General features: G+C 41.5%; 10 protein-coding genes across 14 annotated transcripts; 5 read left to right on the top strand and 5 right to left on the bottom strand.

The window, feature by feature from the left end:
- The first annotated feature begins 15,939 nt into the window (after positions 1-15,939).
- LOC117257538 (nuclear receptor subfamily 1 group D member 1-like) lies at positions 15,940-26,487 on the top strand. The gene is made up of 8 exons (XM_033627805.2): positions 15,940-16,109; positions 21,625-21,936; positions 22,041-22,129; positions 22,248-22,392; positions 23,913-24,475; positions 24,580-24,765; positions 24,858-25,068; positions 25,161-26,487. Exons 1-8 carry the CDS (start codon positions 16,091-16,093, stop codon positions 25,355-25,357), a joined length of 1,722 nt encoding a protein of 573 aa, XP_033483696.1. The 5' UTR covers positions 15,940-16,090; the 3' UTR covers positions 25,358-26,487.
- Positions 26,488-30,478: 3,991 nt separating this feature from the next.
- On the top strand, positions 30,479-38,819 carry faim2b (Fas apoptotic inhibitory molecule 2b). Of its 2 annotated transcripts, none has more exons than XM_033626006.2 (12): positions 30,479-30,710; positions 31,312-31,357; positions 31,656-31,723; positions 32,165-32,229; positions 32,319-32,372; positions 32,467-32,517; positions 32,633-32,672; positions 32,774-32,811; positions 32,897-32,984; positions 33,080-33,175; positions 33,407-33,460; positions 37,229-38,819. In XM_033626006.2, exons 1-12 carry the CDS (start codon positions 30,696-30,698, stop codon positions 37,376-37,378), a joined length of 765 nt encoding a protein of 254 aa, XP_033481897.1. In that variant the 5' UTR covers positions 30,479-30,695; the 3' UTR covers positions 37,379-38,819. The 2 variants fall into 2 exon arrangements, with proteins under 2 accessions (XP_033481897.1, XP_033481896.1); XM_033626005.2 differs by having other exon boundaries at positions 31,309-31,357.
- A 2,037-nt stretch (positions 38,820-40,856) lies between these two features.
- Positions 40,857-79,149, bottom strand: LOC117257121 (RNA-binding motif, single-stranded-interacting protein 2-like). Of its 3 annotated transcripts, none has more exons than XM_033627036.2 (14): positions 78,995-79,149; positions 63,289-63,452; positions 55,240-55,298; positions 52,129-52,220; positions 49,105-49,262; positions 48,881-48,960; positions 48,644-48,753; positions 48,416-48,459; positions 48,119-48,212; positions 47,802-47,852; positions 47,240-47,350; positions 47,002-47,082; positions 45,458-45,545; positions 40,857-44,770 (listed from the first exon to the last, which is right to left on the bottom strand). In XM_033627036.2, the coding sequence occupies exons 1-13, from the start codon at positions 79,064-79,066 to the stop codon at positions 45,465-45,467; spliced, it is 1,197 nt and encodes a 398-aa protein (XP_033482927.1). In that variant the 5' UTR covers positions 79,067-79,149; the 3' UTR covers positions 40,857-44,770; positions 45,458-45,464. The 3 variants fall into 3 exon arrangements, with proteins under 3 accessions (XP_033482927.1, XP_033482928.1, XP_033482929.1); XM_033627037.2 differs by having other exon boundaries at positions 63,289-63,449; positions 78,995-79,147; XM_033627038.2 differs by lacking the exon at positions 47,002-47,082.
- Positions 79,150-98,111: 18,962 nt separating this feature from the next.
- LOC117257198 (low-density lipoprotein receptor-related protein 1-like) lies at positions 98,112-220,573 on the top strand. 2 transcript variants are annotated; one of them, XM_033627190.2, is made up of 90 exons: positions 98,112-98,718; positions 118,406-118,528; positions 138,871-139,008; positions 143,448-143,567; positions 145,253-145,381; positions 145,467-145,730; positions 156,491-156,653; positions 158,591-158,813; positions 161,974-162,163; positions 162,267-162,410; positions 165,679-165,915; positions 166,513-166,693; positions 168,616-168,838; positions 169,456-169,645; positions 169,794-169,919; positions 171,233-171,373; positions 171,882-172,007; positions 172,091-172,207; positions 173,033-173,113; positions 174,082-174,249; positions 176,332-176,514; positions 176,605-176,802; positions 176,961-177,206; positions 178,145-178,342; positions 180,928-181,132; positions 181,279-181,443; positions 181,560-181,804; positions 182,485-182,616; positions 183,545-183,772; positions 184,513-184,687; positions 186,575-186,669; positions 186,764-186,913; positions 187,345-187,485; positions 187,726-187,851; positions 187,965-188,096; positions 188,302-188,436; positions 189,063-189,192; positions 189,317-189,443; positions 189,551-189,702; positions 189,826-189,950; positions 190,111-190,485; positions 195,922-196,111; positions 196,224-196,428; positions 196,611-196,803; positions 198,926-199,051; positions 200,302-200,430; positions 200,522-200,641; positions 200,740-200,853; positions 200,973-201,122; positions 201,343-201,465; positions 201,577-201,693; positions 202,255-202,383; positions 202,519-202,641; positions 202,758-202,898; positions 203,363-203,550; positions 203,639-203,822; positions 203,904-203,989; positions 204,091-204,210; positions 204,402-204,589; positions 205,709-205,914; positions 205,996-206,184; positions 206,282-206,430; positions 206,518-206,611; positions 206,719-206,835; positions 206,941-207,060; positions 207,703-207,825; positions 209,046-209,171; positions 209,251-209,367; positions 210,076-210,182; positions 210,264-210,396; positions 210,497-210,619; positions 210,723-210,845; positions 211,006-211,146; positions 211,229-211,366; positions 211,691-211,810; positions 211,961-212,226; positions 212,338-212,519; positions 212,634-212,740; positions 213,137-213,256; positions 213,411-213,587; positions 213,671-213,811; positions 213,895-214,068; positions 214,219-214,380; positions 214,504-214,687; positions 214,773-214,880; positions 216,041-216,114; positions 216,212-216,305; positions 216,458-216,496; positions 217,254-217,398; positions 218,633-220,573. In XM_033627190.2, exons 1-90 carry the CDS (start codon positions 98,622-98,624, stop codon positions 218,771-218,773), a joined length of 13,710 nt encoding a protein of 4,569 aa, XP_033483081.1. In that variant the 5' UTR covers positions 98,112-98,621; the 3' UTR covers positions 218,774-220,573. The 2 variants fall into 2 exon arrangements, with proteins under 2 accessions (XP_033483081.1, XP_033483082.1); XM_033627191.2 differs by lacking the exon at positions 216,458-216,496.
- On the bottom strand, positions 192,330-194,428 carry LOC117257199 (galanin receptor 2b). The gene has a single exon (XM_033627192.2). The coding sequence runs from the start codon at positions 193,751-193,753 to the stop codon at positions 192,716-192,718; it is 1,038 nt and encodes a 345-aa protein (XP_033483083.1). The 5' UTR covers positions 193,754-194,428; the 3' UTR covers positions 192,330-192,715.
- A 59-nt stretch (positions 220,574-220,632) lies between the features above and the next one.
- Positions 220,633-239,711, bottom strand: LOC117256717 (uncharacterized). The gene is made up of 19 exons (XM_078161823.1): positions 239,638-239,711; positions 239,290-239,320; positions 238,817-238,873; positions 238,446-238,502; positions 238,245-238,301; positions 237,857-237,913; positions 237,652-237,708; positions 236,489-236,678; positions 236,255-236,403; positions 235,022-236,167; positions 234,705-234,922; positions 234,535-234,600; positions 232,654-232,781; positions 232,336-232,391; positions 226,549-226,750; positions 226,227-226,387; positions 224,814-226,145; positions 224,497-224,714; positions 220,633-222,825 (listed from the first exon to the last, which is right to left on the bottom strand). The coding sequence occupies exons 2-19, from the start codon at positions 239,302-239,304 to the stop codon at positions 222,756-222,758; spliced, it is 4,236 nt and encodes a 1,411-aa protein (XP_078017949.1). The 5' UTR covers positions 239,305-239,320; positions 239,638-239,711; the 3' UTR covers positions 220,633-222,755.
- Positions 239,712-241,310: 1,599 nt separating this feature from the next.
- esyt1b (extended synaptotagmin-like protein 1b) lies at positions 241,311-263,577 on the bottom strand. Its single transcript, XM_033626306.2, has 52 exons — positions 262,926-263,577; positions 261,707-261,748; positions 260,552-260,686; positions 260,383-260,456; positions 260,206-260,278; positions 260,002-260,091; positions 259,770-259,825; positions 258,667-258,787; positions 258,391-258,567; positions 258,081-258,163; positions 257,793-257,841; positions 257,609-257,698; positions 257,032-257,127; positions 256,451-256,522; positions 256,274-256,360; positions 256,027-256,176; positions 255,738-255,851; positions 255,467-255,643; positions 254,234-254,319; positions 254,096-254,144; positions 253,822-253,911; positions 253,640-253,735; positions 253,468-253,539; positions 253,240-253,326; positions 252,984-253,130; positions 252,498-252,604; positions 252,231-252,408; positions 251,948-252,118; positions 251,736-251,818; positions 251,073-251,121; positions 250,897-250,986; positions 250,610-250,705; positions 250,167-250,238; positions 249,657-249,743; positions 249,415-249,561; positions 249,197-249,333; positions 248,768-248,885; positions 248,595-248,683; positions 248,300-248,438; positions 246,622-246,798; positions 246,442-246,524; positions 245,994-246,042; positions 245,786-245,875; positions 245,485-245,580; positions 245,318-245,389; positions 245,141-245,227; positions 244,898-245,044; positions 244,398-244,546; positions 242,979-243,110; positions 242,781-242,883; positions 242,438-242,487; positions 241,311-242,080 (listed from the first exon to the last, which is right to left on the bottom strand). The coding sequence occupies exons 1-52, from the start codon at positions 263,286-263,288 to the stop codon at positions 242,053-242,055; spliced, it is 5,502 nt and encodes a 1,833-aa protein (XP_033482197.2). The 5' UTR covers positions 263,289-263,577; the 3' UTR covers positions 241,311-242,052.
- A 633-nt stretch (positions 263,578-264,210) lies between these two features.
- zc3h10 (zinc finger CCCH-type containing 10) lies at positions 264,211-272,467 on the bottom strand. The gene is made up of 3 exons (XM_033627743.2): positions 272,250-272,467; positions 270,603-271,814; positions 264,211-266,393 (listed from the first exon to the last, which is right to left on the bottom strand). Exons 2-3 carry the CDS (start codon positions 271,749-271,751, stop codon positions 265,875-265,877), a joined length of 1,668 nt encoding a protein of 555 aa, XP_033483634.2. The 5' UTR covers positions 271,752-271,814; positions 272,250-272,467; the 3' UTR covers positions 264,211-265,874.
- Positions 272,468-272,520: 53 nt separating this feature from the next.
- LOC117256725 (dnaJ homolog subfamily B member 9) lies at positions 272,521-275,537 on the top strand. The gene is made up of 2 exons (XM_033626331.2): positions 272,521-273,161; positions 275,144-275,537. Exons 1-2 carry the CDS (start codon positions 272,924-272,926, stop codon positions 275,443-275,445), a joined length of 540 nt encoding a protein of 179 aa, XP_033482222.1. The 5' UTR covers positions 272,521-272,923; the 3' UTR covers positions 275,446-275,537.
- A 189-nt stretch (positions 275,538-275,726) lies between these two features.
- Positions 275,727-285,657, top strand: LOC117256595 (sorting nexin-5). Its single transcript, XM_033626099.2, has 14 exons — positions 275,727-275,991; positions 276,187-276,297; positions 276,455-276,562; positions 278,094-278,154; positions 278,276-278,400; positions 281,569-281,652; positions 281,739-281,813; positions 281,945-281,975; positions 282,954-283,041; positions 283,179-283,218; positions 283,314-283,400; positions 283,556-283,645; positions 283,851-283,916; positions 285,075-285,657. The coding sequence occupies exons 1-14, from the start codon at positions 275,986-275,988 to the stop codon at positions 285,210-285,212; spliced, it is 1,110 nt and encodes a 369-aa protein (XP_033481990.2). The 5' UTR covers positions 275,727-275,985; the 3' UTR covers positions 285,213-285,657.
- The last annotated feature ends 1,348 nt before the right edge of the window (positions 285,658-287,005 follow it).

The raw sequence follows: 287,005 nt of genomic DNA, 5'->3' as shown, positions 1-287,005 counted from the left end.
CTAAACATGCACACAAAGAACATACTGTACCAGTGGTGAGGGTTGGCTAGACGTGCAGGCAAAAAAAGTGGGAGCAAAGGAGGAAAGAAAACGAGGACCGGGAGGAAGGAAAGAAGGGAGAGAAGAGGAAAAGAGTGACACTCTGGGTAGTAGTTGTCAGTTTGGGGTTACAAAGTTTAACACACAACCAGGGGAATAAGGGGGGTTGTTCATTAAAACACAGAATCTGGGTAAAGCATATGCATAAACAAAAAAAAATGCAGTGAAGAAATTTAAAGTGCTGAAGCACATTTGCATATTTGGTGTTGTTTGCATCGATTAATGTTTCTGGCTAAGTGGAGAAAGAAAGGGAAAGGGAAAGGAGGTTGGGGGGTGTACATGTGCATCCAATGAGCAGCGAATAGTTTTTCCTATATAAATGTTCCCCAAAATTCAACCATGATGTCACCATGAACCTGTTGTGAACCCAACTCTGTCAACTACCATTACCGTCTCATGCTGTTCCCCACTGCTCCCTCCCACTTTAGCTTGCTGTCTCTCCATCTCCTTCCATGCTGTCCCCCATCTTGTTCTTGGGCTTCCACTCTTTATCTTTCGCCATATAATGTTGTCTGGCTGCATTTTTCTTTTCAACACAAACTGCATGTGTGCCCCCTCCCAACCACCACCACCACCACCACCACCACCTCTCCGAACCCAACCGCCCCCCCTACACACACACAAACTGCTCACAGCCATTTGGAAAGTCTCTGGTATAACAAGGACAGTTTTAATCAGAACAAGCTGGCATATTTTGGCCAAGACCTGCACTTATGGTAATTCAATCAGAAAGAGAGGGGAAAGAGGGGGAGAGAAAAAGTGAAAAGGGGCACACGGAGGGTAGTAGAGTGTGAGACGGGGAAATAAGAAAAACAGAGGGAGGAAAAAGGAGACAGTGGGCGGATGGGAGGGTGAGGTAGGGGTTGAGTGGTTGAAGGAGTTTGATCCACATGTGGAAATGATTGTCTAATTACAGCAGATATGTATAAGTGTTACTGCCTGGAGGACAGATGGTGATTGGAGGGTGCAGAGCTTCGAAAATGAAATGATTGGACAGGGGAAGAAATCAAGACGTGTAAATGGAGGAGCAGGAAGAGGAGAAGATCGAGAGAAGTGTCATGGTGGCTCCCGAATCATCTCTGTCTCCTTCCTCTTCAGCCTCAGACACAAGGCCTTCCCAAGACTCAAGGGCTGTCCATCACAACGCCTCTTCCAGTGATTCAGCCTGCACCTCATCTTCAAAATGAGACAGTCCACAAAGACATGCTCCTCATCAACTCACGCAGTTGGAAAATTTATAGATTATCAGATGTTGCCTTCAAATAGCTGACAGAGAGGAACTAGGAAAAGTTTGACATTATGGGAAATACACTGATTCCCATTCTTGCCAAGAGTTAGTTATTAAGATTGATACCTCTCTCTTGTCTGTACTTTAAATATGAAGCTACAGCCAGCAGCCTGTTAGCTTAGCCTAGAATAGATTTCATCTGTACAAAAACTTAAGTGTAAAAATGACAATATCCCATTTTACGGGGGTAATGTGCCGAATTATTTCTTGGCCTGGACCAGTGACCTTATGGAGTTACCTGGCAACTGGGTAAGTCAAGGCCTAGAAATAGTCTGGCACGTAACCCCCATAAAACAGCTGCTTTTTTACACTTTAAACAAACTAAATATAACTTGTCAATTAGTGAGATTTAGAGGTGCTGGTAGGTGGATTTTGTTACGTTTGGACAGAGTCAGGCTTGTGGTTTCCTCCTGTTTCCACTCTTATTGCTAAGCTAAGCTAACCAGCTGCTGGCTCCAGCCACATATTTAATGTACAGACACCAGAGTGGTATAAATCTAATCTAACTCTCAACAAAAAATCAAATAAATGTACTTGACGACATTTTTATCCATTCTTTTAAATTGAAGCAAGTTCCGTGATGCTAAAGTTTCCTTCCCTGATATCAGACAGAATTGTCAACTCATTACACTCTGTGTCCACCTTCAGTCTGACATTAAGTCCACTGTAACGATTTCCCTGGTGGGGGAGGAATCGATTTCCCCTAACCAGTCACTAGAGACCCACATAGCCGCCTAAATCTATTGTTTAAAGTCCACACTGATGAATAGCCATGCCAACATTTTGCCGAGGTTTGAAGGGTGGAGCAGAGCAAAGAAAAAACAAACCATGATATTAGACAACAATGAGAAGACATGTCGTCTAGGTGCAGATTTAGAACAGCCTAAATAGCAGTATCTATCTTGTCTATTGCGCCCACCATAGTACTCCACATTGGTTCCAGTGTGCAGCTTGACAGCACATGACAACAACTTGACAACCGTCTTAGTCCCATCAGTGATGCTAACTGGCTAATTGAGTCCCACCGCAGAGCTCACTGGTCTTTTTTTTTTTGTTTTGTTTGTTTTTAAACCAAGAAACCACTGTTTCATGTCACACTGTCAGACGAATCAGTCAACTCAAACTCGGTAGAGTGTGCGGAATCAAAGGTCTGGACCAAGACAACAAGTTTTCACAGTGGCACTGACATTTCACTTCAACACATGCTGAATAGTGAACCAGTATAAGAGTAACACATTTTTAAATCTTAAATTTTCCTTTGAAACCCCTGTGATGAACTACACATCCAGTCTGTCCACACATCCAAGAACAAACTGTGGGGTTTATGCCTGATTTCCTTCACTGTTGGTTTCATTGATCATAAGTATGAGTTTTTCCAAACCGAAACCAAACTAGTTTCATCTGCCTAAACTTATGTCAAATACAGAGTTGATGTGTTTGTTACCAAACGAGATGCAGTTGAAGTGGCACCCACAGAAACAAGACAATGCAATGATGTCCTGTGACTGCCATCACATCTGTAAATTGCAAAAACATACAGCCATGAGTATCCAATTGCAATTGTTTTTTTTTTCAGTACAAATTACACAAAGGTGTAAGTAACTTACCACCACTATGGATTTACTAAAACTAAAGATAACATGAATACATATGGTTTCTTAATTTGCCCTAAGCTACGGGAGCCCTGAATGGCCATGCATTCAAACATTTCATTTACTCTGTTTGCCCATCATAACAAGTTCATTTTATCCGTTTTCTCAAGATCTCAACGTAACAATATTTTGTTTTCTCAATATAACAAAAAAATGGTTAGCCTAAGCTATGAGGCCTAAATCATTGCAGGAACCTTTGCATTCTGCAACACATCAATTTGTATGCTATCTTATGAATTAGTGCACCACGAATGACATTACATCCTTTACACAAAGTCATGTCATTAAAGTTACTGTGGTTAGGTTTAGGAAAAGAAAAATGGTGAAAGTGTACCTTAAAATGACTCACAGTCTCAAACAGTGGTCTCCTGGTGAAAGTCCCAGTGGAAAGTCCTGTGCTGTGTGACCCATCCACTACTCAAACCTGCATCCTTACAGACCGCAGATCCCCTCCTTGCTTACTCCTGTCAGTGCATTGGCCACGTGATCACAGCCTTCTAAAATATGTGGGTTGTGCACAAATTATTGGCTCATCATTACATGAGATATGTACAAATTTTGGTGCATTACTTTTCGTAGGAAAATGTACAAACAGTGCATAACAACAGCCTGAATTCTGTGTAGCAAAGAGCATATTCATCATTGCATCACATCACATATCTCTTCAATGGAGGCCTGACGCAGGCTGAACTTGCTTTATGCCGTGCTGTTACAGATAATATACACATTAATGTGGGTCGTCTAACAAGATGTTTAACAAGGCTTCAGCTTTATTGAAGGAACAATCAAAGTATCAGCATGACATGACAAGATGACAAGACACAATACCTATTACATTCAATTTACAAAACTTTTTGTGATCTTAAATTACTTATCTCAAGAAAACAAGGGTTTGTTATCTCGAGATCTCAAGAAAAATGTTGCATTATCTCAGGAAAACATTTGCTATAGTGATATAATGGCATAAATAACTTCTCATCTTAAGAAAACAAATCAAATTAACTTATTATTACAGGAAAATAGAGGAAATAAATGTCTGAATGATGGCTATATAGGGCTTCTTTTTAAGGGCTTTTTGCCATGCTGTCTCCACTTTCCTCACTGTACTAAAACAAAAGTAAATACATTAAGCTACCAGGATACAGTAGGGGTAGGACGTTTGTCCCCGTCAGGATAAACAGGCACCTCTTCACAAGAGGCTGCCTGTCAACAGACCTCAGCATATCTGGGCTGCCTGCTGCGACATCTGTCTACCTGTCAGAAAATGTAAATACCCTCTGGAGGTTAAACGGGGCAAGTATCAGACATTCCCACTATCATGGGATTAAACTGACTTTATTTGTGTTTATCAAGACACTAATATGGTTTCTGAATGTTGCTCAGTGAATGCAATTTTAATGAAATCTTAATGTATCATATTTAATGTATTTCTATGTCCCTGTAAAGCACTTTAAGTTGTCTTGTGTCTGAATGGTGCGATATTAATAACCTTGCCTTGCTGGTGTCCCAGTGACCTACGGGTCTTAATGCAGCCAGCAGTACAATATTTCATAGCTGCATGTTGATGTTTTTGTTTTATCCATTTCATTGTGACCAGTTGTTCCTTATATTTCCATCAAATTTCCTCTTAGGCACCACTGAAGTAAAATACTGTGGTGAACTTGTGAAGGGAAATTATGCTACTCTCTGTAAGCACTGCATCAGAAGTAGATGATCAAGCTGTAGTTCACTTAAAATGTTGTCATATTGATTTGCATCAACCATTGTCTGATTTACAAGTGTTGATAAATTGAATGACAATACAAATTATTGTAATAATTCTTTCGATGTGGCATTTTGTGTTTATATGCAACCACAGATGAATTAGATAAAGACATTTTCACATTCTGCTCTGTGTCATCTAACATGTTTAGAACATTTCAATCCTCATTTTATATTCAACAAATTGTATGTAATTATGTTGATTATGTTGCTAATATCAGCAGTCCAATGTATGCATGCAACTCCAGTGACCTCCATCTCTGCTGAAATATGGAAGCTACTCCTCCATGCTGGACATGCCTACAGAAGCCCTAAACAGCTATGACTAAAAAATATTATTTCCTAAATTTTCCCGAGGTTACCTGCAGTTTTATTTGTTACCACAAGATCAGGAGTTATTAATGTCAATATTCTTAAATAACAAGTGTTTCCCAAGAACACAGGATAATTTTCTTAATATCTCAACACAACGAAACTTTGTTTTTCTGGAGATAATGAGATATAGTAGCCTTTAAGACCTAAACCATTGCAGGAACCATTACATTCTGTGTAGCAATGTCACATGATCAAGAGCATATTGATCATCACATTACATTTGCGCCAATCAAGGCTTGACTCTGGCTAACCTGCTGTATGCCTGGCTGTTACAGATAATAGTGCTTCATCTAAGAAGCTTTTTAGCAAGGCTTCAGGTTTATCTGCGGTGCAATCAAAGCATGTCAGCATGACATGTCAAGTGTGGTGGATATCTTGATACACAGTGGCCTAGTCCTATTACATTTACACATTGTTTTCTCAAATTAATCATGTCATTATCTTGAGAAAACAGAGTTTTGTTATCTTGAGATCTCAAGAAAGTGATTCTGTTGCCTTGTTAAACAACATTTGTTATGTTATGATGATAACTTAAACAGCTTAACTTGTAATCTCCAGAAAACAGAATTGGTTACCGTGGAAAAACACACAGAGGAAATAAAATCTTTATATCAAGACTGCATAGGCCTTCTATATAATTCTACTGTAAAGCTCACATGATGAATTTACTGTGTAGATCAGAAACCTTTCTGAGTATGTCACATGCTGACCATTTCCATTTGTTTCTTAACATGATGGTTGCTGCTTAACTGGTGAGGAGGAAGAGAGATGAAGAGAAAGAACAAAAGGCAACACCTAAGCCTCAGCGTTCCTTAATACCAGTAGATATCATCCTATCTGTACCCCTCGGAAGCCCACAGTGGCTCTGCCTCCACTTGGACAATACACCTGGTGTATCATTCCTATAACCTGTAGCCTCAGGGGCAAGGCTCTGCTACACAGCCCTGCGCTCATAAAATGTGTTTATTAATTTGCCTTTGCCAACCTCACCCACGGTGTCAATTTTTCCTACGCTTCACACCAAGTCTGCTGCCACTGGACTCACTACAGACCACTGTTTTTAAATTGTGTCATTTTTCATATTACCAGATGTGTGTCTGCCTAGAGGCTGACGTCAGTCCCTCTGACGGGGGAAATACCTGGGACTGGGAAGACTTGGTTTTGGAATATTACACGTGATCAGTTATTATTTCTAAATTGTTGTTCTTGGAATGTTTGTCTGTCCATCACACTATGTTTTGTCTTCTGATCCAGTGAAGCTGCTTCTGAGTTTCAGCTGGCAAGGAAAAGTAAAAGAAGGCTGAAGATTCAAAGTAAATGAATTTATTATATCACACCATGTTTATTGTGCTGTTCCTGTCCTATTTCAGTCTGCTATATGGGGCATTATTTTATAGTCTGTCTGGTTATGCCTGTATTCTGAGAGACAGGGTTGGAGGATGAACCTCTGCCATATAGAAACCTAGCTTGTCTTTCAACCAAAATAAGACACTTTCAGACCCTGTCAATACACTGTTAATGTAGCTATCAATAGTGCATCATGGAGGAGTTGTAACGTGATGGATGACAGCCCCGGGGGCATTCTCCCAGGTGTCACTTGGAGCAGTAACAACATCGCAATAAGACTAAAAAACATCTTGTAAATTCCGCAAGTCAGTGTATGTTTTGACAACCCTCAAACACAGTGCCTCAGCACAGTGTGTGCATATACTCAAAACAGAGTCGCTGAGGCTTTGATAAGTCCATGGCCTTATAACTCTAATTAGAGCACCAGTGCCAATGTATTTAATGTCTATGTCTTATGTCTATATTTAGAGCCTTCTACATCCCTGCTGGTGTAGACACGTAAATGCACACCTAAGCTAATGTGTTGTGAGTTTTTAAAACCCTAATACAGATGAATTTCAACCTTGTGAGGACTTGGAAAACAACCCACTAAAAGAAGCCCATTTCCTCACATGCCTTTACCTATACAAGTGCTGCCACCTTGTGGAAAATATATAGTGGTGCATTTTGGAACCATAGCTCTGACAGGGGAATAGGGAGGAGTGGATGTCTTTTTTCCAGGAATTATTGCTGCTTACCAAGAGAGGTACAGTGACATGATCCCTACATCTCCACAGCTGAATTATGTTTCTGCCAAACAAGCAATTTTTTTAACAACAACAAGAAAAGTGTTTCCATTCTTCAAACAGCTGTATCTCCTCTGACACATTTAATGATACACTACAAATAATGCAATGCTCGAAGTCACCAGTACTGACTAAATGCCCCAAATAACTCTTCATGTCTACATGACCTGATTCTTAGTTAAGAGCAATGACGAGCATCAGTAACATCTGTCTAGTTCAAGGGAAGCTGCACAGCTTACTTAAACCACAGAGGGGCGCTGTTCAATTACTTATTATATTGTGTGGGCGTCTGTTTCAGGTTCATTCAAGTACAATTTGTGCTGAGGATCTTCTTACAGTGAGACTCACAGTGGGGTCCATGGCACCCTGTACGCCTTAAAGGGGGGTCTGCAGCAAAATTAGATTTATCTATTCATTTTTATTCATTCCACTTAAAAAGTTGTTGGATGAATTCAGGTATAGGACATGAAGTTTTATAGAACATTTTAAGAATATGAGAAACTGTTTTCATTCAGGCCTTCAATACAGTCTCTGATCAATATCTTGTTTTGTTAATGTGAGTCATGGGAAAGGGTGGAGTAAACATTCAACACTTGAGCTAAAACAAACAAAAAAAAACAGTACTGATGGCATTTACTTTTGATAACAGGTTAATAGAACTTCTTTTAGACTTTTATTTTGCATAAATGTGATGTAAATTTGTGAATGTAATTTAATTCAAACAAACTGAGTACATTTTTATCAATAATATAGCTTTTCATAGAACCAACAGTGTTGATAAATCCTAACATGGTCTCATTAAGTTAAAGGTCCAGTGTGTAGGATGTGGCGGATATATTGGCAGACATGGAGTATAGTATAAGAAGTATGTCTTCTTTAGTTTATAATTCAAAGATAAGACTTGTTGTGTTTTCTTTACCTTAGAATGAGCCATATATATCTACATAGGGAGCGGCTGTTGCCTACAGAGTCGGCCATGTTTCTACAGTAGCCCAGAACAGACAAACCAAACACTGGTGTTTTCATGTCAGCCTCCGTAGTTAGCAGCCCCTCTGTGACGATTTGCATCAGAAAAACACAGATTTTAAAACATGACACTTTTTACTCAGTGTTATTACTGATTTTAATCAACTGGTCAGTTTGTTTTGGAGAGGAAGAAACCTCTGAGGATGATTCAGCGTCCAGTAAAAACCTCCTGAATAATGAACAGTGACATAATTCTAACCAGGAGAAGTTTCAGCAGGTTGTAATCCCCCTAAATCTTACACACTGGACCTTTAAAAAAGGAGGACTATGATACAGAAATCTCCCTTAAACTAATCATAACCAGTTAACTACTGGTGCTGTATCCTTCAACCACAGAGACAATCTTTTCTGAAGGACAGGTGGATGTTATGTCTGAGATAAGCTTTATTTTACTACCTTGTTTTCAAAAGTTATATATTTTTGCTGCACAGACAAGTTTTCAAGTTTATCAAAGAGTATTTAAAGCTGTGGTTTGTGTACGTGTTCTAAGGTGCTTTGAAGAATAATCATAGTGAATGAGTTAGAAAGTAGGACATAATGATTCCTGTGAGTTTAGATTACAACTGTGGCCTTTGGTCAAGAAACCTGCCAGACCTGTTGTGTCACTGTTTGATGTGAGATGCCAAAATAATGTAGGTCACAGGAAGTGATGATGTGCTCATATAAAAGTTTTTATATAGCTAGATATATGTGGTGTAAGCATCTCCAGTGGTGGAAGAATCACCCAAAATGACCTTTAACACACAAAAGACACTCACTTACAAGACAATATCCTGAATTAAACATTTTTGTTTGGTAGAGATAGGATTATTATTATCATTATTATTACTATAATATGATGTAAAATCTTAAACTGAAATTAACTGGTGGGTTAACCATAGCCTAGCTCTTCAATACATTTTGGGGATTAAAAATTGCATTGTATAAAGTAGCATCAAATGGAAATGCTCAGCTTAAGTACAAGTATCTCAGAATTGTAGGCTGACTTTATTACAGAAGCCTACTTGAATAAATGTCAACCCACTATACTATATTTAGCTTGACAGCTCAGTGCTTGCGAAAAATTGTGTGATTTTTCCTTTTCACTGGAAGGAAATGTGTTTGGGATAAGGTCAATAACAATGTGTAGCAGGCAGAATCAAACTCTGTAAAAATAAATTTAACAAAAAAATAGTAGGTCCATTAGAGGAAAATGTTCTATCATTAGCTCCCCCTAATTGAAAGTGATAGCTACTTGCAGATGACATTGAAACTTGAGCAGGTGCTGACTTTAATATCAAACACACGGTGACCCCATAGCCTAATTCCCCACAAGTTGAAGCTGAGTTTCTCATTGGGCTCACCTATGGAGAATAACAATGAGGCTGGGAATAGAAGGCTGAGGTACGTGACCTAAATGTAATTGTCTATGTGCCTGCCAGCAACAGGCGCTGTGTCTTCTGAGTGCTTTCTGTGAGGACAGCGCGCTTTTTGGGCACATGCAGGCTATTTTACGGTGCTCATGTTTGCCCAAACAGCTCCTGACCTACATTCGCTCTGCCCCAGCCAATCTCCGGCGATAGTTTGGCTTTTAGCAAACACAATCTGTGGAGAGAAAAAGAAACGTGATGGAGAGGAGGAGGGGCGGCGGGAGTCACGGTGAGCACCGCCCATTACGCACGTGCCAGCTCTCTCAGGCAGAGATCGTCTATGTGTGGGAAGATGGACGCTAGGCTCGATAAGCAAAGACTGCACCAGTTTCCGGGTTGAAAACGTGGGCGTTGGCCTGGCGCATGCGCCCTGCCCATGCGGTTTTGCCCTAAGCAGGAGAGGCACGTGGACAGGCATTGACACATTGACCTCACATTGCAGTTTTGTTTTCTTACTCTCTGTCTAGTCATGCTTTGTTTGTAAGAGTTTTTATCTGTTGCAACTTGCACTTAGGTCCAGCACTGTCACGTGAGTGCTACTGCAATAGTCAGACTATTTTAGTTATTTTGATTACTAGTATTATTATCATATGTTATAATACATAATATCCATTAAATCTAAAGCCTATGTTTACATCTAGGCTCTTAAAATAAAAGGCATGAGAAGAACACATTTCCACACCCTGTCCTACATTCAAGGCAACCTGTATTTCAGAAGTGCAACATTTTCGGTCCCTAGACCTTCATCAGGTGAAGAAAGAAAAACATTTCAGACAGACAGACTGTAGTCAACATCTCTTAAAGCTGATTAGGGACCATGAGTCAGGCAGTTAGTCCCACAGACTGTGTGCAATCAGCTTATTAGAGACACCTCCCACTTTCACTATCTATAGCAGACAGCAACTACATTGACTTATATACACACATTGAATAGTACAATTTAAAATCACAGTATCCAATATCATCTTCTCTATAATGACAATTATAATATTAGACTTAAATATCCTCCTGTGGGACTGATAGCCTGACAGCTCATGATCCCAACTGGTCTCACCTGAGGAGGTGTTGACTGTATCTGTCTGGAATGCTCTTCGTTCCTCAGCTTTAGGCTGTCTGATGAGTGCCTCAGGACTGAAACGTTGTATTTTTAAAAAAAAAAAGAAAAAAAAAAGAAAGATAAACCAAAGGAGTTCTGTCTTCTCTTGACTGGGGACATTTTCTTGGACACACCTGTATACAAGAAGCTGAAGGTGTGCATGAGCCTTCACAGTCTAGATTTGGCTTTTAAAACACTAAAATACTGAAAAAAAGTAAAGATAAATTTGCCAATCAATACTTTTATTTACGTATTTTTATGTAAAATGACATTATTTGTGTTATAAGATTTCCATCATATATTATGATATATATTATATATACATATATTGTAATTGTTATGTCTTTATTACATTTTATTTGCCAGATAGCCAATGTGAAGTCTGAGTACACAAAAAAAATCGCTCACCAGTTAAATGGGCCAAATTTCCACAGAAAATATTTAGATTAATAAAACTGTAGTGTATGTATGTATGTATATATTATACTGACCAAATGTAATTTTCCATAGAATCAAAGTTAGTTGTATTACAGTTAGTATTGCAGTACAGTTAAAGCAAAATGTAACTATGCTGATAGACTGTGATTTCCTAAAAGTTTAACATATTGACATTACACTGACCAAATGTAATTCTGTACTACTTTAATTACAGTAGTAATAGTTTCATGTATTTTTCATCATGTAAAATGTATATTTTACTTTTGTGTGTATTACACTGATACGATATTGTGCTTGTCTCATACTTGTTTGCATCTTACATGTGTTATTTATGTAGACAGAAGTAGCCTTCTTTTATTGCATTTAGTGTACTGTATATGTGTAACTGGTAGACTCTAGTGTTGTCTGTGTTGTGTTGATATGAAGAGGCCCAAACTGTGGATATCTTTGGAGGCAATCTCTGTTTATTCCTGACAACAAGAGGTAAAAACAAAATCATCCATCAAATACAACCATATATACATGAGCCTCTCTCCCACGGTACACAACAGCAAAAGGGGAGAGGCACCCCTTTATCAGTGGGGTACCCCCAAAGGTGAACATAGAAATACAGAAACTCAAGTATCAAATATTCCACATATTGACTATGGAGGCCGAAGTGTGTCAGGTAATAACAACTGAAACCCAATTTGGGAGATCCTTCGTCCCCAAAGCATTACGACTGTTTAACACCTCCTGAATCCAGTCACACACTTACACACATCAAATTAACCATAACTGGCTGGACTGTGGAATGGACAATTTTATTTTAATTTGACTTCTATTTTTGCATTCATTTTTAACTTTTTTTTTATTTTATGTCTATTTTAATACCACTGTGTTGTTGTTGATTAGGGGTAGTGTGGTTGTTTTTTGTTTATTAGGTGCTGCTGGACAGATGAATTTCCCTTCGGGGATAAATAAAGTTCTTTCTATTCTATTCTACTTAATATTACATATGTTCATTTGACTTTGTTACACATATCACTGCTGTATAACTGACCCTGTTAAATATAGCTGTAATTTCTTATGATACATTATTTAATATAGAAGGAGATGGGTTTTCGGGGTTTTAATTTTTTTACCCCATGGCTACGGCCTTGGTATGCATGAAAGGCATATCCCTTTCATGCATAGTGGTCACTTTAGCGGACAGCTATTTAAAAGCCATTTTCTTGTATAGGCATGGGTTCTGATGTTATAGTTACATTTAAGTCACTAGAGTGGACCCTTGTATGTCATGCCATACACTGCCACCCACTGGACAGGTGTTGTCAGTGCAACACAAATTTTTCAAAACCAAGATGGCCGACAGAATGCAGGAAATGTCGTGCATCTCAGGAATATCTTGCCAATCCTTCTATAATAGGAGACCCTGGTAGGTAAATAAAATCTGGCAATGTCAAGTAACATCTAAGGAGTAAATACTGTTGCTAAATTTTTCAAGTATTAATTTAATGTTATGAGGAAACTGCAATTAATCATCTGGCCACTGAACTGGACGTCATGCATTGCTGGCTATATTTCAACTACAACTGATACTATTATTGCAGTTTTGTTGTTCCTGAAAATACTTAATTTGCAGTAATTTTCTGAACTGTATATCAAGAATTAGAATGTAATTTACAGTTTTTGTAACAGAAACAATATTTTGACAATATTTTTGTTATTTTTGTGGAAAATGTTCATAGAAAAAATGATAATTTACTAGGAGGAGGTGGGTAGATGGTGAGGAGTGAAGAGGATGGAGCTGAAGGGGGGGTAGGTTACAGGAGGCAGAAGTAATAAGAGAGAGGGGAGATGCTTAGGAGTCAGGAGTAGAGTTCAACGCTTTTACATGGCATTGAACAGTATATGAACATGTTAAAATATGTAAACACACTAGTTTAACAGCATTGAAAAAATATTTTTGTAGAGTTTCACATGATATATATCAGTTTTTAAACTGGTTTATATTTCTTCAGGTGAAAACCTAAACGCATGCTGTCCAGTGGACATGAGAAAAAATTAACTTCAGAATTTATTTTTTCATGCCTAAAGAGGAATAGAAAATATATCTTGACTGACATCCTTGTAGTTCATGCATGAAAGGGGTTATCTGTGCATATTTTGTTACCTGCCACCTCATGATCTTATCTTTTAGATTTTTTGTATGTTATATTGACTTACCCTGCCTGTTATGTTCCATTGAATGTTGGTTTAGCTCAAAAACATCTAGGTAAAATCTAAAGATAGGCTATGCCCTTAACATCTTGGAAAAGAGATAGATTTATCATTTTTGCAGTGTTTCCAAAACTCACTTTGCAAAGATAAACTGTCGGTTTTCACTGGGTGCTGTCATTTAAAATAATAGTTTCTATCATGGTATTAAAGCCCATAATCCTCTAATACAGGGCTGTCACACCAAAGGGTCCAGTCCAGCCTACTGGATGACCTTGCATACCTAATAATGATGCACTTGTGAAGGCTAAAGCCTGATTTATGGTCCTGCGTTAAATCAACAATGTACCAACGTCGTAGGGTACGTGGCTACAGCCTGCTTTATGGTCTTGCGTCGTACCTATGACGTACCTACGTCGTTGCCGTGACGCCACCACTCCATTTCGTCGTGGTGCAATTCACTGCCAGAGCGGTAGGGGGCTGCGTTCCTTTCCTGAATGGTTATCGTCGTCTCTAGTTGATTCTTTGTTTAGCTTGCGGCTTTTCCAGTCACAGAGAAATGAACATGGAGCACGGACAGAAGGCTCCGTCCATATCCGTATTTAACGCTGAGCATAAATGGGCCTTAATACTGCAACATCTACATCACAACAGAAGATGTTTAAAGATGGCGGCGATGGCGCAATCTGGAAATACGGAACTGGAAATGCGTTGCTACCAAACAAACCAATCACAGCCCTCTCGAGCCTCCTGCGTAGCCACGTACCCTACAATGTCGGTACATTGTTGATTTAACGCAGGACCATAAATCAGGCTTACGCAGGAGGCTCGCCGTAGCCCCCGGCGTAGCCTGACGTGCACCTCCCAAAAAATGTAACTACACGTTGAGGCGACGCAGACCCAGCGCAGACCGAGAGGGCTGTGATTGATTTGTTTGGTAGCAACGCATTTCTGGTTCCGTATTTCCAGATTGCGCCATCCCCGCCATCTTTAAACATCTTCTGTTGTGATGTAGATGTTGCAGTATTAAGGCCCATTTATGCTCAACGTTAAATACGGATACGGATACGGATACAGACGGAGTCTTCTGTCTGTGCTCCGCGTTCATTTCTCTGTGACCGGAAAAGCCGGAAGCTAAACAAAGAATCAACGACGATAACCATTCAGGAAAGGAACGCAGCCCCCTACCGCTCTGGCGGTGAATTGCACCACGACGAAATGGAGTGACGGAGAAGTTCGAGGGGTTCACGACGACGTCACGGCAACGACGTAGGTACGACGTAGGTACGCTGCAGGACCATAAAGCAGGCTTAAGAGGTGCCAGGTTTCAGGAGCAAGTTAAACAGTGAGTGGCCTTCTTTGTATAAAATGCTGCTTCCGAGGTGTTTCCACTCTGACCAGGACACTTTACTTTAGTGTGGTGATGTCAGGATTATCACACAGGAGTGGAAATGTATAGAAAAATGCACATGTAATGACAGCGAGTAGGCGACTGAATGTGGAAATATTCTTAAAATTGCATATATTATTCTGGAGACATCACAAGCTGTTTGTCATCTGTTTTGTCAATGAATGAGTGATTGTGAAATACAACAAAAGGGGAAAAAAATGGAGGTGTTTGTTATTTATAGGATATTGTGCACTGGTTTCACTGGCCCATGAGCTAAAATGAGATTGAGTGCAGTCAGGAAAGAGATAGGAGTGAGAGCTCCTCCCTCCCCTGCCTGTCTCTGCCTCGTTTCCTCGTCGTCTTATCGCCGGGCCCAGGCATCCATTAGCATAAAATGTGTGTCAGTAGGGCAGCGTGAGCTCACATGCCATGCGCACATGCTGGAGAGCTTTAACCAGCATTCCAATGTCGAACCAGTCCAATGTGCCGTCTCCACGCGGGGCTCTCGGCCAATGAAAAAGTGAGAAAGAGTAGAAAGAGTGGGGGCACGAGGACAGGAAGGGAGGGAGGGGGGTAAAATGTTTTCAGAGAGCGTGACAGGGAGAGAGAGAGAGATCCCTGATACTCATCGACAAACAAAAGAGAGAGAGAGAGAGGAAGAAAAAAACTGGTCACATTTCTCAGGCACCTGAAAACGTGCTGGTTATTTTAAGACTCGTGTTGCTTATTGATGAGTGGGGAGTGTTTAAACTACTTCCACTCCGGTCATGTTTTGATGGTGACTGTACATGGCAAGCAGCTGAACGCGTCGGGACCTCAGTAATTTAGAGAAGCCCTTTTACAGTGATCTCTCACACAGTATCCCGGCATCATAAGGTGTGCAGACGGAGAGCCGAGCCGCCGTGCGCTGCAGTCTCCTCACCTCGGAAATCATTTGGATCAGCTAGAGATAACTCGTCTTATTTCATTTCCTCTTCTTTAATAATATTGGCTCTTTACTTTTTCTTCGCTTGGTCGTGTTTTTTAAAACACCCCCCAATGCCCTGCGCACATCGCTGCTGGTCTGAGCTTTTGGATACACTCTTTATGCCTTGGCAGTTCTTGACTCTTTCACCTATATCAACCAAACTCCTCGGTAGCAAGCAAAGGCACTCAGTCCTGTACTAGACTGCCAGAAGTGAACCGCAGGGAACAACTCAACAGCATCGATCATCCACTAGAAAACATGGAAAACAGTCCTGGTGGTAAGTAACCGTAATTCATGTAGTAATGTGTGTGTTTGCCTGAATCCACTGGAAACAGTATCCCAGTGCCAAACAGCAGTAATGTAATAGAAGCAGGCACTGGTGCGTAATGGGAGCAGATGCCATTAGAACATTATTCTTAGATAATAAGATTTGTGGTTAATTCTAAATATGATTTAATAATTGCATCAGTCAAAACTACTGCTAATTATAGTACAAGTAGAGCAGAGAAATTAGTTGATGTCTTTGTTTTGTATGCTTTCCCTCTGCATGTCACTTTAACACTCTGCGTCTAATGCACCTAATAGTTTAAAGCACCCCGGGGTGTAATTTTTCATGTATGTAGAGCTGGATCGGCTGTGTTAAACATGATATGCAGCTTTTGGGAATCTCACACACTCAGGTGTTACATACAGGCTGATGCAGGGTGAATGTGCAGGCTTTTAACTTTAATTCAGATGTGTAGCATGTGGCGCGGTGCCAGGTGATCTGGGCTGCAGGCTATAGAGTTTTGAGTGAGTGAGTGAACTGAGCGCACACGCGCACACACACACACACACACACACACACACAGAGGGAGAGAGAGCGGGAAGTCCTTCCTCGTCAATCTCTGCGGCGGACTTCCGATTCCCTGCATGTAAACAAACTCACGTGAAGCGCGACCTAAAACGCCCCCTGACCGAGCACGTTTTCAGCCCACGACAGCCCCATCTCACTCATCTCAACATCGTGGGCTGTGTTCTCGTGTCATCGATTGCCAGAGAAGGTGGATCACACACTCACTGACTCACTGAGTTTCTCTAGTTTGGTATTCATTGGAAGTTTTACAGAGTTGTTACTCAGTTACAGTGTGTGCTTCATTTATTTAACTGGGCTGCTTGTAACATCTTGGGCTCATGCACAACTTTTTTCCAAAATAAATGTGAGTGGACTGTGTCAAGGAGCAGACACGCCCCATTGAGTCAAAACAAGAAGCCGATGCCAGATGTTCCATCCGTGTACTGGACACCACTTGAAAAACACTTCTCAGAGTGAACATCCTGTTCAGCCAGGACCTGAATCATGATCTAAATGTGGCGGGGTGACGAAAACAAGCGCTCCAGTTAACATAACTTTTAAACTGGGCTATTTCCCGTTAACTCTGCTGTTCCATTATACATCTAATATTACATTGGGCATGACAGGGGGTATTAAAGTCGGTGTGTATTTCTGCTTCCAGCAAAACAATTTTAATTGCAACATTTTACCGCTGACACCAATGCAAAATTAAATTGGGTGGCTACCACGTCAGAGCACGCCATTAAGTGCCACACAGACATAATGCGCATTGACGTCATCACTCCTAAGCATAACACACTTCTCATCTTCCCATATCATATTAATAATAACCCAACAGTAGTCAGACATAACGTCCTTGAACAGTGGGTGACCATTATAACCGTCATGTCTTTTCATCCCCTCTCCGCCCGGTGCACCCTGGGTAGGCACAGTCGTGATAATGCTGGGAATCATGCGCCTGATTTTTTTAATACGCAGTTACCCCGCCTCGAGCTGACAGCACGTGTATACAGCCTCAGAGTCCACGTGCGGCGCTTGATTCCCAAGCACCCCGCCCCTCGCGGTCGCTCCTCTCCACCGCGCGCTCCCTGCTCGCGCTCAGCCTGCACGGGGATTCCTCTGTATGCGCTGATAGCTTGGTCAGTGGGTCAGAGAGGTTTAGCAGCCTGTTCTCTCCTCCTGGTTACTGTAACGGGTTTGAAATGGTCGTTGGTTATTATTATGGGCTGTATTAGATGTAAAGTTGCAGTTTGGTGCCTGTGAGACATATTAACCTACATTTGTCTGCAGTCAAACTGTGGTTTTGGGTGGCATGACTAAACAGTTCCGGTTATGGTGTAGTTGGAACAGCGACCGTTATATTTAATTGAGCAATTATATTTTAATGTTTTTCCTGCAGGACTGAATGAATTAGTGTCTTAAGATTAATGTGACATCATTTACATGTTTCTTTTGATCATGGGCGCACATTTCAGGGGGGTGATATGTCCCCCTCAATATTTAGAACATGTGCATATGTCCCTCCTGAAAGAAGCAGAGGATAGTTATTTATTTTGACAAAATTAAAGACATTTATGCCATAAATAGGTGCAGAAAAGGAATAAATAGGTATATAAAAGTTAACCATAATGCAGGAAGTTTAATGTTTGACACTCAAAATTTTCTGAGGCAGGACCCCCCAAACCCTGTATCCCTCCACCCAATAAGGATTTTGTAGACTGCTAGACTGTCAGTTAGTGCTTTGGTCTATTTGAATCCAGTTAAGTGTATTATGTAACATTCTGAAAAGAAGTCAACCATAGTCATTCCCTTCATCCTCACTGGTTGACTTTTAAACTGTAGAACTTCTGTGGAAACTGTGGGCGTACTAGTAGCTGAGCATTCTAAGTATACTTTGTCTCCACAAAATGAACGATGAGCATTATCTCAATGTATGACTACCCCTAGAGAGCTGGCCTTGTGACCTAAAAGCATGACTGTGGCCTGATCATTATTGTCTTATCCCAAGAGAGTGTTTTTTTTTTCATTATCCCAGACATTGAATGGCCGGTACCTTTTTTATATAAATGTAAAAGATCCCACTGTATCTACGCAGATGAATGCGTCACAGGTGTCCTTCATGCTAATGGGAACAATAAGCTTAATGCTGAGCTCTGATGCCAGTCCCGAAACTAGATTCCTCCTGGTTGTCAGCATGACAGATGGTCACACATCTAGCTAATTCGCATCAAAAGCCAAGCTAGATTCAGGTGTCAGATAGTATTTCTATCCGAGGACTGAGCATGACCTGCTTCTTCTAGTTTTATATTATATATGTAGCCTAAGGGAGAACCTACTATAAATACATATAGGACTCTGTGAACGTTTGCACCACAGAACTCCTTCAGGTTCAAATTGGAGCAACATACAAAGGAGTCATTTATGTTTCTGTATAAAGCAATAAAAGATAATTGGGGATTCATGTGATATAAAGCACTCTGGAACCACCTTTCTTGAATGTGCTTCATAAGTAGACACATGACATGAGGCCAGCTGTTTCACGTGGAGTGGGGCTTACGGCCCATGCACAGTTGCAACTGTTCACATGAAAGAGGACAGACTAGTTGGAAGTTAAGAGGGGGCGTCTCCCCTCCAGACATGATATGTGCACGCTGTCTATACAGTTTGCCTGCCATGCGTGCATGCCCAGGGGGTGGGAACACATGAGAGTGGAAGTTCATAGAGGTCTGGTTAAAGGGAGGGGCGCTGGACCGGTTTGTTTATTCTGTACTTCTTATGGCTCCGTGCATCCACAGGTCACATGTTGTAACCTGTGCCTGAGTACAGCAGGGATGATATTCCCAGAGCTCATTCTGGCACCCAGTCAAGCCAGATTCCAGGAAATGGTTACGAGGCGACAGAATATGGAATGTTTTCACAGTAGAGGGGTGGGGATGCATTTGTGAATGTAGGCAGTGGGTGTGGAGCTCATGTGACAGTGCAGTGTGACCGTGTCCTCTGCAGGTGATGCACATGTCCTTATCTCACACAAACACACAGGAAACGGCATGGGCACGTTACATTTGTGTGTGAGGCGATGTCCCAGTCTGCGTGATATTGGAGCTGCCACCACCACACAAGACGTCAGGCCCAGAGTACCTTGCATTCAGCGTTGACACGTGTGAGCGGTGGAATTAAGGAGGCACTTAGAGCTAAACAGAAATGCAGCACGTGTTTTCTCAAGGAGAGAAAGCACAAGAGACGAGGGAGGCTTTTTCTTCCAATGATTCAAGGTCCTTGAGAGGGAATGTGCACAGAATGACAGTGTAGACAAACTGAGGGTCTTGAGATAACACTGCCACTACAGTTAGTCTAGAAATCTCTTGACATGGCTGCAGTAACCTGTTTGGCAGGAAAGGGCAGTCATCTGACAAAAGCCGGGGAACAAAGCCGTTTTGTTGAGTAAAGATCTCTATCAGTCCAGTATTGACCCACAAAGTGCAATCATGATCATCTTGATACGAATGGCTGTGGAGCATGGCACTGCCTTTATTTATGCTAAGGTATTTAGACCCTTGACACAGTGATCTAATTGCAATTAAAAAGGAGGGCAAACTGAACTGAGGAGGAAAATCATGAGGGGAGTGTAGAAATGAGCAGAAATATATATCTTGAAATTATAATAGTTTGCAGTATTAGAGATGATCTCCACTGTATTGAATTTTACCATTATACTTTAAATTAAAATGATTAATTGTAATCAAATGCTCTTTAAACTGATAAAAAAAACCCTCAAGCACAGCATTTTGTCATGTCAAAAATAGTGGGCAGCAACAATGTGACTGTTTCTGTGGAATGCAGTGACTTAAGGTTGCTGTGCCCTGCTTGCTCTCCTCTACGTCTATAGTCACAGCATTAAAGCCTTCTCTATTCCAAACGTGATCTGCCCTAGCGCTTGTTATTGTGCTGCTGCTGTTGTCTACACGGGACTGCGCAAAGAGCCTTGTGAGCCGGGCGGGAACTGTGTCAAGAGTCCATGTGAGCTCCCGGTCAGGTGGCTGGCGGATAGATGGGTCTGCATGCCCGCAGCCAGAGCAGGGAGGGAGGGAGGAGGAGGAGGAGGAGGAGGTAGAAGGGGAGGAGGATAGAGAAGAAGGGAGGGGGAGGAGGGAAAGACTCAGTGCTGAAAAGCAAGCAGGCAGGGAGCTGGCTGGCTCAGGCTGCACGTGATGGGCAGGCTTTCATCTTGCAGGGAAGAACACTGTCTGCAAAACAAAGGGGGCGGATGGGTGTTGTGTTGAGGGGTAATAGGGCATTTCCGACTTGATGTGACAACCCTAAACAAAGGCCTGTCTATGGCACTCATTGTGAACGTGCGGTGACTCACTGTCATATTATCATAAGCATATGGTGCTTCTTACTCAACATAGATGTGCTATGCATAGCTGTAATACATTTTTCTTGGGCTACGATACATTACAGGCTATTATATCACTCACGTGTAGAAAACATATCTTCTCAGGCTATAACATGTGGCCATAATGTGTGCGTGTTGGTTCAACCAACAGAAAAGGGTGTGTATCTGACCTGGTCATTGTTAGTTTAGCATTATTTATTCACATAATACCATCCAAAGATGCCAAAGTATCACTAATCAGTAAAAGCAACACCACCTTGGCATTAAAAAGCCTTTTTGATTAACCACCAGATTAGGATCCAAAAGACTCGACACAGATATCCAGGTCAGAGTTGTTGTCGCTCTAGCTCTGGCATTTTTTCTAAATAATTCATCAGATCAAATTTCTGTTGTCCCAACACGATCAGGGTTTTGTGTGTGTTTGTGAAAGTCTGCCAAGTAAGCTCTCTGGATCAAAGTAGAGCATTGCTCAACACTTGCACTCCCACTCACATTGTGCATGTGAACACGACCCAGATGAAGATCAGCACACTGAGTTTCTGCCCCTCTCTGTTCCTCCAGGTGGTGTTATCCTGTACGCCGGCTCGTCTGGCAGTGCCAGCCCGAGTCCTGGCAGCCCCTCAAGTGGATACCAGACCCAGTCGCCCTCGTCCCACTCGCAGCCCTCATCCCCTGAGGGTGTCTCCTTTCAGGAGATTGGGCCCCTGAAGCAGAGAGGGGAGCGGAGAGGAGGGACGCCTTCCCCGAAATTGGTCTTCCAGTTTCCCGAAGTAAACAATGCTCCCGTCGCCCAAATAACGACGGTATCATCTGCGACCTACAGCCATCCCACAGTGGCCAAGAGACCTTGTGGTTTCACTGGCACATTTACCAGTAAGTACCCACTCACCTCCCTCCTTCCTGTTTTCCTCTGTGTCACCTGCTAGCACTGTGTTATTGTATCACTTTCTGATGATGGATGTGTGGTTCTTTCACAGAGACCGGAGGTATGGTGCTTCTGTGTAAGGTGTGTGGAGACATCGCATCTGGGTTCCATTATGGCGTGCACGCCTGCGAAGGCTGCAAGGTGAGATGGCTCACAGATAATGTTATGTCATGTCTTTCTATTCAGCAGGTACACACACACAAACCTTTTGCCTCAAAAGACACACTCTAAAGCCTTTCTTCTTTTGTGCCTCCTCCAGGGTTTCTTCAGACGCAGCATTCAGCAGAACATCCACTACAAGATGTGCGTAAAGAATGAAAACTGTCTCATCATGCGCATGAACAGAAACCGGTGCCAGCACTGCCGCTTCAAGAAGTGTCTCTCCGTGGGCATGTCCAGAGATGGTGAGAGACACGACAAGATTTTTAGACTTAGGGCAACTAAAAGTGAAATCATTTTTTCTTTGTTAGTGTAGAGGAGAGGATTTAATATGCAGGTTACAGAATAGCTTTTAACAAAAAGACCATTCTACTGTCGAAATTGTTCGCAAGGAGGTCTCAGTCCTCGTCACAGAATTTCATTTTCCCTCTTCTCTTTCCTCTCTCCACTCCCCTTCTTTTGTCTTCTGCTCTCCTCTGTCATCCTCTCCTCGTGCCCTGCTGTCTGATTTATGGCAGATGGAGCGGAGAGTCCCAGTAGTCATCCGTCATGGAGAAAACTGTGACAAATACAGTTTTATTTTGGGAAATTGGGGCACAAAGTTGTTGAAGACTCTGTGCGCTCACCAAGATGTACACATTTACCTATTTCTTTTTGTCAACATTGACATTAACAAACAGTCATTTGAGATGTAATGTTATTCCGTCCTGTTAATCAGGAAAACCTACAGCGCTCCACTTGAAATTAGAATAATATCACTGCAGTTAATCTTCTCCACTGCATCATTTCACTGCAGGACTCCGGTCTCTAGGGATACGGCTAAAGTAGGTGATAATAAATCATGGTTTTTCTGGAGCAAACATTTTTAGCTGACCCAAAAAAGCCAAAATGTGGGAGTGAAAAATCACCTGCACCAGATCACAACAGGGAGACTTTATTATTCATAACCACATTTCACACGTTTTTATTTTCTGAAGATGCACTCAAATTAAAGACCAAATTACATACTGTTGTTGGTTCTTGCCCAAAATGATATTATAGATCCTCAAAGCGATTTTTATTCCATGTCTTGACTTGACAACATAATATCTGCTCGCAAATTATCTTTTGATCATCCATTTTTTTCCCACCTTCAACCCTTTGTCTCTTCCCTTCTCCCACCTGCCCCTCTGTTCTTTTTGACCTTTCCACTTCTCACTCACTATCATTTTACTAATGACATCGTGTTTAGTGTTGTTGACCCAGTGACCTACTTTCACAGAAAAGAGAGAGCGATTGCTCAACTGGAAGACAGAGAGAGAGAGAGAGAGACCAAGGGAGGTGGTGTAGCATACAGCGTACTATAAATAGGGATGTCAGTGGAGGTGCAGATTTGAAGGAGGGGGGGGAGGGGAGGATTGTAAAGGCTGAAGAGGAGGATGAGGCAGTCAGATGAGATGAAGGCTTAAGTGTCCGTATGGTGGTGAAACAGATGTGATGGCTACAATATAGTGGGAGACTGTAGAGAGGTTGTGGGATTATCCGCGTAGAGATGACAGCTTGAGTGTCGGATGTAGAATGGAACAAAGAGTGGTTCTTTGTCCATCCATCCATCCAGATAGACATGTAGATAGACATCTCTATATAATCTATATAAATCCTACATTGTGACTGCCTGAGTGTTTGTGCCGTTCAGTGTAACAATTAAAGTGCTGCCAGTAAGGAGCTGGCAGAGAAATGCTAACAGACGCTTCTCTTCTCTTCTCCTCTCTTCTGTTCTCCTCAGCTGTGCGTTTTGGGCGTATTCCTAAACGGGAGAAGCAGAGACTGTTGGATGAGATGCAGAGCTACATGAACAGTCTCAATGAATCAGCATCCATGGAAATGGAAGTGTCCCCTCCTCCCGATGCCCCCTGCAGTCCGCAGAACCAGACGAACGACGGAGCGGGCTCTATATCCCAGTGTTACCGCAGCAACGTAACGAACAGAGACGAGAAACCAATCAAGATGGCTGCTGGCAACAGCAACATCGGGGCTTCCTCCTTCCAGAACAATTCGGCGCAGGAACCCTCCCTGTCACACTCGGCGACCCAGACTCACCACACGGTTCACGGGGAGCAGGGGAACTACCACGTCCCCACAAACTGCCCTGTGTCCTCCACCAGCAATGAAAACTCCACCCATGTCGACAACGCCAAGTACACCTACCCTTCCAATCAGAATCAGTGCCCCGTCACTGGCCGCCTACCATCTCAGTCCTACTCGGCCAATCAGAACAGTTACCCAAGCAGTGATTCCCAGAACCAAGGCCCCTGCCCCTGGAAGCTAAACGGAGGAGCCAAAGTGCTGGTGAGTCTTTATTTTCCCCATTATTGAGTATGAGTCTGTCAATTCAGTGTCAATAAAAGGTCCATAACACTTCCTGTCCTCTCTTCTCTCCGTCTCTTCTTCAGGCATGTCCACTCAATTCATGTCCCGTGGCTCCATCCAGTCGCTCCAGTCAGGAGGTGTGGGAGTCTTTCTCCCAGTGCTTCACCCCCGCTGTTAAAGAAGTAGTGGAGTTTGCAAAGAGTATTCCTGGCTTCCAGTCTCTCAGCCAGCATGATCAGGTCATGCTGCTCAAATCCGGCACTTTCCAGGTACATTCAGATAAATATAAAGTGTTGGTGGAACTGTGGGAGATTTTCTTTTCCCATCCTCAGACCCTGACCTTGCCTGCTTCTGTCCACAGGTTCTGATGGTGAGATTCTGCTCACTGTTTGACCCCAAGGAGAGGACAGTAACCTTCCTCAATGGGCAGACATACTCACTGGCATCACTAAGGGCTCTTGGCATGGGCTCCTTACTGGACGCCATGTTTGAATTCAGCGAGAAGCTGGGATCTTTGGGTCTGGAGCCAGACGAGATGGCTCTTTTCATGGCTGTCGTGCTGGTTTCTGCTGGTAAGCAGGCACACTAATACATGCACACAAAGCACATACTGTTTGCACACATTGTCTTGTGTCTAACCCTAGTTTCCCCTCCTTTTCTCCAGATCGCTCTGGTATAGTGGAGGTGGGAGCAGTGGAGCAGCTGCAGGAGAATCTAATAAAAGCCCTGCGCTCCCTCATCACCAGTCGCCGCCCAGATGATAGCACCCTCTTTCCAAAGCTGCTGCTGCGTCTGCCGGACCTGCGCACCCTGAACAACCACCACTCCGACAAGCTTTTAGCCTTCCGCATAGATCCATGAATTTAAAGCGCGAAAGCTTTCTGAGGTGTCTGCTTTGGGGAGCCTCCGTGCTCCCCATGCGAGCCTGGCCTGCGACGTACAGTTCACTGGCCTCTGCATGATGGACAGTTGTTGTGGGAGCTGTGCCAAGTCTGATATCATGAAAGAGCAAACTTGGAAAAAAAAATATCAGTGAAGGATGTCGGCACAGCAGGAGGCGGAGGCTCCTGAACTCAAACTGATTCCTCCTCCAGTTCCAGGATTGTTTAAAAAAACATTAAAACATAGATTGTGTTCTTCCTTTGGGTTCTTCGAGTTAACATCAAACCACCAAGTCATCACCACTCCCTGTGGGAGTTTGTGCTGGAGACCAAAAAGAAGAAAGAACCTGTTGTTCCTCACTAGACTTTGTCCTCCCATCCCAGCTCGCAAAGCTAACAAGAGGGAAGCACATACTCTCGCCCAGTGAAAAAGGAACATGTACAAACATTCACCAACCATGATTTCTTTACTGTACATTCATGCTTCATTGTGTAAAGGGCACCTTCCATACATCGAGAGGACCTCTTGAATCAATATATAACATAGCAATAGAAATGTCTAATACACAGTCGGGAGGACGGTTTGTGTGTGCCCTGTTGAAATGATATAAGCTATTTTCACAACATGTTACCATGTGGGAAATCTTTATGAAAAATCACCCATTTGTGATTGAGAAATGTATAACATTTTTAAGAAATGAGAGTAAATTGCATTGTATTTGTATGCGGTAATCAGGGAGAAATTATTGGTCATTTTAGACCGTGTCTGATGGGATATATGTTAACGGTGTTTACTTGTACATTTTGTATATAACCTTTATTCTTGGTCTTCATTAGTTTGCAGATTCTCGGCTATGTAAATGAAGTTAGTATTGAATTATTGTATGACGTCACACATTATAGATTGCTCTACAGACTGCAAAGAGAAAGCAGCATTTGAACCTGAGTATAAACCTTTTATTTGAAGATATATATATATATATATATATATATATATATATATAATTGAAATAAATGTATTGTCAACTGACTGCATCACCTTGTGAATATTTTGTAAATGTTTTATGGTGACACCATAGTGTACCATTATTAAATAATGTTATATAGCATATTTCCTTGTGCTCATCTTTTTTCATTTTCCTCCTTAATGTGATCTTACCATCAGTATTACCGAGGCACACCGTGGAGCCGTAGCCTAGCAACAGAGGCAATCAGCCAATCATGCTCCAGGTCTGAGAGCCATTAGGGGCTTCATTACTAACAAGAAACACCACTTGATTTTTGAGTGTGTATGTGTGATAACAAGTAAATATAATTTCAAAGAACGTCACACTTCAATACGGGGCGATGTTCTTTGTCAACAGACAACAATCAGGAGGGAGATTATCAATTGAGATGGATTCTGTTGGGTGATGTGTGGAAATATGGCACTGAAGCGATGGTTTTGCTGTAGGTTAGTTTGACACGTGAGTATGCAAATGCTCAGGGTGCCAGACAGTACAAGGAGAAGACGTCACCGCTGCTATCACTAACAGCCCACTTGAAGGCCTGGGAAAAATGCATTAGTATAAATGTTTGGGAACATTCTCTATAAACAGCAACTCTGGCCTCCAAAAGTCTCCATAATAAGCCTTGTCACTGTTTGTTATAAACCAGACTGACGTGGACAGATACAGCCTGTCCATGTTCTTATTTTACACTTTAAATTACTGCTAATACAAAATAAATGCGTGTGGTTTTTGTGCACAGCAAATATAGATTCATGCTAAGATTAATATTCCCTCTGAGGTAACTTAATCAGGAGAGCATGTGACTCCTCATATGAATATCAGGAGACACATATCCAGCAGTATATGCTGAATAAAAGCAATGAATCGCCTCCATGTCAGGTGATTCTCTGGCAGTCAAACTGTCTCAAAGCAATAGCACATACACTATCTCTCGCTCGGTGGCAAGATGAAAAATGAGCATCAGCCAAAAGCTGCCCTCTGCACTTCTTATATTTGAACACTGCCAAACTTTTATTCTCAGTGTGGTATCAGAAGAAAAAAACTCCACTGAAAGTCTTCTACAGTAAAAGTCTCAGCTGGAGCTGTGACAACCAGTGTTCTAGTCATTTCTATGAACTGTGTGAGGTCTTCACGTGCCACCTACTGGACAGGATGATAACAACAGGAGCACATATTGGATGTGACTTTATTTTATGATTAGACACAGGGACCGGGGCTAATACTGGAACCAAACGTCCATTCTGTCAAAATCAATACCTCCTATGATCAAGCACTCAAAAACACAGACAAACAAAGACTCAGACCTAACCCTTACTCTAATCCTGTAACGTGTGTGTGTGTGTGTGTGTGTGTGTGTGTGTGTGTGTGTGTGTGTGTGTGTGTGTTTGTGTGTGTGCGCCACTAAATAACAAGCAGTCAGCATCTCTGTGGTGTATCAAAGTGCAATCTCAAAATACCAGGACCAGCATATCTGAGGTCCAAAGTTCATTCTCACTTGTGAAAGAAATCTCACCACATGGCTCATTTAGTTGCTGATCCGGAGCTTTTGATCATATCACATGATCGCCATCAGCAGATAGAGTTTGCCAAGTCATATTGAAACTGTAGTTCTTTAAATTTTCATTGTTTATTTACATTACCCTTTCGTGAGATTGTTTATCAAGGACCACTTTAATTCCTCATAAGTGAGTACAGTTTATGTGTTGTCACAAAACATGCTTTGCTTCACTATTAGAGGTAATACAGACATCATTTTGTTATTTAGGAGTCTTATACCTCTGGTCCAATGATCTGCTTACTCTCCTGAGTAGGGGCGCACCATCAGGGGAGGCAAACCAGGCAAATATTTGGAGCCCCACAAAAAAATCTAGGAAAAGAGTCCCCGCTGGCCACTCACATTGGCATATTTTGCAGCTATAACCCCTTTAAACCTCCCATAAAGGCACCAGACAGTGCACCAACACTGCCCCATAAACACTTAAGTGGAGCCCCATCTAGCAACTGTGGGACACCTGGATAACATTCATTGGGACAAGGCCTCTTTGGGCTTCTTTGAGTGGGGCTTCCTAGAGTCTAGGATCACCTCTTTCCCAGTGTAAAGAAGCCAAGGACACATGTATTTGAGTAACAATACTACAACCTGCAATCTGTCTGGCACATGTTCTTTCTTGCAACATACACTGACCAATTTAATCTTGTCTGCTGGTGCCATCTAGTGGTGATTAGAGGGAAGTGTATACAGATGCATTTTGTATTAAACATGTTTTATGGGCTGAGGATTGGAGGAAATTTATTAAACTATCTGCATCCCATTTATTGCATCCCAAATGTCACTTAAACTTGTCTTTTTTAAAATGTTGATACCATGTAGTGTCAGAATTTGTTTATCCTTATTGTCCACATTGTTTTGTATGGCTCCGCATTTTGTATGGCTGTCTGACTGAATGTCTGAGTGGCTCAATCAATCAATTGATCGATCAATCAATCAATCAGTCAATGCCTCTGTGTTTTTACCTATTTTCTGTATCCATATGTGCATCTGTGTCTGTGTATGTGTTGTGTAAAAAGCTGCTGGGTGCCTTAATTTCCCTCTTGATTGATAAAGTATCTATCTATCAATGAATGAACTGAAACACAGGCTTTGTGGTTTCAGACAATGTTTCACCACAATAAAGATCACACTTCCTGCTGAATATTAAAGTAAAGTAACATTATCAGACATCATTGTATCATCATGGATACGTAGCAGCACTACATCAGAATCACCTTTATTGGTCAGTGTTTACACACATAACAACATTTTCTTTTTTTTGCTCTTAATGTACATAAATAGGCATACAACTACAAATAAAGCTGAGCAAATTAAACACAAACACTTTACTATGAACATTGGATACATACACACACACACACACACACACACACACACACACCCACACACACACACACACACACACACACACACACACACGCACACACATATACACAGAATAACATACAGTACAATCAGTGTTGGAAACAGTTGGACAGCAGCGCAGATGGATGTGCTGGAATGAATTTAGAATGATAACGTGGTGCATACGTATACATGATATACATATGTTTGACATTTACATGTTTGCAGTGTGTATTTACACCAAAAAAAAAAAAAATCTGGTGAGGTGGCTGCTTAATGTTAACTATATCACTATATAGCAGGCTTTTTGCACACATTTTCACTGGTTGTCAATGGAAGGGGAACCATGAAACCTTATCAGTAGCTTTCTTATGTGTGTCCTTACTTTATGATCTATACTGAGACAAATCTCAATATGAAATACAGAAACACATTCCTTCAGAGCAGTTTATCATGCTTGTGAAGTTCATAATGGTCTTTTTGGCAAGGCAGATGGTAGTCAAAACAATATTAGTAAAAATAGTGCCTGCTGGTAAACCTCAAAGGTTATGTGTTTACTCCATAATGTTCTTAACTTCAATCTCATTAGCCTGATGTGCCTGTTACAAAACCAGTCTCTTACACAAAAACATGATGTCATACAGTCCGTTCATGAGATCACTGGTGTGCTGCTAAAAATAAAGCAGACACAAAAGTCATCTCATAAGTCATATCTCATAAGCTCACTTGATAATGATGTACATTAATGTTGTCACTCAACATGTTAGTGTATGTAAACAAATCCACGTGCACAGAGGTTGTTGGTTTTGTTTTGTATGATATATTACAACACAATATGAATATAAATATGTAGATTATCAAACATATTTTGTGTCTGTGCTCCTCATTTCCCCCCAAAGTGGAGCAAAGCAGTTATGTAATGCATATGTAATTCAGATATGTAAGTCCTTTGAGTCTTTTCTGGTGAGCACTAGGATGATTAACCGTCCTGGAACACTGTAGAGAAGGTTTGTGCCAGCAATGGGAGACATAAATGACGCCCCTGTTTTGCAAAAGCAGTGGTACGGTCTGGCTTCATCTTAATGTTTTTGCGCTACCTGGACAATTCTAGAGCGACCTCATTAGGCTGAGGATAGGGGTGGCGTGGGATCAGGGTTAGAGAGAGATTAACCACATGGAGGCATATAAAGCTTCAGTGTAATCCGCACGCTGGAGACAAATTCAGAGCAACAACTATTCCACCAACAACATTTTTTTGCTTGCAACTCACAGTGTTTTGGACCACACAAATTACACAAGAGAAGAGGAGCTGGGTGGTTTTTTGATTTAAAAGACAAGAAAAACATTAATCTGTGATTTCAGAATTGTTTTCCTCATCATCAGCAACTCAAAAGTGCAAAAAAGGGAAAATCATGAAGAAGGGAAAGGTATGTTTTTTACTTTCCTGCTTTACAGCCACACCACAGCTTTGTAATACACTGTATAGTGGTTGACTTGAATGCAGTTTTTAAGTTTGTATTCTGAGCTGCAATAGATACTTATTCTCCAAAACTGAGCCCAAAATGAGCTCAGAGAGGCACAAATGATGAAGTCATGCAGTCATGCTCCGAGTCAGGATTGTAGGGATATGGCTCTCCTGTTTCTGATTATTTTAATGACCACATCACAGCCAGGCTAAAATTATAACAATATATCGTCATTCAATGAACGTAGGTTTCAGTGTACTTCAATTATAGTGTTATACACGCTGGCTGCAAAAAGATGGAGGCCCATCACATTCATCCTAATCCTTTGACCTAATCAAACATGGAGGCTGTTTTGTAGACAAATCTGTTATGAAGGATTGTCTGCGGGCAACTTTAATAGTAAAATGGAAGGTATCATAGATGAAAGCAAAATTCAAAATTCAAATTCCCCTGTGCCAGCACAGGGAAATAAAACATGTATGGGAAATGCAACAACAGTTATGCTTTTTGTGTGTCTAATTAAAATTTTAAGAACATTCAAACTTTAATTGTATCCCAGCAGGTCGGTGATGAAAAGGAGCCCCCTACTTATCAGGAGGCGACTGCAGGTATGATAAATTCCATTAGTTAAAAGAGTATTATGTTCTTAAGTTCTGTCTAGACTCACTACATAAAGTACACACTTATTTGTGTGAAAGTATATGTGTAAAGGTCAGACTTAAAACATACAGTGAGTGAATGGTTCTTTTATTATGATTGGATTGTTTGTTCCATTGCAATTTTTAACTGTAAGGATGTGGTAACAGTTGTGTCTTGACATCACATAAATATTTAAATAATGCTGCAGTATCATTTTTAGTGTGTCACCATGTGTGACCACACGTCTCCTCCCTGCCTCTCTCACAGGATATGAGGAGATGGAGGCCCAGTTCGCCTGGGACGACAAGGTCATCAGGCAGACCTTCATCAGGAAGGTACAAATGTGTAATATACAGTTAGGGCTGGACAATATGGAGAGGATCGAATATCACGATATGTTTGAACAAACACCTATGGTTTTGTAGAGTTGATTATTGGTGCTTTCACAAAAGATCTACACATTAACAATTTTGATAAATAATCATCAGTAATGTGGATATAATGACTGAGTGTGTAAAGGCAAATAATAGAGCAGCTAGAACCGTCTCCAGAATTCATAAAATTACATCACTTTACTCTATGCAGCCTTTACAACCAGGAAAACACAGTCATTATGATATGACTATGTCCAAAATCTACAACAATATTTAGCCTCATATCATGAAATCAATTGATACATTGCCCAGCAACAATATGAAACAAGTGTCATCAGTACAAGCCAATATCACAGTGAGTCTTCCATTGCTCTGACATTGTCTATGTATGCCTCCCTGCAGGTCTACGCCATTCTCTTGGTCCAGCTGTTAGTGACAGTGGGAATTGTTTGTCTCTTCTCATTTTGGTAACTACTCTTTTGAAATCTCTCAAGTTTTTGTTTTTAGTACTTCGATTCAAACATGAATTTAATCCATTTCATTTTTGTCTCTACAGTGCACCTGTGAGGTATTTTATCCAGACACATCCAGGCTTGTACATGGCGTCTTAGTAAGTGAAAACATCATGATTGTAGTTATTGTGTCACCTTTATATTGTTAGACATTGTTTACTAAATTTCATATTTATTTATGTTTTTTGACAGTCTCATGTTCTTTGCCACCTACATCGCGTTGTCCTGCTGTGGAGACCTGAGGTAACGCTTCTTTACAATACAACTAACAACACAAATACTCATTATGGTGAACACATAATACTGTGTAGATTTATATTTAAGCTGTGGATTTTCTTTCTTTTTTTAACCTAAACAGGAGGCAGTTTCCTTGGAATGTCATTTTGTTAGTTCTCTTTGTGAGTATTCCTCATCATGAAAACACACCGCAATATGCTCTTCACTCACACACTCAACACACACCCTAACTGCAGCGATATTTCTTCACTCTTCCCCCCAGACTGTGAGCATGGCCTTCATGATGGGATTTGTGTCGAGGTAAATACATGTGTTCATGTGGGTGTTTTCGACGTTGGTTTCAACCCATTCCAGAGTAAAAGACTCCTTCCTCTCTTCCCTCCAGTTTTTACAACACCAAATCAGTGGCTCTGTGCCTGGGAATCACAGCTCTGGTGTGTCTTTGTGTCACCATCTTCAGCTTCCAGAGCAAGGTCAGAGGAAACTTCTTACTTCAAACTGCTTTTAAACAACCAAACAAGTGAAAAAAAAATCCATCATCTGTTTCTCTCTTTGTCATCTGTTGCAGATTGACGTCACATCCTATCAGGGTGTCTTGTTTTCTTTATGCATGGTCATGCTTCTCTGCGCCATTACCCTCTCCATTGTCGTCCCTTTTGGATATGTAAGTTCACCCACACCTTTCTGGAAGAAGTCTGAAATAACCTTTTACTGGTGATGAGTCCAGCCCCAGTTGCAGGATAATGCCTGCGGTGCCGCTAGCTGTATTTGGGTGTGCATTAACAAGAAGGGATTATCACAGATAATCTTGCAAAGCACTGCTGAGTTTTTCTTAAATTAGCATCCTGCTGCCCTTCTTAACAGTGTTTTGTAATGCATGTGTCTCGCACCACAGGTTCCCTGGTTACACGCCCTATATGCTGTGGGAGGAGCCATCCTCTTTACTTTGGTGAGAATCACATCATGAAAATATGGAGGCCCTTTTCCACCATTTAGATCCAAAAAAAAAAAATAAAATAAAGATCCTACAAATCATTATAAAGAGAAACTTTCTCCAAATAATGACTTAGTATCTTAAAATAATGAAAAACGTTGTCAAAATGATGACCTAGCATCTTAAAATAATGACATTAATGACTTAATTTGTCAAAATGAGAAACTTTGTAAAAAATAATGAGAAATTTCCTCAACCTGGTTTGGTTTCTCAAAATTACAAGAAAATCTATAATAAATTAGTTATCTCAAAATAATGAGAAACATAATATCGTTCTCATTACTTTTGAGGAAATTTCTCATTATTTTTGAAATACTAACTCATTATTTTTGAAATATTGAATCATTATTTTGAAGACACTAACTCATTATTTTTGAAATACTAACTCATTGTTTTTGAAATACTAACTCATTATTTTGAAATTCTAACTCATTATTTTTGAAATTCTAACTCATTATTTTAAAATTCTAACTCATTATTTTGAAATACTAACTCATTATTTTTGAGATACTAACTTGCAATTTTGAAATACTCATTATTTTTAAATATTAACTAACTCAATATTTTTGAAACACTAACTCAATATTTTTGAAACACTAACTCATTTTTAAAATACTAACTCATTTTTTTAAGAAATTAACTCATTATTTTAAAATTCAAATTCATTATTTTGAAATACCAACTTATTATTTTGAGATACTGGGCCCTAGTTTCAAGGTGCAGCGCAGGGTGGCGCACGGTGGCGAACCCCATGCAGAGCTAGTTTCGAGCAGCGCAACCCGAGGCGCGCTCAATTTGGTAGTTTGGCAGACCGAGGTGCGCTGAGATGGTTGTGGCGGCGCAGCAGGGGGAGGTGTCGACAGATCCAGCTTGGCGCAGTGACAGTTTCGTGCCAAAATGCTTCGCTGAAGGTGCGCTAAAAGCTCGCCAGCTGGAACCAAGTCTACTGTCAGCACAGGCGGAGCGCAGCCGGTGTAGTGGAAGTTTGGCTGACTAGCGGACAGTACGCACATGTCACCAAAACCTCACAGTCAGGTTTCCAGAATATCAGGCACATTAACAATGCCATAAATAGCCACAAAACCACTATTCAATGCAACTATCTATCAGCACATAAATGTATCTCTGTATCGACTGTCCCGTCACATCTGATGTCAGATCAAAGGGGATTGGCACCGTTTGGCACGTTTGACACTCGTAATGGAAACCCAACCTGATTTGATTAACACAGCTGCAAACTGAGTTCACATCCCTCTCAGCCAACCACAAACAGCCACAGCATCAGATAGGGAGTATATATTCAGCATCTGCCATCTTAGAAAAGTCCAAAGAAAACAGAGTGAGACTGCGAGAGAGAAAGAGAGAGCGCGCACGCACGCACGAGAGAAACGCATCATTGATTTACAATTGTGGTGACCTCCTCCCAGGCTACCTTTGCATCATCAGCCCGTGGAGGTCTGCTTGCAGTTCTGTATATTCGGACACTGCGAGCTTGGACCTCCCGGACCAAAACATCAGTTTCCTCCTGGGAGAAGTTTGGCCGTCTGACGCTGCTGCTCTCTTCTGCCATGGCGAATTGAGTAAACTCTCATTGCGCCTTCGCGCGACGCATTTAAGGGCGAGAGGCTCATTTGATTGGTGTGATGTGTGTAAAACCCACTCCACGCCTTCTCTCCTCCCTCTTTACGACTTGCGCAGGTAGGAGGGACGGAGGTGAGAAAGAGGAGTAGCTGCGCCAGCGCGTACGGTGTGCCAAACTTGCAAAATCTGCCTGGCCTCACCCGGTCTGCGAAACTAGAGGCCACTAACTCATTATTTTGAAATACTACCTCATTATTTTTCAGATACTTACTCATTATCTTAAAATTCCAAGTCATTATTTTGAAAAACTAACTCATTATTTTGAAATACTAAATCATTTTTTTAAGATACTAACTCATTATTCTGAAATACTAACTCATTATTTTGAGATACTAACTTATTAATTTGAAAAACTAAGTCATTATTTGTGAAATACTAACTCATTATTTCTGAGATACTAACTCATTATTTTGATATACTGTCTCATAATTTTTGAAATACTACTTAATAATTCTTTTTGAAATAACTCATTCTTTCAAAATACTAAGTCATTATTTTAAAATACTAACTCATCATTTTAAAATACTTACTCATTATTTTGAAATACTAACTCATCCTTTTAAAATACTAACTCATTATTTTGAAATACTAACTCATCCTTTTAAAATACTAACTCATTATTTTGAAATACTGACTCATTATTTTTGAAATACCAACTCATCATTTTGAAATACTAACTCTTTTTTTTTTAAATAACTCACTATTTCAAATACTAACTCATCATTTTAAAATACTTACTCATTATTTTGAAATACTAACTCATTATTTTGAAATACTGAGTCATTATTTTTGAAATACTAACTCATTATGTCAAAATACTAAGTCATTATTTTAAAATACTAACTCATCATTTTAAAATACTTCCTCATTATTTTGAAATACTTACTCATTATTTTGAAATACTAACTCATTATTTCTGAGATACTAACTCATTATTTTGATATACTGTCTCATAATTTTTGAAATACTAACTCATTATTTTTGAAATACCAACTCATCATTTTGAAATACTAACTCATTATTTTTCGATACTTAATAATTCTTTTTGAAATAACTCATTATTTCAAAATATTAAGTCATTATTTTAAAATACTTACTCATTATTTTAAAATACTAACTCATCATTTTAAAATACTTACTCATTATTTTGAAATACTAACTCATCATTTTAAAATACTAACTCATTATTTTGAAATACTGACTCATTATTTTTGAAATACCAACTCATCATTTTGAAATACTAACTCATAATTTTTGAAATACTAACTCATTATTTTTGAAATACCAACTCATCATTTTGAAATACTAACTCATTATTTTTCGATACTTAATAATTCTTTTTGAAATAACTCATTATTTCAAAATATTAAGTCATTATTTTAAAATACTTACTCATTATTTTAAAATACTAACTCATCATTTTAAAATACTTACTCATTATTTTGAAATACTAACTCATCATTTTAAAATACTAACTCATTATTTTGAAATACTGACTCATTATTTTTGAAATACCAACTCATCATTTTGAAATACTAACTCTTTTTTTTTTTTTGAAATAACTCACTATTTCAAATACTAACTCATCATTTTAAAATACTTACTCATTATTTTGAAATACTAACTCATTATTTTGAAATACTGAGTCATTATTTTTGAAATACTAACTCATCATTTTGAAATACTAACTCATTATTTTTGAAATACTAACTCATTATTTTTCGATACTTAATCATTATTTTTGAAATACCAACTCATCATTTTGAAATACTAACTCATTATTTTTCGATACTTAATCATTATTTTCGAAATAACTCATTATTTCAAAATACTAAGTCATTATTTTAAAATACTAACTCATCATTTTAAAATACTTACTCATCATTTTTGAAATACTTACTCATCATTTTGAAATACTAACTCATTATTTCAAGAAAGTTTCTCTTATAATGACTTCTTTTTTAATCAAACTGGCAGAAATGGGTTTCCATATAAAGATCTCAATATAGTCCAGCTGAAGTTTGTTTGTAAACTAATTTACTCTCCCTGGTTCTTCTCACTCTGTCCCTCTTTCTGCCACAGTTCCTGGCGTTTGACACCCAGATGCTGTTAGGGAACAAGCGCTACACTATAAGTCCGGAAGAATATATTTTTGCCACCCTCAGCATCTACCTGGACATCATTTACCTGTTCAGCTTCCTGCTACAGATCATGGGAGGAGGCCGCGAATAAAACATTCCACCTCTTCTTCTTCCCCTACATAGTATTAATTTGTCCTTTAACTGATCTATTTGAACTGCTAACAAACTCAACAATCAACCTGGATATACTACCCTCGTGAACAAGACGACATCAGGGGTAGGCCCATATGGTTTTTCATGAATGAGTTTTTTTCTGTATGTATCCATGTCCATACAATCCTGCTGCTGTTTTTGTCACTTTGACACAGCCCACACCTGCCTGATACCTCACTGCAGGGGCAGAGCCTGATGTTTGTGACTCAACCCAGACCTAGGGGGGTCCAGAGGGTATGCTCTCTTTGCCGTTTATAGCAGCTACATGCACCATTTCTTTGATAGTTGCCAGGGGAAAAAAATAATACTCTTGAGCAAGTATCTATTTTGTATCAAATATCGTCTCCTGAAAAGAGGCAAAAATTGGAAGTTGACATAAACAGCATCACTAAGAGTACACAGACTGGATGTTTAGCTGACGAATCTGCTACATGTGAATCCATGCTGTAACAATTTGAGCTGCTCTAATTTCGAATCAAGGATCCCCAACAAGGCCAAGTAGATGTAGTCTTTAATAATCAGAATTTAATATTAGGCCAACAGAAGAACATTTATTCAGACATAGTAGTACAAACAACATGGGTATGTATTATTATCACGTATGTATGACACAACATTGGAGGTATTTTAAAGACCTAAAAGATTCAGAGCTCACTGTAGTCATTCACTTTACTCTGACCATTCCTTTGTATGTGATTTTGTATTTCTCAGGGGTCCACTGTGACCCCACCATCCTACAGTGTGTAGTCAAACAGTCATTAGGCTCATAAGTGGACAACAGACCCAAAACAGAGTTAATTATTATCTGTTTCCATCACTGAGCCAAAAAGGGAGATTCATAAAATCTGCACTTTCAGGTTGTGTTTGCTTTAATAACCGACTGTTTCACCAGTTATGTACAGTAGATACAGTTTGTTTTATACTTGTTTTAATGCACATTATCACTGATGACAAGTTTAGTGTTTAACTGTATGTGTCTGAAATATTTTCAGCTCAGTTTGAGCGTGGATATTTTTGCCGGGAAATACTGTTTGAGTGAAACTGAACCACTGGATTTCACCTAACATCTAGACTTTCGAAGCTATGATACAACACCAACCACAAAGGGAAACTGTGTGTTTGTAGCATCATTCTTCATACTTTAACAACATACTTAAGTTATTAGACATCAGTTGCACTTTCTATTGTAACATTAATGTGGCCTTTGGGACGTGATAGAAAATGATTTCATGTGAACAAGTTGATGATTAGAATGAGCTTTCGAAATGTTCAAACTGTATAGTGAATAAAACACATGGCATGTTCATATTTGTTTTTTCTAACAGTGAGCTGTGTCCGTTTGATTCTGACGTTTCAATAAAAGTGACTCATGAAAAGTTGTTTAATGGTGATTAATCATTTCTTTACAGCTGATACATTCCATATGTCCTAACAGCACAGCTATTAAACTTTGTGCACAAGTAAGACACCAAAGACAGTCAGTGGAAATGCCAGAAAACTTTTCATGAGTGGCCAGATGGGGCCACTGAAAATCTTGGGGAGGCGCACCGAAACCAAAAGCCATTGAATTTCAGGAATTCAATTTTGCTGATGTAGTATAGTTGAAAACTACATCAATATGAGAGTACAGGAGTCACATACTTATATATCTTGGTTTCTTATTTTACAGTTAATATTACTAATTATCTGATGAGTGTAGACTAATATCAGTACAGTTAGGTATGGGTACCCATAGAACCTGTATTCATTCATATATGTTGAGGTGAGAGTTGAAAATCACCAAGTCAGTTTTTCCCCTGGCCAACATTTAGTCTAACTTTGGAGTGTTATTTAGCCCCCTTCCCGAGAAGCTAGTATCTTGTTATTAATGGATACCTTAGGTTGTCTAGTTTCACAAGAAACCAATTTTGCATTAGCTTAAAAAATGAAGGTGCGACAGCCCCCTAAAGACAGCAGTGTTAAGGCTCCAATTATGTTTATCAGGGTAAGCTATTGGTGCCACTGCACTCAGGTATCTGTGCAGTTAGCTGAGCTGAATTAATCATAGCTGTAGATGCGAGTATGGATGGTTTCCTGTCTGTGTATTAGGCCTGTGATTAGGACTGGTGGCCTGCACAGGAGGTACCCCTCTGCTCCCCTATTGCATACTGGAACAGACTCCAGCAAGGCAAGGCTGTAGGTTTGGTTTCAGAAAAAAAACATAAATATATATGTGAATGGTATTTCATGCACTCTTTATATTTGTATCAATCTGGCAAATAACACATTGTTATTAATTAAACTGGGCTTTCCAAATTAATTTTAATGACTTTTTTTTATTTTTAACAAATGTTTTAATAGTTGTAATATTAATTATCAATTATGTCACCTCACATTTACTTTTTGTTGATACGGCCCTCATACGTTATTACTGCTAAATATACGACTTACATCTTTGCTTGTGTTTTTTACTTATGTATTATGCTTCTGTCGGTCCATCGGTCCATCTCATTCTTGTGAACACGGTATCTCAAAAACACCTTGAGGGAATTTCTTAGAATTTGGCACAAACGTCCACCTGAACTCAAGGTGAACTGATTAGATTTTGGTGGTCAAAGGTCAGGATCACTGTGACCTTGCATTCATCTCATTCTTGTGAATGTGATATCTCAAAAAAGTTTTGGAGGAATTTCCTGAATTCGGCACAAACGTCCACATAGACTGAAGAATGAACTGATTAGATTTTGGCGGTCAAAGTTCACTAAATCAAGAATTAAGAGAGTTATTGTGAAACTATTTCACACAAATGTCTAAAATGATTAAATGATGACATTTTATCCAAAAAGTCAAAGGTCAACTTCACTTTGACATCATAATGTGAAATGCAAAAACACTTTTCCGGCCATACTTTAGGAACCAAGGGGTGACATCTGGTCAGATACTGAATTGGTGACACTAATCTTGCATGTTAAAATATGTAGCCTCTCTGCAGAAACATCCATATTTGAGGCATTACTGTCTGTCTATGTATGAGTCTGGACAGATATCGATGTAAACTGTAACTTCAACTTGACTGGTTCACAAAGGCATTTGACCACAAGGCAGTAATTCTAGTTTTATATGTAGAGGTGTTTGCAGTATTTTTTCCAGGATTTTGAGCGGAAATTCCCCAACTGAATTACATCCTCGGACTTCAGTCCCTCATAACTCATAACAAAACAAGTAGGTTTAGAAAATGGACAGTCAGCTTTGACCTATTGAGCTATACAAACACATGCAAATACCTTCAGAGTTATGATGACACATGCCAGCGCAGTAATTATCAATACAGCTGAAACAGCAGCAGCAGGAGGAGGTAATGATCCATCTGCTGTCAATAATGCAGCCCCTCCACTCAGTTACCGTGAGGCAGAAAATCAAAAGCACAGTTCACCTGATCATTGAAACAAGGCTTTTATTAAAAAAAGAAAAAAACTGACATATTCAAATTCAAAAGAAAACCAAGAAAGAAGGAAAATCTTATCTCAATCAATAAAAAAAACACAAGTTACAGACAATTTAGCAACTCTGGCACAGGAAGACAAAAGTAGCCAAGTGGCTTTGCAAAATAACCAAATATCAAAACCTCTTTCCTCTTAACAAAACTGTACAAAATGAGTTCTTGTATAAATAAGAAAACTGTTCACAAGCAGGGAGTGGGATGAGCCTATCGGATTTTCAAAATGCCTGGGATGCACACAAACCTGGTTCACACAGTGTGGAGTTTAATTATTTCTAGGTCAAAAATGTCACCTTATAACAACATTTCTAAGTTTTAATAATATAAAATACAACTATTTAAACTGCCCATCAGCCTAGTGAAACAACAGTAAACTACGTTCTGTACATTAGTATCATCAGGTTATGTCTGAAAATAAAACAAACGATGGACACTCTATGTTAACCAAATGCAAATAAAAGGGGACATTTTGAAAATCCAGATTGGCCAACATCTAACCACCTGTTTGGAAATCCTGTTTTAGCAGCAAAACATTTTGAAGCTATGAAATAAGCCATCAAATCTCCATTAGGGTGGACAAAAAAAGAGTGTTTTCAAATTGGTGTGGACTAAAAAATTAAGTGCGAGGAGATTTGTCTTTTTTCTGATATTGTGTACACAACTGATCTCACTATTCCTACAATTAAATGTAACTTAAGGTTCTACTTTTCATGATGCAAATTTTGGAGCATCGTGACTTTCTGTAATATTATCTCTGCTGACAAGTTTTTAAAATATAAAAAGAAAATAAATAAACACTGCATTATAACAAGTGGTCATTTCATAGTTTCAAAATCCTGTTTTTGTATTAAAAGTGATGGCTAATACATGGAATATCATTTCTCTGAACATATAAACAATATCCATGACATTTTCCTTCATGGTGCACTGAATCTGAAAAACTTGCTAGTCACTGTGTTATCTGGACAGGTTATAAATCATTAAAAAAAAACACACACACACACGAGAAGAAACAAACAACATGGTGTACAGAGAAAAGTGGAAGGGAGGGAAAAAAAGACTATTTACAAAATTAGCTCTCGTGTCTGAAACTTTCGCTGTCGTAAAAGCTCTGGATTCCTCCTGGGTGTCTGCAGAGGCCAGTAAAGTTCATAATGAGTCTACATGTGCACCAACTCTCCACCGCATTACGCATACTGAGGGAAACTCAGCTTCATTAACACATGTAAACAAAACCAGATTGTTCACGTGTAGTTTACTTTATGACAGATAGAGTAGTGGAAAAAAAAGTTCTCACAAAACCTTAAACTGTGGTCATAATGTGGAATATTGTGTGCACGTCACCACCTTTATTGCGATCTTTCTCTTTCTGGGTCTATCTGAAGCAGAATTTTATCCAGCTACACACACACAACACATGAACCAGAGCAGTTTATCTGCGACAGAGAGCTAAAAGACGGGGCGGCTACAACATCTTTGGTTGTGAACAGAAACACACAGCAAAAAGTTGACGTGAAAAAAAGGAAAATGTAAAGAGAAACAGAATCATCAAACTGCGAGCCTCAACAAAGATGTTTTCACACTGCTTTTATCACTGGACTCAAACGTAGATGGCTGAAGAGCGGGAAGAAGAGCTCCTCGTAACCCTACAGCTAGACGACCAACTCGATGGCATTCAAACAAGCCTGTTGCTATTTCTGTAGTATATACAACTTAGTGTCAACCCTATGAGAGATCAGGCAGTTCATCCAGAGGAAAACATTAAGGCTTAGCTAAAAATAGTTTTTGCAGAATTTCGGATCACTCCTAAATTCATTCAGACTTGCTGTCTCACTAAAGGCTTCAAGAATCGTCTTTAATGGCACTTCCATGGTCTAGTGAGCAGTCCTTTGTAAAACCATTTATTTCTATTATCTACATATCTACAGTTTTTTGATGTCTGCATAAATTAAAGTTCAACATATTTGGATGTTGGTGACATGAGCTCCACTCGAAAAGACCGAGGCACACCCAAGGCTCGTGCACACGAAGCCTCTTTGAGCCGCAACACTGATGCAGCGCCAGTGTGAATCATTTGGATCAGCACTAAAATGAAGTCATTGTTTGGTTCAACTCTCAACTCCAAAAGGCTTTCTCCAAACAGGCCCGACACAACATGAGGACAGAAGACACAAGGTTTGGAACGGAAAAATTGAACAAGAGAAAAACTCGATGTGCACAACAAAACAGCATCAATCCCTACACAGAGAAAAAACTAACATCTACTCTTAAAAAAGCTAAAATCTACAGCTAAAATCTAATCTACTTCAAAGGTAAATTCATCCAAAAAATAAGGCAAAGTAGCTCAAAAAGGTTTTCAAGTGACAGACGAAAGCAAAACAGAAACTTTCTACAAACTAAAAAAAAAAAATCACTGACAGAGAATCAAACTCAGGTGACAACAGCAGCATTGAAAAAAAAGACTTACAGCTCCCTTTCCTTTCAAACTAATAATTCTCAGGGATGGTGTTAGTCTTCTATTTGATTTCCCTCATCGCTTTTGCTAAACTATATCTTAATTTAGTAACTGCAATGTTCTTTGTACACATAATCTTTCAGTAATCTAACTGCTCAGATCTAAAGCATGTTCACTTCATCCCTTCGACGGAGGATGAATTTAATGATACCTGAAAGTTTGCCACAGCGAAACCGCTTAAAACCACTTCTCATGGACATGGATGTAACGTGGAGTTACACTCTAACAAAACAGGACGACTATTAGTATGAACAGGTGTCATTTTGTCTTCTTTCATGGCGCACACAGGACTCAAACTACTAAAGAATCATTTTCATGAGCCAAAATATTAGAGCTCATCATTAATGCATGGGGTTAAGTCCATTTCATCATCATAGACTACAGTATTAAATAACGTCTTTTCTATAAATGTATGTTTCAATGATCTAAAAACTCTAAAAAATAGAACTATAATTCAAATATAAATAGAAATAATTGATTGTCTTTTGTTCACTTATGGAAGAATGTTTAAAAAAAAGAATTTGATGAAACTATAAATAGTCAATGTTATTATTATATAACATCTGTGCGTGAATAGAAATCTCTGCAGCAGTTACAGGAAGAAGTAGCTTTAAACGGTTTGCCTCCCCGCGGTAATAATGACCCGACACATCAGACCAGCAAAAGTGTTTTGTAAGTTTTTTAAATCTGTACAAATTGTTACCCCCGCTGCTGCAAATAGAACATCAAACAACAGACATCAGGAAATAAAAATAAAAGTTTGCATATTTTACAAAAAAATAAAAGACACATTGTGTTTCAACTCTTCCTTGAATCACCCTGAAACGTCCAGAATGCTTTTTTTAAAAAATAAGAATTTGTTATATTACGTGCACAAAAATAATGCTCTGTGTCTTTTCCTCCGCTCTTAAGTTTTTTTTTCCATTTTTTTTTTTTTTAACTTCTTGTGTTCCTTTTTTTCAGTTATCAAAATAGATCAAAGCTTCTGTGAAGAAGATTCCCACCTTTGGTTGATCAACGCTTGAGGATGTGATCAGGAAAGTCCAATGATGTAAGTGTTGTCCGTTTTCTTAAAAAAAAAAAAAAAAAGAAAAAGAAAAAAATACAGACATTTACACACACGCACACACACACACACACACACACACACACACACACACGCACGCATGCGCACACACACACACAAACAAACGTACACACAAACACAAGCACACATGTTCCTTTTGTTATCCATGTTCAAGTCCGGGTGCTTGGTGATGTCACAGAGCACAGTTCTCTTCCAGCTGAATCCTGTTTGGTTGGATTCATCTCGTGCCCTCGGCCCCACCCTGCTGGAGCTGACGCACACAAGTCAGTAATGACACACTGAACCTGCTCAATCATTCCTATACCTTGAACACGTACAATATATCCTTTTGAATTAATTCATAACCTTCATGTACTATCGGGCATGCACATCCATGTTAGCAGGTTTTAATGCAGCAGTGACCTAAAAAGAATATTTCACTCACAAGATGATCATTTGCATGTCAATCACTCACCCTGTGTTACACTGAATTTTTAAGAAAACTTTTTCGCATGCATCAGTGGTGAACAAAGAATCCAAAATGGAGAAAACTCTTGATGGATTTAGGTAAAAGAGGTCTGTGTTTAGCTACAGCCAAACTATATGAAAACATCTATCAAACTCTCTCACAACTCATGCAGTATAATCAGGCCCCCAGGAACGCTGCTCAACCTGGAAAAATATCCCCTATGGCTCAAAAAACATTTTCCCCACCATTATATACGCCACCATTATAAAAGAGACATGGATTGGATTCATCCTTAACCATGGAGGCATGCCAGAAAAACAAAGTTTTCTTCATGAATTCAGCGTAACACGGGACAATCGACTGATATACAAATGATAATTTTGTTGGTGAAGTATTCCTCTCATGACTTTGCAGTTTAAGTGCTTTAAAAACATCGGCCTACGTTTGTCTAATTTGCAGGACACAGCAGAGAAACTTTCACTGTCCTACCTTAGCTTCACTTGGTGTGTTGGTATGAGTAGTTTGTGTGTTCTGCAGGAGTCTCCATGGCAACCTGTTGCTGTTGACCACCATTTTCCTAAAAAAAGATGGACAGAGGACAAATTATTCAAAAATAGTATACTTGATAATTAATGGTAATGTGTTATTTTAACAGATTAAAAGATACAAAGAAAAAGAAAGCCTGTATTTTCCCCCTGCCCTCCCCACCACGCTAAGGACATTACACTTTTTTGAGTGGATGACCCAAAGTAAAACACGTGAAATCTGTTAACTTAAAGCCAGTGCGTACTCTAGGACGTATTTACTAAAAGGTATGCTTAATATTTTACCTTGTATTATAATTAAAGGAGTGGCTGAAGTTCATCAATGAGACTGACTCAATTCTACCCTCACATCCGTCACGCTACTCCACCCTCTCCATCCAATCACACCCTCAGCTCACCCTGGCCTACTACTGTGCCTCTTCCCATTCATAAACCTGCTCTTTTTTCCATTCATTGTCTGTGGCTCCCACCACAATCACTGTGCTCCACCTTCCTACAAATGACTCAAGATTCCCCGCGGGCTCAGCCGCCTTCCTGCAGAGTGCTCAGCCAGGAACCTGCTACAGCACCGGAGCACACACACTGTGCAGTCTGTGCCAAACGTCTCCATAAAATGAGTCTGTCTCTCATTCACGAGTGGCAAAGGCTCTCTGGGTTGAATAATGGAGGAGCTAATATAGACAAATTGTTTGGACAGTACACTGGAGGAAAATTATGTGGGGAAAATACAATATATATTAATACATTCATTAAATAATTAAGAGTTTTCATGAATTATTCAAAGATAAAGAAAGAAGACAGAAAGACATTCTTTACACAGTTTAATTCTGCATATCAGCATGTGCTAATATACAATGTAAATATGTTTGCTGTGAAAAGCTTTCTATAATACAAATATTTAAAAGAGAAACTCTAAAAAAACAAAAAAACAAAATTAAAGTCTTCTAGACTGCTAATAAAGATGTAAAATCTGTCCTATCAAATTTCTGTGAAGACCACCTCAGAAATGGCATGACTCCTGTCTCGGTTTTATCTTTCAAAACAGGACATGATCACCTATACTGTTTTCACACCACATCACTTTCTGGCATCCAAAAATCATCATCACATCATCAAAACCTCTGATATACATTGTACATTATACATTTGTATTTATAGAATACTACAGAAGTCCTCACAGCCACTACGTCAGCTCCTACCTGTCATTAAATACCAGACACATCTTCAGGGCACATGGACACTGTCCAGCTCAGTAAAACAGTCAGTAGGGAGTATTAATAACCAACTCCACCTACTGTTGTGCCTTAACTCTGCCACTCCTTAAAATACACACAAATAAGATCTGACGTGCTAAAAGCAGCAGCTTTTTTTAAGCACACAGATGTGTCAAGTTTTAGTAAATATGTCCTTATAAGAGTTTTAATTATTAGTCATCCCCATCACGGAAATATAAAATATAAGCAGCTGAGGTTGAGACTAGCTTCATACCTCTACTGGGACACTGGAGGGAGGCACTGGGGTGTACTGGGGGATGTAGGTCCCCTGCATAGTTGTGTTGGCCGGAATATACTGTAGGGAAGGCAGAGAGGAAAACACAAATTGTGTGTAGTATTTGACATCAATAATTGATCTCGTGAATGTCAGGACAGTTAGCTATGAGGGCAATTTACTGCCTTGTCCATTGTGTGTGTGTGTGTGTGTGTGTGTGTGTGTGATTGGTACTGACTGTGCCCGTGCTGCCCAGGGACAGGTGGCTTAGCTGCTGGGCAAGAGGTCCCATCATGGATGTGGGCTGGATGGACATGGCGTGATCCATTGTCGGGGTAAGAACTGTACCCTATGAATGCACAGAGACACACACAAACATAAAGTCCAGAGTCTGAATCACGTGTGTTTAAAATCCATCACATGAGAGCAAAACATACACAAATATGTCAGAGACTACAGTTAAAACTGGAGTGCAGGACTTTTACATATAAACGAACTTCTGTTACATTCAAGCCATTGCCAAACGAGTTCACACGATGCTGATTAAGACAACAGCCAACAGGAAAAGCTCTCTGTACTTCGCAGTATACCAGGGTGGTGCTGTCAGGTGTCTGTGGAGATTCCCCTGCACTAGTACACTTTACGTCAAACAGCCAGGGCTTAAGGGGTCAGGACCAGGGTCAGTATGGCGGAAATTCTATAAAGCGTCCAAAATAGTTTCGAGAGCTCCACCAAAAAGTGTAAACGCAAAGTGTAAATAGGGTATATGAGCGATACTGATACTGAGGAGGGGTACTCACAGCTGGCTGCATGAGGTATGACTGATGGTGCATCCAGGACGGGCTGTGTACCTATAGATCAGGAAACATGTCAGACTTATTTGTGATGCACTGCTGTTGCTTACACAGTCCCCTCAGAGCCCTTAGTATGTAAGTCTGAGCGGTCATGAAAACCTGAGCAACATTTTCAGTAGTGTGGGCTGTGGTCTTCCCTGAGTGTCTGCTGAACTAACATAATGTGGACATAGTAAGGACTGTCTGCACAGAAAGTCTTGGCATTAACATACATTTACTCCAAAAGTCAGTATTTGAATTATAAACACAGTGAGATGTCCCACCTGGTAGGATGAGACAGGAGAATGCATGTAAGGTGAGAGAGAAGTCTGGGCGATCATTCGGTTTGGAGCCAGACTGTAGGGTGAGGAGTAGAAGCTGCCAAAGAGAAAACACGAAAACATGTAAACAGCCACACTGTGTCACCAATCTGCAGTACAGTAAGTCTCCACCTACATTAATAGCATTTCTGTTTTCCTGTAGTGCCCAGCAGAGGGCAGCACTTTACTATAGTTTGAGTACGACTCCTATTTTCCTGGAGGGTTGGGACTGTTTTCAGTCAGTCTGTGCATACCACTCACCCATTTTGTAAGGCTGTGGGGTCATACGCAAGCGTCATTCCTCCCTGGGAAAACAATACACAGGATTCAGAAACAGTGAGGTCATGCACACACCGGTGCAGTCTGTGCTAAAACCGTCCAGCCAGCACAGAGCGAAAAATGATGCACTTGCTTGAATTTCCAACAGGAAATGTAACATCTGAACACAGGAAGTTGCCTTTAGGAAAGAGTTAAAAGTGGCCATCTTACCGTATCTCCATCTCTAGCCCAGGGCCTTCCATTGTGGAGGTACTTCCCCTGGTTCTGCCTCTTCTTCTGGCCTCCGTCTGCAAACTTACATAATAAGGGCTCTGTGGGCACTGTGAAAGCAACAGATCAAACAGGAGAGTGGATTCAATGGTCACGGTGGGGAACAAAAACACTGAGCTCTGGCACCAACAACAACAATATCAGGTTCCCGTAATACAAAACAAACATTCCACGCACCAGGCACTCCCGGTGGAGTCTTGATGAATTTGCCATTGAAATGCTGAATTATGGCCTCGCACTTCTCCGTGGATTCCATTCTGAAAAACAGGCTCAAAGTCAAATTTAATCCTGCTTGTGGAGTGCTGTTTACGTTAGGATTGGGCAAAGACTAGCTTTTATTTACAGCACAAACCACACTCAAATCACCAAACACCACCATGGAGTAGTATATTATGTCTGACCTGGCAAACCCCACGCCGCGGCTGGTCCCGTTAGCATCTCGGAGGATGCGTGTGGAAATGACCTGGCCAAAGGACTTGAGCATGCTCTCTAGCTCTTGCTCATCCATAGACACTGGCAGGTTGGAGATGTAGAGGTTGGTGGGGTCCTGCTCTTGTTGCTGTGCAGGAAATGAACATGCAAATCAGTTCACGTACTGATTTGTTTTTTTTGGATCTACACGATGAGATAGGATTCTTTATGTTTCATTACAGTACAAATGTATGTTGGTGCAAGTGTTGCAGACACTTGAAAACCTAATGCATTTGCATTTGCAGATGGAAATTTCTTATCACAGTCAAAAATCTTTTTCACACTGCAGAAATTCCTGTGTAGGCAGCAGTGTGACCTGTCTTTCCATCAACACCTGCCGTTGCTCTTGGCACATTAAATACTTCATCATATGCGTGCACCATGTCAAGCATAATTTTTTAATAGGACCCGATACGGATAAAATGTTTTTAAGCAATTAGTACCAATAAACTGAAAGCCTGAATAATTTGACCCATGTGGTGCATGTGTCATTTGCTCAACGGAGGCTGTCTGGTTTTTAAAAGTTGACACATTGCACACATAAATATACTGACACATGCAAATATGAATTTGTCTGCAAAGATTAAGTCATGTATTTGGGAGGAATGTTGTCTAATTAAGAGATGTGGAGTGCTGCAAGCAAAGAGATTATTCAGGGACTCATTTTGCGGCACTAGCTTGAAAGTGAAACCTTGTGTGACTGCGAAGAAGCAGACGGGAAGCCAGGCATGAAGTTAAGGAGTTCAGAGAGCAACAGGAGCCTGGCAACCGGGAGAAAAGAGGCTGGGCTAAAATAAAGGGAAGGGAAAACAGAGAGTGAAGGAAGAGGATAGAGGAGAGGGAGGGTGGGAGAAATGCAAAGCTTAAAAGGCTGATATTTAGTGCAGCATGAGGGAACTGACACGATAGGAAGTAGTGGGAGTCTTGAATAATTTGGGTAATGAAAGAGGAGGATGACAGAAAAGAGCAGAGAAAAAAGGAAAAGAGGATAAATGAGTGCCTGCTGATTAACAGGCTCTTCTCTTCCATCAAAATATCTTTTAGCGCTATCATTTTCCATTTTGTCCCCTCTTCCAGACGCACGCTGCTATCACATAGCTCTGCAAACTGCAGGTTTTCAAAGTGTCAGATGTAAGTCAAACAGCTATCTCAAATGAAGATTTACTGCCTTTATGAGTGGCATCTACTCTCAGCCGTGAGCCACCTGGCGAAGAGATAACCTATTTTCTGTGATTGGTGTCATTTATGGGTGCGGCAATACGGCCGTTATGTAACATGGTGGCACACTGCAGGAGGTCATGGGCCAGATGAGATTACTGGAGTTCAAGCCCACATCACAAAGGAAAAACTCCCTCCCTTTACATCCTTTCATCTACCTCAGCTAGTACACACACTATCCTATTTCACATCCAAGCAAATATTCATCCTGTTGTAGATATGAAAACGCTGCTGGACCCATCCCAGGCACATGCGAGTGGGGTTTGCTGAGTGCAATCTTTCTTTTTTTTTGTGCACCAGGCCCGAGGCGAGCCATGCCTGTTGAGGTGTGTCTCTGTGTATTTGCCTGTTTGTGTCGAGCAGTGTGCGCAAGCTGACGTCTGAGGTTGAATAGGGAGGTGCTGGGAAGTAAGAAGGGATCTATTTTTAACTCTGCCATGGTTCCCCTGCCCCTTGTGCACGCTGCTCCTCTGGGCCCGCAGCCTTGGAGCTAGGGTGGCCCGCTTGGGGACAGAGCATACTCTGAGGACGTGAGTGCAAGGTGTGGCTCCTTCTGTTTGTGAACAACACTCTGCAGCAGCCATGGTGAAGGTGCAAACAGGTGAAGATGCACTTGCGAGTTTGATATTAAACTGATTTCAGACTACTGCTTGTTTTTCCTGACCTGAGGTAACCCAGTGACTCTCAAACAGCTGTGTATATTTAGGTTTTTATAGTGGTTATCAACACCTCTGACTAAGCACATGTTGTCTGGGTGAGGCGAGTCTTGGTGTCCGGTTGCAGTTGTCGGGTATTGAGATACACAGGATTGTGTGGCACTCTTACAGAGGAGGTGGAGAGAACTTAGACTCCGGGGTTTAGTTGCACTGGACTCGTTCAGGTCAGCTGGCAGCGTGGATCTGTTACAGTTTTCCGGGGCTGGGCTGAGGGAGACCCTGGTGTTACATTGCAGTGGGTCTGTTTGGGTGCAGGACACGGGAAGGGGGGCAGGGACACTGAGGTGGAGTGTATTAAGTGCTGGTGTCAGCCCCAGGCCTGGGCCCAGACGATGGACAATGCCAGCCCATTGTGCCTGTCCCATTGACAGTGGATGTAGTAGCACCCTCCCCTGGGTTCCCTCAATGGGGAGCCTGAGAGCCAGAGGGATCAGCTTAATGGGCCGACAAGAGTTGCTTTGACTGCAGACACTTGGACAAAGAGCTCGGAACAAGTGCTACAACAGTAGCAGGTTAGCAACATACACAAGCACAGAGACGAGGGTGTGAAGGGAGAGGAGAGAGAAGGTGGCGAGGAGAGCGATGAAGAAAGAGGGGACAAAACGATGTTGAAAGGGAAGGATTAACAAAGCAAAGAGAGTGGTGAATTAACAAAAAGTGATGTCATTTTGCTTGTAACAAATCTGCATTAAGCCAGACTTAAAACTGTTGATTATTAGCACAGTTTCAGCCAACTAAGTAAAACAGAACACACGCCTCCCTATAAACCAGAGTCTTGCACCCTTGCCAACAGGACACTCGCTGCCAATCAGGCCACTGCATGTTACCTTTCACATGATAGAGAGGGTGAGTGTGTGCTTGTGGAGAAAAGGACTATGACTCTTAGTGGTCAAAGTTTTTCTTTGGAGATCAATACATGATAGAGAAGGGCCAGAGAGATTAACCCAGTGGTTACTGGTAAATCTGAGGGTAAAAGAAGTGCAGGCTGTATAACAGAGCTGATCAAGTATTAATTCTTACTTTGGCCATCTGAGCCTGGACCCCACTGGACTTCAGAGCTGTAACAGCTTTCTGTGCTGCTGCTGGACTGTCAAAGTCCACAAAGCCATATCCTGTAAAATAAACAAACACATATTAAATTTGCTGCAGTGTTATTTTGTTTGGAGTTGTGTATTTTCTTGTTGAGAGTTAGATAAGAAGAGCAATACCGCTCTCATATCTGTCTGTTAAATATGAAGCTAAATCCTGGAAACAGTTAGCTTAGCAAGGGGAAACAGCTGGCCTGACTGAGTCCAAATAAGGCGACAGTTAGCTTAGCTTATAAACACTAGAAGCAGTGGGAAACAACTAGCCTGACTGAGTCCAAAGGAGCGACTGTTAGCTTAGCCTAGAAAAAACACTGGAAACAGGGAACAACAGCTAGCTTGACTCTGTCAAAAGAAGGTGACAGTTACGCTAGCTTAGAAAAAGACAGCTGGTCAGCTCTGTCAAAATAAGGTGACAGCTTACCTATCTCAGCACAAAGACTGAAAGCAGAGGGAAATGGTTAATGTTAGCCTGACTCTGTCTAAAGAAGACAACAGTTACCTTAGCTTAGCATAGCAACTGGAAGCATGGGCAGAGCTGCCAAGCGTCACGCTTTGAGTGTGACAGTCACGCAATTTGACCCATTCTCACACCACACGCCACACTTGACATTTCTCATGCTTATATTTCCCCATTCAATACTCTATATTTATTTTTTTCATGATAATAAACTTTGGTCCTCGCGGCTTACTGTAGTTCGAGTAACTCTGATTGACTGACCGAGATAACCAATCCCAGACCAATCCATCAGTCCTTTGTGCCTAAATCTAACCAACCACGGAAGGCACCACGCAATATAAATCAATCAGAAGCAACGTAAGGCGGGTCTTGGCGTCTCTAACTATCTTTCACACACAACAGCGCCGACATTTAAAACCCACTCGACGTTCTCCTGCTTGCTAGAAGACGGACGGTAGGTAACTACCCAATTTTGTTCACTGTTGATTCGCTGTTTCTCCTTGAGTTTCCTAGTTAATATGTACTGTTTTAAGGCTGCTGTAAGTCTATCATTGTCCTGTATTTGTTGCAGAGCTGTGTAACATTTATTTGCCTTTTCTCTTGGCCAGTTCACACTTGAAAAAGAGACTCGTTACGTTAGTCTCAATGTGTGTGTGTGTGTGTGTGTGTGTGTGTGTGTGTGTGTGTTAGAGTTACAGACTTGTAAATATCAATTTAGACCCTCCTAAAGCAGTGTTTCTCAAAATTCTAAATTTCAAGGTCTATCCTTAACTCTGACAGTGTACAAATGGAACCAAATGGACCCATTGGGGTCCATTTGTACAGACCTTGTAAGGGTCAATTTGGACCCCCCGAAAGGAATCCACAGAGTCCCTGGAATCCACTTTGAGAACCACTGTAAAACTAGCATTAGGAGGCCACAGTGCAGGGAGAGCCGCTGGCATGGAGGTGAGGACATCAGTCTTAAGGTATAAATCGACGTTAAAACAGGCCAAATCGATGTTAAAAAAAATGTTTCCGAACGCATCATGACACTAAAGTCTCACTCTTGTCATTTTCTGAAACTTGGCAGCCCTGCATGGGGGAACAGCTAGTCTGACTCTGTCCAAAGAGGATGAAAGTTAGCTTATCTTAGCATAAAGATTGGAAGCAAGGGGAAATGGCTAGCCTAAATGAGTTGAAAGAAGGCAAAGCTTAGCGAAGTTAGCCTAACTTAGCATAAAGACTTGAAGCAGGGGTAAACAGCTATGCTGTGTCTCAAATCACGCACTTCTGTACATACACATAATATTATGAGTGCATAAGTGCATTCACACTGAGAAGTATGGAAAAATGCAGTGCACTATGAGTACCCAGAATGTGCACTCAAAACGGTCAAGAAGTTGAGTGTGGAACTATGGACACTTCTTGCCCTCAATGGTCGCCATCTTGGCTATGTAGCGGAAGGGGAAGGACCACTTTTCAAACTGGAAATGGGGGCCAAGGACTGTGCAACCGTGAACGTCGCTGCATTGTACAAATACATGTGTTTTTGTACTAAGCACCACTATACTGTTGTCGGGTATAATCCAGCAGTATGTTTATTGGGTTAATTAAGCAGTCTGTAATGATTTGGTACTGCGAACGATAACGCGAATGCTAATGCTAGTCTGCTAACTAGCTAATTTGCGGTCGTCATTTCGGGGTCATCCCTATGTTTCCAGGGTTCTATGTTTCCCGGGTTCTATGTTCCCCACTTAACCCTGCAAAAAAGCTTCTATGTTCCCTGCTTACACAAAAACAGTCGCATGGTTGAGTGGGCAACATAGAACCCGGGAAACATATAACCTTTTTTGTGTAAGCAGGGAACATAGAACCTTTTTTGCAGGGTTAAGTGGGGAACATAGAACCCGGGAAACATAGAACCCTGGAAACATAGATACGCTCCCGTCATTTCCAGTGAGTGCACAACGGCCGTGCTTGGTTTGAGACAACACTACCCTGTCGAAATTTACGCACTACGCCAATTAGTACATAGTGCACATAGTATACTACATAGAAGTATACTAACGGAAACTTTGTGATTTGAGACACACCACTGGTCTGACTCTGTCCAAAGAGGATGACAGTTAGTTTAGCATAGCATAAAGACTTGAAGCAGGGGGAAACAGCTAGCTGGACTCTGCCCAAAGAAAGTGGCTGTTAGCTTAGCTTAGCATTAAAGCAGGAGGAAACGGCCAGCTTCCCGAAGAAGGCAACAGTTAGCTTAACTTATCAAAAAGACTGGAAACAGCTAACCTGACTTCATTCAAAGATTTTTTTTTTACAAATTTAACAAACACAATATCAGATGTTAATTTAGTAGCTTTAGAGGTGCTGGTAGGTGGTCTTAAACTTTAGCTAACTCTTTCCCCCTATCCCCAGTTTTTAGGCGAAGTTTAGTTAACCAACTCCTGGATGTAACTTCAAAGTTTGTATAAAAAACACCAATCTTCTCATCTAACTCTCAGCAATTAAGTGAGTATGTTGACATACTCCCTTTAAAACAAACAAACAAACAAAACAGCCAAAACCAGTGGGATAAATTAAGGCAACAGTTTAACTCACCTTTACATTTGTTGGTGGTTTTGTCCAAGATGGCCTTGGTCGACACAATCTTGCCATACCTGCAGGGACAAATATGAATACAGAGAACAGGGTCAATAGCATATGAGGTTACTATAGGGCAACAAAAGGAATTTACTCCTACCTCTGCATACCAATCCTGACACACTTCCTGAGGTTGCGTGACTGACTACAGGTGTAAACATGAACACATACTCCTTCACGCAATCAATTGTGTCTTTTCAATGTGCTCTTAAGTGTCACAGAAATCTCTGTCCGCCTCCACCGTTCTGACTTTGTCTGCCGGTGAAGGCTGTTGTACAGTAACTCTGTTCCCTTGGCGTTGCTTTCAACAGAGAGGACAGGAGACAGCACCCCAGGGCCAAAAACAATTTGTTCCAGGCCTGTCTTTACCACACGCACATACACAAAGACTAACAAATACACAAACACACACCTCTCTACTAAATACAGCTCTGCTCTCGGGTATTTTTGGCTCAAACAAAGCCTAAGGTGTTGTCACTAGTGATGTCTGACTTGCAAATAGAAGTTTTGACTTCTAAGGGAACTTACTGTGTGCTTGATCCATTTATACACAAAAGGTGTCAAATGGTGTATGAAACATAAGCTAGTGTCTTAACCTGTTATTTCAGTCCAGGTTGTCAATAGAAAAATATAACAAAAGCCAATCAGTAAAAGAGGAAGAATCAATTAATGCATTGATGCAGTATCATAAAATATTCATGCTACGAAAATCACCTTTAAAAGCCGTAAATGAGAAGTGTTATGTAAGATGTGGAGACTAATGGAATGCAGTGTTATAAGACGGTGCATCAGCACTACAGTATAATAGACCTGCCCTTGTCTGGTGAATTTAGCCAGTGAGTTCCTCTGTTTGGGCGACATGGCGTCTGGGCGGAATGTACACTGTAACCCGATGCTTCACCCCTCCGTTTCGCCTTCCTTCCCACCACATCCCTCTCCCTCTCTCTGTTTTTCCACCCTCGCATCGCAGTGCACCGCTGGGTCCTACACTCCCGCCTAGTTTCAGTGGACATTTGCCCAGATGACTCAGATCTGACTGGACGGTCACGGCAGAGACTTGTGTCACGGCTGACACCAGAGTCCAAAGTATTTCTATGCTAAAATGTTACGGCCTTCTCTCCTCCAACATATATGTGGACAATTTTGATATCATCTACCACAACAGGCCGCAACTGGATGTGTGCATTCATCGCATTACCTTCAGGATAGATGCATTACAAAGGACACTTCTTCACTGCAGAGATTAATTATTCATCATCCACTGCTACATACCCAGATGACCTTTGCATAGGCTATGTTTATAGTTTCCCACTGCCATCTAACAGCTGCAAAGTGGTCATTAGGTACGAATATATACACAAGCTTGATATAATGTAACCCCTTCATATCCAACTGAAATTTTAGGTTTATTTTTTTTATATCTCTGGACTTTTCTCAGCATAAATGTAGAGATTAAATTTACTGTTTACCACTGTTCAAAAACTGTAGATAACATAAATAGATTTGTGGTAACAAAGCAATGTAGTATTTACATGTGTGGGGCTTAAATGGACAAACCATTTAAGAATTTAGAATTAAGAAGTTCCTCTTAACTAGTATTAGGCATGAAATAAGTGAAACTGACTTGCACAACTCCTCTAGTTTCATTTGCTAGTGGTGCATCTTTTTTTTACTGATATTAAGCCTTGGACCGCACTATTTTGGAAGACCTTATACTGTACACACAGGCAGCCCTTTGATGAATTCTAAGTCATTTTCTCCCTTTTTGGATACACTATTCCTTTAAGACGTATTAGTTAATGCACTCTAATAAAAAAGGCTAAATATTAAAGAAATGCTATCACTGCCGATCTGAATATTTTTGGCTCATTATTATTTACATGTTTTCCTTATATCTTCAGCAGCCCAATAATCAAATTATCAATAGATGGTTTGAAATAAAATATCATGTCAAACCAAAGATAAAGGGAACATTTGACACCTTTTATGTGGATGTCCAATAAGCATTGTTGGTTAATGTAGTCAATTGAAGTGATACATTCTTCTCTGTGTGCTACATTGACTGTGAAAGTGAAGTTCACAGCTGCAAAACCTGTTGTTCCTCATGCATCCAGTGACGTCATTCGATGTGACACTGACGTACAAGCAATTTTAGCTTGAACTGAGGGTGTGCTCTACATGCCACTCAAAAACAGAACTTGTCTTGTTCTCTTCACTTGTTTTGCAAACTAGCTATTTTTCCAACAGTGAAAATCCATCCATCCATCCATATAACCATACATACATACATACATAAATACATTTTCATCTGCTTATCCAGGGCCAGGTATGGGAACAGTTAAAATGGCATTCCAAAATATGAGTGCAGGAAATATTATGGAAGAGGAACTGACGTTGCAACTGCATTGGCCATGCAAGAGGATATGGCCAGCAGGGACCCTCCAGAACCTGAGCTGCAGAGAGCAAACACTGACTACTGGTGCCTTTGCTCAAATTGCCCTCTGATGGCAACGCAAACTGAACCATTCTGCTACAATGAATTTCAGCGTGTGCAGTTCTTCATAATATTCACTCGGTGTCTCGCTATGGGATGCAGCCTCCTGCAGCCCTGATAGAAGCATTTATCTCAATCTGCCAATCTTGATTGGCTGGTGAAAGGTGTTCATCCGCGCCGCACCCAGTAGTCCCACCTACTATATATAGTGTGCGCGGATGACGCTCCCTCAATTCAAAATCTCTTCTCACCTGAGAGCTTATCTCACATCGGAGCACACCAGACCGGACCGGTAAGTATTTTTTCTTCCAGCCCCTCCGCGGCGGAATTCCTCTCGGCTCCCCACCACAGACGCTCGAGTCGGTCAAGCTAAGCTAGTGTACCAGCTACTCCTCTCGACCCCACACTAGCACACCAGCTAGCCACGGCCCTTTTCTCCGTTAGCAGACGTGCTGGAGATTAGCATCACGGCGGATGAAGATGACACCTCGTTCCTCATATCAGACGAGGAGGAGGAAGACGACATCTTCGTGGCTCTAGTCCCGGCTGAAAAGCTGAAGCTGCCCACTACCAACAGGGAGGAAAGCGGGGTGAGCTCTCCAGCTCCCTCCCTCCATGTGGACCTGCTCGACATGTGTAAACGTGCGGCAGAGAAGCTGGAGGTCCCCTAGCCGGGTGCAGTAGCGGAGCCCACCCAGTCCCGCTACGAAGGCAAGCGGTTCTCCCTGGCCTGTAGTGCGGTGAAACAGCTTCTCCCTATCTTCCCCGAGTTGCTGGCCGAGCTGTCCAAAACTTGGAGTAACTGCCCGTACAGCAACAGGAGCCCCATCCTGGGCGCAGCATCCCTCGACTGCGAGGCGATGGAAGCCCAGGGCCTCCTCTCGATACCGCCGGTGGAAGCCCCCATAGCTGCGCATCTCTGCCCGGGCAGCACGAGCCAGCTATCTGCGGCCTCCTTCAGGCATCCAATGCTGCTAACCAAGCCCGAGCGGTTCCAGTCTGCACTGACCGAGAGGGCGTACAAGGCAGCCGCGCTCTCGGCCAGAGCTCTCAGCGCTCTCTCCATCCTCACTGCCTACCAGGCAGAGCTGTTTGGGGCGTCCGCTGACGAGCAGGACCCTGACGCGTGGGAGGGAATGGCGGTCATCGCTGATTTATCCCTCTGCATCCAGTGCGTCTCAGTCCAGGCCACGGGCAAGGTGATGGCAACCCTCGTCATTCAGGAGCGAGCAAGATGGCTCAGCCTCGCTAACTTGACTGACAGGGAGCGGGATGACATACTGGATATGCCAATTGTCCCGGAGGGTATCTTTGGCTCTGCATTGGCCACAATGCAGCAGAGATGTGAGGCAAAAAAGAAGGACAACGAAGCCCTGAAAATTTGTCTCCCCTGCAAAGCATCCACGCCTTCTCCCCCAGTGCAGCGCAAATCATTTGCTCAAGCTGCTTCCCAGCCGCCATATTTCAAGATCCTGAAGCGGCTGCAACAGCCCGGCCTGCCCCTCCCGCCAAGGAAGGAGCCCCGGAGCCGGCTGGCACAGAAAGTCTCCCGCCCCAACCGCAGTCCCACCGCCACCGCCCCCGACCGCCGCGGCCTCGGTCCCCCAGGCGAGGAAGAAAAAGAGAGCGGCCTGACAGCCATCCTCTCTCCGGGTGGAGCATCCTGCCGTTACGCAGGCCCACCGTATTGGCTTGTTCGTGTGCGTCCCACGCCGCCGCTGCCCACTCCAGAGCCGGTCGGCAAGAGGAGAGACATCGCCTCGGAGGTTTGCGCTGTTGCGCCCCGAGCCACATGTCCACAAGCACACACATACACACATGTTCCCAAAACTGTGAAAATAAAACGAAATCTGTCACAGCCAGGCCACGAGCCGAGAGTGCAGATAACAAAAAAAAGCTATAGGCTATAGCTTTGGCATATACGAGCAGGGGTCTGCAGCCGCCGGCGGGTTTGCGTGCGCACTCTACCCGCAGGATGGCCGCATCCTGGGCTTTATTCAGGGGAGATTGGCGGATTGAGATAAATACTTCTATCAGGGCTGCAGGAGGCTACATCCCATAGTGAGACACCTCGCTCATATTATTCTAAGAACTGCGGTTATGTTAGATAACCAAACGTTTTTATTGAAGGCCAACCCCAAGAGAGGCCATTTGTGCGCTACTATGCATGAACATTTTACGCCTCACTTGGGCAGAGGTGTGCTGGAGACCTTCTTTAAGATCCCAAAGATAAACTGAAAGAGACAACCAAGACCAGCAGGGCACATGATTACTGAGTGACTATTTTTGTCACCTAATGCTATGATTTGGACAGCAAAGTAATAGCTACAAGCCAGGCGAGGGTGGTGATACCAGCTTGTGTGCAATGCATTCTGGTACATGTAGGCACTGATGGCACTCAGTTTTCTGTCAGTAAAGCACGCATTGAGTAATTTATTACTTATGACTACATTAACTATCAAAACTAGAGACTGGAAATCCGCATATAACATGACATATGTTCCCTTTAATGACATAAATGTATATCAAACAAATGTTTGGCCCACAGTCATACACGCTGGCTCAGACTTTCCCAACTACCATACCTTCAGACAGAAAAACAGTTAAGTCCTGTTGATCTCTTTGAGTTTAATTAGAAGTGTGACAAAGACAAACAAAAGCTGCGTTTCATGTTTTCCCCAACACACATGCCAGGAGAGTTCAAAGGTCTACAGGCAGTGACTGTGTGACCCTCCACAGCAGAACGGCAGCCCACCACACTGTGCAGGCCACAGGGACTTAAAAGATAGCTCTGACCCATATACGGCTGTCTGACATTCTTTCCCAGCAGGCCATGCTACTCTTTTCCCACTCATTTAAGTTTCCCCTTCAGAGGTAGACCTCCCACCCACCCCTAAAGCCTCTGTCCTCTCTCATCTTCTCTGACAACCTCACAATGACTTCTCTGTCAGTCCCGTGCTTTTACTCTCTGCTCTCTGTGTTTCACATACCAACCGCAGATTTCTGATTTTATTTGCCTGCTCCAACTTTGACAACGTGTGTGTGTGTGTGTGTGTGTGTGTGTGTGTGTGCACTCAAATATTAACATGATTATGGGATACAAGCTGTGCAAATTTGCACTAAGGCTTCATGATGTAGGGTCGGAGTGGTTAAACTGGAGAATGGCATGCAAATATTACTGAGGGAGGGGCTGTGGTGTTAGTATTATCAGCTCAGGTTTTATTAGCTATAGCCAGTGCTTGTTCATGGAGGCGTGTTGTGACTGCGAAGGACCTGAGGAGATGACGGACGCATTAAGGTTTACACATTGCTTCTGTGACATACAGCATAGCTCTGACCTGCAGCAGTCAAAACCAGTTTGGTTGCTTTATTTTGTGTGTGTGTGTGTGTGTGTGTGTGTGTGTGTGTCTGAGTTTGTATGGCTGACATACTGCAGAGGCTAGACTATTTGCCTAGGGGTCTGCTCTAAGGCCAATTCAGCCTCACAAAAAGTAAAAGGTTAGATCAGGACATGAGGAGGCAAGAAGCTGTACCCTTCACTGGCCCCCTCTCCCTTTCCTCACCCCTGCCCTGACTCCTTTTCCCAACTCTTTGCATTCGTTCCCTATTTCCTGTGTCCCTCTAAGGCTCTACCGTTTTGCTGAAGTTTTCCTGTGATTGTCAACATTTAATGAAACTGACTTTAGTTGTGGTAATTCAGCATCCTTATTCACAAAACCACTTTTTCTTCCTTCCTGTCAAAACAGCTCCTTTTTTGAACATCAAATTATGGCCTTAAACAATTTAATTTCATGTGTCCAACAGATTAAGAGCATAGCTCCAGACAGCACAGATGTTATCTGCTCACGATAGGTTAAGTTTCTACATGACTCCCTCTCCAAAGCAGCATCAGAGATAACTATCTAAAGAAAACTTGTTCCAGTTGTGGTAGACTGGAATGTGCTACCAGCTATAACCAGACTATAGTCTGATTCAATATAAAGGGATGATAAGTTACAGCGAGACCAATACCTTTGCCCTTTTGATCTGTCAGCATTGAAAAAACAAATTGTGACAATTCTGACTTGATTTCTTTTTTTTTTTTTGCTTAACATGCTACATCTTTACAACACGCTCTAATGCAGACCATGGACATGTCTTTTTTGTTCTAAGTCATATTTTGCATTTGGTCTACATATTTGCATATTATTACTTACATAAAATATTTCTAGCATTTTGTTACATGATCATTCGGAATCGATTAACAAACAGAGTAGAGAACAGGGCAATCTCTTATGAGATATCATGATTGAAAGAATAGTTTGACATTTTGGAAATATGCTCATTTCACTCTCATGGAGCTGAAGTTAAGAAGCAATTAGCTTAGCTTTGCAAAAAGCCTGGAAGCAGAGGAAACAGTCACCTGAATCTCACTGCAGTGCAAAAAAAAAAAATCTGCCTCTAAAGTCATTCATCAATGTGCTGTATTTACATTCGCGATATCACCTGGTGTAATGAAACTTCGTGAGACGTAATGTTGTTCAATGTAGCATTGTATGGCGTCAGGTTGTTAATTTCTTCGCAGATAACAGCACAATGACTTCCCAGACTATTGTTGTCACCGTGAGGTTGTGTCAAAAAATACTTACAGTATGTATTACCTGTAAAATCATAAATGAATGATTTTACATGTCTGTATATAAATGGATTAAAAAAACAAAATGGCAAGTTTTTCTGGCGTGTCTTGAGCCTGTTCACCAGGGTATTCACATGCGCCTTGAGTGATCCGATCACATATGTTCAGAATGCGTGTCCACTGACCGCTTGCGATCAGATCTCACTTCCCTTCTCATTGTGCAAATAATCACGTAGCCTACATCAATTCATTCCTCATCATAGCAGAATACTGCTGTGGGAGTGGGGAGTGTGAGCTCCACGTAGGGGAGAGTTGATGAGAGTCTGGCTGCATAAACACAGTGACAGGGCTAACTATTAGCATCACATCACTCAGGTTCCCTAATGGTAATTAACAGTTTTAGCAACAGAGTCGAGCCGATTCAGTGTCAGTGTGAGTTTGTAGGAACAATTTAACAGCTGCTAATGTGTTACTTTGTGCTAACTGAGCAGACGTTGAACTGACTTTTCACTGGGAGGAGAGTGACTCTATAAATGACTATTAAGTGCTGACTAACCTGAGTAACTGCAGCAACAGAAAGTTTGCTTATCTTTCAGGGAGTCAGATAAGCAAGGATGCAAGATGAGAGGCAGTCCTTCAATGTGGCCCAGACCACCTCTGAATGAGGTCTGAAAGATCAGATCTAAGATGCAATGAGTTGGGTGCATTCACACCTGGACTTGAAACTGTTTGTGATCCAATCACCAAAGACGCACGTGACATGACAGTGATATTGATCTTTTTATGTAACAACGGCAAGAATGCAAATAAGCGTGTTTCCCAAAATGTCACACTGCCTTTACAAAAGAGACTCATGATGTGAGATTAATTAAAAAAGAAGAGTTTGAAAATCACTCACGGTTGGCAGAGCTTGACCAGGTCTTGGTCTGTGGTCCCCGGATGGAGGCCGCGGATGTACAGGTTAGTTTTACTCAGCTGTTCCCCTCCCCCACTGCTGTTGCTGCTACTGTTAGTGTTGGGACTGGGGGGCGCCATCTGATGGCCGGAGGACACATAGGCCTGCTGCAATAAGAAAGAAACAGAATTAGTTGACTGTGCATGATCACACAGAAGAAGTCACCATGAATACTTGATATTCCCAAACACAAGGAAACATCGGACAAGCACAGCCATGTCAGTTATTATTCAATGTGAATAAAACTCAAAAGGTGTTTAGAGATGTTGATAGATAGAAAGTAATCCTGTATGAGATGGATGATTTTGTGGGAGCTGTGAAAAATGACATCATACGGCCCTCATGTCAACACTCACCAATAGTGCTTTCTGAGGGGAATGTGGGGCCTCTTGGCTGCCTACTCCATATAGGGAAAAGGGGCCTCTTATGCTTCTCTGTGTTGAGTAACTTCTTTTTTACTTTAGGAACCAAAAAAATCTTGCATATCAAGACCAAAGCTTTAAAGGTCCAAAGTGAACACTGAGTCAGTCTGATAATGCAGAATGATGGATGTGAACTATTTTTATACTTTAGCTCCGTCTCTCATTTTATTTATTCTTCTGAAAGCAGGTATTTCTAAATGAATATCTGCCATCTGTTCAAGTTTGCATTTCAATCATCCCTCTGACATTTCCCTCTCAAACAGTATCTGAGGTTAACAGTTAAGATCCTGACCAGCAAGATGCAGAAACAGGGTTTAGTTCAGTCGGAATTACATATATAGTCCATTGATCAAAACATGGTAGAAACAAGAGAATTCAAAGAGATGAGTGTCATCAGCACACCTGGAGTTTGATATTACATGACAGTATATAGTAACATGCTCATGTTGCAACCACCTGTCATGATCTGATATCGACCTCAACCACTACTGAACCTCCTTCTCATTTCCCATGTTGGCTTATTTTGTGTCATCATTCTTCGAGGACTAAGTGCCGGTGAATACTAGTCATAAACTATGGCAGTCAACTGGTGGATGACTCACCACTATGAACATGAAAAGCTGTTGCACAACAACCTCCTCTCACTATGGGATTGTGGCTCTCCTTGGAGAAATCAAACAAAAGATTATGTAACCATGAGAGGAATATTTTTTATTGGGATAAATGCAGTTTCATTATCACTTTGAAAAAAAGACAGCTCTTTCCAGGAATAGATCTACTGGCTGTTTTCCAAATAAAAAACTGAGGCAATAAATAGCAATGCTTGAGTGCAGACCAGGCTCGCCAGAACTGGCAAATATTGTGTCTGTTTGCTGCAAGAAAATGACTTTAATCACATTAAACTAACAGCCAAATGTTTTCATTCAGTGTTGGTCGAAGAAACATGCTTTCTGCCTGAACCCAGCGCAGTGAGGGGCGGAGCGTCTCATTTGAGAGAGCGATTGGACAGAGTCGACAAGGGGACAATGGGTTAATTTCAGGAGCGCGGAGAGGGTCACTGATCAGACTGGTGGTGTTTAGGAAAAGCCCAGCAGGAAGTCACGGTCACACCAGGACCACCAGCAATGTCCACCAATCCCGCTAATTAGACGCCATCCATAAGGCATGGAGCCCCTCTCAGACAGCCCCTCTGACCTCTACTTTGCCAGCAGCCCAACAGCCGTTTCAACAACAGGCTCGTTTGTCTGAGAATAATCCTCTCTTCCTGTACTGCTGAATAAACCTGAAAAGTTTGCGTGTGTTTGCTCGTGTTGGATGAGATGGAGACACGACCTGCTCAAAGTAAAACAAAGAAAAGAGGCGTGTGCGTTCTTTCCTTTCATCAATTTCACTCCAGGGATATTTACACGTCCGTCAATGAACAGCAGGATGTCTTATGACTACATTTTAAATATTGCACACAATTAAAAACAACTGCATACAGTATATATAATTTTTTAAGATTATGTATCTATTTATATAAACTTGTTGATAAATGTTACATATAGATATATGTATATGTAGATGTACTTGTTATACAGTTTGCATCTTATTCCACTTTTCCACAGTTCCAAAGTTTGTGTGTATGCAGGTTTTTTAATCATAGGAAAACCCGCTTAAAAAAGGCAATAGACTCTTTTCCCATTGCCAGTAGGCCAGAACTACGTAAATGGCTCTGCAGCAGATGAGTATACCTCTCTGTGTGTTTTTTTCTTACTAAAGTGTGACTTTCAACGTCATGAACACGCCACAAAACAGGTTAGTAAACAGTAGAAAGCCACATGGTGGCCAGTAAAAATGTTTACAGCGGTTTCTTCATTTTTTATATCTCTTAGTTATTCAGTCTCTCTCTCAAACTCAGTGCCAACTTCATTTTCAGCAACACTTGAGTGCTGCTTGAACATTGACTGATGGTATTTTGTGGCAGCCCGTTATTCCATCTTGCTGGCAAATGGCCTAAAATTAGCGCGTCCACTAGGGTGTCCTATTTCCATCACTGCCGATCGGAGCAGATCAGAGCTGGAGCCGAAGAATACCTGTCACTGCTGCAGAGTCATTAAGTCCGGGAGTGAATGCCAACTGTAACCTTTCCAATTAAAAAAGCCAGATGTTAGCGGATGTTAGTGGGTTTTTTGTGCAGTGGGAGACGGGCTATAAAGGGATACTTTGAACCAGCTTTTTTATCATAACAATGTGGGTAGTGTGTGTACGTTAACTGAACTATGTTAAACTTCCCTTCATCTTGCTAGCACCATAATGTCCCTGCTCATTTGCCAGCCTGGCTCTTGAGCTGCTGTCCAAACTACAGACTGTACTCCCTCATTTCTGTATGGCCACCATCACCACGGGCACAGAGGGTATAGAGACAGATTGAGATAGAGACACCCCACCACCACCAATACACCCCTCTCAAATTCAGACCCAACTCCAAAAAAACTGTAATACTAGGCAGTGCTGATGAAATATAAACCAAGATTCTGTTACTGCATTGCCTACTTCTCACTAAGAAATATTTTCAAAAACATTTTTAGTGTACTGTTTGGCTGTTATATGAAAACCTGTGAATAGGAAGTGGGCATCATACTGTTTCCTGCATTGTAAAAACAGAGGCTGAAAATAATTAGATGAAAGGGCAAAATTAGGCAGCACTGATCTACTATAAACCAAGGTTATGTTACTGTATTGCTTAATACTCGCTTCGAATCTTAGCAGAAACACATTTTAGCCTACTGTCTAACTGTAATACAAGATCATTTGCTACCATCCAGCCGCCATATTGTTTTCGGACAAGCAACTCGCATAACAACACTCACCAGTGGGAGACTCAATTGGTCCTATCATGTAGCGCAGTAAATTCTGCTCGTTGGAGGTTTTCTCCCTCTTGAGCAAAAGCAAATGCCACGACCCTTTTTCTCTCATTTCTCTGGTTATGTAGCACCAACTTCAAAAGTATTTGTGTCTTTCTACTGCATTGACAGCCCTGTTTTATTAAAAGACCATCTTTCAACTAGTGAAAAACTTCTTCAACTATTGCTACCAGGACCACCCACACTTTGTGTTTTCGTTCTTGCTTAAAATGAGAAAGATCCAGATGGAAATTTTGCACAACACAATGAACTATGGCCTGAAAAAAATCAATGTCTTTCTTACAATGAACTGAGCTGCATTATCTTGTACACTTGTTTCTTTTATTCGGTCAATTGTCCAACCCTGTTAATTTGAATAATAAATAAAACACCAGCCATTGTTAATTCCTGTCAGACCACAACATTTGCAGGACCGGCAGAAAACATTCAAACACAGCACGAGCCTGCCTGAAAGAGTTTATCTATTTTGTCACAGTGTAGTTCATGATGAATACATTTTTGGAGGCAGCTAATTTGTGAATGAAAGGACGGGACAGCAGAGACCTGTAATCTCGTTCACACACTCTTAACCAGAGTGCCAAGTCCCAATCAAGCTCCGGACTGTACAAAGAGCACACCACTGCAACAAAACCCCTTAAATTGCCAGTCTGCAACCACACCATATGCATTCACACCCACTCATACACACTTAAAACTGCTGTAGCATGCTTGATTGTAAAATCTTTATAAGTTGAATATGATCTCAAGTCAAAATATATAATTTATGACCTTTGACTGCTTACAAAATATCATAATAAACATCCCAAACTGAACTAATCAGAGTTGAGGTACAAAAGCTGGTGCCTTGCTGGTTGGTGATTGCATTTCAGGCTATGCATTTGATTTGCATGTGTTCTGTTGAAACCCTATGCTGAAACACCACTTTCCTCCATTGTTTTTTGATTAGTTGATCAGTAGTTGCTGAGAGGGCAACATGAGCTTAGAAACAAATAAATCATGTTTCCAATCTAGGACTGCAGCTTTCACCTCTGGGAAATTATGATGGGCCAAGGTAATGTCTTCAAATTGATTGTTGGGCCAACCAACAGTCCAAAATCCCCAGAGATATTCAGTACACAATGGCAGAAAACATAGAGCAGCAAGACTTGAGGAAATAGAAACAGTGAAAGTTTTTATCTTTGCTTAATAAATGACTGATTGACTGATCTATTAAGCCACTAATCATTTAAGCACTAATACTTTTCTCCTATTTAACAGATGAGTAGATCTTTAATCAAACATTCAGTCCCCTCAGAAATCAGTTTTCGTCAACTTCAAACTTCATTAGACTAAAACTAAGATATCTGATTAGTTTCAGTAACTCTATGTTTTAATGACAGTTCATTTCAATCTTAATACATAGTCCAAGCATTACAGTTGGGTATTTCCTGCTACTGACATGACCCTTAAACCATCTGAAACCTAAACCTCAGGATACCACATATGGGGTTTGACGTGTTTGCATTTTACCTCCCCTGCTGAACCGCTCTAAATTCATAACAAAAGGCTCAAAAAATATCACTGGATATTTTTAGTACCAAACTTAAGATAAAAATCGAGAACACTGCTATAAATAAAACCATTTCCTCTACCTTGATGTAAACTCACATCAATACTCTGAAGCCGCCCGGAAGTTGTTTTTCTCAAATACTGCAGGCTGTGGGTGCTGACTGACTTTAATCTATCAATATATCAAAAAAGGTACAGTTTCGTTTTTAGTGTTGACATCAAAATAAGCTATCAAGAGTGAGTCATGCAAATAGACACTGTGAACGGCCACTGCTGTACTCTGTTTAGATTTTCCAGTCTCACTCCACCTCTGTTTTTATCTCCATCCCCCCCCCTGTGGGGGCTTCTCCAGCCGACCTCAGTTTGACCCACAGAATTCCATGGATTTCCTGGTTGCTGGGGGGTCCGCCCGCCTTTCCATGTCCTGGCTGCCTGTCTTCTCCTGAGGCAGGAAAGAGCCATGGCTGTCTGACCAGCTGACCGACTTACATGCTTATGCACAGATTTATAGCCTGGCTGAATGAGGACGCAGCTTCCGGCTTGTATAGAGTTACACCACTGAGCTGCCGCTTTGCACCGGCTCCACTTTAGGACCGACAAGGAAAATGAGTCATGGGAAAATAATTCAGTGCTTAAAATTTTCACCTCTGAAGCATCGACTTCTGAAGCCTTGCCATGTTGATAAAAATTATACTAACAAAAATTTATTTTACTACTTATTTGTCATACTCTTAGATATCTATGGAAAAATGTATTTTTACATTAGCCGAGGGTTAGGTGAGGACTGTGAGTATAGTAAAGCTGCAGTATAGCGGCAGGCAGGAAATCCTCTGTATCTGCTACTGATCTTATCACACAGCCATTTGAATTAGGAGCTCTGCATTCCAACCAGGTGACAGGGACACCGAACTCACGTCCAGACTCGTTCTTGAAACCTCCTTCCTTTCCGTCTCTTACCCTCCCCTTCCTTTTGTCTTTTAATAGGCAGCTATTAATCTTCAAACTGTCTCTGTCTACTCTGTCTCTTAATGTTGTTGATCTCACCTTGATGCATACGCTTTGTGCAAATGCACATGCATGCATGGTTTCCAGGTCAGGTCAGGTGGCCAAAGCCTGGGAGCTTGGAAACAGATACCGACAAACACTGGCCCTCAGCTCAGCTAGAGATCTAACAAAATGTGAGGCACACCGAGTGTCTGGCATCACTGCGGTACTTGGCATCAGATTTCTGACAGCTGTGCTTTCTCCAAGGACTCTGCCTCCCTCTCTACCTGTTCACCTTGGCCAGATCATGCAGCTGGCAGCTGAAGTTGGGGACCAATCCAAACCATCAGACACATTAAACAAAGCGATAGATAAACATATAACTGGCGGAGGGCCAGAAGGACAAAGGCGAAGGAACAGAAGAGTACCGTGAGGAGAGTCATTGCAGCGGAACAGCTGGTTTAATATTAAAATGAGAAAAGTATCCCTGTAGACAACGATTATTTATGGATGTAATGCATTTCCTGTTGTTGAGTTGTTACAACATGAATTTCCAAGCATATCTAATATGTTTTCAGTGTGTTTAAGACAAAGGAATTATCTTTGCCATATACAGAAAATATAACTAAAGCAAGATTATCATGTCGTTATTGCACCCTGAATTCTGAGGCAGACACCAATCAATAACTGAAAACTTAAGAGTTTAAAAAATGATACTTTGGCAGATTAATACTTCAGCAGGTAGAGTTTTTTAACATAAAACAGAGTCTTGATACGGATCCCTTACATGTTTTGTTTTTTTTTAACCGTGATCAAGATACATACTGAGCGGGACATATTACAGTGTAAAAATTACCTTGTTCACTTAAGGACAAAGCATTTAATAGAGAAACTGTTCCTTAATTACCTATGACATGTCATCGACAAAATCCAACTTTCTTTTCAATACACATGAATTGTCTTGAATTCATAATGGCCATTAAATTTGGTTTTAAAAGACAAACTTGTGATTAAGATCTTAAGTGTTGGGTTACCAGCAGGCAGTCACCACAGACTCTATAAAATAATGCACAAAGCTACTGTGACGTCACCCATTTGCTTGTGGACTCCCATTTTGAAAGTTCAAGTTTGCATTTTGGAACCAAAAGTGACCCAAGGTGTTCATATTTGAATGTGAGTGTGGAGCTGGGGAGGAGCGAGGGATGAATCTGTATGAGAGCTTGAGGGATGCCTGGCAGACAGCCTGTCACTAAAAGCAACCACGCCCTGAATTATGCATAACTGCAAGCCTTAATAAAATGGTATAAACAGGTAAGTTATATAAAAATTCATCTGCCATAGTTCACATGAGTGGGAAAACTAGCTTTAGAGACCAGACTGTAAACATGTTTATTTCTTAGGGCTACCCCCTAATATTCAACCAAATATTAGTCGACCAGAAAGGTCATTAGGTGGCAAGATTTTATTATTAGCTTAGTTGCAAAAAAATGAAACAAAAAAAACGTGAAACTCTATTAGAAGCTGCACCTTGTCAAAATAAATCAAAGCCTATATGACTGGACCATGTGGGAATTTAATTTGAAAGGAAGGACACAGGAAGTCTCCACGCTCAGCAGTCAGACAGGAGTCATGTTAATTTCAAAGGCTGGTACCTGCGGTTATCACACAGGCTGGTTATTAACATGTCGGGTAGGAAATCTTAAGTGTGGGATCATTTTGAGAAGGTGAAGGACGAACCCAAGGTGATATGTAAACTCTGCAGGCAAACATTTGCCTGTCATTCGTCGACTACAAACATGACGTATCATCTGAAGCATGTTAGTAGCTACATGCCAATTAGCCCCTTAGCACAATCATTACTGCTTTGCCAACAGCGTCATTAATAGGCGGCTTGCTCAGTGTGTGATGTGCACTTGTAGATAAAATATAGGCCTATATTAATGAAGGTTCATTAGTACGGTTTTGTCTTTTTCTGTAATGTAGCACAGTGTTAACAATGTTACTGATACTATTCTTTCTCACACCTTGAACTCAAACCAATGTGTTGCCCCGCTCAAAATATATCATTTAATAATCAAATTAATATCATAAACATACAGGCGACTAGTCTATTAATGGCCCTAAATGACGACTATTGATCGACTAGAAAAATTCTTAGTCAGGGGCAGCCCTATTATTTATGCTGTAGTTGGGCATTTAACATGGTTGTCTATGGGGTTTGACTCGCCTTTGGAGTCAGCCTCAAGTGGTCATTCTAGGAACTGCAGTTTTTGGCATTTCAATGTTTGCTCTATTTGGAAGTTGCTCTGCTCCTAGCTTCAAGCTACACTGAATGAATTTTTGACCACCAGAGAGAACACAAACTCTAAAAACTATTGCCATTGCATTAAAGTTTGTATGGCTCATGTGTTGGCAGTTACCTACTTACACATCGATAATAACGGAGCAACATCATTATCCCAATGGGGCCATGCCTCTGGCAACCTGATGAGTTCAACTCCAATATTTTGGTGATGCACTGATCAGATATGCCCCAGTGGCACCAATGTAATTGATGTCATTACTCTGTGTGTTAGTTACATTCATTCATTATCAACAGGCTGCAAACACAATTTTAAGCACCACAGCATCTCTGTGTATCCTTACAGACATTTGATTTTATACAGCTGTATCGCTAACATTCACATTATTCACTCGAGTCAGTATGTTTGCTTTTGACTGCCGTTTGGTGCTGGGAAGGTCGTGTACAGTGGTTTTATCAGAGCTTGTTTGATGGAAAGAGCTGCCTGCTGCTGCTGGAAACAGGATTAATGAGAGCTGTGAGACTCAACCCTGCTGTAAATGTGTGGGCTGTAAAAACTAGCTAAAAGGCATTGTAGAGCTTCAGCCTTGTCAAAGGAAAAGTTCACCTACGTGCACAGTCATTTGGTTCTTCAAAGATTCAAGGTAAAACTTGTAACTGATAGAATAACTGTCTTTCTAAAGGTAACCTTTCACTTTCAGAGCAGCTGGTCTAAATACTGATGTGTGGATGTGCACAAATGTTGTTCAAGATTTAAGTGTTTGGTTCTGTATATTTCTTGTGGAATAATCTACCCATAAATCTGAAACTGTGTCACAAAGCACATTTAAAGTGGCCACAAAGAACTGCCAACAATATGTAGCATATTCAATTTTAATTTCTAACTTTTTATGACCACTAAAACAACAACAGCATGTTGTCATAGCTACCCAGCTGCCTGCTATTTATATGTTGATTGTCCTGTTTGCACTTAATGTCTTGTTGATGTTTTATCTTGTGCTGTCTTAAGTGTTTATGAGAGCACCACTATGGAATAAAGCCTTCAGGCTTTATTGTGTTTACATCCTCTGTGATTGTTAATGTATGTGAAGAGTGAGGTGCAGCGCTCTCTGTCTTTTACATCATCAAATAAAATCAGTTAATCACTGTCATTATCAAATGTTGTTCCATTCATTGATGTCATGTCTCCATTGAAATTTCAAGTTTAAGTCAAACCATGGTTTCAGATTTTTTATGCAAAACCCTCATCAACAGTAAAGAACACATATAATTTAAATCTTTAGTAAATGCATGTTTTAGGTGGACTGTCAATGGGGTGTGATGAATGTGTGAGGTTAAATGTTTTAATTGGATGCTTAGTTTTTTATTTCAGTGTAATGTTTTCAAGTACTTGGGGTTTCTCATGTTTTTGCCCATTTACTACGCACCGACCAACAAAGTAACACATGCTTTTAGATTGATGTTGTACCTCCCAGACATCAGTTGGTTTCACTTCATGTCATCATGATAGGAAAATATACTTGCACAAACTTGAATCTTGTTTGACACACTGCGGGTATGGTAATCAATCACACTGTACATTTCATCATTGGTCAAAGATACACTGTTGCCACAGGGTAAGACAGACTTATACAGAAACTGTTTGGAAAAATCCCCTTGAACACTTGACATCTGACATTTTAGTGGCACTATCCTGTAAAAGAATATCTAATTCAGAACTATAAGCATTCAGGGTCATCATAAGCCGGGTTTCCATTAAAGTGTCAACTGACTTTTAAGCAAACTTTTGAAATGTTGCAAAAAGGAAATGCAAAATAGATGCGCTTCTATCAGCTGGTTTGGAGAAAATAAATTAGGCTCTGCAAAGTGTAGTTTTATCAGAGGGTGGCTTTATGCATGGCTGTAATCAGCTGGTAAACAGAGCAGAAGAAGTAGAGGTTGCATACCAAAAACAAAACAAGTTGACATGGCCATCTAACCCATCTACAAGAGAAAAACTGAGAGACATCTTCAGTCATTTGTTTTAATTGTTCTTTTACGTTAGCTTGTGTTGGTCATGATTCATTCTGTATGGATAGACAAAAGCTCAGTTTCCACCAAGCAGTACAGTATGGTTCAGTTCAGTTTGGTACGCTTTTCTTTCATTTCCACTGTGAAAAGTTGTGGATGGTACCAATAGAACCAATTTGTACCGTCCACATTTTTTTGTCACCCCTCTGTTGGGGTACCTAGCACACACAGATCCAGTACTAAAAGGTGGAGCTGTGAACACTGCAGACTGTTGATTGGTCAATGGCAGACGGTCACTCTTGCTCAGGGCTGAGTTGTGGCTGGTTTAAGGCTTGTGTAACCACCGTTCATACCATGGCAAGTTTTACATACTTCAGTGAACTATAACTGTAAAATGAAATGATGTTTTGCTGCTTCTCACAGCAGCTGTAGTAAACAGACTTCTGGTCCCTATAGGTACCATGTCAGAAGGGTTATTTTTTGTTCCAAAGGTACAATACCGAAAGTGTTTGGTGGAAACAGGGCTAAAGACGAAAACATCTGATCAGTGATGTGGGTAAAATGTTTGCTACATCAGAACTTATTCGGCAAAGGCATTTCCATATTCCATTTAGCGCCTCAACTCTTTTTTGACAAAGGCAAAAAACACCTCAAGCAAGTATAACTTTTTCCACAATTGAAAATGTATCAAATTTTTCAGTTTCCATACAGTTTTTCCAATGTGGTACTCTAAGATGTGAACTTGATCAATTCTTTCACCAAAAAGGTTCCTTTTTCGCTGCCAGCTATCAACTCCCTGACTCCCAATAAAGCCAACATACTGCTCCGCTACAGTGTTTACAACTGGTGTTCACAAATATTCATCACGATAACCAGTGATCCATCTGTGGGAGCGAGACAGTGTTAATTATTAACCATTTAAATGGAATGAAATTTCCTTCAAGGCCACATTACTGTATATGACAATGAAATATGCTTTAAAAGTCCAGATAATTGCATTAACAGTCTTTTTCAAGCTAAAGTTATCTAAAGTAAAAGGATTTATTAATAGCTGCAATTTCCTTGCAGGTTGCTGGTGTAGTTAAAATGCTCTCGCCTCCAGTGTCCAGAGCAGAGTGATTAATCACTGCCTGCTTAAAATAAACCCTTGTGATTGGACAGTTTACCTGTGAATTGTTGAAGGGCATGATTTGAGTCACCAATGCAGGCAGGCTAAACACAAACTGGCAATGCTGAACCTGATCAAGTTTTAAAACAGTAATTGTTACTTATTATAGTGTATATAGTATATATATAATCAATGAGCCATTACTAAGAGACTTCATTAATTTCAAGGGACCTTTTCACAGCAACATATGTCAACATATTTGCATGATTCATCATATAAATTATATATGATTATTGAAGCAATTTCTTGGTAAATTTTAATCTGGATTGATTTTTTTGCCTGCTAATGAACGGTATTCTCTTTGCGACTGACACAAAAACAGACTCCATGTTGATAAGCCACAAGCACAGGATCGGACTCACATGACGAACCTGCTTTACCGAACAAACTTATTCTGATCAAGGTGTGAGGCATTCATGTCACAAAGTAAAAATCAATCCTGTCCTCTATGTGTTGTGTGCCTGTATGTCAATGTGTGAGCTTTTTAACAAACCTCTTTTTGTTTGAAAGCAATGTTTTAAATTTAAGATATTCCACTTCTGCCACACACTGCAGTCAAACTCTGACTGTTGTCAAAGAGTAATGTCACGCAAGTAAAGAAGACTCCCCGGCAAGAATTAGGAAACACTGGTGACGGCTGTAAGCTTGTGCACGTGAAAGTGAAAGGGTGAAAGAAGCATGGGAGACTTCATTTCTTCTATTCTGCCATGTCTGAACTTTTAGTGAAACCCTTTGAATCTGTGTGACAATTTAATGCTCCAATTCATGTGTTTCTTTCACTTCTACCTGCTGGATTATGTGTTGAAGCATCCAGATCTTTAAATCTCAGAGATAACTTGACATTAAAAAAAACTCCCACAGACATGAGAACAAAAATCTGATTGACGAGTACAAAAACAAGCCATTCAATGAGCCCCCGAGCGAGACGTGTGATACCTTGAGAAGCGACAAGCCGCCTCCTGCTATTTTTCCATCCAGGAAGCTTTACGCGGAAACCGACCAAATTTGATTTGAGAACATTAATTCTATTTATTTGAGGGAGGAAATGAGGTGCTGAGTCAGGGGAGGAGCAGCTGGGTTAAAGCACAACAGCAACCAAACGTCTCTGAGTCGTCGGGCTCGGTAATCACCTCACACGCACAAAGAACGCTTTTCTTACCCCTTGGCGTGTTCAGTTTGTGATCAGGCTTTTATTTTGTGTACTTGGGCGGCTCAGGTATGGCGGAATGTGAGCAAGAGATAAAAAAGAATGAGGAGGTGGATGTGGGAGGTGGAAACGTTAGGAATCACAGCACAGGAACTTGACCTCTCTGTGAACTTTAGCTCCACAAAATAGAGAAGCTTGGGACCACTAAAGCAGCTGGAGGAGAAAACTTGACTTCCCTTTACATTCTTTATTTAATGCCTGTCTTCATGCTTCATTTGTATGTAGCAGATCAGCAGGTCTTTACCTTCTTCATTGCAAGTACTCCTAAATAATACACATTAGGTCACGGACGCCTATTTGATAAGATTTCACTTTAGGACCGCCATCTGAAAAGATGTTGGTTGTTATACATGATTAAGGCCACAGTGCTATAGTTGCCAGCTACAGTTTGGAGGAAGTGAAACCTATGATCAGCATAGTCGCTCTTATGACTCTTACTCACATTAGGCTCACTTCTTTTGTAAATTAATTTAATATTAAAAAGAATTATGATTCCCTGTTTTTCCGTGGAGCCCCTAGAAGATACTTTGGTTAAGAACAACTTCAGTAGATGTTTATAATGTATTATTTTGTACCATATTGTTTATTTAGCTAATGTTTTACAGCATATAACATCAAGTTATTTGGTCAAAAATAATGTGACATTTGATTTTCTCCATATCGCACAGGGTAAAAATTGACAGTGAGGGCATGCAGTTCAGTATTTTTTAATAATCTATAAAAATAACACGGCTATAACATGACAACGACAACTTTTCTTTTCTTGGTTAACAGTAGAAAACAGCCGAATGTCTGTAAATTAACACTGACAACAGGAGGGAGCGAGAAAAGCCCACTGATACTGGTTAACTCTAAAACTGTCAGTAAGAAACTGTTATTACATTTTATGTGCATATAATGATTATATAAATATAATACCTATACCTCACTTAATTAGGATTTTTTTTTGCTTAAGGAAAAAGTTCGACATTTTGGGGGAAGCTCTGGTGGGTGTTATTACCTTTGGACAGAGCCAGGCTAACTTTTTCCTTCTTTGGTCTGAGCTAAGTTAGCCAGCTGATGGCTGCAGCTTAACAATTAGCATACAGATGAGACAGCAGCATTAATCTTCTCATCTAACTCTCAGCAAGAAAGGGAATAAGCGAATTTCCCAAAATGTCTTATTTTTCCTTTTACTCACTGAGCTTCTGAAATATAAAACAACACTGAGTGACCCAAGGCGTATTGCAACTAGTAATTATTTTCATAATCGATTCATTTTTGTCTATATGAAATATTTTTTTAAAATACCATTTTCAAATCACCTGTCTGACCATCAGTCCAAAACACAATGATGGGCTGTATTTACTACAATATATATGAAAAAGTAAATGCTAATGTTTGGCATTTTTGCTTAAAAACTTACTAAAACAATAAAATGATTGTTATTTTTTTTTAGTTTATAGACGTCAGTTGATACTGGAAGAGACAGGTGAGCTCAGCCCATATAGAATCGTTCATAAACATGGATTAGGTCTTTAAAAATAAATAACTAAATAATAAAAGTGTCTATACTGAATGTCTACCTTGACAATGGCCAATCTATCTATAATCATATAATACATTTATTACACATTTGGTCAGAAACAACAGGGACCAAACTGAGAATGAAACTGCAACTGCTAACATTTACAAGACAGTCCTGATTGCTCATGCAGTGACTTTCCTTTTTAAAAGTGACATTTAACAATTTTTATTGAACCCCGGTGAGCTAAAAATGGCGTGCTCTGATTAGGGAAGGTATTATTTGTCAGATAGTCTCCTCAAAGCAGCGACATGACGTTCAATTGAGTACTAACTCAAATAAATGTCTGCAGATAAATGTATGTTCAGTAAAAACGCAATGTGAGTTCATTAAATTAAATTGCAAACCATGCGTGTGAGTGTGTGTAGAGCAAACAATTCAAACACAATGCTGTTTTCCTCAGACAGGCGCTCGTGTTGACATCAGATATGGGAGGGATGAGCAGCCAGGCGGTGCCCAAGATCACAGAAAGACAATATGCCAATATACATTTTCCAAATGCCATTTAGAGTTCAGGAGCACACAAAAGAAGCTGGAGCAGAAGGACAGGAGGAGCTACTGTGGATCCTGTGGACGTGAAATCACAATGTCGCCATGTATAATGAAAGAGCTTTTTACCATCACTTCTAAGCCATTACAGTCCATAGATAGAAGACACATGATATGTGCAACCTATTTCTCAGAAATATAGATTTCAAGAAGCAAAAGTTGTTTTAATGCAAAAAATAGTCTCTCCTATCAGTGACCATAATAATGTAGCATTTAAAAAACAAATTTGTAATTTATGTATTTAATAAATTAAATCGTATCTTGTTAGATCAAACCTTGTTTAGAGTATCCTCCCCTCACATATTGATTGCAAAGTGACAATGTCAACATTGAATGTAACCACGAGAGCGCGATTCATAATTCTGGGAATGTAGTCATCATGGTCTGGTGGGATTTTTCAAGGGGTGGGGCATATTCCGCTTTCAGATGGGAAACGAGGAAAAAAAAAAACTTTGCAAACTTACGCGGCGGCGGAGACAATGAAGACCTGATTTAACACTAGATATGAGTGTCCGGAGCCCGCGGAGGAAGAGGCAGAATTCATTTTGTAACATGTTTCCCTCAGCCTGCCTCTCACCCTACCCCCACTTCCACAAACACATCCAGCCACAGACGCGCTATCCCAACACGGTACAGTTACCCATAAAAGTTGCTCTCCACCATTGACTTTTTTCAAATGAGTGAGCAGAGCCCTAGCGACATCCCTTACTCTACTACTCACGCACAAATACTAGGAAATAAAACACCAGGCGTCCAACATGACAGGACCGAGCGGTAGCTAATTCTCCCACCTCCACAGCCCGCGGAGCACGGCTGCTCTGTACGCTGCATTTTCACTCCACGAAGTCTGAAGTTAAATTCAGTACGTTTCGCTTTTCAAGGACACTGCAGCTCACTGTCACAAGCCTTTTTCTGTCGCGACACACACGGGCGTGTTGCCCTGCAGGGCGAACAAGCCGAGAATAAGGGAAAATCCCGAAAGCGTTTACCTTTTTGCTGTTTCTGCTGTTATAGCCGTTGTATGGGTTGATTCCTGCCCTTGGCGGTACGGAGAGCAGCATTTTTCTCGGCGCTATGTCCGGAGCGGCGAGCACAGCCCAGGCTGCCAGCTGACGTCAGCAGCTGGGGAAGTGAGTGCCTGGAGTCCCGCTGCTTGACTGCAAGTGGTGCTGCTGCTGCAGCAGGACAGGGGCCCCCGCTGCTGGCCCCTGGGCTACTTGGGGGTCCTTCACAGGGCTACAGGAGGTCTACGGAGCAGAGGGGATTAGCTCGCCTGGACTCCATTCACCGCCCACTGTTATTTCTCTCACCAGGGGAGATTGTGGAAGAATAACTAGAAAAAAAAGCTTCTGCAAACTGTGACTCTAAAGACAAAACGCCTGTAAATTCAGACTGTGGTGGTTTTGTCTTGGGGGGTCCTTAAATCTCTTCTTGACCTCACCTCACTTCATTAGAGATGCTCATTTATTCTTGGCTTTGTCTCCTGTAACAACAATCTTATTGAACCTAATCAGTTTTATTTCCCAACAAAAACCTTGAAATATACAATATCCTGTGTGACATAACAGCCTTTAACATTGGGCTTTATATTGTCTGTAATATTGGCCACGAGTCACATGACTTGGACTCAACTTGACGAAATCATAAAAGACTTGCAACTTGACTTGGACTAAACACCAACATTTCATGACTTCACTTGGAGCCTTTTGACTTGAAAACACTTGATACCTTCCTCCAAACCCAAAGATTAAAAGTGTGTTATTTAAAAACTCTGACCCAAATCAATTACTTCCCCTTCATTTTCTGAATCAGTTAACATTAACACTATTAAAACCCAGCAAGTCAGCACTTAATTTTCCAGATCTACTTTGTTTGAACTAATAGGACAGCATCCAATCAAGTTGCAGGAGAGAACTATGAATATGTAACATTATGTTACGGAGCGCCAGTTGGAAAAAAATGATACCAAAAATTATTTTGTTCACTACAAAACTATGCAGTGGTCAACATAAAATGAACGGCAGTAAGAAACAGGGTTTGTAAATTTAAAACGAAGATGCAACAACTTCCAGCTTCATTTGACATTTCAATTTGCACAAAGAACAGTAACCAAAGACGAATATTAACATAGTTAGCAAGCTAATACTTAGCTAAACTACATTAGCTAAGGAAAGTTCAACAAACTTTTTCAAACAAATAAATGCAAATTCTAAAAAGCGTTTGTAATGTATTGTAACTCTGTTCTTCGTTATGACTTGTTATGACTTGTTTAGGACTTGAAACTTAAACTTGCTTGTCTTGACTTGGGACTTGACTTTGGAATTTAAGTGGAGAGCACTGGGACTTGACTTGTGACTTGTAAAACAATGACTTGGTCCCACCTCTGATAAATTACCATATGGGCCTCCCGGACACAGGCCCAGTGACCCAAAGTATCATTGCCCCTCCCCCCACCCACCTCCCTTGGCTTACACCTGCAAAATGTCACTCAAATTAACATGTACCAACCAGGAAAAGACTCAAAATGACCATAAAGAGATGCGAAGGAACTGCAGAGGAACATAAACTAACGGCAAGAGGGCCAAACAACCAAAAGGACACAAAATTACCACGCAGACACAAAAACTCCAAAACGATGATAATGACTACAAAGGGATGCATGACAACAGCACAAAGAGGCTAAACATCTCTAAAGTCTGTGTGTCTTACTCCTATGTGGGAGAGGTTGTGGGGCTTTTTGCATATCTGTGCCCAGGGGCCCATTGACTCATACTCCGCCCATGCTTTTAGGAACAGCCTATGCAAACATTACAGTTTTATAAAACCAGCTTTACATAAATGCAGGAGTAAGTGGACATGTTTTTACGCTGATCAGAAACAGCCAAGTTTAAGGAGGATCTTATAAAAAGTAATTCACAGCCAAATGGTAAAATTCTCCTGAAGCTTTAAGCCAACATATAAAACTACAATCTTCCAAGAGAGTGTAAAACCATTAATAACGGATCAGGCCAGAAATTTCAGCTTGACATGTTTTTGCTGGTCATATATATTTTATTTCTCATGGTCAATAGTATTGAGTCAGTGCAGGTCTATGGCTAAAACATGCTGCGTTTATACTCTTTGTCTGTGATAAGGTCGTACTGTAAGTGTGTAGCAACTCCACCACCTTTTAACCCAACCAGAGAGTGTGTGTACCCTCTTTGATTTTGCCCCTGTCCTCTCCTTTGCTTGTGTAACCTTCTCTCATGTTTGTTTGTATTGATTGCCATGCACTCTTTAAACTTTGTTGTAGAAATTTGCTACACAAACAAAATCATCAATCATCAATCCATATTACGTTATAACAAGTCCTGTTTAGGAATACTGCATGATTTAAATTCTCTTGATAAACTTATTTGAATGCAAAAGTTCGGAGAGTTCATAAAAGTAAAGCCAGTCTTCATATGGAGCAAATTCAGACTTCAGAGATGACGTCACGTATTACAGTTACAATTCTCTGCTTTTGATTTTAACATGTTCATGTCATGATCTGTTTTATCTGTGCCATAAAATAAGATTTATGAACATACCCAGACCTGTTCAACCTTTTAAATGTGTTCACATTGGCACACAGGCCAAAAAAGAGAACTTAATAGAAATAAGGTCATTATTAAGGTTTTCCTTCACCACGGGCACTTCTGTTCCTGTCATCACCTCATCAGAATGACAATAAAGCAAGCAGCAAAAAACACATCTGGCAGAGTATTGTGTACACAGGTCGAGCTCTGTAGGCTTCATACTGAGCAATTCGGTCATGTGTGGAGAAAGCATGTGTGGGGCTATGATGTTTTTTGCTGTGAACAACCATGTCATGGCCACCTTGCCTGCAATGGATGATACAACTTGTTACATCCGTGATGTGCGTAATAAGACGACTACAACAGCTTGTGCTCATTTAATCTATTAAAATAGTCAAAAAGCTGCAGTTTTATCCAAAACTCTTAAATTACTTACTTGATACATATAATATTTACAGGTATGTAAATGCACTTGTAAAATACAATTTTGGGCTTTCAAAGGAGCTGTGTATGACATTCAGAGCAAGATTCAGAGTATGAGCTGGGATTGTCTCTACATGGCTCTCAACATGGAAGTGGGTGAGCTCAGTGAAAAAAAAAGAAAAAAGGTGAGCACACATTAGCAGGTGCCAGGCTATCGATGACAAGCTGAACAGTGTCTGAGAAACACTGATTTGTAAAGGGAAACTGTTTTATTCCAGTATTTTTACCAGTTTAAATCACCTCGTCTGTTTGTTTTTTGGAGAGAAGGAGACTTCTGTGGACAATTCGGCTCCTGGTAATAACTTCCTGAACAAAGATCACTGAAAGAATCCTACCCAGGTGTTGGCTGGGACTTGGCTCATGGGAGATGTTTCAGCTGGCTGCAATCTGCAGTCCTCACCTAGTTTATAAGTTAGTTTATAAGTTTATTTACTTTATTAATCCCCCTGAGGGGGAATTCAATGTTTTCACTCTTGCTTGTCAATTACACACAGGTCCGAAAGACACACACATGCACAAACAGGACCTATACATGCACAAAGTGGAGAGAGATGTCAAGTTGCCACTAAATCCAACACACTGTTCCTTTAATGCACAGGAGCAGCTGATGATCAAAGGTCCATCATATGATATGGGTGGTGCTGCCCTTTCTAACTTAAACTGCTGGTAATCCTGCAGCCTTCCTCCCATGCAACCCATTATTCCTTCCATTAACATGATGTGATTAATTATGTAGCACCACACCGATGCAACGAGGCTTCACGCAAGACATCGAATCAGACCAAGTGAGAACTCTTGAGGGTGTAGTCAGAGGCAACCATCAGCTGAGCACATGCAGCCCATTACTAAGATAATTTCTTGTAAATGGCCTAAAATAGAAACATCTGCAGTGATCCAATGATGTGGACGGGTCATGGTGTAATGCAGTTGGTCCAGTGCATCTGGTGCCCACACAAACAGTATCCTGCAGTTTTCTCTGAAGGTCACAGACGAAGGCTGTTAAACAGCAGACACACACACACACACACACACACAGGGTACTAAACCTAAACATTTGCCATCAGCGTGTGAATGAGCAGTGTCCTAGAGTTACCTTTCACATCTTATCCATGGCTGCCTCGTCAGTGACTCTCTGGCTTCTTATCTACTTCTGCTATATTTAAATGCCTTTTCACTTTCTCCTGTTGCCAGCGATTGGCACGGGAGATGTTTCCTAACACAGATGGCAGCTGAAACCTGATGCCTAAAATGCAGAGGTATTCAAAATAATCAGTACTGGTTACACTACAATGCATATCTGCTACACTTAATATATCAGGGTCTGAATTATGCAACTGAGAAGTCACATGCTCCATTAATAATGCGCCGTGGACAGCTCACTATGAATAGCATGAAATGTAATTTTATGATGTATGCAAAAAAAAAAAGTCTTGACCTCCCCTCAGAATCTACAGTATGTGCCTGTTATTCAAATGAGGGAGCTGAGCTGAACAACCTTGCCAAGCCTCAAAACTAAAGTTTGCCTGTACAGTTTTGCCTGCAGCTCAAAACAGATGTAAACAAGCCAGCAGTTTATAATGTGGAAGATTAATTCATCCTGTAAAAAGCCATAAAAAGGTAAAGTGATACCAAACATCATTTGTCCACTCTTTTTGCAGATAAATGCAAACTATAATTTAGGTGAAAAAGAAATCCTTTGTACATTTATTACCTGTCATAAAAGACCAAGCCAGTTACAGCATTAGTCAAATGTTCATATCCCTGCCCAGTCTGTGCACATCTTTCTCCTTTCTTCACAGACGCCTCACTTCTCTAGCTGTGAGCACTGCATGCCCTCTACATGGACCGTAAAATGACCAATACAGCGGTGTGAACAGCATTTCTATGAATTAGCGCCGTAAGCACTTTGCGTTGGTCTCTGTGTCATTCAGTCCGGCAGCCTGTCTGTGGGCTGTTCCTCCGTCTGCATTTAGGAACACACCAGTGACATTGTTGCACTCAGCAGAACCTCAGTCTGGCACAACCAGCCACTTTGACGACATGAACATTGTTTGGACGTCAACAGGCTCGTTGCTAAGTAACCCAGCCCCCTCCATCCCAAGTGTTCTGGCCTGTGAATCCATACTTATTACCTCTAGGGTAGCTAAGCAGTGTGTTTGTGTATGTGTGCATTCGTGCTTGGAAGTGTGTGTGTGTGTGTGTGTGTTACTGAATTGAATTACCTAATGATCTGTATTGGGTAAAGAAGAGTTGGTGCATCGTATAATTTTTTTTCTGTTTAATTTATTCTGACCCTGATGTGGGAGGGAACCCACACATTTAAGTGTTTTAAAACACAGGTCAAAGGTCATTCCATAAAACCGTGGCCTCATCTGGTCCAGTTTTGTAATGAAGCATGTGCTTTTTGTTGTTATCTAAAATTACTGAATAAGTTAGCTTCTTAGCTTCTATTTTAATGGGCAACTTTAGCATTAAAAACACAACAAAACAGTCACGATGACCCGTATACAATCTATTTAAGGACAACAACACATGTTGAGGAAATACCACCCTTCCACCCTTTGCCTGCATTAACAACCAACACACCCACCCACCCATACACACACACACACACACACACACACACACACAAAACAGCATCAATGCCGTGGGGGTGACCCTCTGTCTTCAAAGTGGGCTGTTGTTTGGGAGGAAGGGGATCCAGTGTGTGTGTGTGTGTGTGTGTGTGTGTGTGTGTGTGTGTGTGTGTGTGTGGATATGAATGGCGTGGAAGGGTTCAGCAAGTTTATGTGTGAGTGAGGTGCTCGGTCATTGAGACCGTCAGTGTGGGGTTCAAGGTCAGAATGGCTAACAGAGGGGGAAGGACAGCAAACGCTGATTGAACATCAAGTAGCAGGCAGAAATAGGGGGAAAAAACAGGAAATGTTCAGTTTTAAGAGTTTACATTTGAGAGTTGTGTGTGCTGACTGGTTAAGGGCGAAAGTAAAGGAAAAAAACACACGCTTAGAAAGTGGACCTGGACTTCATCAGAAACTGGTCAACTGTGAACTGCATCCAGAAGGAACTCTGCACACACGTGTAGCTCAAATTAAACAATCTGCAACATTTGTATTCATGTTTATCCATGGTAGTTATCAGGAGACATAAACCATTTATAATTCTCACGTAATTCATCCAGCAAGAGCAGTTTTGATTCACATTTTCTCGACTGGTTAGTTTCAGAAATAATGACGTGACTTTCAAAATAAACTATTTTTCACGATGCAATAAAACGTACAACAGGCCTACCACATATTGAGCTCACAAAAAGTAGTTGAAGATTTACTCTAGTTGCAGCTTTAATGAGACACTTTTTTAAATGTAATGACCTACATATGTACACGTGTAATAACGCTTCTGCACAACAGGGAAATCAGGAGGATGTTTACATGCCCGTTGCTGTAAATAAGAAGCAGTAAAATGATGTGTTCGACAGCACAGACAAACAGACGGATGTATGTGCTTGCCTCACGTGAGAGGAGTTACTTTACACGTCTGCTGAGCAGACCACACACACACACCCTCACACACTCAGACAATCAGTCAAGCATTCCCTGTGGTTGGAATGTGTTTTTGAGGGAGAGTGAGAAAGAGGAAGTTTGGGTGAGGAAGGCTTGGGGCGAACAAAAAACAAATAAATGTCAGTGGCCTATTTGTACATAGAGGAATCCCTTTTGTTTTTCCATGGGTGAATGTAAATATATGTTTACATGAAACGAGATCAACGTCCATCCCATTTCTTTGTCTCCTTTTTATTGAAGCTCCACTGCAAACTGAACAAAAGCAGTTTGGTTGAGGTTTGGGGGCCCTTAGCAAAGGCAGGCATCAGACCGCTGACTGCCAAAACCCTCACTCTTTTTAAATCTATCCTCAGTAAAAGCTACTCTCAAATTAGGCCTGAACCTACAGAGCCTGATGAAGTTTATATTCAGTTTTATGCTCAACACCATCAACAAGCACAAGCATTAAGAGCTGATTTTATGTGTGCAAAGTTGTCAATAAAGTTTTTGTTCTCCTCAAAGATTTATGTGCAAATGCTTTTTATGCATGGAAAACATTAAGACCACTGAAATAATTAAATTCATTTTTCCAACATAACTTAAAGTTCGAATTTATTTAAAACTGACCTATTTTCAAAACCATCTCAGATAATTTAAAATTGTTAATGCAAACTAATGGGCATAGGACATATAGTTTTACAAAGCACACTAAGGTAAGTAAACTGGTTTTGCTTTGCGCTTGCTTTTTTTCTGTAATAATATATTGTTTTAATTGGCTAATTCAACATTTGGTGAGGGGAATTTATAATTTGGCCTACTCTTGTGCGTTTACAGTGATGCTGATCAATGTGCACTACAGCAAAAAATTAAAAATCAGACTGTTCGTTTTGTTTTCTGTCTATGTATCCATTAAATACTGACAGGTGTTGAAATATATAAAAGACTCAGGGTAGATCAATGAAACCAAGATTTTTGTTTATGAGATCTATATATACATTCCATCAGGGTTCTCCCTCAAAAACAAATAGTTTTGGAGTGTCCATCAAGCCTGTTTCTACAAGTCAGTCACTGTTGCTTGATTGGTACAGTTGAGTAATAACATCTCAAATCTAATCATCCCTGGATGTGATTAAACAGAAATTGTGCATTTGTTAATAAAAAAACAAATAAATTCTGGCCCTAACACCTTTTCATCGCAACAGTTCATACGAGGTGTTGCAGAACCTGACTTTGGGAAAAAAATCCTCTAAATTGCATACTAGTCTCTTTTTTTGTAAATTAGTTTATATGAATCTCTTGAGTGGGTTATTTACTCTATGTTCCAGCTGGAAGTAATCTGAGCAACAGATTTGAGTGTAAAGAGGCAGAAAGCGAGCCTGATGATGGAGTGGGAGGGAAGGGAAGAAGGGGATGAGGGCAGGGGGAAGGGGAGAGAGAGCTAAGCGGATGGGGGAAGGGCTGTTTGCACATGCCTTGAATTCCTTAGGTGTTATCAGCATTGCCCGCTCCATAATTGTTCCTTTCGTGGAGGAAAAAAAAATACAGAGACTGTACAACATAAAGCTTCCTCTGTGTTGGAAAACCTGAGGCCAGGGGGTCAAGATCTTTGAACTCTGCTACTGCCATTTTTTACTTACTGCTATTCTGCATTGTTGAAGATAAGAATCAAAAAATATATGTGACTTTTTTTTAAATCGCTTAAAATTAATCATGCTTTATACAGATTATTTCTAAGCGCGTGTCATGTCTAATTTCATTTAAATGAGATATGATGAGATGATATAGTTGCTCTGTTTACAAAAAAAAAAAAAAAACAACAAACAAAAAACGAATTCACATTTCACGTTTTGTTGCCTTAGGTTAAATAGAAAGATTCTAGTGTAGCTCAAATAATTTGAAAAAATAGAAATTAACGATGATTTGATTTAAAGAATATATCCACACATTATGGATTATTGATTATTATTTCACATATGCAAGAGTGCGTGAAAATTAGCTAGCGAGCAAGCACAACATTTTAAACAGGTATTGCTAGAAGTATTCAATACAAAAAAAAAAAAATAGATGAAAGAGTTGAAATGATTAGCTAAAAGTAATAGAGGAATAGTTAAAATGGTTAGCTTAAAATATTGGATAAGCCACAGAAAAAAATAGCTAAAAGTACAGATTCAACAGTTTAAAAAGTTAGCTAAAAGCAGCTTTTCTGACCAAACAGTTCAAATAATTAGCTTAAAGTAATCGAGAAATGGTTAATATAGTTAGCTTAAAATATTGGCTAAGCCGCAGAAAAAGCTAGCTAAAAGTACTGACTTAACAGTTAAAATAGTTAGCGTAAAACAGCTTTACTGATCAAACAGTTCAAATAATTAGCTTAAAGTAATCGAAAAATGGTTACAGCTGTTAGCTAAATGTACTGGATAAGCGGCAGAAATGGTTAGCTGAAAGTACTGACTACCGTTCAAATAATTACCTTAAAGTAATTGAGGAATGGTTAAAACAGTTAGCTTAGAATACTGGATAATCCGTAGAAATAGTTAGCTAAAAGTACTGATTTAACAGTTGAAATAGTGAGCGAAAAGTAGCCTTTACTGACGAAACAGATAAAATAATTACCTTAAAGTAATCAAGAAATTGAAAATTGTTAGCTTAACGGTTTGGACAGCGGCAGAAATGGTTAGCTACTGACTACCATTTAAATAATTAGCTTGAAGTACTAGAAGAACGGTTAAAATAGTTAGTATAATGTATCTGCTAAGCCTCAGAAATAACTGTCCAAATGCACTGACTAAACCGTGCAAATAATTAGCTTAAAGTAAGAAAGGTCAATTAAAGTGGTTAGCTTAAAATATGAGATAAGCCTCAGAAATAGCTAGCTAAAAGTACTGACGTAACAGTTAAAATAGTTAGCTTAAAGTAATGGATAAAAGGTAAAACATTCAGCTTCAGTCCAGGTAGTGGTAGTTGCAGACCAGACCAACTTAAATATTGACAGTTCAATTGTATGAAAAACTCACATTATTATGTAATTAATGGTGTTGCACATTATGAACGCTGGGAACTGATAAAGGTGTGAGTTCATCTTACATAGCTGCAGGGGTTCCTCAGACAAAAAGGTTGGTAACCTGCCCTTTAGAACAACTGTAAAGGGTTACTGACATCTGTAACGTGTCAAGGCCACCCCAAACCCCCCAGACATTTTGATAATGCAATTGTCTCAAACAGCGTTAAAGAGGCTTTCGTGCATGGGCGAGATTAGCCGTTTCCTGTGTGACTCTTTCAGAATGAGCAGATGAAGAGGAATGATAAAGTAATTACTTGAAATATCTTTTCTTTTTCTGTGATTACAAAATGGCTGCGCGGAGTATCCTAGTGAACAGAGACACTGCATTAGTGGGACACACACACACACACACACACACACACACACACACACAAGACGTGATTCTGGGAACTTTGATTGATGAGGTAATCCATCTGGCTTTGAAGCAAGGGAGGGGAGGACGAGCACCGGTGAAGGGAGGGAAAAAGGGAGTGTAGAAGATGAGTGATGATGTAGGTCCAAATCATGATGCACTTTAGAGATTTATGAATGTGTGTAAGCAGGTATTTGTGTGTGTATATATAAGGGTGAGTTTTATCTGAAAATATCTGATGCTGATATAAATTCTTTAAACTGTCCATTTTTGTATTATTATAGAAATGTCATGTATGTTAACAGTAATGCAGTGTGAGAACCGGCACTGACCTGTTTCTTCTCGCTGGGCTTCAACCTGGCTTCCATCACAGCTGCAGTGAACTGGGCGGAGGTGCATCATGGGCCTTAGCTGTGGATGAAAGAATGACGCATGAAATACTTGCTCCAGTCATGACACAAACCAGATGAATGGTGTTTTCACTTACTCCGACAATAAAATCGCCCTGGAAAGAAACTCACCAGCAGCTCAGGAGTGGTCTTTTTTTTTGCCAGAGAGACTAATAACCCGCAGCTCTCTGATATTTAAGAATCCTGTGACGTGAAAATCACTCTCACAAGGAGAGGAATAAATCAAGTCAGTGTCTGTCTTTTGGGATAGATTAATTAAGAGGAAGGGACAGATGCTTTGCTGTTGCATAATGTTGGCACTTGCTCATTGATACCTTACTTTAAAGGGACAGTTCATCGCAAAATCAAAAGTGCATATTTCTCCTCCTACCTGAAGTGCTATTTATCAGTATAAATTGTTTTGATGTAAGTCATAGAGTGTTGGAGATATGTGCTGTACAGATGTCTGCTTTCCCTCCAATCTAATGGAACTAGATAGCACTCGGCTTGTGGTGCTCAAAGTGCCAAAAAAAATCTACATTTGAAAAACTCAACAGCAATGTCTCTTTCGTAAAATCATGACCCTGTTACTGAAGATAATCTTCAGACCTTGTTGTGACCAGTTTCATGTGGGAGCTGGGGGTTTTGTTTCTGCCAAACTACACCCGCTAACCGAATCACCTCGCAGAAGGAAATGTGCATCCACTGCTAGCTCACCTAGCACTGCTGAGCTAGCTAACTTTACAGCTATGCAGAGGAGTACACCATTAATGTTTACATATAGCACTGTCACGAGCATGAACCTCTCATTCATGAGTAGATGTACGCTTCCTTCTGCATGGTGAGACAGTTGGCAGGTGTGGTTCGGTAGAAAGAAAATAAGAAACTGCTCACAACAAGGTCTGTGGATTATCTTCAGTAATCAGGTCATGATTCCCAGAAAGAGACATTGCTGCTGGGTTTTTCAAATATATATTTTTGGAGCTTTGAGCACCACAAGCCGAGTGCCATCTAGTTCCATTTTATTTGAGAGAAGGCAGAGACCTCTACAAATCACACCAAAACAATCTAGATTGATATATAGCACTAAAGGTAAGAGAGAAATACATATTTTTTTTATTTTGAATTGAGCTGTCCCTTTAATAAATCTTCATTTTGCGAGATGTTGGGAATTGCTAGTCCATGCAAAAGATGTTTATTTTCAAAGGAGAAGTGTTCTCTGTGCTATTTACCCTCATTTTATAATATGATGGTCCTCAAATATCAAACAACGCAAGGTAATCGGGGTTTAATGACTTGACTGGCAACTGAGACGGTAATCCTGACAAAGAGAATTAATTTTGTCCAAAGAAGCGTGTCTAAATCCTCCAAAACTACAGTGTAACACATGAGTCATTCAACAGTATGATGTTACAACATGATGATGCAGAGGCACAGATCAATACACCAGAGCTACAGATGGAAGAGAAAATTGCTCAGAGATGGATGAGGGGAGGCATTAATGCTGTGCAAAATGTCAGAATAATGAAAGATGTGTATATACAGTATCAGTGAGTCACTTTTTAATGACTGCAGGGTCAGATATCAGCATAAGCCATTATAGCTGATCTCTTTCCCTGTGTCTCTCTTTCACACACATGATACACACACACACACACACACACACACACACACACACACACACACACACACCTGACTGGTTTGTTAAGGCATAAGGAGAAAGATGACGTAAAAACGAGTCATCATGATTCCGGGAGGTGATCCAACACTGATAGATAACCGAAAAGTGATAGGACATCAACAATCTTTAACATCCTCAGCTTTCATCGTGAAAAGACTTCAGTAATATAATGAGAAATGAATGGAAATATTGTCCACTATAGAAGATATTGCATATAATGAACAACATTGCTTTATTTTATTTCCATTGTTAACCTACTTCAAACATTTTGTGAAGCAAATAGACTGTTCTCGAAAATATGTAAAACACAGATGCTAGTTTGGTTCACATACTGTTTTGAATATGCACAGGACTGAGGTCTGACCTTTGGAAATGAGATTTAAATGAAAATAATGCAAGGGCCCTGGATGGCTTGCCACCAGGATGTCTGTCATCAGTGTTGTGCTTCCATCTGCTGGTGAGTTGTGTTAAACACTACTCCATGCCCGACTGACACAGATCAACATCCTCCCTTCACTGACGCAAAAAAGTTTGGAAAAGCAGCAGTACTGTTGAGTAATCCTGCACTTCACTAATAGGTCAGTATGTGCTTTATGTCTTCACATAATCAAACAATACTATAAGTCAGTGGTTACCAACTTGTTTTTGCTTCTAACCTCTTATTATGAAGTCAAGTCTACATGTGACTCCTCAACACAAGTTGCATGTCCATGACTCTTAGGCAAAAGGGAAAAGATGTACTGTACTTTTACTAGAAAAAGCAAAGATTGTAGAAAAATACAAGAAAAAAATATATGACTTGTGACTTCACTTGGACTTGAGCCCTTTCACTTAAAAATATTTGACAGCTTCTTTCAAGCCCAAAGATTAAAAGTATGTTTTTAGAAAGTGTGCCACGAATCAATCCATTTCCTTTCATTTCCTGAACCTACTAACGTTAATCATATTCATGTAAGCAAGTCAACATTCAATTCCCCAGATCCACTTTGTGTGAACCATTCCAACAGCATCTAGTCAAGTTGCAGGAAAGAACCACGAGGAACTAACGTTATATTACTGAGCACTGGTTGATACCAAAGATAATTCATTCAAACTATGCAGCAGCCGTCAAAAAAGAAATTGCTGTGTGCAGAAAACACATCAAGGACAGACTGAAATGTGGCAACTTCCAATAAACTTGTTTTAACAAATGCAAATTTTAAAAAGCATTCATGATATTTGTAAATGTAATGTATTGTTACTTTGCTCTTAAAATGGCATTACATGTGGTGAAGAGTGCATTATGACTTGTTTAGGACGCCAAACTCAAGTTTAGGACTTGGGACGTGACTCAGGACTTACCTATCTCGACTTGGGACTTGACTTCGGACCTAAATGTAAAGACTTGAGACTTACTTGTGACATGCAGAACAATGACTTGATCCCACCTCTGCCCGATAGTCATCCTGTGACCCCTTAGATTCACCTGGCAATACCTGGTGGAGGGTTTTCAACTCTCATGGTTGAAACCACTGCCTTAGCCATATGACAAGACATACAACACACACATAAACATCAGTGCTGTGGACCTATATAGAAACTGAACAACAAGGACTGCAGGCAATGACATTTATAATGGGGTAAGTGAAAGATTATTATGGGACAAACAAACAAAAACAATAATAATTGCAACTGAGTTCACTCAAATGCATTGCTTTATTGCCTGTCATTCCCCTCTCCCGCTGTATGTTACATATCTCTCCTTTATGATCTGTCCAAACTATGTAGACAAATGTGCAAAATGCAAAATGAAATAAATAAATAAGCATGTAGCCTGCCTGGTTGCTGTTACAAAGTTCCACAGAAACTGCTGGGAGAACAGCACCACCCTTCAGCAGACTGATCACAGAATAATGTAAAATGCCTCAGCAAATGTGCATGTTTGTTTGTGTGTGTGTGTGTGTGTGTGTGTGTGTGTGTGTGTGTGTGTGTGTGTTTCTTTTGTGCAAAGTCTTTGTCGTAGTGTATTTCCCTTTTCTTCCACTGCATGTCTGGTCTGTTTTTAGTTAGGTCAGGATTGCGCAAAAACATTTGCTATGAGGACATTTTTGGACTGGAACTCAACATTTGATAGGTTAAAGATTACTGTTGTGTGACTACTGATGTGTAAGCTATGCTAAAAGCACTAAAATAAGCATCTCAATATTTGCCAATCACCTCAGTGTGAATAAAAACACGAGGGTGGATGAAGAGTGAATTGGGGAAATACCTCAGAATCCTCAGAATCGAATTAACCCAGAACAAAGCTTGCTTAAAGTGACGTCTTGTCTGCCTCTTTAAATGCTGCAGCCTCGTTTCAGAAAATGAAAAGCAGTTTCTCTTCACGGTGCCTGCAAAGTAGAAGCTCAAAAGATATAATGGTGGCGAGGCCCTAAAATTAAGAGGAGATTGCTCAGTTTATACTGACAAGACGCAATAAGACTCTCTTTCTCAACACAGCTCTGTTAAGTGGTTTGCTGGATAATGTCAGTGATCACAGCTCGATTTTCTCTTTTATCATTCTGAAAACAATCTCTGAAAGAGGCACACTTTGGCTTGTGAGTCAGAAAATAATACCTAAAACCACAAGTCACTTTGGTGTTATGTAAAAAAAAAAAGGCTTTTTGACACAAAGAACCTATTGTTCTCTGAAATGTAATCCTGGCAGTGTAGACCCACTAGATGTCAGTGTTGTGCAGCATTTCTCAGACAGGTCCAGGTGGCTTTGGAAATTAGAGTACACCATTTGGTATAATCACTCCAAACTGATGTATTAATATATTGTATTTTTTTTTTTTTATAAAAATGCATATCAAATCTGCATGACAAGGATGATTATGTGTGTTTATATGTTCCTGTCTATGCAGGACCACCTGATATAGATTTACATTTTAAAAAATGGATATTAAAAATGTAAAAAGGTTGTGCCAAACGTTTCCAGAGTGTGCTTTATACTGAAATAGAAAGTGCAAAACAACAAATGTATGTGAAAACTAACCAAGAAAAGGAGGGGATGTGAAGACCTAAAGATAAAGGTCGCATAGCAAAGTAGTGGACTCATACGTTCATATGACTTGGATTCAAGACAAACTGCAATCCCAAATTACATGATTCCAAAAAGGATCTTAAGTAAATCTAAAAAGTCCCCAAACTCAACTTTGACACCTTTAACTTGTGATTTCACTTGGAGCCTTGAGTGACTGATACTTCTCCAAAAACCAGACTAAAATAACCTTGGCCAGACCAACAAAATACTTGGCAAGTTTAAACTCGTACTGACTCCATTTGCTCCCATTTCCTTATTATTTATCTTTTGAGAGTACATTTCATGTGTTGAAATCACATCATGACATCTTTAAGACTCAAGGTTAGGAATCAAGATATGGCTTGAATCTTGGTTGTCAAGACTTACATAATGACAGAAGACGATATGATACATGGACCTATTACAAATACACATCCTTCAAATGGCTTGTTTAGGATTATGGCACAGTGTTGTCAAATGTCAGAAAGTACAACATGAGGATAAGTGTCTGCTGTTTGTGATAAGTACTCAAAAAAATAGCAGACCTTGGTCTTTTTGCCATGGCTTTGATTATTATGTGTCTTATCTTACATATTCTTGATAAATATGATTGCTCCATGTATAAGCAAGCAATCTATGTCTAAGGATATAAATTGGTCTCATCTGCTCTGAAGCAGCACTGTTTTACTCTGAGATTCATGGTTTGGCTTTAACTCACATCCCCACTTGTAATTTAAGAAATTAGTGTAATCAAAGTGTCCTCTAAGATTCCACTTTTATAGCTCTAACTCCATATGCTCTGCTGCACATAATGTTGTGTCTCTCAAAACCATCTTTTTGGCAGAGACACTTGAGTACATTCGAAGATCTTGGACTATTTCTGCTGCAAGAGGATAGACATTTTTCTTTGGCTGAATAGTTTTTGCAATTGTGTGGTCCTCTGATCATCCAAGAATTGCCCTCAGTTAAACTTGTTCCCTACCATGTTCTACTACAATCATCTCTCCCTGGACTGCACTTTCTTTTGTACCTGTACCCTATAGCAACAAGCAGTTCATAAAGGATAAATATAAAGTGATGTTGAATCTATGATAATATCATTAGGACCCTGAAGTATCTGCAGCCAGACAATTGACAGTCCACTGCAGCACTGTTAATAATAGCCTTGAAAGATAGAGTAGATAAGATTCTATGTTTGTGCAAGGATTCAAGCATTTCTGGCAATGTCTTTTGAGAGGCTTTTCCAATGTGGTTCTAACAGACTATGAGCCAAACCGCACACCAGGATTTCTGACCAATTTGGAGAGCTGTTACGGAACACATTGTTGGACCTGCTTTGTTGTACAACTCAGACCCTCAGCTTGTAAACTGTTGTAGTTTATATGCACAATCGGATGTCATCAGCATAGCAGTAGAGAGATAATCTATGAAAGTTTGTTTGTCTGGGAGCCAGAAACTGCCAGTTTGTCGTTAGAGAAGCTGAAGGGTTGGTGTAATCTTTAAAGGGAGAGTTCTGATTTTTCAAAGGGAGATTGTATAAGGAATTTATCCCAGTCAATGTAGTAGCAGTCGATGTATTGCTTGTTTTTATCAAAAGAGTCTGGTGGCTTTGAAGAGAGCATAGATTAATAGAATGGCTTCAGTTTCTAATGGGAAAAGGTTGCCTGCAGTGTTTGTGGGTGAAGCTAGCGTGGGATCCTTGCTATTGTTTGTTGCTGCACTGGTGGCCTGGTCGATCACAACACTGTCACAGATTAGGGTGGGATATGGGAAGGATGGCGTGAACTTCTTTCTCATTACGGCTTTCATTAAGCTCTGGCAGGAGAAAAGATGCTGGTGACACTATTTGTCTTGGTGACAGCACATTTCTGTGGACTCCCTCCTCATGTCAGTCTTGTCTTTCTTTTATATCTTGTCTTGATGCCTTTATGTCTTATGTAAAGCACTTTGAATTGCCTTGTTGTTGAAAGGTGCTATACAAATAAACTTGCCTTGTTTGATTTATTTTCTATTAAACCATTTGCATTTGGCACCGTTTGACAGTGTGGTAGTTAACAATTGATGTCGGCTATCAATAACAACATAAAGCAAAACAAATGTGAAAAAAATAAGAAGTATATTAATTGATACAGGGAAATATCAAGATCAATCATGAAGACTTCATTGCTCCATGAGAGAGAAATTCAAAAATCAATTTGAGCACACAGCTTAAAAGTAGGGAAATCATTTCCTGTATTCCAAAGTCATTTACCAACATCATTTTCAAATGAGAAGTGAGAGGCGCATGCTTAATTCAATATGCATTTACCACCTGGATCCCCATTTACGTTTCCATTTGGCAGTAATATTGTAGGTAGTGGTGAATCCATTAAACTTAAATGACTTATGAATTCTTGATAGCACACTATGATGTGAAGCAGTGATCCGGATTCATTAGGCTCTCCATTTCAGGACTGTCTCCTCCCAAGGATGCAGACTTCATGTAGGCTTCAGAGGACAGATTTCTGAAAGAACATATGCCTCCGCCCTAAATGAGATGAAATGTCCACAGAGGATTCAACATTGCATCATCACAAAATCCTGCCCTCAGTTTAAGGAGGACCAGAACTAGTGACCAGCATACAAATTAATTCTGGGATATTGACGGCCATAACTAGTTATGACTTTCAAGTTATGGCAAAATGTGACTACACTGGAGCCTTAGGAAGAGCTTAGTTAACCCACCATGTTGCATAAGATCTTGAAATAAAGACTATTGTTTTGTCCATATCACCCACTCCTAATGGTAAGTCAAAAATGTTCTTAAATCATGGATGGACTACTGAACAGGTGTACCGGGCACAGGCCCAGGGGCCCAAAGTGTCCCCCCGGCCTTCATCTGCAAAATGCCACTCAAATTAACACTTACCAACCAGCATAAGGACGCATAAGGACTAGGCCTACAGAGACGCAAAATGACCTCACAGAGACACGGAACAACTACTTAGAGACAGAGAACCACAAAAAGATGCATGAGGACTACAAAGAGACACAAAATGACCTCAAAGAGACACAAAATGACTACTAAGAGACAGAGAACCACAAAAAAAAAAAAACGCATAAGAACTACAAAGAGATGCAAAATGACCTCACAGAGAAACCAAACAACTAAGAGACAGAGAACTACAAAAAGATGTATAAGGACTACAAAGATACACAAAATGACCTCACAGAGACACAAAATGACTACCAAGAGACAGAGAACCAAAAAAAGATGCACAAGGACTGCAAAGAGATACAAAATGACCTCACAGAGACACATAATGACTAATAAGAGACAGAGTACCACAACAATATGCATAAGGACTACAAAAACACACAAAAGAAAGAAAAAAAAGGCAGCAGTATGTAGGAGAGGTGGTGGGGCCCTTTGCATATCTGTGCCCAGGGACCCACTGTTTCATAATCCACCCATGTGTTGAAAGTATTTTAAGAGACTGTTTTTTATTTTAAATCAACCCTTCTATCGCCCAATCTGATAAATAGCTTTATGATTTGATGACATGTTGTTGCTGTTGTTTTCATTTTTAAGTGCTCTAAACATTCTGCTTTTCTAGTATCTAATTAAATACTGACTGGGATGCTTAGCTGCTCTATAACCTTTTGCAAAGCTCTAGAGGAGAGATGATGATGATGATGATGATGATGATTGTTGTTGTTTTCAGTAATAGCCATACATTTAACCATCACCATTAGCACACAAACTTGCAAAGTACTTGCAAGTTAACAGACAATGGAAGGAGTATGAATACATGATGGCACACGCACTTAATAAATAAAGCAGGGAGTGAGACACTGTAGCAGTGAGTTTACAGGACAGTGTGTGTGATGTGATGGAGGTGGATGGTGGGGTGTCGGGTGCTGTAGGGAGAGAGACAGAGAGGCAAAGAGGGAGAGAAAGGGGAGGGCCAGCAGAGCTGCTGCTGCTGCGACGTCACTCAGACCACTGACTGACTGAGCTCCAGGCTTCAGGCTCAATCTGCGGCCAGCAGCAGCAGCAGAGGTGGTGGGGAGGAGAGAGGAAGATTTGATCTACTACTTTATATCCTCCTGCGGCTTCTTCCACTGGGGCAGGGAGAACAAAAGACGGACAACTGCATGATTAGAGGCGCCAGCTCCTCTGTCTTCATCTCTCGACTGTAAGCCAGATTAGCTTGATGCTCAGTTCAGCCTGCTAGCCTTTGTGGCAGGGCTGTCCATGCATCCAAGGAGCCCCTAAACAACCCCGGGCTGGGAGAAGCCTCGGCTTTCTTTTATTTTTTTTCCTGCTTTGACAGTCTGCAAAAAAATATTCTCCGAGTGGGCAGACGGCAGCATCCCTGTCAGCTTCATTGCGCACTCACAAAGCGGATTTCCAGTGTGGAGCATCACCGCCTGGGCACGGTTTACACGTCGTCGCCTGTCTGCAACCTCCAGCTTTTGACAGCACCAAGAGACGATTGATGACTAATATTCTTTCAAGATAGGCTACAATGTTGCGCACCGTGGCCAACATGTTGGCAACAGGATTGCTTTTCTTGGGATTGTTGCACAGTTTGGAAGTATTCGCTCCGGCAAGGGCTATAGATGGTAAGCAGAGCTGGTTTCAGCAGTCTTGTATTAAATGCTCAGAAGGAGAAAAAAAAACTCAATCTAAGTGTGTGCATGCTGGTTATGACAGGGTCTGTGGTGTTTTGTGTCTGCTTGTGTGAGGAGAGTAGACTGTGCCCTGGAGGAATGACTGCTCGGCTGAGTGGAGCAACGTGGAGGGGATGAAACCGAGGCGAGACAATTAAAGCGGTCTTTTGTTTCTGTCTCCCAGTGCCACATGTGAATATTGCAATGTCACAGCGGCGATCGCACATTTCCTCCTGCCCTCCGCTGGATACAGGCGCTCTCACACATTCACACGGACAGTCACTGATGGAAACTGTAGCAAAGGCCCCAAATACCCGCTTCAACCACTTGCTTACAGATCGATGCCTTTTCTTTCTTCTTGCAGCAATCAGACACAAACCCATGATCATGGTGTCATGTCTGTAAATATGTCAGCTTTGGAGCATTCTGCGGAGAGCTGGAGTGTATCTAATGTGTCTGGGCTTCAGTCAGTTCACGTTCAACAGATCTTACTGAGTGCTGGTGTGATGACAGGAGTCATACTATTCTTTAAGTCAAACAACACTGTCATTTTCTATACATAGGTGTGGATTAAAGGGGGGGGGGGGTGCACAGGGGTCACAGCCCCCTAAATATGTAGAGCATGTGCATTTGTGTCCCTCAAACATGGCAGCAGCAAAATTAAAGACATTAACATCAGGGACAAGGCACAAAATGGTGCACGAAAATCACCAGAATGCAGGAAATTAAGTGTTTGATGCTCAAAATTTTGTGGCAGAGGACCCCCTGTTTCATATGTGTGTGTTCTCGATGTTGAAACCTACAACCTTGTTTCTGTTGCTCCTAAGAGGAATCAGATTTGTGTGTGGTTTTGATCTGATATCGGAAAGTGTATGTGGCTGATTCTATGAGTAGATTATATGCAATCATCCCAGTTAGTTTTTCCTCTATAAGCTCAGATGTTTCGTGCTGCTATTGACAGGCATGAGTAGCACTGCGTCACTGTTGTGTATCAGTATGATTGTTCAGCTTATCACACAGGCTGGGAACCCCTGAATGCAGACAGTCACATTGTGATCTGCAGGCAAATAGCGAAGAGTTCAAAACAGCTCCCCCCTACGACCCTGCGAACACACACCTTCTCAGGCTGGAACAACTTCTGGAAACTATTAAGCCTCACAGTCAGTCCCACTCACGCGCTCCTCTGTTTGGTAAGGAAAGGAAAAGGGCGTCATCAAAGGGAAGTTAGTGCAGACAGATTTGTTAAATTCTTTGCAGGTGAAAAGGGAATGTGAGTTTGTTTTTTTTGTTCGCAGAGATCTGCTGCTTCTCATTCATCTTGGGGATGTCTGAATATTTTTAGATAACTTTTCACTGCAGTAAAGCTGCCTCCAAGAAGGAGCACCAGTTGCTGTAAAGATAATCAGTGTTCTAAATTTAACATTTCATTAAGTCCTGTAGGAGTTTAACACGCATGACTGACTCAAACCACAGGCCGCATCTTGTGAGATTCATCGTCGAGCCATAAAAGCATCCCTCTGCCTTTGAAGTCATCTCATTGCACTTGGCAATCCAGCGCTGTGAGCTTCTTAGGGAGCAAAATCCACATAAATTACCACCTTGAAGATCGACTTGGATAGCCTGCAATCACCTGCAGTTTTCTCGCTCCTCCTTCGGTCGACAGCAACAGCTGAGAAACGCTGCCTTTAAACAAACAGTTTCTGCCTCGACACACTGTTATTGTTTCAGTGAAATTTTCCTCCCTCTCAGTCTTAATGCCTTGATTTGATGAGTCAGCTTTGTGCAGTACACCAGAGGAGATCGCCAAACCTTAGCTTTACTTGAAAACTCAGTGGGATGCAGAGGCTGCTGTGCTTGACAGAGCCTTTCAAGGAAACACACTGAAATGTGTATTAATCAGCCAGACTGAATGTGAGATTTATCCTATTACTCTGATTTTTCCTGGTTGCCTGTAATTGCAACACCCCGAATTTGAAGCCAGCCTCAGCAGACCATAGCTGACATGTCACTGTAGGAAGCCAGACTGCATGCTACTCCCTTTCAAGCAAAGCTAAATTGCTTTTTTGACCTCTTTGATTGCCTCTTTAATTTTTAAGGCCCTTTGAACCACATATGTTAGTAGTAAAGTTTTTTTCCAGACTTGCCTGGAACTTGTCTTTTTCCATTTTCTAGACCTCTAAAGATTTTCTCTCACTGTCTATGTACTGTAGCCAGAGCAAAGACCCCGGGCCACCAACAAACCCTATGTTTAATTGGGTCTAAACTGCTCTTTGTCTCCCAGAGGAGACCTCCACGAACAGTCTCAAATTGTTCAGAAGGCGCTGCTAATTGGGGGCCCTGTAGAAAAGGCCCTAATGAAAGAATTCACATCGTTTCACCTCACGAAAGTACTGTAATGTTGCCTCAAAAAGGGATCAGTGGTCCTCAGAAATGGACAGTGCTGTCCCCTGAGGCTTTATGTGATGTTTCCTATGAAAATAAAAATGGAGAAATGTGTTTGACATCTCATCACAGAGGACAGCTGGAAGTCTGACTTGAGTCATTTCTATTTTTTTCAGTTAGACTTCCATTTAAATGTTTTTGAAGTGAGCCTTCTCTATCTGAAATGCGTCATTCCTCATTTCACGTCTCCTTATTTTTCCTCCCTTAGATGTTAATTCATTTAGTAGCACAGGCTCCTCTCTTCTTAATTAACTCACCATCCAGTGCTTCTCCTGGCACTTTCCCCCTGTGGACTCTTCTGCTCTAACATTTGTTAGAGGCCTTAGACCTGGGCCAGCATTTGGCTCTTATTGGGGTGATACTGCCATCACAATGACATCCACATGGCCAAAAGGTTACCACTTTATTGTTTACTGACAACTCAGGGCAATATGGAAAAACAGAGTGCATTTGTGAGGTCCTCATCACTATTGACCTTATGTCACACAAGCATTTGAAAGTGCGTGTAGAAAAGCAGATAATGCAAATAACAGAGGAAGAGTATATTTAACACTGCTATAAATATGTGGTTCAGATCATGCATAACTAAAAGAGTGTTGGTTACTGCCTAAATGCGTTACATGACACAGCAAAAACCAGCCATGACTGCATAACTGAGCAGATATAAAATCCAGTACTCTGGTCAGCAGCTTTTCCTGGGGAAAACAACTCAGAGGCTAAGTAAAGTTCACTCTCATTATTACACCGATGGTTTATGTGGCTGAACAGTCATAATGAAATTCTGTGCTGCTGTAGCCATAGACTTCCAACTGGCACACAACTGACAATACAACTGCGTCACATCTGATGTGAGATCTTTGTGCCCTGGAGGTATTCATTTCTAATGGTCACAGTAAATTTATCCATTTATGAAGGCACTTGCAGCATTGTTAACTGCTCCCCTCATTTCTTCTTTTTATATTTAATGCAATAGAACACTGCATTTTGAGCCTTAAAGGGATAGTTTTGGAGATATGTTGATTCACTTTCTTGCCAGCCTGTTAGCAGCCAGTTAGCTTATCTTGGCATAAAGACTAGAAAGGCCCAGACACACCAAACAGACATCAAAGAACTAGCGGTTAAGAAAGTGGACTGTTGCATCACCTCACGTCACCTGCATGAGAGGAAGTAACTGTCCATGCCAGCAAATGGCGGTAGTTTATAATCATTATTCAAATAGGGAAACTGGAAGACTGCCATGATGCTAGTTAGCCAGTTAGCATATTAAGGCCCCGTTCAGATGTAGCGTCTAAAAGTGCATGGAAAATGCCAGCTGTGCCGTTTCCATCCTTTTATCCAAGGCGCTGCGGAGGTTGCGTTACTGTCGCACCTGCCGTTACTAAGCAACCAAAACCGCCTGTCTCTCACAGGGGGAGTAAAAAAGTTACCGTTAGCCATAAAAATAGCGTATCATCATGCTCACCAGTTATCCCAAGCTCAGACAGGTCATATAACTCTGGGAATCCCTGGACAAGGATGATCAGTTGCTCCTCCATTGCTTGCTGCCTTTCACACCACCGAATGTTGTGAAGTCCGACGCTACATCTGAACGGCCCCTAACAACACAATCCAGTGTTGACAGAACACAGGATATTTACCATGCATCAGTGAACAATAACACTAACATCATGAAACGTCTCTGCTAAAGAGCTCAGTGACTTAAGAAAAATAATTTTACCTCATATAATAAGTTTGATTTGATCTTGCTTCCTCTTCCTTTGACTTAAGCTGTTTGTTTACTTTCCTCACTTCCGCTTCTCATCTTCTGCACTGAGCTGAACTTCAAATCAGAGGGATTTTATTCATTGGGGGTGGGGTGAGGGGGGGAGAATAGACTGAGAATAGACTGACAAAGGCCAACAAGGGCGAACGGTGTGGAACACACCGCAAAGACTGGGGCAACAGACGCTCACTGATTACCCAACAATGTATGACGGCCTACCATTGGCTTGGTGTCAAATTCCCCTATAAGCACCTCTAAGGCAACCAGAGGACAATCTTGTAGCCCTTTTCTGTACACACATGCCGGCTTGGTTTGACTCGGTTTGACTCTGCGTGGTGGCCCAATGTGGCAGGGCTTTGCATCTCCAACACGGTTACCCACTTGGATGTGTGTCTTAAGCTGATGATTCCCTTATCGAGTCAATGATGCTCTAAAGCAGCGCCCTCTTTAGCGCTGTTTACTATCACACTGTGCAATGGCTGTTGGTAGCCAGCTACTTATCATCATGGATTTTCAAGCTGTTCTTCTGATTGTGCTTGGCAAAAATCTTTTGTTTGAAACTGATGAAGTATCTGCTATTGCAGTAGCATAGCAACAGCAGCAGAGGCTACTTAAATCTTTTGTGAATCGACACTGAAATTTGACACTGAATCCCCCCTGAATGATGATAATGTCCATCTGATGTCACTGCAACCTGCTTGATGGCCAGGCCAGGTTTTACGAATTGTTTTAATTCTTTTTTTTTTTTTTGCAGATAAAACAAATAAATACAACATGTTATTCAGTGAGTCTTAGAGATGCTTGCAGGTGGATTTGTTACATTCGAACAGAGCTAGCCATTTCCCTAAGCTAAGTTAAATGTCTCTTGGCTCCAGACTCACACTGAACAGACAGATATGAGACTGGTTTTGATCCTCTGACATCTTTCTAAAAATGTTGGACTATTTTTTTTTAACTGGCAGTGTAAGATGGTCCCAATCAGGGAGGGAAATTAGCACCAGTTATGAGAAAGTGGCTGGTAGATTTTAGACACTAAATAATGACTTACTATAGAGTGGCATTTATCTCTTAGTGGCTGGATGCTCACAATTTAAAAGAAGAATTTTCCACCCTGCTCCCAACTCCTAAATTAGAAAGGATCAACAAAAGAGACTTTTTTTTTTTATAATTGCCTGAAAACACTGCGGAAGGCTTTCAAGAGCTGACATCTAGTACCGCCAAAGTGCTCTGGGTACATGTGGCCAGGCTTGTCAGAATCGCCCTATGACCCACTTTAGAGTTGTGACCCAGTGATTGAGAAACACTATCTAGAAGGAGCTATTTAAGGATGGGAGATAGAACACGGCCTCAGGAGGCCCACTGAAAGAATATGAGCAGAAACTTGCTGGAGGATATCATGAACACGCACATGTATATTCACAATACATTAGCCAGCAACTTTTGACACCACAGCTATCAATACATAAAGGTAAGGATGAGGCAAAAAACCACTGGTGAACGCAGGCTTAGAAAAGTGCAAAGCGCTACCTGCCAGAATTCTTTGATTTATAGCCAAGACCAAATGCTGAGGTGGAGGCTGTATTGGCTGGAAAATCTGTCTGATTCAGTGGTTACTATCTCTCTTGGGACAAAATGACAGAAATCCCTCCTGGATGATGAAAAAGGTTAAACATTGCTCAGTTAATACCAAGGAAGAGATGCCATTTTGCCATATTCCTTTCTGTGTTATATGGGGATAAGAAACAAGTGCACTGAATATCGAATGATACAAAGTGCTTCTAATGAGAGAGAACAGACAACCCAGGTTTTAATTCAGAGTCATTATTACATTTGTCTCGGTGGTCCAGTGCGGTGAAACCTTGATAAGAGCTTTCCATACTCAGCTGTTTAAAAATGTTGATGAAATTTGTTGGGGCATGTCTCTTTAGTTGGCAGTGTAACAGTTGTCCAGCTTTATTAATAAGTTAAAAAATATAGCTACCTCAATTAGGGTTATGGTATCTGGTCAGCTGATGACATTGTCATTGTGTACCAAACAACAGTTGACTCATGCACACAAAAAACAATACTAAAGGCAGAAATGTGCAAATTTCAGCTTTAAACCTGTAGTAACTGGGTTTTTTTGGCCACTTGGGGGCAGCTGAACCAGCTGGGTAGACTACATTAACATATTATCACCTTTTTAGTTAATATGGCAAACACAGTGATGTCTCAACAACCGCTTTCGTGCCACTATCCCAGCTAGAAAACCAGCAAGGCGTGACTACAAAACTCTCCAAAAACTGCCTGAAAGGCTGCTGGAGAAACAGGGCTGGGACGCTAAGTCACAGCAGTTTTTGTTGTTTGTCTCCAGCAGTGGTCTGCAGCTTGGCAGGTGTCTTGCCTAAGTGACACAACATCCACCATCCCCTCCAACACCGAATGACGGAGTCAGCTCATATAATACATCACTTTAGAAATGTTGATATGATATGTATGAAACGTAGAAATGTAAAATATTCCTTATTTGCAGAAACGTATAATGCCAACATTTTTCTCTGGCGACTGGGCTGTGCTTTTTGCAGCTTTAAATCTGAAGTCCAGAACACTAATGTGTTGTCCTGTAGCTTCTTTGTTTAACTTATTGTAAATCCAAGTGCGGAGAAAACCATCACTTTGCTTTATAGCCGTAGCTCACTTTAGTTTTATGTGAAAAGCGCTTTAATATTAAATCCATACACTTTTCTCTGATATATTGCCCGCAGTGGAAGCAACAGACATTGTACTTTATGGTGTGAGAGCAGCAGCCGCTATTATCAGTCTGGGAATGATCTACTGAAGAGATGATACTCCCCTGATAATTCAGCAGATACATTTGTATCAGCGTGAGTTAGAGTGTGTGTGAATGAGCAAAAGTTCTATGTGTCATAAGAAACTTCATTTGAGATGAAGCTATTATAAATGAGCAGCAGTCCTTCACATGGCTATGTAATATATGTAAGTATGAATGTGATCATGGGCAGATTATGAGACAGTGGGCCTCTGGGTACAGATATGCAAAAGGCCCCACCACCTCTCCTATAGGAGCAAGACACAGCAACTTTGTGCTGGTTTTGCATCTCTTTGTAGTCGAGCATCTTTATGTAGTTTAATGTCTGTTTGTGGTAATTTTTTCCCACATGACTTGAATAGCAACTACAGTTTTGTACACATCACTGCTGAAACTTTGATATAGTGTAATTCCATCAGCTTTAAGGGGCTTGTCACATTTGCAGTGTTGTTTTTATACTTGACATAAAAAATGTGCATCTTTATTGTATTTCTTTCTTTTCCTTTCTCTTTTCTATATGTAAGTAACAGGAACCCATGATCATCCTTTAGCGCAAAGGCCAGGCAGTGTCAGGGTCAGGTCGGATGACTTGCGTTGACCCGTTCACACCAACAGCATACATGGGCTTAACTTGCTGCTCTGTGTCAGTCTGAAAGGACTGTGTGTGTTGTTCAGTGCACAATGGAGGCTATATCGCATGTTGTTGCTGCCAAAGATTGAACCTATCTATTTAAATCATTTATGCGTAATATAAATCCCAAGCGTCATATTACTCCGCCTGTCACAAACATTGTTTAGTTTCAACTCCAGCTCCAGATAAAAATTGCCATACTTTTTTTTTTGTTCATAAAATGTTACCAATCTTGGTTCCTCTGCCAGATAGAATACAGTCTATTTTCAGCATCAGCCCACACAACAAATACATTCATTCACATCCATTTAAGTCTCTGCTACAGGTATTTTTTTTTTTTCTAAAGACATCCATTTTTTTTCTGGGACAAAAGTGTGACAGAGCAGAATCACACCCATTGTAGACGACTTGTGAATCCATTCCCTGTCAGAAGAAAATTGAACCCAACAAACAGACCTCATTCTTTTGCAGCACACCCCTGACAGGAGTTGCCATAACTGACATTTTCAGATATGTTACTCAGGCAAACAGAACATCTTCAGCGATGCACACGCTCAGCACCAAGGTCGCTATTCATGCAAACGTGATTTAGATTTACTCCCAAACTTCTAATCCTAAACACAAAGTACCCAACCATAACCTTAACATAAGCCTAATTGTAACACTAATCCCTCAAGCAGGCATTCACCCTTCACTTAGTGGCAGAAATCCCCTCACATGGACCCACAATCATTATTTCTGCCTCCCGCCTGAGCAAAAACACAACATGGGCGAGAGATGATTGTGGAAAACACCTGACAAACATTAAGGTGATATTGCATCCAATAAATCTCTATGAATATAATTCAGAGTATTGTGCATCAAGCGATCCTCACATTTACTGTGGAGGATTTCCCACACTCAACTGCATGTGTGTAGGCAGTATGGCCTCTCTGATTGTGTGCATTGTGTGCTTCTGGGAAGAGAATGGGCAACTGTTTGCTCGACAATTATTACCCTACACACACTAACACCGATGCTACACTGAACATATTTAACAAATAACCCTCATCTTTTTTTATTGTTTGGAAATGATGAGGCACTTTGAACACAGGGAATGGGTGGATCTCTACCCGTGTGTTCGCATGCTGAGTTGACTGAACTGGCTACAAAGATCACTAAAATGCCTTAAAGAAATAGTTTGACATTTTGGGGAATAAAATTATTTGCTTTCTGGAGGAATGTTAGATGCGGAAATTGATACCCCTCTCACAACTGTCTATTAAATGGCATGCTACAGCCAGCTGCTGGTTAGCTTAGCTTAGCACAAAGTCTGGAAACAGAGGAAACAGTTAGCCTGGCTGGTTGATGGTAGAGCACAGCTTGGGCCGCATTTTCCTGGCCAAACCCGACCCGAGTCCTGGCGAAATGCCTCCATACCACTGATTTCCCTGCATGGTTTTCGGAGGTATTAAACATCCCTGATAGCAAGTTTTATCTAGCGTCCTTCATTTTCATTAGCTCAGTCTGAATATTTACTGCCTCCTGCCTGAAATGTAACTATTGGCCTGTGCTGCGTTTAGGCGTTGTCTTCTAAATAACAAATTCCAGCACTTGAATAGGCCATAGCACAACAGAGCAGCTTGACAAATGGGCCAAACCCGAACCAAACCTGAGCAAAAATTTCCGTCAGGTTCCGACGGGTCGGGTGATGGTAACAAAATCTGCCTATCGGCTCCTCTTAAGGCAATCTCGGAAACCATCGGCTATCATATTGTATGATGATGATATAGCCTCTGGGGACAATGGACAATATGTCAGGGGGTTCTGGTGTATCCAGTGGATATCCTGATATGGCATATGCATGCCAAGGTTTCCTCTTCAGTGTTCCTGTCATTGTTAACAATCTGATCAGCAACTTGAGATGTGAGAATAGAGTAAATCCAGGTCTAGACAACATTTTGTCTTATCTCTATTAGCAGATAACTGTGTATGAATGAGGATAAATTAGGAAAAGCTAATTAAAAGCTAAATCGTTGTCAGATGATAGCCGTTGGGTTCTGAGATTGCGTTTCATGCAATGCGTTCTGCCTCTTCACATGGACGGTTTATCCACATGCAATCAAAACCCCCTCAAACATGATTAGCCAATACTGTTTGAACTACAAATGGACTACAAACAGAAACCAGGATGCTTCTGCTACCAAAATCTTATTTTGTTGCCCACAGGTTCTGTAATTATTTGCAGATATGTTTATAGAGAGTACTCTAAAGATCCCTAATCATGTTATATGTTGTTTAATCTGTACAAAAAAAAGAGGACACTGTTTTAGTAGAGATTGATGGGCCAGACTATTTTTGACCTGGAGCAGTAACTTCCTTCCTGGTTTCCTGGCAACTGCAAGCAGCCAAAAAAATGTCCAGTATATTACCCATCTTTGGTTTCTGTACAGACTAAACAAACAAGAAATTGTTTTGTAATTCATGATCATGGCTTTTTTTTTTTTTTTTTATGTATCAATGAATTTGTAAAGCGTATTTCAGTGTCATGAAAAGCGCTATATAAGTATAATGTATTCTTTTGTATTATTACTATTATTATTATCTTTAATGGTGCTGGTAGGCAGATTGTGATACCTTTGGCCAGAGATAGGCTGTCCCCCCCGTTTCCAGTCTTTATGCTAAGCTAATCACTGCAGATGAGGGTGGTATTGATCATCTTGTTTCTTAGTGTTTATTGTGTTCCTCAACAAATGTCTTGTTCAAGGTTTCATCATCACAGAGTCATGGTCAGGCCCGTCAGGTGTCATTAGCAGTGCTCAGGTTACTTCATCACATGGATAGTTAATGTGAGAGAACATTCTAGAGAATCTCGTCTCGTTCCATGAAGCCCGTGCACACTGAGGCTTGAAGCTTGTACTGGTCTTATGAAAAGGCACTAAAGAATTTCATATAATCTTCTTTAATATGTTTCCCTCGGCAGCATACTAAGTAGGCTTAATTGTCATTTTTCTCCCTGTGCAGCTACGTACAGCGTGTGCTGTGGCGGTGGTGTGGCAAAGGGATTTGTCTAAACTGACTGGTTTGATAATGGCGGATCACACCTTGTGGTTTTCTGCTTCGTCCCCAACTTCGCTGCTAAATTCGATTTAATCCTTATGTGGAAGTGGTGGAGGTCGCAGATCTCCTCCCTCTGAGCTCCAACACTGCCTCTAGTACAAATAGCAGTCGTGGTTGATTACCACTCAGGGGTTGAGACATGGTGAAATCTCAGCCAGACATCCAAATAGCTTTTAATTAAGTTCACATTTGATTAGTCTGCTTGGCTCAATAGGCTCTACCTCTCACTACCACAGAGGCGTGTGTAGATTGACTGTGTTTGTGCTCAGATCTGACCTGTAAAATAAAAAAACAGTTTCAGGCAGGGCTGCGTCGTCCTGCATGACGGAGCCCCATTTTACTTGGCAGCTATCACCAGACATGAGCACATTCCTGATGTTAATTCTCCTCAGCTCTAAGTGCATGCATAACACACACTTACGTAGACTTGCGAGCACACAGACGGTTCTAGAAACACACAAAACATCTCATGAAAACGTGATTAAATTAAACATTCATTAATCATCCAGAGGATGACAGACACATCCCTAAACCTTTACTTGCTATCTTTCAAAATATTGATACAATAATGGTGACTGCTTTGTAAGCATGAATACGCTTTGTCGTCCATTCTCTGAGGTAATCACATCCAAATTCTGTCTGAACTTTTGTTCAGTTTGTTCGCTACTGACTCGACTTCCAGCTCCTCCAAACCCTGCCGGAAAGGTTTATTTAAGAGGCGCAGCTGGGGCCTCTTTTTCTCTGTTTTGTAACATGACAAATTGGAAAACTTTTTTTCCCCCTCCCTCTTCCTTCTTCTCACTCTCTTCCAATACAAACTCCTGTAGCGTTTGTGCCTGAGCTGTGGAGGAGGTGGCAGGCCGCAGCCAAACAGTCTAATATAGACTCTTCCCTCGTTTCATGGCCCTCAGTAGAACCCTCTCAGATCAGCTCAGAGGTCAACAAAATAGACCCCTGCCTCTGTCTTTCTGCTCTGTATCAGTCTCTCCCTTTACATCTTTTATTTTTGCTTTGTTGTGGCTGTTTGCTGTCTCATTACTTGCCAAGTTATTAAATCTAAAAAGAGAGTTAATCAGGCCTGAACACAAAATATTAAAAACATTTCTCACTTGATATTCTTTGTGGACTTTTCTGAGTTGTTTATCATTAATATCCTGCGGCATTTCTGATGTTTCACTCTGTCCCATTTAAGATATTTAGCTATGAGTCAATGTTGAGCTGGTCACGCTGCTGTGTTATTCTAGTCTGTGGCCCTCTGAAAAGATAAAGTGCGTATATAGATTTGGCCAAGTGGGCGTCAGTGTCGAGATTGATTACACACAATTCAGGTTGTTTATCTTGCCCTCATATAAAGCTCCCTTTCCTGAATATTTTAAAAGATAACGAAGCTTTATCATGTCTAATAGTGAAGAGTATTTGGGATAGCAGGAACATCTTTTCCCCTTGAGAAACAGTGTTTTATTTGCGCGAGTACACACTATCTTCAGTAGACTAAACTACATGAGTCTTTTCCCAGCAGACATTGCAACGGTCTCTGTAAGCATTTTGATTAACTTCGCCATGCACTTACTTCAGCCGACACACCCACCTGACCTGGTGCTTTTGTGCGGCCTGCATCCTTTATTATCCTCAGTTGTTTTTTGTGAGTCATTCCCCGTTACAAAGGATCACCTCCTCAAATCTGAGATGATTTATTCTGATGCATTTATTGTCTTTGTGCTGCGTAGTAAAGGAATGCAGCTGCTGTCATGGAAAAGCTTTAAATTTATGTTTGCCCAAATAACTTTCCATGCTTATGTTGTATTTCTCTTCACCGTTGTCCCTCTCAATCTGTAGCAGTCATACTGACCTATACAAGGGGTGTGTGTGTGTGTGCGTGCGTGTGAGTGACGATGTTTTAAACAGTACAGGGGAAACCCAAGTCTGTTATCTCACACAGCCAGGTAGATTCCAGGGTTATGAAACAAGATTTGTTTAACAGATCTAAACTGAAGATAACTATCCATAGTGCGCAGTATTCTGCAAAAGAATTACAATGAGCTTTTTTTCCTCAATGCTAGCAGTATTGCAGTGTCTATCTGTGTGTCCATAACTGTGGCCCAGACTGAAATATTTTAATAACTATTGGTTGGATTGCTATTAAATTTGAACATTCATCGTCCCCAGAGGATGAATCATACAGATTTTGATGATCCTCTGACTCATTATCTAATCTCACCAGCAGGTTGACATGTTTGGCCTTCAGTAAAATACCTCAGCAAGTATTGGATGGACTGCTATGAAATTTGGTGCACATGTATGGTACCCCTTGGATGAGTTCTAATGACTAGTGATCCCCAGACATTTCCTCTAGCACCATCAGTAGGTCAAAGTTTTCACGTATCTGATTATGACATTCATGGTTTCCAGTGGATGAATTGTAGAAGTCAGATGATTCTTAGACCTTTCCTCTTCTACCGCCACAAGGCTGACATTAGTTAAAACTTTAATGTGACACAAATAAGACATAAAGGCTAACGAACAATATGTTACTCCAGTGTTTCTGCTGTTGATGTGTAGAGCAGCCATAATGGATTTTGAGGTCAGTGTTGATGAGGTTCTTCTGACTTTCTGAGTGGAAATCCGATTTCAGGTGGTTTCAGTTTAACTTTTTGATTGGGAACTTCTGACTGGAAGATACTGTTATACTTGGCTGAAAGATTACCAAGGCTTACAAGTTTGCATATATTAACTGGTCTCTAAAATTCTAATTGTGACTGTGTCTGCCTCTGCTGTCAGAGCACTAGAAAAGTTAGAGAACAGCAGTTGTGGGGCTGGTGAAGATTGTCTCACTCAAGGGCACTTGATTTGTGGCTGTCCAGTTAAAGGTGTGATACACACAGCCAGCTTTGAAGACTGGATTCCATACTGCTCGAGCTCCCTTTCAGCACCACTGCTGACAGTACTTTAAGTCCGCCTTCACCTCAACCGCTGCTGAGTGGTGCGTGATGAGGCGGTAGTCTCAGTGTCTGCTGCAGCTTTGTAGTGCCCTGGTTGATCTCAGAGGGCAGGCGGCCAACTTATTTATAGCTCTGCTGTGGGTGTCGGAGGAAATGTGGCTGTGGCTGGGGGCGAGGCTTGTGTTTGCCTTAGGAGAAGGCTCTTCCTCCCAACCAGACTGAGCTCATCTTGGAGGACCATCAGACAGCGGCAGGGGCAGAGGGCAGTGGATTTGTAATCTGGTCCAAATGGCGATGACCCAAAGCATTTTCACTCAGCCACCACTTTGGTAAACACACAGGCAGCTCATTGATAGCATGTGTGACATTCCTCCATCCCATCTCAGTATCCTGGCCCAGCTCAGTCTGTTCTCAGATCTTCAGGCCTGCCCCCAGCTGTGAGAGCCCTGCCCCCCTTTGACTTCTGGTTCACTCCCCGCCTCTCCATTTGCTCTCATGGCTGCAGTTCATCCAGCGTTTTCTCTTATGTCATCCTGTGTCATATTCATCTGTTTACCATCTTTATTTGGCTTCATCCTCTTCCTCCCTGCATCATTTCCTTTCCAAACAAAAGACAAACCTGTTGAGACCTGCTGTATTGTGCACCAGTTCACAAAACTGTGAGACAGATAACTCATGCCAAAAACATGTTTTGCTCTGAACTGACTGACTGTCTTTACTTGGATATTTTTAATCAGATAAATCCTGAGTCTGTCAAGCAGACAGAAATGTTAAAATAATATTAAAATGGTTGTCAAGCATGCAGAGACCAATTGGTTTTATTCAGCTTGACATGGAAATGCAGTAAACCTTTACACGCCTTATGCAATACCTCCATGCCACCAACCCAATGCAAGGTTATCATAAAGACAAAAGAGCAAGAAAATGGCACATTTCAGGTATATTATTGGTGTGCATTGCACTATATAGGTATTCCTTACTCCAAATTTTAGATTTTATTTTTTGCTGATCAAGTTTTATTTGATCTGTGTTAACTGTAGGTCTGATTAATAAAGAAAGAAGAAGACACCATAAACAGCTTTAATCAGTTTAAAAGCTTTTTATCATTTAAAGAAATTGAGCTGGGGGAAGGGGGGTAGTATTCATATTCTCTGAGATTATAAAGTCATTAATTTACATCCTGAATTCTCTGAGAATAATTGTCAGAAAGTCAAAGAGCAACAAAGCCTATGAAAGAAGGAGGTTGTGGTGGATCAATGGGTCCAGCACAGACTTTCACCTAGGAGACTGAAATTTGTGTCCTGTGTGAGTCAACATAGGCTCATTGTTTTTAGATTTAGATGACTATTATATTCAGTTTTTAAGATTTACGTATGAAGCTGCTGAATGTGCACTACACAGACTTCATCAGAATAGTTGAACAGGCCAGTTCATGTTAACATCATATTTCGATGTTGCTTGGACACCCAGGAAGAGTGTTCAGCTGATGGCCAGGTAACGTCCCAGACGTTGGCACAACTTTAATTTTGGAACTTTTTATTTAACTAGAACGGGACGTCTTGATTGGACATTCAAACAGCAGTCATTCAACATCTGAGTGTTTGCGGGGATTTTCTGTTTTCTGGTTGCGCCTGTGGTGCAAATTTATGACATTAATCTCAGGTAAAATCTGAGTTTTTGTTCTCGTAAATTTGAGATTTTAATATTGGAAATTCAACTTAAATTCTGGAAAATGTCAATCTACAATTCCCCCTAATACACTGTTGTACTTTGAACCTTTATTATCTGTATTAGTCAGCGTGGGCAGGAGAGTCTTGTTATCTATAAATAAATACATTGTAACTATCCATCGGTGTTATGAATTTACATTTGGTGACATCATGTGATGCCCAAGCAGCAACCTCGGGGTCTAAAAGATGAAGCTAACATGGAAGTGCCAAAACCTGCAGTTCTTGGAACGACCACTTGAGGGCTGGCTCTAAAAACAAGTTAATCCCCACAGGCACCCATGTGCCTACTTTACAGCAACAAAAAACATGTCTACAGCCTGGTACAAAAGACGGTTTTACTCTCTATGGCTAATTTACTAATTTATGACAACTTAATGGGGGGTAAATGTTTATATAACTCACCCATTTACATTTTATTAAGGCTTAAAGTTACGTATACACGCCTCGCTCCAGCCTCTCACACAAATATGGCCACTTCTGGGTCCAAAAAGCCAAGATGGTGGAGGTGCTGAACTCGAGTCTTCAAAATGAGTGACTACAGACCAATGGGTGACTATGGTGATTATTAAATCACGTAACTTAATATAAATAAATACAGATGCAACAGATGAATACACTCTGGAACATAAATGGCACATGCATTCAGTGCCTGAGCAGTAAAATACGCTTATGAACTGTTATCAGACTGATCTGTACTCAGTGTAAATGCACAACAGGCTACAGTTTTCTGTTGCAGCTGTGGATGTTTGTCAGACGTTTCATTTTAAAACCGACAGGGCTGGATGTAACTCTGCATTTCACTGAGGAACTGTGTATGCCATTAAAGGAAGAGATGCACCCATTGTCTGAGCTTGCCAACCTGGTCACGGGTGTGGTTTGCGCTGCGTTTGAGTTTTATTGTTTTGTAAGTGAAAATCAAGGAGAATCACAAGGAAATACAACTTTCAATGGAAAATGGTGTCAAGGGAGAGATTTTTCACAACTTATCCCTAAGCGATATGAACCATTATTCACCATATATGCAGTTATGTTTATAACTGTTGCATATTTTCAGATATCTTGTTGTGATTTGATGACCTGAGGCCGACTGTATTGGTGGCTCTGACCGTGCGTGTTGTCTGCTCTCCCTTCGCTTCTCTCTAACCATCACAGCTGAGCTGGTGGTACAGTAACCCTTATAGCTGACTGCCTTCACCCTCAGCTAGCTAACCTCCTGACCTACTTCCTCTGGTCCCTGATATGTTTCTGTCAGCAGCATCTCGTGGTTGAGGCTGAGGCGGGCGTGCACTCATCCCACAGCCATTATTGGGAGCAAAGTGAACAGCAAGTCGAGTTAAGGCACGTCTAAATAAACAATACACAGACGCACCGCAACTAGTGACCTGCTAGGGCCAGTGTTGACACCTCTATACAAACAAACAAACAAATAAATGTGCAAGAAAGAAGAGGGATGAGGAGCAAAGAAGAAACGCGTTAACACAAGCCTGGTTGCATCTCATGAATAATTCAAATCCTTGTGAATTCTGAGAGAGAAAAAGATGCCCTACGCACGCACACACACACACCGATCACAGCGATCACAGCGGTACACAGAGGGGGATAACTGGGGAGTGTGTCAATGTGTGTAGCAGTATGTCAGGTTGAATTCATGGTATTTAGGTTGAGCTCCATTTCAAGATTCCCTTCACCGCTGGAGTTGGAGGCTAGCATTAAATGTAAATACAGTCATCCTGTTTATCCTGCTTCATCCCATCATCCACCCCTCGTCTATCCCATGCTTCCCCTCTGTCTTATTCGTCATGCTATGTGCCTAAATAATCGAGGGGTTACACTAACATTAATGTTTCCAATCAGTGCTTTATACTCTGACCTAAGCAGCTGGAAAAGTATCTGTAGGCTACAGGGCAGATGATGACAGTTTTCAGACATCGCACTTGAGTCAATGTGATGACAGAAAGAAACTAGAAAAGCACTCGGAGATCGCAGACCTCCGCCAAGCAGCTTGGATTTCCCTCCATTTTATTATTTTATCCACTTCGCTTCAACTGATCACCACCAAAATTTTATCATCTGTTCCTTGTCCCATTATCAACCTTTCCTGAAAATTTCATCAAAATCCATTCAGAACTTTTTGAGTTATTTTGCAGACAAACAGACAAACAGACCAACGCCGGCGAAAACATAACCTCCTTGGCAGAGGTAATGAAAGTTGAGTGTGTATAAAAAGGACCTGTCCAGGTGTAGACATGAGCTGAGATGACAGAGAAACAGTTCAATAACAACCCGGTGATAAATAAGTGAGGGAATTCCAGTCATAGTTTGGGGTTGCCTGTTGCTCTCTTTTAAATGTCAGCTGGTAAAATGTTTGTTTGGCTTTAGTGGATAATAGTTTTGAAGGAAATACTGTTTTATGGAAGCAACTACTTCATTAGATTTGTTTATTATTCAGCTGATGCTTTAGTCCTTAAGTGTCCCGATGCCCTCTGTTGCTTTACACCCACAATATGACATGGTCCTGCAGAGCCTCATGAATAAAAGTGATAAAAAAGTGTAATGTAATTCTTCTTTTTAATACTATTAACTCTATATTACCGTGACATGTGGTCAAATATCCTATTATAAGGTCTCAGTTTTACTCTTTTCATCCTTTTTCTATGACCTGCTGTTAGAGTGAGGAGGTAGCCTCAGTCAAAAGAGGAGGGTTGTTCCTTCTGGTGTCCAAAGTCTCAATAAATTTACTGTCTGAGCTAATGATGGGAATATATAAGATATAAGATAAGATTTATATATCTTATATGATATATAAGATTTTAATGATACCAATGCAATTATCCATATACCATCCAATAACCTAAATGAGCTACTTTGGTTGTATCTGATATTTGTAGCAGTTTGTTACCAAGTGAAACCATGCAGACACAAACAATGTGTCAGTATTGGATTATTATATGCGACTGCCAGCATTGGTGCATTTACAGCCATTCTCCATTCTGCCAACAGTTTGTTGACAAGTCATGTCTTTTCATCAAGTAGGAGACATCGCTGTTGTCAGTAAATCCCGACATCTCTGACTCAGAATTACAAGTGGGAGGCTGGCGTGATTGCGTGGCTCATAATATGAAAGTGGTATAAACCACAGCAAATTCTCATTGTGTGTATTTGAAGGCAGTTGTTGGCACCTAATACATCACTTACTATTACTTTTGCTGATGTTTAATTAATAAACTTCTTTAATGAGTTTTGTAATGACTAACAACTGCCAGTGGTGAGAATAAAACAGACCTGTTTGGTGTGAAACGTAGCTTTACAAGAGGATTTTAGGAAAGAAGTTTGACATTTGAATTATTTAGTGCAACATAACATGCAAGACGTGCAAATAAAAGGCTTGTTTGTGAAACTAGGACAACATGAATGGCACAGTTGAAGTTGGCCAGTCCATTAATACTTTCTTTTCTTTGCTATACTTTCCAATGATGGCTGAGGACCTGCTGAATAAAAGACCATTATGAAGCTTGGGTCATGGCTTACATTTTCAAATTGGGTTTGTAAAATCCCAAGCATAATATAATGTACTCATGTACATCCTGCACATTTCTTTATCTTGCCTTTTTTTAAAAGAATATGGACGCTGCTTTTTTTCCTACATATTTCCCACTCAGCAGTAAGTTGTATCAAACTCCACTCCGTCCCCCGAATGCCCCCGGGTGACTCAGCTTTGTTGCTAGGGTGTGTGTATGTATGTTGTCAAAGTGTTTATTTGCTGTTCTGAGAGGACTGTGTGGGCTTGAATACGCTCCCCCATTTGGCTGCGGCTGGAGTGGGCCGTTTTTTCCTCTCTTTTTGGAAGGTTGGATTGAAGGGGATATGGATGATGGTGATGGGGGGGCAATTCACAGAACAAGATGTTCTTTGATATCCTCCAGACGTGTTGCATCACTGCTGTTGGCCTGGGAACGCTGACCTGGATATTTAGGTGCAGCAAGTTTACGCAAAGCCCGCATGAATGTGTGTGTTTGGGTTTTTGTGTATCCGCCCTCCAACCCCTCCATCAAATAGCAACTTTCCAGGACCTAATTAGGGCCAGTGAGGGCCACTATTGACTCTGAACACAACAGACCTCGCTTGCTAATGAGACCTCAGAAATAAAGATCGCTGACACAAAAGGAGCTGTTTTTTTCCCCTCAGAAATCTTTTAATTAATTCACTTTTTTCTTTGTCTCTTTCCAGCTCCAAAGACCTGCAGCCCGAAGCAGTTCGTGTGTAAAGATGGGGTGACGTGCATCTCTAAGGGCTGGCGCTGCGATCGGGAGAAGGACTGCCCGGACGGCTCTGATGAGGAGCCTGATGTTTGTAAGTCTTAAAAAAAATATAAAATATTGAGTCCAAGATATTGTATCCTGACACTGTGGGCTACCCTGATTGTTATGATCCTGCTGCATGTGCTTTTCACAGCACAGTGAACTTTGGCTGACATTTAAACCATTCAGGGAAGATAATTGCAGTGTGGAGAGGAAATGCTTCTCAGCTTATGCAGATCTCTATATGTGTATTATATCATTTAAAGCACCCCTAGTCTAGTGGGTTTAGGACACTTCTTTTTCACAACACATAGCAGATAGTTTGCCCTTTTTAATTCTACAGTATGAATTGTGTGTAACTATGTGGAATAATCTCATCATCTCTGATGGGAATAAGGGGAAATTAAACAGTGGTGGAAGAAGTACTCAGATGTTTTACTTAAGTAAAAGTAACAATACTATAATGTAAAAATACTCTGTTACAGGTAAAAGTCAGGTGTTTAAAATCTTATTCAACTAAAATGACAAAAGTATGAGCATCAACATTTACTTAAAGGAACAGTGTGTAGGATTTAGTGGCATCTAGTGGTGAGGATCACAGATTGCAACCAGCTGGAACTTCTCCTATGTACCAATCCTGAACTCCTGGTTAGGGTTCCTTCAGTGTAGGGCTGCCCCCTAATAGTCGAACAAACTTAGTCGTAAACATGTGGGCGACTAGTCGACTAATGGCCCTTAAATGACAACTATTGGTTGACTAGGAAAATTCTTAGTCGGGGGCAGCCCTACTTCAGTGTTTATTGTTAGGTGGTTTTTACTGGGAGCCACATTATCCACAGAGGTCTGTTCCTCTCCAAAACAAACAGGCCAGGTGATTAAAACTGAAATAAAGGGTTTCACATAAAAATAAAAACATTGTTTTTCTGATGCTGCTCTTTGCGTAAGGGTTGCTAACTACGGTGGCTGACCTGAAAACGCAAAAATGTGAATGGCCCTGTCTAGAACCAGGGTTTGGTTTGTCCACTTTTGGCTACTGTAGAAACATGGCAGCGCAAAATGGCGATCTCAATGGATGTTTATATAAATGGCTCATTCTAAGGTAACGAAAACAGGACAGTTCTTATTTTCAGGTGATTATACACTAAAGAAAACTTTTACTTACTTAATACTTATTATATTATATTATATTATATTATATTATATTATTTTCCTTTTCTGCCAATATATCCCCTTAAATACCCTGGACTTTTTTAAGTACCAAAGTTAAAGTACTCCTTTTGTAGAATGGCTTAATTCAGATTAATGTATATTATGCTAGTTGGAGCTGATTTTATATGCTGCTTAGTAACTTAATCAATAATAGTATGTCATTTTTTATTAGCTGATTTATATTTGATTTGTATTAATAATCTAAATATGCAACATAACTAGTTACGAAAGTTGTCAAATACATGAAGCTGAATTTAAGTTCAATATTTGTCTCCAAAATGTAATGGAGTAAAAATAGGTAGAAAAAGTAAAGTACAAGTACAGCAAACTTGTACTTCTGTACAACACTTGAGTAAATGTACTTACCGGTAGTTAGATTCCACCAATGAAATGAAAAGAGAGCCAAATCATGAATATTATTCATCTGTAAAAATGCTAACCCATAATTGGTTAATGTAACATCTTCATCTCCATCTGTGCAGGAGATAGTTTTTTAGGCAATGTGTGAATTATGTAATTGGACTCGAACACTGTTCAACAGGTGCAGTCTCCGAGTGCAAAACGTGCTGTGCTGGCTTTTAAGGCATTCCTTTTAGTAACAGCAAAGGTATGCTAATATGTTACTGTAGTGTTTGATCCCTCCGAATGCACTCTAAAAGTAGTCGTCGGCGAACAGACTGAGATTGTCAGGCCATTAGATTTATTTGGCTAACCACAGCCAGGCTGGAGAAAACAATGGGATGTTTTATGAGCGAGCGCGAGAGGTCGTTCTGCCTTCAAACAGTCCTGTCATGCACAATTAGGAGATGTACAAAGTTTGTCTTGTTTTGATCGATGTGATTTCCCTTTGCATTCAGAGCCACAGAGGACGCAGTCATGAGACGAAACCAAAAGTCGTACTAAAAAAAAAGACAGCCGTCGTTTCAAAGTCTTCATTAGAGTGGAGATGCTTTGAGGCCGAATCCCTGGGGAGGGGATGAAAGCAGCAGTGTCTTTTTGGTCAGCCTCTCAGGCTGAAACGCCTGTAGTTTTCTAAGAGGACAGAGGGCTTGGTTTGGGGGTGGGGGGGCAGTGTGTTTATGTGTGTGTGCATGTTTCTTTGTGTGAGGAGGGGTTGGGGGGTGGTTGGCCTGGCAGAGAGTGAGTGAGGCCAGGGTAGAGTGCCATAGCTGCAAGTCTAGACGCAGCGACTGTACGAGAGTCAGTCTGGAAGTCATTAGAGACTCGCCCAGAGCAATGGAGAAACCTGCTGTTTTTCACAACCTGCTCTTCTCCCCCCTTCTCATCTGTGGGCCAGCCTCCTTCCGTGTCTCTATCTGGGACAGAAACAACAGTGACTCCATCCTCTGTCTCCCTCTTCTCCGTCAACCTTATGCCAAACTCTCTCACAAACAACAGTTATAGGACCTAAGCTGCAGAGGGACCTGCCTCCTCTCAGTGTCAGGTGGAAAAGGAGTGAGTCAGAGAGACAAAAGAAATACCAATCTTCATCTTAGCTTTCTTAGAGTGTAGCTGTTTTAAAGGTTGGAGTAAACATGTTAAGAGCAGAAGTCAGAACAGAAGGTCCAACAGTCTGTCAGGTTGCTCTCCACTGAATTGTGGTTTTATTTTAGTTAAACTGAAATTAAAGGATAAGTGTGGTGTTTTCTTTTTGTCAACAATCGTCATGAACAGACCAAAACTATCAACAAACTCATCCTATTACCAAGTATTGCCTCAGTTGCCAAAGCTTGATATAATTTATTCCTCTGAGCCTCTATTTTTGTTCAAAATCTTTTAACAATACATCAGTGAGCCACACAGTTGCACTGGGTGACATATTTCTTCATTACGAGGAGCACGGGTGCTGTAGTTTATTTGAGCCAGTCCCACATACACCATCCTACTGCTGTGAATAGATGCTCGTGCAGCAAATCTGCAATTGAAAGAAGCCCAGAAATGCACTTACATTTACTCTTGTTTGAGTCACATTTTTTACAGACTTAAAGTATATATATTTGTGACCCAATTTTAAAGATTTCTGTCTTCTGTGTGATCACATCCATCTTTCAGTTCAGACCTTCGTCACATCTTCCCCCTCTCTCCCTGCGTTTCCTGAGGCCTTCTACTGTCAGATTATCAAAACACAAAACAAAATGTTGTCAGGAAAACAGAGAGATTAAACTACATGATGTTTGATGAAGAGCAGATGTTGGGAGTCAAAGCTGTGATGCGCTGAATAATGTCAATCCAGTTAAATTGGGATTATTAGTTAGGGTAGAATATTGGGGCCAGGCAAAAGGGAAAAAATGAAAGGAGGAAGTTTTTTTGTTTGCATTTCGAAAATAAAGTTGAAATATTGAGAAGAATAACCTTCAATATTAGCACCAGGTGTAAGAAAAAATTGGGAGAAAGATGTTTTCTTTTTTTGCATTTTGAGAAGTATGTCAAAATGTTAACAATAAAGTCTAAAAGTCAATAATAAAGTTGACATTTTGAGATTAAAGTTGGACTTATGAGAATAAATCAAAATTCTAGTGCAAGCACACATGACTACCTTTACAAACTAAAAAATTGTACTTGAGAATCTGTTACAGTGACATGGAAATTATTTTTCTTTTAAGAGACTGTGCCAAAAATGGGGCACCCGGTGGCTTAGTAGGTAGAGCAGGCGTCCCATATATGAAGGCAATGTCCTTGCCACAGTGGCTGCAGGCTCAGTTCCAGCCTGTGGCCCTTTACTGCACAGCACCCCCTCTCTCCCCCCGTCACACTTAGACTGTCCCATCTAAAGATGGAACAAAGCCAAAAAAATAATGTGCCAAAAAATTGCTTCTCTTCAGAAGGAGCTATCACACAAAATTGAAAGAGGTGGCCACATTTGTGGAAACTGAAATAGTTGGTAATGGACAGATGCAAGGGTATCCATGGTTACCTCTGTGTGCAATACAGAGAGGTTTTGTTTTATTACAGGAAAATTTTATGACTTAATTCTTCGCATTTTAACTTTATTCTCGACATTTCAACTTAATTCTCGTAATGCAAAAAAATAAAAAAATAAAAAAATAAAAACATATATATTTTTCCTATGCCTGGTACTAACTCTGAAATTTTGACTTTATTTTCAATTTTTCAACTTTATTCTCAACACTCCAACTTTATTGTTGAAATGCAAAAAAAAAAAAAAAATCTAGTCTTATGCCTTCTTTTTCTAATCTTTTCTTATGTCTGACACTAATACCAAAAGTTCAACTTCATTCTCATCATTTCAACTTTATTCACCTTTCATTTTTTCGCTGTCATGCCTGGCCCTGATGCTTCTCTGTAATTAGCAGATATAGTACACGGAGGGGAGAAAAAAAATAACGCTAATCCGTTTATGTGAGCTGGAGGAGATGTCACAAGGATTAAAAATGAAAATTGATTGAAATGCCATGTTATCTTATGCTTTATGAGCTTGTATCCCAAACTGTATGTACACCACCCGTGCCCTGGGAGGCATTTGTAGTTTTATTGTTGTGATAAATGTGCCCTTTGTGAAGGTGCTTTTGCAGATGCTTCTGGTTAAAAAGATGCATGAGAGAGGTTTATTTATTCACTGATGTGGATGGGGCTTCACAGTGGCCTTTGTTAGTGTGTTGGCTATTGCCAGTGAAGTCAGCCACTGTCCAGTGCAGCTGCTTTGCCCTGCTGTGTAACCCCCACAATGCTGTTCTTTGTACCCCGGGGTGCTGGGTCAGACTGGTATAGAGGGATACTGAAAGAGTAAAACAAAAACAAAATGGTTGTCTGGGCATATGACCTTTTATATAGAGCTTTGATCTGCATTCCCAATCAATTAACAATTGAAAGCCACGCAGTGAAGATAAATGTGAAGATTATTCGTCTGGATAGCCAACAGGTAGGGTGGGGGCTCTCGTAGAGCTGCCATCTCCCCAGGGTGTAGCCTTTATTGGGGTCCTGAAATATTCCCACGTGCAGTGAACGTGCCCTGGAAGCACAGGAAGTGTGTGACGCTGAAATGACGTCCCCTGCCCCTGGCCTGTAATAAGGACAGTTCTAAAGACAGTTCCCACCTAGGCTGCAATTATCTCTTTAGGAGATGTAGCACTTTTGTAACAGCCACTTTCAGAGTGGAAAACATAATCTTTCATGATGTAATGTGCGTCTCACTGGCTCCTATCAAAAGAAATGAAAGACTGCCTTAAAAAAAAGAGATTAAATCTTTGCACTACTTGCTCAGAAGTCAGACCTGCAGCAGTTGTAATGAGACAAAGGGGTTTATTTATCTGTTTAGTGTATTTTTGATCAACGGTGTCATTTACTCGACAGCTGACCCAAAGCCAGTAGTTACACTGTTCAGATATGGAAGAGGAAGAGATCTGTCTGATCCTGCTACTGTCTCCTTAAAGCAGCCACCACCCAGTCCAGATAACCATCAGCATGTTAAGGAAAACAACCTTTGCTCAACATGAAAGAGTCTGTTGCCCTGTCCCTACAAGAACCTGCTGCAGGTGTGAGAGCATGTGCACACAGTCTGCCTCTCCTCTACACACATACACTCAACGTATTTCTCTCATACAGACAATAAAGCAAACATTTAATCTCTCTTAAAAAAAAGTTCAAAGATGCTTCACATTGTATTCTTCAAATGGCGTTCCCCAATAGCCACCACCAGCACACACATACACACAAATCTTCATGCAGGCATTACATCACACACCAACAGAGGAGAAGGATTGTCACCATGAGCGTGTACGACTCTTAAATCAGCTCATGCTTCATAAGGTAATGTGCCTGTATTTACATGGAGTGCGGTAATTTGGCAGTGAATGGTTTTTGCACGAAATTGTCTGCAAAGTATGACACTATCATAGTGAGTTATGTGTTACGTTCTACTTTTATTGAGTCACAGAGAAGCAACAACATCCCCACGACCCAATACCCAAGACTTGAAGTAGTTGTACCGTAGAACTTCACTCCGTGCTGCAGAGTAATCAATATTTAATGTACTGAAACCAGGAAATTTGGCCAGAGTATCTGCATTAATTGATTTTTTTTTTTTTACACTTGGAGGCACCAAGCTGAACTTTAATACTGATATATTAACACTTTATGGAGTTGGTGCTGCTACCTTTTTACCAAACAGTTGTTGGTACTTACACATCCAGAAGACACAGAGCAACATTAACACTGATTTGGTGTCATGTCTCACTCCCAACTTGTCAATACTGACACTTGGTCAGTAGCCCTCGGTGTCAGATACCAACACACCGAGGCATCTTATAGCAGTGGTATAAGACGTACCAAGTGGCGTGTCAATATACACTTGTGGCATGCATTGTGTCCTTTTAAAATAAACTTCCATTTTCACAGGAAATGCAGTTTCGGCTTGTTAAATACACACAGTTCAGACCAATGATTTGCAACAAGACAAAACTGTTTTAGAATGCTGTAGAGAAACAGAACTGGCCGTCTGAGCTCAACTTAAATCGGCTTATGGTGTCACCTGTAACTCCGCTGGTCAAATCACTGGCAGCTGGTTTTAGAATGTAAAGCGCATCACCTGTTTCAACAGCCACTCAGCTTATAGTGAGGTCCACTGGTCAAACCAAAATGGCCAAAGATGGCGTGTTTGCTTGCAGCGTCAGGTGCTCCGTCCTCGCAGAGACCTCTGTTTCCATCCTCACGTGTGCCGGTGTCGAACGGTGGGTTGCTGCTGCAGCTTGCTGTATGTGCTTATGCCCCCTCACACACACACACACTTTCTTGTTGACTGATAAATTGGCGCTACTTACTTATAATACTGTGGCGTATTTATTCTGAATACAGTCCATCTGATGCTCATTTTATGTTTTTTGCCATTTCATCACTACTACAAATGCAACTATAGTCAGTATCTCTCTATCACTATCTTTATTCATGTTTTAAGAAGCTACACACTATATTCAGCCATAAAATAAGCCCCAAAAGCTGGAAATCAAAATGGAAGTACAGAGAGTTGTTGCATAGAGATGATACACCGTCTCATTTAGTTGCATTGGAATGAATTGGCAGGTTTTTAGAATGTATTTTAAGTAGCTGCCTTTTTCAACTCATCTCATCACGAATCTTTGGTCTGAACTGGGCTTAAAATACACTTGAAACATAAGTAAAAAAAGTTTAGTTTTACTTCCTTCGGTGTAGGTAATAAAAGCATGTGGTTGGGTTTAGAAAAAAAACATGGTTTGGTTTTGCATGGGAAATGAACAGCAGACCCTCCCGGGTAGAGGTCCAGAGTTTGTTTGACCCGCCCATCCTCCCTCTCTCCTACCCTATGCAGACTTTCTCTTTTATACTATGCAAGTTGTTAGGAACATCAAAACGTGCTGCCTCCTGGTGTGCCTCAAAGCGCCAGTAAAGGGTTCCTCAGTGTGTCACTATCTGATACCGAGGGCCTCTGACCAAGCATTGGTATTTGACGAGTTGGGTGTGAGACCAGGTTTCTGGCCAATTTAACACTAATTTTAACTCTCTGTTTAATTTTCCACCATGAGCTAGTTAGCAAAGTTCTCTTAAAAAAACGGCTGCCTGCTGCACCTGGAAACAATGCTGATGAGAGCAGTTAGACTGAAACAAAAGGATAAAGTTATAAGCTGTGAATCCCAAACAATGACCTGAAAGATGCTAAAATGCTCCATAGAGTTGAGGAGAACTCCACCAGTTTCAAATTACATGGTACAATACATATTTCTTATGACTAAGGCTGCCAACATTTAAATGTAGTCTGGCGTGAGATAGTAAAATGACTTTTTTCATGGTCAGAGTCAGGGTCACCCTGAACAGGACTGTATTGAAAATTTCAGCAAACCTCTGAAAGAAAGGATTTTCTATGGGCTACAGTGCTTTGAGATTTCACGATTTAATTTTCAAAATACAAAACAAACCTGTACAATAAAATGACTTTAGATTTTATATGGTCACAGTCAGGGTCATTAGATTATATTGAAAGTTTTAGCAAACCTCTGAAAAAAAGGTTTATGTATTTGATTTATGAAGTTTGAAAATGGTGTCATTTTCATTATTTTACAGCATCATCTAAGCCGACTTGCCCTGCACAGTGATACACAGTATAACTACTGATGGTCACAACAAGAGAGACTTTGCAGCAGGAGTCCATTGCGCTTCTCTGCAAACCTTTTATAGAAACCGTTTTATCAAATTAGGACTTCTTGGTGATGTTTTTATTTGGAATATAAAATATGAGAAAATATTACTGAAATGCGAGTCTTCCTTTGTCCTCTTTGGCCGCTCCAAGTATGGGTACCGTAACGGCACGAGTAGATCCAAGTGGCAGCTGGCCTGACAGGGTTTTTCCATAGGACAGCTCACTTGACCACAGTGTTTTATGGTGCTGCTGTTGTGCTGTGCTGCTGTCAGTATTGTCTTTTCACGACACGGCCTTACAGTCAGGCCTATAAATTTGCTGGGTTTTTTTTTTCCATTGCAAAGAGATACGGACATGAGAGCGTGTGAAAAGTGTCGATTGCATGAGCCTTGCAGTCAGTCTGTGAGAGTTGGCAGCCCTTCTTATGACTTCATCCGACAAGCAAAGAAGTAAATTAAAAATAGTTATTTATTTGAGCACATATTTTCAGCAGCACCAAACTTATTCATGTCGAAGATTCATAGGGGTCTCAAAAAGAGTTAATACGGACGGAGCTTGTGCAGCAGTAACAGTAAAGACATATAGAGAAACTTCATGCAGAAATAATATACATGCTCTATTTAAGGGTGTGGTGAGCCGGATGTGATCCACAGGCCACCAGTTGGCCATTTTTAGATGAGGACATGAGGCCGGGGCAGTAGAGAGGGCAAAGCTGGCCCCTTGAAACAGGACAAGCGAGCCCGGCCGGCCTGTGTTCAGCCAAGAAAAGCGTGTCAGGGGTTTAAATTTTAAAAAGACCATTATGTAATCTCAGCAGGGCTCTCTGCAGAAGGGGGTGGGCCAGGACAGAGGCACCCTTTGGAAAGGGGGGGGGGGCAAGCCTGGGACATGGAGAGAGATAGAGTGGGGCTTATGATGCAGGAGAATCAGGGACATGAGCAATAATAATATGATAATTAAAGCCCCCCACCCTGCATCATGAAGGTGTAGACACCCAGATGCTGAACACCTGGCGATGCCTTTCGGCTGGTCTTTCACTCTGCATGGCAATCTACCTTGTGTCTGATTAGCAGTGGTAATAAACGACTACATCCTGTATGCGAGATTGCATTATTGAACACACAGCTTGCCTTCCGCGGTGGTTGTTTAACGTCGGTCTCCTCTGGTTTCTTGGCTCGTACAGTGACGATTACTCTCATCCTTCTCTCCGAAGTCCCCTTGGGCCTTTCCTGTCATTTGCATAGCTGTTTTTCAGCGCGATAATTAGTCGTCTGTCCTTTGAATTAGTTTTCTAATTCTCTGCGCAACAAATGAAAATGACTGTCTGGAGAGGGGCTCGGCGCTTAATTTGCGATGATTAAAGTTAGTCTCTTGCTTTCTGGGTAAGAACTCTAAGCCAAAACAGACTAAATGCCTTTCAGATATTTAGTTGTTGTGGGGCAGCAGTATGGCCCCCTCTCTGCTCTTTACAAGAAAAACTTGCACAGTGCTAATAGTTTTAAGTTAATCCTCGGGTCCACTGTGAGGAAATAGGAGGTGAATGAATCAAATAATGAGCCTTTTCAATCTGAGAATATAGTTAAGAACCTTATGCCGAGGGCAACAGATCTATTTTTCTTCTTTCATCTGTGTGTGTTTGTGAGAGAAAATAGAAGAAAGGGAGACAAAAAGGAGTGTCTGTGTGTGAACTTTTATTATCTGCTCTTTTATGCTTAAGCTTAAGGAAATACTTGTGCGTGAATGAATGACATAACCTCTTGCAATTCCACCATTGATTTCCTTTGTGTGTATTTGCTTACTTTTCCTCTTTCATAACCGATATAGTCCCAAGCTATTTATTTGGTTGGGGTATCTGGTGGTGTTGTCCTGTATGAATTTTGCAATTTACTCTGCTGATAGAACTGTTTGCTTAGTGGTCTCTGTACCCTGAGGAGCAGTGGTGCCGCTGTGTTTGGAGAAGGCTCAGTTTGTTGTGCTTTCAAGAGCTGGATTTAGCCTTCCTGCTTTGCTTGTCGCCCTGCCAGCCACCCCAGAAGCCCCCCCAGGAAGGAATGAAAATGTGGTGTTGATATCTTGGAAGGAAAAGGGGGTGAGCGGGGAGAGCAAAGATCCAAGCAGCAAGTGCAGAGTGCAGAGAGGGCACGCAGTCTGCCACCAGGGTGAAAGCCAGAGGTTGTTAGAATAAACTGCATTTACGCTATCAATTTGTCCAAAAACATTGTTAAACGGAGACGTGATTGCCTGGACAAAGGGAGCTGAAAATAAACACACTCTAGTATTAGTGAGGCACCCACAGGTGTGGTTGGAGTGGCAGGTTAATGTGTTGTTTTCCACCTGCGGAGTGAAGTGTTTATAGAATAGCTGTCAGAAATAAACAGGGGTATTGTTGCCCTCAGGGCTCTGCGGCTAGCTGTTGCCGTGCCTGCTCTTTTGCTGCCCGTGATCTTTTTGACAAGACTGCGTTGAGTAGCAACATCAGAATAACACACTCCCATGGCAGCCACCATGTCCTCTCTCTTACCCTGACTCGAGCTCTGGTGTCGCCGCGTCTTGTTTTCGGTGCTGTGTCCTAGTTGTTTGGAGTTTTTCGTTTCTTTGGCAGGGCAGACGAAAGAGGGAGGTCAAGGGGCGCCTCGGGGCTGCTTGGTCAAGATTTCGGCTGCTGTGGCCAAGAATGTGTCAAGTGGGCCAAGAGCATCGCAGGGAGGGCCAGCCGGTTTGTGAGGACATGGTCATCAGTGGTCAGAGAAACCCAGTATTAGTATGTCATTAAGAGCTGCTGGCAGTAAACTGGTGCAGCACTATTTATTCATGAGGTATATTTATGGATCAACATTTTAAATTATTCAGCTGTATCTGGATGGTTGATGTCTGTGAAAAGTAGCAGGATTATTTTTTAATTAATCTTGCTTGTTAGCGGGATGTGCGTTTCTGCCATTGTCTCATATGCTGAAGCATCTGCAGTATTTAGAAGCAACGCAAGGCAGTGGGTAGCATCGTTGCTCTCCCCAGTTGGCCTCATTCTGGCCCACATAAAGTCCCTTTTATGTTTTAGCACTGGCAGCGTCTTGTTATTGTTTGTGTGTTTGTTATTGGGTGAATAAGCATTGTGTTGACAAGCATATAGAGCTGAAGCATGAAGTAGTGAATGGAAAATCCCCACAGCCTAACAAGCTTTGGGCTTGGGGACAGCCTGATCTGGACCTGGATCCAGAATCCCTCTCAGTCAGCTGGGCCTCTTTGCTACCACTGCAGAGGGAACACAGATCAAGATCAATAATTCTGCAAAAACTTTACTTGTGAAAGAGAAAAAATTCAAGTTATAAAAGTATAAAAGGTCGCAGTAGGGAAAATGTGTCCTAAAATATCAATCTGAAAACAGCACATAACTAGAAAGTGCTAGCTCCCCTCTCAGCACCGTGTCCCTGTGGCCTTCGCCATCACCCCAGCTCTCCCTCCAGGTGGCCATGCCACAGTTCAGATCAGGCTTCGCACGTGACGCTTCTTACAACACCGCGGCTCAGCCTGCTTTGTAGGGAGCCACAGCCGATTTGTGTGATCCAAACAATGGCCTTAGTTCTCTTGCCCCCCCCCCCCCACTTCTTTCGTCACCCCCTCTGCCCTCATTCCCTCACGCTGGAAAAGTGCATGTGATCTACCTCTATGTGTAGTGGCTTAAAGACTCCACTTGTGCAAGGTGTCTGAAATCCAGCGTGCCGCAAGGTTGTTTTGATAGATGCTTAGAGAAACAAGGCTTTGTTTGGCTCTGATGGTGACTTGCAGAAAAGTATCCATCAGGTGTTAAAGGGGAACTGCAGTATTTTTAGAACCTGGACCCTATCTCTCAATGTGTTAGTGTCTAAGTCAGTGGTTTCCAACCTTTATCCCATAGGGGGATTTTCTATCATTGAGTTAAATGATGACCCCTGACTAAGTGACATATTTTATGGATATTTCATATTATATTCAATGTATAACAATAACAGCACAGAACACCTGATAAATCAGTGCAATTAAGTCAGATACTGAACACAGTGGCTGCAGAATGAATTTTGAGCAGATTATTTCCCACGAATGTTGCTTCAGAGATGAGTTCTTGATATTTTTAAGAACTTTTTATACCATTCTTTGTCTATTTTATGCATTTTTTTTTAAATTGAACAATTATACAGACTTAATAGACTTCTTTTTTTGGCAGATTCAGTGTTTTCTTCTCCCTGACACTTAGCCATTGTTCTGTGAGCTCTTTGGTTGTTTAAACTGCAGTAGGAGGCTGTTAGGAGACAGTGAAGGCTCTGTGAATATAGCTTGTGTTCAGGTCTTCATCGTGCCCTGTGACATTGTTTTTAAGTTTATATCTTGAATAATAATATGAACTTTATTCAGTTTCCTTCACAGAAAGGAATAAAATACTGAGATATAGGCCTACTGTATATTTTTTTAAGCTGTCTTACATCCCCTAAGTTTTAGAAGGCCTCCGTGAAGCTTTGGTGACCCCTAATAGGGTTCAGGAACCCCAGGTTGGGAACCACTGGTCTAAGTGACTAATGGAGACAGCAGTTTTTGAAACTAGTCCAGTATTGGGAGGGACAGCTGCAGCTGTAGTGGCATCAATTTACGTCCACTAAAAGTGGTTGTTTTTTCTACTGACAGGTTAAAATTTTAAGTGTCTGACAACATTATGGAGAGAACTCATTGGTGAAATGAAACGCTTTTTCTTACCTGTCACTGATACAGTCTGTTTTTGTCATCAAAGTCTGGCTCATGCTTCTGCATTTTCGTAATCAACTAAATATTCAGTCATGACATTACAAATCTTTTAGATGACACTCATTCTCGGAACCTATTGGCTGTATTTGGCGTCTGACTTCCGGCAGACGGTGATACAGCCTCTGGGGGCAGACCCCCGATTTTTTGGCATTCCGGTTTGATTTGGGCGGAGGAGGCGAATTTCCGTTTCCGACTTCTGTATATATATAAGTAAATATGCTGAACCATTGCGATGGATTCAGAGTCTGCAGTGATGCCAATTATGTTCCGCCTCGTTAGTTCACCGCGCGGACCATTTAACCTGGCAACAACTGCAGCCGGCTCAAACGTGATTGATCAATATCATGTGGACTACAAACAGCCTACAACCGGAAACCAGTGCTCTTCTGCTATTCTTCCGGAGGCAAGATCTCCAGGGTTTGCCTACAGAATCTACATTCACTGTATGTAGAGTCTGTATATAGAGACTAGATAACACTAAGCTATACTATCTGAACTCCAACACAACACACTCTTCTTGGCACTACTCTGTCCATCTCTCACTAACATTTCTGTTATTAAGAGTTAGGCACCTCTTGTGAGATTTCAGAGCGGCACCTCTCCTTGAAGGAGACTTGGTCACAATAATAAACAGAGCAGCGAAAGACACAGGAAAACATTTCATTTCTCTGAGGGAATTCTCATGTTGCCAGACTGTCCGTAGCAATAACAAACACTTTTAATGGTAGTAAATTGACGGTGCACAATTGCTCGCAGGAATGCAGTGCTCTTTCAATACTGGCCCAATTTCAGAAATTGTTGTCTCCATTATTAACTTGCACACAAAAACATGGGGAAATGGGGTCAAGCTTGAAAAATACAGAAGTGACCCTTTAATATTGTTTCTTTATAGGTATTGCACTGCAATTTTGATAAAGGCTAAAGCTGTTGGCGTGTGTTTGTAAAGGTAAAGGTAAAGTTCCACTGATTGTCACACACCTGAATGTGTGAAATTTGTTCTCCGCATTTGACCCATCCCTTGAGGGAGCGGTGAGCAGCGGAAGAAGTGAAATGTGTCCTGGTATCTGCTTATGTCTCTATGACGTCTGTAGGAGAGAAGTGAAGCCTTGGAACGATCTGTCATTCTCCATAGGAAAAGAACAGTCAAATCTCCAGCCTCAGTTTTCACCCACAGGCTCTGTCACAAGGAAAGCCTGTATGGGTCGATGATGGGAACACCAGGATGATTTTCCTTTTCCTTGGGTGCCCTAATTGAGCTACAGAACAGAATAGTTGAAGCTGTACCAGCCAGGCTGTGTAGATCTTTCACTGAACTATTCAATGAGCTGTGTAGAGAAACAGAGCAAATAGAAACTTCTCAAAGAAAAAAAAAAGGTTTGGGCCTGCTTAACCTGGCTCGCTCACAGTAGAGGAATGTTGAATAAAAGACCCTGTTTAATTCAAATTAGCGATGCCTTTTCCACCGCGGCCCCGCCGACCGCTGCCAGCTCGCTCAAGAATGAAGCCTTGTGGGGCTCTGTCCACTTCCTGTGGATGAGGTGTTCCACTCTCTGTCTGCTCTCTCACTTTCTCTTCCTTTCTCTTTGTTTCTCAACTGTGTTCGTTTTCCACACACTGCCCTCCCTCTTATACACTTACTGTAAATGGGTCAACAGATGTTGGAGGAAAAATAATGGGAGGAGATAAAGATGGAGAGAGAGAGAGTAAGGAGGAGGAACAGTTTGACTTTCCACATGGGTTGTGAAAGATGAGCCCTGTATAGGAGTGATTGGTTTCATATAAAGTTGATGTATCAAAGGAAGGAAGGAAGAAGTTCATGCATTTTGCTTGCAGTTTTATCTACTTTTCAGTAATAAGAAGAAAGAAATTTTCACTTTCTTGCTGAGAGTTAAATGAAAAGATCAACACCACTTTATTTTTGTTTGTTAAAGAGGAAACTAGAGCTTGCAGCTCATTAGCTTAGCATAGCAACATAAAGACTGAAAGCAGGGGGAAACAGCCAGACTGGTTCTCTCTAAAGTTCTACTGTCACCTCTAAAGCTCACTAATGAATATGTTGTATGTATCATGTTTAAAGGTTTACTATGCAGGAATTGTCACTTACTGTTTGTTAACACAACTTTAAAACTTGGCCCCTCCTCCCTACAATCGGTTCACTGCAAGTTACTATTATAGGAATGCTACATTTGTTGTAATGGAAAAGTAGATAGTTTAGCAAGCTCACTGAGCTAACCACCCGCACCTACCTGCCCAACAGAAAACAGGCCAACTCTGTGTCGTTCTTAATACCCATTCTCTCCTTCAGTGCTTGCCAGCGACAGTTCAAGTGAAAACCAACCCCAGATTCACACTTGTTTTAGAATGAGCTTTGTCTACTTGGCGTTTCCCCTCACTATATTTGCATTTTCCCGCTGCTATGTCTGAAATTTTCGTAGCTTCCTCTTGGATGAGTGCTACAGTCTGGCACCTGGTTTTTATAAAATCCTGACTTCACCTGCGCTCTAGTTTTGGCTGGGGGTTACACACCCAGGAATGCCCTGTACACAGCCAAATAAGAAGAAAATAAGAAAATACAGGCAGAGGGCAGGGTCTCTGCAGATAGATACACCGCCACATACAGCAATGTATCTCCATACACTGGTTTGTATAATATCTAATGAATTAGCATCGCATGAATGGCGTCATTACATCACTTCCTTAATGTAGAGTTACATAGGTTACGTTTAGGAAAGTATAGTTATATGTAGGTAAGGTAAGGTTTAGGAAAACAAACATGGTGATTACATCCCACAAAATGACCATTAATGTATCAAATAATCATGCAATAGCACCTTAAATTTGTGGGGAAAAAAAACTTTTTCTGGCATGCATTTGATGAACGAAAAATCCAAAAATGGCAAACTTTGTTGATTCACTGATGTAAACCAGGTTTAACAATAGCAAAACTATATCAAAACATCTGTTTAGAAACTCTCACACAACTCATCTAGTATAATCGAAGTTTTAGGTATCTAGTCTCATGCTCAGTGCATCCAAAACAGGTTGCATTGCTTTGCCTTTAGCCCTTTCTGACTGGGACTAAGAGTGAAATTTTTCACCTTTAGTTGTGGTCAGAAAGGGCTGTAGGCAAGGCAATGCATCATGTTTTGGAAGAACCTAGCATGTAGCTGGATACAGATGTTTAGGTAAGGTTTTGGTGTTGTTAAATGTGGTCCGCATTTAGCTCAATTAATAAACAATGTTTGTTGTTGTTGGATTCTTTGTCCAGCGGAGGTATGTGAAGTTTTCTTCACAAATTCAAGGTGACCTGGGATGAGTAATTGATACACAAATGGTCATTTGTTGGGTGAAGTATTCCTTTAAAATAACTTCTCCTGGGAAAAAGTCCTGTGTTTGTTTGATCCATCCACCACCCCAGCCTGTCTACCCTAACCCTAACCCTGACTTTTGTTCTTTATACTACTTTACTTTTCTTTACCCTGACAGTGCATTGGTCACCTGATCACAGCCTTCCAGATTACATGGGTTATACACAGATTCCTGGCTCATGATTACAGGACTATATATGAATAGCACTGTATTTCTTTCGTAGGTATATGTACAAACAGTGCATGAGAACAGCTGCTTTTGGGAAAACCCTGCATACTATGTCTTTAATCCACTGGCCATTTAAACCATCAGTGCAGGGACTTCCTCAAGTCTTGCTCTCATTGCTAGGTTGCCAGGCAACTGGTTGCCAAGAAATAATTTGAGAACATAATTCCCAGTGAAAACAGAAACTATAATTTATACATTTTGCTTTGTATATGAAATAAAGGCACAAGATACAATATTTAATAAGTGAGATTTAGACGGATGATAAGCAGTTTATTGGACCGGAGTAGCTGTATGCTTTTGTTGTAATGATTGATGGGTACATAGTTTGTCAGTCAGCTCACAGCCCATCGACTTGGAAAGTGATGACAGCAGTTTGGACATACAGTGCAGAGTTGCTGGCAACACACGGACTAGTTTAACTTTAGGACAGAAGTTGTGCTGAGTCATTAGTCTTTTTGTGGATGCAAGACTGGTCAGAGTCACAAGGCAGGGAACCTCATCCAAGAAAAAGAGTTCAGTAATAAGACCATTAAGTAGAAAGGCCCTCGCAGATTGTCCAGTGACTTTAGCAGTACATTCACTCCTCTATTGAGTTAAAGCCGCATACATTTAGTGTCTTAGGGGGAGCAGTTTTAGACCAACTCAAGATGTTTTCTTTCCCAGGGATTCTAAAATCCTCTCACAGCAGATACTACTATACCAGGCCTGCATGCCACTACATTGGCATGCTTATTGTTGGTGTTGTGCCTCTGAAATGGATGTGTGTATGCTGTAGATGTAGGGAGGGTAGTCATTTGGCCAGTTCCAACTAGGATAATGGTGTGTTTGTAATTCCTGCTAGTTTTCTCTAGTGGCTATCTTTTGCTGCCACAATGGTACTTTGAGTGTCTGCCTTGTGGTTTAGCCTGCTCAGTTGGCAAGAGGAAAAGATGAATGTAAATCCATGATGGATGAGAAGGGGAAGGCTGAAGTGTTGGGAAACAAGGTAAATGAACAAAACAGCTAGCGTTAGGAAATAAGGCAAACAGATGCACACAAATAGCCTGCTTTCTTGAACAAATCATTTTAGCATCAGAACTTTGTCTGGTACATTGAAATGAATTTGCCTTTGTGATGTTCCTACAGAGACAGGTTATTAAGGAAGTTTCCAAAATATTCTTGCAGATGTTGTACAAGTTTCCCAACTTGTGAATATTTACAAAATCTTCACTTTTTCCTGACATTACGGCAGTGAGCTCTGATTAATTACTGCAAAGCGCAAGCTCAGCATGATTGATCAATCACTCTGCTGAGTCACACAGATCCTGACGTATATTGTCTCATTATGACTTCAGTTAGCAAGTGGAAGTGGAAGAATCCACAAACAGAGGAAATTCTTGATGAATTTAAGTAAAAGGGGTCCACATTTGGCAACAATACCAAAAAATCAATTTACAATCCCTCCCACAACCTGTGCGCTATAATCTAATTCTCATTTATCCAGTGGTATGCTTAGTACTTCCAAAACAGGGAACTTAACAGAAAGTAAAACCTCTGCTCTCTTCAAAACCAGGCTCCATTGGCAAAAACATTATTTTTACTTTGCTGAACACAGGAGCTGCTGGTCTACCACTGCCTTGTTTAATTAGTTAGTTTGTGTTATTGTGTAACTTTGTTGTTTTAAAGGGTTATTTTGGATTCACCAAAGTTAAACAATAACACAAACAAACTATCAACTGAGGCAGCGGTAGACCAGACGCTCCCATGGTCAGCAAAGTAAAAATACTGTTTTGGTCAATGGAGTCTAGATGAATGGATGTCCTTTTTTTCTTCTTTTTTTTCGCTGTAGTTAAATGATGGCATCAATTCATCAAGAATTTTCTCACTTTTTGGATTCTTCATTCACCGTGAAGGCATACGGGAAAAAAAATTCTCTTCACACATGAGTAACTCAGATATAAATGGTATTTTGAGGGGTGAAGTATTCTGTATGACATTGAGCATCCCTAGATGAAGTTGGCCCACTGATTTTCAATAAGGTGAGCATGAGGAATCTTTGGAGGATCTGTTTTTAGTTTATTCATAGCCAGATTGTTTGCTGCAGGTTACTTCTGACTTGTATCTGGGTGTGTAATGGTTTGTGATGACACCCACCACAGTGGTGCCATCCACAGATATGAAGGAACAGATAGCTTGATGTGCACTCACTGGGGAAGATGGTAGAAAAATATTTCAGTGTTGCTCCAGTCTGACAAATATATTGTCAGACACACACAGTTCAGAAACTTTGTCGCCCACTGGCAGGATGAAAGGGCAGTGTTTTATAAAGATTGATTTGAAAGCATTTCGGCTTTACTGAACGGTTTACATTTGACACAAAATGGATGAAAGAGACAAAGGGAGAAGGCATATGACAAAGATCCCAGGGTAGGATCAGTCTTAGGAAATACATGGTGTTGTACTATATGTGCCGTCATGGCTTCAAACAACCCAGTTTGTAACGGAGTGTGTGGAGTGGCACAGCTGGAGCTGTGTTCACAGATAAGGTAGTACAGTGCAATTTCGGTATCTGTTTTGGCATGACATTGCACTTTTGTTTCTGCCTGCTGAGAATGGTTCTTGTTGCAAACATAAGCAGAGAAAACAATTTCAGCAGTATACCATACAGGGATTGTAAGTTACTGTTTTACGTTTATGTTTGTATGAGTCTATACATTGTTTTTAGGAAAATTCTGCATTGTATACCTTCAATGACTTTAGTTGACAGAGGCATACACAGACCCAGTTTTGCATCTTTTACTTTGACATACTTTACAACTTTAATCTAGTGCACTGCACATTCAAAATACATCAAATGACAGTTTAATAATGCAACTGAGAGAGACTTTATTTGGCTCAGATTTATTTGACTTGAACTAAGCGGCAAGTTCCGGGGCTAAATAAATTAAGCCAATGGAAAGTGCGGAAAACTGCAGCTCCTTGAATAGACACTTGAACCTGGCTCTAGAAGTGACTCAGTCCCCATAGAGACTCATGATGAAATGCCCAACTGTACAGCAGAAATAAACATATTTACAGCCTGGTACAAAAAACAGTTTTGGTCTCTATAGTTAATTTCCACGTTCATAACAGCTGCACAGTGATGCATTTTTATATAACTGGTTTAAATTTGTCCAAATATGGTCACCTTGGGTCACTTCTGGCTCCAAATATCCAAGATGGAGACAGCCAAAATGCCAAACTTGATGCTTCAAAACGGGAGTCCACAAACCAATGGGTGACATCCCTGTGGCTATATCCATTATTTTTATACAGTCTATGATTTGAACCAATAATGTCACCCACAATATTACAGGATGTCTAATATCTTCCTATTGCAGTTGACTCAATATATGTGGCCATGTTGCAGGAAAGATATGTTGGATTATCTGTAGTCTCTAATTAGATTGATGCACTGCATACAATTATGCCCAGATCAAACAGCATGAGTAAAATGAATAGATAACTAAATCATCAATTAATGGGAAACAATAGCAGAACCAGAAAAGTTGCCACTTCTATTTAAAAGATGAAATATTCGTTTCATCTGTATCGTTGATGTTCCTGAGGGTTTCATGAAATAAAATAGACATTTTTTCATTTTACAGAGAGTTATTATACTTCTTACTGTCCTTACTTTTTCAGTCAACCATAATTGCATGTGTCTTCCTCAGGTCCACACAGCACTGTATCACGTTGCCCTCCCAATGAGTACCAGTGTGGAGGAACCGAGCTCTGCATCCACATGAGCAAGCTGTGCAACGGCGCTCCAGACTGTACTGACGGCTGGGATGAGGGACCACACTGCAGAGGTATCACTGTCACACACACAGACATATTTTTGGGCTATGCAATATGCATATAAAAGAGTGCTCAGGTTAATAACACAATTCTCATGCTAGTACATCCTGTCTGTGTGAAAGAAATGGGAGTAGGAAGTCTGTTGTTCTATTTGACGCTTTCTTATCTTACAGTCCTCACCTCTGAAATCTTCACACTGAAGTCACAGTAACAGATTCATTTACCACATCAGTGTGAAAATACTGTGTTGTGTTTTTTGTTGCCACAATTCTGTTTGCTCTATGGAAACAAAATCAACTGTGTGTTTGACATCCCGTACCCGGATAAACTCATTTTTTTAACACTCGAATGGGGAAGTTGTCATTTCGGAACCTGAAACTAGGAAGCACATTTATGATGAGCCTTAAGAATGTAATGGCCTCTACAAGAATGTGCTGATCCAAGTTGACCACATCGAAAGAAAATAGAACTTGATTGTGCAAAAGACTTTAATGTATTCACTGAATAGATGGATTATTACAGGAAATGGTGAAGGTCTAAAGGGAACTGAGGAGTTCCTGTATTTGGGAGTCATGTCTGTCAAAAGGTTAGCAGAGAAACTCGACTGACGATGGAAAGCCAAATACTGTCCATCAAGCTAATTTGTGTCCAAATCCTAACAAAGGTCAAATAAATGTAAGAATAGCCAGCAGGCATTACTGCTGCATAACTAATATGCTGAATAAAAGCATAAATGCAACACTAGTCTCATTTTTTATGAGTTGAAGTAAAAGATCTGATACTTTTTCTAAGCACATTTGCACAATTTTGTTCACTGATGTGTTGAGAGCTGTATGGCGTATCAAGACGCTGATTAAACAGTATCCTTACTAAACAGGTGTACCTTTACTTGGGATGGTCAGGTTTTGCAGGAGTGTGCCATTGGCATGCTGACTGCAGGAATGTCCACTAGAAATGTTGCCCATGGAGTGAATGCTCATTTCATTACCATTCAAATAAACACAAGAAGTTTGTGCTCTAGAGAAATGATCAGCACTCAGTGAATAACCTTCTAAGCCCTATGATTAGCTATTATGGCAAGGCTTAACTATACAGACCAGTGAGCAGTGATAACTAACATGTCTTTGGGGTCATCAGGTGGGAGGCTCCTTTCACCAGTGTTTCATCTAGTTGGTCCCACGACACCTCCAGGAGGCTAGACAGTGATCTCTGGCGTCCCAGAGACGCTCCCCTAATGCCAGGTCTCACTGCTCCCCACACCAACCCAATAACCTCCTTTACCTTACTTACACATGGCTTTTTCAGCCCAAACAGCACTGCCACCTTCAAGAAACCCAGGCTCCGTAAGCTGTCTGCGATAACATTTTGGTGAATTTGGCAGTACATCCAACCATCCTTACAACTGCACACCAGCCTAGGACTTCCACATCCAACGTCCTCACCTGCAAGATCATCTGAGACCATCCTTTGAGCATCCCTGGCATGGTTTCTGACATATTGGGCAGAAATGATCCGGTTGTTCAAATTAATTGATGCATCAGCTGTCCGGGTGGCTGGTCTCAGATGATCTTGCAGGTGAAGAAGAAAAGGACATCAAATTGTCCTGCACTTTCAGACTGGCTGGACTTTAAAGTGAGAATGGACTCCTGTGTTTGTGTGTCTTTCATATCCACCATACATATCTGCCCATATGTGGGGGGGCACCAGCTTTCTGGGGACAACCATGGGGTCTGTGACTGTAAGGTCAGAATTCAATTAAAGGGTTGGGGTTTTTGTGTGTATTTGCGTCTGTAGCATAAATATCTCTGGTTGACATCTTTTGTCTCCTAAAGGGTTGTGTTTTCCAGTCAGGGGTCATCAGATTGATATGAGTGGTTTGCATTCTGAACCAAAACAGAGCAATTTACTGAGCTTTTATTTGCTCAAAATAAATATTTTGCGGTATGTGTCACGGTTGGTTGTTTACATTGTTGCCCATGTTGGTTTTCTAAACACATCTCAGTTGTTCGGTGCTCAGACTTGTTTTGGAAAATTCTGGGCATGTCTGTAATTTGAACTGTGGTTGTCCCAGCAGGCTTCTGCAGTGCAGCAGGAAGACTTGTGTGCTTGTCTATAATATTCATGCACTGTATGAGGATTGGCAGCAGGGCACTGGTTATATGGAGTAACTCATCTGGTGTTTAGTCTCATACAGAGCAGAACACTTAACAGTCGGGAAAAATAGCTGGAAACTGTATAGAAAAATGCTGATTTGTGATGTTTAGCTTTTTCTTGCTCAGCAGTTGGGGCTGTTCGGGTTCAAGATAAACTTTATTATTGATTTAGGAAATCCATTTAGTGCAGAAATACAATATGCGCAGCAGCACAGTATTGCACCAAAACTGTGGGCTTTTGTTTCTTTAATCTCAAAAGTTTTTTGAGATTCTTGCTCCGGAGGTGTTGTCTTAGTGTGAATTGTCTGCCAGTGTTTTCTGGGTGAAGTGAATCACTGGTGACTGATAGATCTCAGCGTGGTTTGATATGACTGTGTCTGTTTGACTATGACTCACTGTGTCTTGATTTATAGCTCACAGGATGTGCAGCGCACTGTTGAAAACGCTGCAGAAATTCCATTATGCGTCGGTCAGCTGACTGGAAGGTGTGACTGTAGCATGTTGTGTTTGTGCTCTTCTATATTTGATGTGTGTGTAGCCTTGGAGATGGTCTGGGTTAGCAGAGGGGCATTGATTGTGAGTGCAGGGCCGAAGCATTTATTTGTTTTACTTATAGGAACATTCCACATTCAACCAAGAGGAAGTCGTATTGTAATGATTGAAATGTAAAAGTGAAAAGCAATTGCAAGTACAATCATAATGGAACAACAATATCAGTTGATATAACGATTGGTACAGCAATAACCACAGTGTTAAATATTACTATTGTTATTACATCTGAGATGAGCTGAAGACATCTAGGAACTGAAAAATCAATTTACTGAGATGGGCTTTTTGGATTTAGAAGTAAATTGAATCCACAACTACACATTTCGGCAGTTGAATTTTATCATGCATATACATTCAATTTACAGTCCTGAACTATATGGGTAACCTGAATTCTTTTTTTTCCCCCAAGGACCATGCAGTGCTTTATGCTAAAGACAAATAATACAAGTTAATAAAATCCAAAACACAAGACATAAAACTAGACAAAATAATTTAAGCAATTCAAACAAATACCATCAGGAATGAAGAACAGTCATGAGATAGAGAATAGGGAAAAGGATACTGAGTTTGCCTGAGGATCTCAGGTAGGGAGCTCCACACATGAGGAGCCTGGTTGCTGTCAATGATCTCGATGGATGCATTTGTTATTCATAAAATAATTTGATAGCTCCAGGCACCTCTGTGCCTTATGAACTTGCCATCTCTGCCATTTTTTAGTTAAGACTGTTATAGTATTAGAATGGTGTTTGCACAATAGCAGCACTGTGTTCTGCAAAGAATAGCTGTGTTATTAATATCTCCGCCTGAGGTAAGCCCCGGGATCATGCGTTCGGGTGTGTGTGTGTATTTGTCTGTCGTGGCAAATCTTGCATGCTACTGGGCCTATCAGCCTAATGTTTTCTGTGCATATGTATGACTGTGTGCTCAAGGCATGCACTTTACTGAGTGTACCTTTCTAGTTAATTCTAGCACTCTTGATTTTGTTATTCTCTATCTGTACTGTTTTTGCACTGAGCTGTTGTTCACATATGATCCATTTGTCGACTCAAATGAATTTTCCAATCAGAAGCCTTCATTTTCACCGGTGACACATTCTGTTTCAGTAGATATATGTTTTTTTTGTTGTTGTTTTCAGGGACAGATCTAGAAACTGTATCTGAGAATCTCTTCATTTTTGAAAGTCACACTGCATCCAATCCCACTCACTGTAGATCACATCTTGTTGATGGTTAACTGAACTGACTCTGAATGTTTTTCACTTACTATTTATATTCACCTTATTGTCAAGAGGAGGCTGCAGAGAGTATAGTTCAACTATTTAGCCAGACACACATCAAGTATTAACGCACTTTACCACCCTGCTGAGCTGTAAATTTTCCCCAGGAATTGTACAATGGCAGCTTCAGAAGCACCTGCTCCTGTCAGGCATGCCTGTCTCTGTGTCTTCTGCCAGATAGTACCCTGCAGGATGAATGAAATGAGTGATCACAGTATAATCTGTGGGTTTAAAGTGGTATGTTTAGAGGATTATTGAAGAATTATACACAAATCCAGCTCCTATTGGAACCACTGATGCAGTGTTTTTAGCCCGATAACAATGTCTGTAACAAGAAAGAAACATGAATAAACACCTTATGTCTTAAGTCACTCCTTTATACAGTGTCAGTCGTCTCCCGTTCTTGCTACACACATTATTCTGACACTCACTCTTGTCTTCTGTCCCCCTCCCTTCCTTTGTCTCCCTCCAGAGTTTATATCCAACTGCTCCCTCATGGGTTGTCAGGAGAGCTGTGCAGTGACTCCAGGAGGGCCTGCTTGTTACTGTAAGAGTGGTTATGAGATCAGCGCAGATGGAAAGACATGCAAAGGTGAGTTTCTGTAAGCAATGGCCACCCTCAGTATGCGTCGCAAGTGTTAAATCAATAAGTCGGGAAGAATAGTTGATGTTTGTTTTTTTATTCCTGGATGAAGTGTTAAAGAGCCGGCAATGACAGGATGAGAACAACAACAAACAGATGCTTACGTAGTAATCTTTTCCTGTAGTTTTGCATAGTCAGACCTATTCCCACACTTATTTCTAGTGCTGTGCCAGTGCTGGAGAAAGATCTGGCTGAACCCATCATGATTCCACACTAGGGGAAAAAGTGCTGTGGGTTGTTTGTATTTCTTTAAACCCTGGGTCTTTAACAGGGGGACAGAAACCCCTAGGGGGTCCTCAGAGACCTATTCATGTAAAAACAAACAAACAAAAAGTTAATATACAGTACAAAACATTCTTTCAATCCCATGAATTCTCTTGTGCAATGTGAGTTACCTAATGTTAAATCACTGTGCACCACCTGTTTTTTTGTTTGGGTTTTTTGCGAGGTGAACTAGCTAGCTAACAGTTATATACTATTGGAACATATTGGCCAATTAGCTGTATTATTATTATTACAAGTGTACAGACATTCTTGTGAGCTACAATGGATCGTTTTGTAACTTTTCAAGCAAGAGACTCTGAAATACCATCCACCTCAGAAACCACTAGTAAAAGTACAGAGGTTGAGGCTAATGCACCTAGCTTTGCTACAGCTCCTGCTAACTTAGCAGCTAAAGGCAAAGGCAAACAAGAGAAGACCTAAAAATATCCAGAAAATTTTCAAGTACAACTGAATTTTATATGGAGGGTGTCCCTGCTCTGTGCCTCTGTCAGCAAAGGGGTCCTTGGCCTGGAAAACAACAAGGACCCCTGGTTTAAACCAATTACATTGTCTTGGGCAGCGCTAAGCCCAGGATGCAGCGATGGTGCTTCTGCAAAATAGCGTTGGGATGGAAGTTGTTTAGGTCAAACATTTGCAAAAGAAAACCCCAAATAGAGCATTAAAAGTTTTAATGTGTAAGTTAGGTTGCTACCTCAGAGATTTTTATTGTTGTTTCACACACAGCTCTAAAACAGTTTGTGGAGCTAGGTCAAGCTACGCAAAACTAGTTTAATGTAATGACAGGGATTTTAAAAACAGTTTCATCCAGATAGCACAAGGGGAGGAAAATTCTGTCTGAAATAAGCTGCCAATGGCCGGCTTATTGAAAAGTCTTCATCCTGTGAGTCAGACGACTTGTCCGGTAACTCCACATCAATGCTGGAGTCCAAAGCTGCACCAGTGTTTACTCAGGTTTTGGCGAGGCTGAATCAAGTGCAGAGCACACAGTGGGTAGTTCAGGGGGCCCTGGGAGTGTGGAGCATTTCCCACACCAGCCTGTTTAGAAACATTCATAACTTAACAGTCACTGAAATTATAGAGTCACAGGCATTGATGAACAACACTTGTAAACTTCACTGATGTCATGGTTATTTTGCAAAACACATCACAGTGTAATGAATCACTAACTCAGTCTGGCAAAACTAAACTGAGCAGGAGATGCAGAATTGTTAGCTTTTAAAGCTAAATCAGTGTTTTATGCCCCATCTGTGCATATGTTTTTATTGTGTTTGCTGTTCCTACCAATTTCTGAACTATAATTTGTTATGTGCCATACCCTAATAAGACCATCTGTGGTTTCTGTGGTTCAGATTTTGATGAGTGTAGTTTGTATGGGACCTGCAGTCAGACCTGTACCAACACTGAAGGCTCCTACACCTGCTCCTGTGTGGAAGGCTACTTGCCCCAGCCAGACAACCGCTCATGCAAGGCCAAGAATGGTAAGTACCAGCAGACAGCAGCAAGATTGAATGTGTGGATGTTCTGTTCATGTTCCTCCTGTAAACCATTCCTGTCACGTTCCAGTGCCAGTAGACCGTCTGCCTGTCCTGCTGATCGCCAACTCCCAGAACATCCAAGCCACCTCCCTGAGCGGCACCACGGTCCACAGCCTGCTGTCCACCAGCACCAAGCAAACCACAGCTATGGACTTCCTCTACGCCCAGGAGACTGTCTGCTGGATCCACGTAGGAGACGCCCCTGCATCCACACACCTCAAATGTGCCAAGATTCCCAATCTGAAGAGCTTCACAGAGGAGAGAGTCATCAACATCTCCCTCAGCCTGCACCGTGAGTACACCTCGACAGCATGCAGCTTCGTCCCGGTACATTTATAAAGCACAGTGTGATCTGCACAGGCTAGAGTACATACAGTTCAGTTCTCTACACATTATACATAATACAATGGCAGAAAAAGTTGCCTCAGACTGCAACAGGGCAGAGTATGTGTATGTGAATGTGTATGAGTGTGTGTTATAAATTTTCAGGGTGTTTTATACCTGGAGGCCACAAAAGGTGAATATTCCCTGCAGATTTCATTAGCTCATGTGGCAAGGCTGGAAGAAAACACCGTGCACCACCTGTGGCTACACAGCAACCTGTCAAACAACTCATGATTTTTTCAAGCTGAATCTTCTACTTTTGGTAGTGCTGTTTGCTACTGTGGGAATTTCACGCAGCAAAAAACACAGACCTGATCCACTCTTCAGAAAATGTATTTTGAAATAAAAATTTAATCATTGCTCGTAATGAATCTTTCGATAGTGATATATGTTTGCCTAGTTAGATCCTGTGTGACTACAGTGCCAGTTTTTCCCTTGCTTAATATACAAAGGAGGAAGATTGTATTTGTGTCGCATTTCACTCAGAGAAGTCCATCCCATGCTTCCATTATTCATGCAGGTCTGGCTAAAATATAGTACAGACTTGATAGCACAGTAGATGAGAAACGATGAAAATACAGACCAAAAAAAAGCAGCACAGCAGACATCCATTTCGCCCACGGCTCCTTCAGCAGGTGGACCTTGAAACTATTAAATAAGCTGGCTGGAAGTTGGTTTCCACACACACACACACACACACACACACACACACAATTCAAAGAACATATCCAAATTCAATAGGAATTGGCCTGGTAAATACAGTAAAAGCACATTGAGGCAGATGTTTTTTGTCCTGTTTTCTGTCCTGTTGTTCTCTGGAAATAAAGGCAATTGAAATCAGGTGTCTGCTCATGTGACAGTTATCTAACAAATCAGAATTGTAAGTCTGGTTCACCTCTGGCCTTCCAAGGTCTTCCCCACCTATCAGTAGCAACCCCAACCTTTGGTTAAAGACCTCAGCTTATCCTCACCTCAACTTATTATTTTTTGTCTGCTTCGCATCCTTTGCAGATGGGGATTTGGCCAGACCTGTTAGTCTGAGTGAATTCAAATGCGCTTCACTTTTTAGAATGTAAACAGGTGGAGAAAAAATGTCCCGAAATGTTGCCAAAACCGAATCGAGCATCAATACGTACGTGCTCGTGCGCAGCCCATGAGTCAGCGCTATGGTGGCAGCACATTAAAAGCAGCTGTGTTTTTCCATGGTTTAACTTTCAGAGAGAGTCATTTCTTCTGTTAAAATGAAACTAAAAGACAGCCCTTGAAGATCTAAAGGAGCGCAGTTGAGTGCAGTCATGTGTAGTGCATGCTCCTGAGTGTTGACAACCAGAGGGTCAAAAGCCTCCGCACCCACACATGCTTCACCTCCCATCTATTTATTACGTCTTTGCTTTAAGTTTCTAGCCCTGTTGCGGCCTGGTTTTCTTGTCTTGAATCAGAGAGAAAGCAGCCATAGAACAACACATATATTCACACAAAGCCAGCAGGAATGCATCACTGTATTATCTTTAAGGAAGTTGGTTGCAGATGGTTTATAACTATCTGCATTGCCAGACTTATCCGCAAACACTGATTAAAGGACTTGCCTTAAATTAAAGCGACATTCTCATTCACTTAGTCATTATGCTTATATTCTCTGCACTGTCCTTCATAGTTGTCTCCACAGTCTCTTAACTCCACTTCTGATCTGTACACACTCAAGGTATAATGCCGTAGCAGATTGAATCATATCGCTCAGCTTTATTTCTTTCTGTTTTGTACTTGCACACAAGCATTGTGACCGATCACATCCACTCAGTATGCAGCAGCTCATCTCCATTCACATCCCTTTTCCATGTGACTAAAGAAGGCATTAACATGACAGAAATGACTTTCTCAGCACAGACCATCAGAGAAAATGAAAAGGCCGAATGATGACAGTCGGGCAGATGTGTCTTCCACATGCTCATACGGTGCGGTGTAGCTGTCATTTGGAAATATGTTCATTTCAAACCAGATGATATCAGGCAAGCTCCGAACAATGGAAATTATGCATGAGGCATTTTGGTATCCCTCACAGTAATAAGTGGAAGCCTAATGCACCTCTAAGTCTGTATTGAGCCACATCTGTTATTAGCACATTATACAGTACATCCCTTAATCAATCAGGCTTATGCAGGAACAAAGACATCATAACACCCCCATCAAAATATTAGAAACAGTACCACAATGATATGGAGATTTAGGAAAAAATGTATCTGTGCTTAATTATTATAATCAGAGTAATTAAAATAAAAAGCATTATCACTATAAACCATGCAGCGTTAACGAGAACCTCGGCTCGACAATTTAAGAACCAGAAGAATGTACAAAAATTCCAGCAGCTTCAGCCGGGTTCTCCACGGCTGTCCTCCCCTCCACACACGCACCCACACACACTGCGGCGCTTGTGCACACACACACATCCTGATACACATGCGTGTGCGAACACACACAGATAAAATGGAGAGCTGGCTGCACTGAGGAGCATGGACAGGATGTGCGTGACTGATGCCGAAGGATTAGAGCTGTATTGGTGAAATAAGGAAGCAATTGAAGGGCATCGTACTTCCTGTGTTCAAACGACAATATTACTGGTTTCATGTCAGTGTGTGTATGAGTGACATGACAAAAAGAGACATGCCATTTGAAGGCATTTCAACACAAATTGACAGAGAAAAAAAATACTGGTTATTTCCTAGTATGACTGTTTTGCAGAATAAACCATATCTCAGAGGCAGACAGGCACTGGATGTGACACAAAACATGGAATAAATAGTATAAAGCTTAATATTTATGATGACTTAGACAAATGATGTCAGGAATATCTAAATCTGCATCCTCTGACCACCCAGAGGACCCTGAATGCTTAGCGTCAGCGTAAAAATATACAATACAAAAGGGCACATTTTTCTCATCTGTCCCAGCCCATAATCTGGAGAGACTGCCCAGACAGCAGAGTTGGTCTTTTGGACAGGCTGCTGGCGTGTGAGTGTGACAGCATAGGAGGAGCAGGTTTATGCTTACAGTCAACATGGATGGAGCCAACAGCAGTAACCAATGGCAGGAGTGAACATACAGGAAATGATGCGCGTGTGGTTGGAGTGACTCATGACCTCAGAATGCCACAGACGAGTTGTCCAGATGTTCCTCCACCTCCCTCTCTCTCTCTCACTCTCTCCCTCTCTCTTACTTTCATTACATTCCCTTTGACTCTTTTTTTTCTTAGTCCCACTTTCCTCTTCCAAATGTCCTGAAACATACACTTACTCTCATTCTATATTTGACAGTGTCTGCTTCTTGCCATTGCTAATTATACCAGTCACTCACAACCATTGTCAGACACACAAAAGTGGTGATGTAAGCACCGTGTGACTGTGAAAAATGGAACTTATTTTTTCCATTACTTTTATCTTACATTAAACAAAAAACACGGAATGTATCTGAGTTTATTTTGATTCATTTTCCGTAACCACTTATCCTGTTGGGGGTCGCTGCAGTACTGGAACCTATCCCAGCTGACATTGGTTGAAAGGTGGGGTTCACCCTGGACAGGTCGCCAGACTATCACAGGGCTGACACATAGAGACAGACAACCATTCACACACATTCACACCTGCAGCCAGTTTAGAGTCACCAATTAACCTAACCTGCATGTCTTTGGATTGTGGGAGCCGAAGTACCCGGAGAAAACCTACGCTGACACGGGGAGAACATGCAAACTCCCCCACTCCAGGTTCAAACCAGGAACCCTTTTGCTGTGAGGCGCCAATGCTAACCACTGCACCACCGTGCCATACAAAATGCGTTGGCCTAAAGTAGTAAGTAGTAAAGGAGGTTCACTGTTGAGCCTTTATTTAGGCAAAGTGGTGCCTTGAGCTAAATGCTAACATCTGCATACTAGCATGCACACGATGGCAATGCTAACATGCTGATTTTTAGCAGGCATAATGTTTACTATAAACCATCTTAGTTAAGCATATTAGCATGCTAACATTTGCTAATTAGCAGAGGTGGGGGACTTGAGTCACAAGACTTGAGACTCGCTTAACTGACATTGATAAAAGACTTGGCTTGATATTCATGATTTGAAACTTGACTCGGACCTGAGACAGATGACTCGAAAAGACTTTTAAATCAAATATTTGCATTTTTAAATATTGAGAAGTTTTGATTATAAGACACAGCTGGGTAATTTTCTTGTGCTGTGTGTGCAAATCTACTGGCAAACTACAAGGCCACACCAGCAGAGGCCCACACACAAGGCAACTATCATGGAGGGGGCTAATTCAAAAATAATAAAGTTTGGATTTGGTCTAACTTCATCCATCACTACAAAACCCACAATGAAAGGTACAGAAATGTCTTTTTTTAGCTAACGTATTAGCTTATTGAGTCATCAGAATTTTAAATGACTTGACTTGTCTTGCTTGACCTGAGCAATGACTTGACTTGAGTTGTGTGGTTCTCACCATCATATCTTGGGACTTGCGAGAGACTTGAAGGTTAAGACAGAAGACTTGCTTGTGACTTTCACATGTTTGACTTACTCCCACCTCTGCTAACTAGCACCAAATAAAGTACAGCAGAGGCTGATGAGAATGTCATTAGTTTTACAGATACTTAAAGGCGCTGTATGTAAGAATGTGGCCAAAACGGTTACTGCACTCAAATTCAAAATACTGCCGTGAGTCGTGTCTGCCCTCCCTCCCCTACAGATTCAAGGTTGCTGGACAGCGGCACGCTGGTGACTGATTTATTTACCCACGGGCGGCTGCCGTGGCAGGGCTGCGTCGCCGCGTCCTTGATCTTCGGTTTTCCAGCGGACCGTTCGAGCAAGTCCGAGCCGCTAATGCTATGTACCGGGACACTGCTAATGCTGCTTGCTGTGCTGCTGTAGCACAGTTGTAACTGTAACTGATGCTGAGACTCTACTGACTGCGTGACTGGTAGATGGCGGTGGGTGGCACAACAGGCCAAAACACAAATTCAAAACATAAACATGATTTGCAGACCCTAAAATTTTTTTTAAAATACGAATATTCTGGCTGTACTATTATTATCGGTGAGATCAGTATGTTATATTAACATTATTCCTTAGTCTCTGTGACATATTAGGGTGATTTTACGACTATTTGCTTTAGATTTCTTACATATAGCTCCTTTAATTAGGAACCAAAGAACTTGGCAATCTACAAGTTTGACCTCATGTTGATGCGAAAGATAAGGGATTACCAAGTGATTGCATTTCATCCTGAGGGGACCATGAATGTCTATACTAAAATTTGTGTCAATCCATTCAATAGTTGTTTAGAGATTTCACACACAAAAAAAACTAAAATGTCAGCCTCATGGTGGTGCTAGAAAAGTCCATTGATCAACAAAGTCTGTAGGAACCAAGAGTGTCTGTTCAAATTTCATGGCTATCCATCCAGTAGCTGTTAAGAAGTTTCAGTCTGTACCAAAGCAGTGGATCGACCGACAGAGCATGGCTTGAGCCGGATAGAAACTGGATTATAAAAACAGCACTTGCAGTGCAAACACATTGCATTTTCAACATTTATTGTTTAAAATTACTTTGAGGTACTTTGGTGCATGAGCCATATCTAAATTGCTTTTCCTCACAATTTATCCTCATCATTTTTCATTCCATAATCTGAATGAGCTGTGCTTGTCAGACATCATTTATTGTAAACTGTAGTGAGGAGTGCCTTATTGCAACATGAAACAATCTTTGAATACACGTGGTACATGAAAATCAGTTTAATCATTTGTTTCTAACATATAGGTGCTGAGAGCTCTCCCAATGGGAAACTTAGAAATGAAGCTTAACTCTCAGTGGTCCTGTAGATGCTGATGCTCCACACTATGCACGGGAGGGCTGATCTCAGAGCTGTCACTAAGCTCTCCTTTCTCTGCTAGTACTGTAAAAGCTACAGTACCTGCTCCCCCCTGCACAGTGAGCTACAGTGTGCTGCTTAGCACAGACACTGGCCTGAAATCTCCTTAAGAGGTCATGTGCTGTTAAAAGGCAAGCTGGTCAGCACATTTTCAAATCTTCTCTCTATTCAACACTTTGTTCAGCTTTAAACCTCTCTCCCATTCCTCCTCTCTCCTTTTGGTGCATTAACTTTGAACCATGAAATACATTTTAGTTCCTCAAAGTATCCACTTCCTTTCCCCTCTTGCTTTGTGTCTGGATCTTCACAGAACCATGATTTTTTTGTTGTTGTTTTTTGTCCATTCTCCCCCTGCCTGTGTGTTTCTAGTGTGACGCCTAGCGTGACGCCTTCACCAGATGCTGGAGGGAGTGTTTTGGAGTTTGGGAGGTTGGCGAGGGGAAGTGGGGGTTGGGGTGTATGAATGGTTGGTGTTAAAGCTTCAGTCACAGTTCAAAAGTGACAATTTGGAGGTATCAAAACCATATCAGCCGCCTTTAGTGATGCCTGTGATATAACTACACTATTCACCCCCCTGTGTTAGCGCCGTAGTACGAGCAGCTGGCGCCTGTGAAGATGTTTGCTCCTCACTTGTACTCCTACATACAGTTATTGGAGTAAAACTCTGCCTAGCATTGCCCCATTTGCAGTACACTTTAAATACATTATCTAGACATCCACTTGGCTGTTGTTTTTCTTAGACCAACGGGGAGCTGAGAGATGAACGAGGAAACACGTAGAAAACAAGTTGTTTAGCGAGAGAAGGAGGGGAAAAAAAACGAAGAAGGTGGCCGGTTCTGTTTTTTCAATTATGCTGTGTTGTTTTTTTATAGCATAGTTTGAGACAGACAGAGCTGCAGTTAATGAATCCAGACTGTTTTCCCACCTCTGGGGAACATACAAAGGGGGGGATAGGGGGATGATGCATGGAGGAGGAGAGAGAGAATGGGAAGAGATTGAGAAGTCCTTGCTGGAGCCATTTCTATTCAGCAGAGGTGGGGGAAAATAGAGAGCAGGGTTGTCAGAAAGCAGGGGACAAATTTTTTCAGGTCTTTTAGTAAACTTTTCAAATATTGCACAATCTCCTCTTTTTCCCCCTTTGTTTACCCATTGCTTAATCAGTGAATCAGTGTGTTGTGAGGCAGCTGGAAGCATTTAAACAGAGAACTCTGTGTTAAAAATTAAGAGCACCTTTGGGAATACGGCCCCTGATTCCCATAAACCTCAGAAATGCTGCTGCACAATGGCCAAGTTTCCCTGGTGGAAATCAGATATCGCCCTCTCTCTTTCTTCTCTTCTCTGTCTTCTTTCTTTTCTTCTCACTTTTTCTTCCTTTCCTCTCCGTCCATCTGCATTTTTTCTTTTATCCGTTTTCCACTTTTACTCGAACCCAAAGTATTTGAAAGACTTCCATTTCCCTCCCTCTGCTAGCCAGGCTCTTCAGAAAAATGTGTCAGTTTTTCTAAACACAGAGGGCTCCTCTGGAATTACAGTCAGATTTATTGGTCCGGAGCTGGTAAGCTTTCACTATGCACACGTTTATTGCGCTGTTATGGCGAGGAATCTGCTTTGTCATTTCCCCCAACCCAAGCTTTTCACTTCTGGTTGGAGAAATCGATCCTCTGGTCTCCCCTAAATCATCACAGTGACCTGCTCACCCTGGTAAACATACCATATCAGACCTCCACCCTTAGCACTGAGCGCAGCACGACCATGGCCTCCTGCAGCATGACTTTAGCCCTATATCTGAGGTGTTTGTGTACGTGTGAGTCGGCGTGTGTGCAGAGCAGATCTTGGGGCAGCTGTGAAAATACAAGTCTTGTGGTTTATGAAGCCCTCCTCCCCACTCTTAAACTCTCTCTGTAGTCATGCAGACTTATAGTTTTCATTTCGAGTTAAGCTCAGTGTTTACAGGTACTTCAGTCAGTGCTGCAAGAATTATTCAGATGCTTTGTTTACGTAAAAGTAGCACAAATTCTCAGATACAAATAAAAGACTTCATATTATCTTCATAACACAACTTAAAGGAGCTGTATACGACATTCAGAGCATATCTATGATTCAGAGTCTGGGGTGGTATAGACTGAGCACGGTTCTCAACATGGAGGTGGCTGAGCCGGCGGCTAGCAGCTGACGATGCTAACTTAATTGACAGTGCTAATGACGGCAACAGTGCTGACAGAGCTAACATCGTTAAATGGGGAAACTGAGAGGTGGGCGCTAAATGTCTGCAACAACAACGTCTTGATATCAGTGCTTACCACCATATGATCAGTGATTTGCTAGCCAGAGGGACAAACTCACGGGGATTCACATGTACAAAGATGCACCCGCGGCTGGCTAGGCTACTACAACAACAAACCGAGAAGTTTGGATTACGATATAGCTACACAGAGGTATGACTTCATTCTTTGCTCAGGATGCCATTACTCCACTATATGTTTACATTAAAAAAATAGTGGTGTGCTGTTATATTAATGTTCCGAATGTCACATATTGCTATAATAAATATTTTTATTTTAACAATGGACCACATGACTACGGTGTGAAAGGGATCACTTGTAGTGACAAATCAACATGTAATTATCACCAATGCCAAAGTTCTCCTTAGCTTTATGGAGCCCTTTAGCATCTTCCAGCTCATTGTTTTCATTTTACTATACTTGACTGCACTATTTAGTTCAAATATATATATATATATATATATATATATATATATATATATATATACTTTTGAAGAAAAAACCAGACTGTACTTGACCCGCCCACCACTAAAAGGCAGATAGACAAAGTCAGTGACTAGTGACAGCTGCAACTAGCAGGTAAACTGAACATTTTGGTCAGCTGTTTGTAAAAAAAACCCAAAGCTAAGATAAGTTGGCAGATTTACATTTATCAGGACTAAACCTCAATGTAAGTGATTTGTAATATTGGGCTTTATAAATAAAATTGATTGATTGATTGAATGTCAAACGAATGCTATTGTTAGGTGTAACTTACTCCATATTGCCTGGATGTGAAAACTGAAAACATCTGTTTGCTAACAACTTACCAACTTGAAAGGTGATAATATGTCAGTGTTGTCTTTGCAGCCTCCTTCCACTGCCCCCAAGTGTACAAAAATTTTTTTTAAGACTGTGAATGTTGTTTTGGCTACTATGGAAGTAGTCCTCCTTGGTTTGTGGACTCCCATTTGGATGTCTTGAGTTTAGCATTTTGGCAGTTACCATCTTGGATCTTGGAGCCTAAGGTGACCAATATTTAGATGAAAGGGTGGAGCTTACCCTGACGTTAGCTTCCTGCTACCTTGGTTAGCTCACTGCTACCTTGGTTAGTTCAATACATTTACAGTTATGTTGAACTTGGTTGATGGTAATGCTAATTTTTGCTAATGAAAAAAGGTCAAAACCATTCAAACAAAATGTAGACCACATAGCAGAAACATCCATCTCTTTAGAGGGTCTTTTAGTACAACCAAATACTGAACAAGACGTTTTTTAGGTGACCAAAATGCATAAAATGAAAACACACTGAAAAAGCGCCTGGCTATGGCCATCTGTTATATAGCCTATAGCAATGCATCTATATGCTCAATATAGGTTTTTTTTTTTTTTTTTTTTAAATCTAGGTTTGCACTGGTAACTGCAGCTGTCAAATGAATATTGTAGTGTAGAGGGTACATCATTTTCCATCGAAATGTAGTGGTGTATGGTTAACCTATAAAGTTGAAATGGATTAAAGTACTTGAAAAAGTATTTTCATTCTATAAAAAAAGTATAAGTACAAGTATCTCAAAAGTATACCCAAGTACAGTACTTGAGTAAATGTACTTTCCACCATTCACTACTTAATTATCCTGGACCTTTAAAATCCTCACATCTCCTTTCCTTCAGCTTTAACAATAGCTTTCTTTCTCTGATCCTTGGCTCAGACTCAGTGTGGCTGAGCTGCTGTTTGAGGAGAGGAAGGAAGAGGAGGGAATGAGTGATCCAGGGAGAGGGGTATATTAGTGTCTCGTGTTATTCTTTTTCACTATTTTTCTGCACTCTCAGACCCTTCCTATGTGGTCCTGCACCACATTCAGGACAGTTTGGATAGAGCAGGGGTATTCCGTTTTTTTTCTCCTGTAAATGTTCCATAAATTGGGCGTGTGTGGTGGCATGTGCACACGCCTAGGTGTTTAATTTTCATCATCGGGTGGGGCGCTGGTGTTCTCCGTGAGCCGAGCCTCAGGAAAATAAACGCAGCGGCAACCGCCCGCCTGCCGTCGCTTAGCTACAGCTATGGCAACATCACACTCCTCGAGGCAACAAACAGCTTGTCTCATATTCTGTCTGTCTGAGCGACTTTGAATGACAGACGCATTACCTAGACACCTGCTAATTGGAGTTGGCTGTCGTCTCATTTGTCAGTCAGGAAAACTACCTCAAGTCCAAACCTAAAATTGTGGACTGTGTGTGAATGTGCGTGTGAGTGCTGTAGAGAGAGAGATGTTGAAGTAGCTGCCACACAGTATTGCTGACTAATTTACTTCCATCACATGACCATGAGTCAACCTTCTTACCCATCTGCTACAAGTATGTACAACAACATCACACGCTCAGGCTCTGCACCAGTCAATATGAATCCATTCAAGTACCAAAAACACTGTTTTTACCTCCTGTGTCCCATCTTCCCCCCCTTCTCACCCCTCCACTCTTTCTCTGTCCAGATGTGGAGCAGATGGCCATCGACTGGCTCACAGGAAACTTCTACTTTGTGGATGACGTGGACGACAGGATCTTCGTGTGTGACAAGGATGGGCAGACATGTGTCACCCTCCTGGACCAGGAGCTGTATAACCCTAAAGGCATCGCCTTGGACCCCACCATGGGGTCAGTTTGATCTCTTACTATCTGTCTTATGCGTAAACATAATCCATGCAAACACATAAAAATCCCATGCAAACAACTGGAGTCAGACTTCTGTCATCTGACGTTACCAAACTTTAAACTTTCAAGTTGAGATGGGGGAAAAGGCTAAATGGGAGTTTGGATGTTGGAGTAATTGAGCGCAGATGTTCCATTTGCAGTGCGGTACGCTGACTGTATAGGTTTGGAGAGTAAAAGCATGTTTTTGTTACAGCTCTTTTGTTTATGACCAGACTTTCCAACTAAATTCCTGAAAGTGCGTGTGTATCTGTGGTGCTTGTGTGCTTGTGTGAGTGTCTGAGAGCTTGGTAGAAATTAACAGGACAAATGTGAAAATGTGGGTGTATATGTGCCTGTAGCTGCGTGCATCGTTTTCATCCCACGCTATTTCCTTGGACATAATTGGTTCTTCCAGTAACAAGGTCAGGTAGGTTCACTGTAAATGATTTTTTGTTGGTCTCTTTTGTTGTGGTCCGCAGTGATGAGAGGGGGAGAAAAACAGCACAAACAACAATATGACAGCAAAAATCATCCTTTGTTGTGCTGTTAAATTAGTGACCACAAATCTTTTCAGAAAGCCCACACAGACTGTTTACTGTATGCACCTTCAAAAAAGTAAAATTGACAAAAAACAACATCGTTAAATTTCAAGTTTCCTTCATCTGCTGGTTAATGTTTGTTTTACTCCACTGTGACAGGAGTTTGTGAGATTTCGGTTTGACAAGGAAATTGTGTGGAATGTGTTTTCCAGCTTGTTAAACACATCTTTTTTTCAGAAAAGATGTTGCTTGCTAACACATTTGCAGGGACTGTGGGCATAATTTGTCATTTGAAGCTTTGAATAAGTAAATAAAACTTAAATAATGATTATGCTCTGACATACAGACATAGATTATGTTTCACAAATTAAATACTTGTCAAACTTGTCAAAGTCCTCCACATGATTACATCTCAGAGAGAAACTCATTTTAGGTCTTGAAAATGGTGAAGGGGAGTTACTAAATCCAAGTTGAGGACTTCAGACATCTTTTTTTCTCCAACTAACAGCACAAAATTTAAAGATTATGAGCACACATTCCACATTTTCCTTGGAAAAAAAAAATGACTTAAAGGAATACTTCACCCACAAATGACCATTTGTTTATCAGTTATTTACCCCAAGTTATGCTGAAGTCTTAAAAAAAAAGCGCCTCAAAGGTGAACAAAGAATCAAACAATCTGATGAATCCAAGCTTCATTTACACAGTACTTTCTAAACATTTGCTTTTTTGCTAAGATACCACTATTGAAAACCCTTCAGCAAAGGTGTGTGTTTGAACTCTCCTGGTGCATGTTATCGGGCAGGGTTCAAACACGCACTTGCCCAGATGACCCACTTGTTTGTGTAAGACACTGTTAATGGGAAAGTGTTTTAAATAGTAAAGTTTTAGCGAAATTAATGCATGTGTTTGGGAAGTACAGGAGACTTGATAAATAAGACTTGGATTATGCCACCTGAGTTTGAAAAAAAAATTGTAGATGGATTGAAAATGTTTTGATGTAGTTTTGCTGTTGTTAAACGCAGCACCCTTTTTCTCCAATTCATTAATTTTCTCCATTTTTAAAGTCTTTGTTTACCTTGGAGGCATGTGAGAAAAACAAAGTATCACATTTTCACCATAACAGAGGGTGAGGAATAAATAAACAAAAGATAATTTTGTGGTTAAAATCTCCCTTAAAACAATGAAACTTGCTTGCTGTGTGCTACTGAAACTAGATAATTATTGTCTCCCTGTGAGGGGGATAAGGGCGATGAATCAATTTTAACAAAGCCAGATGGGCTGAAAATGAAACAATTTTCTGATTCACTTGATCTGTTCCTCCATCTGTCCTCAATCACTTCTGACCCCTTGTCTCCACAGGAAGGTATTCTTCACAGACTATGGTCAGATCCCCAAGGTGGAGCGCTGCGACATGGATGGCCAGAACCGAACCAAGCTCGTGGACAGTAAGATTGTATTCCCCCATGGCATCACACTGGATCTCGTCAGCAGGCTGGTGTACTGGGCCGATGCCTACCTGGACTACATTGAGGTGGTGGACTATGAAGGCAAGAACCGGCATACCATCATCCAAGGCCTGCTGGTGAGAACAGCTGCACTGGACTCCCATTATCATCAATTAGCAGGCAGATAATCTCTCTTAAATTAGCTGTCCTTGTGTACGCTATTCGTAATGCTCTAAACGCTCTAGTGTGCTTTAGAGTTCCCTATATATATCTATAATACTCCTTATGTTTCTCCTGTGTGCTCCTGTAATGGGTTCTTGCTTGGTGAGTTATGAGCACAGAGAAGATGGTGGACATTTGCCTTTTCATTAAAGCAGCTGATTAATAGTGTTTAATGCTGAGGCTGTTGATGTTACAGCACTGATGAAGCACGCTAACCTGTTACCATGGCTTTTACTGTGATCTGTTGAGAAATAATGGCTTTCATTTACTCACTGATCCTAAGGGCACACACACACACACACACACACACACACACACACACACGCACACGCACATGCACACACATGCACAAACACACACACACACACACACACACACACAAACTACCAGCTCTTGCTTTGTGTGTGTGTGCACCTGTGATAGGGCATTAGTGCATGCCCATCCTTTAGGTAAAGGTTAAAAGGAAGTGTATTATTGATGGTGTTAAGTTTGGGCTGTTTTATCAAGAGCGTGTGTTTATTAAGGTCTGACATGCTGTCTTAAAGCTAGAGTTTTCAAAGTTCTGATCAAGATGTATGTGGTCCTAATTAGACGCCATGATTAAGTGTCCCATGCCTGCTAATTAAAACCCTTTTAGATTGATTGTATTTGGACAAATTCGGATCTGATGTTGGCTGCAGATAGTTATAGCCACTTGGAACCTGGAGTATGTGAAATCAAGTAGTGCTACGTAACTATTCCTCTCATGCCCTCTTGCGTTTGTCTGGTTTGTCATGGGTGCATCTGTTGTTAAACGCCTTTACACATCAGTGTACAGAGTTGGTTTTTTTTTTGGTTTTTTTGGTGCAAATAATTTGCACGTCAATTTATTTTTTTTTTGAACTGCTGTTTTTGCCAGGAGTACTTTCACACAGAGCGCGAACATTAAGTAGCGAAGATGCAGCTTTTATTTTTTTTATTTTTTTGGAATGAAGGTGCTTTTTTGTAGTTTTACAAGTAAAAGGCACCAACCAATCAATGTGTTGGGGATCACAGGGGGAGATGGAGCCTATCCCAGCTGACACTGGGGTACACCCTGGACAGGTCGCCACACTATCACAGGGCTGACAAGCAGAGAACGCTTACGCTTGCTCATTCACCCTCACATTCACACCTACAGCCAATTTAGAGTCGTCGATTAACCTAGCCTGCATGTCTTTGGACCGTGAGAGGAAGCCAGAGTACCCATAGAAAACCCACACTGACAACACCTTTCCCACCCAAGGTTCGAACCCCCCAGCCCGGGTTTGTACCAGAAACCCTCTTGCTGTGAGGCGACAACGCTAACCACTGCATCGCAGTGCTGCCTATACTTATGAGGATTAAAAAACAACATCATGGAGGCTCTGTAGTCCAAACCATAGACTGTATAAAATAATGGATGTAGCTACTGTGACATCACCCATTGGTTTGTGGACTCCTGTTTTGAAACCTCAAGTTTGGCATTTCAGCCTTTACCATCTTGTTATTGAAGATCTAGAAGTCACCAACCAAGGGTGGAGCTGTGGAGGAGTGAGAGATGGATCTGACTCATAGACTGTAGTGATGCTTTGCTGACAGACTGTCACTCAGAGTTGCCCCACAATTAAATATGTGTAACGTTAAGCCTTAGTAAAATGTAAACAGGCGAGTTAACTAAAAACTGACAATCTGTTGTCATGTTGTCATGAACGGTAAAATTAGGTAGAGACCAAAACCGTTTTTGCAGGCAAGTATTTAGCATTTTCGTGTTGTTTATTTGTCATGCCCCTAGTGTGTAAAGACATCAAAGGTAACATAGTGCACACTACACAGTCATGTTTCCTCAATGCCTGATTCCAATAGGTTTCTATTCACTGTATCACCAGAGCGGCGCCCTTCAGTCTACGATAATAACCCTTTTTCTCTTTCTGAGTTTCTGTCTCTCTCCCTCTATGGCCCAGCCTGAGATAAACCACAATGCCATCTCAGGTTTTATGCTGCTGCTGACATGGCTTCTTGGGACACTGAGTCACTGGCCTATGTTTATCCAGATCTGAAACTTGTTGCCGTGCTTTTCCTCCTGATTTTTTGTCAGCTACAATGAAAAGCTACAATTTGTCTATGAGTTCTGTCTATTGTGAGCAGTGGAAGCTTTCCTGGTTCCTCTCAGTCACACTTCATCACTTTACAATACCACTTTGTACCATGACCACAGAGAATACTTGTTTCTGAGCAAAAGGCAAATTGTTTATCAGGACACCTAAAAAAGATGGTAAACAGTTTAACCACTGCTCCACATCACAGCACATGGTTTATTAAACTCAAAGTTACCATGGAAACAGCACCTCTGCTTCATGCTACATTACCAGTTAACACTCATTTGTAAAATAAAACTAACCATGGGAAAAATGACTGAAGAAAATCTTTATAACATGGAGGATAATTGGAACAGAGTCTTTTGTGTGTGTGTGTGTGTGTGTGTGTGTGTGTGTGTGTGTGTGTGTGTGTGTGTAAGTTGCCATGGAAAAGACACAATAATGGACACTAAGGTTTCCAGATATAGAATATAATGGACCCACTGAAGTAAAATGCCACTTCACATTGAATTGTGGGCCATTATTTTCATATATCAGGGCACATTATTGTGTATTACGGCTTGCATAAAGACAAGATACAGTATGAAGATGAGGCACAAGTGTGCATCAATTAAGTTTGCACATCCAAACTGAAAAAGTTAATGGCAGACTATTCATTTTTCACCAGACTTAGCTCACACTGTATTTTTGCCTGCACAACTTTCATCAGAGTACATAAAATTTTTTACAAGCTCTGCAAATATGGTACTGGTACAGTATATCTAATTTCTGTGGAAGCACTTATCTATTTTATGGTCATGAGGGGCAGCAAATTACACCAGTGAATGTGTGACTGTCAGTGAAAGTTCATTTTTGGAAAACTGAGTTCTTAGCCAGACTACATGACAGTTAATAAGTAAGTTCAGGAAAGCCCTGGGAGAAGGTGAAACTAATACCATCTCTCTCTCTTTTTCTCTACTTTCTGTGTTCTCTCTTCAAGATCGAGCACCTGTACGGGCTGACTGTGTTTGAAAACTACCTGTATGCCACCAATTCAGACAATGCTAACATGCAGCCTAAAACCAGTGTGATCAGGGTCAACCGCTTCAACAGCACAGACTATCAAGTAGTGACCAGGGTGGACAAGGGAGGAGCACTGCACGTCTACCACCAGAGACGCCAGCCTCCAGGTAGACTACACACACACACATGCATTCATATCTCATGCACATCTGAACACTGTATTGATGCTTCTGGTTTTGTGATTTTATCTCCCACCTTTTTGGTGTCCAGTACGTAGCCATGCATGTGAGGTGGACCAGTTTGGGAAGGCTGGAGGCTGCTCAGACATCTGTTTGCTGGGAAATGGCCACAAGACCCGAACCTGCCGCTGTCGCTCTGGATTCAGCCTGGGCAGCGATGGCAAGTCCTGCAAAAGTGAGTAAGACTATTGGTGTAATGAAACAATGATTAAGTCAGTGCGACCTCTAGCTCACCTGGTATAGTGTGTGAACCATGTAGACTGGGGGCTTTGCAGTGGCTGGGGTTTGATTCCCACCTTCGGCCCTTTGCTGTATGTTACTCCCCATCTCTTTCCCCACTTTCCTGTCTCTTTCCAGCTGCACTATAATAAAGGCAAAAAGCTGTAAAAAACCTATAAATAATAATTAAGCTTCAGTGGCTGCAAATCAACAAATGATCCACATAAGCACTCTAGTAGGCACTGTCTCTGTTGCTGTTACCTGTCAAAAGACTTTGGGGGGGGGGCAGAGCCTACCCCAGCTGACACTGGGTGAGAGGCGAGGTGCATTCTAGTAAGGTCGCCAGACTATCACATTACTTACACATAGAGACAGACAACCATTCACACTGACTTTCACACCTAAGGCCTATTTAGAGTCACCATTTAACCTAGCCTGCATGTCTTTGGACTGTGGGAGGAAGCCAGAGTACCCAGAGAAAAGCCTCGCTGACACGGGGAGAACATGCATACTCTGCAAGGAAGGGCTCCCCCACACTCAGGGTTCAAACCCTCCACCCTCTTGACTTTCAAACATCCACTGTAGAATTGATTCTGAACAACAGGTAGGCTAACCTCAACAGGTCGTTACTTTTGCAGTCACCAGCGGGTATGTGGAAAGATTGGGAAGTAACGCTAACTAGCTGAGGTAATTTGGGAAAAAAATGAATACATTTTGAGTAGGTTGTAACATGACTGAAACTAGGTAGCAGTTTTATGTTTTGAAAACAGTCGAGTTAAGTTAACGTAGACTCACTGTATTCGGGCATCACAGTATTCCGGACACTTGACCTTTACCCGCAAATAAATGAATAAATACTTCCAGGTCATGAGTAATATATATGTCTGTGTCATCTTTGGTTCCGCCTCTTTCGATTCTGACCAATCTCCACTTTCTGGGGGCTGTCGTTTGGGAGAAATCAACGCGAGTTTCCAACGTGCACGTATGACGCTCAGAAATGGCCGGAGGGGAGAGTCTTTGGACAGGACGCTACGGGGGGGGGGGGGGGGGGGGGGGGGGGGGGGCATTTTAAAGCATGATAACCCATCAGCAAAATGAAATAAACATGTTTAAGGTGTCATAGAATATTTAGGACTTAGTTTTACCAATATTTTGACTTTTCGAAGGGATACACACATTTACAGAGGCCCTTTGTCTGACATGAATATGAGCGCCAACGGCGCATCACTGCAGCAAGACTGAGCAAGACACACACCATCTCACTCTTAAAATGGCTGTTTTAAAGTTATTTACACATATTTGTAACTTAACGTTATTAACTTTTCAAGCCCTAACATTAAATTTAACTTACATTAACATTACTGTGTTACACGACTTTCCGGACCTGTCCGAATACCGTGAGTGGAAATTGCCAGCTATCCAGATTACTGTGAGCAGTCACCGTCATCCGGACAGCGTGACTACTGACTGTTTTTTCAACATTTCTCCCAAATGATTGGCCCAAAATGTGTCAATCAAACTTTGGTAGCGTGTAAGACCTGCCCCCAGAGATAGACACACCAATCAAGCGTATCTATCTGCGCATTGATATCTTATGGGACTTTTACTGTGCCAAGTGTCCGGAACACCGTGAGTCTACGTTAGCAACCAAGCAGAGAGCCCTAAACAGTTAACGCTAGCTTAGCTTATTTAGCTTAAAAATACTGTATGAAATATAAGGTTGAAATTGATAGCTAACTTTTTACCTAATGATAAAATATAAATCAAATAGTTAGCTAAATGTATTGGGTAAACTTTTAAAATAATTAGCTAAAAGTAGTGGATAGCAGAAGTAGTGAACAGTTAATGTTAGCTAAGTTAACAGTAACGTTAGCCAAGTGGCTAAATTGGTAAAATAGATAATGTTAGCTAACAGTTGAAATAGTGAGCCTAATCGATAAATTGTTCAAATAATAAGTCGTTAGCTAAAAGTAATAGGTAAAAGGTTGAAATTGATAGCTAACTTTAACTGAATATTAAAATATAGTTTGAATAGTTACCTAACGTAATGGGTAAACTGTGTCGAAAAAGTTAGCTGAAAGTAATGAATAAGCAGAAATTGTGAACAGTTAACGTTAGCTAACAGTAATGTTAGCTTAGTGGCTAAATTATTAAAATAGATCATGTTAGCTAAAAGCTATGACTAGACAGTTGAAATAGTAAGCCTAACAGGTAAATTCTTAAAACAGTGAGTGGTTTAAACAGATAAAAGGTTTAAATAGTAGACTAATAGTAGCAGATAAAATGGAGGAAATATCTAGCTTTTGTTCCTCCAAGTGGTAGTGCAGTTCAAACTTGACCAAACCACCCTCAATACTGACAGTTTAGTTGTATGAAAGCATTTTTGCAACAATATTTATTTTCATAATTTAAGATACCAAATTACATCCAGTTTAAAATAAATTCAAATTAACATGTAAGGAACGTGGTGGGTTTTGTCAGCGAGGACACATGAGCCCATCTGATAGGGCTGTGGAAGTCGCCAACGTAGGACAAAATAAGGTTGGGAACCACTGCACTGTAGCATACTGTAGATTCAGCACAACTGATGTGTGCATAGTCCCAGCACAACTGTGAGTACACTCTCAGGAGCCACAGTGATTCAGCTCTGTAGACCTAAAGCCAAGGGCAGCCAAGGTTGGATCTGGGATGCGGTTCCCCCCTGGGCTGTAGACTGGGAAAGAGCTATGTGCAAAGTAGCTGAGCAACACATAACTTAGTCTGAGTCTCTAGCTCATCGCTGACCTCCCCATGAAGCTGCCAGCCTGATTCAGCTTGTTCTGAGAAGTGTTTTAATATTCTATCAACCAATAATAGCATTATATTGATCTGCCCCCTGAGAATAGCCTGTCCTTGAAAATGACACAATTAATTTAAGTAAAGGCACCCCCTCCTCCTATCCTCTCCTCTCTCTGCCTCTCAATTCAAAATCGCTTAATTTTCATGCAGGGCTTTTGCTGATCGTGCATGTTATTTACTTGTTTAATCAATACACATTATTTGGAAAAAAATAGTCATGAGTCAGCATCTAATTTTTTTATTCTTTGTAACTAGTAACCATTAAAGAACAGGAATGGGTTAGAGGGCAAAAGAAGATTAGTGTTAGCAGCCTCTGTTGAGTTGTGTAACCATATATTTAGGTCCAAGATAAAGTCTTTTGCCTTTGTCTTCCTGTTTTGCTGCAGAACCCGAGCATGAGCTATTCCTGGTCTATGGTAAAGGTCGCCCAGGGGTCATCAGGGGCATGGATATGAATGCCAAGGTGCCAGATGAGTACATGATCCCCATAGAGAATCTGATGAATCCCAGAGCTCTGGACTTTCACGCTGAGAGCGAGTTCATCTACTTTGCCGATGCCACCAGCTACATCATCGGGCGACAGAAGATTGATGGAACAGAAAGGGATACCATTGTTAAGGAAGGTAGGTATCAGGGTTAAAATAAGGGTCAATGTGAGTTTGAGTTTGTGCAGTGATTTTCAGAAATTATTTGATTGGCTGCTATAACAGATTTTTTTTGACTCTGTAAATTAAATTTCTTTCCCAGGTGGCACTGGAGTTACACATGCACACACACATTCCAGTTATACATATGGATTTTGGCTCAGCTTTTGGCAGTAAACGCAGAAACACAATTTGCACTTGGAACATGAATGCATGCCTGAGATTTTACGCAGGTTAACAAGAGGTGATAAACAACTGTAAGCTATAAGATTTTTTTCACAAGCCCAGAATCTTGTTAACACAAACATATTTTATTTGTTTAACCTCAATTTATCCAGGTTATTCCACTGAGAACAAATTAACTGCTTTCCACAAATATAACCTAGAAAACAGTCTGCATGATATAATACCTGGTGAACTCTACTCTGTGTATCAGTAATCCAGTCTAAAATCAAGGTTTAAATCTAAAAGTATAAAAAATGGAAATCTTCATTTACTCTTATGAAAAGACTCTAGTAGTGTTTACATGTGTGCTGTAGCAATGGGCTTCTCACCAACAGTATGTGTTTGTCTCAGGAATACACACAGTAGAGGGAATAGCTGTGGACTGGATGGCTGACAACTTGTACTGGACAGATGACGGGCCCAAGAAAACCATCAGTGTGGCTCGGCTGGAAAAGGCTTCACAGACACGCAAAACCCTCATCGAGGGAAAAATGACTCACCCTCGTGCCATTGTAGTGGATCCTCTGCACGGGTAAGGGAGACAAAGAAATGGAGGGAGTGATTGAGGTTTTTTTGTTCCAGAGAAAAGGGATGAAGATTGTGGAACAAGAGTTGCATAGGGGTTGCACCGGCAGTACAGTAGACATTATGGCAGCAGTTAAAATTGTGTCGACTTCGAGGTAGCTGTTTAATGAAGTATGATGCGACATATGGTGAGAGATGATGATGGGTGGTCATTTCTTTTGGTTAACTTCCTGATGAGTCAAGTGAAATAATCACAGCTACTCTGTCACTCACCTCAGCAAACTTGTATCTCTGTCAACTCACTTTCTGTCTCAGTTTCACTTATCTCTTGTGTATAAGCCATTTATTGGTTTTATTACTCACCACTTTTTCCCCACTGTCTCATCTGTGTCCCTTCGCAATTTCCAGCAGTGAGCCTTTTATCATTTTCATCACATCTCTGTTATTGACCACCCTGATATACAACATCCGCTCTGATTACACTTATCACACGCTATTTATTAAAACGGATGGAGCATTTTTGCGCATTACATGGTAGATTTCCTCCACAAGCTTATTAATATCTCTCTCGCACTCCATCAAATGGCCCTTAATCTTGCTGTGTATGGATGTGTCTTATTGATATGACCTCCTGGGCTCTCTCCTGAGATGCACATGCTCATAAACACCAACATGCTTTTTGGATTGCTTGTGACAGGGTGATGTGTGTCCACACACTTCCCAGGGGAAAGGCATTCGCTTCCACTAATGCCTGTAATCAATCAGGCTCAGAGAGAAGAGGAAGGAGGAGGAGGAATTCGCAGAAAGAAAAGGAAGAGAGGGAGACAGATAGAGAAGGAAATATGAAATGTTAATGCTAATGTCACTCATATTCCAGGAAAGAGGGGGTTGAGTCTAGTTTTGTACGATGTTGCAGACAGCCAGTGCTCACAGGCTGAGCCTAGAGCAGTGAGGGATATTGACGGGTGCTAAAGTACCTGGTGACAAACATTTGTCTGCCTGTGGGCAGATCCACTGAGAAACACTGTGGAGCCACATCACAGGGTGCTCTGATGAGTATTGTGTGCTTTAGGGCAGCTAGATAAAATGTCATTGGCTCTGTTAATGCCTAAAGATTTTTCAAGATGCCCCAACAAATATCGCTTTTCTCTGTCCTGCTGTCACATATTATCAGTACCTGTACCCATGGTCAGATTATGAGACAATGGACCTCTGGGCACAGATATGCAAAATGCCCCACCACCTGTCCCACATAGGACCAAGTCACACAGTTTGCCCTTTTTAAAAATGAGTTCTGTTTATTTGTAGTTGTAGGCATTTTTTGTAGTTTTGTCTCTCTTTGTGGTGACTTTGTGTATCCTTGTGGTTGTTTTGTGTCTCTTCAGGGTCATTTTGTATGTCTTTGGGGTATATTTGACTTTTTGGGCATTTTTCCTTTTTGTAGTTGTTTTGTGTCTCTTTGTTATCGTTTTGTATCTCTCTGAAGTAATTTTGTGTCTCTTTGAAGTATATCTGTGTCTTTTTTGGTTGTTTTGTGCCTCTGTAGTTTTTTTGTCTCTTTTTTTTGTTTCTTTGTATCTCTTTGTAGTTGTTTTAGGACTCTTGGAAGTTTTTCTTTAAGTTATGTTTGTGTCTTTGTTTTTCCTTTGCATGTCGTCATTGTTTTGTGTCTCTTTAAAGGTCTATTTGTGTCTCTTAGGTATATTTGGATTTTTTCTTTGTCATTTTGTGTCTCTGTAGTCCCTTGACATCTCTTCATGGTCATTTTATGTCTCTTCCTGATTCATAAGCGTCAAATTGAGGAGCATTTTACAGATGAAGGCCAGGGGGGGCCCTGACACTTATAGGCCTCTGGGCCAGTACCTGGTAGGCCCGTTCAGTAATCCATCCATGCTTGTACCCACAACAGTTCCCTTGTTGCTTCCTCAGGTGGATGTACTGGACAGACTGGGAGGAGGACCCTAAGGAGAGCAAGCGGGGTAAAATTGAGCGGGCTTGGATGGACGGCTCCAACAGAGAAGTGTTCCTGACCAGCAAGACTGTGCTGTGGCCAAACGGCCTCAGCCTGGACATCCCGCAGGGCATCCTCTACTGGGTGGACGCCTACTACGACCGCATTGAGATGGTCTACCTTAACAGCACTTTACGCAAGGTCAGCACTTGCTTGCCATCATCGGGATTACTTTACTGCGGTCTAGAGGCAGAGTGGTTTGCAGGAATCAAGGCAGGGGATTATTCTGACGGGGTTTGACGAGCTGTGAGCAAGGAAATGAGAAATGAGTTTTAAAGTAATGGAGGACAGTGGGTGGTCCATCACAATGCAAACTTTAGTCTGTGGGCTTGAGGCCTTTTAATGCTGGTCACCCTTAGTGGCTAAATTGATGGTATTTTGTTTTCACTGGCCTGTGTGTTGGATATATTTTGGTTTGGTGGTGTTTTTTTAGCGTTTAAAATTTATAATGTTATGGTTGACATAAAATGAATGAAATTTAAATATTTACTCACATACTCTGAACACCACCGAAAAGGGTATTTTAGGGTTTTATGATCTGCTTTTTTGTACCGCTGTTGCTTTGACACTATTTTTAGATTTGTAGCATGCTTTCATCAAATGTTAACTGGTAGAAAGAAAATAAGGTCCATTACATCACATTGTATTGCCACTGTGAATACAAACATGTTTTGAGCTGTAATTCTTGGCACAGAGTGCTGTAGTCTGTTTTTTTTTTTTTTTTTTAAACCATCTTGTTGCTTTTGTCACATCACCAGACGGTGTACGAAGGTCAGGAACTGAACCACGCCTTTGGTCTATGCCACTACAAACACTTCTTGTTTTGGAATGAGTATCGTAGCGGCAGCATTTACAAGTTGGACACTACCACTGGCACTGCCACACTGCTGCGCAATGAGAGACCTCCCATCTTTGAAATCCGCATGTACGACGCTCAGCAGCAGCAAGGTACTTGGAAACACATCGCAAACACATTACTCTTCTATCCATCCATGTCAAGCCAGACGTTATCATTGTCAAAATACAGTACATGAGGCATAATGTGTGTTTGAATGAACTCATATATCTCTGTACATTCATGTTTGTTCATCCACAGGCTCTAATGCGTGTCGTGTGTACAATGGCGGCTGTAGCAGTCTGTGTCTGGCTACGCCAGAAGGCAGGCAGTGTGCCTGTGCAGAAGACCAAATACTCGACCCAGCTGACAACACCAGCTGCAAAGGTAAGTTCAAGACTGACGGGTATTAGTCATGGCATTACATTTTGTTCCATTACAAATACAAGGTTTTATTTCTGGTATGTTGGACAAGAGGAGTCAAGCTGTGTGACTGTTTGCTTTGTTGGAACTGCTTGACAAAAGCAGTATTTGAACAAATGCAAACATAAAGGGGGCAGTCACAACAACAGAAGCACTTGCTATATGTAATGCACAGGGGTGCAACTAAGGAATATTTTTTTATTATTAATTAACCTGCCTATTTTCTTGTTTTATCAATCATTTTGTCAGTAAAACAGTAGAAAAAAGTGAAACATGCCCTGTTTAGTTTCCAGAGACTTTTTCTTCAAATTGTATATTTTATTTGACCAACTGTCCAAAAATCCAAAGCTATACATTCATTTCCATAACCGCTTATCCTGTTGGGGGTTGCGGCTAGAGCCTATCCTGGCTGACGTTGGGTGAGAGGCCGGGTACACCCTGGACAGGTCGCCAGACTATCGCAGGGTTAACATATAGAAACAGACAACCATTCACACTCACATTCACATCTATGGGCAATTTAGAGTCACCAAGTAACCTATCCCCAGTCTGCATGTCTCTGGACGGTGGGAGGAAGCTAGAGTACCTGGAGACATGGGGAGAGCATGCAGGCTCCACACAGGCGCTTCCCCACCCTGGGTTCAAGCCAGGAACCTTCTTGCTGTGAGGCCACAGAGTCAACTAGATGTCTGACTCTGTACCAGGATAAGCGGTTATAGATAATGAGTGAATTATTCAATATTCATAATAGTTGGCAATTATTTTTTTGTCTGTTGACTAATCCTGTAATTGACTAATCAATGCACAAAGTCCAATACAAACTGCAACATATCCTGTCTTTTTGGAGCCTAGAATAATCAAGGTGTTCCTGGTATTTTGCCTTCCCCGACATTGCTCAAAAACACAAATAAAATGCAATCCAATTAAACAACGCCACAAATCAACCAATTTGACACAGTCTAAATAAAAATAAAATATTCAAATCTTTGCAAAGGTTTTTATTGCAGCACTCTTTATAGTACAAGTGTTGCTGTTTTTATGTCCACCCCTTGTATGTCTTCATTTTAATGCAGTCACTAGTCAGCTCAGCTCCAGCCTACTGTGGGTGAGGTGGATTTTGATGATGGATTTCTACTTTTCTTTTAATTGCTCTTTTCCACAAATCCCCTCTGTTTTCTGTAATTCAGAAATGCATTTCGATTTTTTTCATGTCTTCAGTGACCTCATTTTTTCACATTCCTTTCATTCCTCCTTTTCTCCTCCTTCTCCTTCCACAGCCAACCCATCTTACGTACCCCCTCCTCAGTGCCAGCCTGGGGAGTTCGCTTGTAAGAATAACCGCTGCATCCAGGAGCGCTGGAAGTGTGACGGAGACAACGACTGTCTGGACAACAGCGATGAGGCTCCTGAGCTGTGCCGTGAGTTACTGCACGTGCACACACACACACACACAAACACCTCAGCTAACATGGTTTTGAAACAGCTACCCCTCCTGTTGGAGTCAGATGACCTCTGGCAGTCTGAACTTAACAGTGTGATGATGCCAGAATGAAATGAGAGAGCAGACGTTGAATCTAGTGAGTATGTGTTCATACTTGCTAATTTTTTGTATATGCGACTACACAATGTATGTGTGTGTGCGTATGTTTGTACAAGGGGGAATGTAGCAATGTCTGTGGATCTGGAAAAGCTCTCTGTCTGCTTGTCCGTCCATCTGTCTGTGGTTGGAGTGCAGACATGTTCTCGTCCCAGACAAAACAAAACCCTGTTCAAGACAGCTTGAATACTTTCGCTCTCTTTTGCTCATTTGCACCTCACATCTCTCCACTCTTTCACCTTTCCATTCCCTGTACGCCTCTCCCCACGTGGCCTCTCATTTTCCCATGTTTCCTTCTTGCCTTTGAATGTGTCCTTTCTTCTCTCCAGACCAGCACACCTGCCCCACAGACCGATTTAAGTGCAAGAACAACCGCTGCATCCCACTGCGCTGGTTGTGTGATGGAGACAATGACTGTGGGAATGATGAGGACGAATCCAACACCACCTGCTCAGGTACTCTAACAAACATAACCCCTGTACTGGTTATTCTGTTCTGTCGTTTACCTGAAGATGAGCTTCACTGTGTTGTCTTTTAGCTCGAACCTGCCCGCCCAATCAGTACTCATGTGCCAGTGGGCGCTGCATCCCTATTTCCTGGACATGTGACTTGGACGATGACTGTGGTGATCGATCAGATGAACCTGCTTCCTGTGGTTGGTCAACTTTGGTGGTTTGGTCTTAAGCTCTAGGCTGATTTCTAGCTTTATATAGAGGTTGTTTTACAGAAAAATGTCACCCCAAATGTCATTTGTTTACCAGTTACTTGAGCTGGTAAAAAAACCCTTTGTTTCTCTCGCATGCCTCCATGGTGAACAAAGAATCCAAAAATGAAGAAAAGCCTTTATGAACTGAAGTCATAGGGGTTCGCATCTAACAACAGCGAAACTGTATCAATTCTCACACAATGCAAGCAGTATAATCCAAGTCTTATTTATCTAGTCGTATGCTCAGTACTTCCCAAACACATGTATTTTTGGTTTAACCTTACTATTTAAAACTGAACTGAAAGTGAAACTGATCTATGCTCCTTTCAAAGCCAGGTTCTACTCAAAAAAATCATTTTACCTTGCTGAACATGGAAGCAGTTGGTCTACCACTGTATTGATCAATTTGTTTGTGTTATTGTGTGACTTTGGTGTTGTAAAGCGTTAGTTTGGATTCACCAAAGTCACACAATTATACAGATTATCAATCGAGGCAGTGGTAGACCAACAGCTCCTGTGTTCAGTGTGGTAAAATTAGTTTTTGTTAACTGAGTCTGGCTTTGAAGAGAGCATTGTTAAGTTTCATATTTGCTAGTTTTGCCGTTGTTAAACGTGGCCCCCTTAAGACTTGAATTCATAAAAAAATTTACTTGAGTCTTCATTCACTAGAAATATGCACAAATTTAGGGCAACACGAGTTGATATACAAACATTCATTCAGGGGTTGAAGTATTCCAGTGACATTAAGTGTCTAAACTCTAGTTCTGTCCACAGCCTACCCCACATGTTTCCCCCTCACCCAGTTTACCTGCAACAACGGACGATGCATCAACATAAACTGGCGCTGTGATAATGGTTAGTGTCCTGCTACTGTATTCCCATTTAGCAACTCCTCGCTTTCCTTTATCACAAGTTTGGTGCATGTTTTGCCACCACCCTCATATTGGCACACGCTCCTCTTTTTGTCACCGCGTACCTTTGTGTGCTGTTGCCTTTCTCTCCTGTCTTTTGTTGTTCTGTGTTGTTGGTTTTGTTGTTCCGTGTTGTGCTGTTTTGCCCACTCTGCTGTCTTCCATTGGTTCTGTCTTTCAGAAAAGGATTGTGGGGACGGCTCTGATGAGTTGAATTGTCCAAACCTGACCGGTTAGTGCATAGATCAACATGCACCACAACAGCCATGATGCTAGCCTAGTTCTAGGACCGGCCAAGCGGGCTCAGAAACAGTTAGGGCTGCTTTTCTGCTAATTGAACATGGCCGCAAGCTGAGGCCAATACTGCTGCCTTTCATTGACTGTAGTCTTCTCCACATAGGTTTAAAGCTAAATTAGATTTGATGCATTTAATGCATTATTCAGCCAACTGAATACACAGGGAAGTCAAAGTGTAGCTGCTGTGTTAGCAATCAAATTAATGAAACTCAGTTTAATCCGGTATAAGCTTGATAGAATGCCAGGTAAAATGATAAAAAATTTGTTTACTATAAAATTAGCTGCTGTAAAAAGGCACTAAAGGTTATACGTTTGGTTGCCCTTTTACATTAGTATGGGTACTTAGTGCTTATGATGCTCTGCTGCCAAGCTCAATGTATCAGCGCTTGGTACATTCCCTCATGGTGCATGGTCTGATCTATGCAGTTTCTGTCATTATTCACTCTCTCATCTCTCATATTCTATTTTATTTATGTTCCATTGTTTTCACTGTCACCCTGTTAATTGTGGAAAAAAAGCAATTACTTTCTGCATATTTATATGTTTTTCCTTTGAGGCAGTGGGCGCCTCATATTGCGAGAGAGTGGGTGTTGTTTGATTGTGTTTGTTTTTCAGATAATGACTGCGGGGATAACAGCGACGAGGCAGGCTGTAGTCACTCCTGCTCCAGCGCTCAGTTCAAGTGCAACAGCGGCCGCTGCATCCCAGATTACTGGACGTGTGACGGAGATAATGACTGTGGGGACTACAGTGACGAGACGCACGCAAACTGCACCAATCAGGGTCAGTGTCTTAACCTGCTGATCAGGAGTGACGGTTAGGAAACTCATCCCTGCAACAGATAATTGTATACAAGAAATAGCAAATAAGGATTTATAAGAAATTTCTATAAATTAGACCAGCATCCTTGCAACTATACTTTCAAATTGCTAAGCAACTTCAAATCAAACCCACAATGGTCATTTTTCACACCTTTCTTATATAAATAGGTTTTGAGGACCAAACAGTTCTGGGGACTCCCTGAGAGGAACTGCCCACTAGGGAGATCTCCCAAGAACTAGATACCTTAAAGGGCTTTTTTATGCGTCTGCATCAGTGAAAGCCCTGGCCTGAGGCATTTTGCTTTCGGGTTGTCCATCCATCTGTCCATCTGTCCCATTCTTGTCTCAAAATACATTCAGGAACTTTCTTCAAATTTGGCACAAATGTTCAATTGGACTCAGTGATGAAATGATTAGATTTTGGTGGTTAAAGGTTGAGGTCACTGTGAACTTGCATCCATCCCATTCTTATGAACTTCTTCAAATTTGGCACAAACATCAACTCGTAGTCAGGAATGAACTGATTAGAATTTAGTGGTTGAAGATCAAAAGTCAAGGTCACTGTGACCTCACAAAAGTTTTTGTCCATAACTCACAAATTCACACGCTAGTTATGACAACATTTGAAACAAATGTCTAATAGGATGTAATGATGCAGTGTTGAAATTTTACCTCCAAATGGTCATGGGTCAACATCACTGTGACATCATAATGTTGCCGCAAAAATACTTTTCTGGCCACGACTCAGTGTCATGTTTCTGCTGTAAAGTTTGGCATTTTAACTTTGGGGTCTACGGGGATTGACCCCTGAAGCCAGCATCAAGTGGCCATTAGAGGAACGGCACTTTCACATTGGCTTCATTTTCCAGCCTGGAGATTGCTGCTTGTGCTTAATGGTAATAATGCTTTCTGCAGTCATGTTTACAATACACACCTGCTCTCACAGAGTGCTGTTTTTGCGTTGGTGTTAGCTTCCGGTCCTTGTTCATACAGCACACCTGCGGGAGGATGCTATACCCTGTAATTATGACAATTGAAATAACTTAAATCTGTATGAAATCCATAAACACACTACCTGGTATGTTTTAATGGAGCATTACACCAATAACAGTTGCGATTATTTGTGGCAAGATTGCATGATCATAAATATGAGCTGCTGCAGCTGATGAGACTGACTGCAATTGATACCAGCCTCTAACACTAATAATGTATGATAATAGATTTCACCCGATCCCAGCCTGTTTCCAAATGCTCCGTGGGTTTACTATGCACCTGGAGCTGAAAATGCATAAACAATCAGCACCTGATGCAATGACGGGATCTGCATGTAGATGCTAAAAAACCTGGAGCCTCATCTCTAAGAAAAACTTTGAATAAGTAGTTGATACTAAAAGCTAAAGCTCGTGTTAAAAGCCACTATTCACAAACAAATAGCCACTGGTCCTTTTCTTAACAGTATTTATGGAAGACAGCTGTAACAGGTGGTCGTCATTATCATGGGTGGATTGTTGCATCTCTGCACTGTTTTGTCATTTATTCCCCGAAGTGCACTAGAGACTAAAGTCATAGCTAGTATTTACATTTCAGTCAGCAGATGTAATAGGTCCCTGGTCCCTATTAGTCACACTGGCACCAGTCCAAAGGGTGCCACCACTGGCACCTAATAACTCTCACTAGTCGTTTAGTAAGTGATATAATAACTGTTACGATATGCCCTACTTATAATCATCTATTCGTTATTATGCTTCTACTGTTAAGAGCAACATTGAAACAATAACAAAAACTGATTCACTGGCAGCTGGTGTTTATGACTAAAACAATGACCCTCCGTCTGAAATGCATACTTAAATTTGTTCAATCTTTCCCGTTGCTAAGACTTGTTGCCATCCAGATTCCTAACAGACAGCTCATTAGTTTTTGTTCTCACAGTCTTTTGATGCTGCACATTGTCTCTGCTCAGGGCCGTGTGTCCTGATTTGATTAATGCACGCAGGGATTGAAGACAATGTCATTTTAGAGTTTTATGACATCTTTCTCTCCACAGCCACACGTCCCCCTGGAGGCTGTCACACAGATGAATTTCAATGTCGTATGGATGGTCTGTGCATCCCCCTACGTTGGCGCTGTGATGGGGACACTGACTGCATGGACCTGAGCGACGAGAAGAACTGTGAGGGTGTCACACACATGTGCGACCCGGCTGTCAAGTTTGGCTGCAGGGACTCTGGTGAGGAGACCATATTTAAACTAGTGTGAAGAACACAAAGTCAAGTTTAAGTACATGTTTTTTAAAAGAAACCCTGCCTTCTATCCATAGCACGCTGTATCAGCAAAGCCTGGGTGTGCGACGGTGACAGCGACTGTGAGGACAACTCCGACGAGGACAACTGTGAGGCGCTAGTGTGTAAGCTCTCTCACCATGTGTGTGCCAATGACTCCACCATCTGCCTGCCTGCAGAGAAACTTTGTGATGGCACTGATGACTGTCCAGATGGCTCTGATGAGAAACTCTGCGGTAAGAGACAACAGTGCCCAGGCTGTGTTTCAGTACAGGGGAACGCCATAACAGCGAGTAAAACTTGGCATCATAAATCATGTCATCAGGGCTTTAATAACAGCTCTGTGAAGCTATCCCTTATGTCAGTGCTCATCTGACTTTCTCTTTTTCTACAGACCTGTGTTCACTGGACAATGGCGACTGCAGTCATAACTGCACAGTGGCCCCTGGCGAGGGGGTGATCTGTTCCTGCCCACTGGGCATGGAGTTGGGGCTCGACAACAAGACCTGTCAAATCCAGAGCTTCTGTGCCAAACACCTTAAGTGCAGTCAACGCTGTGAGCAGGACAAGTTCAGTGTGAAGTGTTCTTGTTACGAGGGCTGGGAGTTGGAGCCTGACATGGAGAACTGCAAGAGCACGGGTAAGGGGCCGTTGAAGCAGTACAAGAAAGGGAGATGATGGAGGGTGGGTGGCCAGGAGAAGGCAAGAGACATCAGTGAAGAATTTTAACATTTGATTGATGGTAGCTGTACAGTAAGGGAGGGAGCTTGAGAAGTGGCTGGGTTCTGGGCTTTGTCAGGGTTCAAGACTGCAGAATCAGGAAGTGTGGTGTGGGTTTGGGATCAAGCAGAGGAGAGGCCGCCCAAGCAGGAAACAGTGTGGTTTGAGAAGACTCACTCTGCCAAAATGTGATTCTCCTTTGGACAATAGACAGAGTGCTTGAGACAGAAGAGGAAGAGCTTCAATGTTGTTCACTCAAGTATATGACTAAGGAATAATAAAAAGCCCTGCGCATTGGTTTGCTGCTGCCATTATTATTTTATGAAAAGAAAGAATCTGAAATATTGAAGAATAAAGTGAAGAACAGATATGCTTTTTGTTCAAATCAGAGAGAGGGCAAGACATGGAAAAAAAAAAAACGGAAACTGCTCAGTCACAGTAAATCAGCTTTGAATTTTATTATCCACATAAAAAATATATTTCTCCCCTGCAGCAACTAGCTGATGAGGAAACATATATTTATGATTGTGCTCTTCACTGCCAGGTCTCAAAGACTAGCCACAGCACCATGTCATTCATCTGGCTGCCTGTTAGGTACAGATAACTCCTGTCTTATTTACACTGCATTTTAATTACCCAGGATTAGAGCCACTTTCAACACGGCCCCTCTGTCATTGGACAAGTCACACACCGCAGTGGAACAGGGCTGTGATGTTTTCCACGGTGTGGAGCAAAGCCGCTCTGCAGTGTTATGAGTAACAATCAAACAGTGACCAAGCAAAGGGTTTTTAACCCTTAACCATCTGGTTGGCTTTTCTTTTAAAGATGGCCACTGATCTTCCCTGTTCATCTCCACAGATCCTTTCAAACCCTTTATCATTTTCTCAAACCGCCACGAGATCCGCCGCATTGATCTGAATAAAGGAGAGTTCAGTGTGTTGGTGCCGGGCCTAAGGAACACCATTGCCCTGGACTTCCATCTGAGCCAGAGCGCCCTCTATTGGACTGATGTGGTGGAGGACAAGATCTACCGTGGGAAATTGTCCGAGAATGGAGGTGAGCTTTTTAAACACAATCATAATTCTTTAAAGACTTTTTGTACCATCTAGGATTTTATCCAAGACTGTATATGATGATGTATGACATGACATTCTCTCCCATTGTACAAAAAAGAAGCCAAATATCCCAAACACGGTCATTGCCATCTTGTCATTTTGAGCCCCAGAGTCCGCGCAGTAGTTATCGGGAAGCCATGATAATGAGTTCCTGCCCATTCTACTGCCTGACTCACATCTGTGCAAAATCAACTTTGGCTATTCGCTTCCCGCTCACTTTCATTCAGTGTAAGTGAAGGGGCCAATGAAACATTCGGTCTTGGTGGCAAAGCAAATTCACATCTTTGCACTGCATGGAGTTTAACTTTAGTGAACTTTGACTGTTGAAGTCGCAGCCACAACCAATAGCAAAGAAGTGTGTGTGGAGGAGTTATTGTGTCTAACCAGTCAATGTATTGCCCATGAAAAATACGAACTGCCCCACATTATAGATGATGCCTGGTTGACAGTGAGTCAGGAGACAGGCAAGGAACATAAGAAAATGGAAAACGTGCCAATAACATAATATTTTCTTGGTATTTATTTGCAGGCTAGCTAACATTAGCTAGCCAGCTAGCTCTCTGTCTGCATCACATCAGGCACTGCCCACATTGAAAACAAATACCGCCTCGACAGACGATGGTTACTCACCTGTGTTTACTCATGTGTGACTGCACCCTCAATCACAGCTGTGAGTCATGGACTTTCTTGTGATAAATATCTTCTGTGATTATTTACCCATTTTCTGATTAGAAGTGAGAGTTGAAAAATGTTTAGCTCCATGTAAAATGCTGTGCTTGTCACTGTCATCAGCCGTCCAATCACAGTGGAGAGGGGGCGGGACAAACACAGCAAAGACCCAACCATCACAGAGCACAGATACAAGCCCCCAACAACCTTTAGTGGACACCTGATTAAAGTAAGACCAGCGATTGTTCGACCAATGAGAATTTGGTTGGACAAGAGCATAACGACCAAACAATCGACCAGCCGACAGGAAATTTACAGCCCTACTTTTGCCATGTCGTGCGTCTTTCTATACAGTCTATGGATTATTTATACTGTACTTACAGATGATCTACGTTTTGACATAAAACTTAAGATCCATCTTATAGTTTTCTTTCAGTGCTTTTAGCCACATCACATGATCTTCTTCAGCAGATAGAGATTACTGTTACATCAGTGCACATAAGAAGATTTCCATTACATTTCATTAGACAACACTATCAGATAAAGTTAACATTTTAAGCCAGACAAAGTTTCAAAAGCAAGTTACTATATGGGGTTTTACTGGTTTATGGAGACTTTCACAAGTCACAGCTCTTTAATCTCTAAATATGGTATTGCACTCTGGGGAAATATATTGTCGTTCTGTTGAGGTAAACCATTTGTATTTATTTAAATTACAGTAATGACTATTCAGTTGTGACTAAAATGTTTATGACACACTTTAGCTGGCAGGATTATCTAGTAAAGCCTGCAATATTTCAGGATGTAAAGCTGCACTGTTGGTTGCTGTTACTGTATTTTCTGCTACTTGTGAGCAGAAACTCTGTTGGTTTCATAAAGGCCAGACCAGTCATTTATGGCCATTATGCATGGCAAACAACAGCCAATCATCACAGCAGCAGTAATAATGAGCAAATCATGTAAACAAGTCTACACTTTGTTGTGTTGCATTTATGTGTTTGTCTGTGCATGTGGTTGTTTCGTGCCACGTTTTCTGAGCATAGCCAAAAGGCTACATAGTGCATACAGTAAGTGTGTGTTTTCATTGCTCCAGACAGGATAATGACTCGTCTCCAATAATTAGACATGTCCCTCTGATTAGGGACCCAGCGGAAAATGAAAGGGATAGAAAGAAGCCGGAAAATGCATCTCTTTAGCCCTGCAAGACACCACATATTTAGCTTTTCTTTAAGGCCCACTCTATAATTGTAGTATCACACCCCCCGCTGCTGTGCCACTACTGTATTTATTTATGTTTTCATTTATCTTACTGACGTGTTTTCTCCTGAACTTTGCCTCTAAGCATTTGATTAAAGGAATTACAGTTTGTGATGCAATGTTAGTGTTGAATCCAAATAGCTTGATTGCATTTACATAATTTGTAAATACTGAAGCAGAGTGGATCAGTGCTTCGGGTTACAGTGCAATCTGAAATGTTGCCATCAGCAAATCCCAGTGTTCAAAGCATTTATCCGTATATTGAAATGCTGTGTGAGTTCATTAAGAAACTTAAGCACCCCAGAGGAATGTTTATTTTATTGAGTAGTAAGATGAAATATGATTAGATGAGATTTCTTCTGCAGTTTTAAACAAAGATGGATGATACAGCAACATGCTGCTTATTTGTTCCCTTCCACTATGTTACATAGTTAGACAGATAGATTTTACAAAGGTCATGACATTCATTGAAACTGTCGAGGACAAAAACACAATAAACTTTGAATTTCTATTGCAGTTAGAGAGGGAAAAGGGTACAATGACATCTTCAAGTCATACAGACATACTAAACAAAACTGTCCTTTTTATTTGTCCTTGCAGCTTTAACCAGCTTCGATGTGGTAATCCAGTATGGGCTGGCTACCCCCGAGGGCTTGGCAGTGGACTGGATAGCAGGAAACATTTACTGGGTGGAAAGCAATTTGGATCAGATAGAGGTGGCCAAGTTGGATGGCACCATGAGGACCACACTGCTGGCTGGGGAGGTGGAGCACCCTCGAGCCATTGCCCTGGATCCCCGGGATGGGTATGCTTACTGTACTGCCCACTGATATAAAACAATGCTCATTTACAACCAATTACAATGGTATTTAAAGGGTAAGTGTTTGGTAATTAGAACCTATTGTACCTAATGTTTTAACTGTGTGTCCATGTTGTGGCATGACATTGCAGAATCCTCTTCTGGACAGACTGGGATGCCAGCTTGCCCAGGATTGAGGCAGCATCCATGAGTGGAGAGGGCAGGAAGACCATCCATAAGGAAACTGGCAATGGAGGCTGGCCAAATGGACTCACAGTGGATTATCTAGAGCGCCGCATCCTCTGGATTGATGCCAGGTCAAAAAAAAAGGGCTCAGACATGAACAAGCCCACACAAACACCTTTATTTTAATTCACATTTGGTATCTTTAAGTCATATCCAGATATTGATTTAAAAATCGTGTTATATGCAGGTCTGATGCCATTTATTCAGCCAAGTATGACGGTTCTGGTCTGATCGAGGTTCTGAGGGGACACGAGTATCTGTCGCATCCGTTTGCTGTTACTATGTACGGAGGAGAGGTTTACTGGACGGACTGGAGGACCAACACTCTGGCAAAGGCAAACAAGTGGACAGGAAGCAACGTCACTGTCGTCCAGAGAACCAACACACAACCTTTTGACCTTCAGGTCTACCATCCATCCAGACAGCCGCAGGGTGAGAAACACGCACATGAACGTGCACATGCTGTTGAGATCAAGTTTTGAAATTAAAGGAATACTTCACCCACCAATCAATTACTCACCCAGTGTTAAGTTGAATTTGTGAAGAAAAGTTAGTTTTTCTCGTATGCCTCGTTGGTGAATGAAAGATCAAAAAATGAGAAAATTCTTGATGAATTAAAGTCGTAGGGGTCCATGTTTTTAAATGGCAAAACTATATTAAAACATCAGTTTACAAACTCTCACATAACTCGTGCAGTATAATTCAAGTCAACATAAACATCCTTTGTAGATAGTGAGGTTTTAGCAAAAATGTTGTTAGGACGTACGGAGCATACCACTGGTAAACGAGACTTGGATTATACTGCACAAGTTGTGTGAGAGTTTGTAATGATGTTTTGATATATAGTAGTTTTGGTGTTGTTAAACGTGGACCCCTTTGAACAAAGTTTTCTTCACAAATTCAAGGTGAGTAACTGATACACAAATGATCATGTTGGGGCTGAAGTATTCCTTTAAGACTCTGAAAATCTTGTCAGTATAGCTACAATGGCAGCCAGTATGTTCCTTATAGTATATTTATTATGAGAATGACAACTCAGTTTTATACATGCTGCTTCATGCGATGTTTAAGGATACATTCTGAATACTTTTTCCATACTCACATCTCCGTAGCTCCTAACCCATGTGCGGCTAAAGACGGCAAGGAGCCCTGTTCTCATCTATGTCTTATCAACTACAATCAGACCTTCTCATGTGCCTGCCCTCACCTCATGAAGCTAGGCCCCGACAAACGCACTTGCTATGGTAAGCGAGAACACACGACACGTGCATAAATGCAGTTACTGTAGAAAAACATACTCTTTGATTCTCCTTTGAGCCAGCAGACAATTTTCCCCTCTGCTTGTCTTGGCAAAATTGTTGTTGAATACCACAGTGTAATCCCTGTCCTTGCAGAATTGTTTATTTCCATTTGTGTGTTGGTGTGTGTGTGTCAGAGATACACAGAGAGAGAGAGAGAGAGACAGAGACAGAGACAGAGACAGAGAGAGAGAGAGAGAGAGAGAGAGAGAAAGAGAGGTTTAAACAATCTGGACTTTTTTCACTTTGAGGTGCTACTGCTGTGACAGCTTTGGAGCACATTGAAGTGTCTGTCCGTGAAAAGTGAGAGCAGGCCTGTTTATTCAGTGTGTGAGCTTAGTATTCAGGGCAGCACTTTCTATTATCTTCAGAGGTAATGGAATGGAGAGCCCCATTCTGTCTGAGGCAGGCATCAGCCACAACCCTCCACATCCACCACCTAGTCTGGCCTGGCCGATACAGCCTGACACTGTCATTACTCTCCGCTCTCTCCTCCCCTCTCTTCCTGTCCATCATTTAAGCTGCACACAGTGAAATGATGATAGGATTGTTGAGACCAATGCAATTGTAACGTCCCAGCACTGATTGAATTCACTCTCGCTGTCATGGCTGTGCTATTGAGTTAGCCTGCCAGACACAATCATTAGAGTCAAAGATGCAATTGGATTAACTGTTTGTTCAAGTGGCAGGAATAATGCGCTGATGCACCCATCCATGCTGCAACCACCTATTCCCCACAGCTCTAACATTAGTGTGCACTCATGCATTTGACTTTTGACTTGAAGCTGCATTTAACTCCTGATTATCCCCATTGAATGCCGAAGGTTTGGGGAATCACTGAAGGTTGCATGTCAATGTGTTCCCCACCCTGCAGAGTCTCGTCAGTTCCTGCTGTACGCTCGCCAGATTGAGATCAGAGGAGTGGACATCGACAACCCCTACTACAACTACATCATCTCCTTCACTGTGCCTGACATTGACAACGTGACCGTTGTGGACTATGATGCTCTGGAGCACCGAATCTACTGGTCAGATGTGCGCACTCAGACCATCAAGAGGGCTTTTATCAATGGCACTGGAGTTGAGACTGTGGTCTCTGCTGGTACGGAGAAGACACACCAGACTTAAATTCCATTTCCATTTCCATTCCATTGGTTTACAGATCTTTCACTCGGATATTGTGTACATGTGCTTTTAGAGGTTGGGTTTCTTGTGCCAAGGAAACAAATTATCACAGTTTGCAATAAAAAATGTCCTCTTATGATGAGGGGTCTAAAGAATATGATCCCAATAATAGAAAGTGCTTTCAAATGATTATCCTTCAAAGTTGTGTATGAAACAAAAAAAGGATAATTTACCATTTATCATTTACCATTTATGGATACTCTGTATACCCTGTAACGCTGTATTCCCTTAGTCATATGTTCCCACAGGCCTATGTTCCCCTCGACCCTATGTTCCCTTAGTAACTTAGTCCCTTATCCCTATGTTTCCTCAGTCCGTGTTTCCTCAACCCTATGTTACCTCAGGCCTACTGGTATGTTCCCCTCAGTCCTATGTTCCTGAAGTCCTATGTTCCTTCAACTCTATGTTCCCTCATCCCTATGTTCCCTCACATCAGTACCTCTGCCAATGAGGTAATGTTTTCTCCCCTGTAGTAACGTGGGCAACCTTAACCCAGTTATGGAAGGGCCGGCTCTTACGGTGAGGGAACATAGGGCTGACCCTCAGTAATCAATTCAGCAGACAAAATCTGTGGCTGTAGGGTAGAAACAAAAAGCTTGCTTTGACTGATGAGGTTAATTAATGGCTGTGTGTGTGTGTGTGTTTATCTTTGTTCAGATCTGCCCAATGCTCACGGCCTGGCAGTGGACTGGGTGTCCAGGAACCTGTTCTGGACCAGCTATGATGCCAATAAGAAACAGATTAATGTTGCCAGACTTGACGGCTCCTTCAAAAATGCTGTCATCCAGGGCTTGGACAAACCACACTGTCTAGTGCTGCATCCAATACTGGGGTTGGTCGTCCACACACACACACACACACACACTGAAGCTGTCACACTTAGTCTAAAAGAAACTTTCAGAAATTGTTCTCAGACATCCTCCTGATTTCACCTTTAACCTACAACACATACACACAGAAGTGCACACGCACAATCATACACACTCAGGCAATGTCTGGCTGTCAGGCTCCCCTCTGTTTGCAGTCAGAGATGACAGGCAGAGTAGTTGGTCGCTGACCTCTGACTGTTTCTTCACTCAGGAAGTGGTTCCAATTTTTCTCCCGTCGTGTCATCTTTCTCCTCTGTCGCTCTCTTTCTCCATCTTGCTCCATTTCTGTTTTTGAAAGATAGCTTCTGCGCTCAGATAGACTATCCGTGAATTATTTACTGCCAATGTCTCTGTCGCTTTCTGTCGCTATTTCTGTTCCAGTGTTTATCTTACATCCTGTCCCCTCCTACCTTGTTTAGCAAATGTCCATTTTTCCCTCCCGTCTTCCCTCTTGAAACCTCACCCCCCCCCCCCCCCCGGCTCCCCAAACAGAACCTGGCCTCAGCCCCTCCTCCCACCAGCAGAGCAGAGACAGACCATCTGTATTTATATATTTAGTTTTCTCCTGCAGGAATATGTGTCCCTTTGAGTATTTTAGGTGGATGAGGGAAGGATATTTTCTTAAGAAATGTGTCTCCCTCCTTGTGTTTTTTTTTGTGTGTGTGTACTCCTTCCTCTCTGCAAAGACTTAGCCTACTTAAGCGGAGGAATGTTTCCGATCTGAGCATTGTTGGCATGGGGGGAAAATGAGAAGCAGATGCTGGATCCATATGCTGGGGCTGTCTCCTCTTCCTGGCACACAAACACACTGCCCAGAATACGTCCAAGAGTGGGTGGGGGCAAAAAGAGTCAGGGAGGGACAAACTCAAACTTGCATGTGTGCACAAAAACATGACATTGGGGGCGTTTAAATGCTGCAGAAAGTTCATTTAAAGTTAACAAACAAATGAAGGGTGTGGTGGATGTGGTAGGATTTGACAGGAAGTGGGTGATAGAGGCAGAGGATAGATACCCTTTAAACATAGATTACACAAAGTCTAAACACAGTGACACACAATCACATTGTCCTGTGTACTCCGCATGTGTGTGTGTGGGAGGTCAGAGAGGACTTTAACCAGTTTGAGGAGCAAGGAAGTTGAAGGCGATGAGGTCGCCTTAAATATAAACCCACATACTGTATTTTTTTTAAAATTGCTATTAAAGTCACATATGATTTATGATTTACAGACCAGATGCTCCACAGATTCCACAAAATGTTGTTGATACTATTACTATTATTTGTGTTGCCAATCGATTTGACTTTGAGATCAGCTTTTCAAGAGCGAAAACATCTAGTAAAATCTAACAAACAAGCCAGCATACAAACCATGGCCACCGGTAAACAAATCTAAAGGCAGCCACCCAAAAATTGAACAACAAAAAGTAATAATAAAAACTATTACCAGAGTCCTAACAAACATCCCATAACAAAGCTTTAAATCTCCAAGGGGAATAAAAGAATGTAGCAGGAGAGCTGTTTGCAATTCAGTCTCAATTCACTCCACTCCTGCCAAGATCAGTGTGTACATATGGGATATCGAAGGTTAAGAAATTATTGGAATGTGTGCTGGAGTTAGTATGAGAGAAGATAAATGAGATGAGCTGGCCTCAGTATGACAGGAAGTTCAGGACGGCAAATTGATTCCCTCAAATCATTCATTAAACCTTTTTGTCAATATATATACACTGAGCAATGAGGCTTGTATTGCGAGGCATATGAGTCTTATTAGGCCTATTGACCAAGTTTAGTCAACAAGATGAATGATGTTGTGAAAATAAATCTAAGTTCTCTCTTTGTCTGCCTCTTTCAGGAAACTCTACTGGACAGATGGGGACAACATCAGCATCGCCAACACAGACGGTAGCAACCGCAGTGTCCTTTTCACGGGCCAGAAAGGCCCTGTCGGTGAGTGACAGACTGTACTTCCTTGTGTGACTGCATGAGAGACAGCGCACCCTAGTGACAAGGCATACACATCAGCTCCCTCCTTGTTTTCCAGGTCTCTCTATTGACTTTGACACTGAGCAGCTGTACTGGATCAGCTCGGGGAACAGCACCATCAGCCGCTGTAAACTGGACGGCTCTGGACTGGAGGTGCTGGAGGGGGTGAAGGGCAAGTTGACCAAGGCTACTGCTCTGGCCATCATGGGTAAGTTTAAAAAAAAAAAAAAAAAGCCCATTTTAGCCAATAATTAGGGCTGCAGCTAACGATTATTTTCATTGTGGATTCATCTGTTGATTATTTTCTCAATTAATTGATTAATTATTTGGTTTATAAAATGGTGAAAAATGTTGATCAGCGTTTCCTAAAACCCAAGATGACATCCTCAGATGTCTTTAGTCCTCAATCTAAAGATATTCAGTTTAGAGGGATCATAAAGGAGAAAAGAAACCAGGAAATATTAACATTTAAGAGGCTGGAATCAAATAGTTTTTACTTTTTCTTAAAAGATATGATAGCTTATTCACGTTGCAAGTGTATGTGTGTGCCTTTAAATATTGCTCTGAGTTAAGGTTGAGGGGTCTTCCAGTGTTAGGTCTGAGAGTGTTGAGCATCCTGTGGTGTGTTGCATCCTTCAGGAGACAAGTTGTGGTGGGCGGACCAAGGAACTGACCAGATAGGAACCTGTGACAAGAAGGACGGCGGCAACTGGAAAGTCCTGAGGAACAGCACATCCCCCATGATGCACATGAAAATCTACAATGAAACCGTGCAGAAAGGTGCAGGGTTCTTGGCCACACAGCAACTTTTTCTAAGACTGTGCAACATTTGTTTGGTTAAATTACTTGGCAAAAAATACAAAAAAGTAAAGGGAGTAAAATATGTCCTTGTCTCATCGCAGGTCTGTTTTGCTTCTTGCATGTTGCCTGTTTATCTATGCCAAAGCACATCTGTTGATGTCTCTGTAACCCCTCTTTGATTTGTTTTGTGTATTTGTTCTCGTGCCTTTGCGTTCCCAGGCACCAATCTCTGCAGTAATAACAACGGAGACTGTTCCCAGCTGTGTCTCCCCACTTCCCCAACCACCAGGGCCTGCATGTGCACCGCAGGATACAGCCTGCGCACAGGGCAACAGTCTTGTGAAGGTACGAGACATTTATACACGCAGTGTTTTCTTGATTTAGCCAAATTTGGATTCAAGAATCGATGAAAATGATGAATGTGTGATGCAACTCAAAACATGAAATATTTGCTGTAGGTGTTGGCTCTTTCCTGCTGTACTCTGTGCATGAGGGCATACGTGGTATTCCTTTGGATCCATCAGACAAGTCTGATGCCCTGGTACCGGTGTCAGGCACATCCCTGGCTGTGGGAATAGATTTCCATGCCGGTAGGACTCGAGTTTTTTTTTTTTTTTTTTTTAACAACATATGTGGGGTTTTTTTCTACAAATAAGGAAGAATTACCCAGCATGAAGGGTTTTTTTGTCTCTTGGCTGAAAAAAACACCTTAATTTTACCACTGAGTTTAGTACATATTACTTTATAAGGGTATAGGAAAGTTCCAGCTCAGACATGTTTTACTTGTTTTCACAGACAATGACACAATCTACTGGGTCGACATGGGCCTGAGCACCATTAGCAGGGCCAAGAGAGACCAGACATGGAGAGAGGACGTGGTCACTAATGGCATTGGCAGAGTGGAGGGCATCGCTGTGGACTGGATAGCAGGTGAGAGACTCCTCGGTCATGAAAAAAACATAGTGTACATGATGAAAATTGTGGAAATCAAACAGCCTTAATAATACATAACGATAAACTGATTCACTTTTGTTGTCAGTCTGTCTTTCATCCTTGCTTGTCTGTTATCACACAATATGGGTGTAAGAAAATACTGATACACAATGTTATCAATTTTACGTTTTGTGATACTGTATCAATTAAAAAAAACTATATTGATTTTTAATAGTTTACTTAATTTGTTTACCTAAAGAATCCTGCAAGCACTTTAATTTTAATTTTTATTAATAGGCAAATGCCACTTTCTTTGCTGAGACTGCACAAAAAGTAGTGCTACTGTATGACAAGGACTGTGATAAATATAAATGCAGATGTCACGGTTCTGATTGCATAAAAACAGCACACTTACTTTTGCATATGATGATATCTTCTTTATACTATGACAGTTTTCATAAAATTAGATTTAAAAAAATTGCAATATGTGCCAATACACAGCACTACCATGCAGTAGGAAGGGAGATGAATCTAAAGTAATTAGGAGAACCTATTGTACTAACTGAATAATAATAATGTCAAATAGTGTCAGAGAATCATTGTTTCTCCTCCATCCTCAACAGGAAACATCTACTGGACGGACCAAGGCTTTGATGTGATTGAGGTAGCCAGACTGAACGGCTCTTTCCGCTATGTGGTGATCTCTCAGGGCCTGGACAAACCTCGTGCCATCACTGTCCACCCTGAGAAAGGGTGAGAGGAAACAGCACTCCAGTTATTGTCTGTCTTTAGCTTCTGCTTCTGTAATCTCTCCCATTATTGATCACTGAGGAAGTTATCTCTGTGCTTTACTGTGTTTATGTGTGTGTGTATATAGGTATCTGTTCTGGACGGAGTGGGGCCAGTACCCTCGTATTGAACGGTCTCGTCTGGATGGCTCTCAGAGGGCTATCCTGGTCAATGCCAGTATCAGCTGGCCCAACGGTATCTCCATTGACTATGAGGTGCAGTATAACAGACCTTCCTTACATTTATATCACTATGTTAGAGTGCAGAAAGCCGACACTGCATCATAACATTATTTCAACTATTTCTGTCTGCATGCATGTAGGAGAATCTGCTGTACTGGTGCGATGCCAGGACAGACAAGATTGAGCGCATCAACCTGGAAACTGGAGAGAACAGGGAAGTTGTGCTTGCCAACAACAACATGGACATGTTCTCTGTGTCTGTGTTTGAAAGCTACATCTACTGGAGTGACAGGTTAGATAAATCCCCCTCATTTGTCACTTATTTATGAATACTATTTGTCGTCACCCTTAATGTTTTAAATTTTTTATCTGCAAGCTTAATTTTTGTTTAATTTCTGTTTAATTTTTGACCCAGGACACATGCTAATGGCTCCATAAAGAGAGGCAGCAAGGACAACGCCACAGACTCCGTGTCTCTGAGGACTGGTATTGGGGTACAGCTCAAAGACATCAAGGTTTTCAACAGGGCCAGGCAGCAAGGTGAGCACCGGGGTGTTTATTTCAAAACTTAAATGTCTGCTTTACATGCCAAAAATGAGCATTGAGCATTTGCATAGAACATTTTTGTGCAATGTCATGTTCAAACTTGAAATTCAAATGTACATGATGATCATGTCATGGATTTCATGTCTGTATACAGGAACAAACGTATGCAAAGATAAAAATGGCGGTTGCCAGCAGCTTTGTCTTTTCCGTGGCAACGGACAGCGGACATGTGCCTGCGCCCATGGTATGCTGGCCGAAGACGGCTGCAGCTGCCGTGACTACGATGGCTACCTACTCTATTCAGAGCGCACCATACTAAAGAGCGTCCACCTGTCAGATGAAAACAACCTAAATGCACCCATCAAACCATTCGAGGACCCTGAACACATGAAGAATGTCATTGCACTCACTTTTGACTACAGAGGAGGTGGAGGAAAGGGAGCTAACCGCATCTTCTTCAGCGACATCCACTTCGGCAACATCCAGCAGATCAGTGATGATGGGTCTGACCGCAGGACTGTGGTAGAGAGTGAGTATTCCCACATCTAAAAGGGACCTATTATGCTCATTTTTAAGTTCATACTTGTATTTTGGGTTTTTACTAGAACATGTTCACATGCTTGAATGTTCAAAAACACTTCATATTTCTTAAACTGTCAATGCTGGAACACCTGTATTCACCCTCTGTCTCAGATCCTCCATTTTATAGCCTGTCTCTTTCAGCCCCCCCGCCCCAAAAAGGCCCAGACTGTTTTGATTGGTTAGCCTTTTCTGAGTCTTCTGTGTCTCAGCATCTCTGCACTGGTCATTGCACTTTTTACCATAAAAAAATCACCAGTAAAAGCTTCTAAACACAACTAGGCATGTTCCAGCAGGAGTATAATCCAAAATCAGGGAGAAATTTACAACATCAGCAACCAAGATTACCACGGTTGGGAAGTAATGGCATACAAGTAATTAAGTTACGTATCTAAAATACAAAAAATGAGTAACTGTATTCTGTTACATTTACAGTTTAAATCAATGGTATAATGAACACAGTTACTGTCTTTAAAAAGAGATTACTTAAAGAGATCACTTATTTGTTTCTGTTTTATTTGTTCTAACACCATGTCCTAACGAATGTGATGTGAGCAAGCATCAGTTGGATTGTATAGTTTTGGTTTTTTTTGGAATGTCCTTATTGGCTGCTTGTGCTGCTGTTTGGAGCTGAACTTTTGTCAGAAGCTAATGCTTGCTTTGAAAGCTCCACAATTAATGAGGAACAGCTAATTTGTGACATTGAATTAAGGAATTATCTACACAACAGAACCTAAATAAGATGGGAGCTGGCAAGAGAGAGATCGCAAGGAAGCGTTAAGTTTCTGGTAAATGATCATCACTAATAACAACCCACTTGCTGTTGGCTGTATTGTAAGTCATTCCCAGTAAATATGTAAGGGATAATGTATAGTGAGCCGGTGCACGTCGGGGTTCCATTCCCCTGTTGGGGGTTATTTTTCAACAGTCACCGGCTCACTATATATTATCCTGCTTAGAACATGGCTTACTACTAAAACATTCAAATGTTACAACTGGCATCAATATTATTAAATTGCTGGCAGAGTGTATTGACAGAGGAGAGGCGTTCACCAGACAAACGGGAGCGGAGGAGAGGATTTTACTCCACTTCTCCCGGTCGGAGATGCTGGGTGCCCAGTAGCCGTGAAGGCTGCCCTCACATTTATGGCCAGTGACCAGCATGATCTCCCTGCTCTCCAGGCCAGCGTGGGAGAGCTGTGTGGACTAACGTTAACTGATTTTGATGCTCCTCAGCCGAAGGCCGTTGCTATGGCGTCTCGAGCAACGGAGCAGCAGAGCAGCGGTGATACCTCAAGAAATAAACACAGCAGAATTTTGTTGATTGACCAGTCAGAATCAAGTGCCATGTTCTAACACGTGTGTTTTCTTTTTAAAAAACACAAACGTAGAGAGTTAGAGTGTACTCGCCCACCTTACATCTCCAGTCCAGTGCCTATTTCCTAGTTTATCAACAGTGTATTCCCCCTCCATCAGTAGATAATAGGCTTGTCATTAGTCAGGAGTCTTTTCTGGTTACTTCACTTTTTGGTGAATAACAAAGAACTTTAGCTAGAAGCATCAGACCTCCCGGTGAGAAATCTCCTGGAGGAAAAAACAGCTGGAGTTCTCCAAAACACCTACTGATCTAAACACAACCAGCAAGCTCTTATTCTGAAGTTGTAGCTAAACTAGAAACAAAAGGAAATACTTTTTTTTTATCTGTGCTTTGAGAACAGTGCATACCAACATAAACAGCCTTACAGAGAGACTTTCATTTGCCTTATCTCAGCACAACAAAACACAGGTGCAGCGTTAATGTTTTACCAAAGTGCCTTTACTTTAAACTGTTTTACAAGGAATGCATGATTCAGGATTGTTTGTCCCACTGTCCCCGTGGTGCGGCACTTCCCAGGGCTTACTGTTTGATCCTCTTGTACAATATCCAGACTACCAGTATATGTTGTAAAGAGGAAAAGATGTTGAACATTGCCTGCTGCTGTGAGTGCTGTTGTTTTGCCTTGTTTAGTATACTTTCCTCATGAGGGTGATGATTGTGTCCACTTTTTTTCCATGCAAGTCTTTCAGCAAAGCAACTCAGCTTGTAATTGTTCTACTGGAATTCCCAGTAGTCAGGGTTTGCTCAGTGTTTGTTTGTTAGGTGTTCACATATATCAAGCAGGTTGTTGATAGTAATACTGTCAGGCAGCAGCCATATCCACAGCAACACTGGCTCTTTGCCCTCCAATCTTGAACAGCCTCAGCAGGTCTTGTCTGAACTTTTGGGACATAAGTACATAGAGAATGGGGTTCATCACTGTAGAGGAGGTCGCCATGAGACGTGAAAACACACTGAAGGTGCCATAACGTGGTGAGGCGCCAGTGGCCCCTGATACATCATCCGCCAATAAGGCCAGCGTCAGACCATAGGATGGCAGCCAGCACAGGGTGAAAGCCAGCACCAGCATGGCTGACGTCTGGGTCACTTTGCTCTGGTAGCGTTCTACTTGGGGGACCCTGCCAGCATGCTGCTTCCCCCACAGGAACATGTAGATGCTGCCATACGCCACTGCAATGGTGACCAGTGGAAATAAGAAGGCCACGAAGAAGTGAAGCAATCCATAGATCAGCTGGTCTCGGTGGGACAGGAAAGCAAAGCAAGCATTGCCATCAGTGGCTTGTGGGGATCCCACAAAGCGAAAAATGAGCTGGGGAGCAGCTAGACAGCAGGCTGGGACCCAGAGGAGTGCAGCAGCTATAGACACCCGGCGAGGGGAGAGGAGGCTGAAGGCTCTGTTAGGTTTTACCACAGTTAGATAGCGAGATATGGCCAGTGTGGCCAGTGTGAAGGCGCTGGCAGAGGACCAAGCTGATCCAAAGAAGCTCACAAGGCGACACATGAATTCCCCAAATGGCCATTGCTGCATGGCTGAGGCGACAGTGTGGAAGGGAAGCACACAGAGAAAAAGCAGGTCTGCAGCGCTCAGAGCCAGCAGGAGGACATCAGTTCCTGTGCCTGTTTGGGAGCTTTGAGAAGACTGTCCAATATGTCCCGCCCCACTCCTCCGCCGTCCACACAGGATCACCATCACCATGGTTTGCCCACTAACTCCCAGCACCAGAATCAGTACATCTAATATTGGGACCAAGACCTGCTCCACATTGCGGAGGCCAGTGTCACTGCTATTCCCCAAACCTGTAGAGTTCCTTAGCAGTATCCTGACTTCAGATATAGACATGTCTTCGAATTATACTGACACTGCTGGCTTTTGGTTGGGTGAAATATGATCAAGCCGGTCATAAAACTACTGATAATACATGTAGGAATGATTACTCATGGGTCAATAGCACTTTACTCATAAATAATAGCTCACTGATTTCCAATGACACTCCCTAAAGGTTGATGGTAATATTGTGCAATAACGGAAGACAGATGTTAATACATGAATAAGCACATACACACAGATTACATACATTCAGGTCCCTTCTAACATTGTGAAAATCACATTCCCTTTAAAACATGTGCTGTACATGAATCAAGCCACTCCGGTCCTCGCAATCAGGGCCTCCTCTGATTGGCTGGGGCTGGTAAAGTGAGTGAAATAAAATGAGAGCCCTCCATTGAAGACATTCCTGATTTCTCAGCTGCTGGAGTCTCCATCCCTCCCTCTGGACTCTTGTTAAGAGCGTCCAAGTGTTGAGAACTAAATGCAGTAGATTGTGTGATTTCCTGTCACCTCAGAGCAGGCAGCTACTCCACATGACATCTCAATCAGGTCCGTGTTCGGCAGTCCACAATCAGCCCCACTCCTGCCTCCATGGAACGGATCTCCTGAGGAACACAATTCTAGCAGAGGAGGAAACGAGAGGCGAATAGCTCGACAGTAAGAGAAGATGAAGCAGAGTATACTGCAGGTGAACTCTGGACTGATTATCACAGAGCACGCGAGAGATAGGCCTGCCTGCTCTCTGTGGGAGGGCCTTATGGGGACAAACACAGTTTTTCCCATGGTGTATTGTCTCTGGTTATTTTCTAAAAGGATCTGTACATTTTGTAGAAGTATTGCTTCTGCACACAAATATACATAACAGATACAGATATGGTGTACACACAGTCAGAGACAGAGTGACATCGTGTTTGCCTTCAGAAATCAGGGTCGTTATTGACTGCCGGCCTGATAGCAAACGCTGAACTGCTATCGCACCTTATGCAGATAACTGCAATAAAGCACTATCGGTGTCAGTATAACCAGCTGAGCTCAAGAGCTTTAAATTCAGCTCATCTGAATCATTGTAAACAACAAGCACAAATGTACAGGAACCCAGATAGGCCTAGGTCAACAGTGTGAAGATAAACACAACTGAAAAGCAAGAATTTGAGTGGAGAGTACTGCAGGTGAGAGATTTACAATTCATTAACAGCACTGAGGAAAGAGGAAATAGGGGCGAATGGATTTTGTGTTGTTGCTCCTCATTGATTTTTTAGGGCATTGATTTATGAGCATGAGGAGCAAAGGGGAGTTGTTTTTGTGTTGCATGCCATCACTCGGCCCTCCAGTTGCTTTGCTTCATTCACAGTCTCCTAGCATTCAGCCAGACAAATGTTGATTCATGTCTGCCGCGTTGCACTGGAGATGTTGAGGTGTAGTGTTAAGTGTCCCACCTGGTGGTGAACCTTGCTGATCCTCCGGCCCGAGCTGATGGAGTGAGATCATAGCCAGCTCTGGAAAAGGCTGCTGTGATCATTAGACCCTCGCTGTTCCATTGCAGTAACAGTAACAACAAGGCGACTATTACCAGTTATTTGGCATTGGATTGATCTGATGTGTGTTTTCAAATTTACTCCCCCACAAGTGTGTGTGTGCATGTATTGTCTCTCACCGGAGCGGAGCAGCTGTTCTCTATCTGCCGCTGCAGAACTTTGTGTTCCCCCATCTTGGCTGACTCTTGCCTGTCCTCTGGCCTCTGTGCAGGCGAGGAGCTCATAACCTCTTACTCATTTCAAGGCTGTGGAGCAGAAAAAATGACTTTTTTTACTTCCCAACTGTTGATGAGGTAGTGCGATGGAAAGTAATACGCTAGGCGGCAACTGTTATTGTGACCTTTTTAGTGAGCTATTTGCTGGATAAAAGCCTTGAATCACACTGTGTTCTTGGTCATTAATACCAAGCTGCCATGTCCATAGCCCTGACTCTGTGCTGCCCCACTGCAGTCTGCCAGCACTGAGCTGCTGCCAGACAGTCCACATTTGGCCTTTTAACATAGCACTGGGATTGACGTGCTTCTTTTCCTTAACCTCTTTTCTCCTCTGCACTCTCCCTCTTTGTGGTTCTTTTTACCTTTCCCTTTTCCACTGTTCTCTGTATTAATCTCCCCCTCTTCTCTCTGTTCCTTCGATCTTTTTCAGACGTCGGCTCGGTGGAGGGCTTGGCGTACCACAGGGGCTGGGATATGCTGTATTGGACCAGTTACACTACCTCAACCATCACCCGCCACACCGTGGATCAAAACCGCTGGGGTGCTGTTGACAGGCACACCGTGGTCAGCATGTCGGGAGATGACCACCCCAGAGCCTTTGTCCTTGATGAGTGTCAGGGGTCAGAACAGATACAATAATTTATATCGCACCTCTTTGCCTTCAGAACTATTCCCAAATTAGGTAAAAAATGTCTGCACACGCACATTACTGATTGTTATTCTCCCCTGCAGCCTCATGTTTTGGACCAACTGGAACGAGCAGTCTCCCAGTATCATGCGTTCCACACTGTCTGGCTCCAACGTCCTTGTGATCATTGGCAATGACATCCGAACCCCTAACGGCCTGGCCATAGACCACCGTGCTGAAAAGCTTTATTTTTCCGATGCCACGCTAGACAAGATAGAGCGCTGCGAATATGACGGCACTCGCCGCTATGTAAGTGACATACACACTGGCATGCAGTTGCAGGCAGTGTACATTTGCTTGTGCCACAGTCTGATTGTATTACAGGTTTGCGGAATAAAAGCCGTCACTGTGTTTATCTTTTCAAGCTTGATGTAAGGCTGGAATTTCCTGAATGAATGAGGTCATGACTGTGGTTGTGCTTCCCCCTGCAGGTGGTGTTGAAGAATGAGCCAGCCCACCCGTTTGGCCTGGCTGTGTACGGTGACTACATCTTCTGGACTGACTGGGTGAGGAGGGCCGTGCTTCGGGCTGACAAATACACAGGAGGGGACATGAAGGTGCTGCGTGCTGACATACCTCAGCAGCCAATGGGCATCATCGCTGTGGCCAACGACACCAATAGCTGTGAGTTTTTACAATGCGTGAGAAATGTAGCTGTGTGTGTGTGTGTGTGTGTGCGTGTGTGTGTGTGTGTTTGATTACTTGTGAAGTGTGTAATGATACTGCATAGGACAAGGTGATATGGATCAAAAATATTCTTTGGAAATGGTTGTAAATGCTTTAATAGGAAAAACTCCTTGAGATGTACCATCTTGGTTTCAAGGGGGTCTTCAAAGAAATTTATACAATACAAGCACAATTAGACAAAAAATAACAATAAACAAAGATAACAACAAGATAATTAAACAATACCCAATATACAAAAAACAAAATCAAATAAGACGTACCAAATTAGGAGAGATTATACTCCAAACAGAGTATGAAATGGATCTTAAAGTCTTAATGTCATTGATAGGATAAAGTAATAGAATTATAAAACATAATTATTGAATTACTTTGTATAAATGTATATTGTGATTTTGTAAACTTTCAGGAAATATCAATTGAGAAACTGTTAAATACAGAATAAAAGAGACAAGAATTCCTATTTTTGGCTAATCCAGCAAGATACTTCATCACATTGCTGCAAAAATAAAAGTCCATCATTATAATAATTACTAAGTTAATGGTTGTTTGAAGTGTAAAGTTGAATCATTTGTGTTATCTCATATTACACTAATACAGTATGCACCTAAACCAACTAACTAATTACATTTATGACAAGTTGAGCAACCAGTTGCTTGATAGAATCTGAAGTAATAACATGAAATATAATTACAGCACAGATTATAGTTCCAGGGTAGAAAGTACATCATAAATCAAGCTAACTAAAGAGGACCCACTGTGCTCATCTTCAGGTTCATACTTGTAATTTGGGTTTTTACTAGAACATGTTTACAAGCTTCAGTGTTCAGAAAACACTTTATATTCATCACACTATCTGTGTTGGAACACCTATATTTTCCCTCTTCCTCTTTTAGAAAAAGCCCATGCTGCTCTGATTGATCAGTGTTTCCATGTCCTCTGTATCTTGGAGAATGACAGTGATGGAGAGTAGCAACACCTTCTACCGTGACAAATCACCCATAAAAGCTTTTATACCAAAATCTTCACAAGTGGACATGTTCCAGCAGCAGTATGATCTTAAATCAGAGCGAAATTTACAGCATCATCAACCAAAATTACATGTTTTCTGTGGCATTAGAATGTAGCTACATGTAGCAGTGTAGGCTATGTAACGTCAACACTTTAAACAGAGTATTCAGAATGGTCTGAAGCCTCAGGTTTTGTTCACAGGAATTACTTCTACATTTGTTTAATTTATTATTTGAAACTTTGTCCACCTTTAATATAAATATCCATTATTGTAACATTATAATAGGACAGAAAATGAGGAATGCCAAAATAAGTCCCCTTTAATTGTCAAGTCTTAATAAGGGCTTTTTTTAAGCAGGTGTCATACTTCAACACAAACAAACACACGCACAAAGATGCTTTTCTGCCTCAACAGAGCTGTTAATTAGGTGATAGAAGTCATCTAAGATTGTCACTGGAGCAGATGAGTTACAGACGTTTTTGGAACGGGCCCACCTGACATTCTCAACCCCAACATCAGCTTTATATCACCACAGACACAAACACACATAAGTGCCTGCTGAATTGCTGTTCCTCCCTTTAATCCATACTTCTCCACCTCCTTCTCCAACTCATATAGTTCTACATCTCCCATTATCTGTATACTTCTAAATCAATGCAGCCCTGTTTTTTTCTCCGCCCTATCGTCAGCCATCTTCTCATCTTCCTTCAAGTTGCCTCATTCAGTAAACTCTCTCGCGCTCCAATACCCACTGCGTCCATACAAGGTGAGAGCCTGTGGTAATAGCTGCAAATCCCATTTAGATTGAGTCACATTGAATTATGCATTCAGTGGAGGCAGAGCCATTGCCACATTCACGCAGGCGGATCTGTTTGCTGATGTGGATGAGCATGTGAGAAGGGGGGTGTTTGCTTGAGTGTCAGGAGGGTGGATATGAAAATTCTTAGCTAACTCACTCAGGTGTGTGTGTGTGTGTGTGTGTGTGTGCGTGTGTGTTAATATGTGCAGGTTTGTTTGGCTAACTTCCTCTAACTTGCCTCCTCTCTACAGGTGAGTTCTCCATGTGCCGTGTCAACAATGGAGGATGTCAGGACCTGTGTTTGCTGACCTCTGAGGGAAGGGTCAACTGCAGTTGCCGTGGCGATAGGAAGCTTTTGGAAGACAATACTTGCATAGGTAATGCAATACCCTTTTTCCTCCCAAATTAGTGTATACACTGCATGCATGTTTTTTAAAGTGAGAACACCCACTAAAAATAAGTGATAGACTCCTTCCCCATTGCCTGTAAACCAGGGTAGACAAGTAGGCCTTTCTGGGGGGTTTTTCCTCCATGGTTTGTCATATTCAACATCACAGAAACAGGTTAGTAAACAACAGAAAGTGCATGGAGGTGCGCTAGAAAAGGGCCAAAACTTCCCAGGTCCACCCAGGTGGGGAATTTACTTTTACTAGGACCGTAAAGGCAAGGCCTGCCCTACTCTGCCTAACTCTACTGCTGATTGGCTTACCCTGACATTCCTACCCTAACCCTTACCAATCTCACTCCTCTTGCCTAAACCAAACCAACCCACCCAACCAAGGTAACAAGCACTAACCATTAGAGGGAGAGTTGGGCGAGTCAAGAGGTAGCTATCCTATGTAACTCAAATTTGCACTCGGGTGTTGTATTTCTATCATCGGAGCTGGAGCTGATGAATACCCGTCACTACTGCAGAGACATTTGGGCTGGGAGTGGATGTTGATTGTAACCTCACCATTAAAGACTTAAGCCAGATGTTAGTGAGGTTTTTTGCATTTGGAAAGGGGGTTTAGTGAATCATAGAAAACAAATGTTTGGTTTTGAAAACTTTAGATGTCATATAAAGATTTTAAAACAAAGTTATCTTCATTCATTCATCTTCTAACCGCTTCATCCTCTTGAGGGTCGCGGGGGGGCTGGAGCCTATCCCAGCTGACATTGGGCTAGAGGCAGGGTACACCCTAGACAGGTCGCCAGACTATCACAGGGCTGACACATAGAGACAGACAACCATTCATGCTCACATTCACACCTACGGACAATTTAGAGTTATCAATTAACCTAGTCCCCAATCTGCATGTCTTTGGACTGTGGGAGAAGCCGGAGTGCCCGGAGAGAACCCACGCTGACACGGGGAGAACATGCAAACTCCGCACAGAAGGGCTCCCACACCCGGGATCAAACCTGCAACCCTCTTGCTGTGAGGCAACAGTGCTAACCACCACACCACCGTGCCGCCCCTTATCTTCATTCTATCTAATAAAATGCTTTAATAGAATATTTTTTTCATTAAAAGACTGAGATCAGGCTTTGAATGGATTTGAACAAGCACTGAAGATTTTCCATGTTGCATGCCACGGAGGTAGGCAACTCTTCTTAAGTGCAATTTTCTGTCTTTGTCTCGCAGCCCTCAACACTACATGTAACAACATTGATGAGTTTGAGTGTGGAAATGGAGATTGCATTAACTACACCCTGACTTGTGATGGCACAGCTCACTGCAAGGACAAGTCTGATGAGAAGCAGTCCTACTGTGGTGAGTGGAACCTCTCTCTGAGTCAAAACAATATTGTCTTGTTGTTGACATTTGTGATGTGAGTCCGTATCATTTCCTGTCTGGTTCTCAGCCAACCGTGTGTGCAAGAAGGGATACAGGCGGTGCGTGAACGGCCGCTGTGTGGGGCATAGCTCCTGGTGCAACGGGCAGGATGACTGTGGAGACAGTTCTGATGAAGTCTTCTGTAATGGTGAGTCGACTCTCCTGATTAAATAAGTTCCTCCTGCCTGCAGTCATATGACATTTTGAAATGATATTCTACCTAAGCACCGTATCTTCTTTTGTCAGCCACACTGTGCACAGCCGATCAGTTCCAGTGCAGAGACGGAGGCTGCATCTCCAACTCCAGCAAGTGTAACCAGAAAGTGGACTGCGAGGATGCCAGTGATGAGATGAATTGCAGTACGTTTAAATGATCCCATTCATTCAGAATAACTAAATGTTATGAAAAAACGCCAACACCTTCTAGCAGGCTACGGTATAAATTAGTGCTGCTCTCTCTCTCTCTTTTTTTTTTCAAGCTGCCACGGACTGTTCCAGTTACTTCCATCTTGGTGTGAAAGGAGTGACATTTCAGAAATGCGAGTTCACCACACTCTGCTATGCCCCTTCATGGCTGTGTGATGGAGCTAATGACTGTGGAGACTTCTCGGATGAAAGAAATTGCCCAGGTATTTTTGTCCACATATTTTCTCTCAGCTAAATGTACAAGCAATGTTCAAGGAAAAATTGAATTTCCTTTTTTCCACAGATGGATTAGAGCAATTGAATTATTCAAATGGAACAAAAACAGCAAAATTTTTCATCTGTTAAATTGTGGTTTAGAAGGAAATTGTTAAAAAATATTAAGCCTTCACTTTTTCTTCTTTGACTTTTCTGTCACTCTGCCAGGGAGTGGGAAAACAAAGTGTCCAACACCCTTCTTCGCCTGTCCGAGTGGACGCTGTATCCCTATGAGCTGGACTTGCGATAAGGAGAATGACTGTGAGAACGGCGCAGACGAGGCTCACTGTGGTAAGCTCAGATACTGGAGCCCAAACAAACCACAAACCGAAGTGTAACAGTGCGTTTCTTTGTTTTGGCACTTGTATTTTTTACTTTATACATTCTTTCTGTACCTCCTAGATAAATTCTGCTCAGCCTCGCAGTTTGAGTGTGGGAACCACCGCTGCATTCCCAACCGCTGGGTTTGTGACGGAGCGGATGACTGTGGTGACAGCAGTGATGAGGACAGCAAGTGCAGTGAGTGTTGGCCATGAACTTTCTGTCACTACAAATACAAGAACCATGGGAGCTAACATATCTAGCACCAAAGATATTTTGACAGCAGTAGATTCTGTGGAGAAATATGAACATGCATATCATTCTCAAACTCAGAGGAATCCTTTCATTTATGGACATCGTGATACTTTTAAAACTAGAGCTTTAATCCAGCTGGTGATTTTTGCACAATACTCAATATGCGCCATAGTCACCGGTGCAATATGGACTAAAACATTGGCATGTATGCAAAGAATTTAGGTTTTAAACAGTCATTCTTACATTATTAACAGTATCTTAAAGGAATACTTCAACCCCAATTGACTTCATTTAATCAAGAATGATCTCAGTTTTTGGATTCTTCTTTCTTCACAAATTCAACATAGATTTGGGAGGTGAATTGTTACTTTAACTGTTCCTACGTGGCTTCTGAAACATTCCAAAAATATAACTATTTGGTTATTTTCAGAGTTTGCGGTATATTCACAAATACTCAGGTCAAAGAAGGGCACCAAAATCTTCAATAATCTCTCTCCATCACAGAAACCAAAACCTGCAGCCCCGAGGCGTTCCAGTGTCCTGGATCACATATGTGTATCCCTCAGCGCTGGAAGTGCGACGGAGACAAAGACTGTCCTGACGGAGCTGACGAGAGTGTCAAAGCTGGCTGTGGTGAGCGCAGGCTGGAGTTGGATTTTGTCAAAATAAGAACATTTTAATAACCCAGAGAGATGAAGACATAAATCTGTGCTGCACCTGTAGGGGTATATTTATCTCAATCACTCACCAAATGTTTTTATGCCACAGTGTTCAACAACACGTGCCCCAGCAATGAGTTCATGTGCCAAAACCGACAGTGCATCCCCAAGCACTTTGTGTGCGACCATGACAACGACTGCAGCGACGGCTCTGATGAGTCCCTGGAGTGTGGTGAGTAGAATCATGACCTCCTATTTCTCAATTGGGAAATTTTAAAAAGATCCCCCCTCCTTCTCATAACAATAGAGTTCAACTCTCCTTCACACTCGTGCTGTTTCTCACTGCAGAATATCCGACATGTGGACCCAACGAGTTCCGTTGTGCCAACGGACGCTGCCTCATCCAGAGTTCATGGGAGTGTGATGGAGACTTTGACTGCCATGACCACTCAGACGAAGCCCCCAAGAACCCACGCTGCACTGGAGCAGGTTAGATCCACACAGACACCCCTGCACTTTTTTTTTTTTTTCATTTCATTCACCAAGGAAGTCATGTTTTCCGTTCAGTTTGCGCAGTTGTCAGAGGGATTATGGAAAAAGTACTGGCCCAAATTTTATAAAACTTTATAAAATGCACACGGTTCTTACCTTGGATGTCACAAACTAACATGGAGGTGACTGAGCTGAAAGGGCACCACTAGCAATGCAGTGCTAACAACAGCAGTGATATGAGCGCCGCTGGCACTTGGCCTTAGCTGAAGTCTGCACTCTCTAAGTGCCCCTCTAGTTTATCCTATTGAATCAGTATAAAATGACATAAGTACTTAACAGCAGATCAATAGTACAGAGAGCAAACATGAAGAAGACACATCCAACATAAATACACACAATATGTAATGCACTTCGTAAATATCACACACAACAATACTTGTTATCTTTCTTTCTTTTCACAGAGAAGAAATGCAACGACACCGCGTACGCCTGCAATAATGGAAAATGTGTCAATGAGACATTGCTCTGTGACCACAAGGATGACTGTGGCGACGGCTCAGATGAACTGAACTGTTTTATTAACGAGTGCCTGAACAGCAAACTGAGCGGCTGCTCCCAGCTCTGTGAAGACCTCAAAATAGGCTTCAAGGTAGGTGAACACTGTGACATTCTGACTCGAGCTCTCCAGCAATAGTACGTGCTGATGCTTTACCTGCTCCGTGCTTTGCCCCTCACAGTGTAGATGCCACCCTGGCTTCCGTCTGAAAGATGACGGGAAGACGTGTGTTGACATAGACGAGTGCACAACCACCTATCCCTGCACGCAGCGTTGCATCAACACACATGGCAGCTTCCACTGCCTGTGTGTGGAGGGTTTCCAGCTTAGCCCTGAAAACCCCACCATATGCAAATCCACCTCTGGTAAGAAACATGACAAGATTAATAACATTCAGGAAGTGTTTACAGTAAATCCACTCACGTACGATGTGTCCCTCCCTACAGATGAAGAACCCTTCCTGATCTTTGCCAACCGCTACTATCTGAGGAAGCTCAATTTAGACGGCTCCAACTACACACTGCTCAAACAGGTGAGACTTGGAGATACAGGATGTTCTTTTAAAGCGCTTAGAAATCCTGCAAACAGGCGTTTATCGCTGGCCAGACTGATGCAACTCCCATGCTTTGACAGGGCTTGAACAATGCCGTGGCTCTGGACTTCGACTATCGCCAGCAGATGATTTATTGGACAGATGTGACCACCCAGGGCAGCATGATCAGACGCATGCACATCAACGGCAGCGATGTTCAGGTCAGTGTGGATAGCAGACAGTGAAGTGTGCTGATAATACCTCCTTGGTCTTAACATAAAACCTGCATTTAAAATGATTAATTAATCTTCATTTGTATGCATGCATCTGCAGTAAAATCCCAGGAAAAAGAATTAAATTCCCCCTCTGAGGCAGAGACTTAGAAAGTTAATACTGCTTGCTCATTTGTTAGGTCCTTCATCGCACATCACTCAGCAACCCAGACGGTCTGGCAGTGGACTGGGTTGGAGGAAACCTGTACTGGTGCGATAAGGGACGGGACACTATCGAGGTGTCAAAGCTGAATGGAGCATACCGGACAGTTCTGGTAAACAGCGGCCTGAGGGAGCCACGTGCTGTGGCTGTGGACGTGCGCTATGGGTAAGAGTGATGCTACACAGGTTTTATCTGATGATCTGAGGCAAAAATGAGCATGGAAAGTTTGTTTCATTCTGTTTGAATGCCAGATGGGTGCATTTAAATAACACCATGAGTTCATGTACAGCAGAATGAGACTGCTAAACCTGCTACTAGTTGTCTGCTCCATATAGTAAATGTGTATAAGACTACTACTACTACTGCTTTCTGAAATTTGCAATGTTTGAAAGTCAGTGTTTTAGTTAAAGTCTCCCTCCTCTCAAAAAAATGTTTTTTTCTTCTTTTAATGTCCTCTCAAATGTCTGACCTTGACTATAATGACTTGTATCTGTGCAAAGTTTGTTATTTTGGGGCAATATCTGTGCATTTCCCTATCCCTAGTCCCTAGATTCAAATGTATGCCAGGCACAATAGATTAGGCAGTTACTAATTGAAAAATAAATCACCATCTAATACAGGAAACACGAACTGACTGCATGGAGAACCTGAAACCTCCATGCCAGAGCGGACTTATCAGTACAGTGAGCGAGAGTTAGCATTAGCGTGGTGAAAGTTTTGACAGCAAACATGGTAGAGTGTGCAGTTTTTAGATGTGAAGCAAACCCTGCAGCGTCCTCCCACTATCCACCAAAAACCCCAGTGTGGCAGATATTATGTGGTTAATGCTATGTCAGTTATAGCCAGTTAGCCTACAAGGTAACTAGCTAACAGACAAGATAAATAAAAGATGCTAACTATGCTTACCATTCTCATTTGTCTGCTAGTTGCTGAGTTTAGTGCACAACAGACTCCTCATCTGAGTCTGTGTCTGACAGAGGTTCAAATGAGTATGCTGAAACTCTCTAACACTGATGCTAGCCAGCTTGTTGCACAGTGCTCTTTCACTACTGAACCTAGCACTAGCAACGCTGGTGAAAGCTAAGGCAAAGGCAAAACCTGTCGCAAGCAACTGTGGGGGTGGGGTGAAGCCAGATCGGAAATTTCTCAAAGGAAAAGGTATTTTACTTTTAAACACATCTGGAGGTGGACTTTAACAAACACGAGACATATGGAACCTAGTTGGTGTTAAAATCTGATTTGTTATGACCACTAAACCAAACTAAAACAGCACATTCCTGACAGGTACTTATACTGGTCAGACTGGGGTGACACCCCCCACATAGGAAGGATCGGGATGGATGGCTCCAACAGGAGTGCCATTGTGGAGGAGAAGATCACCTGGCCCAATGGCCTCACGCTGGACTTTGTCAATGACCGCATCTACTGGGCCGATGCTCGAGAGGACTACATCGCATTTGCCAGCCTGGATGGATCCAACAGGCACACAGGTAACACACACACATAGACTCAGTCTCAGTGTCTTTGTGCACTTCTTCCAGTTGATGTCACTAACCTACTTGTCTCCACAGTTCTTGTTCAGGATATCCCCCACATCTTTGCTATGACTCTGTTTGAGGAGTACATCTACTGGACAGACTGGGAGACAAAGTCCATCAACAGAGCTCATAAAACACTGGGAATCAACAAGACGGTGCTGATCAGCACTTTACACAGACCGATGGACGTCCACATTTACCACCCGTATCGCCAACCTGAAGGTAAAACCAAATTACCAGCATCATTCACAACCACGTGTAAATCTCCATCTACGTCCTTGTCCCTGGTCTGATAATTCTACATTTCCTTTTTCTTTAGTGGCCGGCCACCCGTGCCAAGACAACAACGGGGGATGCAGCAACTTGTGTCTGCTCTCACCTGGAGGCGGCTACAAGTGCGCCTGCCCCACTAACTTTTACCTAGCAGCTGATGGCAAACAGTGCTTGTCCAACTGCACTGCAAGTCAGGTGAGCTAGCTTGGAGCTATTGTTTTAGCCCGTATTAACACATTATTTATTTCAAAACATTAATACTTTTCTCTTCTGTCCTTTCAGTTTGTTTGCAAAAACGACAAGTGCATTCCATTTTGGTGGAAGTGTGACACTGAGGATGACTGCGGTGACCGTTCAGATGAGCCTGCAGACTGCCGTGAGTGATGACTGCAGCCAGACTACAACAATCATGATGATAATTGTTGTTGCAGTTTGTTGTTATGTTTATTCTGCTTAATAATGTGCTGTGTTTTGTCACCATAGCTGAGTTCAAGTGCAGACCGGGCCAGTTCCAGTGTGGCACAGGCATCTGCACCAACCCAGCCTACATCTGTGACGGGGACAATGACTGCCAAGACAACTCTGATGAGGCCAACTGCGGTACACACAACGACACATACTTATAGTACATAACAGAAGTATTTATCTTAGGTGAACCCTTCAATAACCCATGTTCTTTTTTGTTTGTTGTCTTCCTGTTTCCAGACATCCATGTGTGTCTGCCAAGTCAGTTTAAATGCTCCCACCCCAGTCGCTGCATCCCTGGCATCTTCCGTTGCAACGGACAGGACAACTGTGGAGAGGGAGAGGATGAGAAAGACTGTCGTGAGTCTTATTGCCCCTCTAGTTCCCTTAGGAATTCTGTTATTTTTCAGCTGCAAGTAGCTGTGCTTAAGTATGGTGGTCCTGGTACAGTATGTCTGTCTGCTCATTTGTCCGAACAACACTTTGGTCCATTGGTACAACTTGAAGCATGACTAAATTTTGTCCCCGCTGGATGAACCCTACCATTTATGCTGACCCCTCTGACTTTTCCACTATTGCCTCCGTAGGCCACAGTTTCCACTTCTACATATTGTATCACAAAATTTAATGAGCAGATAGGAAATTGCTGAATGCTATCAAGCCCCCCCAGAGGATCTCTGTCCATCCATTTTGACCTTTCCTTTAGCGTTCCCCTAAGGCCAAATGATGTTGCATAATGTAATTGCCATGACATTTGCTGAGCACATTCATCCTCCACAGAGGGAGATCACATGAACTGTTGTGTCGTGCCATCCTGAGGTCAAAATTTACATTTAAGCACCTTTTACTGCAAAGCTGTAAGAAGAATAGCAAAACCACTGTGTCATTATGTAATGAACATTGCAGTCTAGCACGGCTGTAGTCATTTTTATTTTTGACATTTGTTCATAGGTAGAAATTCTTCTGTATTAAGTGGAGTAACTGTCTCTCTTTCTTGTGCAGCGGAAGTGACATGTGCCCCCAACCAGTTCCAGTGTGCTATCACCAAGCGCTGTATCCCACGGGTGTGGGTGTGTGACAGGGACAATGACTGTGTGGATGGATCTGATGAGCCTGCCAACTGCAGTAAGACGCAGCTCATTATTTCTGTACAAAACAACACCTCTGCTTCAGAAATAAGTCTCCTCCACAGCATCAACATGGTTCTCTAATAGGACCTGACTGACTGTAGTGATGTCAGTATTAGATGAAAAACAAATTAAGAGAGGAAACTTAAAACCTAAAATTATACAGCCACAACAGAACTGACTGCAGGAGAGGACTGATTCTGACTTAAAGAGATAGTTCAGATAATCAGTGTATTATGCACAGTCGCCCCTAGTTTGGAGAAAGAGACAGGAGTACCACCATGAAAGCTAAGCCATGTACCACTGAGGACGAGGGCAGCAGCAGCAAAAACGTCTTTTAGCTATCTAAAAAAAAGTCCTACCCAAAAATATTGGTAAAAGTTTAGTGTCTTCCATATTTAGAATATTTTCATTTGTTTACTCTGACACAGACAGCCCTTTCCTACAGGGGAAGCCACTTCAGTTCCCATCTACACCCCTGTCAAAGCCACCAGACTCCATTGAGAAAAACAGAAATTTTAACCCACTGAACACAGGAGCTGCTGGTCTACTGCTGCCTCAGTCAGCTGGTTTGTTTGTGTTACTGTGCGACTTTGGTGAATCCAAACTTACCGTTTAAAAAACCAAAGTCACACAATAACACAAACAAACCAACTAATAGAGGCAGCGGTAAACCAGCAGCTCCTGTGTTCAGCGAGCTAAAATTACTGTTTTTCTCAATAGAGTCTGGTTTTGAAGAGAGTGATATAACAGCATCAGTTACCGTAGGAAATTGCAGTCTGACGGCAAAGTTAAGCAGTTAAAATGTTCTAAATATAGTGTACACTTAAACTGATATGGATTTTTTTTAGGTGAGACTTTTTTTAGGTGGCTAAAATGTGTTTTGCTGCTGCCCCTGTCCACAGCAGAACATTGCGTAGCGTCTGTGTCTTTACTGCTGTCTGCTTCCCCAAACTGGGGGCATGCTGACTGCCACACACTGTTGATAATACACTGACTATGGATAAGTACCTCATACAACCCCACTTCAAAAGAGCCAAACTGTCTCTTTAATGCCTCATTATTCAGTTCTTCGTTATTCAGTTAATCATTGTCGAAGCTTAATAATAACACTGTTATCTGTTATCTGTTAATTCTGTTACAGAAACACAGTGAATAAGCATGCATTCCCATGTCTGGTGTCAATTCTTCTAATCCAATAAATCCTCTCTATTGCAGCTCAGATGACATGTGGTGTGGATGAGTTCCGCTGCAAGGACTCAGGGCGCTGCATCCCGGCACGCTGGAAGTGTGACGGAGAGGATGACTGCGGAGATGCTTCAGATGAGCCCAAGGAAGAGTGTGGTAAGGACAGAGTGGTGGATGGAGAAAGAAAGGAAGTGGGTAACAGGGCTTGTACTTATCTTGTTTGTTTGGTGTTCAGACGAGCGGACATGTGAGCCATACCAGTTCCGCTGCAAGAACAACCGCTGCGTGCCTGGCCGCTGGCAATGTGATTATGACAATGACTGCGGGGACAACTCTGATGAAGACAAGTGTGGTAAGTTCCACCTGTTTCTTTCTTACTTTGCCCGCTCACACATCCACCACTCATCATGTGTATGAAAGCACTGATTTAAAGTATGATACAAGCTCTACAATGATCAGACTGTTCAGATGCAGCGGGTTAGAGTGATAAGCACCGATCACCTTTCACTGTGTGTTCGTTCGTTAGATTTTCTCAACCACACGCATGGTTGAGACTTTGAGTTCTTTTTTGCTTTGATTAGTTCTGTGGCCATTTGCACATCTCACATCATCTCATATCTATTTTGCATTTCACACTGGCCTGTTGATGTGAGCCAGAGGTAGGTGTTTTCACAGTTTCAGCTCAACCATCCACAACCTTAGCTCCCCAGTCCTTCGTGTGCCCCCTCCACCCTACCCAGCTTCTCTTTTCTTCTGTAAGCCTTCTCCTTCCTTTTTCAATCCCACTAGCTCCTCCGCTTCATACAGCACAGAATGTTGCACCATCCCCACCTCTGTGCCCCATGAGTCAGTCCTGTGATGTGAATTATCACCCTTATTTTATTCATGTACGTCTGGCTCTCAGTAGAGCACCCTGTGCTCTTTTTTTGCAGTCTGCTCTATTCCCACCTTTCTCTTCTCTTTTTTCCTTACGCCTCTCCTTGCTCCTCGCCTCTACACTCTGTTCCTGCTCCATCCTCCTCTCACACCCCTTCCTAAGCTTTCTTCTCTCTGTCCTCAGTGCCTCGTCAGTGTTCAGAGAGCGAGTTTTCCTGCACAAACGGCCGTTGTATTGCCGGGCGCTGGAAATGTGATGGGGATCACGACTGTGCTGACGGTTCAGATGAGGTATCAACTTCCTTCCTGATTGACATTCTGCTGTTGAATCGGACACACTAGAGGCACTAATGTATTTTTTTTTTGTTCCAGAATGACTGTGATGTGAAGTGTGACAGTGATCAATTCCAGTGTAAAAATGGCCATTGCATCGCCATCCGCTGGCGTTGTGATGCTGATGTTGACTGCTTGGATGGCAGTGATGAGGAGAAATGTGACGGCGGTGGTAAGGAACATACTCTTTTTCTCCCGGATGCTCATGTGTCAGCCGCGTATGCTATATATCACTCATCCCTCTCTTCTCCTCTCTCACTGCCTTGTTTCAGTGGATAGACACTGCCCCCTGGACGAGTTCCAGTGCAACAACACTCTCTGTAAACCCCTGGGCTGGAAGTGCGATGGCGAGGACGACTGTGGAGACAACTCAGATGAGAATCCAGAAGAGTGTGGTGAGACTCTCTGCATTTCGACAGTATTCCCTTAGACCACTTGACACCTTGCTTGGATGGAGTCTTCTTTCTGTGTTGATGTTTCTCTCCCTCTGTCCCCTAGTTAAATTCCAGTGCCCACCAACAAGGCAGTTCCGCTGTCATAATGATCGTGTGTGTCTGCCTTTATCAAAACGCTGTGATGGTGTCAACAACTGTGGGGACAACAGCGATGAAGTCAACTGCCGTGAGTTTGTGTCTCTTGACTTGCTTAAAAGTCACATTACAATTCAAGAAAGCATTATATTTAAACTGCAGTAGTATAGGACTCTTAATCATGGATTGGGCTGACTTATGCACATAATAATTAGGATAATGACCTCTCTGTGACCCCTGTACTCCTCCAGCATCGTTTCCTTCCAAACCTGTATGTCAAAAAGATGAGTTCCAGTGCTCCAGCGGCCGTTGCATCAGCTCTGTCCTGCGCTGCAACTACTTCAATGACTGCGAGGATTATGGTTCTGACGAAATCAACTGCAATAAGAAAGGTGAGTTGTGTCGCAGTATGGATAGCTTACATTCTGCGTAGGTGTCGATGTGAGTGCGTGCAACCTGTTTCTGCGCTTGCAGACACGGTGCTGAACGACTGCCGCAGTAACAGGACAGTGTGTGGAGACGGAGACGAAGCTCATTGTGTGGTAAATGGCACCGACTCCTTCTGCTCCTGCAAACCCGGCTTCCAGTCCAATGGACGCAACAGATGTGAAGGTATGTGAAGAAGTTTTTCTCTGCCTAGCCTACAGTAAGTTTAGGGTACGTGTAGTTTCGCAATCAAAAAGTCGCCTTGACTACAAAAAAGGGGCGTAACTAGACAACAGGTTTGAGGTATACTGTTAATAATCTTTTTTTTTCTTTCCACATCCCCCATAATTCACTAGATGATTAATAAACCCATTTTAGAAAAAGCTATCAGCTCAGAGATGTAGGCATTTTATTTTAATGCATTTGAAAACACAAGAGGGGTAAAACTGACCTCTTAGCTGTTCTAACATGTGTGTTATGAGTATCATGTGGCCTTGGGGTGTTTCACAGATAAGAACGAGTGCCAGCAATTCGGAGTGTGTTCCCACATCTGCAACAATACTAAGGGTTCCCACAAGTGCAGCTGCCACAAGTACTTCACCAGAATCAATGACACCTGCAAGGCTGATGGTGAGTGCTTCTATCATAACTGACACTCTCCATGCTTATGTATGTACTCTGCATATTCTGAATTTTACTTAATTTTCTCACATCTCTGCTCTACTACAATGATCTTTTTGTCCTTTTCCTGGCCTGACATAATTCCTTGTGCATCCCCAGCTCCAAGACAAGTGCTCTACATCGCTGATGACAGTGAAATACGTAGCCTGGACCCTTCCATGCCAAACTGGCGCTATGAGCAGGTCTTCCAGGGCGATGCCAACGTTCGCATTGATGCCATGGACCTGCACGTCAAGGCGAACCGCATTTACTGGACGAACTGGCACACAGGGCGGATTTCTTCCTATGATTTGCCTTCCTCCTCCTCCTCCCCCAATAGCAACCGCAACCGACGGCAAAGTGAATCAAGGGTCACAAACGTGGAGGTGAGTGCGCATGTGTGTGCTTGTTCTTATGCATATGATGTAAAACAAACAAGGCAGGTGTGTGTACAATTTTGGAGGGTCTTAGTGCTGTTTTTCTGTCTGTGTGTGCAGATTCCTGATTTGAAGATGCCCCGTGGCATCGCTGTGGACTGGGTGGCAGGGAACTTGTACTGGACCGACTCTGGTAGAGACGTCATTGAGGTGGCCCAGCTGAGTGGAGGACGCCACCGCAAAACCCTCATCTCCGGCATGATCGATGAGCCTTATGCCATCGTGGTCGACCCCCAGAGAGGGTGAGCAGGTCTTGGGAGACCTGGGGGTCTTACAGTAGCTACTTGTAGAAAATCACAAGAATGCAAATTGTGACAAATAAATGTTAACTGGAGCTTTAACATTTCCTTCATTAGGAAAATGTACTGGGCAGACTGGGGGAACCATCCCAAGATTGAAACAGCTGCTATGGATGGAACCATGAGAGAGACGCTGGTGGAGGAAAACATCCAGTGGCCAACTGGTAAAACATGCACACATGCATAAGTACATCTCCTCAAAGGAATACCTCTTCTATCAAATAATCATTTGTGCATCAGTTACTCACCCCGTGTGACACTTGGGAAATACTGAGCATACGACTGGATAAACGAGGCTTGGATTATACTGCGAGTTGTGTGAGAGTTTGTAAATAGATGTTTTGATTCCGATTCTGGTGTTGTTAAACATGGTTCCCCTTTACTCCAGTTCAAGAATTTTCTCTGATTTTTGATTCTTCCTTCACTGAAAATTCACCGTAACACAGGGTGAATAACTGACTATGGGGATGAAGTATTCCTTTAATCATTTGTTCTGAACTAAATACAGGTCTTTTAATCTTTCTACCTTTTGTAACACTGCTCTCTCTCTCTCTCTGTAGGTCTGGCGGTGGACTACTTCAACGAGCGTCTGTTCTGGGCCGATGCTAAACTCTCCTTGATCTGCAGCGTGAGGCTTAATGGCAGCGATGTGGTTGTGGCTGTAAACAGCATTAAGAACAGTTGAGTGGCACATACTTTAATCTATACATGTTGTTTTTCAAACCAACAATCAGTCTTTTTTATTCAAGACACAAATGCATTTTCCATGTGGGTAGACGAGGCATGTATGTTGTCTGTGAGGGTTCCACAACATCTCCTCTCTTTTCCACACAGAGCTCCATCAGCCCTTCAGCATCGATGTCTTTGAGGACTACATCTACGGCGTCACTTACATCAACAACTATGTCTTCCGAGTGAATAAGTTTGGCAAAGGCCCCATAGAGAACCTGACCACTGGAATGAACCACGCCACAGATATAGCTTTGTACCACCGCTACAAGCAACCTGAGAGTGAGTCGAAAAAAAGACATTCCGCAAGCAGACGGTTGTTTTTTACTTTTTTTAAATACCGGTTCTCTCTCTGTCTTTGTCAGTGACTAATCCCTGTGACAGGAAGAAATGTGAATGGCTGTGTCTGCTGAGCCCCAGCGGACCAGTCTGCATCTGTCCCAACGGACGCACGCTGGACAACGGCACATGTGTGGAGCTGCCCACTCCCACACTGTCTCCTATCTGTGAGTATGCACACACACTCCCACAGACAAAACACACACACACTGGCATCTGAACTCATTCTGTGTGACTTCATCATCTGCAGCTCCTCCCAGCGGTTCCTGCTTGATCCAGTGTATGAACGGTGGCAGCTGTTTCCTGAATGCCCACAAGCAGCCCAAGTGTCGCTGCCAGCCTAATTATGGAGGAGATCGATGTGAGATTGACCAGTGCAGGGACTACTGCAAGAATGGAGGCACATGCACACCTTCCCCTACAGGTAAGACATGGACATTGCAAGCTGGTTTTGTCATTTATGTTAAAATATTTTCTGTTGGCCCAGTAATGTGACTCATATGACTAATATGATTCATGTAATTATGTTTAGCCTTCCATCTGTTTATCCCTTCATATTTCTTTCCCTCCACAGGTTCTCCCACGTGTCGATGTCTGACGGGCTTCACAGGGCCAAACTGTAACCTGCGCACCTGTAAGGATTACTGCAAAAATGGAGGCAACTGTACAGTCAGTACTGGAAACCAGCCAACCTGCAAGTGCCCATCTGACTTCCTGGGCGACCAGTGCCAGTACAGTGAGTGTTCCCACTGTCTAAGTTTAAAAATGTTCAGATACTTCTGTTGCAGTCGGAGTATCTAAATAGATTATGATGTCATGTGTAAGCAGTGCACTTACATGTTTATGTGTGTATGAGCAGGAAGCTGTGAAGGCCACTGCCAGAACAAAGGTACATGTCTACAGAGTGAAAACGGCTCCAAACTGTGCCGCTGTCTGCCTCAATACACCGGCACCACATGTGAGATTGACAAGTGTCACTACTGTCGTGATGGCGAGTGTATTCCCAGCGACAGTTTCACATCTACAGGGGACTTCTCCTGCCGGTAAGATGCATTATTTACTCAACTCAAACAAACTTACACATGCATAAAAGTCAGTGTACTCACAGTTTTTTTCTGTTTTCTACAGCTGCACAAATGGAAGAGTTCAGCCCAGCTGTTACACATGTGATACAAATGAGTACTGTGCAAATGGCCAGTGCTCTATAAACCCCAACACCAGGCTTCCAGAGTGCAGGTGAGGAACAGCGTTTTTATCTATAATTAGGGTTCAAGCATGAACAGCTGAAATTGTATTGCTTTTGTGCTGTTTTTTTCTATTTATTTTTCTTTGAAAATGTTTTGCAAATTCCTGTGAGATTGTACATCATAGGCACTTACAATTTTCAAATGTTGCTCAACAAATATAACCCTAAACAACCTGATAGGGACACTATAATTAAAGGTCTTTAAAAAGTCATAACTACTACGCCCTTAGTCCAATTTACACAAAACTTGGTAAAGACATCTATCTGTAACTTTGCTTCAAGATCCACTAAAGTCTACCTACTACATGTTCTTCCATTTTTAAATTTTTTGAAAAAACATTTTTGATATCCTCTCCTAAATCATAGCTCAGATTGCCACCAAATTTTCTGTGGATCATCATTGGACTAAGTATATCAAAACTTATCAAAAGCTTGTTTGTATCTCAGTAGGTTTTGAAGATATATGACCAATGAACTTTATAAGGGGGCTTGGCTTAGCACATAAATAGACCTGACTCCACAACTGTTGGGCCGATGATCATGAAACTTGCAGGAAATGTCCAAATACAGTATGTATCTGAAACACACAATGAAGGTTTTCATTCAACTCTCCGGGGCACTACAATTGCAAAAAAAGGGGTGTGGCCAAACAAAAATCAGACTATGAATCAGAAATTGTTTGTTGTTTGTCCACTACAAAACTTGAAGGTTATATTTCTTAACAACGTTGAACCATGTATGTAAAACTATTTTGAAATTGCTCAATAGGGGGCGCCACCCGTTTCAAACGTGCATAGGCCTTGCGCAAAATTTGGCCATAAATCATCAGTGACAGTTTGTCCAAATATCACTAAACTGAGCAATAGGGGGTGACAGCATTGCAGAAGAAGGGCATGGCCTTGCACAGATTTGGTCGTAAATGTAAGCATTTCTCTGGTCATCATAAAACTTGTTTGTTATCTTTAATGCAGGTGTATGAAACTGTCAAAGGTCTTGATCCTTTACAGCTTTCAAATTCCAACAATTTCTGTTGGCTAATCCCTGGAATCACTGTTTGCAGCTGTATTTGTTATAATTTGACTCTGAATATCTCCAAGGTATCGCTGCATACATTCATATCTCTATTTCCTGTCTTCTTGTGTGCCTGCAGATGTTCACCTGGCTGGGCGGGGCATCGCTGTGAGTCCGTAGCCAACACTAACGGTGCCTCAGGTTCAGGCGGACGTAAGTCAACGACCATGACATAAATATTAGAAGTCCATTTAGTGGAATAAAACTCTCCGGAGACTGTTCTTATGTTTGTGTGTGTTTGTGTGCGTAGGCACAGCCTCCATAGTGATCCCTGTGCTGCTGCTGTTGCTGCTGATTCTGCTGGCTGCAGGAGCGTTGTTCTGGTACAGAAGAAGGATGAGAGGGTGAGTAACGCACAGATTGGAAACAAAAGACATTTGAGACCGCTTTTTGCCTTTGTATTCCCTCTTTCCCTCCTTCTTTCTCTTCCTTCTTTCCTTTCTTCCCTCTGCACTTTTTCTCTCCTCTCCGTAATGGCGTCTCTTCTGCTCCTCAGGTCTAGCCGGCCCGGCAAAACCGGCTCCAGACGCTTGCGGTAACGGTTGCCAGGGTTACACTTTCCTTCCATACCCTCATTCAGTTCTTCATCCTGATGCTCTCTCTTTCTCTGTCTCTCTTACTCATAAGTCTTGGTTTGCTGTGCAGTGTTTGGTCCTGTGGTGAATGTTGCGCCATTCTCAGATGCTCCTACAGTATCTCTCCTGTGTAATCGCCCTCCTCAGAGCGGCTCCAGGGCAGATCTATTGAAAAGACTCATTGAATAGATCTGTCTGTGCACTCCAGTGCTGTAGATCCGTCATAATGTTGTCCATCATACTGTGCCATATATTGTACTTACTGTACTGTGCTGTGGTTTGTATCGTGGTAGTGTCTCTCATAGTGAGAGATGGACAGTGTGACAGTGTGACAGCATTCTTCCAAACTCACATTGGAAAATGCAATGTGAAAAATCCAGCATTTACTCAGAGGTAGAAACTAAAGACGATGCAGACATTGTAGCATATTTTGGAGGATCTATTGTGGATTTATTGTGGTCTTAAAGGATACTCTGTACAGTAACAGTCCTGTATCCAGGTCCTCTGTGTCTGGATCTGTCATGGGCTACATGAATGCTGGGTTTGTGGTGATGCCTGTGCTGTGGCTTAGTTCCCTCAGCCTGGATGGTGGTGAGAGTCATGTGATGCCTCTTCCCTCCCTTCATCATGTGGCTGTGTCCCCGCTTGCACTGTTGAGGCTCCTATAACCTTGAGCACAGCACGAAGGTATGACTGTGCCCTTCATATTTCGTGTAGGGCCAAGGGCTTCCAGCACCAAAGGATGACCAACGGGGCCATGAATGTTGAGATTGGAAACCCTGCCTACAAGATCTACGAGGGCGAGCCGGATGATGATGCCGGGGAGCTGCTAGACGCTGACTTCACGCTCGACCCAGATAAGGTAGATAAAAATACAAGGCGTGCATAGAAGACCAAATCACCATGATGTCACTCTAACAACAACAACCGCTTCCGAGTAGACAGCTGGCAATTGGCAAACTTGTTTATTTCTGTTATCAGAGTGGTGTAGGAATGAGTCCTGAAACCCGGAAATGAGTTAGCATTTTAGCACTCCTGGCTCTCTTGTCTTGAAGTCAGTGGGTTTTTGGTTAGATGCCTGACAAAACACAAACTTAAGAGACTTTCACATTTTGTCCTACAACATAAAAACAGTGAATACCCCACTCATACATTTTGAAGCTTTTAGGTGTCTTAAAAAAGGCAGTTGCCAACAAGTGCGCAAATGATGCAGTCATGCGACTGTAGTGTAGTTTGTTTACAGCCTAACGTTAGCTTATTACTTCTGGTGATTGCATTTATGCTTCAAAAATTATAGAAGTAGTGTTTATGTGCAGACATTATCTTGTTGAACAAATTGTTTTATTGTCATGAACTTTTTTTTGATCTCCTTTTCTTATTTTCTGCAATAATCCAAAATCCTATCGAAAAATCCCATTTGCTTTTTGATGAGGGAACCAGGGTGATGTTAATTTCCAGGTTAGCCCATAAATAAACATCATCTCTGCTATTTTCAGCCATAACGGTAACATTTAAAGTTACAAAGTTAAACACGGTGGTCCGACCTAGCTTACATTTCTGCTGTGCTTATTTTATGTACTGTGTTGTTTGTTAGGGTCTTTGATAAACTAAGTCTAGCGGCATGGAATTTAACAATGCACTGCTGTGGACGAGGGCCACAGCAAAGTGTATTTTAGGCACTTCCCAAAATCAGTATCAGTTTACATGTATGCTATATTTGGAATATTTTCACTACTTTACCGAGCACAATAACTGATGGAGGCAGCGGTAGACCAGCAACTCCATTGTTCTGCAAAGTAAAATGAGGAGTTTGGATTTGAAGAGGGTATAGATAGATTTAACAGCTTCAGTTTCCCATTGGAAAGGGCTGTCTGACGGCGAGGTAAAGCAGTTAAAATATTCTAAATATAATATACACTTAAATTTAGGTGGGCAATTATTAAGGTGGCTAAAAACAAACCAATTGCGGTAGCGTTTGTCACTGCTATTTCATTGTATATGTGTGACGTGGGGGTTTCTCTCCTGAAGTTATTGTAAACAAACATTTTTAGTCTGCACATATGTCTATCTAATGGATGATATTTGTCCCTTTCCAGCCCACCAACTTCACAAACCCAGTATATGCCACTCTGTACATGGGAGCACACAACAGCCGCAACTCTCTGGCCAGCACAGACGAGAAGAAGGAGTTGCTATCACGTGGAGACGAGGAGCCCCTCGTGGACCCCCTGGCATAGACTGTCCATTGGCCCTGGATCACGCTACTCCAAACACACCCCTATTCTTGCCTTTTGAAGAAAAACGAAACACAAAAAAAATCGATAAAAAAGTGTGAGAGAAAATTGATAAAAAAGTGTGAACACTGTATAAAATGTACAAAAATGAAGGACTACTTTTGTATGTGATTGCAGTATTATATTTTGTTCTTTTGAGATTCCTCTGGTCAAAAATGAATAACATTTTCTATGAGAGATTTTTAATTTACACTTTGTCCCTTACCCTTTACCTAAATAGCCACTACCTCTGTGCAAAATGAAATGGAAACAAGAAAATCAGAAGAAAAGATGCTATCATTGGAGCAATTTTAATTTTTTATTTTTGTATGAATTGTATAGAAGAGAAAAAAAAGACATTGTTCCATTTCACCAGTGCCAACTGTTTGTTGTTTGTGTTGACTTTGAGCGGGAAAGGCAAAACTCAAAGTTTTCTAAATCGGTACATATGTTGTCTTGCTGGAGTTTCTCAGCAAGACTGTGTGAGACAGATTCGTGATAGCACCGTTTGTGTATAGCACATGTACAATGTCAATACCAGATGGCAACTACAGTATTTCCACGTAATTTCTTCTCAGAGAACAAATGTTCATGAAATGATTGTGTTGTCTTCCTTGCACAGAATTCATATTTTACGGTATAGTGTATACTGTAGGCTTTATACCGTAGGATGTAAAACAGGTATGTTTGTTTTTATCACATTGTATGACAGTTGGAGCTCACGTGTTGCTGCAGTGAGAGGATGACAGGTGTTTTTAGTGTGTGATTATGGAGGTGGAGAGTGGGGAAGTTGGTCATGGGTTAAACATTCCAGGCGGAGTGGTGGGTGGAAATTACAGATGTAAAGAGATGGTGAGTGAATGCCTTCATGGGTGGGCAGTTGGCTGTGCGTACATGCCCACACCATAGCTGGCTGATAACAGGAGGGTCAAAGCAGATACAAGATGGATAGAGTCATGTCTGCACCATTTAATTGTCTGTTACAAGGGTCTTCCTTCAGAAGGAAAGGGAGGCTGGGATTATGATAAAATCAAAGGAAAAAATGATCATGATGGGTCTTTTGTTTGTCTTTTTTTCTCCAGTCCATTTTTTTTTTTTTTTTGTAAAGACCAGATAACATCCATCTGGCTTTGTGAGTAGAATTATCTTTCTACCTTTAGAGGATCAAAGTCTGTACGTTCACAGTTTTGTAATGACTCAGTCTTAAGTGCATTATGTTCATTTGGTCTTGAGCATTTCTCTGCTCTTCCTGAGCTCTTTCTAATCTTTCACTCTCCTCTGTGCCCTGCTGCTGCTAATGCTACCATTCCGGTCGCTCTGACACGTCCTTACGCTCAGCCTCTGTCCCAAAATGCTGCTTTCTGTCAGAAAATGTGTCAGCCATATCTTAATGCATGTGAAAAGTAACACCAATCTTTGATGTAACTACAATAACAAGTTTTTATTTTTGCTTACCTGTCAGCGAGTGTTATTTTATGCTGTTGTATATGTTTTGTCTTTAATTGAGAGAGAAGTACAATCATTTTACCTAAAGAACATTTTTGCAAAAATCATACATGCATTTTCAGAATTTCTTTTTTTTTTTTTTGATTAGTCCTTTTTTTTTAAATGAAAAATGACACATAGCTTTTATAGTACACGATGCATGGAGGCTCAGACTTTCTTCTGGAAAGAGAATAATGTTTAATTTTTGCTGGAGTACTTTACAAACTAAATAACAGATATTGTTATAAATAAAATTTTAAAAATTGTACAGAAAAACAAGCCACTGTGTTTTGTGTTTTTTCACAACATATTTAAGGATACTGGGATGAGTCGGAGTGAGCTGGCTTAATCATTTATTTGGCAAACAGTAAATCAGCTTGTATACTGTTGACATAGAGTATATATACGTATGTACATTTCATTCTTATACTGTTATTGATTCAAAAACTTTTTCAACCAGCAAAAAATAAATGAAATCATTTGTCAGAGAAAATGAGAATAATCAGGGGTGCAAACGAGTGGGGGTGGGGTGGGGGTCTGGGTCTCTGCGAACAGACTCATGGGAAGTTAAATGAGGTCAGTTTTTGTGTGCCTTAAGGTAAGAATCACTTACAGTAGCATTATGATTACGTTACTTGGCTTATATGATGATGTGTCAACTGCCTGATTGGGTTAAGTTGTTCTGATGTCGTAAACGCTGACCAGTATTTACCGTTGCGCCGCTGCTGCTATAAAATCTCCCCATACGCAGCTTATTCACTACAGATTGAAGGCTTATCAATAGAGCCGATCAGTAATTTTCTCTGATAATTGCATTGTAAACAACGAATCTGTGTTGACAGCAGGAGAGCTAGTTGACTGCAGAGCCCTTGAATAGCCCTTTAATCCTACGGCCCTGGTAAACCGCTGTGAGCAGTCAGCTGAAACAAACTGACGGAGGTTGCACTGAGTTACATAATGCATTCAGGTTCTATATTCAGTAAAAATGAGTATTGGGCCAAGGTTAATTATAGCTGACCATTTTCATGTTGTGTTCAAATTGAATCTTGTAAAATGTACTTTTGGGTGAGAATTTTGAATAAATCCAGCTATTTGAAGGAGAAATTTGTTGTGCCTTCACAGCCATAAATAGATATTAGACAGGGAATTATGATATATAAAGTAGAAAGGCTTTTGAAGCGGTCATAAAAAACCCGTTTTCTTGTGAAAGGTTATTATAAAGGTTGTTTCATAAATGTGTGTGATGGAATTTGTGTTCATTCAAAGGTAGTGTAATGAGGGCCTGAACTGCTCCTAAAACAGCTCAGTTATTTTTTTATGATTCATTGGTTCCCTCACACAAAAGGGGGACAAAAACATCCATCCATCCTATCCGACATTGGGCAAGAGGCAGGGTACACCCTGGACAGGTCACCAGACTATCACAGCGCTGACACATAGAGACAGACAACCATTGACACCTATGGACAATTTAGAGTCACCAATTAACCTCTTGTGGGAGGAAGCCAGGGTACCTGGAGAAAACCCACAGTGACACGGGGAGAACATGCAAACTCCGCACAGAGAGACTCCCACACCTGGGATTGAATCAGGAACCCTCTTGCTGTGAGGTGACAGTGCTAACCACCACACCACCGTGCCTCCCAGAATTATAACAATGAATTTAAAAAAAGCATCTGTATGGGCCCAAAATTTCACAGTCAATGCATCCCTTACATAAATGAAAAATGTGGACAATTAGTTAAATGGACTTATGTTACTTGTGATGGAGTTTAACAGAATGCTTAAATTAGTCTACTTATGTTGCCTAAGAAAGGGGGAAAAGCCAAGCTCACTGAAAATAACAGAAGCTGATTTGAAATTTGTGACAGTTTTTCTTTTAGTTGTACTGGCTGTAAAATCAGTTTCTAAATTTCATATCTAAACCCTGTCTTTAATTTACCAAGCAGCAATTGCAATAGCTGTGAAGAACAAAAGTCACATACATTTTTACTAGCTACAATGTAGCACAATGTACTTGAATACAATTTTGGACCTGGCTGTACACTCTGTCATCCTTACATTACCTTCGTGGAAGCAAGATTATGTTAATTCTAGTGTGAGTTTTTCCCTATATCCTTGACTGGAAATCCACATTTTAAAGTTAATGTTTAAAAAAAATGTCTTCCGGGGCGTCGGTGGCTTAGTGGATAGAGCAGGCGCCCCATGTACAAGGCTGTCCTGTCAATTAAAGGCTTAAATGCCCCAAAAAAATCTTTATTAGAAAAAAAAAAAAAAAAAAAGTCTTCCTTGGGGGTGCATGCCCCCAGAACCCCTGGACAATTCATATCTTTGTCACCTTTTTCACCCCTGATAAGTTGGCACCCCTGGATAATACTCATTGCTGAAAACTCTTGAGATGTAAATAAATGTAATTTTTTGTGTAAAAACAACTCTCCTCAGCCACTTTGTATCACAGTCTTCACTCGATGCCTTTAGCCTTCAGCTCCTCCCTCACTCTGCTCAGGTAGTCAGGGTCAGGATACCCAAAACTGCAAACAGCAGGTACAAAGGTTGATATATAGTGGACTTGACAGAAAAAAATAAATTATATATATATATATATATATATATATATATACAGTACAGGCCAAAAGTTTGGACACACCTTCTCATTCAATGCGTTTTCTTTATTTTCATGACTATTTACATTGTAGATTCTCACTGAAGGCATCAAAACTATGAATGAACACATGTGGAGTTATGTACTTAACAAAAAAAGGTGAAATAACTGAAAACATGTTTTATATTCTAGTTTCTTCAAAACAGCCACCCTTTGCTCTGATTACTGCTTTGCACACTCTTGGCATTCTCTCCATGAGCTTCAAGAGGTAGTCACCTGAAATGGTTTCCACTTCACAGGTGTGCCTTATCAGGGTTAATTAGTGGAATTTCTTGCTTTATCAATAGGGTTGAGACCATCAGTTGTGTTGTGCAGAAGTCAGGTTAATACACAGCCGACAGCCCTATTGGACAACTGTTAAAATTCATATTATGGCAAGAACCAATCAGCTAACTAAAGAAAAACCAGTGGCCATCATTACTTTAAGAAATGAAGGTCAGTCAGTCCGGAAAATTGCAAAAACTTTAAATGTGTCCCCAAGTGGAGTCGCAAAAACCATCAAGCGCTACAACCAAACTGGCAAACAGCAGCTCAGATCAGAGACCAGATGAATGCCACACAGAGTTCTAGCAGCAGACCCATCTCTAGAACAACTGTTAAGAGGAGACTGCGCCAATCAGGCCTTCATGGTCAAATAGCTGCTAGGAAACCACTGCTAAGGAGAGGCAACAAGCAGAAGAGATTTGTTTGGGCCAAGAAACACAAGGAATGGACATTAGACCAGTGGAAATCTTTGCTTTGGTCTGATGAGTCCAAATTTGAGATCTTTGGTTCCAACCGCCGTGTCTTTGTGAGACGCAGAAAAGGTGAACGGATGGATTCCACATGCCTGGTTCCCACTGTGAAGCATGGAGGAGGAGGTGTGATGGTGTGGGGGTGTTTTGCTGGTGACACTGTTGGGGATTTATTCAAAATTGAAGGCACACTGAACCAGCATGGCTACCACAGCATCCTGCAGCGACATGCCATCCCATCCGGTTTGCGTTTAGTTGGACGATCATTTATTTTTCAACAGGACAATGACCCCAAACACACCTCCAGGCTGTGTAAGGGCTATTTGACCAAGAAGGAGAGTGATGGAGTGCTGCGGCAGATGACCTGGCCTCCACAGTCACCGCACCTGAACCCAATTGAGATGGTTTGGGGTGAGCTGGACCGCAGAGTGAAGGCAAAGGGGCCAACAAGTGCTAAACACCTCTGGGAACTCCTTCAAGACTGTTGGAAAACCATTTCAGGTGACTACCTCTTGAAGCTCATGGAGAGAATGCCAAGAGTGTGCAAAGCAGTAATCAGAGCAAAGGGTGGCTATTTTGAAGAAACTAGAATATAAAACATGTTTTCAGTTATTTCACCTTTTTTTGTTAAGTACATAACTCCACGTGTGTTCATTCATAGTTTTGATGCCTTCAGTGAGAATCTACAATGTAAATAGTCATGAAAATAAAGAAAACGCATTGAATGAGAAGGTGTGTCCAAACTTTTGGCCTGTACTGTATATATATAGATAGATATATAAAACTAAGAGATTTAGCTACTGTACCGCTCTGGGCCTCCTGAAATGTTGGTCTTGTGGTGAATGTCGTTCCAGGTCACCTGGTTATCCGCCCCCGTTGTTCTGGATGTCCCAACAGTGAAAATGAGCTTCTGGTCAAACGCCTTCTTCAACAGGCGCAGCACCTCTCTGCCCTCTTTGTTGTCTGGTAGATACGCTGTTCTGTGAATACCAGAATAGTGCTTTCCAGGATTTGGATGCTTTTTCTGCAAAACAAGAGTAAAACATGACCACCAAGTCAGAAATTAACTTACAAGTTACAAAAATGACAGAAAGTCTCCAAATATTTAAATGAAGACATTTACCGTCTGGTATCCACCTGGGATATTATAGCTGATGTTAATAGTGCCACAGTCTGGGAATCCAGGGAGGTGAGAGGAATTTGTATGCCATGTCATATCTCCATCTGGCTGGTCTCCCTCCATCACACCAAAGACTTCTCTACAAACAGGACAGATGGGTCCCATGCTTTCCTTTGACTGTGCCAGACATTCTTCACAAAACTCATGTTTACACTTGAGTCGTGTCTTTTTGGTGAATGTATCCATGCATATAGGACACTTTTCTTCTTCACCATCTCCTGCTGTTGCTCCTCCTCCTGTGGGTGTTTCCGTCTTGTGTTCTGATTGTCCATTAAACAAGGGTCCGCCGGAGGCTCCCTCTGACGGCGAGCTGGTGAACCCGGCAGCACGAAGAGGTTGGGTGAAGCTGTAGGGTGATGTTGCAGTCTTCTGGTACAGATGAAGAAGAGCTCTGACAGCATGGCTCTCCACTGACGCATTTCCTCCAGATCTTTTGTGGCAAGCTTTGACTTCCACTTTGCCTTGACTGTCGCTTGATTCTTTAAAGTCCACTCCAAACTTAGTTTTGATCTTATCTACTTGCTCACTGTAGGAAGTAGTCATCAGCTTCCAGTGGTTCTCCTCCATGGTGAGTCCGGCATTGACGAGAGGGTCATTGATGCTCATGCCAATGTTCCGTAAAGTGTCTTGAGATGCCCGTGTAGACACTGTGATTTGAGATGGCCGTGTAGACTCTTTGTGTTGAGATGCCCGTGTAGACAATGTGACTTGAGACGCCCGTGTAGACTCTTTGTGTTGAGACGCCTGTGTAGACACTGTGACTTGAGATGGCCGTGTAAACACTGTGTCTTGAGATGCCCATGTAGACACTGTGACTTGAGATGCCCATGTAGACACTCCCACAGAAGTACTGATACTTGTTCTTGCATTTAAGGACTTTCTGATGACATCTTGACTTTTTCTTGGCCCACACACGGTCATTTCTTTAGAGGACAGAGCGAGGACAAGCTTGTTCTCAGGTCTCTGGATGACATTCAGTGTGGCCTTCCACTCTTCTGGATTCATCTCCTTGAGAGGAAGAGTGAAGCCCCTGGATTCCCCTGAGCATTTCTGGACAAGGTTAATGAACTCAGAGAAAGCATGGTTTGGACTTGCATCTTTCTGGTTTGCTTCAAATGTCAGCTTCACTTCTGCCATGATTTTTACTCCACTCTCTTTTTCTATACGTTTAATTTCCTCCTTGTAGGCCTGGTTCACATACCAGAAATGGTGCATTGGGATATCGCAAGTACATGAAAACACGTCTCTTCTCTGTTTCCCCAGTTGTCCATCCACCTAGACAGAAATACAAGGAATTAACAGAATCAAATATAATGTGATTTATTTGCACTTGTTTACTCCAAAGTACATACATACTTGTGGTTCTGAGCAGAATGAAGGAGGAAGTTCGATTGAAGCATCATCTGGTCTTTGTATCTCCAGCTCTGCCTTTGTCAGACTGACAGATATTATTGTGACTGTTGTGTCATCGTTAATGGTCAGTGTTTGTCCTTTAAGTTTCTGAAGCTCATACAGGGCTAAAAAGAAGACAAACAGAAAATGATTTCCCACCAAAACAAATAAAAGAAGAGCTCAAGAAGCCGACCTGCAAAACCAATACTAATACAGAAAGCTGTCACAATGTCTGTTATGGTTTGAACTGCAGCAATTTAAAAAGCCAAACAAAGTCATACTGGACCTCGGGTAGGTGTAATCTTCACCACAACCCTCCCGTCTGTTGAGGCACTTAAAACTAAGCAGGCTGCTCCAACATGGTTTCTGATGAACCAGCGCTGGAGGACCAGCTGTAGCTCCATTTTCAGTGGTCGATCAAACCCTGACCAGTTCACATGGAGAACAGCCAGAACTTCATTTTTGTCCTGTGATGACATCATCTGAGCCTGAAAACATGACGTACAACCATTAATGACACTGTATTACTTAATAAATCCTCTGAATTATTCAGCTGAAAAGGTGTGCTCTCTGTTTCCTTTACTTAAAGAGACATGGGACAGTTCGGACAGTATGGACCTGCTACAGTTTGTTTCATTATTAATAGTCCTAAATAAGTCAAAATGCACTCTTTGTCCAATTTTATGCCATGTTACGACAGTCATAATATATTCAGTTTACAGAAATCATGAACTCTGTTTTCATTTGTCAAAAAAATGTTTGTTACAACAAATGTGACTGAACTGAACGGAGAGGAAATATCTTTTAAACTGTCACAACTGTCACTGGAAAGTGTCACACAGGTTAGAAACCTTGGCATCATTCTGGATGCTGATTTAACTTTCCAGAGCCATATTAGCAACATAATTAAAATAGGTTTTTATCATTTGAGAAATATTAAAAAGATAAGGAGCTTTTTATCCCAGAGTGACGCTGAAAAACTTGTCCACGCTTTTATCTCCAGTCGACTAGACTACTCCAACGCACTGCTCACGGGAATACCTCAAAAGCATCTTCATCGACTGCAGCTGCTCCAAAATGCTGCTGCTAGAGTTTTAATGAGAAAAAGGAAGTATGAGCATATAACACCTGTTTTAAGGTGCTTACATTGGCTCCCAGTAAAATTTAGGATTGATTTTAAAATTTTAGCACTTGTTTTTAAGGCCCTGCATGGTCTGGCACCTCAATATCTGTCTGACATGCTTTTATTCTATGAGCCAGGTAGACCCCTCAGGTCAACTGGGACAGGCGTCTGGTTACTCCCAGGGTCTCCACAAAAATTGGTGAGGCTGCGTTCAGCTCCTACGCTCCTAGACTATGGAAGAGCCTACCCAGTCATATTAAGTGTGCTCCAACATTTCTATCTTTTAAATCAAAACTCAAAACATTCCTTTTTAGCCATGCCTTTCAGTAGTCTGGTTTTACTGGTTTTTATTATTTTTATGTGTATTTTTATTTTGACTTTTATGGTTTTAATGTTTTAAACTTATTTATAATATAATAAACTTTATTTATTTATTTCATTTTATCTCCACTTTTGGTGGGTTTTTTAAATCACATTTATTGTTACTATTATTATTATTATTATTATTATTATTATTGTTATTAGTAGTAGTAGTAGTATTTTTAACTGTGCTTACTTATGTGCTCATGCACATTGTACACTTTTTAACTGCAACCTCTATGGTGGCATATGCTCTGTGAAGCACATTGTGTTTCTACCTGGAATGAATTGTGCTATACAAATAAAGTTTTGCTTGCTTGCTTGCTTTGAACTTAATCAGAAAAAAAGCAATGATGACGCACACTTTCATAGCATACAAGTGCCATTAACTAGGGCCACAACACAGTGGATTTTGATTGTTTTTCTCCTGTCTTGTTGCATTTAACTCATCTCATTTTAGAAAAATGTCCTTATCTTCCCAAATAAGGTAAGGTATCAAGTATTTTCCAAGCTTATGTTCAAGTGAAGTCACGAGTCACTGGTGTCCAAGTCCAAGTCAAGTTAAGTCAAGTCAAAAGTCATCAAGTTTTTGTCTTGAGTCTGACTCAAATCCACACCTCTGACATGCTGCAATCAATATATATATATATATATATATATATATATATTGATTTTATTCTTCAATATTTAAACCTGTTTAGTTTAGGCATTATTGAGGAAAATGCATTATGTGAGCAAGATCACAAATAATACCTGCTGATATGAACAGTTCTATTCCTAATGAAGACACAGTTGCTGTTACATTTGCACAGATTCATATTAACTTTACATCAACATAGGCCCAGGGTGAACTCAGGTAATGTGGGACACCTTTTGGTACATCTGCTGACCCTGGTTCAAGGTTAGTAGTTGATCCCCTCAAAATTCAGTCACTTTTCAGCCACGTATGCAAAAAGAAATCCGCAGGCCCTGATTTGCAGCAGAGCTAACTCCAGCTTGGTGTCCTGTGTTTCAGAAGTCTGCACATTCTCATTCGGTCCCGGCCCTCTGGAAAAAATCTACCATTATTCCCATTCCAAAGAAACCCTGTCCCACAGAAAAAAATGTTTAGACCAGTGGCTTTAACTTCTGTTGTCATGAAATGCTTCGAAAAATACATGGTATCCATGCTGAAATCTGAAGTAAATTCTGAACTAGATCCATTCCAGTTTGCTTATAGACAGGGGAGGAGCACAGATGATGCAATTCATAGCATCACCCACCTGACTCTTAAACACCTGGAGGATCCCAAAGCCTATGCACGCCTTTTGTTCACTGATTTTAGCACTGCTTTTAATACATTGCAGCCTCATCTGCTTTTACAGAAAATGATTCAGATGAATGTTAATCCTTTTATTATTAAGTGGTTTTATTATTTATTAACAAATAGAATCCAAAATGTCAGGATCAATGACGCACTCTCCCAATCCAAATGCATTAGTACAGGTGCACCTCAGGGCTGTGCAAGCTCACCAGTCCTGTTCACCCTTTACACAAATGACTGCACCAATAGTCTCCCGGGCAACCTGTTTTTTAAATTTTCTGATGACACTGCCATCCTCAGCCTGCTTCACCAGAACTCAGACCCCTCACTGTACTTCATGGAGGTCAATAAATTTGTTCAATGGTGTGACAACACCTACCTCATCATTAACACTAAAAAAACAAAGGAGATGGTGCTGGACTCTCGGTCAGTGGGGTATCACACTCCACTCTCTATACACTCAGAGGAGATCAAACAGGTCACATCATTTAGGTATCTGGGCATCCACCTGGATAACCTTTTCACCTGGAATGACCACGTGGATCATGTATGTTCTCGTTTACAGCAAAGGCTGTATTTTCTGCGCAGGCTGAGATTGTTTGGTGTCAGTCACAACATTATGTTTTTATTCTATCAGGCAGTGATGGAGAGTGTTATCAGGTACAGGATGACGGCATGGTTCGGCAACCTCTCCGCACAGTCCAGATCCAAGCTGCAGGGCCTGGTACAGACTGCTATGAAGGTGATGGGGAGGACTGAAAAGCTCTCCCTCCAGTCCATCCTGAGCATGAGCTTTTGCCTTCTGGCAGAAGGCACAGACTTCCCAAATGCAAACTGAACCGTTTCAAACACTCATTCATTCCTAATTCCATCAAACTGTTAAATAGCTCTTGAAGGCTGGGAAATATTGGGGATTGTGCAATAACTTAGTGCACATTTTTTCACATTTTGTCTGGTTTGTGTCTTATGAGTGTGTATGTTTGCCATTTCCTGTGTCTTTGCTGTTTTGTGTATATTTATTGCCTGCAAGGCAGTTGGTGTATGCACTCGAGTCCACGACAAATTTCCCCTCGGGGACAATAAAGTATATTCTATTCTATTCACCAAGAACACCAGCTAAACTCTGACGAGTGCCTTAATGTTACTTTTAGAACTTGTTATTGATCTCTGCTATATTTCTATAAAAAAATGTGTCCATTTAAAATATTTCAGAAACTCTGGACCTTCAAACACATCAAGAACCCCGACTTCACTTTGATGACATGTTCAGGTAAAATGGGACAGTCATGTTTGTTTTTTAGATGGTTGAATCCATTTATCAGTTCAGTCTTTAATTTCATTCATGTAACCTAATGCTGTTCATTCAAAAGGATTGTTCTGCCATGCTATTGCTGTTCTTTTGCTACCTGTTTCCTAGACAGGTGCGTTGGGATGTGCCATATCATCTAATTCACAATAATACTGGTATGATTTTTTATATGATGAGAAAAATTCATCGTGATACTCACAGTATTTCAACTTGCTGACATATTAACATCATACTGTTACCGACGGCAACAGCAAGCATGGCTGAAAGCGAAATTATTATGACTCCACAGTGGTTCCAAAAAGAGGAGCAGCTTCAGTAGTGTGGAATAAACTGTGGCGTCCTGAATGTTTTATGAACAGCCCTGGACTTCTCAGACTCTTTTAGCAAATTACCGCTCAGAAGGAACTCACTCAGCGCCTCCTCTAGCAGCAGCACAGTCAGTGTTTCTCCCTATCCTCTCTTGTCATGCACACATGGGAGTCGGCGTCGTCAAGTGATTTGTGTCATAAACCTTTGGTGATGTAAATCTACCTGATAAACACTACATATATGTGAATGTGCAGTAGTTATGGTAGCATAACAGACTGTCACAGGTTACAGCGTGATGATTAGAGGAGAAATGGCAGAGCATAAAGATCCAGGTGGAAAAAAAACAATCATTTGGGCTTTTGCTGAGAGAAGGAAACCGCCTGTTGATTTATTTATATAGATCCCAGGGTCTTTTTTTGTATTTGAGAGCTGTTTAAATGTGTAATTTGAGGTAGTTTATATTTTGTTGAACTATTAATATTGTATACAGAGTCTGAATGTCACTGTGAGCTACTGTGGTTGTGTACATCACGGCACCATGGTGTTGGGTGAAGCTCATGGGTAATGTGGCACTTTTTTGGTACAGATGGCTCATTACTGATGCATTTCCTCCCAATGTTTGGTGGTACACTTAAACTTTGCCTTAAAGGGATAGTGCACCCAAAAATGAAAATTCAGCCATTATCTACTCACCCATATGCCAAGGGAGGCTCAGGTGAAGTTTTAGAGTCCTCACAACACTTCTGGAGATCCAAGGGGAGAGGGGGTAGCAACACAACTCCACAGAATGTAGGCTGACGGCGCCCCAGAAACGTCCAAAAACACATAATTGAAACCTAGTGATCCAAGTGTCCTGAAGCCCTGACATAAAAAGTTGTTTGGAAAAACGTCATTTGAACTGTTTTTAGCCTCATTGTAGCCTGTAGCTCTAACTGCCTCTCTGTGCACTGCGCTCACGTGTGCGCGCTTGCGCGCGAGACCAGCAAGCACATGAACACACATGAAGGCGGTGCTCACGTCTCACGGTCTTGCACAGCGCGCACAGCCGAGGGCAGTGCACAGAGAGGCAGTTAGAGCTACAGGCTAAAAACAGAGTTCAAATGACGTTTTTCCAAACAACTTTTTATGTCAGGGCTTCAGGACACTTGGATCACTATGGACGAGCAGTATGGAGATATTTTGTGGTTTCAATTATGTGTTTTTGGACGTTTGAATCTGGGGCGCCGTCAGCCTCCATTAGGTGGAGTTGTGTTGCTACCCCCCCTCCCCTGGGATCTCCGCATGTGTTGTGAGGACTCTAAAACTTCACCTGAGCCTCCCTCAGCATATGTGTGAGTAGATAATGGCTGAATTTTCATTTTTGGGTGTACTATCCCTTTAATAATCATCTTATTTGAGGACATTGGGACTTAATAATTGTCTTGTTTGAGGACATTGGGACTTTATTATCATTGACAGTTTTCATTTTTTTAATACTTATTGGGTCCTACTGATCTCAAATACTTATGAGAAATTAAAAATGTATATCAAACAAAAGTTGGGGTCTCAGGAGGATATTCAAAGAGCCAAAGATGTAAAACCTTATTTATCCCATTTTACCTGACTCCACCCCACATGAAGGCTACTGTTGCCAGTTCTTTCATAATGTCTCAATCTATGGACTACTCACTATTTCCACGGTCTCTCTTCTTTGACCTCGACACTGCCTGACGTTTTCACTTTCCTCTGTAAGACACAACAAACAGCCACAATAAACCTGACTGCAGAGGACTGACTGAGCTAACGATTTAAAAACATAGTTTGACTGCACACAGACATGATGTGAAATATTGGTCGTCAGAAAGAAATGCTCTACTTTCTGTTGCGGCAGGTTATTCAAGGGTAAACTTTTCTAATGCGACACAACCTGGTTATATCGCACGCTTTACGTTTGCGCATACATACGGGATATATAAAGTTAAATCTGAGACTTAAGCCTGCCACTTACCTCTGTCTGGACTCAAACGTATTTCCGTATTTTTTCCTTGAAATTGAAACTTATCATGTAAATGAGACACATCATATCCTCGAGCCCGCCCAGTCTGTCCCCAGTACTGTACTATGCTGTTGTTTGTCCTGTGGTACAAGAGTTTGTCTCTGACATGTCTTACTGCTCTGTCTCAACATAGCCCACCACTTCAGTCAGACATGTCCGCCATATCTTCAAATAACACAAATTGTTATCGGAACTACCTTCTGGGTTGTTTTTTTCAGAATTGTATTTTGAGTAGGGACTGTTCTTTACTTATCAGAGGATGCCTGGGTGGGACTTCAATTTTTTTTTAACTTATTTTTTGACTGTAGGAATTAATTAAAAGGTGTTTGTTTCTATTAGTAATAAGTGGAAGGGATGCTGATTGTTATTGTTTGGTCTTGTTTGTTTTGGCTATGATATCATTTATTATGTGGTCATATTGAGTAGGGGGATAGCGGGTCACAGGGGATATCAAGTTAATATATTCACCTGTTCACTTCTTATTGTGGGGGAGAGAGAGAGACCGCTATTTTTCTTTGATCAACAAGTTTGTGCACTTTATCATGAGTTCATCATCTTTTTTCATTAATAAAAAGTTAAACTTATTTTAGAAATCTCAGTGGATTCTTTCATTAAGCGCATCAGACAGTCAGGGCCAACCTCAGTCCCTCAGCGACTCCTTCGCTACACTGACTCTTCCTGTAGCTACAAATATTTTACCTTCTTTTTCCTTTGAAAGTTAAATGTTGAAGACGAAATCCTGGAGTTGATAAAAGCCTTGGGTTTTTACTCTTGTCGAGCATGCTCGTTAGTTTGTGCTGTTTATTTTTAACCAAATTTTAAACAAGACACGGAATAAGGTGATTTTGATGAAATATCACAATTTAAAGCTCATTTCATCACTTTTTTTCTATCCCCGACGGAAGCATATGCCACACGATGTGTGCAAGGACCATCAAAAATTTTAAAATCTTAAGACAATTTCTGTTCATACAGCTTCTGACTATGATAAATGGTGTAATTTTGGTGATTTTTAAAGAAAACACACCTGCCAAACACGTATTTTCTTTAAAAATCTCCGGCAAAATAAATACAAAATAACACCATTTGAATTTGTATGCCAATCCCCTAAACCAAAAAAAAATAAATAACCCCCCCCCCCCCCCCCCCCCCCGCTTAAAAAATGATTTGACATGCCTCCCTCTTTTCTTACCACCCATCGCCCCTCATAAGTAACCAACAGTCCCTTAGTCCTTTTTTTTCTTTAAATGAAAAATGACTCATAGCTTTTATTGTACATGATGCATGGAGGCTCAGACTTTCTTTTGAATAATGTATAATTTTTATACTTTACCAACTACATCACAAATATTGTTATTACAAAGATTTAAAAAATGCAAAGAAAACAAGCCATTGTGATATTGTTCTGATAAACTGAAGAATACTGAGTCAGCGTGAGTTGATTTATTCATTTATTTGGCAAACAGTAAATCAGATCATGTGTACTGTAGACATGAAGTTCAATTTGTATTTGTATATTTCATTCTTATTATACTGTTATAAGCTGAGCAGCTTCATGAAACAACAAAATGAGGAAATATTAGATACCCAATCCTTCATCATATTTCTGCTTAAAATGTGAGGATAATACATGCTGCTAAACCATTAACTCTTAGGCTTTAAATTCTGTCCTGTGCACCTCAAAGCAACCCTTACTGATAATGTGAAAAATTACAAGATAACAAGAGAGACGGTGTACATTCATTCCATTGCATTGCAGTATTGTTTTATATAATTATCTTAGTTTTTGTGTGAAAACAACTCTCCTCAGCCACTTTGTATCACAGTCTTCACTCGATGCCTTTAGCCTTCAGCTCCTCCTTGACTCTGCTCAGGTAGTCAGGGTCAGGATACCCAAAACTGCAAAGAGCAGGTACAAAGGTTGATATATAGTGGACTTGACAGAAAAGAAAAAAAATATATATATAAAACTTTAGCTTTAGCTAGAGATTTAGCTACTGTACCGCTCTGGGCCTCCTGAAATGTTGGTCTTGTGGTGAATGTCGTTCCAGGTCACCTGGTTATCCGCCCCCGTTGTTCTGGATGTCCCAACAGTGAAAATGAGCTTCTGGTCAAACGCCTTCCTCAACAGGCACAACACCTCTCTGCCCTCTTTGTTGTCTGGTAGATATGCTGTTCTGTAAATACCAGAATAGCACTTTCCAGGACTTGGATGCTTTTTCTGCAAAACAAGAGTAAAACATGACCACCAAGTCAGAAATTAACTTACAAGTTACAAAAATGACAGAAAGTCTCCAAATATGTAAATGAAGACATTTACCGTCTGGTATCCACCTGGGATATTATAGCTGATGTTAATAGTGCCACAGTCTGGGAATCCAGGGAGGTGAGAGGAATTTGTATGCCATGTCATATCTCCATCTGGCTGGTCTCCCTCCATCACACCAAAGACTTCTCTACAAACAGGACAGATGGGTCCCATGCTTTCCTTTGACTGTGCCAGACATTCTTCACAAAACTCATGTTTACACTTGAGTCGTGTCTTTTTGGTGAATGTATCCATGCATATAGGACACTTTTCTTCTTCACCATCTCCTGCTGTTGCTCCTCCTCCTGTGGGTGCTTCCGTCTTGTGTTCTGATTGTCCATTAAACAAGGGTCCGCCGGAGGCTCCCTCTGACGGCGAGCTGGTGAACCCGGCAGCACGAAGAGGTTGGGTGAAGCTGTAGGGTGATGTTGCAGTCTTCTGGTACAGATGAAGAAGAGCTCTGACAGCATGGCTCTCCATTGACGCATTTCCTCCAGATCTTTTGTGGCAAGCTTTGACTTCCACTTTGCCTTGACCATCACTTGATTCTTTAAAGTCCACTCCAAACTTAGTTTTGATCTTATCTACTTGCTCACTGTAGGAAGTAGTCATCAGCTTCCAGTGGTTTTCCTCCATGGTGAGTCCGGCATTGACGAGAGGGTCATTGATGCTCATGCCAATGTTCCGTAATGTGTCTTGAGACGCCCATGTAGACTCTCCCAAATAGGTGCTGGCACTTGTTGTTAATGACTTTCTGATGACATTTTGACTTTGTATTGGCCCACATACGACCATTTCTTCAGAGGACAGAGTAAGCAAAACCTTCCTTTCTTTTGTTTGTGCGATTTTCAGTGCATCTTTCCACTCTTCTTGATCCACGTTCTTGAGAGGAATAGTTGAGCCCTCTGAATCACCTAAGCACTTCTGGACAAGGGTTGTGAACTCAGATAAAGCTTCTTGTGGACTTCCATCTTTCCTGTCTGCTTGAAAAGTCACATTTACTTCTGCTATGATTTTAACTCCTTGCTTTTTCTCTATACGTTGAATCTCCTCCTTGAAGATGTGGTTCACGTACCAGAAATGGCCCACTGCGACGGTACATTTCTCCTCTCCTACTGTAGAGACTGCACCGCCCTGCTCCCCTGGTTGCACTGGCTGCTGAATAAAATAAAGTGTATTCATTAAGTAAAAAAGCATTTATTTTCAGTGTAATTTGTTGCTATTGTTTTACTACACAGCACATACATCTGACATGGGTGAAGGAGAAAGGTTCATTGAAGCAGGCGTCTGTATCTTCAGCTCTGGTGGTGTCAAAGTAACAGACGTTATTGTGACTGTTTTCCCATCTTTCCTGGACAGCGATTGCCCGGTCAGTTTCTGAAGCTCAGTCAGGGCTGTGAAAGAAGACAAACAAAAAATGACTCCAAAAGAAATATAAAAAGAATATGCAAATGAATTGTCCTTACAATCACACTGTACCTGGAGGGGGTTTAAAAGATATCACAGCACTGCGATCGTCTGAGACTTTCAAAACTTTGCAGTCTCCATTGAATTTGTCGATGTTGTTGGCCCAGGTCTGAAGAACTTTCTCCAGTTCTACTTTAGGTTTCTGTGGTTGACCCCCCTCTGACCACATGACTGAGAGAGTGACTTGAACTTCTTCTTTGTTCTGTGATAAAGTCGTCAGAATCAGAGAATAAGGTCACAGTTAGTTATTGTCACTTTATTAGAAGGTAAAATAGAACAAAATCCTGCCTGTCATTTGACTTAAAAGCTTTGGTTTGGACTTAAATTTTAAAAACTAAAACTAGTTGTAAAACTAGAAAACAGGAAGTGAATGGCCCCACTGGCACAGTTTCAAAACAGAAAAAAACATATAAATTTTTTGTCATCCGCAGTTTTTAAAAAAATTATATTTAGTTTGACTGTGGCGTTAGCTCTTTAGTTATAATTTTGTTTTGCAGGTTCTGTGGGCTTTATAACATTAAAGGTCATACACTGTATATGAATGTGATATTGGAGGTAGGGCTGCCACTATATCAGACTTTCACTACATGTTTATTGTGGCCAAAAGAGATTATGATAACCACATTGTTGCAATGTCTTTAGAAAAAAAAAGGCAAATTAATTACACTCAAAATATGAGAGAGTGTATAACTATAACTATAAATAAGCAATTTCACTTCAAGGACAGTAAAGAGGCAACCAGATAGTGCTACTGGAGACAGACAAAGCAAGAGCATAAAGAAACAAATTATTTAGAAGGCACTGGATTATTTACACAATATTATCACATGTATTATTAACATGTTTTCATGAAATATATCAATGGTCTTAACTGGTCCAGTCACAGGGTCCAGATTTCTCCTCAGTCATCAGTTCAAGGTCCACACAGTTTAATACATTCAGCATCACACTTGGGTTTGGCCATGTCATTGAGCTAGTTACGTTACCTGTCTCTGTCAAGTAGCTGTCTGTTAGTCACTCAATTTAATGCAGGAAACAGTGCTTCAAAATAAAGGCCTATAAATAAAATCACTCTGTCACTGTTTCCACACTCCAGTATTGAAATCAAAAGCTGGACTCGAACCAGACTGAGGTATCTCTTATTAAGACACACACACAGTCACAGAAATACCTACCTCAGCAGACTGATCATGAGGTGTTGGAAGCTGCTGTGCATCACTGCTCACAGACCACTGCATGTTAAAGTTAAAATGAAAAAACAGACAAACACAACAATGAATACTTCAAAACCCAAGGCTGTGATTATTTATGAATAACAGCGCCACTGCATAAGCACACACACACACACACACACACACACACAGTCACAGAAATACCTACCTCAGCAGACTGATCATGAGGTGTTGGAAACTGCGGTGCATCACTGCTCACAGACCACTGCGTGTTATTAAAATAAAAAAACAGACAAACACAACGATGAATGCTTCAAAACCCAGGGCTGTGATTATTTATGAATAACAGAGTGTATCCTGGAGATTTGTGGCTTTATTATTATACTTCCCTTTCACATACACTTTACAGAAAACACATACAGGCCTGCTCAAACTTGACTTGGTTCTCAAAAGAAAAAGAAAACACTGTGCCACTGTTTCCACACTGCAGTTTTCAAATCAAAGACTGGACTTGTACCAGTCTGTTTGAAGTAATATCTGTTGAACACAAAAGCGCGCACACACACACACACACACACACACACAGAGATACCTACCTCAGCAGACTGATCATGAGGTGTTGGGAATTGCTGTGCATCACTGCTCACAGACCACTGCATGTTAAAGTTAAAATTAAAAAACAGACAAACACAACAATGAATACTTCAAAACCCAAGGCTGTGATTATTTATGAATAACAGCGCCACTGCATAAGCACACACACACACACACACACACACAGTCACAGAAATACCTACCTCAGCAGACTGATCATGAGGTGTTGGAAACTGCGGTGCATCACTGCTCACAGACCACTGCGTGTTATTAAAATAAAAAAACAGACAAACACAACGATGAATGCTTCAAAACCCAGGGCTGTGATTATTTATGAATAACAGAGTGTATCCTGGAGATTTGTGGCTTTATTATTATACTTCCCTTTCACATACACTTTACAGAAAACACATACAGGCCTGCTCAAACTTGACACACTGTGCCACTGTTTCCACACTGCAGTTTTCAAATCAAAGACTGGACTTGTACCAGTCTGTTTGAAGTAATATCTGTTGAACACAAAAGCGCGCACGCACACACACACACACACACACACACACACACAGATACCTACCTCAGCAGACTGATCATGAGGTGTTGGGAATTGCTGTGTATCACTGCTCGCAGACCACTACAAGTTATTGTTATAAAGAAAGACAACCACAACCGTTAACACTTCAAAACCCAAACAATTTAGAATTGAAAACAGTCACTGTAAACATTCACATATTAATATTAACACCACAGCTTACTTAACAGTTGTCTTTCATACTGTTCCAATGTTCAGCACTTAAGGTTACCATAATGTTGATGACATAGTTGCAATACAATATCATAACAGAATATGACCTAAGGGGACACCCTCAATACAGCAAAGATAAACAGGCTGTGATTATTCATGAATATCTGAGTCTATCCTGGGAAGTTGTGCCTTCATTATTATACTTTTCCTTTCACATACACTTTACAGAAAACACGTATGTGTTTTGTTGTTTTTGTTCATACTGTATGTTGAGCTTTAAGTTTGCAGACTTGGCTGATACTCACTTCCATGGGCTCCATGTTGACAGTCCTCTTCCTATTAGACAGAGCACAAACAGCATGTGTAACAGACGACAGCAGTGTTTCTTATAGTCGTGCTTTCAGTTCAAACAACCATCAGTTCTTATTTTGGAGTATTTACAGGCTGTAAAACCGGACAAATGTCGACATTATGTGAAAAGACACTGCTGTCTATGACTCGACTCTTCTTTCACTTACGACACGGTACGACCGTACTTTTACAGGCTGTAACTTTGCCTTCCATTATTCTCTTTCCTACAGTTTTAACACAACGTTATGTCACGAACTTTACTTTATGAACAGGTAAAACATGAGTTTGTGACGCAGTCTTACCTTCCGCTGGCTCGATACTTTAACGCTGCTTCTTCCTGATAAATGAAAGTGAAAGGAACTCCGCGAGCGAGACACATGACGTCACAATAAAGGCTCCACACCAGTAGAGATGCAGCTTTTCACTATTGGTTATCTCTGTTGTTGTTGTTGTTGTTGTTGTTGCTGCTGCTGTTGTTTTAATTTAAGTACTGTACTTAAGTACAGTTTATAGGGGGGAAATATTGTTCTTCATTTCCACTCCACTACAGCTTTATTTCCTATAGTTTAGCAACAAATACATTCTGTAAGCATTATTATACATGAAGCTACCCAACAGTATACACTCACCAGCCACTTTATAAGGTACATCTGCTCATTAATACGGATAGCTAATCGACTAATCATATGGCAGCAACTCAACGCATTAAGGCATGTAGACATGGTCAAGACGACCTGCTGCAGTTCAAACTGAGCATCAGAATGGAGAGGAAAGGTGATTTAAGTGACTTTGAACGTGGCATGGTTGTTGGTGCCAGACAGGCTGGTCTGAGTATTTCAGAAACTGCTGATCAAGTGGGATTTTCATGCACAACCATCTCTAGGGTTTACAGAGAAAATATCCAGAGAGCAGCAGTTCTCTGGGTGAAAATGCCTTGTTGATGCCAGAGGTCAGAGGAGAATGGCCAGACTGGTTCAAGATTATAGAAAGGCAACAGTGACTCAAATAACCACTGGTTACAACCTAGGTATGCAGAAGACCATCTCTGAGCCAACACCTCGAACCTTGAAGCAGATGGGCTTCAGCAGTAGAAGACCACACCAGGTGCCACTCTTGTCAGCTAACAACAGGAAACTGAGGCTACAATTTGCACAGGCTCACAAAATGTGAGTTTCAAGTTTTGCTTCAGACAGTAGGGTCAGAATTTGGCGTAAACAACATGAAAGCATGGATCCATCCTGCCTTGTATCAACGGTTCAGGCTGCTGGTGGTGGTGTAATGGTGTGGGGGATATTTTCTTGGCACACTTTGGGCCCCTCAGTACCAACTGAGCATGGTTTAAACGCCACAGTCTACCTGAGTATTGTTGCTGACCGTGTCCATCCCTTTATGACCACAGTGTACCCATCTTCTGATGGCTACTTCCAGCAGGATAACGCACCATGTCACAAAGCCCAAATCATCTCAAACTGGTTTCTTGAACATGACAATGAGTTCACTGTACTCCAATGGCCTCCACAGTCACCAGATCTCAATCCAAGAGTACCATTGGGATGTGGTGGAACGGGAGATTTACATCATGGATGTGCAGCCGACAAATCTGTAGTGACTGTGTGATGCTATCATGTCAATATGCACCAGAATCTCTGAGGAATGTTTCCAGCACCAGCATTAGGTGTTAATGCGTCTGTAATGCGTCTGTAATTCTACTCAAGATTTTGAATGCACGACTTTCACTTGTAACAGAATTGTTCTACAATGTGGTATTAGTAGCTTTGCTAAACAGTAAACAAAAATATTATGATGTCATTGACATTTCGCTTGATTGCAATTTCTTTCATTGAAATTTCTCAGTTTCATTCATTTAAATTCAGATATGTATCCCTTACAGTATAGTGTACTACCCAGTAAAATCACCTTCTGTATAAAAAATGTAAGTATAACCCCCAAAAATTGGTTCCACAACATCAAAACGTGAGCTGTGCAAAATCTGTTTATTTTTGTTATACCATCTCTCAACAAACGGCTTGGGTCTGATCCATAATCTTTGCAAATATACACAAAATCAAACAAACCATAACCTAATTGTGACGAAGGTGTAACAAATGTCTTGTAGAAAAAAAAAACATATAAAAATTATTTTTCTTAAAACGCAAACATGGCAAGGTGCTGTGAAATATAAAATAACTTCAATGTGAGCCTGTTGTAAAGCAGACCCAAAATACTGATATGGCACTAGCATTCATGAGCAACACATAAAAGAAACTAAAGTCTAAAAATGTTACTGCACTTCAAAGAAGACACTCATAGATTTAAAACATTCGTTCAGCAAAAAAAGGCAAACACAACAGCAAAATATGACTTCATTCTTTCTGAAACTCGTTGTCTTTCACTCCACTCCATCTTCAAACTCTTATCTCTTCATATAGTAAAGTAACCTTCAGTCAATACTAACTTCCACTTCATCCACGTCAACTCAGCTAATCAGCCTGCTAATCTTTGGTGAGAATACTGATGTGTGGGAATATACAGTGCAGCCAAATTCTATACTACGTGTTAATGCACAGAGCTTGGTGGATGCAGGTAAGGCTGCCACGGTGGTACTGTTTGCAGAGGTGGGAAGGAGAAGGCATCAGTGTGAGCTGCAGCAGTGGCACAATGGCAAGTTGAGTGGTGACATCATCATCATTGTACTGCGACATCAGCAAGCAGAATAACTATTCAGCTTCGTCTTTCAGGGTGAACCTGGAATAAATAGAGGAATGGAAATCAAGTGAAAACTGACAGTAAATTATATAATAAGCAATCACTTAATTAACAGGTGCACAGTTAAGTGATACTCCACAGAAACTTCTCAAACTTCTCCGCTGTCAAAGCTTGAAGCTCCACTGGACCTAGACGTACTTTGGTGAATCACAGTTCAAACTGAGCATATGGATGGATACTGAAAATATATTTTTCCATCATGAAAATGTCATCACTCCAAGGTGAGCACAACCTCCGTTCTCAGTCATCTGGACTTTCTGCAGTCACCTTTCAAGTCGAGTTGCACTTTGAAAAACTTAAATTCAGTCTGAGGAAAGTTTAATCCACTCTGCTCACCATTCTGTGACACCAGACATCAGGTCAACCTGGGCCAACTCGATCTGCACCTAAAGGACAGGAATGACACATTCACATAGGTATACACTGTACATGCATCTTGTGTATAAGCAGTGTTTCTGTATGTACTGGGTGCACCACAGAGTGAAAGACTTAGAGGCAGGCTAGAAATACTGCACAGCTTGGCCACATCTGGACAAGTGTAGGTTGAACCAAATTATCTTGATGTGTTGTGGAGTAGTGACATGGAGAATTCTTTGGATACCCTGATTGTCACTTGTTAGCCTTTGGCTGCTGTTTGTGTGTGCGATATCAGAATTGCAGGTGGAGATCTCAGGCTGACCTGTCCAATGACGTCGGGGCTCCTGAACGAGGCCGAGTTATTCTTCACTGATACACTGAGGCGTCTGAATCTTGTCTCATCCATAGACAGGTCGTACTCAAACCTTAAAGAATTCAACAAAGATTAGAGGAGAATACTCACAAAGATCCTGCAAGAATAAAAAAAAAAGCAAATTAATATAAAGACTGAGTAAATTACCTCTCATTGTATTCTGGGTTGAGGTCTCTTTTCTTCACCGCGGTCTTCCTCTTGGTGGCCTTGCTTTTGTCTGGCAGCAGCATGAGGGAGACGTAGCTGTCGACACCATCCTTACCCTGAGACAACAGACCTCTGTGCACAGAAAAAGAAAGCATATCTTAAATAACTGCACATGTTCAAGCATAAGAATATTAAAAGTCAAAGTATAGTAGAGCAGTAAAACAGCTCTTTGTAGATTAGAGCTGTCGTCAACCAAAAGAACAGATGCTTTGTTAAACTGTCGGTTTTTCTTTAAGGGTAAGTTCATAGGTTTTTTAAACCAGACCTCTTTTCAATGGTACTTTAAACAACAGAAACTTTGACAGACTCAGGTTCTTCTTCATCCTCCAACACCAGCAGTAGGAAGATCTTACTTTTCATTAGAACATACAGACGTGTCCAACTATACTGTGAGTGTTCAGTTCTTGAAAATGTGACAAAGGATTTTGAATTATTATAATAGACCTTTTTTACAGAAGACATTGAAGCACAGGTGTAAATAATTAAATTACCGATGGCTGAATGCTATTTAGCTGCTTTGATTTCAGGGTCCTGGTACTGTGCATGCCTGCTCTCTGTCACACTCACTGGGACACTTGAATAGACCAGAGCCACTGTTAGTGTCATTAGTAGCACCCATGCTTTTCCTACTAGCCAAATGAGGTGTGGCAGCAGCATGATCAGCTTCTCAAAATTAAGGCCTAGGTCACATGTGCAAGGGTATAATTTGCATTATTTTTCTTTGCGTGTTGGTCTTTTGTCTACATGCAAACTGTGTTTTACATCACTGAAAATGGATCTTTGGAAAATTCCTTCCAGGGTGAAAATCTTTGGAAACTCCAGTTTTCTATGTTGACGTGAGACAGTTGTAACGTGGCTTGTAACGTCAAAGTGGACACCATTAACTCCTTTGTGAGGCGTCGCAAATGAGACAACATTTTTGTGCGATGGCGGACGTGACCAAAATAGTGCTGGTTCTAATCTTACTAACAGAACTTTTTTTATGTTAACACATACATTTACAGTAACTCTTCCACTAAATTGAGGAACAGAGGCGTCAGAGGTTGCTACAGAGGTCACTGCTGCGGGTAGCCCTCTGCTAATAGCTTATATTGCTTGTGTGGCTGGGAATTATTTTAAAAAGAAAAGAGGTTAAAACCCTGTTTTCACAAACACACATGTCCATGGGACAAAGTCTGGAGCTGGTGTTGAAGATGTATTACAATAATAACTGGGAGACAAACTTATAATTAAGTCTGAATTGAAAAACAACAACAACAATAAGCCTTTCCTTAAACCGTGGCTCAAATAACTGTTATACCAACAGCGTATCATTGGTGAGAACACAGTCTGACTGAAACAGTATTTAAGGAAGCACACCTGCAGGCATGGACGATGACGATGAGCTGTCTCTCCTGCGAGGAATATGAAAGAGACAACTTCACCTGCCCATTTCCAGACCCAGGGCCAGAGGCAGCACAGGGCAGAGTCCCTGCATCGATCATGTCCACCATTTTGGATTCGAGAATCTGTTGGAAACGAAGGAAGAACAAGAGTCAATACTAATTTTGTTACTTAATACTGTTTAACAAGCGTGTAAATGGTAAATAGATCGCATTAATATAGCACCTCTCTACCTAACCAGGCAAAGCACTTTACAGTTTGCCTCTCAGTCAAGCATTCACATGCACATTAAAAAAACAATGATGGCAGAGCTGCCATGCAAGCCACTGGCCTGCCCACTGGGAGCAACCTGGGATTCAGTTCAGCATACGTACAGGAGGACCCGAAGGATTAAAAAGCCAACCTTCTGATTCAATGACAGCCCATTCTACCACCTGAGCTACAGCTACCATGGGCAGATGTGTTTGACTTCTCACCTTGAGTTCAGCCCTCAGCAGGATCTGACTCTCAGGTGCAGCTCCATCCAGATGGAACCACTGGTCCAGGACCAGCTGTGGCTCTGCAAGCAGCTCCTTCACAGGAACCACCACAGATCCCATTGGCTGGTCCCAACCACTGGACAACTGCAATGAAAGAGAGAGAGAGAGAATGAAAAATACCCTCCAACAGTGCTGCTGTTAAAATGTAAGATGCAGAATAAATGTAAATAATTATCTTGCCTTTACTACAAGCATCTGACGTTTAGGGTCATGGACCACGAAGTAGAAAGACTCGTTCCACTGAGGACTGGTGCTGCGGTCACACAGCTTAAGAGAGAATATGCAAAGACAATATAAAATTATTACACCAAGACTTCATCAGACTGTCTACAGAGGACCGTGCATCAAAAATCTTACATTGGTTTTGTAGGTTGTTTCACCCAGAACAAGCTCAGCTCCTGCTTTGGGTTCCTTTCCACTCTTCTTCAACTGTCAGGGACAAGAGAGGCATCCAAGTTTTATTATATGAGGAATCATTTTCGTTAACTGCTGCTCAGTATGCAAATAAACTGCAGGTGACTTACAGGTAATGAGTGGGCTCCCTCTATATGGACAAAGAGCAGAGCAGCAGAGGGGACAGCCTTGTTGTGATAAGACTGGAGAGACTGAAGCTGCAGCACCTGCAACGTGAAGCACAGTCAGTTGGGCCTGATGGTTATTCTGCAATGTGAATAATGTACCTTGCGTGCTGGAATGTGACTAGACTGCATTATGTAGGAGGCTGCTTCATTATCTACACGTCAATAGTGAAAGTTAAAAGAATGTTTGAATAAACAGAGTGAAGCTGAATCGAATGGGTGATAAAGGTGTACACATAGGACTGACCTGGTCCAGTCTGACTGAACGAGACACTGTAGGAACCCATTCCAGGATCAAGTGGACCCGCCCGGACTTCACGTCATTCAGAGTGTACCACTGTGACAGAGACAGGCAGTTAATGATGCAGGGCAACGCCCTTTGTATGAGGAAGTGAGGCACAGATCAAAGTTTAGACATCACATGGCACAACTTGAGATCATGATTACTGACTAACCTGATCTGTGTACTGGGATCTGATGACCTCATTTAGCCTGATGCTGAATCTGTGAACATGCAAAAAGGCAGATGTTTAACAACAAGATGTATAACTTCCATTATGGATATATCAATGTTATTCAAGGAGCTGTGAACAACATTTTGCACTGATATAGCAGTAAACAACGGTTTGCAGTTCAAAGATATAGTGGAGTAATGAGCAGTGAAGTCACGCTCCTTCTGTATGTGTTGTCATCCGAGTGATGAACCGCTGAAAGCACCGTTAGCTGTTAGCTGCTGTCTCAGCCACCTCCATGTTGAGAACCATATGTATGATGTATTTATTTGTATGCATTGATGCCTTTCAGTGGAAAATTATGTAAAGTGACAGAGTGTACTCTGTACTCTACACTTTTTATCTTGAGCACTAATATAAGTGACTGATTAACCAACATTAGGACACACACCTGCCAAGGAAGTCATCAGAGTCTAAATCCTTATCAAACGCTTCGAACTTGATCTCCTGGACGCTGTGTCTGCTCAGAACCAGCTGTTAAAAACAAACAAAAACACACATTTGTACAAAATACTGTTCATGTTGCAAAATCCAGACAATATTTAATGCTTAAACCGAGAATACTTCATACCTCATACATTTCGTTCCATGTTGGGTTCAGATTCTCCTTGATAACATGACTCTTGAATGTAACTCCCCCTATGTTGATCTTGACATAAGGGTCGCTCTTGCCCTTCACCATGCCCCCCATCAGGTTGTCCTTAGCAACCAGTTTCTGGGCCTCCAGCAGGTGAATCCTCAGCAGCCCCTGCAGGATGAAGACTATCAGTGTTACAAAACATACAGGGAGTCACTGAGCACACAACATGCAGTATGTAGCTTGGTCATGTGACACTACTGTATATATTTTCTTTAAAGTTTGTCAAATATTTAACAATATATAATATGGTCATCTTATACATATAAACACAGAATAATACACAGAAAGATAATACACTTTTTTTGGTATGTATGCTTGATTTTACCCTGTCCCCAGTGCAAAGTAATAGACTTCTACAAGAACTGTGAGCAACAAGATTATAAAATACTTTAAGTTGCACATAACTAAGGGCAGGTTGCTTTGAGTAATAGGCTGTCAGCAGACAGAGTCCTCCCCTTCTTAGTCACATCCACCCCTCACTCCACAATGCCAGCCTCTCGCCCACACATGGCTACTTTTGGCAACAGCCAAAATGCCAAATGTGAGGCTTCAAAAAGGGAGTTCACAAACCAGCTAGCTATGTCCATTATTTTTATAGTCTATGATTCCACCCTGTTGAAGCTGTAGACCGATATGAACCAGAGAGTTCAACATGTTACTATTCTTATATTATGCAAAAAAAAAAAAAAAAAAAAAAAAAGGAAAAATACATTTCTTTTTTCCCTCCCAAAAGTTACAAGGCTCAAATGTTGCTGTATAACAGGAATGGTCCAATGAGCAACCGTTGTTGCTCTTTATGTCAAAATTTCAGAATAATTTCTCTGAATATGGAATTAAACCTTATATCTTGTATCTCAGGACAGGTCCATATAAATAATAAAATCTGACATTTTACTGCTGGAGCACATTGTACCCCTGGAGTATGCCAAAGTAAACTTTAAGAAGATAGAGGACACCTTTCCAAGTTGTCTCATCTAAATTTGATTCATGAAGACTTCTTTTTTCATTAGTAAAGACTTCTGTACACTGTATAATGATACATGTTTCATTTTGCACCTCCTGTGCATAAATTCCTCTTTTCTGATTGTAGCTGGCATGACACAGGTGCAGAAGTTCACTCAAACACATGAGATCCATCAAAACAACAGAGGAAGCTGAAATCGCGCAGAATGTACCATGATATTTAAAGTTAAGAGGAAGTGGCACATTCACAGTGTTTGGAAAAAGGCTGGGGTTACTCAGAAAACCCACATGATGAGGCTGACACCCAGCAGCATCTGATGACTTGGGACAAAATGAATGACTAGCAGGATATTATTATCAGCATGATCTTTTATCAGACACTTAGTTCTGATGGAACTCTGCTCCACACATTTTAGATATTATGGTAAATTGTTTTTCTTGATGGATGATCATTTTGGCAGAGGGGTGGAGGGTCCTGCACCTGCCATACACAGCTTAAGGAAGTATTTTCTTATTGTTTTAAATTGTACAAATGTACCAGAAAAAATCAAGAAGGGACAGTGACAAAGAAAAATACCACTGTACACTTGGTGGACGCTTAATATTCACTTTTCACTCTGCTAATCAAGGCACAAAATCAACCCACCTCTTGACCAAAGTCCTGGCTGGGGGTGGTGTGCGGTGGAAGAACTTCAGCTTCTGGGGTTTCTGTGACCTCTGCTGGCCCCAGGGTATCAGCTGGAAGACCAGTTACTGTGGCGTGAGCAAGGTCGCCTAAACCAGTACTACACACACACATACACACACACACACACACAGAATGCAGAAATGTAAGCATGTTTCTTGTTAGGTTTCTTTATATATTAACAGTAATGGATGTTTGAAGCAACAGTGAAGGGAAAAAAAGAAATACGGTCTTATAGCTGTGATGTGGAGCTCACCCTGCAGTTTGCTGTGGTTCAAAGTCTCCTTTAAAGGATGTGTCTGACTGTGTGTGATGCTCTTCTGGATCTGTTGGCTCCTCCACCGGCTGAGCAAAATCATATGAAGGTTATAAATGTAGAAAGACGGGTTAAACATAATAACAACAGACTACTATGTGACCATGACTCACTGCAGCAGCAGGGAAGGTATCAGGAGCAGTGTGAATGGCAGCCGGTTCAGCATCTCCTGTGGAGGCCGCAGCATCTGCTGCTTCAGATTCTTTAAACTGGCTGGATACTGCGACCGATCTGAAAATACACACGGCTGTTATTAAAGATCACAGCCAGACTCCTGACTGAAACTAACAATGGAGAGTAATAGCTTTTTTAGCTTCACGTGGCTACGAATGTACATTCCAAATGATATTTCTAGGGGCATATTTGCCTGTATACCTCACCGACAGACACTACACTTTTTATTGAATGTTTATCAGAGCTTGTTTACATTTCAAATATGTATTAATAGCATACTTTTCTTTACATGTAAATGACAAGTGAGGCTGTTTTGTTGAATTTTGAACAAGTCCAAAGTACAGTCAGCAGAGTCTCTGTACTCTTACTCATCCTTTGTCATCTCTGGGACTTTTTTGTCCTCAATGACTGCTTTGAATTCCGGTTCAGTGGAAACGGCGGCCTCTTCTTTCCTTGAACCAGTCACAGAAGGCTGTGGAGCTTCAGTCATCCTTGAGCTCAGGACCTGACAACAATACATTTTCCAGTTGGCTATTCTGTGTATAAATGATGACAGTTATAATTCCCCGTGTGTGTATTCTCCTACCTTGAGTTCAGCCCTCAGTAGGATCTCACTTTCAGGCAAGGCTCCATCCAGAGGCATCCACCGGTCCAGGACCAGCTCTGGTTCAGAGAGCAGCTCTCTCACAGGGACGACAAGAGACCCCATTGGCTGGTCCCATGCGCTTGACAACTAGACAAGCGATAAAGACAAATTTATAACGCCAGTCAGAGGTGAAGATGTACTGACAAGGGCAGCAGGCGTCGTATACTGCAGTGCACAATCACCTTCATTATGAGCATCTCCTTTTCGGGGTCACGAACCGAGAAGTGGAACGCCTCACCCCACTGAGGTGATCTTGAGCGATCACACACCTTCAGACAATAAAAGACATGTAATAAGTTGGGCGAAGTTATATGGTCATTGCACTTGGTTTAAGATGTTTCTCCTTTGATAAAGTTTCCACTGGTATTTTGACTAATGAAGGTATCAGCATGCATTGTTGTCAAGCATTGTGTCTTACTCAATACAACCAGTGGGGGGCGCCAACGTTTAAATTTTTCAAAATCTCAACATGGTAGCATTTAGTCATTTATCCCACAACATTTGGAAGCATTTAGCAACACACTGGTTTAGTTTCTGGGAGTTTGTGATGGGGACTTTATCATGTCATTTTATGGACGGAAATATTAACTGATGTATTTGTTATAATATGATATGACACAAATATTCATTGGTTGCAGTGTAGGCTGGCATAGACAAAGTGTGTGTGTCTGTCTTTATTATCAGCCTCATACCTTGGTTTTGTAGGTTGTGTTACCAAAAACAAGCTCGGCCCCAGCCTTGGGCTCCTTTCCACTTTTCTTAAACTGAAAGACACATAACGGCAAACATCATATGAGTAGTCTGTATTCACTCTCTGTAATTAAGGCCACAACAGGCTGAGATCCAACTTCCCTTTCCTTTGAAAAATAAAAACATTCCTGACTCATTGCACCATAAAAGCCAAATACAGTAACTGTTGCTTAGCAAACAGCAATTATTCCTCAAAGTCTCTATTTTTATCTAGTGATTACTTACAAAAACAATATCTTGGGGAGTAGAAGAAGGAGTTTTCTACTTAATACCAATAGAGGATCTGTTTATCATCACAAGCTTTCCAAACTGCTCTCTATCTCCAACTCTGAGGTAGCACACTTATTATAGTGTTTTTCACTGAACCAAATTATAAGGCACTCACAGGCAATGACTGTGCTCTGTCCACATAAACAAAGAGCAGGGCTGCGGAGGGAGTGGCCTTGTTCTTGTACGACTGGAGGGACTGCATCTGCATCACCTGCAGCAGAGAAGCAAATGAAAAATACATCACAATGACTCAGCACTGATGTGCACAGTGAACTGAGCAGGGGATCGTATTTGAAATAGAGCACATGTGGGAGGAAAGATGATGCCTATGATGAAGACTATCAATATACGTATGAGTAAGAGAGTAAACATGAACAAATAATAAAGAAAGATTGCACTAACTTTGTCCAGGGTGCCATTATGGGAAACTGCTGGTACCCACTCCAGAATAAGGCGAACACGTCCGGACTTAACATCATTAAGGGTATACCACTGAAACAGAGACGTTCATTTACTGAATTAAAGCCTATAACTACACAGCGGCAGTAACTACTACATAATGAGGCACGCAAACTGACCTGGTCTGTGTACTGGGAACGGATGATGTCTGCCAAACTGATTTTGAATCTGTTCATGATGACAATGATTTTGCATGTTTTACACAAAAGCACAAAGTGACATGCATGACCTATGAAAGTGAAGCACGACCCTACAAACGCCCCAAAACATCAGATCTAAATTATTCATATTTTCTAATGCTGTGAAAATCAAAGTCTTAAAAGTATACTATGCAGGGCTGTCCTAAAAAACAAGGGAGAGACTCATACAAAAGTAATCCCTTTCAATCATTACTTATGACCCACTGGAACTTATGACCCACTGGAACTGTGTATTTATCTGCAGAGACGCCGCCTTCTGCCTGTAGTATGTTATTGTCTTCTTATTTTGCTGAGGTTGGGACTTTCCTGAACACTGCTCGCAGGTGAGATCAGGACTTGAAAAATGTAGCAACCAGGTGCCAGACTGTAAGCAGCACACATCCAAGAAGAAGCAACAAAAATTGTGGACACAACAGCAAAAAAAAACGCTGCATAGTATACCTTTAAATATGCACCATAAGGTAATACACGTTTTTTATCTTTATGGTCAAATAACTATAGTTTGGGCCTGTAAACATGTCGATACACTAAGTTAATAAGGCTTTCCAGTTATAGCCAGACAACTTTCATATTAGCCCTTACCTTCCCAGGAAGTCATCTTTGTCCATGTCTTTGTCAAACAGCTCTACCTGTACCTCCTGTCCTGACTGAGGCCTCAGCACCACCTGAGAGAACCCAGAGCAGTTTAAACAGTGACTAAAAAAAATAAATAATAATAATAGGTGGAAAACATGATTATCTTTATTTGAAATCATGCTGAGAGCAAATCAGACTGTACAGGTCTTCATACCCACCTCATACATCTCATTCCAGACTGGGTTGAGATTCTCCTTGATCACATTACTTTTAAATGCGAACTCCCCGACGTTGATCTTGGCATACGGGTCACTCTTGCCCTTCAAGCCCATCATGCTATCTTTGGCAACCAGACTCTGGGCCTCCAGCAGGATGATCCTCAGCAGCCCCTACAGGAAAGGATCATTTCACTTTATATTGGTATTTTTTTTTAATTAATGTGATTGTGTCATGCCCTGTTGCACGTATCTGCCGCTGTAGATCCCTGTCTTGTGATGTTACCTCGCTGGCAAAGCTGAGGTCTGGGGAGGTGTGAGGAGGTTGTGCTACGGCAGGTGTTTGTGACTCTTCCGCCTCCTCTTCAGTCACATCAGCTGCTGTTTCTTTTACGTCAACATCTTCATATGAGGTTACTGAAGAGGTGACAGTCTCCACAGGAGGGGCGTCCACTGAGCTTGACCTAAAGACACAAAGAGCGGCAGTGAAAACTTAAAGACACAAAGGGAACAATGGAAAGTTAGGGCAGACATTTTGAATTAATCATCTCACCTCAGCACTGTGTCTGACTCTTGTTTACGCTGAGCGGGGGAAAGGTCTGACGCTGAAGTGACTTTAGCCTTATCAGAGGCACCCGGACATTTGCTGGGAATCAGCATCTGTTGTTGAGTGGATATTATTAGAATTTCATTTTGTTATCCAACCTTGTAACAGTCTTGCTTGTAAATATCAGTGTCAGTAGAAATACAAAATTAAATGAATGTCTCAGAAGCCTCAATGAAATATGAAATAACAGATACAGAGACTGAAACAGCCAGATGAGAAAAACAGAAAGAGATACTACACATATTACACCGAGTATAAGAAACACAAAGATAACGGTTAGATACGATATGGTTACACAAAGAGAGTAAAATATATACACAGAGAAAGAAACAGCACAGAGAGATTAAAAGAAAACACAAATACACTTAAAGGACATATCCTAAATATTTAGAATAAGACAAATAAAGAGCAACAGACAGAGGCTTCTCCCACCTTGAGTTCAGCCCTCAGAAGAATCTGACTCTCAGGGGAGGCTCCATCCAGATTGAACCACTGGTCCAGGACCAGCCCTGGCTCAGAGAGCAGCTCTCTGATAGGAACCACCAGGGAACCAATGGGCAAAGTCCAGGTGTGGGACAGCTGGAGAAACAACACAGGTTGTATTCATTAATTAGAGATTACACTGATTGCATTTGTACGACTGACCCTCTTTCTGTTCCACTTAAATCATACACTGAAGCCAGCTTACCTTGACAACAAGAATATCTTCTCTGGGGTCTCGAACTGGGAAGCAAAATGCTTCATTCCACTGAGGTGATGTGGTACGATCACACACCTTCAAATATGAAAGAGTCAGACAATATTACTGACATATGTCGCTCTAATAACATTACAATGAGTGATCTAGGAAGTGACTTAAACATCAGTAATACAACAGTACTATGAACTCTGAACTAAATGAGGTTTGAGGTCTTACTGTAGTTTTGCGGGACATTTCTCCGAGAGTAATTTCTGCTCCCACTTTTGGCTCCTTGCCACTCTTCTTAACCTGTTGAGAGACAAATAGGCAGTAATAATAAAAGCGTATGTATTATAAACATTAGCTGTTTATCTAGGCATCATCCTGACATCAATAATAAAAGACTCACTGGTAAGCTGTCTGCTTGCTCGATAAAGACAAACAGGAGGCCTGCAGAGGGAACCGCCTTGTTTAAGTAGGACTGTCTGGAATGGAACTGAAGAACCTGAGGACGAAGGAAAAAGCCAGTGAGTGTGGATCAAGTTTACCAGTAACGGCCCATTAATCCATGAGTTATCTGGAAATACCAACCTGGTCCAATCTGTCAGACTCCGAGGCCATCGGAACCCAGTCCAGTATCAGGTGAACTCGACCGGACTTCACATCATTGAGAGTGTACCACTGACAGGAGAATTGGGATCATTATAACATATGAACAGTGCTAACATGTTACAGATGTATTTAGAGAGGGTTATGGGTCTTATCAAAGTGTATCTGAGACCACATGAGTTTTTCATGTTCACTTTTTCTGACCGCACCCTTTGAAGCTAAACATGCAGCATGTGTTTGGCGAGGGGGATCCCACCTGATCAGTGTACTGTGAATCAATGATGTCCTTCAGACTGATCTTCAACCTGTATGTGAGGATATGTGAGATTAGAATGTATCCTCTAATGAATCCATTCATTTTATTTCATTATTGAATTCTTTACAGCAAGCATACCTGCCCATGAAATCATCCTTCATGTCCATGTCTTTATCAAACACCTCCACGCCCAGGTCCTGGCCAGGCAGCTGGGTGAGGATCACCTGAGGGGTGGTCAATGGCACACATTTAAAAAAAATCTCTCAAAACAAATGATACAGCAGCCATTTTAAATACACGTAAACATCAGCCACTTCTATTCATTTCTTCTTAGGTAAGAACAGAATCTACACACACTCAAGAGCATTGTTACACACATTTTGTGCTGACTTGTTTATGCAGAATAACTGGCTATTGCATTTTCTTCAGTTCTACAGTTGTATAATATTACTGGATTAATATTACAATCATATTTTTATAATTTATATTTTTGTAAGTAATTCTTTTGATTATTTTACAAAAAGCATTATCATCTTCATAAACACTTGAATAACTTTTCAATTCATATCAGTTATGTTAATGGAAGCCATGCCACCTAATAATTAGTGACTGATCATGCTGGAAAATATCACAGGTGGTTCAGGCAGGTGGAATAAAAAGTGGTGAAGCATTGTTCCATGTAAGTTATTAATAACTCACAGAAGCACTGCAGGAAATAGTTCACCTTCACCTTCTCTTCCTCTCTCTAAACACACAGCTTGGAGCTTCATGTCTCTGTCCTCACTCCAGACAACTGTGCTACTGCAATGCATGAAGTTTGCGTTTTGTGGGTCGGGTGGTTGATTAATGCGGGGGGTTTTTTTTGCATCCCATGCATCTTTTTGTGGGTTTTTTTATATCCTCTTCTGACGCTACTAAATGTGACAGCTCATTAGCGTTCTCTTTCTGCAGAAGCACCTCCACTTCAAAACAGCACGGGGGGTTTTTATGTTTGCAGTCTGCTGCTCCACCCTCTTCAGACATTCACTTAGGCAGTCTTGACTCAGTTCTCTCAACTTTTTCTTCTACTTCAGTCTCTGTGTGCACACGCCCCTCCAGTCTCATGCCCTTTTATGGGAATTTGTGTGCTGTTTACGTATGCTAATTAGAATCAACTGGCACGCACTTTAAACTTCTGAGGACAATGGTATTCATCATTAAAGGAACACAGGTGCAAACAATTCTGCCTTTGAAGAACAGGTCACGGATCTGATGGAGACTTTTCTAACTTTACTTCAGAGCAAATTTAAGAGAAAACTTCAAAGAGAGAAAAAGAAGATATTGGTGCACGAGGTCCAGTGTTCTTTCAGTAAATGTCCTTATGTTATTTACCTCATACATCTCATTCCATGTGGGGTTAAGGTTAGCCTTGATAACCTGACTTGTGAATGTTTCACCCCCGATGTTTATCTTGACATAGGGGTCACTCTTGCCTTTGACCATGCCCCCCATCAGGTTATCTTTTGGAACAAGGTTCTGCCCTGCCAGTAGGTGAATTCTAAGCAGTCCCTGAAAAAAAAATTGAAATGCATTAGAATAAGTATGTGCAATTTAAAAAAACACAGTCCTGAGTCAAAGTCCTAATTGCACTGTCCTCTATTACCTCTGTGGCAAAGCTAGGATGAGGGGAGGTCTGCTGGGGCAGCTGTTTGGACAGTCCAGCCTCCAGATTAGATGACACATCAGATGGAATGCGTTCCTCATCTAACCACAGGACCTATGTTACAACACAAAAAAGTGTAGACACAGAAAGAAGCAAAATAAAATGTGACTAAAATTCCAGAATCAAGTCTCATTTAAACTCTGTTGAGAATTAGAAAAACTTTATCTTATTAGTCATGAATTGGTCTACTGCAGTGCAGAATTAGTGAACAGGTCTTGTGGCCATTTACCCTGAGAACTGTGTTGATGTAGATGCGACTGGCAGATCCAGAGTTGTCCAACTGGAACCACTGGTCCAGAGAGAGATTAGAATTTGACAGCAGACGGGACAAAGGGATGGTCAGGCTGCCCAACGTCTGCACACGGTCTGCGTCCTTCACCTGGTTCATTTAACATGAGGGAAACCCAAAATTAAGACCACATCAGTCTAATCAACTCAAACTTTATTGAAGAGTAGTTAATCTCTTAAACCATTACCTGAATGTCTATGTCCTGCTTGCGAGGATCCTGGATGAAGAAGGTGAAAGCTTCCTCCCACTCTGGATTAATGGTTGTGTAACAAGTCTAAAGGCAAGAGTAAATAGTATGCATATGAAACAGAAATAAATGAAACACAATCTGCAGTATTATAATGGGCTTTGACAGTAGATATACCTTGCTCTCTCTAGTGATGTCCTGCACAGACAACTGCACCATGGGATTGGGCTCTTTGTTTCCCTTCTTCATCTAAAAGATACACAGACAAACATGAATACACAGTAAGGCATGTGGACAATGACATTCTGTATCCAAGAGCTGAGCAATAAATAGATGTTATTTACCTCCCTGACTACACGTGGTTGATGTGAATAATAGTGTGTATGGGGTTACCATAGTAACACCACAAATAACTAACAGGAAGCAACACATGGCATAATCAGGAAGTATAATTCTGCATTGAAAACCACACAGCCTGAGTTTCATTCCAACCATTCTGTCACTACTGTTCTCTTTTGTGTATAATACCACAGCAGAAATTGGCACACCAGGAAATGTGTGCTTAACAGGCATGGATAAAGTTAGCCACACTCATCCACATTTCAATGGAGGGCACAGGGTTAAAGGCCAAAGCAACAGCTTTGTGGAATGTCAAGACAGGTGGCAATTACAGCTATGCCCCAGTTTAACCACACACAAGGAAGCAGCTCTGAGCTGAGCACGAATGTGGGCAGGGAGGGTAGACATATTTGACTCACAGGAAGTGCCTCAGCCTTGTCCAGATATACAACCAAAATGGCTGAAGAAGGTGGATCTGCAGTCTTACTGGTGACGCTTTCATTCCTCTTTAGGATCTGGGGAAGAATTGCAAACAGTTTTATTTTACTGTAAAAGAAACACAAAAATCCACTGAACTTGAGAGCCACTTGTAGGAGCTCTATACGACATTCAGACCATTAATATAGCTGCACATGAAGACATAGTGGAGTAATGACATTCTGAGCAGAGAATGAAGTCACGTTACCTCTGTGTGTGTTGTAATCTGAGCTTCTGGCTAGCCACTGGCTAGCTAATTGCTACCGCTTTGCACTGCGCTCATACAGCAGTCACCACTGATAAAGGGATGCTTTCATCACTGAAGTGTATCCCCCTCCCAACAAATTAACACCGTCAGCACTGTAGCTGTTGTTAGCACTGTTTTACACTGTTAGCATCGTTAGCTGCGCCTCCTTGTTGAGAGTCGTGTGCAGACAACTTCTGAATCATAGATACACCCTGAATATTGCATGTAGCTCCTTTAAGAGTAATGCATGAGTGGGAATGAATGACTCAAACCTGCTCGAGCCTGTCAGTGTTGGGCAACAAAGCCAGCCACTCCAGTTTGAAATGAACTCGTCCTGACGGAGTTTCTTTCAAAGTGAACCACTGGGAAGACAGCCACAGGCACACATTTACCATCTAAAGATTCAAAGATTGCTCATACAAACTATGACTGGGACAATAACAGCTTTTAACTTACATTGTCAACAACTACGGATTTCTTCACAATGCCCAAATCCAATTTGGTCCTATACGGAGGAGAAGTATAAGACAGAATTCAATGAAAAGTTAAATAAGCAAATGCATTACTGGAAATAAAAAGATCATAGCATAGAAAGATAGAGAGCAGATGCTGTAATTTTAGGAGAACAAATATATGCTTAAAAAAAGGTAGGGTACTTTTTCCAACTGATGAAAAGTGACAGATGAGAGGTGACAATGAGAGGTTCAACGTAGGTTCACAAGAGATGTGAATATGCATATGTACCTGCCCAGGAAATCATCCTGGTCTGGGTCTTTGTCATAAACCTCCACCTCCAACTCTTGACCAGGCACTTCATGGACTATAACCTGATGCACCAGACACATACAAGGATATGAAGACTGACAGACGGATTCATATGGAAGCTGGCTGCGGCCTCGTGAGACCATGCATGAAAATGAACATTCCCCGTGCTGTAACTGTCTAATCCCTTAAATATAGAACAAAGTGAAATGATATATGATTGAGTCTTCCAGTGCCTGTGAATTGATGACACAAATTTTAAGCTATCCATAAATCTCTCCGTTCTCCATACCTCATAAATCTCTTCCCACTTGGGCGAGTCAGTGTTGTCAACGTGCTTAGAGGTGAAGGTCTGAGGGCCAACCCTCAATATGGCGTAGGGGTCAGACAAGCCTGCCATCACCCCTTTCACGTAGTTGTCTTTGGCTGCTAGATTCTGTGCTTCAAGCAGGTGGATGCGTACCACACCCTAGGAAGGAAAAAGAGGAATGAGGATGTAATACACTGCAGTTGACTGAGATGTGAAATACAGTCTCTTTCTATCTGTAGGTGCAGAGTCAGGCTTTACCCTGGGCAATGGAGAGCGTAGCTGGGCCACATGCAGGCCTTGAACCAGGGGAACAACCAGGCGGTTGGGCAACACCAAGAAAGAGGCAATGGCATCCATGATCATGCTGTCAGACATGACACTGAGACAAAGAGGCAACATTTTAAATTGGACAACCTTTCAACTTCCCATCCCCCTAGCATTTCCAAGTGGTACTACTGTCAGCACCGCTGTCGCAAAGACAACTGGATGGCTTTTCATGTTCCTAAGAGCCTAGCAACGAGGCTCTTTTTCTTTTGCCAGGTACAGTTTCCACAGTTACTTCAGTTGCTCCACCATCCATCAATCCCAATATTGGGGATAGTAACTGCAAAGATCTTACATTGACACTCTTTAGTAACTGGTGATAGCTAGTGGGCAATTTGTTAATTTTTTACAAACACACTCAAGTCACAATGCTGATTGAAATGCAGAGATTTGATTGGCTGAGAAGCATCACTTGAGATGATTTAATGCATGTAATTGGTCTGTGAGATTCCTGTTCACTAAACCAGTGCTACAAATGCTGCTCCGGTTAAAACAGAAATGCTTTGTCAAATCTTAATAATCTTTGGTATTTCATTAGTCATAGGTCTGGGTCCAGATAGGACAGCGTCTGGGTCCGGACCTGGGGGACTGTTTGCTAAAAAGGGAGATGATGTTACCCCTCAACCCCCTATATCACCTACTGGGAATAGCCACTGATAGCTACTGGGGGGAAAAGTGCTATCCTCTTCCTGTTTTAGTTGCACAATAGTTGACGCACATCCTTTGTGCCATAATTGAGCCTTCATTTTCCTGAGAGATCATACCCGGTGGCAGGCAGAATGGCATAGTGAAAGCGAGCCTTATAAGGAGCCAATCTAAACACTGATGGTGTCATCACATTGTGCAGTCAACATTTACTTGAAAAAAAAAAAAAGTGTCTATTTCTGCTTAAATGGCAATGCACTACTGTATTGCCTGTATCATTTACTAAAAATAAAACCCACACATTAATAAAATATTGTGAGGTTGTGTTTAATCAGACTGTCATGGCTATTATTAATGTGTAAACCATGAAAGGCTATTTCAGCATGACTCACTTCAGTCCAGGGACGTCCAACAAATTAGTCAGTCCAGTCCAATTGATGTCTAGTTTCTGGGAGGAAATAAAACAGACAAGAATGTGCTGTATGCAGCAAATCAATCACAATCGACGCAAAGTCAATAGCATGAAAAGCACACAAGACTGTTGAGATACATGATAGTCGCGGGATGGGGGGATTGAGGGGCAACAAGAGGAGGATAAATAGAGGTGACTGTAGATGGACGTACAGGCCGCTGGATAAAAAACATGGTGACCGCACCCACTATGGGTACATCACCAATCAGAGGCTCCAGAATCACCCGCATCATCCCATGTAGCTAAGGACAGAGAGGCAGAAATTAACCCTTTAGACAGGGAACATCTTTGTATTAATGTCATGTTGCACTGTAATTAAGTTAAATAATAATTTTAAGCTCGAAAAGAAGACATACCTGTATTCCTTTGACTCCAGCTTTGCAGAAGTATCTCTTCACCTCAACGTTGATCTCTACATTGCCAACATAGCTGAGGATATGAGAGCAAAAACATCATATATACAGAGCTGTAATAGCTGTAATACAGAGATGACAGTGACTCTTAAGTCAAAAGAGGAATGGATTAACATTTACCTAATATACAGATCCAGCAGGACCTGTCCTTTGTCATTCTCTGTGTGTGCCTTGATCCCAACAACCTTCATGGCCTGCATAAACAGAGAGCACGTTTGTTCACACAATATAAACGCTAAGCATCATTTGTGTGAAACTAACATTATAGCTGAGCTATAAGTGGAATTACTTTGTCTCCCATGTCTACTTTTGTGAAGCTGAGGGTCTGGAGGTGGGTGCTGGAGGCTCGGATAGATGGAGCGATAGTTTCGACCAGCAGCTTCTCAAGGTATTGGCCAACAAAGGGCCACACTTGCTGCAGCACCTAGACAGACCAGTAATGACATGGTTATGAGCTGCTTTTATCAGTTATACACATACCATGATATACATTGTACATCCCTGTAACCAGAGACTATGTCTTTAAGTAAACGTTGTCATTTTAGCCACATTGCAACAAAACGATCCGTCACATGCCTTGGCCTCTATAAGCAATAACTGAAGAATGACAGAGACAGCTGTAGCCAGTCGAGTCTCCGCAGCTGTTAGTCGTCTACTTTGGCTCCTTACATACACCACAATGAATCCTGTGCTCTACGTGTGCTCACTTTTTACAAAATGTTGCTGCATAAACATGTTAAGGCTTTAATCCTTCAGGAAAAGAACAGAAAGCAGAGTTACTGCTTGCTTGTGTGCTTGTGTAACAGTGAAAAAAAACCCCTCATAGTTGGTTTCAGTGTGGCATAAGTGGGGAGTGAGTCATCAGCTGCCTGCTCTTGTGAAGGATGCAGACTGAGCAACAAGGGAATCTGCTGACCTCCCCTCCAGTAGCCAGTCTGAAATCTCTTCTTTGTCTGGCTGTCTGACGCTGAGAACTCGTGGTCCTGTTAGCATGAATACTTTTATTACTGTATGTCTACATTGGCAGCTCTTATTTCTCCGGGCTAGAAAAGCAAAGGGGGTGGAGGGGGGACAATGGCTGCAGTTTTATTTAGTTTGGGGGACTGGGCAGCTCCTCCCCCTTCCTGCGAGGGAGCCTGTAATGAAATGGAAATGTTGAGAGGGTTGCCTGGCTCTGGGCCTGCTCTCTGCAGCACAGACAGAATGGCTACACTAATGGAGGTGTGGCCTTGTCTGGAATATGGCAGCAACAGCAGCAGTGCTACAATCTATCAACTAGCACCAGCTAGTAACCTAGCATACTCTACAAAGTGTCAATCAGCACAACAGCTGAACAGAGAGACGTGTCTTTACTTTGGGCTTAATAAAGGAGGACACACTTGTGTCTTTGTGTAAAGTTAAACAGTAAAAGATGACGTGAAATAGGAAACCACTGCTATTTTACCTTGTTCAGCCACTCAACCTTCTCCACATCTGGAAAGCTGACCTGAAGGGAAGAAAAACAATGCTTAAATTATGCATAGGGCCTGATAAACACACAATAGGACGGGGAACTGATTCAGCCATAGCTGAGGCAGGTCTGGAAATATCATCAATGGCAATGTCAATATCATCCCGGTGCTTTTTGCACCAGACTGTGCAAATACCCTCAAAAGGAAAAAGGGGAAGAAGATAAGTGCAGCAACTGTCCATTCAATGATACCTTTGAATCAAACATCTGGCTTTTATTTGATTAATCTTTCAGTGTGACAAACCTGCAATATAAGTGCTTATAATGTCTTCACCGTTTATTGATCAACTCTTAAGGAAAATCCTTAGACTGTCATTTGTTATGCACACGGGAGAGCAATATGGAGATGCCCCTTTAATAAGGAGTTTTTGAACTGACTGCTTATGCAAGCGATCACTGAAATCCCTCAATGAAACAAGTATCCACAGGAACCTCATTTGGGTGTGGCTAGATGTTCTGAGTCAAAACAGGCCCATGTGGGTTTCAGCATGACCATTTTGGGTACATCATGCTCCCCGGATGTACTACTTGCAAATCAAGACTAGTAGAGCTTCTTCGTGCAAATTTTCAAACCACCTTTAGTTAAAACTGCATAAAGGATTACAAGGATTTAAGCATTGGTGTAGTTGTTGCAATACACTCAGAATTGCCTCATCATGCTTTGAAACAAGTTTTGTTGGGAAATACAAACAGCCTACACACATACAAAACAAATTGGGCAACTGTCTTGGCAGAAACTGAGGGAGTGCTGCATATAAAGCGACTTGTGCACACCTGGCTGCATGCAGACCTACACTTCATCTGCGACATTAGAAAGAAGGAAAAGAAGACAGAGACCTCAAGAGCAGTGCCTACTGCCTATGAGGAAATGATTTATTGGAAACAATCCCATAAGCCTTTGCTTTAATTATAAGTGTTACCAGGATAGCCTGAAGACGTTTGAGAAAAGGCTGGGACGACGCCAAACAATGTAAAACTATGACTAGGGTGGTTTACCTAGGAAAACCCTGCATTTTATATTGTGATTTTGGGGTCTACTGCCACATTTTTTCTTGTCATACGTAACATGAGGTTACTCTAGGTCGTCGCGGATTCAGGAAGGATGATTTTTAGGGATATTAGACACACTCTGACAGCCATTGTCACTTCTTACCCACGCGGGGAGGTCTCGCTTGCTTTTGGACACTTTCTTGGACGTGTACTCCTGCTCGTTGTCGAGCAGCTGGATAGCTGACTTCAGCCGAGCCTCCTTGGCTTCTCGGGCATGTTTCCATCCCGTGTAGACCATCATCCCGAACACCAAGAGGCTGGTGCTGACCCGGTAGTAACCGGCCAGGTAGACGGGCAGCAGGGCGCCCAGACATTTCCCGAACGTCCAGAGCACCGCGACCGCACTTATCCCTTTGGGCTTGGGACTCTCTGTCTCCACGGGGCTCAGCTCCTTCTTCTCGGTGTCGCCTGCACTCACACTCCCAGCGCCTTTGGCTTCACTCGGCTCCGTTTTGTCGCTTTCCATAGCGGTGTCCCAGCTAAAACAACACTATTATGTTACCGTAGGATAAAAATACTCAAAGTGTTTGAAACGACTTGACGGTTGAGTTACTCTAACGTTTCATGTCTAACGTCAGCTAGCTACCGCTTCAACAAACGCACCACTGCACGTAACGCACCCTCGCCAGTTTAATGTCGCATCTTTGATGATATTAAAGTATGTTATCGCTGAGTTGCAGCAGTTTTACTGACTAATCACGGGTCCAGAAGAAATGGCACGCAGCAAGTACTGCCCCTCAACCAGTCCCGTTATCTGGATGAAAACACGCCCTCTGTCTATTATTGAAAAAAAACGCATCATTGACTCTTTCGCTGCTGCGGCAAGCCTGTCATCCCGTTTGTAGCAATTACCGTAATTACTGCAGCACTGCCTTATCGAAAACTTGACACTTTCCACGTAATTACCGGTATTTAAACCAAACTTCCAATGTCTTTCAAAAGGTAAACTGCTTAATATATACACACAACGTGTAAAATCAGTGCTTCCGGTCATATTGTTACCCCACCAGCACCTCGGGTCAATTCTTTGTGCTGCTCCAGTTTATTTTAAAACAGCCGACTGGGCTTTCTCCTCAATCCCCAACATCCGGTATGACCACACAAGCCCAGGCCACGATTCCCATGTCACAGTAACTCAACACAAATACTCCAGTTGTTTAAAGAGCCACACGGATACGAGACGACTGAAGGAGCAGAGGGTTATTGCATTCAAGTTTACACAAAGTGACTCCACCCAAACAACTCAAGCAATGGGATGTAAACATGATAGTTTGCCACAAGAAGCTGTCTCTCTCTGGGCATGACTTATTTGTCTTGCCTGTGTGAAGAGAGCATATAAAAGTACACAGAAGAAGGTAGCTGTATACAAAATGACAAATAACACGAGATTCATTGTTGAGTGGCTGTTATTCTTTTTTTAAATGTGCAAAGTACCAAAGTTCATTTACACCAGAACAATCCACAAAAATATAAACACAAACTGCTTCCACAGTCTTCACGTCCACAGCAGTGTTGCAGAGATGGTTCAAACGATATGGATGACATCATACATTTTCAGCTTGCTGCCATTTTTGGAGCCTGTGTTTGAAAAGATCCCTTTGGTACACAAAATGTTCACAGGTCAGTCAGTCTGTAGGGAAAAAATGTCTTTGTCATGTTGCCACAGCACACAGAAGGAGGGATCCTGCCCTCTGGTGGAGAAGCATCTCTACCTCATTAGGGTTGAAGTCCCAAAGAGGAAGAACACTACTGAGTTTGTGCCGGTTTATTATTCTTTTTAGTACTATTATTATTCGTTGTCTTCCACTGTGACTCAAACTGCTGGGAGCTGGACTGAGATAGAAACATGACACTTGGCCCAGTTAGCTGGAAATGATGTGCAAATGCATCCCCAGAAATATGACTTACATCAGCAACATAACACCCAAAAATGCTACTTTCAAAAGGCCATGCACCTCACACCGTAAATTCGATTGATTTAAAATTTGGCAAACACATCCAGCTCAATAGAGTGCTGTGGAGATGAGGCTTATACTGTAGGCGATACAAAAGTTAGCACTGCTCTCGTTCCCTCACCAAAAAGCTAATGAGACTTTTCCATTAGATTTTGGATTACTGAAAAATATAAGCTCTGTGGCAAACACACTTCTGATACTTACATGTTTTGTTCAGCAAGATAAGCTTCACAAATAATACTACTTGCCTAAATAAAATCACCAGAGGTAAAAAGCTAACATTAGGCTATAAACTCTTTACACTACGGTCGCCATCACGATGAGGCTGTAACGCCATATTCAGTGTGATGACATTCTCTAGTCTCATTTAGCCACTTGTTAGCAACTGTCTTTTTTAAGGCATCAAAACTTACAAGTTGGGTATTTACTGATGTGAATCATAGGCCTTATTTCAGGCATCTAACCAAAAATCCATTCAAAAAACCCACTGACTGTGAGACGGGGAATCGGGAGTGCATAAATGCTAACTCATTTCTAACATGAAATCTTACACCACCAAATTTGCTACACGGCCTTCTGGGACTGAGATACACATTTCTATCATCAATGAGCAAGAGTGGGTGAAAACCAAGGCTGCCATCAATGACAAACTTTGCAAAGGGTGGGGCTTAGAAGCAAACTGGCCATAACTCAAGTTGTCTTTAAGCAATCTTAATTAATCTCATTGGACACATCCATTACAAACAATTGAACATATAGACCAAGTTCCTCTCCAGTATGATAAAGAGGGAGCAAATGGCAGGACTTTGAGCATGCTGTGATTGAAATGCAGCATACATTGCAATGGTGGAACGAGTCTGTGATTGGTCTCACTCCTTCTTTAGACAGAACTAATCTAGCTGTTGGCTTTAATTTGGAGCAGCTGAACTGCTACTTTCTTTTGGCCAAGAGAGGGCTCAAATGTGTTTGCAGCTATGTGTGTTGCCACTGTTCTGTCATCAGTTAAGTCTCATACACATGAAAGAAGACAGTCTATGTTATAAATCACAGTTAAGGATGCTACAGTCTGACTTTACTGGAGTCCTTTACTTATTCAGTTAGTGAGGCAGATTGGTGATCCTCATGCTCTGACTCGCAATGGGGTACGACACCATCGGGGTGGTGGCATGACTCATGGTGATGCCAGGCAGAGGCTGCGTCATTGACACTGCCACTGGTGCCACAGATACAGCCACTGGTGCCATAGAAACAGGTGGTGCCATCCCTTGCGCAATGGTCTGTGCAATGGCAGCTGACAGAGGAGTGATCTCAGGGTTGAGGTGAGGTGGAGGGGCCGTCGGTGGGGCAGCGTTAGTCGGGGGCGCTGAAGGGGCACCGGTCGGAGCTACCAGGTCTTGCTGTGTGACAGGCCGAGGCTGCAGTCCTGCGCTGCTCAGGGTGGTGTGAGTCTGGGCGATGCTATGATTGTAGGAACTTACTGCACCTACAGGGGGCACCAGACTCTGCTCAGTGGAGGACAATGCAGGAGTGGAAGACAGCGTCATCACCTTGGTCTGACTTCGGAACTGGGCGTTCTGCTCCAGAAGAACCTCATTGGTGGCAATGAGATTTGAAACCTGAGAAAACACACAAGATGAGGATTAGAAAGGGACCTGGCTCCATAAAAGGTCCACTGCAAGAAATTCTGGTTTGTGTCTGGCAGAACCTTATTTCTACATAGATAGATAGATTCTTTATTAATTGCCTTAATTTCCCTCAGGATTAATAAAGTATCTATCTGTCTATCTAGAAATAAGGTTCTGTCAGACACATAACAGCTACTTCAAGTTACAAAGATCATATTTGCTGAAACTGCAGTCTCAGCCCACTGGCTATTGTCGGATGACGATGAAGCCTTTGGGGGCGAGGGCAGATATTTCAGGCGGATCTGGTGTATCCAGTGGATATCCAGGCCAAGGCTTCCTCTTCTGTGCGCTGGTCATTTTGGCTAATATCTTTAAATAGATATCTGATATGAATGCAGATATTTTTTTAAAAAGCTGATAAAAAGCTAACTTGCATCAGACAATACTACTCAGACTACAAATGAAGACCAAACTTCAAAATACCAAAATCAAAAGATGTCCGTTTATACATATTAGAGTCATTAGTGCATTTATTAATCTGTCATGCTGTAATGTCTTATCATAAACCCTCCAACTATTACTTTAAAGCTACAGCTGGTAACATTTGTGACAATAACTTTGCTGAAAGTTTTTTTTGTTGTTGTTTTTTGCTGAAACTGACACTACATTCACAGAGAACGACATGAGACAGATGGTTGGTGAAAAATCCTCAAAGTGCTTCTAATGGCATTCGCTTGACTCTACTGCAGCTTAAGGAAACAACCAACCAGAGCCGAGGAGTCTCTAACAAAGCTGTCGATCATGTCAATCACTGCTGGTGACCTGCAGTCAAACTAGGCAGCGCTGATCAAATATGAATCAAGATTCTGGAACTGCATTACCTATTTCTCACCTTGAATGTCTTCAGAAATCTATTTTAGTGTACCGTTTAGCTGTAAAATGGGAAATTGGTCCAGCTAGTGTGCAGTGCTTAGTTTTGTTCAACATGATGCCAGGTCACAAACTTTCTCATTTTACAGCTTAACAGTACACTAAAATACACTGGTCACTTTATTAGGTACACCTGTTCAACTGCTCATTAACGCAAATAGCTAATCAGACAATCATGTGGCAGCAGCTCAATGCATTTAGACATGGTCAAGTCAACCTGCTGAAGAATGTGAAGCCATGTTGAGTGGCTGATATTCTTTTTTTTTTAAAATGTGCAAAGTACCAAAGTTCATTTACACCAGAACAATCAACACAAATATAAACACCATTAGAATGGAGAGGAAAGGTGATTTAAGTGACTTTGGATGCAGCATGGTTGTTGGTGCCAGACAGGCTGGTCTGAGTATTTCAGAAACTGCTGATCTACTGGGATTTTCACACACAACCATCTCTAGGGTTTACAGAGGACGGTCTGGAAAAGAGAAAATATCCAGTGAGCGGCCGTTCTCTGGGTGAAAATGCCTTGTTGATGCCAGAGGTCAGAGGAGAATGGCCAGACTGGTTCAAGATGATAGAAAGGCAACAGTAACTCAAATAACCACTGGTTACAACCAAGGTCTGCAGAAGACCATCTCTGAGCCAACAACACGTCGAAGCTTTGGACACCAGGTGCCACTGCTGTCAGCTAAGAACAGGAAACTGAGGCTACAGTTCATATGGTCTCACTTGGACAATAGAAGATTGTAAAAACATTGCCTGGTCTGACGAGTCTCGATTTCTGCTGCAACATTCAGACAGTAGGGTCAGAATTTGGCGTAAACAACATGAAAGCATGGATCCATCCTGCCTTGTATCACAGGTTCAGGCTGCTGGTGGTGGTGTAATGGTGTGGGGGATATTTTCTTGGCACACTTTGGGCCCCTCAGTACCAACTGAGCATGGTTTAAACACCACAGTCTACCTGAGTATTGTTGCTGACCGTGTCCATCCCTTTATGACCACAGTGTACCCATCTTCTGATGGCTACTTCCAGCAGGATACCACGCCATGTCACAAAACTCAAATCATCTCAAACTGGTTTCTTGAACATGACAATGAGTTCACTGTTCTCCAATGGCCTCCACAGTCACCAGATCTTTTGATGGAACGGGAGATTCACATCATGGATATAAAGCTGACAAATCTGCAGCAACTGAGTGATGCTATCATGTCAACATGGACCAAAATCTCTGAGGAATGTTTCCAGCACCTTGTTGCATCTGTACTACTTAGAATTAAGGTAGTTCTGAAGGCAAAAGGGGGTCGGTGCTGGAAAGGTGTACCTAAAATGGTGGCTAGTGTGTGTATCTTTCTGAAGAAATTTCATGCTGGAAACAGGCAATGCAGTAACAGAATCTTGAGTCATATTTGATCAGCACTGACTAGTTTGACAGTTTGACCGCAGTTCACGAGCAGTGACTTACATGACTGAGCTTTAAAGACTCCTCCACTCTGACTGGTTGTTTTTGTCCACATGAGCCAGATTCTCACAAATGCCATTAGGAGGCAGAGGAACATGATTTTTTTTCACAGATTATCTGTCTTATGTGCTTATGTGTGGATTTAGTATTTCAGCAGTTTCAGTTTCAGCAAACATGACATAAAGTTACTTTTTATAAAAATTGTCAACTACAGCTTTAAACTTTGTTGTATCGGCAAAGGCAACTTTCCTCCAGTCCTCAAAACCACTGATTGTTCCATATTAAACTTTTGCAACTTGTTAATGAATAAGTGCTCCTCTCCCATTACAAGTACAATCTGTGAACAAAATGTCAACAAAAAAGTAGCTCTACCACCAAAGCTAAAAACACAGGTTTAGAAGCTGCTATCACTCAGAAATGCTGTTAAGGATTAATTTACATTTGTAATGTTTGTAAACACAGCAGCAGAGACATATTCATGATGAGGTGACAAACTACTGCTTATTTTCAATCAACTATTCAGTTAAGGTTGTGAACTGTGGAACTATCGATCAACTAAGTGTTTGAGCTCTACTTCAAACTTCTGATTCTAACAAGTTGTTTGTTCAGTTGGCTTTTCCATTTAGTAAAGTTGTTTGCTTGATATACTGGTCATCAGATACTGTGGTAACTTCAGATGAGAACTCTTGTTTTGGATGACAATGATTTGCTTTGATAAAGTCTCCATTGGACAGCCCTCGAAGAAAATTGACTTCGCCTGCAATTTGGTAGTGACATATAATAAAATTTAACTGACATCCTTGTGACTTAAGTTATGTAATGCTATATAATAAAATTTGGTCCTTTCATATAACACTATCATGTGAAAGAAACATATTAATTCATTCAGCACAGGAAGTGTACAAAATTAGTTACATTTGACAATATAATTCAATCCAATACAAAAGCTTAAATATCTATTCTGCCTTTGTTAGGCTTATAAAATGTAATTATCTGTTAAGACTTTGACTTTGTCAAGACATTTTATCACACTGCTTTATACTGTCAAAGGTAGCTGCTGTTTTGCACACCATTGTGTTTCGTATTAATTGTTAGAGGAATACTTCACTCCCCAAATGACCATTTTTATATCAATTACTCACCCTGTGTTACTTTAAAGTCATCAAGGGAACTGTTTTTTTTTTTTTTTTTTTGCATGACTCCATGGTAAATGAAGAATCCAAAATACTGCGAAAATTCTTGAGGAATTAAAGGAAACAACGGCATAACTACCGGTATATCAAAACATCTGTTTACAAACTCTCACACAACTCATACAGTATAATCCAGGTCTCATTTATCAGTCACATGCTCAATACTTCTCAGTCAGACAGATGTTTCTGACAGGGAACTGAACTGTCATGCAGTTTCCTGCAGGAAAGCACCATCTATTTGGGATGCACTGAACATACGACTGGATTAATGAGCACAAGTTGTGTGAGAGTTTGCAAATTGATGTTTTGATATAGTTTTGCTGTTGTTAAACGCGTACCCCTATGACTTTTATTCATGAAGAATTTTCTAAGTTTTTGGATTCTTCAGTCACTACAGGCATGCGAGAAAAACAGTTTCTTGGGGCTGAAGTATTCCTTAAAGAAATACCAAATCATTCTGTATAATGTGTACAAATATGTGTTTAGATCTGACTGAAATACAAGTGCTATACATGTGAGAAAGGTCTACCAGTCCTTTATAACTTTATGCAAGGATTTCTGAGATCTTAAGATTTTGATTAGTTTAATTTCCCTTTTTAACCATCTCTTATTCTAACCTGCTTCTTCAACTCTTCTACTCTCTTCCTCAGTAAGGAGTTCTCTTCCTCCAGGAACCTGTACTCCAAAGGACGTGGTGGCAAGGTGGCTTGAACTCCCAGCTCGTAGTGTGCACCTCCGCTCGCATCTGCCAGGCGCAGCCCCTCCAACCGCCGCCTCTTAATCTGTAGAGCTGTGTGGTCCATAGAGGCCTCCAGGGAGCTCGCATCTAACAGCCCACTTTCTAGCAAAGGGTCATACACTGAGCATGAGCTCCTGTCATAACGTCGTTGCCCTGTGGAACTTATGGACAGACAAGTGCTCATTCCACCTCCACCTACACCCCCGACTCCTGTGATACCTGGATCTCTGCAACCACCCAGGCTGGGGCAACCCATCCCCATCATATTACTTCCACTTCCACCTCCCACAAGTCCTTGCATTCCCCCACAGGTACCTCCCCCTCCAACACCTATCCCTCCCCCAGCATTCACTATTCCGCTGGCACCTGGCCCTATAACACCACCCACTCCAACCCTGGAAGGCTCGTATTCATAGTCTTTCTTGACATGGCGAAATTTACATTTATTGCCCCTCTGGCACTCTCCCTTCAGGAAGTCTCTGCAGATGGGGACTTCCCCACGGCTATGGGGGAGATCCATGGGGGACAGGCCCAGCCGTGCTGCAACTTTCCCTCTTAGTCTGAGGGGGAGCTCTCCTGTTTTCTTGTAATAGTCCTCGTCCTCTTTAGATCCATGGACAAAGCGGCAGTTGGAGCGCATGCACTCCTTGTTCTGGTGGTCATGACAGAAGATGAATTCATTCTTTTGCACTCCCAAGTCTGGCACCTCATTAAAGTCTGGGTGTCTGAAGCGGCAGCGCTTGCCTCTCTTGCAGACATTGCGTATGAAGTCCCTGCAGACACCATCTAATGCCAGTCCTGCACCTTGGCCCCCACTTCCACCGTTCCCGCAACTGTTGCCATTTCCGAGTGCCCCTCCTCTCCCCATGCTCCCAGAGCCAGAGACGTTGCCTCCAAGACTTCCTCCTGAGCCGCCTCTGCCCTCCGCCGAGCCCCCTGCCAAACCAGACCCAGGTCCTCCTTCCTCACCCAGACTACCTCCACTCCCACCGCCACCAGACAGGTAGGAGCTGTCCCGGTCAGGCATGGCGCTTGGCCCAGCTCAAGGAGAAAACAGCACTCATGTGTGTGAGGGGGGGGCGGACGTGACCTGTCAAACATTCACATACACAGGTAAACAAGTCATGAATAGCCTTTTCCGTGAAGTACTGAAATTTACAAAAACATAGGACCAACTTAAAAGACTATCTTTAACAGTACAGGAAAATATAGATAAGAAAGATCCCGGATGGGAATGTATGGTTCAAATGCATATGTCAAGGCTGAAATATTAGCACGTGACAAAGCTGGTAAATAATGAGTAGTACTGTTGTTGTTATCACTGGATGGTGAGCAGGAGCCAGTGCTTTAATGAAATAACGAAAAACATTTACATCTAAATTGAACACACATGGTTGCTGTCGGTAAATAAAGCACTCTCTATTGTGTCATATACCTGAATAAACAAGGCTAAAATGGTGCTAGGAGCCTGCTGCCGTGCTCGAGCGTTATCTAGCTAACTGGCTAAATGCTAATGTTGTCTTACCAAATAGAAACAAGAAGCAGGATCCAGAGAATAATTGAGGGACTCCCGCGCAGAAACGTCCTGCTCAGATTCACTGAAATTTACACAGCTAACTATCTCTGCAAACAATAGCGACCTGGCGTGTGTTATTCTTAGCAATTCCTCGAGGCCCCGGTGCTGTTTACCACATTTCTTGCTGCATCTTTCAACACCAACGAATAAGACGACTCTCTTCCTCTTCGTTTCCTCTGAGTATTTTTTCTGCCCTCTCGCGGCGACGACGCCGAATTGCAATAAAGGACGTTTATTGTTTGTTTTCATTTATTTCCGGGAGTTAATTAATACACGGGTTAAATGTTTCATAGCAGAGGTAGTCCTATCGTTATAAGACGGTAAGCTAAGTGAAAAAGAGGTGGAAGAAATGACATTTAATTTGACACACTGTTATGGTTTGTGCGTGTAGGCGTATCATCTTGAGTCTCGAACCTGTCACCTGATTAAGAAAACTATCCTGTGTGCATTATGGGTTTGACAGAGTGGCACACAGGCTACTTCCGCGGACGTGGTGACTAGACAGCCTTACAAAAGATTACATGTTTAGATGAGCTGTCAAACCGCCAGATAACTGTACTTCCAGATAACTTCTTGGTGCAACAGTTGTGTTTAAGTTCCTCATCTGAGCTCAGACACCCAGCATGGCAGTGCAAGGTGTTTTCCACTGGATGCAAGCCTGCGTAGTGCTGCTGCTCTGCTTATCTGAAGCTCTGCATGCTGCCTCGGAGTCGAGCAGAAATTACTACGATACCCTCAAAGTTGAGCCAACAGCAACTGACAGCCAGATAAAGAAGGCTTTCCGCAAACTGGCCGTGAAATACCACCCAGATAAGAACAAGAGCGCCGATGCAGAGAAGACTTTCAGAGAGATTGCTGAAGGTAAAACATGCCTGCGACACTTTATTCTCTAGGGACTGTTCATTACTTATCAGAGGAGGGTGGCTGGGGGGGGGGGTGACTTTTTTTTTTTTTTTACCCTCCCCAAAACTACAAATATTTTTCCTTGAACCTCTCTGAGTGACTGGCAGAAAATGCATGACTTCCACCATAAATTAGTTGTTAGATTTTTAAAACTTATGCTTTGATGTTTGAAAGTTAAAAGTTGAAGATGAATTCCTGGAGTTGAGAAAAGCCTCACTTTTTCACGCTGGTTAGTTCATGCAAATAATTTATTTTTGGCCAAATTTTAAATGAGATGGTTATGTTGTTTTTTCTGACCGAAGCATTTATACACATGATGTGTCCAAGGACCATGGTGCATGGTGATGTGTCATAAAATAGTAAAAAGAAATTATATTTTTCTTATCGTATTTAGCATATTTTAATATTTGGGGGTGTCCCACCAATACATATTATAATTACTGCTTTTCCTTATTGACTTAAATGGGGTAGAAAACATGAAAAACACAATACAATGCACACTGCACAATTTTAACAGCATTACTAACTACAGCCTCTAAAGTTAAATCAATCAATTAGTAAATAGTTCTTATGTCATGACATGGAATTATACAAGGAACTCTAGTGAAATGTGATCCCATCAGATCCTTTAATTTGTGCACCGTAATTTATTCTTTTTTTGTGTGTGTCTTCTTACATTTTTGGCTGCTGCCTTATAATGTTCCATGTTTCCGGATGATTCGGGTAATCCATGGTTTCTGGTTGTGAAATGATTTAACTGTCCACACATCCCAACCCCAACAAGACGGCTGCATGGTTTCTCCCCTCGCACACAGGCAGCGACTCTGCTCTGCAGCTGCCTTTGAACGCCGTATAGCAGTGATTCACAGCAGGAACAGGACAGCACCTCACACTCCCACCATCACACCAGTCCTTATTCACTGCAGAGCACACGTCTCCTCTCCTTGCCAGAGTCCTCTCCTCTGTCAGAATTGGCAAATAAAAAAGGGCCTCCTGGTTGAATGGTGCTGTCCAAGAGTTAGCCAAGGTTTGGTGAATCAAAGGATATTACAGCTCCTGATACCCTGTTGGAAACTGATGCAGCACAGAGGTCGTCCGGTTTATTATCCGAGGCCTGTTCCATAGCTAGCAGGATGTAAGTTCAGCTGCTGCCATCTTCTCCATCTTGTCTGCGATGTTTACATTTGAAAACCTCAACCTGGCTAGCTAGCAGCTAGCTATAAGTCGGCAGAGGGAGAATTTACAGGCTGGTGAGTTGATTTCCACATCCTGATGAGTGATCTGCAGCCACACACCACTTACATCTGAGCCGACCATAACAAGCACCACCAACACCTGGAAAATAGACATAAGAGCATAAATTTAGCCCCAGTTTAGCAGAGCTGACAGAGAGGCGACCAGAAACATCAGTGGCTACGTCACCATCACGACACCTCTCTAAAGTATTACAACCTTTATGAAGTTATTGCAGGACTGTGCTGTCAGACCATATTAGTTTTAGCTAGGTGCCCCTTACCAGTGGTGGTCCTAAACCATTTCAAATACAGGGACCAGACTGGGGCCACATGTAATTGTAGGGATACCAAACATATGAAGCACAACTCTAAGTACTACTACCATCTCAACGGACTGGTTCTCCAAGAAACTAACTATACATATATACCACTAAACACAAAAATAATCACTTACTGTAAACATGCATTTTATTTCACACCCCATGAAAAATTTCCCTGTTTGGGGATAAATGTGACGTAAAAAAAAAAAGTCTGAAAATATTCGCCACAGCTGAGGGGGGTCCAGTCTTGATATTATGAGGGCACAGCAGCCCCCTTGCCTTTCCTGAGAACTGTCATTGTACCTAATGAACTTCCATCTGAGTGCTCTTTCATTCTTGTAGCTCAGCCAAAGCTAAAGTAATACCTCTGTTTCATCCTTTCCAGCCTACACAGTGCTCTCCAACAAGGAGAAGAGGAGGCTGTATGACAGTGTGGGCCACAAGGCTTTCCTAAAAAATGACGACTCTGTTGACCCTGATGACGAACACGAGACAAGGTTCCCCTTCGGTTTTGAGGACCTCTTCCATGATTTCGACGATAGTCCCTTTATGGAGGATCAATACTTCCACTGGAGCTTTGATCAGGATGAGGAAGATGGTCCATATGAACATTACAGTTTTGAAGAGCCTGGTTTCAGCTTTTATTTTGGGGATGGGGATGAAAATGAAGAAGATCTCTACTACTAGATTCCAGTATCTTTGTCCTGTCTCCTGTATGACTGTTTTAATTTATTGTCTTTTATTGATAATAAAGTCTCCATATTAAGATTGGTATCGCAGCATCTGTGTCTTGTATTCACTGTGTAGAGATTCAGTTCAGTTCTGCCTCTTTTATGGGACAACTTGTAAGTTTAATGGTTGTTTACAGGTTTGTGAGGTTGTACCATTGACAGCTGGGGAAACTGATTGGACCGTTATGCCACCCTTCCTGTGTGGGTGTGTCCAAGGTTCTGAGTTACTGACTAACACACCATTAACTCATCTTTTTTACTACGCCAGCACTTTAGATCTGGTACTGCTTTACTTCATTTCTCACAGGACCAGTGTGCACTTTGACCCAGAGGATATCCTGTGCCTTCTCAGCAGTTGGAGCGCGAGCGCACTATAGCCAACACAAGACAAAAGATCTTTACAGCTTTGTGCACTTTTATCGAGATAAACAGAGATTTAAGCGCTCAAAAAAGCGGATAAAAGTTGGACTGAAATCATTCACCTACAAACTTGACAATGATGGTAAGTGTGCCTTAAAATGCTCTGTTTAACAACCTCTGTGTGTCATGTGACAGTCTTTTACTCCGCACACACACATCCACATATACAGTGAGGCCTATGCAAGGTTTTTATTCCTGTAAATTTAGCTTGCATTCTAATGTGCTTTACTCCCAGCTGTTGTATTGATAAATTGCTTGCTGCAATTTGTTATTACAGGAAGAAGTAAATGAAGTGACATCTACTCTGAGCGTCCATGGTCAAAACATCAAGCTTGCAGAGGTGTTGAAAGACGGGGACACACTTACATTCTTGGTTGTATCACAGAAGGTGAGAAGACAATTCATTTGCTTGTTATTTGATGCAAGCAAACATTGGATCTAAATTAATGTGAAAACCACCAGGATAGGTCAGATGATATGTTCGAATTATGATATTGCAACAGCAGGCTGCTCAGATGACATGTTGCCTCTCTTGTCTGTGCCAGCTGTCTGGGACAGGGGAGTACCATGTGTATCGGACCTATGATGATTTTGAATGGCTGCAGCAGCACCTGTTCTCCCAGGAGGATGTGCCCGGGATACAGGGAGTCATAGTGAGTACTTAACTTTATCTGTGCACAATCTGTTATTTGACTTGTAAACCTATGCACACTGTTCTGACAAAAACAAAGTTAGGACTGGAATATCTGTATGATGAGTCACCAAAGGGACAAACCAAAATTCTGTGGAACTTTTGAAAACTTCCTTTCAAAGTGTGCATGCTGCTTTATGTTGTCTTTTTTTTTTTTATAACTGCCTACTGTAGCTTCACCAGTGGCTGAATTGAAGGTGCTCAGAATTTGAGCTAAACTACAGACTTCAAGTTCTGTGTTCTTGTAATAACTTTAATTGTGTCTAAGTGGCTAATGGGAACCACAGTTTTTGAAATTGGTCCAGTATTTAGCAACAGGGCTGCAGCAGGCAGCAGCGACACAGGCTGCAGTGTAACCACTTAAGGCAATTATGCACCATCAATTAATGTCCATTTAAAGTGTTTGTTTTTGCCACTGACAGGCTCAGATTGCTATTCCAAGTGTGATACCAGAATGGAAATGATCCTTACAGAGATAGACCATTTTGTTAAAGAGTAAGATCCTTTTTGTTTAACCAGATAAAGTCCCCAAGATTGCAATCTCCATACTCACCAGACTCCACTTAAATAACAGTACTTCTTTCATTGTAAAACACACTTCATTCAACGTTGACGGAATCAAAACTCATATAAGCCGTCTTGGTTTGTGTTTCCACTGGTCCAACAATCACCACATCTGGTATGGTTGAAAGATGTTAGATGTGAAGATAAAATTCCAGCTCTATACACACTAAAATGTCTGGAGTCTGGTGGGGCTGGAGATAGTAATTTCGGGGCTATTTCTGATTTAACAAAAAGGATTACAGAAAGGTCTATCTCTGTAGGGATCCTTTTTATAATGTTGTCAGGCATTTGAAAGAGTACTTTGAGCCTGTCAGTGAAAAATAGTGTCAAAGCTGATATAAATACCAAAGTTACCCTTTAACTTCTGGTTATAAAATGTTATGGGGCCAACCAAGTTATGGGGAACATTTTGTTTCTTTTAAAATGCTTCCTCCCTTCCATTCTTTGAATAGTCCTTCCTTTCTTTTGTAATCAGGAATCTGATTTTAGTGCTGCCATTCTGCTGCTGGTTGCAGTACTGTGGAAAATTAGGCAGAAGCTTTGTCTGATGTGATGTTATTTTGTCTTTCAAGAACATGCAACAATATCCTATCAGGAAGTATTTTTCTACACTACTTCCTGTGTGTGTGTGTGTGTGTGTGTGTGTGTGTGTGTCTGTGTGTGTGTGTGTGTGTCTGTGTGTGTGTGTCTGTGTGTGTGTGTGTGTGCAACAGGGTTGTGTTTGTCATGAATTATACAAGCAGATGCCGTGCAATATTCGATCCAGGACACAATGTATGTGCATAGTGTGAATTCCGGCAGTGTGTATTTCAAAAAGTATTAACCTTATTTATTTTCCCATGCCAGGCAAAGTGCCTAATGAAGAAAAAAGTTTTGTTTTTGGTTTTGACAGACAATATAAGCAGTAATACTCTCTGTTTTTCTTTAAGTTCCCTCCTCTTCCTGCAAAGGCTCAGGTGAATGCATCTGCCAAGGTTATGAAACAGCTTGGTAAGTACATCTGAGACAACAAAATTAAGATTCAAAAGTCAATTTAACCAAATATATCCTCCTTTTCAGTTTCTACTTTACATGTAGAGTGTGATAATAAGTGTTGATGGTTTTCCTGCAGGTCTGCTTGGTTTAGGAGAGTGGCAGCCATACTGTAAAGCACTGGAAACCTTCCTCCAGCAGATTGCCACACACAGCATACTCAGCAAAAATAAAGTTGTGGAGATCTTCCTGACTAGTTCAGACGTAAGTGGACACAAAAACACAGCCTGTTTTTTAAATTCCTCTTTTTAAATGTTAGAATTTTATGTTAAAATATGGTATTAGCAGCTTGTATTAGTGGCTTGGGCCAAAAAACATCTATGGATAGACCTCTACTCGTCTTGGGAACATTTCATATACTTTATATACTGCATTTAAAGGAATACTTCACCCCCCAAAAGAATATTTGGATATCAGTTACTCACGCTGAATTTGAGAAGAAAACTTTGTTTTTCCCACATGCCTCCACAGTGACCAAAGAATCCAAGAATAGAGAAAAATTTTGATGAATTGAAGTCATAGGGGTCCATACATATTAAACAACAACAAAAAACTATACCAAAAATAGGGCTGCCCCATAAGTCCAAGATCTGAATCATCAGTTGGAGACCTTTCAGTTAACTGAGGTTCTTCAAGTTTAGCAGACTTTTTTGTTTGTTCGTTTGTTTGTATGTTTGTTTGCATGTTTTTTTTTTGTTTGTTTGTTTGTTTTGTCAGGTAGCATACTTCTGAGAATATTTTGGTCCCCAGATTTAGCTGCAGAGTGAGCTCTCTGGCACAGGCACCTGCAGACCCAGACCCAGGATGAGTCTGAGTGAGACAAAGGCAGCTGCCCGGAGGAAGAGAGGCTTTGCCTGGTCAGGCTCTGAGATAACTTTATCTTCTGTTTGCTGCTCAGAAGTGGTGAATTCACAGCTCAGAGCATCTTAATACGATAAGGTCTATAACTTTTGTTTGATAACTTGTGTCTGCCAGAATATTTCACATTTCTAATCCGTCATTAGTTAGCACGTATTAGCTCAGAGGGCTAACTTGGCATGTTTAATATATCATGTGATGACGCTGTCACCCTGAATGTCCAGCCTAACCTTGTTCAAACTCTTAAACTCTATAGAAAAAAGGAAAGAATAGTTGTATGTACAGTACAGGCCAAAAGTTTGGACACACCTTCTCATTCAATGCGTTTTCTTTATTTTCATGACTATTTACATTGTAGATTCTCACTGAAGGCATCAAAACTATGAATGAACACATGTGGAGTTATGTACTTAACAAAAAAAGGTGAAATAACTGAAAACATGTTTTATATTCTAGTTTCTTCAAAATAGCCACCCTTTGCTCTGATTACTGCTTTGCACACTCTTGGCATTCTCTCCATGAGCTTCAAGAGGTAGTCACCTGAAATGGTTTCCACTTCACAGGTGTGCCTTATCAGGGTTAATTAGTGGAATTTCTTGCTTTATCAATGGGGTTGGGACCATCAGTTGTGTTGTGCAGAAGTCAGGTTAATACACAGCCGACAGCCCTATTGGACAACTGTTAAAATTCATATTATGGCAAGAACCAATTAGCTAACTAAAGAAAAACGAGTGGCCATCATTACTTTAAGAAATGAAGGTCAGTCAGTCCGGAAAATTGCAAAAACTTTAAATGTGTCCCCAAGTGGAGTCGCAAAAACCATCAAGCGCTACAACCAAACTGGCACACATGAGGACCGACCCAGGAAAGGAAGACCAAGAGTCACCTCTGCTTCTGAGGATAAGTTCATCCGAGTCACCAGCCTCAGAAATCGCAAGTTAACAGCAGCTCAAATCAGAGACCAGATGAATGCCACACAGAGTTCTAGCAGCAGACCCATCTCTAGAACAACTGTTAAGAGGAGACTGCGTGAATCAGGCCTTCATGGTCAAATAGCTGCTAGGAAACCACTGCTAAGGAGAGGCAACAAGCAGAAGAGATTTGTTTGGGCCAAGAAACACAAGGAATGGACATTAGACCAGTGGAAATCTGTGCTTTGGTCTGATGAGTCCAAATTTGAGATCTTTGGTTCCAACCGCCGTGTCTTTGTGAGACGCAGAAAAGGTGAACGGATGGATTCCACATGCCTGGTTCCCACTGTGAAGCATGGAGGAGGAGGTGTGATGGTGTGGGGGTGTTTTGCTGGTGACACTGTTGGGGATTTATTCAAAATTGAAGGCACACTGAACCAGCATGGCTACCACAGCATCCTGCAGCGACATGCCATCCCATCCGGTTTGCGTTTAGTTGGACGATCATTTATTTTTCAACAGGACAATGACCCCAAACACACCTCCAGGCTGTGTAAGGGCTATTTGACCAAGAAGGAGAGTGATGGAGTGCTGCAGCAGATGACCTGGCCTCCACAGTCACCGGACCTGAACCCAATCGAGATGGTTTGGGGTGAGCTGGACCGCAGAGTGAAGGCAAAGGGGCCAACAAGTGCTAAACACCTCTGGGAACTCCTTCAAGACTGTTGGAAAACCATTTCAGGTGACTACCTCTTGAAGCTCATGGAGAGAATGCCAAGAGTGTGCAAAGCAGTAATCAGAGCAAAGGGTGGCTATTTTGAGGAAACTAGAATATAAAACATGTTTTCAGTTATTTCACCTTTTTTTGTTAAGTACATAACTCCACATGTGTTCATTCATAGTTTTGATGCCTTCAGTGAGAATCTACAATGTAAATAGTCATGAAAATAAAGAAAACGCATTGAATGAGAAGGTGTGTCCAAACTTTTGGCCTGTACTGTATGTGTTGAACATCCAAATCTGATCATTCTGATTCAGGTACAGCCCCATTCAAAACATCCATTTACAAAGTCTCACACAACTCGTGAATCTGAAATAACCTTTTAAAACATTTAAGTCCTGCAATACCACAAACAAACAAAGTGATCCAAGCAGCTGTAGACCAACAGCTCTTGTGTTAAGCAAGCTAAAATTATTGTTTTTGTCAATGAAGTCTGGCTTTGATAGTTAAGGTACATTTCACTTTTAGTTCAGGTCCCCATCAGAAAGGCCTGTCTGTCTGGGAAGAGCTGAGCATACGACTAGATAAATGAAACTTGGAACACACTGCACGAGTTGTGTGAGAGTTTGTAAAAAGATGCTTTGATATAGTTTTACTGTTGTTAAATGCGGACCCCTATGACTTCAATTCATCATAAATTTTCTCAGTTTTTGGATTCTCCGTTCACTGTGGAGACTTGTGAGAAAAAGAAAGTTTTCCTCATGACTCAATTCAACAGGATAAGTAGTTGCGATACAGTTGATCAGTGCAGGGTTGAAGTATTCCTTTTAAAGAGTATTAACATAAATATATATTTAAGTTTGTTTGTGTCCTTGTGTGTAGCCTCCAGGCAGACAGAGAGTGAGAAAGAACATTTTCAACCGGCTGAGTCAAGCTGTGGAAGAGAAGAGGAAAGAAGGCCACAAGGTACACAACTGAGATCCATACAAACACAGTCTGCAGCCTCTACACCTGTATGTTAGGTTTTAATACCATATTGTCTGTGTCCGCAGGATGTGGATGAGTTCTTTCAAACTGAACGGGATCATAACCTTCTTCTAACCAGCTGTGCCAAGACTGCAGCTGAGGTGAATCAGTCATCTGTTTGTTTTGTGTCTGTGTGTTTTGTCCTCCTCTGTTCTCTCTTTTCACACACAACCAGACACACTGCGACTGTCCTGTGTGACTTTTTTTCTTTCTCTTCTTCTATTTTTTGCAGAGATTCCTGGATGTGGTGCAAACTGAGCAAAGTGAGAACGTGATTTAAAGTTTTAGGGGACAAGAAGTGCTCATCATGTGGTGTTATTTGGGATTTATACGTATTCAGGTTTAACAGTTGAAGTCTAAGGGACAGAGGTGTGGACTCGAGTCAAATGACTTGGAGTTGAGTCATACTGTGGTCACAAATTTGATTACTTTGGACTTTTTTTTTTTTTAAAGATTATTTTTTTGGGCTTTTTGCCTTTAATGTATCGGATAGAGTGAGGTGGGGTGAGGGAGAGAGCGGGGGGGTGACATGGAGAGATGGTTGCAAGCCAGAGTTGAGCCTGTGACCACTGCAGCAAGGCATTGCCTCTGTACATGGGGCGCCGGCACTATCCACTACTCTACCGACGCCCCGATTACTTTAGACTTGACAGAATCGAAAAAGATTTGCAACTTAACTTGGACTTAATCGACTCGTGACCTCAGTTGGACTTGAGCCTTTTGACTTGAAAGTACTTACCTACCTTTCACCAAGCCCAAAGTTTAAAAATATGTCATTTAAAAAGTGCACCACGAAAATACATTTCCTTCCATTACCTAAATCAATGAATGTTAACGTTAATCTCTTTATTCTATTCAGACATAAAACATGCAACAAAGTACAATATCACTTTAAAGAGAGAGAACAGGTAGATGTTAGATCTACTTTTTAATGATTAAGTTCAGTTGCACTTGTTTTAAAAAACTTGTTTTAACAAAAAAAACACAAAGTTTATATATTGGTGTTAAAATTGCATATGATTTGGTGAAGAGCACATTATGACTTGTTTGGGAATCGAAATTTAAACTTTGGGACTTGGGACTTGAGTGCAAAGACTCGAGACTTACTTGTGACTTGCAAAACAGTGACTTAGTCCCCTCTCAGCATTAGCAGGATATGTAGTGTATTAGAGTTCATCCACAACCCATATTCTGTGTGTCCCAACTCTGATGTTAGTGTTTGTTCTGTGTTTTATTTGCAGAAATAGCGGTGGCCTGTGGGCACTTCTCAGCGGCTCTGCATCTCTGTGTGGAACAAGGGGAGGATCCTGACAAACAGGCTTTCACTAAGTGAGACATTAATAGCATTGGGCCCAAGCCAGTATCACATGTATTTCAAATCAATGCTCCAAACACTGCATACAAGTCACCATAAATTAGCATAATGAACAGAGCATAGACAAATTAACAACACTTTCCTCCTACAGGTCTTGTGTGAAATTATCAGAAGTCTTTAATTCTATGAAGGTAAGTTGTTTGGCCTTTTCTTAACAGGAATATATTTACATAGCGATGCACAACTGCTTTACCAGATACGCTATGATGTGCTTGTGTGTGGGCAGAAAAATATGGCAGAAGTTGCTGAGAATGATGTGAGTACACTTGGACTAGGCTTGGACCTGGAGTCACGCTACCAGGAAGCAGAAAAGGTGTGTCTTCTACTTCTAAATCCATTTTACATTCATGTTATGTATACTGTCTCTCCATCTACCTTGAATCATGGTCGTCTGTTGAAATATGACGTCACTGCGGAATCCTCAGACTTACATTCCTGTGTGTAACCTGATTATTGTGTCCAATGCAGGAGATGCTCTTCAGGAGAACCTGTAAGCTAGTGGAGTTAGAGACTGCCACAAGGAATGCAGAGAGGGCCAAACCTGTGAAGAAGGCTGCTGTGAGTGTCTGTACACATGTATCTCAAGAACACTCTGCTAAATCAGATGTTCATGCTTAAATGTGGCCAGCAGGTGTCAGTAACGTTCTGCTGATATGACTCAGTGGTAGCGCATGGATGAGGAAAGCTGATGAGAGGACGTTAGATGGAAGTATAATCTGTATGAAGTATATAATTACGATGACACACTTTCCATATTCATCAGATGGAGGAGGTGAAGAAAGCAGCAGAGACGGAGTTTAATCACATTTGTGGAGTGGCTAAACAGGAGGTAAAACATCACATTTAAAGCTGGATTTCTACATGGTTTGCCCATCTTCAGTGTGATGTGTAAAATCCTGTTTGTTGACATTCATAGACTTTGTGTATTAAAGGGACAGTTCACCCCAAAATCAAAAATACATATATGTCCTCTTACCTGCGGTGCGTCTTAAAAATCTAGATTGTTTTTGCAGAGTATTTGGAGATATCAGCTGTAGAGATGTCTGCATTCCATCCAATATAATGGAACTAGATGGCACTCAGCTTGTGGTGCTCAAAGCACTTAAATAAAAAAAGAAAGAAAAACTTAACAGCAATGTCTCTCTCCAGAAATCATGACCAGGTTACTCAAGATAATCCACAGATGTTGTTATGAGCAGTTTCATGTAGGAACTATTTTCTTTCCGCTGAACTTCACCCCCCAACCCAATCACCATGCAGAGGGAAGTGTGCATCTACTCGTTGATGGGATGCCCGTGCTTGTGATCAGTGGTGTTCTCCGCAGCTGAGCTGTAATGTTAGCTAGCTCAGTGGTGCCACATGAGCTAGCAGTAGGTGCCCCACGGATGTAAAAAGAGAACTGGATACAGAGTTGGAGGGGCCCCGTTCATTTCTGTGGAAGTTGCTCAGTGGCGCATGAAGCCAAAAAAGCTTATTTTCCACAGTATGATATAACCCAGATCTTCTGCATTGAGTGGCTAACTTCCCGTTTAGCCCTTTGCTATCTTGAACAGGGATCAAATGATTAAATCATGCAGTTCTTCTAGACTTTTGAAATATTATTGGGCTGAATGGATCAAATCCTGATAGCTAAAAGATACATTTTGAGGGGGTTATGATGCTCAAAAAAATGAATGTATGTCTCTTTGGGCCACACTGGGTCATGATTTCTGGAGAGACACATTGTTAACACTTGTTAAGGTTTTTAAATGATTTTTTTTCAGCACTTTGAGCACCACAAGCTGAGTGCTTTCTAGTTCCATTATATTAGAGAGAAGGCAGACATCTCTACGGCCAATGTCTCAAACACTTGACAACTCACACCAAAACAATCTAGATTGATAAAGAGCACTATAGGTAAGAGGAAAAACATGTATTTTTGATTTGAGGGTGCATTGTCCCTTTAACGTGCATTTGATGTTTTTTTTGTTTTTTGTTTTTTTCCCAGATTGCACGGCTGAGGAGTGCGCGTGTGAAGATGTTGCAGCAGGCTCTGGTCCAGTGGTGTGAAAAGCAGCTGCTTACAGCCAAAGAAAGTGCTGACCAGATCAACCAGCACCTGCAAGCCTTTAGAGGGATGGCCTAGTGACCCCACACTTAATGAAGCATCCTCAGTATGTCTAAACATAGCATGGGGTAACCCAAACATGTCCTTCACCCTGTTGTGCTGATTCTTTATTGGATTCAATTAGTTCCAGTGTAAATAAACGAATAAAAGAGAAAGGGAAACCTTCCTCTTAATCAAACAGCAATCTTATAATTTGTTCACACCGTCACTTCCCCCCAGTCTCTCCTCAATCACACTAATACCAGTAAACCCCCAGTAGAAATGATGTTTTTGATTTCTTTGCAGTGGATTTGTCGTTTAGTGAGACGTGTGTGTGTGTGTGTGTGTGTGTGTGTGTGTGTGTGTATTTGTTCTGTACTGCACTCATACGTTTGTGCTGAGAGTGTTTTGTGCTGCTCTCCAGCCGCCACCACATCAGCTGGGGTCACACGAAATAAAGTGTGATGAATTGATTCCCAAAGTACCTGCTTGCCTTTGTGTGTGTTTCTTACTTCTGGATCATTAATCAGTTGGTTTGACTGCTCCTGCAAGGACGTGGCAGCAAGGGCACTCTGTGCTGGCTTTTTGTTTGGCTTTTGAAACTATTCTGGCTTTGTGTGAACAACTGTAATGATCTCTCTTACAGTCATTCTATTTTCTGTATGATTATATGAAACCTGTAGTGAGACCAGGTGTAAAACTCTGACGCACTTAACTAAAAATTTCTGCACATAAGCACAATGTCATCCTCCCCTTCTCTGTCTCCTGCGGACTGTAGGTCCATATCTCAGCACTGCTGCGAGTTTCATCTCATCTGTTCCGGCCTGTAATCTCTCCGTTGGGTGAATAAGGAGGAGTGGTTCCCATTTGAGAGAATGAGTCAGAGAGAGATAGATGACTGGTCTCACAAGAAGAGAGGGTGGAGAGGAGGTTTGGCTCATTTGACAATGAAGGGGTAGATAAAGAGCAATCATGCCATGGAGTGCCCACCCAAACAGAGTGAATTAATGGCTGAAATAATTTGGTATAATCTGGTTCAAAGGAAGTGCTGCCAACTCTGGGCACTGGATGGCACATGTTCCCTTGATGGTCTTGTAACTTGATATCATTTTTATATCTGTATCTGCCACCCTCATAACTACTGCTCTTCCTCAGCCTCAAATACAATCCCACAAGCTCACAAACAACAAATAAATGTATTTTACTTTGTGTTTGAAGGGGGTGGTACTATGCTTTTCCTTATTTTCTGTCATATATAGATAATGTTACAATGACAGAATTGATCCCTGTGAGCAAAAACCTCAGGCTTCAAACTGTTTTGAATACTCCGTGCCAACAGTTTTTTCTACTGTCAAGGCAAGCTGACGTCTTGACAGCTTGTGACGGATTTCTTTATTTGGTCATCTGCACCTGACACACTAATGCAAGTTTTTACATTATGTAGCCTACACTTCTACATGTAGCTACATGCTAATTTTTGGGATATGTATTCTTGGTTGCTGATGATAACTTCATCCAGAATTTAGGTGGAACATGTCTGCCTGTTTTGATTTAGAAACTTTTATTGGTGATTTTTAATGGGAGAAGGTGCTGCTGGGGGGAGTAATTAGTTACAGTAATTAAATTACAAAATAAGTGTAATTGCAATCAGTTACAGTTACTGAGAAAAAACAAATAAATTACAGTTACTAATTAAAATGTTGGTGATTACAAAGGGGTTACATTTGAATGTATTCTTTTCAGTAACAAGTTCATTTGTATAATGAAAAACGAATTCTGTTGCTTTGCATCTTTTCACTATGCAGGAATGATTTCTTCTGGGACATTTTTCA

This window comes from Epinephelus lanceolatus, chromosome 1 (genome assembly GCF_041903045.1).
Source record: "Epinephelus lanceolatus isolate andai-2023 chromosome 1, ASM4190304v1, whole genome shotgun sequence".
Classification (NCBI taxonomy): Eukaryota; Metazoa; Chordata; class Actinopteri; order Perciformes; family Serranidae; genus Epinephelus; species Epinephelus lanceolatus.
Note: the sequence above shows the minus strand (reverse complement) of the source record. Positions and strands in the feature narration are given on the sequence as shown.

Coding starts and splice junctions, on each gene's coding strand:
- faim2b (XM_033626005.2), top strand. Junction 32,518..32,632: donor TCCTGCTGTGGAGACCTGAG/GTAACGCTTCTT, acceptor TAACCTAAACAG/GAGGCAGTTTCCTTGGAATG. Junction 32,673..32,773: donor TCATTTTGTTAGTTCTCTTT/GTGAGTATTCCT, acceptor TCTTCCCCCCAG/ACTGTGAGCATGGCCTTCAT.
- LOC117257198 (XM_033627190.2), top strand. CDS start 98,622: ATGTTGCGCACCGTGGCCAACATGTTGGCAACAGGATTGCTTTTCTTG. Junction 182,617..183,544: donor CGACAAACGCACTTGCTATG/GTAAGCGAGAAC, acceptor CCCACCCTGCAG/AGTCTCGTCAGTTCCTGCTG. Junction 206,612..206,718: donor AGATGAGCCTGCAGACTGCC/GTGAGTGATGAC, acceptor TTGTCACCATAG/CTGAGTTCAAGTGCAGACCG.
- zc3h10 (XM_033627743.2), bottom strand. CDS start 271,751: ATGCCTGACCGGGACAGCTCCTACCTGTCTGGTGGCGGTGGGAGTGGA. Junction 266,394..270,602: donor TAGAAGAGTTGAAGAAGCAG/GTTAGAATAAGA, acceptor GTGTTTTCTCAG/GTTTCAAATCTCATTGCCAC.
- LOC117256725 (XM_033626331.2), top strand. CDS start 272,924: ATGGCAGTGCAAGGTGTTTTCCACTGGATGCAAGCCTGCGTAGTGCTG. Junction 273,162..275,143: donor TTTCAGAGAGATTGCTGAAG/GTAAAACATGCC, acceptor CATCCTTTCCAG/CCTACACAGTGCTCTCCAAC.
- LOC117257538 (XM_033627805.2), top strand. Junction 21,937..22,040: donor TTTCACTGGCACATTTACCA/GTAAGTACCCAC, acceptor GTTCTTTCACAG/AGACCGGAGGTATGGTGCTT. Junction 22,130..22,247: donor ACGCCTGCGAAGGCTGCAAG/GTGAGATGGCTC, acceptor TGCCTCCTCCAG/GGTTTCTTCAGACGCAGCAT.
- LOC117256717 (XM_078161823.1), bottom strand. Junction 238,302..238,445: donor CTCATGATCAGTCTGCTGAG/GTAGGTATTTCT, acceptor TTTAACATGCAG/TGGTCTGTGAGCAGTGATGC. Junction 226,751..232,335: donor GAAGAGAGACCGTGGAAATA/GTGAGTAGTCCA, acceptor TCATGTTTTCAG/GCTCAGATGATGTCATCACA.
- LOC117257199 (XM_033627192.2), bottom strand. CDS start 193,753: ATGTCTATATCTGAAGTCAGGATACTGCTAAGGAACTCTACAGGTTTG.
- LOC117257121 (XM_033627036.2), bottom strand. CDS start 79,066: ATGCTGCTCTCCGTACCGCCAAGGGCAGGAATCAACCCATACAACGGC. Junction 47,853..48,118: donor CTCCTGTCTCATCCTACCAG/GTGGGACATCTC, acceptor CCTGATCTATAG/GTACACAGCCCGTCCTGGAT. Junction 47,083..47,239: donor CCCTGGGCAGCACGGGCACA/GTCAGTACCAAT, acceptor CCTTCCCTACAG/TATATTCCGGCCAACACAAC.
- esyt1b (XM_033626306.2), bottom strand. CDS start 263,288: ATGGAAAGCGACAAAACGGAGCCGAGTGAAGCCAAAGGCGCTGGGAGT. Junction 251,122..251,735: donor AAAGATGACTTCCTGGGAAG/GTAAGGGCTAAT, acceptor CATCATGAACAG/ATTCAAAATCAGTTTGGCAG. Junction 242,884..242,978: donor AACCCAGAATACAATGAGAG/GTAATTTACTCA, acceptor GAATTCTTTAAG/GTTTGAGTACGACCTGTCTA.
- LOC117256595 (XM_033626099.2), top strand. Junction 283,219..283,313: donor AAGTCTTTAATTCTATGAAG/GTAAGTTGTTTG, acceptor GTGTGTGGGCAG/AAAAATATGGCAGAAGTTGC. Junction 283,646..283,850: donor AACCTGTGAAGAAGGCTGCT/GTGAGTGTCTGT, acceptor CATATTCATCAG/ATGGAGGAGGTGAAGAAAGC.